This window comes from Centruroides vittatus, unplaced genomic scaffold, assembly GCF_030686945.1.
Source record: "Centruroides vittatus isolate TY-2023 unplaced genomic scaffold, ASM3068694v2 contig_329, whole genome shotgun sequence".
NCBI classification, from domain to species: Eukaryota; Metazoa; Arthropoda; class Arachnida; order Scorpiones; family Buthidae; genus Centruroides; species Centruroides vittatus.
The window spans coordinates 3,217,278-3,462,398 of NW_027122113.1; the positions used below are offsets into that span (position 1 = coordinate 3,217,278).

Here is a 245,121-nt window from a genome sequence, read left to right on the forward strand (position 1 = left end):
CCAAGTTTAGTTCTAGAAAATAAAATTTAGAATTAGAAGACGATAAATAGAGTTGCGATTGGCTAAACATGGAAATACAAATGCGTTAGATAAGAGAGCTTTCGACCTTTACCGTACGGTTACCATAGAGACTGATAGTTATCTATGTCACGTGATCCGAATACGTCATTAGCAACGTATTCCAACGAAACGGCAGCCAAATGGACCAGGTTAATAGACATGCTACTTTTACAGAAGAGAGGAAATATATATATATATATATCTTTTGCATTTCGATTGGTTGTTTGCTCAGTAAATAAATCCAAATTTTCTTTTTTAATGCAAACAATTACTTAGAGTGTTATCTTTCATTCGTATCGATTACATTAAAAAAAAGAAGAAAAGAAAAGAAAAAAGATTACGTTAACAGAAATCTTTCAATTTACACTTTTGGCATTTTCTTTTCTTTTTTTTCCATTCTACAAAAACCAAGAAATACTTTCGAATTATACATTCGAAGAATGTTTTATAAGCAATAAGGATATAAAAGCAATAGAAAAGAACGGCTAAATTCGAAAATAAATGATTAATGCCCCGAAAAGAAAACTGAAATAAAAATAGTAGCACTAGCTATTTTTTAGATTTATATAACTTACTTCACATTCTCTTAAAATAAATATTGCAGGTAAACTTTTTATTTGTTTGTTTTTAGTTAAGTATGGTTTAAAAGGGAATAAGAAAAATGAAAGTATTTCGCCAGAGTACAATATCTTATATCAAGAAAAATGAGGAGATTACTAGAGATAAGTACTATATAGATCTATATAAATGTAGAATGCCAATACTGGTTAGATCAGAAATTATATAGCTTATATTTATATATATACGTAATATATATTATTATATAGCTCTATAATGATGATCGATTCTCAAACTCAGTATGACATCGAACTTTAGCAATACTTCGTAATTTTATGCATAGTGTACAGGTATTATATATGAAACTGAAAATATACGTTACGTAGAGAATTTATTTTTATTTTAATAAGATAATTATCCCTAAGGACGTGTAAATTTTAGGAAAGCTTTTATACATATTAAGAAATATATTGAGAAAAGGAGGTTATGTGTATATGTACTGCACATTATGTAATTGATTTCTGTAATTAAGATTCGCACAAGAGATGAAGAGATTACAAATGCAATAAATGATAACATAATGTAATGTAATAATAATTAACACGTAATTTAAATCAATTTGCACGGAATGTTTTTAATGAAGTCTTGGAAATTGTAAAAAAATGTTTTTTTTTTCTTTTTTTATTAAATGTTCAACTGCGCTATTTTAGGAAAACTATTCTCATAAGAGACAATTCTCCCGAGAATGTAGGAACTATCTTAAATGCTATTTCTTCCGATGAAAAAAAAAAAGAATGCCATCTTAAGAAAAATTGTATGTGGGAAGAATTTAGTTATCTCTGAAAGATTTGCTAAATAAGAATCAAATTATAGCATTTCAACCTTTCTAAAAGACTAACAATTTATTGATTTTGTATATGATACAAGAATAGAATTTTCAACTGTAATGACTATAAAAAAGAACTGTTAATTGCAGCCTTAGGTAGCACTTTCTTCCAAAGCATCGTCTTCGGTCTCGTAATAATAGTAGCTGGGATTAGAGGGGATGCGGTTCTCGGGCAGTTCGGGATATAATTTTCTCCAGCGTGAAGGAGGCCACACAATGTGGGATGCTTTTGCCGTAATCAGACCAACCGCTACCTGAAAATAGCTTAATTAATTTTGAAACTTCGGATCAAATAAACAAAACCCGATACTTACTGGACCAAAAAAGTTGCTATCCATACTGTGCGCGTGATGATCACCCTCCACCCAACAGTGTCCCTGGGGAATAGGCATATACCGCTTCTTATATGTTCGAGTCCTATCGGTAAAAATAATAAAGGAAATTTTACCTACGAAACTCATTATACACAGCGGGTCAATTAGGAGCAACTTCCGTCATCGACCGTAAGCCGATAATACGATCATAAATTCTCTCAGACTAATTAGAGTTAAAAATTTTCGGTTAAGAAGAGGACATACTTCATTTCCGAGAACGAAACTATATTGATCGTTCTTTCGTTGAAAATTTTTATTAATATTAGTCCCTTACATGATTAAAAAGTAATTAATGGGCCGAAATGACTTACTTGACGACATCGCCTTCGGTGGCAATAACTCTTTTGATGATCTTCTGCTCCGGATTACGAGGAGATCTGAAATAAAATTTTTGTATCATCAGAAACTAATAAAAGTAGATATTAAAATAATATATCATGAGTTGTATTATTATATTCTCTATTCAATACGTCGATATTAATTCCTGTTCGATTAAATGTTCAATTCATCTTACTAGTTGGCAAAAAACCAAAAATACGAGTCAATTTATCAACTTTTATCTGCACATAAATACAGTATAGAGGAATCTTAGACCTTAGAATTGGTGATAAAAATAAAAGCGACAAGTTGACAACGTTAGAGAAAGACTGATAATTGGATGTCACTTCTGTTGAAACATGTTCCGACTAGACATAGATACAGCCAATAGAGAGTTTATCACAGTACTAAGATCTCATTTCATCAGACTTAGAAAAAGAAAAACAAACAATAAAGACGTGTAACTAATCTAATGAAGATGAAATACGTTTTAATCAATTTTCTACTTCTACATTTATTTTTATTAATCTCAATAAAAAATACTTTAAGTGTCTAACTGTAAATAAAGATAAATACTGTATATTTTCGTTTTTTGAATTAAGTATAGAAAAAATCAGAATAACTAAAACTTCTCTCCTAAAAAAGAAAAAAAAGCATCTCCAGTTAGAAATCCAATTTTCTTACAAATTACAGAAAGCGGTAGAAACAGGAAAAAAAAGTCTGAAAATGAAACGTGTTGTCACTACTACACTGGAGATTATAAATCTAAAGAAAGAATGAAATGCCGTTGTTTATTGGAATGGCTAAGAACAGCATCACGGCAACACTCCGAAAGGAATTTAGACACCAATTTCTATCTAAAACTTTCTGAGAGAGAAATATAAGTGCAGAAAAATCTAGTTTTCTAGATGACAATAGTTATTCATCAATTCCACTATCGTAAGAAATTATTTTAGACATTTTTCATTTCTGTCAATGGAAACTATCGAGAATGTATATCCGAGATTTACTTGTCACAAGTTATGCTAATGCTGCAAAAAGATATCGATAGCAAATAGTGAAACAAGCGTTGAAAAATAGCACAGATGATGGTTGTTGCCGAGTAACTGTTTATCGAGAAAATTTCGATTGATCAAAAAATTATTATCTGACAACAGCTGTTATCGTTAGTGTCGTTAAGGTTACCACAACCTACAATAAGTGATTGGCAGGTGGAGAAAGCGGCACATCGATTTGACAATGGAGTAATCGGAAATATTGGATTGGAGAAACTTAAACGGTTTTTAACAGAAATTCAATTTTATATTTTCATAGATCAAGAGAACATCACACAGTTAGCAAGACAGATTAAACTTAATGAGTGGAAATTAATTATTTAATGGAGATTCATCTAACCCGAAGGATAAAGGAATACATCAGCAGGTAATAATATGCGTCACCTGTTCTTCTCTTTATTGATTGAATCCTCGAGCGAAGGATCGATAGAGTTTACTGGGTGACCCAATTCTCAACTTTGTATCGTTGCTTGAAGCGACGGGATAAAAGAAAGAATCCGCTTTCATCCCGAGCTTCTGCCTCTTCAATACCTATCTATACAATATAAAGTACACAGATCCGGTTAGGATTTGCTTATGGCTTCAATATTATCACCGAAATCAATCGACTTCTACACAACGCAAATAGCTGGTAGTCGTAACAAACGAGAACTACTACTGTGTTTGTTTAATGCATCTTTCAGATTTTATTAAGAAAGAGAAAATCGGAAAAAAAGTAAACATTCATCATTCAGAATATTTAATAAAAACAGATTATAACAACAAAATATTTTAAAAAAGTAATTTAGAATAACATTTTTAAAACGTAGAATATTTATTTTCACATTTTATTACCGTAGATATATTCGATAACCTGCATTCAAATCGAGAACAAAACTATATTGGCTAATAAAAAGCATAAAAATGCATTTTGAATACTATTTAAAGCCCATAAATTTCGTTTCAAGATTTACACACGTCAGATTCGATTTCTATTTCGAATTAATGAATTATTCTTAAAAAAATCAACCTGTCAAATGCAGAGAAATAGTGAGTTTTATTTTATGGTCGGATCGAATATCTAGGATAAAATATAGTGTGCCTTCTGGGAGATATTCTTTGAAAGTTTCTGCTTTTTTAGTAAGGGAGAGAGAGAGAGAGAGAGAGAGAGAGAGAGAGAAAAGAAAGAAGAGGAAAAAATATAGGCTATATTCTTTATCAGTAGCAGATAGGGAAAAGTAGATTAATGATTACTTTAACACTTCTATATCTTAATGAGTAAAGAATTTCAACTTAATCGATTTGTAACGATTTTCTAGTCGTGGTTTTAAGCAGAATGAAAAAGACGAATAGAATCAACCCAGTAATGTTACTATCAAATGGCATATAAAAATCAAAACTTCTTTTAATTTAAGCAGTAAGAGTTCATAAAATGAAAAAGAAGAAAGGAATTCAAAAGAAGAAAAATGTCATGCACGGTTTAATTTTTCTACATTTTTATAATGTTCAATAGAGCATTCAATTAACCAAGTTGAAGATCTGATAGGAGTTCACGCTGTTTCGCTACTAATTAACTCTCATTAACCTAATGAGTCTACATCCAAATTAGAAGAATTTTCAATCTAAATAATTACTTTTAAAATATATTTTATTTAAATAAGAAAATTCAAATAAATTATTATTATTACGAGCGAAATTAAAAAAACAGAAAAAAACAATTTAATTTTTTTTATTTGTTTCCTATTTCGATTCTACCTCATTAACTTTTTATCAGAAGAAAGGATAGAGAAAATGATTTCAGTGATTGATACTGCACTGAATGGGACATTGGTCAATTAATGGTCTGACAAATGACAAATAGCGAGTAAACACTCGAGACAAAATAAGAATGGAGTGTGGCATTACCACGTATTAATTAAAGTCCAAACGAATGTAGCAAATTAAGAGTAAGTACAAAACACTTCTGCTCATGCTCCGTGGCAACGATCACTCCAAGAAAAGCGACTGACAGTCGAGGAGTACAGGACTAGAGATACAGAGGCCATCGGGATCGATACATATGGTTCACAGGCTGCAGACCGATTTTATATTTCAACTATTATTCGAGGTTAGTAGTAATTTGCTTTGTAAAATGCGTCCTTAGCTCTACTCGAGGTAGAATTCCCTAATTGTTTATGATAATCCTGAGAGTTTCGGGATTCCAGTAGCGATCGATACTGACGTATGCCGAGTAAATGCAGTTAGTAAACGCATTATGGGATATTTATATATGTCTAAATTTTTTCTTTTATCCGCCGGGCTTATTTTCAGTTTCGTAAAGTTATCCGGAGCATCGATGAATGTGTAGGGAGGAGACAATGCTTTTGGCCTTGCGCCAGGATTTGGGGTTGTATCCACATAAGTCTTCAATACATTCTTAAGCCAAAGATCAAACAACTTCAGTTAAGAAGATAAAAAAAAAAGCCCCTGCAACTTTCTGTTTGAAGAGTTATGCTTTTTTTTTCATAATACGGACTTCTTCACGGATGTATTTTGCCGTTCTTCCGATTATTCCTCGAGCAGGGTAAAATGAACGTCGTAATAATTCAATTAGGTGACGCAAATTTCCATTTACTGGTAACAAACCAGCGGAGCACGAATGATTTATATCCTGGGGCGAAAAAGGTGAAGTCTCTTTTTTCTTTTTTGTTTCTCCATCTCCTTTTTTTCTTTCCACAATAAAGCATTAAACCGAATATTTCAACGTAAAGTTTGTGCTGTAAATTATCATTTTTTCATAAACTTTATGGTTTTTTTTTCTTTATATTTCAGGAAATCAACATAATGGATAACTACATCTACATCTTTAAAAAGCATTCAATGGTATAAGAGATGGCTAGATCTATTCTACCAAATCCACCATGAAGATTTTAATATCTGTTTTGGTTCCATTAGTGACTGATCTTTTATTCATTTATTCACAAAAAATGGAAAGCGATAAATGGTTGATTACATGTCCGAAATCCTGCCAATGCCAAAATCAACTTTCTGCCCGCCTAAACATATCTTTAAAGACAGTTAACTGTACAAACGCGGGATTGAAGAAGATTCCCAACGGCCTACAACCCTCCACTCAATCTCTTTTGCTGGGTTATAATCATTTAACCGATCTGAACGACCAATTATTTCCAGTGTTATCTCAACTAAAAGAACTAGACTTATCCTTCAATCAGATTAAGCAGTTGGGCCGAGGAATGATATTACAAAATTTCACGGAACTTAGATCACTAGATTTATCTTATAACGATTTTAGAAACTTATTAGACGGAGTGTTTCGTGGTCTAAATCGGTTAGAAATTCTGATCATCACTCATGTGCAAATTAAGTTTATAGCTGAACATGTTTTCGACGGTTTAACTAATTTACAACATCTAAGTTTGAACGGAAACCAACTTCACGCAATATTTCCAGAATGGTTTATGGACCTAGGTAAATTGGAATGCCTATACTTGGACAATAACTCTATATCTTATATCAATAGTGGAAGTTTTGCATTTTTAAAGAACCTTCGTAATCTTTCTATATCGCACAACAGAATCAAAGGAATCAGTCAACATGCTTTCGATGGTCTAGAGAATCTAACAATTCTTAATTTAAGCTATAATCAATTAGTTAAAATACCGTCGGCGTCCTTCCAGCCAATTAAACATATCAAAATTCTGCATTTGAGTGGGAATTCCTTTACAGAGATCCAAACTGGAGATTTCGTCCATGCTCGATTTCAGCATCTGTCCTTGGATAATATTTCCGATCTGTGGTTAATAGATCGTGGCTCGTTCTGGGATTTAATCAATTTACGTGTCATTAAATTACATAATAATCATCAGTTGCAATATATAGATCCAGAGGCATTCATAAACGTGCCTAACATCGAGAAACTATATCTACATAACAATAACTTATCCGCTCTTAGCCAAGAATTGATGAGAAATTTCCGAGGAAACACAGAGATAACTCTGTACGACAATCCCCTTTTATGTGATTGCAATGTAAACTGGATACACCAAATCATTAATGGCAAGAATAAGACCGGTATCAAGTTTTCCGAATCAGAGAGATTAACTTGTGGTGGATTGCAGGAAACAGAACGTCATCTCTTAAAGGAAATGGATGAATTCCCCGCTCACTGTCCTCCCGTTCTGATAGGACGCATTAATAATACAGAAGATAAGAAAATGGGCGATAAACATATTTTCCAATGTCGTGCTCACGGTATACCTACACCGAAAATACACTGGATATTGCCGACTGGTATTTTAGTAAACGAAACTTCGAACAATTTACATTTACAATTGACACACACGGGTTGTCTAACCATCTATCATTTAAAGCTTAAAGATTCTGGTTCTTATACGTGTGTGGCAGAAAATTATTTGGGGGAAACTATTGGTATAACAGATCTAATAGTGGAGAAAATAGACATTAAAATATTTCCATTGGGAGTATCTTCGACATACGTCACTGTGGTATGGAACGGGACGGCACGGAATAATTTTCCAGAATATGAAATTCTTTACCGTCTGGCGGATGACAAGAAAGAATATAGATCAGTCACTGTCAGTCAGTACTTTCGGTCGTATACCATTAACAATCTGGAACCAGAAACTCAGTACGAGTTCTGTATAGCAGTTAAAAGCAAGGAAAGTGGTCAAATGATGCAAATAGCTTGTACTAAAGTAGAGACGAGAGACGAAAACTACATGCTGCAGGGGATCCATCACACTAGCAATGTGGCAGTGGCAGCTGTATTGGGTATTATAGTTGTTATGTTGCTGGTCATCTGCGCGGTGACGGTGGCGGCGAGAAAGTACCGACAACGACAGTACGACACTCCGGAAAAGTCGTTGGTCAACAATATGTTACAGATTCCAATGGAAAACCTACACAGTCCACTTATGTCCCATTTGGGATCTTAATGCTCATATGTCAAAATGTATATAACCTTCGACATAATCAAATTGTAAAATTATCGTCTGTTAGTTTTTTTAATTAAAATGAAAATAATTATCCACCCAGCTATCCATTACTCCACTTAATGATTTTTGAATACTAGATTTAATGTTCGGAGCTTTTTTTTATGTGAATGATGTCGGTAGAGAGAAAATTACAGATGATTCGCCTTTAATTTGAACAAATCGCAGTAATAAACAATTTTTTTTCATATTCGAGTGATAGTTTGAAAAATGCGTTAACAATAAAAATCGGTTTTTGAATTTATCTGAAAGCCACGTAGGTCGTTAATAATGAAAAAAGTTTCGTAAAACAAACGAAAGATCCGCTGATTGTCGCCTTTCCAACTGGGAAACTCAATTTAGAAGATAAACATCTCATCCAATAAACTAGTTTGATGTAAGGAACGTGACGTAGGCCGATCGATAGAGAAAATGGGAAATTGCATACACAATGTAACAAAGCTTCGCTTAAAAAAAATCAAATTACAAGACTTTATTCGCTGAATTGCTAATCCCGATTTTTTTCTTCATAAAAAAATGTTCATTGCTTTTAGTTAAAGTATAGCAATAACACTTTTGAATAAATTGTGGTTAATGAAAATTTGATAATCAGAAATGCACCATAAAAAGTCTAGATGATAAAATATTCGTTAGATTATAAGCATGATAAAATCCGTTCAGATCCGCATTTGTGTGGATTGTACCGTATCTTCTAATACGATTGTCTAAATTGAAGATAAGGAGGAAACAATGCATAGTTATTTCTAGTCGGATCGATCAGAGAGAAAGAGGAATTAGTTAAAAGGCATTAGAGATTTCTAGAATGGAAAATTAATGGTGGGGAAAATATGATGTCGAGACGAAGCGTAATAGTGTCGTTGGAATGGGTCACTTTACGACCACCACTTCAAGGCAGGTCAGTCGGAAATGTCTGTTTAGTATCACTCTCTATCGCTATTCTATCGATCGCATACGCTCCTTCTAATAGTTCCACCAGGAGTTTTCACTAAAATTAAGGTCTAATCTACTGATAAGAAAGAAGAGAACTTGCTTACGCACAACTAATTGTTAGTCAAAAATTAAGAAATTTGCAAACTCTCTTGAGTAATATAAATGCTTTATTCTCTTCTCTATTTAGTAAAGATTTCTATATTAAAATTTAAAGCAATTTTAAGGTCTCTGCTTTTTGGCGATATGATACAAAAAGTAATTTTCGAAATATTTACTATAATGGAGAGATAAATAGCGGTAGTGAATAGTATCTGCATGAATAACATTAAGATTATTGCGTTTCGAAATTTTGTACTTTATATGAATTCTAAATCGATATTTCATGGTTTCTTTGAGAAATAAATATAAAGTGGGCTTATAGCTTCCGTGAAAGCTTATACTTTAAAATTTATTATTATATCTATCTTAAGTGATTTTTCTGCTTGTTTATTTTATATTACACACTATTACACACAAATATTAAAGATAAGATATTTTGGAATATCAACTATTTCATCTTTACGTTGATTTTTTGTTTGTTTCCCCCCCAGAAAAAATTTCAATGATGTTTTTATTTTGATAAAATTGATGAAAATAAGACTTATCTCGTAGTTTATACAGCTTCCTGCAGAGAACTTATGACTAATAACAGGTTTAAATTGCTATGAATTTGAAAACTTACTCAAATACATTTAGCAATTAGAATGTGCTCGATAAATCTAGTTGAAGTAAACGTCGATGGAAAAAAAAAGAAAACTTATCTCTGGATCATTACTTTCGTTACAGGAATTCAACAACAACAACTTTGTCGATAGGTGAAACGAGTAAATCAATGATGCATGTTCCTCATTCTTGTATTACATATGTGAAACGAACTGGAACAATAGCCAAATGTAATATAAACTATCAAAAATAAAAAAAGACTTCAATATATAAAAATAAAAATTACTAGCAAGTTTGGAAATGCGCAAACTCACTTTCTTTCTTTCTTTTTTTTTAAGAAAAGAGCAGAAAATTAATTTTAACAAGCTACTAGCTAAATAATTGAAATATGCGATTAAAATGTAACACGACACGATTTAATAATACATTCTTCGCTCACTTATCAATGTTAAATTCAGTTTAATAAATTCACATTATTTCACAATCTGACAATTTATGGCAAATTTTATATAATTTTGCAAATGATCTAGTTTACATTGAAATAAGCTATTTAAAACTAAATTTCAATTCTTCTTATGGCGTTTCACGTTATTAATGTTTCAAAAACTGCCAGATTAAAAAGAAATCTGTATCATTTTCTCTTTATCTTTTTTTTTCAGATAATCAATAATCGAAATAGTTTTCTTATTTCAATCTTTTCCCTCTAAAACTGCCATTGTTATTTGTCATTCTGTCTCAAATAAACGATTGCACAATCGAAGGATAAATCGCTTAAGAAACTATTGAATCGTATGATTTCAATTGGTAATCCCAAAATTCTATATACTATACCTATAGTTATTACACGAATGTATGCCAAATGTACAGATACATATAAATTATATATATATATATGGAAACAGATATTACATTATAGTAGATAAATTTCAATGAAATAATATTTTCGGATATATTCTCAACGGAAGTTCTTTCAAATTATGTGCGCGTTTTGTCAATGATTAAATTAAAATTACTTATCCGAGCATGCATAAAAGAGAAGAAAATATTTCAGTAATTAAAATCTTGTAAACTTTTATAAAATTAATTTCCTGTAACAAGAAAGTATTTCCGCTTCAAGAATTGTTTATCTGCTAACAAGACTTGACAACAAAATAAATAGTAAAGTAAAATTCTTTGTGTTAATTTCTCGCTTAAATTTCAATAATTGCTTTTCCAATTAATGCTTAAGATTTTACGACTTGTTTATTGTTATATGTTCATAATACGGTAAACTCTGTATGAAAACGAATTTTCTTAATATCGATCAAATTTAATTACTATTGTTATTACAAAGAAATATTTCAATTCCGGCATATAATCATTACTATTCTTATAACCGAATAACTAATTTTAAACAGAAATTTGTTTACAATCAGAAGCAATATAGTTTAATTAACATAAAAAATATTTTTCGGAAATCTATATTTAAGTGATTCTAGAAAGTTGTTTTCTTAATTAAACTATTCATCTATTTCCATTAGTATTAAATATGCAAGAGAATAATGAAAACATCCTATTTACATATTTATCGGTAAATTATCACGATGAAAACATTAAAATTAGAAAAATTTTGAAAAGATACTTTATATATCAAGATAAAAATCTGAATAATTTATAACCCAGATAAAGTAACTTTACGTCTCAGAGTTCGATTCTTTTAACGCTTACGGCCATAGATCCCAAAAGTCCATCATTCATAACCCCCTCTTTTCCTTTCCGCTAATGCACTAAAGCAATTGCTGTCCAAATTAGATTTTTCTTGAAGGAGATGAATTGCTTGTGACCCTAACCTTTCCTTACTCTTTGTACGGCGATAATACTTTCTCCTCACATTAAATAACTGCTGTATCTAGCCATGATTAATATAGCATCTACTCACATCTACTCACCGGCTCATTTTTATTTTGAAAATGCTATATACAGTATATATTTTACATTTTTATAAATTCGCCCAATAATTATATTTATATATGTTAATTATGTATTTGTAATGTACTTTAAATTTGAAAGAACACATTTAAAAATAATGGGATAGATGTTTTTATATATTTATCAGATAGCAGTGTTCATCAAAATATGTGAATTTTTTAAACTACTCTGCAAAATACTGAATTCAACAAAGAAATGAGTTATTTTGATCGATATTTCTCCTGACTTATTTACACTGCAATCTTTTGAAATTTATATTTGCATTCAGGATGTAAATTTAAAAAAGAAAAGAGGATTAAAAAGGATATTCGTCACTTGGAAATCTTTTCATTTCCTAGCATATCAATTATGCAGTCAAACATTCCTATTCTTTTGTTTCTAGAAAAATAGTTCAATTTAATGAGAATTCTTATTGCATTCAGAAAAAATTTCAGGAGATGGAAAATCTTTGTAAAAATTCTAAATATTTTATCCCAATATATACTAATTTTATTTTTATTCTTTACAGAACATTTGTTGCAAGATAGAAAATTAGCATAAAATCAATAAAACTTTCTGTGTATTCAGTCTATTTTTTAAAATTGATGTTTTCATTATAAGCATTAAAGTTCTGTCAAACAATCTTTTGTTTCTTGGGAATTCTGACATCTGGTTCAAAATTCTCCTTGTTAGGAAAATATTTAAGAGCATACTGATATTTACATTTTAAACATATTTTCTTGAAATTCTAAGACTGCATAGATTTTAATTTTTTCTAGAATAAAAATTTTGAATGGTAAATAATACATTAACTGAAAAAATTCTCTATTGTAATAATAATCTATACCTATTTCTAATATCAAATAAATTATAATATAAATATTTTTCTTTTCTGTACTTTTTGTTTGCTTTATTTTATGTTCTTTGAAGACATTACTTTAAAGTTCAAAAAATGTTTCCAAGAAAAGGACAAGTAAAACTGTAGTCTCATTGTACTAACTATAAGTTAGTAAAATAACTATTAAAAATATAATTTAAGTTAAATATTTTACTTTAGTAATATTGATACAAGAATCTTTTAAAATTTTCTAAAATTTTAAAATATAAAACTGCTAAATATTTATTTTAGAAATTCCTCTATTTCTATAATTCATTTTTAATACTCTATACCAGGGATGAGCAACCTTTTTCTATGTAAGGGCTGCATTTTAAAACTTTTGAACTGACGCAGGCCACATACAAGAAAAAAGAGAAAAGAAAAAAAAAAAATGCTGGTAAATCACAATTATTTATTCATATATAATTATAAATTAGTATATGTATACTTAATTTAGCTTCTGGAACTGATGTAAACATAATATATTTGGTTAAATATTCATCACTGCTTGTTTTTTAAATTAGTTTCAATGTGTCTGTTACCCAGTTTCTTGTTTTAATTTTTACTAAATTCATTGCCGAAAAACTATTCACATACATAAATTGTAAAAATAATGTTTGAATTTTGCTGCATACTTCCTTAAGCTGAGAAATTGATATATTTATTCATATTTTATGCAATGCGGGCTGCAAAAAATATTAATGCAGGCCGCATGCAGCCCGAGGGCCACTGGTTGTCCATCCCTGCTCTATACTACCTAAGTCAATTTTATTACACTCAAACCTGTTTTTGTGTGGTATATGAATTTCAATCAAATTGATATACTGCACAAAAATAATTGCACAAAACACATTGCACATATAAAAAATCGCACAAAAACAGGTTTGAGTGTACATTGAAAATAAATTTGATATTTAAAACTTAATCTTCCTATTAAAAGTTTCCTCTTCTAACTCAATTTAACGCAATTAAGTCATTTTTTTAATCCTCCATGAGTATATCTAAATTGCTTAAATTATATAAATATAAATTTTCAAAACATTTAAATTAGAAACTTTCCTAAACAAACAGCCACTAAAAATTGTCAAATTATTGTGAACAAAGTATAATAATAAATATGGTATATAAGAATTTATCTACTATTAAAATGGTCTAAAGCATTAAAATTTAAAATTACACCTTCTTATGATGCAAAATATAATCTGCAGAACTCATCATTTTAATTTTACAAAATGGATTTAAAATGTTAAGTCAGAGCATGTTGGAAACCAATGATGCTCTTAATATATATTATTAAAAACATATCAAATTAATGACAAAAAGAAAATTGTGACTATTAAACATCAAAACATTTTAAATTTTTATAGATTTTTTTAAACATCCTTGAAATTTTTGTAATTTGAAAGAGAACTATTTTATTTAAAAATTATTTGAAGACTTTCCTGATAGAAACAGTGAAATGAAATTCTAATAAGCTTGGTTAATGCATCATAAATACAATTGCTAAAATTAAAAATTTAACACAGACCGACCATATTATAAATAATATATTATTTAAAAGTAACTCAATAAATAAAATATTTTTATTAAATTGTTTTAAAAATAAAAATATAGCATATGAATAAAAATACTTTATTTTCTTACAAATGGTTAATACATTTTTATCAATTTTTAACTAAATATAACATTATTTGTAATTAATACTTAGATTATTTTTCATTAACTTAACAAATAAAATTGTTTTGTTTATGTTATGTAATTTTTTATTTAAACATCTGTTTCTAATACATTATTAATTTTTATTTTGAAGAGTCTAATTAAAAATTTAATTTCATTTGTATTTATAAATTTATAATTTACTTACATAAGAGCTACAATATCTCCACGGTTTATATTGAAGTCTCGAATACTCCATTTGTTTAAGAGAACATAATCATGTGTTTTTTGTTCAGGATTTAATACAGGCTAGACAATAATTAAAATATAACATCTCATTTATTTTAATTTACAAATTTATTAAAACTAATTAAATTTAAAAAATTAAATATATTTCATTACATTATATAAATATAACAGTTTTTTGATATCATTCACTGTTGGATTATTAATTCACTATTTAAAACTGAGAAATAATGTTTTATAATAAAAAATTAAATTTTTATTTGTAAGTTGCATGTACTACAAAGAAATAATAATGTATATCAATGAAATAAATTTTCCAGTAAAATTACAAATAATTAATGGAAAAAACTGATACAAAAATTAAATATTAAATCAATATTTTTTTATACTTCCATTAAAAAACAATCTAATGAAATCTATTTACAGTATGACAAAAAACAAACCATAGATAAAAAAATAGCAAGTGTTACATTTAGAAAGAAAATTAATTTAAAATCTTGAATAATTTTTTGTTGATCAATCATATAAAGATTACAAAAACAATTCTTTTTTGTTTTGGAAATATTGTTTTCCATCAGAAATAAAAGTAAAATTAGAATAGTCTTGTCAAGTAATGTAAATTCTACTCAATTGTTAATAAATTATTATAATTTTTTATTTTAAACAGATCAAATACATTTCATTTTTTTTTCTGCAATTATCTGTTAAATGATTGATAAAAGTTTTCCAGTTTTAAAATATTTTTTAAACATAATCTCCAATTATCATTTAAAAATATTATTCATAATTATATACAATTCTTATACAAGTATTTTTTTTTATATCTTAAATAAATACAACATAACTAACTATAATAATGTATTTTAAAATTAAAATGTTTGTAAAAAATAAATGTTTCAATTTTAATTAAAATAGAAATATTTAATATCTTGAATATATAAAACATATTTAGTATTATAAAAAATTTTTTTGTTTAATATCCTGTAAATTATAGTCATAATAAGGGACATGTAATTTTACTTTTCCAGCTGTTACATAACAGATGGAAAGTATGACAATCAGTCAAAAAAAATTACCCTCCAAAATTTTTAATTTTTGCCTTGGAGTCTTGAAACATCAAAAAATGCAAAAAAAAATTTGAGTTTTTTTTCTTGTATGTATGTATGTTTGTATGTATGGAGGTGCACAATTTTGTCTACACACTTTGAAGCTTACTTAATAATCCCTGTACCTTTTGTTAAAAATTTCTGAAATTTTGCAAAGGTTTGTGTATTAGAGGCATTGATGTTATTGAATTTTGGTAATTAAAGGTCAAGGGGAGAAGATAGAGGGGAAATATTGAGTGGGGTTGAACTTAATGAAGATTTTACTTGTTATTAGTATTTATAAATTTTTTTTATAAAACTCATTTATCTCTATCCTCACATCATTAAGTTTTTACCATTTTGTAGTAATAATATAAAGTTTTTAAAATAAATTGTAAATTAATTATAAAATATATTTTCTCAGCATTTCTGTAAATATAGTAAGAAAAATTTTCAAATAGCAGCAGATTAAAGTGAGTAAAAATAATATATTTTTATTAGCATTTAAAAAACAAAAACGCTTTTCTTATGAAGCAATAAATATTGTTAGAAATTTTTTAGATTGAGTTGATCTCATCTTCATATCAGTTCAAAAACAAATATAGAATTGTTAAATCTATACTAAAACAATTATACTAAGTATTAGTAGCAATTTTATTTATTTATGCCACATCTATATCTTTATTTATTTCTTATTAAGTTAATAAATTAACAATATTTTTAGTAGAGGAAAGACAAAAATATTTCTACTTTGGTTAGGATAGAAATAATGTAATGAAAATAATTACTCATTTCTGCAATTATAAATTAAGAAAAAATCTAACTATTCAAGACAAATATTGTTAAAAAACAATAAATCAAAATAGTTAAGTAAAAATTTAAAAACAATCAAGTAAAAGTAAAAATCATTTAAGTAAGAAAAATAGTTGTAAAAATATTCTTTTTTATTGATTTATTAGACATTTTTCAGAAAGAAAAATTCATTGTATATAAAAGATCATATTAAGTCTTGAAATCCAGTTCTAAATAATGCTTAGTTGCAAAAACTTTTCTGAAGAATAAAATTAGCAAAGATATTATACCATTGTTAAAATTTTAATATTATCTAATTACAGTTTATTTCAATACATATGTATTAAACAAAACAAATATCGAAATAAACTATAGAAGTTTATAAATCAGGTTAGAGAGTGCAATGCACTCCGAAAATTTCATTATTTCAGAATCTATTAGACCTGTATAAGATTTTTCAAAAGAAAAAGCTTATACAGGTAGAATCCTAATCTATTTTTGATAAAAGAAAAAACTGTGATAATTGTTTGTTAACACAGAACAGAAACTTTAACATGAATTCAACATGACAAAACTTTCAACATTCACAAAAGTTTCTTCATTAAATTTGATTTTTACAAAACTTAAATAAAATTGACATATTTACAGATAACTTTTTAAAACTAGTTATCTTCATTTTTAATTTTATTACTTCTGAAGAAAAAACTTATCTCAATATAAATTTCTTTAAAAAATATCTCAAAAAAGACTTTAAAATGATACTGCTTTCATATTATAAAAGTAATGATGTAATCATAAATTAAATGTATTAATATTTGAAAGAAACTCCAAAAAATATCCTTGAATAGTCATTAATTAATAAAACAAAAAAAATATATAATTTATCAAGTGAGATTAAATCTAGTTCTTCATTTTAAATTATATTATATTATCTTACTTAATCCCTAACAGTAAGAAATATAAAACTTTGAATTAAATTAAACAATTACTTGAAAACTGTCTTGTCTAAAAACATGTTAATTGAAATAACTGATATATAGCTCAGGCATTTCTAGTAAAATTGAGAATAACAAATCTTATGCAATTAGAAAAGTAAATTTTTATAAGGAATAATTCAGATAAAATTCAATTTCCAAAAATAAAAACAAAAAATAATCATTTATTGAAAATTTTATAATTGTAATTTCTTAATGTTAAATAAAGTTAATTAAATTAGATATTTTATTAGAAATTATGTTTAAAAAGATTAATTTAAGTAATAAAAAATACTTGTACAGTAAAACAAATTAAAATGAAAATTGAACTGAATATTAAACCTTTACTAATATAAATCCAATTATACAATCTTATTCAAATATTGGAAAGTTACAAATTTTAAATTTATTACATTATATATATTCAAACTGCCATGTCAGTTTTAGAATGAACATAACTAATACTCTAATGAATTAAAAAAAAAAAAAAATAGAATCCTTGTTTGGAGGCAATTTAATATTAGAATTAAATTGGAAAATTGCTTTGCATTATTACTGTTAAATAGTTTCTTAAAAATATATTAAAATATCATCGTTTTTTATATAAAACTGATGTAGTATCAAATAAAAACATTTACTGTTCAAAGAGAATAAAATAAAATAATCTTGCATTTCATATAATTAAAATATAGTGTTTTGACATTTTCTACATACAGTAGACAAACTTCCAATAATATGCAATTTAATATATTTTAAATTCAACAGATTTCAACACAAATAAATTATTAAAAAGTCTTTGAGACGTTTATAAAATCAGGTTAGATGTAAATACATTCTTTCAATATATCTAAATAACCTTTGTTTAATGGTGATTAAGAAAATAATATATAAATAATTTTGATACAAATACAGATATCAAAATATTCCATGTGTTGGTGGTTTCGGACACCTTCAATAAATATCTTAAAAAGTTCAAAGCTGCTAGATAATTTTTATTTTCACTATTGGTGATAACCAATAGTAAACATAAAATTAGTTAAGTGCTTTGTGTTTCCTTTCTGAATACAACTATAATTTTTCATATACAATAACATATTTTAATAAATATGTAGAATAAATAAGATTATTATAAGTGAATTACTATTTAGTTTCAAAATAGTAACTGTATAAAACAAGTGAAAAAAATTACAAAAATTAATAACACTGTTTTTTGCCTTTACATTAATATTATTTAACAAATTCATTTTTATATAAACAAAACAGTTGTAAACAATATATTAAGACTAACAATCAAATATATAAAACATTTATTCAACTTTAGTTATTATAAAATTCTATAGTTTAAAATTACAATTGTTACAAATATTAACTAAAATGCATTTCAGAACATGGGTTCCCTCCATTAGACTTGATTAGAATATTGTTATACATAAAACCAATCAGTTTTTAAAATCTACAGTAAGTGTTCCCAACCTTTTTCTTGCATTGACCCCAGATAGAAAATATCCTTTTCAATCGACCCCATTAAAATTTTTATTTTCCAAGATTAATAATATATCAAGTAAATTATTAAATCAGTTAATGAATTTCCTACATGATTGTTATTATTCTTATTTGAAAATTATATGAAATTCTTGAAAAAGTACAAGTATTTTGATTTTTCCAATAACCTCTTTTAAAATTCCATTGATTCCCAGGAGGGTCTATATTGATCTTATTAGGAATCCCTGATCTATAGCTAAACATTATTGAAGTAAATTTTTGTTAATATTTATAAGTAGAAACTATAGAAGCAAAATTCTATAGTTTAAAATTACAATTTTAAACTATAGAATTTTATAATAACTAAAGTTGAATAAATGTTTTATATTAGTGTTGTCACCAGGCCGGTTTTCACCTGGACAGTCTGGTTTTTAATTCATTGTCCGGACTAATTATTAATTTGTCCAGTTTTTGTATAAATTGTGAAATTATGATAAAACAAAATACTGTACTTGCAAATATTTTTATAAATTTATTTTATATTAATTGTTAAAGATCACACTCCCACCGAAACTTATCCCCCATCTCACCCTGATCCTGACATATGTCAGGTTGCAACCTGTGTTGACTTTTTTTTTATTTTTTGCTTCTTTGCTCTCTGCAGCAAACAATGTAAATTTAATTGTTAGCTAATTTCATTTCTTAATTTAATTTGCTCCCACACAAGTCCCTAACTGGCTTAGAACTGGCATGCACGTTATTCTTGGCATGGTAAAATGACATTGCTCATGACTCCTACCATTTCAAAATCAAACCAGTCAGGGACTTGTGTTGGAACAAACCTGTCATCCGGGTCAGCAATTTTGAAAAGGTGGCAACACTATTTTATATATTTGGTTCTTGGTCCTAATATATTGTTTACAACTGTTTTGTTTATGTAAAAATGAATGTAATATACTATAAAAATATCTTAGTAATGTTAAAGTATTTACAATCCAAGTTGTATCACTTTATGCTTTACAAGAACAAAATAAATTTTAATAAAATTGTAATCAATTCTTTTTTGAATGAATGTCAGTTGTTTACAAATAATAATTGAAACAGAATACAAAAAATTTAGTTTAAAAATATGTTTCAAATGTTATATTTTTGTACATTTTATATTCTATACAAAATGTTATTTTTCAATTGATGTTGACTCAAGAAAAAATCAAACTTTTTCATTAAAGTATTATTGGACTTCAATAATACTTTATATTTTATATTTTAATAATAAAAATATTGCATTAATTTTTGAAATCTCAATATTTTACGGCAAATCACATGTTAATTGAACTCACTTATATACATTGTTATATAATCGAGAAAAGTCCATATAAAACTTCAATACAACATTGTAATAATGTTTTATTTTATAGATTCTGTTAAAAGGATACTAATACTAATGATTTATACCGTTTAATTTTTCAAAAGTTCTGTAATATTGTATGTTCATAAAGTGTTTGAAACTGCCTAAATAATTCATAAAATAATAACTGCTTCAGTAGACGACTCAATCAACCACATACAGCCTTATATAGGGGAAAAAAAAGTTGAATGTTTATTAAACTAACTTTTTTGGTCATATTTAATGACCTTCAGATTTGCTATTCAAAAATCAAACACTTTACAAAAGCTAATGAGAAATAGAATAAAAAACAGTGGAATCTCATCATTTCAGGACATGCAAAAGACATCTCCATAAAAAACAAGGTTGGTCAAGCTGATCTGATAGCACACTCCACAAAAGCAAATCAAATATTAATTTTGTTTAAATTTTATAAATTCTTGGAATCAAGTAGTTGTTCAGAAGAATTTTTCACTGAATATACAGTAAGGGACAGTGGCGTAGCTACATATTCAGCAGCCTGGAGCAAGTAGAATCGGTGCACCCCCTTGTTCCTCAGAAGAGGTCTCATGAAATTTATTTTGAACATTTAATTTGAAAACATATATCTAATTATTTCGATTTAAAACCTTACTTAATAACAATCTGCTTGAGATTCAAGGCATTTCAACAATAAGATATTTAATTTAATAAATATAAATATAATAATAAAACAAAATATAATTCTATAAGTACGAAGTACCTAATTATATTTACTACATAGTATTTAAACTGTATTAACAAAATGTATACAAGCTTAGTTTCATAACAAATACATAATAATACATAAAAAAAATTGAAGATTGTTGTTTTCTGGCTTTTTTGTTTGCAAATCGGTCAATCACTTTCTCCAGATCAAGTTGAGAAGCTATTGTTTTTTCAATTGATATAGTAGCCAGAGCTAAGACGGTGTTGTAACATGCTGCCTCTTATATGAGTTTTGATTAATTTAGTTTTGAAAAACTTCATTCTGCTGTCACTGTCGTCTCCCGTAAAGTTAAAAAAAAACGAGGCATGCTGTAATAATGTCGGAGAACCTACTTGAGGCTGCGATGTGAATTTAAAGTAGTTAGGTAACTTTGCTTATAGAAGTAATTTCTTTTACCTGACTATAAAAACACATTTTAAATTGAAGCAGTTGAGGTCCAAAACTAGGCAAAATGTCAAAGGGATATGTCAATTGTAAAAATTCTCATCCTTCCAGAATATTTTTATCAGATGACGCGACAAGATATGCAGGTGATAAGCACTTAAAAAGTGTACATAATTGTCAAACAGATTCAAATCTAATAGTTAATTGATTAATTATAAAATCCAAATTTTTTTTTACAAATGTTTTTACAAGATTTTATTTTGCCCTTTCTAACTTGGCACCCTTATGATTCATGCACCTGGAGCAGTTTGCTCCAACTGCTCCACGATAGCCACGCCTCTGGTAAGGAATGTTGTTTATAGATTCCAGAGGAACCAGGTTATTTTTATTATAGTTTACAGTGACCGTAAATGAAAATGTTCAGTTCCCTTTCTGGATTGAACAGAACATAGTTGTCTGACAGACATACAAAAGTCCTAACACGAGCACTTCGCTACTATAGTGGAGCATGCTAAAAAAGTACCAAAACTCACCATGGCATTTTTGCCATTGTTAGCAACAAACATTTTACTTTTATAAGACAATCATGCTATACAGAAATCTTAAATGCAAGAGATACTGCTCAATGTAGTCCCTACTCTAGACATATAAAACTTGAGACAATGACAGTGTGTTCAATAGCTGACTGTAATTGATCATCTGTAATGTTTCTCACATGCAGTGTGATATTGTCTTCCAAGGCTACCAAATTTTCAGAATTTCCTCAATAAATCAAAATTTTTAAGTATCCCTACAAGCAAAAATCACACAGATTAAGAGCCAGAGTGCAGGCAGAAGGAAGTGCACAATCAATCACTCTATTATTGGTAAAATGTTACAGAAACTGCTTTATGTGGAGACACACCATCTTACAACTGCAATTTGACCAAGTGAATCATTTTTATGAACATAGCTCTCCTGAGCTTCTAGCCTATATCGCCCCGTGGTAAAGTGTGACGCAATTGTCATGTAATAGTAGTTGTATGCGTTTATGATAGTCGTGTCACAGGGAATAAGGCCTTCTGGGAAATCCGTTTAAGGGTAACTGGCCCCTATTCAGGCGTTACAGACATGGAGAAAACCTGGAAAACCTTACGTGACCAGCATGCCCTGGCGAAGAGCAAATCCACAACTGAACTCCCAGTGTTCAGGGAACAGAACCATTGGCCAATGGTGGGCTGTCGCAGGGTAATGTTCAAACAATGAGAAATAACACCACACTGCACCGGAAACACATGGGTCGCCCTTTGTTTTTGCAAAATTAGCAGCGAGGTCACTTGGGCACGCCGATGAAATCTGACAAATTTTTCACGAAAAAATCGACTAAAACCAAAACCGATGGTAACTGAAGTCAACAAAAACCGAGGTATTACTGTAGTTGAAATAAGAATAAGTAATAGAATAATAAAATATAAAAGTGAAATGGACAAAACAAAATAAATCAATTACACCTATCCCTTGTTTTACACAGTAGTTTTTTTTTTTACATATTTTCACTTTTACATGGTTTAAAAAAAATTTAAAAAATAAATCTTGAAAATAAACTGGCTATGATCAAAAGGAACAATTTTTAACTCCAATCTATATACCAATCCACCTTAATTATAAGATATAGTGGATATTTATGGCACTAGGTGGCAGTTTTATTTCAATCAGTCAAATGGTAACCGATAAACTGATATAGAGGATTCCCTCATATGCATGAAGTTGCACTCATTGCACATCTTTTTAATCAAAAAATTTTAATTTTTCATATTCATAAGTAACGAACAATTACATTATTTTTAATTAGATATTTTATATCTTGAGTAATATTTGTAGGCTTATTATGTCGAAAGAAATTATAAATAAGGAAGAAGTAAAAAGAAAAGTTATATCTTTAGCAACCAAAATAAAAATTTTGGATTGTTTATGAAATGGAGAAAGAGTAATAGATGTTGCTAGATTATATAGCATGAATGAAGCTACAATAATAACCATAAGAAAAAATGAAAACTCAATTAGAAAGAGTATAGCAGCTGGCACTAGTACAAGTATGAGCGCAATTTCATATGTCAGAGATATTGCAATGGAAAACATGTTGAAGGCATTAATGATTTGAATAGAGAACCAAACTCAAAAACAGATTCCAATTGATGCCAACGCTATTACAAATAAAGCTTTGCAGATTTACAAAAAAATTAAAGAGCAGTTACCATCCTCTTCTTTATCTGAAAAGAAGCAGACTTTCACAGCAAGTCATGGTTGGCTCAAAAGATTCAAATCAAGACACTCTTTACATAGTTTAAAATTAAAAGGTGAACTGGCATCAGGCGATGTAGATGCAGTGCAAGAATATCCAACAAAATTTGCTGAAATTGTTGCCAACAATTCATATACACATGACCAAGTTTTCAATGCTGATGAGTCAGGGTTATTTTGGAAAAAAATACCAGAGAGGAACTATGTGTCTAAAATTGATAAATCAGCTAGCGGTCATAAAGCAACAAAAGATTGCATAACAATTCTTTTCTGTAACAATGCTTCAGGAGATTACATTATGAAACCACTGGTTATTAACAAATCAAAAATGCCACACATATTTAAAGGAATAAATATCAACCATCTTCCTGTTTATTGGAGGACCAATAAGAAAGCTTGGGTTACTGCTGCAATGTTTAATGAATGATTTCATGAATGTTTTATCCAGATGCCAAAACGTATTTAAATGAAAAGGGACTGCCTTTTAAAGTGCTTTTGTTAATTGACAATGCACCGGATCATCCACAAAATCTATAGCATGAGAATGTCCAAGTTATATTTTTACCAAAGAATACAAGTTCATTATTACAGCCATTAGATCAGGGGATAATTTCGACTTTTAAGGCTCTGTACATAAAACGAATCTTCACACACATTTTAGAACAAATGGAAATTAACGAATCTTTAACAGTTATTAATGCTTGGAAAAATTTTACAATCTTAGAATGTGTTAAGCATATTGCTTTATCATATACTGCAATTAAGCAATCAATGCTCAATGCCTGTTGGAAGAAATTGTGGCCAAATGTAGTTAATGGTGAAGCTTCTATTTCACCATTAAAGGATGAATATTTTGATGGTAAAATTAACACATTCATTGGGTGGAGAAGACTTCGACAATTTTACTGAAGGAGATATTGCAGAACTAGTGGCTGATAAAGAACTAAGTGAAGATGATTTAATTAACATGGTTGATGAAACTAGTGATTGTGACAATGATCCTGAAGAAGAAGAATTTGAATCAGTTGCATTTACAGCAAAAATCATCCACAAAGGACTCAAATTGGGAAAAATATTGGGTAATCATTTTGTACAAAACGACTCAAATGTTGAACAGGCTATTCAATTCCATGATATTAATCACTGCTTGGCTCAATATGATGAGGTCTATAAAGATCTAATAAGAAATCAGAAGCAAATGTTAATAATGGATTTCATTACCAAATCTCCTCAGGGTGTAAATGTTTCTACTTCAAACATAGAATCAGCACAAATAATTTTGACTGATGAAAACGACCTCAAACCAATCACGAAGAAGAGATTGACAGTGATTAATGATAGTGATGAATGATGGTAACTGCTATCAACCGTCGCAATAACTCTTTTTATGAATCTTTTAGGTTTTATTTTTTGTTCCTTTGTACTTTGTATTTAATTAATAAAAGAATATATTCTTTTGCCTTTCAATACAGTCAAACCTGTTTTTATGCGCTCTTTTTATGTGCGATTTTTATTTGTGCGATTTTTTTAATGCGAATTTTTAATTTGTGCGGTATAGTTGGCGACTAGTCTCGTGCGATTCGTCATGTCTCACGTTGACTTATTATAGCTAAATAAACTTATTGTAGCATAAATGCACTTATTATAGTAATATTATTGCATGAATATGCGAAAAATGAAATAATTTACTTTTTAAGTCAACAAAACACCACCTGGACAAAAATATGTAAAACAGACGATAGACCAGACGATGCATTCAAGTGCTGACATCTGTTGTCAATAAATTTTATTTCGTACGGTTTTGAGTTATTTTCTACGTGAGACTTCTTTTATGCGGTCCCTATTGACCGCATAAAAAAATTATTTTTTTAATTGTGTTGCGAAAACTATTATTTACAGCCATTCGTGAAGTTTCGTGAGATTTTTTTTAATGCGTTTTTTTTAATGCGGTCCCTATCCCCCGCATAAAAACAGGTTTGACTGTATTTTTGTTTGATTTATGTACCTTAAAAAAACTAAAAAAAATTCATAATTAATAAACAACAAAATTATGTGTTTTTTGCATACTTTTCGATTTACAAAACATATAAAATTTTACATTCAAAAAGTTACAATTTTGATTTACATGTTTTTCTCAGGAACCTATCTACTGTGTAAATTGAGGGATAGGTGTACTAAATATGACAATGCTATATAAAATGTTTGAGTTTGCATAAGTAATTAGATCATATTCTAGCCATTAGTTATTTTAATATGAATTGTTGATTAAGCAACCTCTAATTTGACCAAATACATTATACATGCATTCTATCAAACTATTTTTTTTTTTATAATTACAAAAAACCTATTTTGCCAGAACAAGTAAAATTTATTAAAAGTATTATTTTCTTTCATAAAAAAATTATTATATTCTGAAATGCTAAAATTATCCAAAAGTAAAAGAAAAATAAAATATATTACATTTTATATGTTTTGTAATCAAAGATCAATTCTTTCTGAATAACAGAATAAAAATTTATAAAACAGTATTGTAGCACTGTAATTGAAAGCATTAGATGTTATTTGATTACTGAAATGTTATACAGTAAACGTTTGGTATAACAGACCACCACAGGACTGAAAAAATTGGTATGTTATAATAAAAGTCCATAATAATGAAAATCCATTGTCCATTATATTGAAAAATCCATTACCATACAGTAGAATCTTGTTAGAATGGATCTCAATAACAGACCAGCAGAAGTCTGTTACAACAAATGAATTTTCTTATAATTTTCCTATACTTTTGGCCAGACCTACATGAGCCATAATGTGAGGTCTGTAATATCAAGCTTTTACTGTACTTATATAAATTAAATACATCTCATTTTTAAGTAGACTTATCTCTTATTTACAATATAATTAAAATATACAGAATATTTGAATTGATGGATAAACTTTACACTTTCTATCATTTGAAGTGTTAATCTCAATTGAATGGAAAAAAATAATAATGATTCCAATGTAAATTCATCTCTGTAATCCAAAACACTTTGGTAGACATATCTCACAGCAATTTCTGGTTAGCAAATTGTTTTTTATTTACAACTGAACTACATATGCATTTCAGGTTGGTATAATATACTCCAACCCCTACTCAGTGATTTCACCATTATGTAAATTACAAAATTATGCTTTAAAATATGTAGTCAAATGTAGTTCAATTGTAAATAAAAAACAATTTGCTAACCAAAAATTGCTGTGAGCTACATCTACCAAAGTGTTTTGGATTACAGAGACAGATTTACATTGGAATCTGCCATACAGCAAGCCGATTATATATTAAATAACAATGAAAATAAATGCTTTATATAAACACTTTATAATTATGTCTATAAATATATTAATGTTGTATTATTAAGAATTTCTATCAATCTGTTTTATTACCTATTTAATGAGTGGAGTAGCCAATTTATACTTAAATATATTCAGCTAGATCAAATCTGTATTTTCAAATAATGTACAGAAAAACTATTTTCTTTCAATTGACAAAATCATGGATTAAAACACATTGAAACTTAATTAATCATTTCAAAAAGTACCATTTTGTGTGAAAATTAAGAATCTAGCTTTAATTTTCATTTATGATAAAATAATAAGTCAAATTTATTTCTGATAATGCTAAAAATTAAGCATTATTTTTTGAATAGTTAATATATGTTGTTTGTGTGAATAAAAATCAATAATTTATTATCACATTATATTGATTTCTTCATAGTATTGTACTCTATTAATTTCCATTATTTTTTTTACCAATTAAGCTGAATCAGTCATTGAATTAGACCTACTACAATGAAAAACACTGAATATTACAAATTTAAGTTCATATTTTATAAAAAGTCAAATTTTATCTATTATAATATGTCTAATTAATTTTTAATTAAATTTAATAAATTAAATTTTTTTAAGTTTAACATCTTTTGCAATATAATAAATTTATTAAATTATATTATATAAAAAGTTTTTCTTTGAATATTTAGATATCATACCTGCATTGATATTCCTTCAACTCTTGCTACATAAGCTACACAATCAAGAAATGCAACAGCCACAGGAACACAAAAAGTAATTCTTTGAATAAGTCTTTTCAGCTGAGGAAACTTCATCTATTAAATATATTATTAATTTTAAATTATAACAAAATCAATAATATATTAAATTTTAATTTTTAGAAGTTATAAATATGAATATTCAAACTGAATTCAGGTTTTTTAAAGTTTTAAACTGTATTTTTCTTGCTGAATTCCTATAATTACTATAAATTTTTTCACTATTATTAAAATTAACTTAATAATTGGATAATTTTAGTTATTAAATGGTTTATTATCTAATATTAATAATAGTAGACGATTTTTCTCTTACGAGGAAAAAGTTATTACAGATATTACATGAAATGTAGGATTTAATTACTCACCCCAGTAAGTTTGAGAAGAAGACTGTTATCAGATTTTATTCTAGTTTTTAAAAAAATTATATGAAACAGGCATTTCAAATTACTGTTTTGTTAATTTTCTGGATACTAATTTTGGTTTTGATATTTATAAGTATCCTGATTTCTAAATAAATTTAAATCAAAAATTTATTCTCTTCTGAGAATTCCAATTTAAAATCTTAAAAACTTTAATATTTAAATTTCGATATGAAATAATGATAAAATAGTTTCTAACATACATTTTACATTTTCTTATATGAAGTGAAACAACAATTTTTAATATTCTCAGTTGTGGATTTAATCAAATTTGCATTAATTACAATTTCACTTTTTCATAATTATTATTTTACTATCTATTTCACAGATCAGATTGTTTTTAGAATTTCATAAATTATCTTGAAAAAATGTCATAGATTTCTCATTTCATCAAATTTTGTTATTACTTAAGAATTCTCATGTAATAAGTAAAATCTGTCTACAAATCAATTCTTATTAAAGTGAAAAAAATATTCTCAAAGATTTTCATTTTATCTCTAAGGATTATTTATCAGATATAGAAGAACTAATTTATCTTAAATAAGGTTGAATTTGTTATATATAATGCAATAATCACAATGCATGATACACTAATCATAAGTGAAAGATGAAAAACAATATTCTGATTCAGTCATGGCAAAAATAAAATTATATTATTATAACTGCTTTTAGTAGAAAATCAGTTAACTCAACAGAAATAGCAAATGTACACACATTTAAGAATTTTAAAAGACAAATAGATGAATGTAATTGCAGTTGTTTGACTATAGTTTATAAATGATTTTTTATCCTGTATCAATTTCTATTTTCACTTAAAAATTTTTTTTCTTTTTTATTTTTTCTTCAGGGTCTAAAAGTCAATAAATGATATTATGTATGCCATCCATAATTCTGAGCTGGCATATATACAGGGTGCATAGGAAAGTCCCTTTAACCAGAAAATTCTTGCCAACGGAGAGAGCTACAGCTATGCAAGTGAGGTAACAGTATAGTAAAGCGACTATGCCCGACCTAATGCAAATGACAGCAGTGCCCCTAATGGCAAAATTTGGAAGATAGGCAGTGCAAATCGAAAACGAAAACAGATAGAGCAAACTTCCCAATTAGAAAGTTTTAGAGCATCAATTAATTAGTACGAAACGGCATGTGGTTCACACGGATAAGATAAATCGTCGCCTGTATACCCAAAAATGTCCGAAAGCAGTACACGCCATTTTGTGTGACGTTTGAAAGGAATAGCCATAGGTATGAAGAAATACGCACAATTTATTGCATAAAGTATGTACTTATGTCAATACAGTTTGATAACATCACACAAAAAACAATGGAAAGGCAAACTGTCACACAGTAATAACAAGTTTTTGAACATAATCGACATTAACATGTTATCACTGTGTGACAGTTTGCCTTTCCATTGTTTTTTGTGTGATGTTATCAAACTGTATTGACATAAGTACGTATTTTATGCAATAAATTGTGCGTATTTCTTCATACCTATGGCTATTCTTTTCAAACGTCACACAAAATGGCGTGCATCGCTTTTTAGCGTGCACACTTTTGAGTATACAGGCGACGATTTATCTTATCCGTGTGAACCACATGCCGTTTCGTACTAATTAATTGATGCTCTAAAACTTTCTAATTGGGAAGTTTGCTCTATCTGTTTTCGTTTTCGATTTGCACTGCCTATCTTCCAAATTTCGCCACTAGGGGCACTGCTGTCATTTGCATTAGGTCGGGCATAGTCGCTTTACTATACCGTTACCTCACTTGCATAGCTGTAGCTCTCTCCATTTGCAAGAATTTTCCAGTTAAAGGGACTTTCCTATGCACCCTGTATACAAGTGGGTGCAAAAGTAGGTATACAGTTGTTATGATGTACTGTACTTTCAAACTAAATGTAACACCCTGCCAGACCATGTCAATAATTTTGAGACATATGACAATGTTAAAATGATCCTTCCAGAACTCTCAAAAGGTGAGGTTGGTATTTTTTGTAACTTCAAATCATCATTTAAAAAGATGTTTGATATACAGTTTCTTGAAATTGGAGATTACCTGTTAGTCCATTGGCTGTAGGTAGGAGTGGGTGTTAGGAGGAAGGTAGAGAACCTTAATGAAACTGAACTCAAGGATGTCATCTTTGAAATTTGGTGGGTGGGCTGGTGCATTATCGAGAACGAAAAGGGCTCACAGCGATAGATCACTGTCCACCTGATATTTTTTATGACAGGACCAAACATCAAATTTATCCAATCAACAAAGAACTGCCTCATCATCCATGTTTTTGGGTTAGCCCTCCAAATGACATGCAGTTTTTCCTTCAGTATTCTGTGTGACTTAAAAGCTCTTTGGTTTTCAGAGTGGTATATGAGGAGCAGTTTTATCTCGAAGTCATCACTTGCATTTGCACACAGTGCAAGAGTTAACCTGTCCTTCATCAATTTGTGGCCTGGCATCTTCTTATCATCTGCAGTAATATAAGTCTTCATCAGCATCTTCTTTCAAAAAAATCCAGTTTTGTTGCAATTAAAGATTTACTGAGGGATGTATACTTTGGCTTCTACAATCTCCACAAACATTTTGACAAAATCTTTGATCGTCTTGACGTCTGAACTGGCCACCTCACCATGCCTAACAACAGAATGAATGCCGGATCTGTTCTTGAAATTTTCAAACCAGCCACAGCTGGCTTTAAACTCCTCTTCTGCTGAAGAACTACCTTTTTGTTATATCAAATCTGAGTAAATTGTTCATGACTTTTCTCAGTTGATAGTCTCAGTCAAGGTGTCTCCAGTGAGCTGCTTCTCCATTATCTAAAGAAACAGATTTTCCATTTTCTCATGGACTGAAGTGCATAGCTTTGATATTATCGCTACTCCCTTGGCTCCTGTTATACCCATTATAGAGGCTTTCTGTTTTGATATTGTACATATCATCAATGTAGAACACATACTGTCTCACCAATTCCATTACTCATACCATTTCCTCATGTCTTTTTATAATTTCCTGCTTTACCTCAAGTGAAATCATGTTTTGGCTTTTCACCACTGCTCTTTACACTTCCTTTCTTTGGACTTTAATTGTGTCAATAAAAAAATTTTGCAAAAAAGAAAAAGAAGAAGAAAAAAAAAAGAAGACACAACACAATACAACACAACACAACAGAGATCCTTTTAGCTTTTCAGAGTAAGGTGAACAAGTGTACTGTGAGTGGAAATATTCTTAAAGCTTGTTGCTCGCTGAGCCAACTAGTGATGCTTAACTGAAACTTGTTCATATCTCAAGGAAAAAATCAGCCAAACTCCAGATCATATCTCAAAAAACTCATATGTTGGTATGCTCGTATTTCAAGGCATTACTATATCTGCTTTTAAATAGATTCTGTAACCTTCCCTACGCTCAATCTACGAATGTTGCTAGGTCTAGATTGGGTCTTCCTGCTTTTAAAGAAAGAATTAAATATTTTGACCTTTTATACTTATATTTCATTGAAATCCATTGTTAACAAATTGAGAGACATTCCTTAAATATCAAATAGTTTCTAAATGATATGATTATTTACAACAATAAACAGAATATTTACTAGTGTTTTGTTCATTTCATTCTATTTATTCTACAAATAACTCTTATTAAGACTTTAAAAATTCCAGTACAGTTATATTAAACTACAAAAGTAAATACTTCAAATCAATTTCTAGTTTTATCAAAAATTTTGTGAGTTCTCAAATATCTATAACTATATTTTATATTTGTGTGTTATGGATTATAATTCTATGTATTTTAACTGTATAGTTATAATCCTTCACATGTTTTTATTATTGATATATATTTTATTATATCATTAACTTGTTTCAATTGTTTCAAATCTAAAATCATACTAACAGATTGTTTTATACAATTGATATTGTTTTATTGAAACTTAAGAATTATATTTAGTGTAAATAATTTATATTAGATACTTCTAATATTTGTATATAAATTATATTATTATCTCAAAAATAAATAAATAAAAATCTACCTACTTTGTAATTAAAATATTTAAGTCATTTCTATATACTTGAACTTCAGTAATCTAAAAATAAAGATTTATAAACAATTACTTATTAAAGTAAAATAAAATTAATTAATAAAACTTAATCTAGTTTAATATATGTACATACAGTAGAGCATCGATTATCCGACTTAATGGGGGACTGGGGTTGGTCGGATAACTGAAAAGTCGGATAACCGAAAAGTATGAAAAAATACATTATTAGTATAGTGTATTAGGCCTGGTTTAAATACTAGCCTCCCTTTCATGGTCGAGCCAGTGCTGCCAGCTAAAACATGCAAAAATTTAACAAAAATAATATTAAAGTAGCCAAGACATAACCAAATATTGTAGCGCCACATCACTAGCGAACATTTGAATTTGCCAACTAGAACGCAGTCGGTTAATCGGGAGTCAGATAATCGCTGCTCTACTGTATTATATACATTATTTAATTTTAAAATAAACAATTTCAAAATTTTTTATTGAAAAATATATTACTTCAGATAATATTTAATTTATAAAAAGCAATTTTTAAATTTTAATAGCAAATTCTCTACGTTGATTGATAAAACATTGAATTATACAAAAATCTGGCACAAAAATAACAAGACTACTTTGAAACTCTTTTCATTTATGATTCAAAAAATTATCAATATAAAAGTTTAAAACTAAAAAAATTAGATATAAGTAATAAAATTATCAGAATATAAATATACATTACCCTTCTACATTTTTATGTATTAAAGCAAAATTTCATATTAATAAATCTTGAATCAAATTATTTGTAAAACAGAAATAAAATTTGATAACATCCATTAAGATACATTTGTGTATTGTTTTCTTTTACTTTTGAGAAGTTAATGCTTTAATACAAGGATCACCAAACTTTTTTCATGGCAAGCCAAGTAACTGAGAGAATGATGGGTGCACGCTGCATAACCATTTTGTTCAATACAGTGCACTGAATACACAAAAAATAAAGACAACCAACATATTTATTTACCAATACACAATGTGCCCACCAGTGGCCAAGCAGTCTTCGTACCCTGAACACTGGAAGTTCAGTCATGGGTTCACGCCTCACTCAGACGGGCTGGCCACATGAAGTTTTCCAGGTTTTCTCTACCTCTGCCTAAATAGAGGCCAGTTTCTCTTAAAAGACATCTCGGAAGGCATTCCCCTAGGCAGATCGCCCAAGTGTTGCGTTACCATAATTTAACAAACATCCAAACCAATGCACAAACACGATCGCTGCAGCAAGCTCATAATCTCTTTTGTTAGAAACTTCATTGCAGGCAGGTACTTACACAAAAAGCATTCTGATATCCAAAGTTACAAAAAGTCACCAAATTTTTTATTTCACTGATTTTCCTAAAAATGATATTACTGTCAGGTGCAAAAGTCAGATTGGACCACTTCTGGCCACTATAAATCTATATTTGTTTTCACTGACACTTATTATTTTCTGCATAGTTAGTTTATTTACAAACTAGGATATTTCCATATAAATTATATTTTAGCTCATTTGTGGCACAGTGCGGCAGTGGGCCGAATAAACTGGCCTCATGGGCCATAGTTGGTGACCCCTGCTTTAATATAACAACAAAGATTTTATTAGATAAAATCTATATAATATCAACATTACTGAGTTTACTTTTCAAACCATGCTCTATTTACTTTTAATATTTTGTAATACAATTTATGGTAAGATGTTAATTCTGAATGAGGAATTTCCCAGCCCAAAATTGTATACCTCCCTGAATAAGCAAAAATATCAAAGAAACCATACTTGTACTGTACATGCAACCTACTGCAAGATATTCACCTCCAAAAATCAGATTTTATTGTGTACCAGTACTACTGCTATTCTCCATGCTCCACATCAGTCAAGCTGAGTAATAGCAAGTCTGTGATGTGGAACATGGAGAATAGGCATGCTCCACATCACAGGCTCACGTGATTGTGTGCTTCAGTGCTCACTATCACTTGCACCTCAGCATTTGCATGGGGCAAGCCCCCAGGCCCTATAAAACTATATATATAACATGTACTCCAGAAACAGTCAAGTGGACCACTCAAAGCCAGCATAGTCACATGGACTAATAGTTAAAATGAAATAGTATTAGCAGAGTGACATGACTCCTGATTGTACATGACCTGTAAGTAGGCTGATTTCCAGGAGCTATATCTCATAAATGGTCACATGTAGAGGTATAGTTTCTTTGACTGTTTTGCTCCTAAGAGTATTGTCCTAGCTGTTTCATTCAGAGGTGTTATTGTACCAAACTTACTACATATTTAAATGTATTTTCAAACTACAACTTTTTAATACACAGTAATATCACTGGGTGATAATTAATATTTCAGCTTTCATTCATTCATCTCTGATCATTTTTAAAAAAATCTGATATTCAATATAAATCTATTTTTCTTTTTGTCATTTTCATTTTAGAAAATTCAAGGAAAAAAATAAATAAAATTTAGGAGCAATCTAGTTTTATATACAACTGTTAATAACCAAAAATAAATCATTTAAAATATTATAATTCTTCAAAAATTTTAAGTTTTATCTAAAAACAATCAATCAATTAACTTTTACATTAAAAAAGGTACAGGTAGCTACAAATTTTTTACTTCCATTATGATAAGGGTTTCTCAAATGGGATCTCAAGATCCCAGCTGTTTTTTAACCTGGGAAATTCTTTCTCATCCCAGGCAATGTTCCCTCTAATTTTTTTGTAGATGAGCAGAACATGTACTTCTCTGAGCAAAAAAAAATTTTACTGAGCAGATTCTGAGCAAAAAATTTTTCTGAGCATATATATATAAAATCTTATTTTTTCCTATAAAAATTAAAATAATTAATTATAAAGTAGGGATTAAAATTCATTTTAAAGCATACTTCCATACAAAATATTATCTTTTGTCAATGATTTAATATATTTAATTGAAATATATGTAGCAATAATCATGTTGCAGACAGAGTGAGAAATAAGTAAACAAGTCAAATCAGTGTGCGTGCTTGCCTGCACAGCACATAAATTCTCGTGCGTGGCTGCGCAGCTTAGAGGGAACATTGATCCCAGGAAATCTCGCAAATTTCTTAAAAGTTTACTTTTTTTCTTATTTTGTGTTAAAGTTGAGGAAATTTTGCAAATAAAAAGTGTAATCATTAACCCATAAACTGTCAGAATACATTTGTATTTATTAATTTTAAGCCTGCTTATCAGTTTTTTAAAGTTTTGCTTGTGACAGATTGTCAATAATCAATATGTCACCTATTTGTGACAGGACTCTGAAAATTCTTTACATGTCAGAACCTGTAATATCTTGAATAATTGTCCTGATGCTGTCTTAATTTTTAACCATGCTCAGTAACTTTGATAACTGCATTATGCCAGGTTGTACAAATTGGCCAAGGATACAAATGAATACAATGTATGCAAGTATGAAGTCTTTCTCCACAAACCTGATTACTAAAGCCAAATGAACTGCCAAATTATTGGGCTATAAGCTTGATGTTGCTATTAAAGCAGCCAAGGTAGACAAATCAAGAGTACTAGATGGCAAAAGAAATACTGTAACGCATCTTGAAAACAAACTAGAAATCTTCCAGGCTACATGTGAAAAAACACATAACATCTGTCTTCTCTTAAATGCATTAGAAATGATTCCACCCACATCCATTTAATTGGAAAGGGCATTTTCAGTAGCAGGGACTTTTCATTATTAAAATAATAACCAGATTGAGTGATCGGAGTATTGACCATCTTTGGTTTTCAAAATCTTATAAAAATTTACAATAATATTTTGTGTTATGTTTTATTTAAAAAACAAAAATTACTTTCTAACTTAGAAGTTTGATCTAAGTTCATTTTTTCATTAAATTTTCAACTCAATTCAAAGGCATTTTTTTCTTTTTGTAAGCAGTTTCCAACAAACTTTAATAAATTTTTGTATTTGTAAAAATTTCTACATAATTCAAAGGTAATTTTAATATATATTTTACACAGCATTATTAATATTATGATTTTGGAGTTTGCAGAACATATTAAATTACTTTTAAAAATGAAAAATAATTATATCATTCAATTTCAAGATATTTTTTATATTTTAAAATTAATGAATTATATCCTGGGAAACAGTTCACTTTTTTCCCAAAATCCCAGGACAAAGACTGGGAAATAAGAAACCCTAGTTACGATCTTACGGGATATCTGCTGCTTTAAATACTAAAACATTTAACAACTGCAATGTTTCCATACAAAAAAAAAAAAAAATATACGGAATGACATCGTTTCAACAGAAATATAATATCTCAAACATTTAAACAGGGCCGCGCTATGATACAGAGACGTAACCGCATCAGGTGGCACCGTAAAGGGGTGGCATACAGCATTTAAGGGGAGGCTTTTCGAAGCATTTCAAAGACTTGCATCATACAGAGAAAAATCTACTGCACATCCCTGCATTTCAACCCTGGCATTCAAATTCAATGTGTTTTAGAACAGCATAAACCGAAGAAGTTCAAGATGTTTATAAGTGAAAATGCTTTTTAATTAATTATTTTCATTCAATAGTGTATTATTCAATGTTTAATTATTTCCAATGTAATGTGTATTACTGTTTTAAATTCATTAAAATTTAATTCATTATTGATTTCTTAACACCATCAAAAAAATATAAAATTTTTATGATTTTAAAAAGCTGGAAAACAAGACGTATCAAAAAGAACAATTACACTGCTTAACACGTGGTATGTAGGCCTATTATGAATGAATTGTAACGTTTAATTTTACAAAAATATATATTTTATTATTTGAAATTCGTCTGTGTAATGTTAATGTATACCGTATTTAATACATTTTAAATTAATAATTTAGACAGTATTCGGAGAAATGCAAAGAGAATATTCTAGAAAAGTTTCTTCTTCTTTGATTTCCTCTTTACTACACTTAATTTCGCTTAAATATATTTCTTATTTATCAATATTGTCATTCCATATTGTCTATATTATACTTACATTCATGTAAATATTCAAATTTATATTTAAAATTCGAAAAACTCATTAAAATTCTTGAAACGACGAAATTAAAGATATCGTCTGCAATTTAGTTCTAATAGTGGTCACTAGAGGGACATAAAAATAATAATGAAAATTGAATTTTCATAAAACATTAAAAAAATATATAATAATGTCAGAATTAATGCTTGATATAAATCTAAAAATAATAATAATAAAATTCAATGGATTAAAAATATCTGTTTACGTCTACTATGTCTCGATTTTTTTTTTTTTTTTTTTTTAACTCTTTCCGCCCTGTGGGCACTAAGAGGGCCTCTTTTAGTAGGCCCATTATGGGTTCGGCCAGGCCCACAATGGGGCGACCGGGTGGTGAGGGACGGGGCCCGACATATCCGAACGGACCACCCCCCGAAAAAATTCCTGGGGATTATTCGACCCGTTCGGATTCGATCCCGGGTCCCCCAGAGCGGTAGGCTGCCACCTTTACCGCTCGGCCATCCGGCCACTATGTCTCGATTAAATGGCCGTATGACAAACTCTTTTTTGACGATTCGTCTCGTCCCCACAATCATTCCAGCAATCAAAACCTTCTAAGAACCGATATTCCTACTATGAAATGATTGCTGTCTATCGATAGAAAATTATCGAATGATTTGTATACATGATACTACAGTATCACGATAGTTCAGTGACTTTCTTTTTTTAACTCTTTCCGCTCTGTGGGTACTCAGAGAGCCTCTTTTTAGTAAGCCCATTATGGGTTGGGCCAAGCCCACAATGAGGCGGCCGGGTGGTGAGGGACGTGGGTCGACGTATCAGATCAAGACACCCCCCGAAAAATTCCTGGGGATTTTTCGACCCGTCTGGATTCGATCCCGGGTCAAGGTCCACCACTGGCCAAGGGGTCTTCGTACCCTGAGCACTGGAAGTTCGGTCTGGGTTCGCGCTTCGCTCGGACGGGCTGGCCACGTGGAGTTTTTCGGGTTTTCTCCACGTCTGTAACCCCTAAATAGAAACCAGTTTCCCTTAATAAGTCCTCCCAGAAAGCATCCCTCTAGGCAGATCGCTCAAATGTTGCGTTGCCATAACTTAACAAACAAACAACAAACAAACGATCCCGAGTCCCCCAGAGCGGACTGCCGCCATCTTGAACGTTCGGCCATCCGGCCATAAATAGTGCAGTGACTATCAAACGAAGCGCTCGGTAAATAGTGCCAATTTTCTTCCAGATTTGATCAAATAGGGCTGATAAAACCTGCAATAACCAAAAATCTGGCCATGATTGAAAAACACGGAGAAATTTTAATCTATTTTAGCTAAAACTGCTATGTAATTAATATTGCCGGGTTTAAAAAATGTTCTTGAATATGAAGAATTTAGACACCAAAAATAACTCAACGAAGAACTGAAGAATTTTTAAGACTTTATAGCGCTAAATATTTTAAGAATTTTCAAATGCCGGGTTAAAACCAGGCATTTGAGAATTCTGGCTTATGTTCTATTTTCAAAAACTAAATAAAATTTAATATTGAGTATTTTGTTAATAAATTGCAAATCAGTTATGGTACTGAATGCAATAGGCCTATACATGTCTTATATTTTCTATTATATCTGTCTTCAATGTGTAATTGTGCATCTTTATTTTCAAATACTATTGTTTATTGGGTGTCGAAAATAACATAAAATGTGTTGTTCGCGGAAATAGTATCTGTGCTAAGAGTCTGTGCCAAAAAATTTTCTCTCTGATCTTACTGACAAGAGATCCTGTATGCTACATACAGACCTTCTATCTTTTTTTTTTTTTTTCCTCATTGAAAATGAAAAATTTGTGTTTAGATCTAATAAATCTTATACTCTAGATTTAAGATTAACACACCACTTATTACATTGTTCGGCTTGCAGTCAGCTTTTTATTTCTTCTTGATATCATCAGTGGCGTAGCGTGGGTGTCAGCTGCCCGGGGCGGAGGAAAATTTGCCGCCCCCTTGTTTAGGTATCTCAATTTAAAAGACTAAAATATACAGTAATTCTAAAGAACTTTTCGACAAAAACAATCATCATTATTGTGTATTGTACAGGTGTATTGTATTATTATTATTTATTGTGAAATTTTGCCGCCCCCTAAAAGTGCCGCCCGGAGAGGGCCGCCCCTGCCGCCCCCACTACGCTACGCCACTGGATATCATCATGATATAACTGATATAGCAATAGCAATATAATGTAGTACGTAGAATAAATAAATTCTTGGTTTATAGACTGTTTGTATTTCTTTATTTATAATTTAAACAACAAACATAAATAAATATTAAAATATAGAAAAATAACGCAAATTCTGTCACGTAAATGAACAAACAGTTCAAATCTGTTCGGCACTTTTAAAAGTCATTTCGAGTCAGGGCCGGATTATCGAATAGGCAAAGTAGGCAAATGTCTAGGGCCCGTAATTTGGAGGGGCCCGGCTTTAGTAGCCATTACCTAAAAAAAAAAAAAAGGTCAACAGCCATCCATGCGTCAGAAGTAATCTCCGCCACGAGATCTCTCGCACCATCTAGAAATATTCCTAGGGCCGCCTTTCATAGTAATACTGATGTATGGTTATGATTCATTTTCTAAATTTAAACTTATACGTCGCGACATCGCATATTCGATGTAGCGTTCAAGTTGCTCGAGTGCGAAGTTATTACAATTCTATAGTGTTTTATAAAACAGTTAAAAAGGGTGACACTACGGTGTGACTTGGGGTGACACCACGATATCCGCACCGGGTGTCACCCATGCTAGCTACGCTAATGTCACATTATATAAGATTTGTTTAGAAGCAACTTATTTAAATGGGGCCCCAATTTAAATTTTGTCTAGGGCCCGCTAGAGGCTTAATCCGGCGCTGTTTCGAGTTGTTTTATTTCGTCTTCGTGTAAACGTTCGACCAATCTCAGGAATTTGTCGAATGAATATTCCGTATCAATTGTCGAAGAAATGGACGAAGGTCGAGCGTTTTCCTCGACTTCGTCTGGTTCTAATAGAGGTTGTTGCTCAAGTTCGGGTGACAACGTCTTATTCGGTTTTCTTTTTTCCTCTTTGTTTTCTTGTCTCTGTCCGACAGTTCGACGCATTTTCTGATTGGATTCATTGTAGCAATGTCGTTGAATCAACATGCCAGAAAAGGTGATCGTTGTTATGAAAAACAAAATCGACAGCGACATTGTTAATGTTAAATATCGCCTTTTTATTTGTTCGTCGATGGATACGATTTCTGGATTGTTCGTAGCTGGCTCTGTAGCGACGGATTGTTGTGTCAAAACGAGATCTAATTCATCTTTTCATCCCTCAATTCTGTTAATTTAGATTCGAGCCAGCTCACCGTAGAACTTAATCGTGGCATTATTCGTACAGTGATTACTTTGCGAAGGAGGACATTAGAACGCATTAGTTTATCCCTTTCTGACTTGATCGAATGTCTTTGTTTCTTTATTATCCTAAGATAATTAGGATTATGTTCAAATCATGAATGAAGTGTAGATGCCTCCTTTAGTTTATACAAAAATGGCTTTAAATTCACTTCTTTTGCTTGAAAATGTGATTTCTGTTTAAGTCTTTCAAGAGGAAATCTTCTATATTTGTCATTGATAGAGCCGTGTGGATCCTGTTCGGTATTGATGGTAGTAAATCCATTGTTTTCGTTTCTACGATACATCGACGGATCATGTTTCATCCATCTACGACTGGTTATAATAATTGTCATAATTTAAATGATAACGAAAACATTAGAATTCGAAGCATTATAGCGAGAGAAATGTCAAAGCGAAGAAAACGCATACTAAGAATGAAAACGCTTTTCATTATTTCTTTGTAATAATGTTAAACGATACGTCATTTGTTTATTTTTTGTTATTGATATTTTAATAAACGCCATTTAGAGTTTTTAAAGAAATTTTATTAAAGTCTGTCAATGCCATTTCTTGTCTTCATTAATATTGCTATTAATTTGAATGTTAAGATAACGTGCAATTTTGATATCGTGGCGAATATCTATCTATTTATTTTCTACATTTCGTATCGTTAGACGATTTAAAACGAAAGAAAACTGATTTAAATATCCAATGCCTTAAGTTTCGTTTATGTTTTTTTATAGAATTATCAAAAGATGTACCCACAAACATTTAATATCTAATTACAATTGAATGACATTACCATCCTCTTCCTGTTACAGTACTGTTTTTTCTTCTTCTTTTTTTTGTAACTCTTTCCGCCCTGTGGACACTAAGATGGCCTCTTATAGCAAGCCCATTATGGGTTCGGCCAGGCCCACAATGGGGCAGCCGGGTGATGAGGGACGGGGACCGACGTATCCGGATGCACCACCTCCCGAAAAATTCCTGGGGATTTTTCGACCCGTCCGGATTCGATCCCGAGTCCCCCAGGGCGGCAGGCTGCGAACCTTGACCGCTCGGCCATCCTGCCGCTGTTCCAGTACTGTTATGTCAGGTTAGGAAAGGACTTTCCTGTCGATTATCTTATAAACTTTTCCTATTGTATTCAACTCTTTTTTAATATCTTTTCGTGGGCCACCTCCCACTGTCGAATGTCTTATTTTCTGTTCACAAAATTTCCTGGGTATACTTTCCAAGGTGATTCGTTTTATATGCCCAGACTGAAATACGAAGTACACAAATTTTACTTAAATATAAATAGCTTCAAATATGATTTCAGTTATATGATCAATATGGTTAGCAATATTCCCTCTAAGCTGCGCGGCTGCGCACTGCTCAAATTGTTGCCGCGCACGAGAATTTGTGCTGCGCCGGCGAGAATGCACACTGATTTGAGTTGTTGTTTACTTATTTCTCACTGTCTGCTGCATGATTATTGCTACATATATTTCAATTAAATACATTAAATCATTGACAAAAGATAATATTTTGTATGGAAGTATGTTTTAAAATGAATTTTAATCTCTACTTTATAATTAATTATTTTAATTTTTATAGGAAAAAATAAGATTTTATATATATATGCTCAGCAATTTTTTTTGCTCAGAGAAGTACATGCTCCGCTCATCTACAAAAAAAAAAAAAAAAAAAAAAAAAATTAGAGGGAACATTGATGGTTAGTTCAATCACAAAACTTCCTCAATGTAAGCCGAAAGTTTGGGAAATAAAGAAAGTTTCACTTTGATAGATAACTCGAATTCCTCCAGTGTATTCAGGGACGGATCTACATAGGGACTAATAAAGCTTAAGCCCTGGACTGAAAGTGTCAAGGGCACACAAAAATTGAATTATCATCATAAATTTTAATACTTTTTCATTAACAACGAGCACTTATCCTATCAAGGGCGTCGCCAGCCAATGGGCCAGGGAGGGGCAAGATGATATAAATTGATAGAGGATATGAATTGTATGTAGGTAAAATAAAAACGATTCATAAATTTTAAGAAGCTTAAGAAGATTATTTTAATTAAAACATAATCTTCTTGGGTTTTTCGCGCGGGAATTATAAATCGGGCAATAAATGACTTAGCATTTAAATAATTTTTTTCGCATGTCTAGGGAGGGGCAACTGCCCCTCTGCCCCCCTCTGGCGACGCCCTTGTATCCTATAGTAAAAAGTAGTTAATACTATAAATTAACATCATTATTATTATATTATTTGTTTCATTGTAATTAATGTAACGTAATTGGTCAGGTCACTAAGTTGCAATTTTAAACCCAAATTTAAAAATTCTTAATCTAACAAAAAATGGGGCTGCATTGGACTTGAATAAGCCCTAGGCTCGAAAACCTAGATCCACCCTGGGTGTATTTGGACTGATTTCGTACACTATCTTCAAGATATATCTATGACAATTTCAAGCATTCGGTTCTTTGTATCAAAATGTTTTCCGTGGTACAAAGATGGTTGAAATTAAGTGCAAACACATCTTAATATAAGTCGATTTATTTGAACGATATTTGAGTAAGATTATTGAATGAATGAAAATTACGCAAATCAGTGCATAATTTTCATTCATTCAATAATCATGGTGCAACCACTTCAAAGATGGCCGCACACCACTGATGTGCGGCCATCTTTGAAGTGGTTGCACCATTCCTTTATCTCACGGCATCGACCCCTGAAAGTCTCTTGAATCGTGCGAATGGTTTCCGCTTGGGTATCGCCTAGCTTTTGGCAAAATTGGATGCAATATCGCTGCTCATGTTGTTCAGTCATTTTCCAACTTAATCGAATCCGACGAGCGCTCACTACACGTCCTCACTCATAGGCCGACTGCCAGCGACTGACGCTTCCTGCGGGCGGGAAAAAGTTCAGGACTACGCATGACTGTCCCCTCCATATCTCCACCGGAGGAGGCCTCCCGCGCGTCATTGGTTTACGCGGGAAAAATAAAGGTCCGATACTTTTTGAGCACCTCGTAAAGTTAATTGTGTAGTATTACTAAGTTTAAATAAAAAATAACTTCTTCCCGAAAGCTTCTTCCTTTCGTCATAAACGCGAGAATTTAATAATTATAGAATAAAAACGCGATAAAATGCCGTATTGGTGTCGTGTCGTAAATAAACTCCACCTACTTGGATAGCATAAAGATCCGGTATGTCATAGTAAAAAAAAAGTTTACTCGTCCCCTGCATTTTGTCCTATTGGGGACTGGAAAACAACAGTCCTAAAGAGAGGGGAGAAGTAATTGCTGTCACAATAGGACCCGGACTCTTAGGGTGCGACTATGCAGACGCGAGCGAGAATATGTGGCGAGAAGAGGCGAGACGCGATAAATATCAAAACATGTCAGATATGTGCGAAAACCAGAAATTCGCTCTCGCCAGCGTTATTTCTCGCTTGTGCATGGTTTTCCTTTGCGAAAACTAAATCGCTCGCAACCTCTCGCTCGCTCTAAATTCGCGTCTGCATAGTCGCACCCTTATAGGGGATCGATAATCCGTTTCTTTGCAAAAACATATCGCTTTGGTGCGTGGAGGAGGGGACAGAAAATAATCTCTCCAAATAAAAAGATTGGTGGGTTGATCCGGTCGGGTCATTATCGATAGGGTGGGGAAATGATTAGGAGAGAAGCAAAGGGAGCTTGGAAATTTTGTCGAGACTCGTTCTGTCTCTACACGGGGCTGCAAACCCAAGATGAGTATGATTTAAAAAGTGATGTATTGCAGTTCAGACCACTGAGAAGTCAAACATAATCCCAGCAGAAAAGTTACATTATGATTTAGAATTTAGCTGCTGTTAAGTTGAGAATTTCTGCTTTATACAGTGTTATACAATAAATAAATTCCAAAACAGTAGTTCGTTTCCGGTTAGACAGATTAGACAAACGCGTTATGACGTTTCCGGTACTGACTGTTCTAAGTCAATAACCTGCCTACATTTTATGTAGAGAATCGTTCCGGTTTTTGATTTATTTTCCGTCAGTTTTGTACTGTAGAAGGGTACGTCTTACTTCTTAGACTGGTTTTATTGTAAGCTGGTTATCGTCAATTATAAATTTAAACTGATCAGTTACTGTTATTATTTGATCAATCTGATCATTTAGATGTTTTCGTTTACATTGAATTTAACATTTATGCATAATTTAAGTTTTAAAATGTGGATATTATTTAAAGTCGTACATTTTTGTTTGAATGTTTTCTGCTTGCTAGGACTGTCATACATTCTCTTTTCTCCAAAGTCCTTTTTTTTTTTTTTTTAAATATAAAAGTATCTGTCCCAAGGGATCTTTATAGATACCATATATAATCATATAATTTTACTTCTTTATCTGACAAATATTAATAAAATTATATTTTGAAATAGCAAATTAATTATTTATAGTCATATTTTTGTTGAAAATAAGACATGTCTCTAATAACTTGGCCTGATCAAACAGCTTTGAAGTCCAGATTGTGGCTTTTGGGCTATATATTGAAGAGCCATGATGATAAAAATATATTAAATAATTCCTATATATCACATTTTTAAATATAAAAATAAATTTGTCCACTAACCTCCCAAATAATACCAATACTGTACTTTATGAATCCTCTGGATAAATTAACCTTTTGGAGATTGCTAGCAACTAGTGGGAATCCCCAAGGTAAATCAGAATATATTTTGTAATTTATATGCAAGTTTTTGTTATACATTTTCAGTACATTAATATGTAATATGTAAAGATTTAATAAATAAGAAACTTGAAAGTACACAGTCACTTCTTGGGTTGCAATTTGAAAAAATTGTAGATCTATAAATTCCCACTGTCATCCGTCCTTAATCTCGAGAACGGCGTTATATAGATGAAAGTTGAGACCAGATACGGAAAGCTTAGGGATAGGAGGCCCCGATTAACTACATGCGAACTTCCAATTTGCACTGGAAGTCAAGTTATTTCAATTAAAAAAATTTACCCTGAAAGGAGTTAGATGACAGGCACCACTCAACTGCTAGCAGGAAAAGTATGATGTACAGGGGCAAGACACTACTAATTTGAATCAGAAAACAAACAAATGTTTCTTTTAATAATTATAACTGATTTTGACATACCTGTCATTCTCCACCTCAAATTAATAGTGGCTTGCCCCTATACATCATACTTTTCCTTTAACAACAGTGTCGTGCTGAGCATTTAACTCCTTTTAGGAAAAATTTTTGAATTGAAATATAGTTAATTGGCATCTCTTGCCCCTAAGCTTTCCATATCTGGTCCCGATTTTCAACTAATTAATTCCGTTGTCGAAATTAAGGAAGGGCAGGTAGACATACTGACAGATGGCAGTGGAATTTATAGGTCTACAATTTTTTCAAACTGCAGCCCAATAATCTACATGTTACTAGCATAAGCAGTGTAGCTAGCAGCTATGCAAATATGAAATTCTCTATTCATCTATCCAGTGGTGAATTATTCTAAATTTAAGGTCTTAAGGGACAATGTTGTTGAACAGTTAAGTGACTGTATATGTATTTTCCTGACTTCCATACAAAATTATAATATAAATTTAATTGTACAAATAATGATATCATTGTAAAACTAAAGGATAAATCTGGAAATAAATAATGTACAGTATTTTTTGCATTTATTAGTCAAAAAATGAATTCAACAATAGCCCTACCCCATTTTCTATAAAATTGGGAAGTTTAATTTATAAATTTTCAAAACAAATTTAAGTATCTTTGCTTGCACCATGACTGTTAACATAGCAAATACTGTAATTATGGTAATAAACTATACATTATAACTGGAATTTTTCATAATAAAAAAGCATTTAAATAATTATGGCACTAAAATAAGTCTAGCTTAAGAAATTTAGCAACATTTTCAACAATAAAATAAATTCTCTGTTGAAAGAATTACACATCAGTAAAGAAATGCCGCATATCTTGGAATAAACAACTGTAAAGGTGTTATTTTATATACCAACTACACAGAAGTACTTGAATTAATATCACCTGATGGGGAAGGACTTATCTCATACACACAAATCTGTACAAGTGACTGCAAAAAAATTATCACATTTTATAATTTTAAATAACAATTTCCCCCCACTTTCATACATATAATAAAAAGAAACAAAGGGTTTTAATTTTATTTTTTTTTTGATTTTTTAAATTGCAGTCATTGAACAAACATATAAAGGCAGTATGAAAAGAGCAAAGCTTCTATCGAGTCTTCATTGCTCATACTTCCACTCTGAAAGGACTTCCTGGGATATTTTCATCGCCCCATTTAATAATGACTACATGATCACCACGTTCTTTAACTGTATAAGAAACTTGATACATATTGCAACCCAAATGTTTTACAAATACTTCATCACTAGGACCTTTAGGACCGTAAACGGCACAGTATAAAACATTATTGCCTGAAAGAAAACGATTAAGTGAAAATTTTTGAAAAATGACGATATATTATTTAAAAAATGGTTAGTTTAATGTTTTCATATTATAACTATTTACCTGCACTACCAGCATTAATTTGAAATTGATTTTGTTTATGAAGGAAAGCCCTCTTCAAACCCATTCCTTTGCTGGTAATCTTAGAAGCATCAGATTTAAATCGTGGCAACACATCTGCTCTTTGTTTAGCATGTTTGGTAACAGTTTCTACAACTACTGTAGATGTTTCTTTAGAACCTACTTCTGCAACAGCATTTCCTGTAAACAACAAATATAAATAAGTTTCAAAAAATTACATTCGATTATTATTTTTCATATGCATATTATTATAAAACATGTTAACACCAATGATAATTTAACTTAGGATTAATTTGATGTGGTTTCATAACAGTTAAGACATTAATAAATAATTAATTTTTTAAAAATTCTTGCAATCAAATAATCAGTTTATCAATTGAGCTTTAAGCTTATAACAGGATTATTCCAACTTTTCCCTTTTAAATTAAAAAAATTATCTGAACATTTTAAAGGAGAATTTTATAAATTTTTACAAGTCAAACTGAATTTTACCAATCAAACCATCTATTTTTTAAAAATAAAAACAATCCTGAAAAGATTTACTAAAAAGGTAGAAGACATGAAAAAATAGTTTTATTTCATACAAGAATTGATACTTGAGAGCAGTGGTTATACAATTAAAGTACAGTGCTAAAAATGTCACTTCTTTCTTACATCATGATACAAGGAATTGGCACAGTTAGCTTCATATCTTGGCCAACTTTATCCATAGGTCATTTCAAATTCATTAGAAAAAAGGTGAAATAGTTGATAAAGAAAAACAGAACAGTCATAAAACCATTCCACATTATAGAGCTGTAGGAAAAAATAGTCCAGCATAAAATTTGAAAGCAGTTGCTATGATTACAGCCATGGTCTCCTACAAATAGTTTCTTTATGAAGATTTCACTTTCAATGCTTATCTAGATACTTCAAAAATTTTCTAATTTATAAATTTCAGAGATATATATGATGCAGATCAGGGTGAAGTAATATCTAACAAATGACTATTCCCCTGTGGAAAAGTCTATTGGATTAGTCTGCAGTGTTACATACTAGTAAGTAATTTGAAATTAGAACTGTATTTATAATGGCAGCAAAAAGTGATTCAGTTCATGGCTAAACTGGTCAGACTTGTTTCTATGACCCTGTTATACGTATATTGCCAGATGCTACATTACACAAATTATTTAACTCTCCAAATACTGATAGATTCTTATTTATCTTTTATATGAAAAATCATAACCATTTATTTTAGAATATATAGTCAACATTAATGATTGAAGAATGTTTCTTAAAGGTTTAATGTATTTTAAAATATAATTAATGTTGTTTTCATTTTTACTTTTGTAGATATGCATGTAATATATGGTAATTTGGAATATAGTAACTAAACTTTCAAAGAATATTTAAAAAATATTATTATTATTAAAAGATAAATCAAGGATATTCACAGGAAAGGGTCAGAAAGGACATATGTCTCTCCTGAGATCTGTTTTATTCTTCTTTACTTTTTTGAATCATAATTTTGTAAAATAAAGTTTTGCTTTACACTAGTAAATTTATTTTTATAGTCTTATTACATTGAAATAACTACAGTCCATTAATGTATATCACATAAACCCAACTGTTTTGTCCACACATTATATTGGCTGAATCATTATTAATCAATTTTATTATAATGATTAAAATAATCTTAGAACAGAAAAAACAAATGAAGGCATGGTTCTTATCAGACTGATTTTAATTCAAGACTAATCTGATCTGATCAAGAAGCCTAATTTTTATGAATTGTCTTCCAAGTGATCAGTCTTGCATTAAACTTGGTCTGATGAAAACCTTGTTTTTTATCATATAAGATTATTTTAATCATTACAACAAAAATACAGTCAATATGCAATAAGACAGACAGTTCTCCTTAAGATGCAAGAGCTACATTATCTGGAATTGAATGTTTTAGGATAATTACTTTAAAAACCCCCTCGAACACTATCCATTTCTATCACTTCCAGCTAATAGCTTCTTCAGCATATAAATGTTTTCAGCCTCTTAAATGGCACTCTTCAGATATATCTCTTCTAGAAGTTATCAGCAGGAAGTAGAGTTTGAGCCATTTTTAAGGTTATTATTTAATGTTCCAACTTCTGTGGTGTTTTGGGGTAGTTAGAAGTTTTGCTGTTTTTTAAATACAAGTTTATACTATCTTCACTAATGAATCATAAGTAGAAACAAACTTGTTAAGGAACATGACTTTTATGAATCAATTCATTTATTATGTTTTTGTCAGAAAAGACAAAATCCTGCAAGTTCCATTGAGATCAATGCTTATTAATTTAACATCTAAACCAGGGGTCTTCAAAGTTGTCAATATTAACCCCCAGGATGATAAGATATTTTTGGGGTTGATTGAAAATACAGTCAAACCTCAGTTTTTGAACATAATTCATTCCTAAAAGTTGTTCTAAAACCAAAACAAATTTTCCCATAAAAATAAATATAAAATGGATTAATCTGTTCCTGCCAGTATGAGTTCAAAATTCTGTTCATAAACTGATTTGATTGAAAAATAATTCATTCAAAAACCAAGGTTTGACTGTAGTTAATTAAAAATTATTATTCCAATGGACTAGGCATAAGACACTTCAGGATTTTGTAAATTTGCACACTAAATATGGGAGATCATTTCTATGAAAACAGTGTATGGATTAATACTGGCAACCAAAATTTATTTATCATCAACTGTATCAGCAAAAAACAAAACGGGGTTGATAAAAGAATGATGAATCCTTGAAAGGGCTAACAGTCAAAAAGTTTCAGGACCTCTGACCTAAACAATGTAAATATAAAAATTCAAATTCAAAAATTAATTGCAGTCTACCTGCATAATTGTGCATGTCTGATCCAACGATTTTACACGAGATGTGGATTTGATTCTATTTAAATATCCATGTTCTATTTTCTGTGTTCCATCGCTTATCTTTTTACATATTGTCTAAAGAAGAACTATTAAGGTTCGAAAACGTTTACGATATTATCTTTCATTTCACCAACACCGGTAACAGATTCAGGTACGTGTTAAATTCAACAATACTAATTACCTGTACATTTCACTTTGAAAGGACTTCCAACAATATGATAACCATTATATTTTACAGTGACGTAATAATCTCCTGGAGCAAGTGGAGTATACCGGACTTTGTAACCTTCTTCAACTTCTGTACAATCCATTGCTACTTTTGATGGACCATCTACTGTTACAGCTAATGTGCCAGCTCCAGCACTACATGTGTCAATGATAAAATCACTTTTGGTACCTTAAAATAGAAAATATTTTTGTTAAAAATATTTTAAATATAAAATAATTATTATTTCAGTTTTAATATTTAAAACAAAAAATTACCAGTTTTTGCTTCTTTTAAACCATTTCCAGTAGCATTGACAGCAGCAGGATCAGCATCATCTTTTCCAACACGGGCACGGAAAGGACTTTCAGGAATGTGAATTCCATTACAGCGAATATGAATTTGGTGAATGCCATTTTCTTGAGGGACAAATCTTAAAGCCCACTGATCTGATAAAGATATATAAATTCCATTATTAACTGATAAAAGACACAGACGAAAATAGAATATTTATAAAGATCTACACAGAAAATAGTTACAGAAATGCTTACATTTGAAACAAATTTAAAGATATATTATAATTTAAAATTACCTTCATCAATTGGAATAATGAAACAGTCATCTTCTACTCCAGATGGTGCAAGAACTTTACCATCCAAACTTCCTTTAGCACCATTCATTTGAATATAAAAAGCAACGGGCTTATTTATTTGTAAATCATCTGGTACCTGACCTAACATGATTTTATTAACATCACCCACTTGAGGCATGATATAAACTTTGCAAGGACTGTCAGGAATATGACGATCATTGAATTTAATACCGACACGGTATTCACCTAAACAAATAGGAATATTAATTAACATTTTGAAATTTATAATAGTACAGTTCATTATTATTTATAAAATATTTATATGAGTATATTACCAGGTTCTGACACAACATATGAAACATAACAAGAACCATCTTTACGATCTTTGAAATCGATTTCAGCTTTTGATGGTCCTTCCACAGAGATGGCAAGACTTCCAGCACCAGCTTCACGTGTCCATACATTAAACTCACCTATTTACAAATAAATAATCTTTTTAAGTAAAATGAATTTCATTCATTATTTCAAAAATTAAAATTCAAACTACTCACATGGCTCATTAGCACAACCACGTTCTAATCCTGGTCCACCAGCATGAACTCTGTGGGCGCCAGAATCACTAAGAGGACCAACAGTGAATTGGAAAGGTGAACCAGGTATGTGGATGTCCTTATAGCGAACACTGACAATATGTACACCAACTTCTTTCGGTACAAAGTTAACAGCGTATAAGCAATCCTCTAAATCCATTATTTCTGCATCTTCAGTCTCTCCATTTGGAGATGTTACTTTTGCTGCCATCTCAAATGCATTTGTTCCTAAAAATTTTGGTTTTATTATAAATATGATTGTAAACAATACAATATTTTACAGACTAGTACATGCAGTGGTGACAAGAGATAGATCAGTTCCAATTCAGCATTATGCTGAACTTATTTTTAGTTAAAAATTGTCAAGATTATGAAAATTTGATAAAATTTATTTTTTTAATATCTGATTTATCAAATTTATTATGTTATTACCTGGTAATTTATATGTAAGTTTACACTGTGAACCAACTTCTGTAACTGGAAGAGCTTCTCTTTGTTTCTTAATATTTTCTCTTTGAATGTTACTACCTTCTCCAGATACTTTAACTGTGTAAGGACTTCCTGTAACAAAAATTTGCATTTAGAATTTATCTTAAAAGTGCTTTAAATATAAATATTTTCTAAAATAAATCTAGATATCCTAACCTGGAATATGATGATCAGCAAATTTAAGATTGATAATGTAATAACCAGGCTCTGTAGGTTTGTATGTAACAGCTAATGTTCCATCTTCATTATCTTTGCATTTAATATCTGCTTTGCTAGGTCCCTCAATGGATAAACTCAAGCCACCAAAACCTAAAAATTAAAATATTGATAATAAATTATATATGTATATCAGAAAGAGAGAATAGTATAATAAAATATTCATCTACATACCTGCTTCTTTTGTATCAATTTTGAATTCATTTTCTGTGTGAGTTTTGCCTTCCTTTAAAGCATTTCCAGATACTTTCACTTTAGTTGCATCTCCTACTTCTCTTTCCAGGACATTAATATTAAATGGGCTGCCTTGAATATGTTTTCCTACTCTTTTAACATTTACCAAATGTTCTCCTACTTCTCGAGGTGTAAATGAAATTCCTAAGTAAAGAATTTTTTATAATAATTAACATATTTATAAATAACAAAATACATTGATGATTCATCTGTATAAAAGCTTCCTTTTTAGCATCATATATTAGCCAATGTCAAAATTACAATACAAAATTTGTGAGAGAGAGTACTTGATAGAAAAATGGCAATTCTTATTGTAACAACTTCGTAATAAATATCAATTACTATTATTTTATATAAATCTGTACATTTATAGTTAAATAGTTTAAAAATTTATTATATAAAATTGAATGAAATATTGTAATTAACTATGTATATAGATCATTTTCATATGCTTACTATAAAAATTAATATATTTTTGAAATGGAATAATAAAACTACAGGTATATATTCAACTCTACAAGTAGAAGGAAAATAATATCCAAACATAGTTAAAAAAAAAAAAAAACTGTCATAAATGTATATTCAAAAAATTTAAAAAATCAAAATTATTTTTCATCAAAATCAGAACTGTAAACATTTTCATCATCTTACTATATTAATAGGGAAAAATTCCAGTTATTTTAACTATAGGTAGACTTCAATTTAATGTTTAAAGTATTAATCCTTATATGCATATTCAAAATGAGCATTTAGTAAATCAATCTTCAATTACTATGAAGAGTGCTTCTCATAAGAATTTGAAATAACAATGTTATTTTTAAAGATTCATTGATCAGCCATGTTCCTGTTCCTTCGAAATGGTGTAATCAGCCTAGCAGTATTTCATTGTAATTATGAAATACTGCTAGGATGACTACATTATTTTAAAGGAACAGTACAATGATTTTTTTTTGCTCTGTCCTGGACCCTTTTAATAAAAATTTTTATTTGTACATTTTTCAGAGCAAAACACTCTCTAGTTTGTATATTTGATACATTATATTGTATTACAAACTGATGATTTGTCAGAAAGTGTTTATTCTGCATTAATAAAGGTTATAAATTTGAATGGATACTGCTGAAGATGATATCTAGATAGCAAGAAGTGCAGAATAATTTCAGTGAATCTAAGGAGCATATTACACAAACAGAAACAGATAAAATTTAGTTATTTGATCAATTGACATAATAATAACCAAACACTTGAAGAAATGGAATAAAGAAAAAAAAATCAATGTAGCTGACAGATGTGTCAAAATATTTAACAAAACAATGAAAAGAATCTAGAATTCTAAAGTTTTAATAATTTGACAGAATTAGTATTTGTTTTCTAGGAACTATAGCTTCTTTAATCTTCTTTATCACTAATAATGTACTAACAAATTGTTAATAGCACTCATCTATATTTCCTGAGAAATTTTAATAAGAGAGGGTCTATATGTATCAGCTCCTCATTCCATTTTGACATCAAGAAACTATAGTCAGATTAAATAATGCTACTCTATGATTACCAACAAAACTCTCATCCTAATTTTTGTTCTTTTAGCATGAAGTGTTAATTACAAATTATGAATATCATAAAATATAAATTTTATTTTACAAAACTTTATTTAGTTTTAATATAGATTTATAATGCACTTATCTTTCAAAATCTACTTTAAATATATATATGATTTACCTAAGTGGCCATTAGGAAGTTTTTTAAGATAACATGGTTCTTCTAAACCAGATGGAGCAACAATACTGGCATTCAAATTTTTAATATCTTTTTCTTGGACCTTTAATGAAACCTCACTAGAGTGACCCACAGAAATTTGATTACGTTTACGTCCTTCACCTAGTTAATAAAAATAACATAAATATAATCACTGCAAGAAATTTAAATTGTTCATATTTACAAAAATACTCAATAAATTTATTACAGCTGAAAAAAGATGACTACTCTTAATGAATAAATTATTTAATTAAGTGCAAAATAGTTACAGATTTAGCATAAAAAAATTATTTTTTAAACCATTATCTCAATTAGTAAACAAACCATTAATAAATAATACAGTCAAACCTGTTTTTATGCGGGGGATAGGGCAGCTTGCAAACTCAAAACATTTTATGATTTTAAAAAATAGTTTAAATATAAACAATTCATGATTTCTACAGCATTATTGTTATTTGTTATTCAAAATAATTTTTAATGCTTTTCTTATATGATAACTATTTTTTAAATAAAAGTAAATGTTCTATAAACTACAAATAAAACAAACCTGTAATCTTAGCTGTGAAAGGACTTCCTTTAATATGTTTATCTGCAAATTTCACCATAATTTTATATTCTCCAGGAGCTACTGGAAGATATGAAACTCCAACAGTTCCATCCTTATTATCATTACAACTTATTTCTGCCTTAGAAGGTCCTTCAACTGCAACTGAAAGACCACCTACAAAAAATAATGTATCATTAAAAAATATAAATAAAATTGGAATCAAGAAGACATTATTATTAATTTTAATATTTCAAGAAAATTTTCCATCAGGGAAATATTTAAAACACATTTTTAGGAAAGCATTGTGTGAGAGTCAATGTCTGAAAGTGAAGATAATTTTGCATATTATAAAGAGAATTCCATTCTCAAAGAACTAAAAAAAAAATTATAAAATCTCTTATTGGATAGTGAAGGTTTGATTGTTTGCAGTGAATATGTTATAATGAATGAAACACTTAGAAAAACAGAAAAAAAATTAATTTTTACAAATTATTTATGATGTTAGTGCAGTTTAATACTCTGCAGATAAACAATTGTTATTAATAAGCAGACATTAAATAATAATTGTGTATTACCACTTCTTACTTAACATTAAGTAAGTTTTTATAAACTTAAGAAAAATAAAAAACAAAACAAATGATGTGATGTATGAAATGTGCAAAATATAAACTAAATGCCACTGTAAATGCACAAAAAGAGAATTAGAAATATCAAAGTGTTATGTACAAAAGAGTAACTTTCTGAAAGCCAAGAACCACCTCTATTATTGGCAAAAAAGCCTCATAATTATTTTTGTATTTAAACAAACTTAATTACATGCACTATATCCAGCAAAAACTTGTGTCCACATCATTATTTTAATTTCAATGTAGTATATTGAAAATTTAACCAGAAGCTGTCACGAAAATACATTATTAAACAGGTCATTCTTTGGACATGTGCATTCGAATAATGCTGCCAGCTGCACACAATACTTTCAGCTGTATTTTCAATTCAGTGCAGTTAAGACAATCCATTTTCAGTTCATTTAATAAACACATAATAAAGATTACAACTATTAACGACTAAATAACCATTAATCTAAGATTGATGATGCAATTGGTCAATCTTCTAGTTTTAGTATATTTTCATATTTTATAAATTTAATTCTCTCTCTCAAAAAATAAAAATCAACTACAAAACTAATATTAATGATCCTATCTAGTTGAAACAGTACAGAAATGTTTTTTAAAATTTAAATATTTCAATTTTATTAATGCTACTAAGTATTACAAGCATTAAGTAAAAGTTAATTAAGTAGAATAATTAAGTAGGCATAATATAGCCAATAGCAATATTACAATTATTTTTTACATTTTAACAAGAAATTCTTACTATTGTTTTACATATCTATGCTTTATTACTTATTTAACAAGTACATACTTTGTGTTATGTCTTGGGACCCTAGGCTCAAGCCCTATTAACCATTATATAGATCCACCATTGTATGAACATGGTAAGCACAAATATTGATATCTTTTAAAATACAATATTGAAATCTAAAACTGTTGACAACTTGGTTAAATATATTCCACTAACTTATATTAACATCCATTCCATTTTTGTCATTTTAATTAATATTTTGCCCTTTAAAATTTCATAAAATGAAAAATTCAAGTTAATTACCGTAAAATTTTAAAAATAACTCGAAAGATCATTTAAGTGAATGCTAAATTTGTCTTTTATTTAAAATGAAGGCTTGTCTAGTTGATTCCATAACAACTGACTCAACTATACACCTCCATTCAAATGTGGGAAAAATTTGGCAATTAGTTGAAGGCTATTTCTAGATGAATCAAACAACAAATCATAAGTAAATAATTCTTATTGGAGTTCAAAATAATAATATTCAAAGATAAAAATAAGATTTAAAATTATTTAATGTAAAAAGTAATAAATATTTCTAAATATCTTGATAAAAATTTTAGTATAAAAATATTTTCTATTTCAAATGAATAATGGAAAAATTCAAACAACCTCCCTTATGTTATATAACAAATTTAAAAAATGACTTCAGTACTTCCAAAAAATACATTAATTCTGGTTCTATAAATATTTTGTAGTCTTAGTCAGTGTTTTTCAACCAATAGATTTTGATTCTCTGGAGGATGTAAAATGTGTTCCTGGATAATGTCATGGTTTCCTGATAAAGTAATAAAGTATCAACTAAAAATAATTGGAAAACATTACTTTAAATTGATGTAAATGCTTTAGTATTTTTAAATGTTATAGTTATACGTACGTAATAAATAAAAGCCATTTAAACTGCTGAGATCTACATATCAATAATACAACTCTGATTTCTTCAATAAGATATTTCCTTTACTTTTCTAATGTGTTTAATATAAACTGATATTTACTTAATAATTTGATATTTTTAATATTGTTTGTATATATGTATATAAATATAATATTTTTTAGTGTGGATATAATGTAGATCTGACATTAATATTTAACTAAATTAATCATTACCTGCACCAGCTTCCTTTGTGTAGATGGTAAAATTGCATGATTCACCAGCAATACCATGTGTTAAACCAGGACCATAAGCAGTGACATAACCACTAGTTATAGTATCAACATGGAATTTAAATGGACTACCTAAAATTTGAAAATTAAAGTATTTAAAAAAAACAACAAAATTACTTTTATTGAAAAATTAATGGTAATTATTTACCCTGAATATGTTCATTATTATATTTAACATGCAATTCATGAAGACCTTCTTCTTTTGGATCATACTTCACACTAAAACTGTACCATCTTTATTATCAACAACAACAGGTTTATCTTGTTTTCCAGATGGCATGATGACTTCAGCTAATTAAAAATAAAAGAATAAAGTTATGATTCATATATATATATATATTGTATAAATAGTTATTTATGAAGTTTTTAAATATTAATTTAACTGTGAATTAAAATTTATAATATAAACATCCTGAATGATACATAATCAATCTGATGCTAGAGACTTTAGTTCTGAAGTGAAACTAACTTTAATTCTATATTAAGGTTTAAATATGTTATAAAATGATGCTAACCTGTAACCTTTCCTTTGACAGATGGGATAGGGATATTCTGTAACTGAACACAGCGATATTCTGTTTTTGTAGTTGTGGTCTGTTTAACTGTTGTTTTCTTATGGACCTCTTCAGTGACAGCCTGAAATATTAAAAAAATGCTTTAAACATACTATTCATATAATACTAATTATTATATATATATATATATATATTAGATTAGATACTCTGGATACATTATTATTATTCACGATATAAATACTAAGATATATTTTTTTTAATTAAAAATAAAAAGATTTAGATTTATAAAATATGATAAAAATATTCATATTAATAATAAATAATGAACAATTAAATAATGCAAAGTCTAATAAATAACTTATCTAATTATTCATGTACTTAGAATTAAAAATTATTATTTCAGATTGAAATGTAATTTTTTAGTATTAGAAATGTTTATTAAAATACGAATTTTATCAACTTAATTTTTCTCAATATTTAATTCTTGTTAAGCAATTCATAAAAAAAGAGCAAAGCAATTCTTGCTGAACACACAAGTTCTCTAGGTCACCAAATTTAAGTAGCATTGGACCAGCTAATATTCAGGCTAGAAACAGCAAGAAAGAGTGGGTACTATCATTAATCACACTAAGAATTCCAACAGCTCTGACTAGTCCTAAGTCTGGATAAAGAGGGAAAATTGGCATCAAAAACAGTATTCAGTCATAAACCGACTATTCTATGTTACAAATAACAGGTGCACAGAACCCCCGTAGTTGGGACTTCTTCACTCCATTTATCAAACAGGATAAATGAAGTGAAGAAGTAGTAGTTAAGATATTTATAAAAAGAAATATAATTTTGTAAATAAACTTACTTGTTATTAAAAGTTTGAAAATAACCAAAGCTATTTTTTTCTTAGTAAAAAACTTTTTTCAAACATGCGACATAATTCATATCCTATTTAAACAGTACATCATATACCTCATCTCTAGTATTTCTTCAATATAATAAACCTCATTTAATAATTATGAATTTGATCTTGTAGAAACCAGAAATTCATTGAATATTTGCTACTTGTGAAAAAAATAAACTTTTCTTATGCATCTGCACATAATTTTCTACCAAAAAGTTGTTTTAAATATAACAATTTAAGTACAGTAAATAAATTAATAAAGCAGTAGCAACAATAAAAAAATATGCATATATTGAGTGAGATGTAATATCTTAAATACACTATACTGTAAATAATCAAAGTTAATATTTTAATTGAATTATTGATCTTTTACATTGAGATGTATACTTTGTTTATCACACATTTAAAAACTGTTATGATATAGTGTACTATCAGAGTAACAATAAGAAACAATTATGAATTCAATAAATTATTATATTTAATTTTTCTAATATCTAGATTATATATTTATAATTATATTTCTAATTTAAATTATGACACTATTAATGAAAAAAATATGTTTTCATACTAAAGGTGTTTTATGGATTAAAAAATTTTTTTAAATTCGGACAATCATTAAATGCATACAAAATATTCTTCTGACATTAAAATTGATTTATTCTAACATTGAAGGCCGATTTTTCAAACTTAATTCTTTTAATAATATACTTTTTTAAGTAATGAGCATTTAGCTTTAGTGAACTCCTCCTGCTCTTATTTACATGTTAGACCAATAATTCTCTATGTTAAAATCTAAAAAATTAAACACTACATAAAATTTGACTAAAATATAATAATTAAACAACTTTAAATACTCCTTCAGGATAATCTTTAGAAACATTTTTTCCCTCAATTGTTTAAATGCATGCATTTATTCATGTTGCTTTTCATTTCATAAGTATAGTTAAATTTTTCAAATGTAAGCTCTTCTGATGCAATTTAAACTCTTAGTTTATTTTTTTATAATTTCCTTGAAATGCTTGTTAGTATCTAGTAATAAAAAATAAACATTTTAATAAACAGGATATGAGATGATGTATTTATCTCAACAAATGTTTTGATTTTAATTGCACTAAAGTTGAATTTTATTTCATTTTGCTATTTGAAATTGTAAATTGTAACTTTAACTGAATTTAATAAATTTAAATAATGAAGAGGGTATAAAAATAAATATAGTCATGTTCACCTTTTATTGAATACATTATAAATTATTTTTATCAATATATATGGAAAGTATTGGTAGACATTAACATCTAATTTTTGTATTAATTATTCATTTGTTAATTTTTCTACATTATATCATTTATTTATTTTTTAATTTTAAAAATTAAATAATTCGTTTTAACAACTATTTTTATGCATTATAAATATATTTTTCTGTTTTTAAATTTGTAAAATCTATCATATATGTGTTTTAATAAGGTATAAAAAAAAACAAGAAATTCTAGTACTTTTCGATTAATATCCATCATCAGGAGCATTCAGAACCTTATAGAATGCTATTCTATACTCTAAAAAGCATCCTGCTGTTTATATATTAGCAAAATGATACATATATGTTTCATAATCCTTAAAATTATTTTAACTATATATAAAAGTTTAAATAATTTCTTTTTATATTACTTTGAACAATATTTACTGGCACATCAAGTTTACAATGTCTAAAATGTATAAACCAGACACAAAGTAATTACTCAAAGCAACGCCAATTTTATTCTGGCATTCAAATCTATCTGGCAGGTAACACTTTAACAAAGACACAAAATGTTTTACACTGAAGCAGATTTTTTTTTTTTTATAAAGAGAATCAATCTATGCCAAAAGGAAGTCTATTTGAAAGACCAAACACAGTAAATTTTTAAAATACATATTATATTTTAAATACTGTATTCAAATTTTTAAAAATTCTGAGTTTAATTTTATTGATAAATATTGTATTTGAACTACAATCCATAAATCTTATTTTATTTGGACATTTTCCTTAAGGAAAAAGTACAAAGATAAAATTTTTAATAATTTAGTTTTAATTTAAAGTTTTAAAAGAAAGTCTGCATTAAAAATCTTCCATTGAATTATTTTAAAATGCAATATTCCAGCATGACAATCCTAGTTTAAAAACTTTATATCACAAGTATAACATAGAGAGTTGCAGATAAGAAAATTTTTAAAACATCTGCACATAAATTAAAACAAACATTTTCAGTTGTTTTTTTCATTGGGAACTCTTTATTTTTGGTTCGGAAGTGTAACTAATCGCTTCGGTTTTGGAACAGAATAAGTTTAAATATCTGGAACATATTTTACTCTTTTTTTTTTGTACTGAGAAATAACTCGCGGTAGTCTGGCAATTTCAAAGGTATTTCCATCCAGAAAAGGGATACCCACTTTCCGGTTGTTTTAAAAACAAGCAGAGTTATTCACAGCCAACGTTGCATAAAACTCCAAAAATAACAAAAAAAAATCTTCGTTAAACAGTTTGAAATCTTTCCAAAATAATCCAGCTTTACTTTTAAGCTTATTACACAGCTTTATGGAGTTTCCAGAATAATGACGTTGCGAAAGCCAAGAATAGGAATTACTTTTTAAGTCGTTAAAATAATCTGATGTAATTTGTTACTTTTACGTGAATCACTTTCATTCTATTCACTTACTTGCTCTAAAGGCCAACGGAAAGTGAAACGATCTCCTTTGAAAGGGAAAGAAGGACCGCAACGTGATGACATAAACGCGATTGTTCTACGATACATCTTTTTTTTTTAGTGTTTTTTAGAATTATGGACATGTATAGGCATCTATACAAGTAATTTCCAATTGGGAAATCAACTAAAAAAAGCGTAACGTCATTTCCAATCAGGAAATCAACAAAAAGTGCTCATTAATGCATGAAGCCATTCAATGTTGCACCTGTACAAATCTGTGGATTTTTCGTAACATAAACCGAAAATACCGATACATTCTATCGGTATTTAACCCACTTAAACCAGAAACTATAAATATTTTTTAAAGTTTATGACGTTATCGATATTTTATATCCATTTTCTGCAGTTGTTTATTCTATGAAAGATTGATTCACTCCTGCTTGAATAAACATATGTAAAAGGTGAAAATAGAAAATTGTTTATCTTAAAAAGTCAGATTTGCTTTTTTGCAGAATTTTGTCGAACTTCCAAAATGCTAAATTGAATACGTTTTCTGATGGATATAATGCCAGACAACGATGACAAAGAGATTTTGGCAACAAAATCTTTAACCTTCATTGACCTTGAAAGTAAATAACTAATTTAGATGAGTCGCTGGTAGCCAGGTGAATTCGGTTAAAGTCTCTTATTACAGGCTTTATAATCGGATCGAAAATAGGACGAAAAATTTTATAGGTTAATGACTTTAACAGAAAAAACTTTTGGGGTTCCAATTTTCAGCTAAGATAAATTTTTCGCTCTCTTTTTTAAAATTAAAATAGCAAGACAATAGCCAAGATTAGTGGGGTGTAATCTTGAAAAAAAAAAGAAAAGTAAAATATTTTTACAAACATTCTCGCTTGGAAATGGGAGTAAATATATCTAGACATATTTTAACTGCTGTGTTTTGTCAAGAAAAAAAATATATATGGTTGTCTAAAAGTAACAATCTAAGTGGTATCCCCTTTCGCACCGAACGATATCCAAAGAAAGCTTGGCAAACACCATATTCCGACTTTATGCTGACAAGTGAGACAAGTTAGAATCTCTTAATTGCTTCAATGGTGAACATGGACTACATCAAAGAAGACTTTGACGAAGAAGATCTTGTTTTTTTATTTTCCTTCGGTATTGAAACAATGCATTTCGCCATCTTTCTAAACATAGATTAACAATCATAGCTAGTGTATTTTTAACAATAGATCAAAGACATATTCCTTAATGACAGAATCCAACTATTATCTGTTGTTACGCTCTGATTCTTTTCTATTTTATTTGTCACGATTTAAAAAAGAAAAGTAAGTTGAGAAGTTCTGTTAAACAAAACATTCACTTTTGATCTTGACTCTTGATAAAGGTCGTTCTAATGTCATATTGCATTCAAGCTGTAATCTTTCATTCTTATTGGGTCCTTCTCAGTTTTTTTTTCAACCAAAATTAAATATTCGAAGACTTTCAGACGAATTCCGGAAGCCGAAAATTCCGTTATACGAAAGTTTAAGCTATAATGCAAAAAGACGAAATACTCAACTATGACGTCACGCCTATCCAAAATCAACTCCAAAAAATATATATATTTTTATTTAAATGAAATGTTTCGATGAAAATTTTTATAACAAGAATGTATAATAAGAAAAATAATAAATTTTAACTAAATTCAAGGTTTATGTAATAAATCATTTCAAAATTTAGCGAACGCAACGAAAAAATAAAATCTGTTGCATTAATAAAATAAACAAACGCGCCGCTTTTACGTAAAAAAAAATTACTGGAAGTAAAGTACAAAGAAAGAAAAAAAAGGGGGTAAAATTCCGGCCATTAAGATTGTGTGACTTTCAAACTTTTGCCAGAAAGTGAAAGAAGGAAGTAAGCAAACAAATGGGATAAATGGAGGGGGAAAGGATTTGCAACTAATAAATATAAGGACAAGTCAGACACTTACGATAAAGTATTGGCGCTGGGATACCCAGATGAGAACAACTCAGACTGAGAGAAAGTGTAAGAGTATGTCACCAACGACAAATAGCTGGCAACAAGAGCATCATGGGATGCTAGAGAGAAATAGAGGGACACAAAAAAAAAGCCGAGAGCAGACAATTGAGATCCGGAATAAAACAATTCCTTGTTTTGGATTATTAGTTTCCCACGGGATCCAATAATCCAAAACCATAGTTTTTCTTTATGAACAATTCATGGTGCACCATTATTGCATCCACATCCAGAGAAGAGTCTATAAACTGAAATGACAAACTGCGGAAGACTTCACAACTTTTAAATTCATTTTTGGAAGCTTGGTAATGTGAGTAGTTAAAAGTGTTGTTTCCCGCACATCACTCTTGCCATTTAAGGAACCTGCTCAGTCGATTTGGTGCACCACTGACCTCTCTTTTCAACTTCAGAAATTATTAACTAGGTTCAAAGTATCACTTGATCGTGAAAATTTGACTTAAGAAGAATCAATTTTTAAAAAATTTCATTCCATAATTTTAAAAAATGCAAGAAAAACTATAATCAGTATAGAATACGTTTCAATTATTTGTTATATTAATTTTTGTATCAATTATTAAAATCTCTTTCCCCCTAGTTTGAAAATTTTTCTGTATTCTGAAACTTTTTTTCTGGTGTTTTTACACGTGAATCTTAAATTCTGCAAGTGACTATTATTATCTTAAAATGTCATCAGAAGATAAATATGATAAGTGCTGGCAGAAAAATACAATTACAGAATGTCTTTATATCTAAATTTATCTTTTAAAAGAGCCAAATAGTGTATATAAATATATAAAGTTTCTAACACAATTTTGAACAATATCATTTGTTGACATCTAGATCTAAAATTTGATGATATAATTGAAAAGAATATATATAATTGATTAAAATTTATCTATATAATAATTATTTTTTAAACTAAATTCTTTATTTCACATGAAAAATTTATCACCAATGATAAATATTTTAGTATTCAAGCATTAAAGCTCAAATTTATTGTAAAATCATCCATTAGCTTTTTGACTGTTCAGTGAATAATTTTTTTTTTTTTTTTTTTTTGTAAAATTTAAAAGTTATAGAAAACATCACTAAATTCTTCAGAAATTATAAAAGTTTGTTTTTATAAAAGATAAAAATAAAAAAATATGCATTTCTGCAATGTCTTTTAGTTGACATTTTAAATCCTGTACCCGTTAAACACTAATTAATCACATAACAGAAGTACAATGAATGATTAATAGTATTAAATGGTCTCTGTTTCACAGCAGCAAATAAAAACAAAGCATTCATTAAGTGCTGTGTTAAGTATAATTGGAATATATTTGAAAGATTCTCAAATATTTTATTATTTTTTTAAATATTTTTACTGTGTCTGGATTTTCTATTCACAAGGTAATGAAAGATTTGGAATGCTGACTGTACAGTCTTCGACAGTGAAAAAAATAACGAAAAATAAGATGAATGACAGAGTTGGAAAACATCAGTCTCTCCCACCATTGTTTTGTTCTATCCACTTAGCAAAATGTTCTAATTATATAATGTTGGTCCACACCAAAGAAAAAAAATGAGTTAAATTTTATTTAATGAATGCCAAGAATTTGTTTTAAAAAAATACTGAAAGAATTCAATCTAATAATGTGCTGCGTATGTATATTAAGTGTAATAAACTTTAAATATGATTTTTGCAAACGGTCATTTATAATTATTAATCTATTATTAACAAATTTAATTAATTTAATTTGTTATTAAAAATTTCTTACTAATGAATATTTATTTTAATATTTTTTATTTCAAATGAAAAATTTATATATATATATTATATTATTCTTTATTATTTATATTATAATAAATATCAAGCATTAGAATAGTATAATACATAAAAAATAATAAATATTTGTTTATTGTACAGTACAATAAACAAATATTATTTATTAGTAAGAAATTTTTAAACACAATATTGTTTGTGAGTAATTATATTATTTATTATTTTTTGTAATTATTTATGCAGTTTTCTGTATATAATTTATTTTACAAATCTATCTACTTTAAACATAAAATTAATATATTAAAATAAATTCCTCTAAAAAATTTCAAAATATATTACTGTATTAAATAAATTTCAATTATTATCATCATCATTAGCTTGATTTTACTGATATTAAAGTGAGAGGTATACTTTATACTCTGAAAAATAAGTAAAATTTTAAACTGTAACAAAGTTAATACCAAATAAGACCAAATAGTGTGCCAATAAATTACAGTTCATTTATTTATAAATTAAAAATTGTGAATGTGTTTATAAATTTAGAAACAAATTAAGCAGTTATATTTTTTAAATAACATTACACAAATTAAAAAAGAGTGTTTATATTAATTAAATTTAAAAAAACTAACTAATAAATTTGAAATTAAAAGTGACATGCTATTTTGCTAAGCTGGGCATTTAAATTTGGTAGAATGCCAATTGCTTATTCATGAACTGAGTTTAAATCTAATTTGCATTGTTTTACATGTTTATTAGTGTGTTTTACATGCTTTCCACCAGTATTTCAAAATTGCAAATTCCAACTATATGACAGTGTGAGAGATTACTTGTATTATGCAACATGTATAGAAAATAAAATTAATTTTATGATATCATATTTATAATTAACATAATTTTCAATAAGTATTTCTATAATAAAAATATATTAATTGTAGTACATAAGAGCATTCTAATATTCTAATTGTTGTCAATTTTAAGATTTTATTACAATAATAAATTGTCTTTATGAAAATGCTCTTAATTTTATTGGCACACTTTCAAATTTGCTAAATAATTCATTTTAAATTATTGGTAACACATTTTATGAAAAATTTAATTTTTTCTTATACATTATAAAAGTAATGTACAGTACTCAAATTAGAAGCAGAACTTAAATTTCAAAATTATCAATTAAGATCAAATATATGAAAACAATGAACAGAAGAAACAATGAAGATACTATACATTATATCTATTGTTTCTCCTCTTATTGTTCTTACAAAACTTAGTATGTATTTGAACAAATAGGCATTACATTGTATACCTTCCTTTGTTACATAATACAAGTTACTTATAAAATCCTTCTTTTTTAGTTTGAATAAGTTAGAATCTTGATACATTATGATCATTGCTTCTTGTCCTTATTTTACGTATCTAGAATATAGATTTCTGTTACAATAAATGAAAAATGATTGGCGTCCTCTAGTTTTTGTTACATAAGGAGAAGGAGCACACAAGTCCTTAAATAATGTAAGGTTCTAATAAATATATTTTAGAATAGACAAAGTTTTCTGTTCAAAGGATCTCTTTCCTAAATCTACAATTTTGAAGTTATCAAATTTCAAGTATCTATAAAAACTCAAATATTCAAATATATTATGGATATGGCTAAACTTTTAAATTAAAGATTTAAAAATTTTTCTTAATTTCATTTTATATAATATACATACCTTAAATAATTTTTTAATTAAAGATTTTTTTAAATGTTATAATTTGAAGATACAAACATACAAAAACTAATTTTTAATTTTCAGGTTTATTTTAAATTATAGAAAATTTTAAACATTGTTTTTTAAATTTCAAATAAAAAATTTAATAACCAAAAGCTGCTAAAAAACTTCTACATTGTTATATTTAGTATTTGTATTCACTATATTACTCAAAGTTTTAAATTTTCAATAATTTAAAAATCAATTTCAACTTAAAAGCTTAGCCATATCAAAAATATATTTAAAAATTTAATTATTTGAGTTTTTGACCAAAAACATAGCATTGTGAACTAAGCTGTGTGAACTAGCATGTGACTTTGTTATATTGCAATAGAATTGAGGCAGAGTGATGCATTTTTGTAATTAAGAAGTTTTTAATTAGTATTAGCGCATATAAATTATCTTTCACTTTATATAACCCGAGCGATATTCATGTTTGAATGTGTAAGGGCATGCATGTTTGAGAGTGAGAGAGAAAGAGAGAGAGAGAGAGTGTGTGTGTATATATTGAATATCAGATGATCAGAAGAAAACAGTTGCTGGAAGGCAACTGTTTTCTTCTGATCATATTCAATATATACACACACTCATGAGAAGGCAATCCTTGCACTTGCCAAAAAGAAAGAGGTAGTCCTTGCACCTACTTGGCACAGAAGAAGCTATCCTTACATTTGCCAGACATGGACAGGTGATCCTTACATTTGCTTGGTGATGATTGCTTTGTTTTTATATTTTGTTCATTTTTGGTGCACATTTTCTGCTAAACATTGGTTTATTTTTTCTCCCTAAATTCCATTAGGTAAACTTAATTGCATCAGGGAGTATGGACATTGTCACTTTGACTCTACTGTATCTTGAGAAGTAAGTCATGAACCTCCATTTTTACTTTCCCAGCTCTTTTTTATATAACAGAAGGACAGTATGGTGATTGGTCAAAAAATGACTTCACAGATTTTTATATTTTTGGACTCAGGGAACCTTGAAACATCAAGAAATGCAAAAAATTCAGGGGTTTTTCCTATATGTATGGATGTCAGTGTGTGTATGTGTGTGTGTTTGTGGGGGACACAATTTTTTGTTCATCATCTTTGAAGCTTACTAACTCTTGTGCTTTTTGTCAAAAATTTCTGAAAATTTTGAAAGGAGGTTTGTGAATTAGGGGAATTGATGCTATTAAATTTTGGTGGTTAAAGGTCGACTAGGTAGAGAGATAAACAGGAGTTGTGTGTCATATCACAAGTAGGGTCAGACTTAATAACAATTTAATAACAAGCATAATTGTCCTTAACATTTACAATTTTTTATAAATTTACATCCATACAATCAAAATTAAGCTTTTTGTCATTTTATAATAATTAAAAATATAAAAAGTTTTTAATAAAATAACATAATAGATGGTGCCCATCAAAATTTTAAATGTTGGCAGGAAAGTTAAGATTTTCCGGCCAACTCATTGCTGAATTTGTTATTACATTTTTGGATTCCTCATCAGAAGTAATGGAAAATAGCAGTTTGATCAAAATTGATCAATCAAATTTTGAGAACAAACAATTCTGTAAGCCATACAGATGTTTTGCTAACACACTGCCTCAAATATAGTAGTTAAATTTTTTATATTTAAATTAGATTTAACATCTTTGTTATCATTACAATTTTGTAAGTAAATACTCTTAAGTAAGAGAATAATATAAAGACAATATATAAAACTGACTATTATTGTTATATAAAATGTACTAATATATATAAATATGTATATATTAAGAAATATGTAATAAGTAATTATATATATTTACACACACACACTTTTTTGATAAAATATTTATTAGATATGTAAATGGATGAGCCTAATATTTTTATGCTATAATAAAATATAAAACATTTAAAAATGATTTTTTGAATACTAAATTTATAAAACTATCACCTTAGTTTAACTAGTTTAACATAATCAAGATAAATCTTTAAATCCAGTAAATTTAACTTTATTCAATGCTAACATTTTTGGCCTTTTTCTTGACCTATGTTAATTTATAACCTTCTGTTTTGCAAATTTTAATTAACTTCATCATTGAAAACTTTAGTTTTATGATGTAAAAATGTTATGACATTATTATATGAAAGGTTGCACTTTAAAAAGACTATAATTTAAATATAAATTGAGTTTTCTGTTGCATAATTTTGTTGTTCTACATGTAGCCTGAAGATGGCCATTAAAAAAGTCTGATAACATTAGCATTGAATAAAGTTAAATTTGCTGGACTTAAAGGTTTATCTTGAATATGTTAATTCTCTATAACCAGTTATTAGTAATAATGTTACTTTAATTAGCTATTAGAAAAATTTAAGAATATTTAAGACAAAACTTACATTAACAGTAAATACACCACCAGGTATTGGTTGACCACCAAATTTAATACTAATTGTGTATTGTCCAGTATCTTTCACAGTATAAAATAATGAGAATGTTCCATCACCATTATCTTCTACTTGGATATCAACATCTGAATCTGCTCCAGTAGTGCTAGTAATACGACAAGTTACTGCTCCAGTACCAGCTTGCTGAGAGTTTACTGTTATACAATATTCTTCACCAATTTGAAGTTTTTCTTGTTTGCCCTCTGGAAAATTCAACATTTACAAAAACCATGGTATAGTAATGTAATTGCTTGAAATAAATTATTTCTATTTTGAATATTTATTAATAAAAAATATCAAATAATATTTATTTAAAATGGAAAAAATTCTTTCCTGCAAATTAAAGTGGACTTCAATGATGAAATCCATCTTACAATAGCAAAAATTTATCTGATATTATAATAAAATTAACTTTATATAAGCAGTAATTAATAATACTGATCTTAAATTTAAAAAAAAGTAGATTTTACTAGCAAAATATGTAATTTTTTAAAATTTTAGTTATATAAAAAATTTTATCTTATTTATAATTTTGAAATCAGTTTTCTAGGTTTAATTTTTTATTACTGAAACTTTATTTTCAATCTAAAAATAAAATTTAGATTTATATTGTACAAAAAATAAATACTTTTATAACACAGTTCAACAAAAACATTATGATAAATGATTATTTTTCTATATAAAAAAATTTTTTTTCTGCACATAATATTGACAAGAAATTGTTCTGTTCGTATACAACTCTGGCATCTTGTAATTGCTACATGTTACATGCAGTCTCAATCATAATATTAAGTGAGAAGAGTTCACAGGATCGCTTTCTTTATTTTCCTGATTTTTTATTGAATATTTTGTTTATACATTCCAAATATAAATATCTCTCTAGATCTTAAATAAACATTTTTTTCCTTGTTGAAATTTTAAATTTTGCTTCTTGAATTTATTTTCGTAAGTGATGTATTTATTAGTAACAATCATTAACAATTATGTAACCAACACTATGTTAGCTAATAACATAAAATTACATGTTATTAGCCAACATAGTGTTTTTAAAAATATAAAAGATACAAAGTTTACTAGAAAAAACTGTTTCATAGGTAAAATACTTTTAAAAATCAATTATCTAACCAACTAAATTATCAGAACTAATTTAGCTAGTTAGATCATCAAACATAATTTCTTAATTTTAACATGGAAAAATTACTTTTAAATAGTTATAAAATGATTTTAGTTAATGATATTGAATTTAAATTGTGATAAACTTTGCAAATTTAAAAAAACAGAGAAAGTACAGGCTTTAGTGGGAGTTATGAAATGAGTTAAAGTTTACGACCTATTCTAAATGGGATCATAATTTTTATGAATTATAGAGTAAATAGTTTTTCCTTTATTATTTTTTTTATTTTTCTTTGCTGTGGGCATAGAGGGATACCTATCATGGGTTCACCAGGTCCATACTGGAGGTGACCAGATGATTTGGGACAAAGCCAAATATGTCTAGGTTATTTGAAACTTTCCAGAAATTATTTATTTGAATCCCAGAAACTTAAAGTTTCTGGGACTCCTTACCCAGATTTGATCCCTAATCTTCCATAGAGACAGGCTGATGCCTTTTCTCCCTTTGGTCATTAGTCTGAAGTTAATAGCTAAATGGATATATAATTTTTTATTGGAAATACAGTTTATATGCTAGAGTTACTTTATGTATAGAACATTTGCTTTTCAAAAGGCAATTTTAAATTAAAATCTGTAATTTTGCCAATCAACACAAATCCCATGAATGCTTATATAATATTTAACACACCTGTTATTTTGCATTTTTCAGGATGTCCTACTGGAAAACTGTTGACCATCATTGGTGAATTTGGCACTTCTTGACCTCCATATTTAACTGAAATATTATATGGTCCAACATCATCAGGTACATATGTTACTTTATAGGTGCCATCATTATTATTAACAATTTTGGCTTTACAAGGTCTTCCATCAGGACCCTAATATTTAAAAATTATCTATAAATCTAGCTAATAAAATTTAAAATATACATAAAGTATTAAATATCTATCTTTACTTTAATAGAGACTTCTGGTTCTGCAAAACCAGCATCTTTAGCATCAATGGTAAATTCGGCAGGAATACTAGCTGGCACACCCTTATTACTAACACCAGGACCATGCAATTTCACTTTTTGAGGTTCTACTTTTGGTTTCACTTTCATTTGGAATGGACTATAATAATAATAAAATATATAAAATTTATTTTGTATTATTACAGTTAAAATTTCAATAAACAAGCTAATTATTTTTAATGTAAATAGTTGTAAATATTAATTTTAATACGTTTTAAAATGTAAATATTTAACGTAAATTTTCATATTAATATAAACTTTAACATAGTTTAAATTTAATTATAGTATTACTGTAATTGTTTGATAAAATCAATTTTATTTGTAAGAAAATTTAATTTATAATCAATGATGAGTATCTTGCTTTATAAAATTAAGAAATAAATTATTATTGAAAGATAAATAAAATACAAGCAATTTTATTGTGACGTCACAATACCAGGCTGTAATTTTTAATCATATTTTTATTTTTTTAATTTAAATACATGCTCTCCACCTCAAATTAGTAGTCTTGCCCCTGTATCATACTTTTCCTGTTAGCAATAGTGTTGTGACAATCACCTAACTCCTTTCATGGGAAAATTTTCAAATTAAAATAATGTGCCTTCCAGTGCAAATTGAAAGTTTGTATATAGTTAATTGGGGCCTCCCACCAATAAGCTCTGATAAGCTTTCCATATCTGGTCTCAATTTTCATCTATCTAACTCTGTTTTTCAGATTAAGGAAGGACAGACAGGCAGACGACAGCAAAATTAAGCTCTAACAAAATAATTTCAGTATTAAAACTAATAAGTTTTCATACAAAATATTTTGGTGACAGCATTGTCTCATATTTCAAAATTTCTCTCAATAGCAATTCAATGGAAATATTTATAAAAAATATTATAAATTTTTGTTTCATTTTGGGATGAGAAAGTTTGGTACTATGGAACGTCTATTTTTATTTTGTTTATTATAATAAAGCCAACTTTAACAAAAAAAAAAAATACATGTAACCTTCATGGATTTAAATAAAGTGTAAGATAAACAAAGAAAATATTTTTTTCTTGCCAAAAATTCAATAAATCTATAAACATGTAGTAATATAGCATATGACACTGTTTACAAATATGTTATAAACTGTGCAGTATGAGGATTTATAAATAAGTTGAAACCCATTTTGCAAAAAAAAACTATGTTTATATATAATATACTTGCTTCAGCAATTAAGATGAATAGAATCTTGAGTCAAGGACATCCTAAATTCCAACTGTTCAGTTTGTTCACAAGAAATTTAACTAAATATATTTGTGGAAACTTTTAAAACTATCATCAGATAAATTACAACGTCAGTTCTTGAATTACATTGATGACATTGCATTATTTGCATTCACAAGAGTTAATTTACAGTTGAAAACTTAAAGGCTATTGGTGAGAAAAATTTACTTGATGCTTAATTGAGATAAAAGTTATTTTTACATGAGGTAGAAGATTGATAAAAAAAAGGTTTTATTTTCATAATTCAATGATTGAAGTTTTTTCTTCATTTAAGTATAGTTGAGTCGACTTAAGAGAGTACACTCAAGATCACTGTGTCATATGCCCTTATCCAAAGTAACAAGATCACCCAGGTAGTTGTTAATGGTATTCAATTCTCTTCATTTTTTCATCTCTTAGGAAATTATGTAACTTACAACACACTTCGAAATGGTAAAATTCATTATAAAAGTTTTACTGTAACTTACTAGTTTTCATTCTTACATCATCAATTTTATTCCCTGCTTGCCATCCACTACCTGCTATTGTACTTGCATTACACCAATTTTATTGTTCTATCAAACAATCACTAAATAAATATACTGTATATTATATAATATAAAGTATATTTATTAGTCACATTACTTTCTTCCCAGAATTGCAGCAGGTGGCTTAGCTGAAAAGATGTGAATGTCCTTACTCCAAAATTTCTGAATGCTTTCTTAATGGACCTACAGTATAAATACAAATAAGTTCAGTACCACTTAAAGCAAGGTCATGAAACTCTGAAATCTGGCTGCTAATCACTTCTTGCCCTATTCCCTCAAGATAAAGATGTACATATGAACTGCACTGTTTGTTCAAATATTTTATGATACTTTTTTAATATGTAATTGCTTCTCATGTATTCATTATGATTCTGTGAGAAATCTTTTGATTGTATACTTATTAGAAAACTGACCAATGGAAAGTTTTGCCAAATTTAAACAAATATTTTAGTGAAGAGAGCCCTGTCACCATGTGTCCTGAATGGCAATGCACCTTAAGATTAAAGATAGATCCTTACAAATCTTCCTTAGAATAGAACTCTGTTGTGCTGACTGTTGCTCTAAAAATGCCAACAACACTGCACTAATTCAAACTGACACCAATATTGCTTTATTATCCAGTTTTCTGTTAACACGGGTCCCATTAATGTAAAATGTAAGAAAGAAAATTAGGAACATGGAAGAATATTCTCTTAAATCAGCGGTTCCCAACCAGTGGTCCGTGGACCACCAGTGGTCCGCAAGAGCTAAAATATGGTCCGCGAAAGATTTAAAACTTTTATTCATTTTAAATTATTATTCCCACATTGATACAAACTGAATTTAATTTTTACTAAAAATGTTATGTTTTCTATTATAATAGTACTGTTAAAGCATGTTACTCTTGAGTTTAATGATTACTTATGTTAAAAGTTTTGATTAAAAGTTTATTTCTAGATTGACACACTTCATTTTTCTTGAACCTTGTGGTCCATGCTAACAACAACAAAATCAAAGTGGTCCCTGGTCAAAAAACGGTTGGAAACCGCTGTCTTAAATGAACCACTCCTTTATTTGATGCTCTCTTAAGTGGACTCATCTGTGTTTGATTTATATCATTTTGTCATTTTATCGTAATTTTTTATATTAAAAACTAACTATCCAAAGCATTATTATACATAGTCTAAATTTAAATGACCAATTAATTTATAATTAAAAATTATTCAATCATTTTTGAGAAAAATGCTACAACTTTAATATCCCAAAATGGATATTAAAGTTGTATAATAATAAATGCATATTAGATATGTTAAATATAACATGTTTAATTAATATTCATAAAGAGACAGTTGAAAACAATATTCAATACCAGGATAGGATAATATCTGAATTTAATAAATCTCATCTGTCTATATATAGCATAATATAACAAATTTAAAAAATTTCTACTAGATAAAAAATAATTTATTTAACTTCTCTGTACACTAAATATTCAATGCACTTAAAAGAAATATGCTACAAATTTAAACGTAAATTTACCTTCAATTAGTTCAATGAATTATCTAGGCTATGGAAATCTGGAAATTTTTTCTTTTTGTATAATAGTTAAGATTCAATAATAATTTTTCATTTTAATGATTAAAAATCAGGACTAATAATTTCTAACAGAATAAATATAACTCTTAAACTATATAACCTAATAAATCTCAGCCAATGGTGGAAAGCTACAAGAGAAGTCCTCCCATTGAAGAAAAAAAAAAACCAGATTTTTTCAATGTTTTGATTACATTATTAAAATTAAATTAATTTAGGATTTGAAATTCTCCTGCTAAATATATTTGTTAAAATATATTATTTACTTTATTGAGGCTACTCATGATTTAACAAAAATGAATATATACTATAAAATTTTGTTAATCTTATTAAAATGTAGTGCACAGCCACTCTCTTAAAAACTGAACCCAGAAAAATTCAAAAAAGTTGATTCTGAAATGTTTATAGTTCAGAATAATTAAGAAAAAGAGTAAAAGAGTCCAAATAGTTTAGCAATAAAATTTTAGCAATTTTTGATTATATTTGAAAAATTCAAATATAATCAAAAATTTAATTATACTTCTACCTCATATATGTCATTTATTTATTATTACAAATGTAAATGATATGGATTTTAATCTTTAACTATTATCCTTATCTCATTATTTAAACTTCAGACTGACTTTGAACATGTTCAATCTCATTTTATCTATCATACATATATCGTGATCATTTAAAGTAATTGGTTCTTTAACAGAAAATTTTCTCTTACAAAATGAAGAAATTTAAAAAAATATGAACATATTAATTTACTATTTAAATTTTTTAAATATATTGAAAAGTTTTTTACCTTCCAGGTATGGGTTTGCCACCATATTTAACATTTACATTGCATTTGCTATTTTCTGGAGGAGGAAAATAAGTAACAGTGTATGTTCCATCTCTATTATCTTTGATATCTGGTTTTTTAGGTAAAGGACCTGTACAAACAAATAATACTTAATATATTCAAGCATAATTCATAATTTAAATGTCAAAAAAGTTTTTGTTACCTCTATCGGTCTGAATATCAACATCAAGAGGAGCCTTTCCAGATTTCTTGGCATCAACAGTAAAAGATAGAGGAACTCCAGCACGACAATTATTAGGTTCTACACCAGGACCATAAGCTTTCACCTTAGAAGCATCAACGTCTTGAGTAACAGGAATCTTAAATGGACTTCCTAAATAATAATTTTTAAACTTCAAATTTAATCTAATATATATAATGGAAATAAGTTGAAGAAAACTCACCAGATATATGTTGATCAGCAAACTTAATACCAATATCATATTGACCTTCTTCAGTTGGTATATACTCAACTGTACATGACCCATCTCGATTATCTCTACATGTCATTTTAGCCTCAGATGGCCCTTCAATTGCTAATCCTAAACCACCACTTCCTGCCCCTTTTGTTTCAACTGTGAACGTATTTACCTTAAATAATAACGAGTTTATATGTAATGAAAATTTTAAATTTAAAAATTTTATTTTAAAATGTGAAATTCTTTGTTAGATTTACTTTAATATTAACAGTCTACCTATAAATCAAATGATCAAATTTTATGATAAATTTATAACTTAAATAAAATCTGATTTCTAAATTTTATTGTTTAATGTTTTCAAAATTAAAAATTAGTTTGGAATTGCTGCAAGTTATTATTTGTAATTCAGTCACTTCATTGAACATGGTTAAAAGCAGCTATTTCAAGCTGCTTTTAACCATTTCTAAAATAGTCTTAAAGTATCTTTTGATTGACTGACATTTTAGCCACTCTGTATTTATAAGAAGATGGCATGTAATATCTTTTATAAAGTTACACATTAAATATTTATTTTTATATTTGCAGTCTTTTATAGTCCTAAAAATATAAGATTTATTACAAAATCTAGATATTTCCTATTATGCAATATTTTTATTTTTTACAAAAACATTTGAAAATATATATAATGCACATTCATCTCTAATATATTCATACAGAATTCAACAATTAGCTTTATTCAGTGATTCAAAGTTTTCAAAGAATTTCGTAAATTCTTCTGGATTTTTGGTTATTTATAATCTTTGGTTTTCCTTCTGTAGTTTTTTTTTAGTTAAATCCAGAATAAATGAAATCCAAGTTAGTTTTATAATTAGACTGCATTGTGTTAAAAAAAAATATTTTTAAAAAAATGTATGAATCAGTAATGGCTATTAGAAGAAAAGAATAATGTATTTAATATAAATTGATTTATATGTAACTGCTAAGATGCTCTTAAAATTCTTTACACTAAATATAAAGTTTAAAATTGCTATAATTTAAATAGTAAATAAATAAATTGCCAATTATAAAAAATATATAAATATATATATTTTATAATTGGCAAAAAATTTTTCAAATTTTTCAAGTTAAAAGCAAGAGAAACCAAATTCTAGTTGAGTAATATCAAGAGAAAAATGAGAAACTTTTACTACTATTTACAAAACATTAATTACTATAAAATTAATTAATTACAACATATAACATGTACAATATATATTGTATACTCTGTACCAATTTATCTTTAATGATTGTGATCACTTAAAGATAAATTGGTATTCAATGGTTGTCACTTGAGCATTCTTTTCGATTAAGTCTTAATTTATAGTAGCATTGTGTCTAAACTGTAATAAATACTTTTCATAAGAAAAAACAAAGACTACAAGAAACAATAGATAAATCTGATTTCCATTTACAGAATGATTGCTTGACTCTTAGCCAAAAAAACTTCAGTGTTTCATTCAGGTTTATTTTGTGTTTGTGTTTTTTGTTAGTATGTAAAGAACAGTATGTAAAAAACAATTTTTCTGTTTATATTCACTCATATAAATACAAAATTATATGTTTGCATACTATAAAATTATGTATAAAGGTTATTTGTAATCCTGTATAAAATAGCAAATGATTTTAAACACAGATGTTTAACTTGCTTGATAATAATTTATATACATTTTTCATTACAACAAATTATTAGTTTAACAAACTTTATTGGGAGGTACAGTACTATTATAAGTTTGTTATCCTTAAAATTTTCATATAAATATGTTTGAGGCATATAAATTAATATAATTTATAATTATAATTGCTTAAATGACTATTTTGCATATTATATAAATTATATAACATATTAATATGAAAATATTAGGGATAAGAAACTTGAAAGTACTTTACCTCCCAATAAAGTTCATTAAACTGATAATCTGTTGTAATGAAAAATTTATATAAATTATCATCAAGCAAGTCAAACAGCTAAATATGAACTCCACATATGAAACAAAGTTGTTGTATGTATTACTTATAATTTTTTTTATTTATCTGATATAGACAATTTGACCAATTCAAAACAAAATTACTTTAATACATGTATCTGAATCATATTCTTCCTACACTTTGCTTTCCTATACTGGAGGAAACTAACTAGAAGAAACACAGTTACATTTTCTCCCTGGCTGTCCCTTGATGCAATTTTACCCTTAGGCTTTAAATGAAGAATAAAGTAAATAGCAAAATTAAAGAGGCATAAATGGCTGTTCTTACACTTGCATCTATGACAATTTGTGATTCTTCTTGTGGTAAGTATACCTGCAGTTAGCTGCTTCTGAGCTTGTCATCTCTCTTTTCAGTACAATTGTTCACCAGTTAGAAGACAATATCAAAGAATACAGAAAGAAACCATAACAAAATTGTTATGAGAAAGTAAATTGCAGAAGTTCTATTACTGCAAGACTGACAAAAAATGAATGCTAAACTGAAAATATATCACATATATGTCTGTATGACAAAATGATTTTGTGATTGATTTCTATAAAAAATCTAAAAGTCTGTTATTCTGAAGAGTTCATTATTACAAGGTTTAACACATCTTCAACTGCCATTGGGCTAAAATTTGGCAAATCTATGTATCAGGTTTGTAAAGTTGTTTATATTACAAGATTTATTATAAAAAAAATTCCACTGTGTATATTATATATTTTAAATTTTATTCAAGGTCCAAGATAATTTAAATTCTAAAACACACATCAGTATACCTGCAAAGATATGCCTGTCTAGTATACCAGTACGTGTGTAGCCAGCTTAAAATTTAAAAACATTTAATCAATTAAAATGTATTTAATTTTGATTAAATAATCTTACTAAATATCCAAAATTGAAATAACTCAAAATATTCTTATACAATATTTTGTTCATAATATCTTTGCTTCAAATTTTACAATTTTATTTATAATGTATCTCAAGGAAAAGTATTGAAATATACTGTAATTAATACTAAGAACTTTTATTGCTGTTATGTTTAACTGATTTTATGAAAAAATGTTTAGAAATAACTTCATATAAACTAAAATTAAGTATTTTATTTCTTACTTGATTAACTATACCATGTTCCAATCCTGGACCGAATGCTTTACATTTTCGAGGATCACAGCCTCTCATCACATTTACTTTAAATGGACTTCCCGGCACTGGAACACCATCATATGATATATCTATTGTGTGTCTACCTGTAACAAAAATTAAAGAATTATAAAATATAAGAACTTATTACAATATTTAATAATAGAATTAAAGTAAATTTTTGCTTATGCTGGAACTTTTCAATTGATTATTTAAACTGTAAAAGCAGAATACATACTTAAGTTATACATTGAACCATACTTATGTAGTGTTCTATAAATATAAACGTTAAAACTATATTTTGTTTTTGAACTGCAATTTAATTAATTGTAATGTTTATATTTACGTGACTTTTTATGTCTCAAATCTGTATTTTTTTTTTAAATCCAAAATTTTCGAACTTTTATTTAAAAAAAAAAATCTAATGTAATCAATAACTTGTCTTTGTTCTAAAGATTTAAAAATTCTAATGTTTTAATATTTTATTTCATAAAAGAAATACTGTATATATTTTTGAATATATTACCTTCTTCGAATGGAGTATAACAGATTCGGTAAGTACCATCATTCAAACTATGAACTAATGAATCAGTTCTTGTTCCAGATGGATTTGTAATTGTACATTGAACTTTAGCATCACTTCTTTTTGAAACTGCTCGAGCATCGACAATGAAATCCGTCGGCGAATCCAAGAATACACCTGATAAAAATGGAGCCAATGTTAAAAAAGTCAATTTATATTTAAGAAATCAAATTCATAATTTGAATAAAATATTTAAAAACACCAATCAATTATCATTTGAGACTTTCTAATTTCTCCTAAAAAATCTTTTTAAAATATTTTTTTGTATTCTTACAACAATTTATCACTTTTATCTATTTACTTATGACTGGATGTTTATATATATATTTACATCAAATTATGAAAAATTATTTTTTTAAGATAAAACTGTATTTAAAAAAAATAAAATTTTTAAAAGAGAGCTTTTTATTAACCTCCTTTTATTTAAAATACGTTCATAGAAATTTAAAAATTAGTATCTATATTTTTCATGCATTTATAAAAATTTGGCAGCATTAGCAGAAATTTAACAGCTGATAAGCAGCTAAAACTACAGCAATGCTAAATTCAGCTCTCTTCAGAAAAGATTTCATTCCAAGAAATTTAATACTTTCTATATTTATTTCTGACAATAATAACTTAATAGCCAAAGCTAATTTAAATTTAGAATTTAAAATTTACAATAGCTATAATTTTTATTCATGCATAAAGCACGTACTAAATGGAAAAGAAAAAATAATAATAATTTTGGTGGGGTTATTTGTTTGGCTCCCATACCCTGGGGCTGAATGCCGCTGCCCATCACCCTGATGTTCCGGACATCAACATCAGTCATCATGATTGCCGTAAATGGTGATCCTGGAATGTGTAGATTATTGAAGGTGATATTAATATTGTAATCTCCGACTTCAGTGGGAAAATATACAACCGAACAAGTTCCGTCTCCGTTATCACGGCAGTTTATGGCAGCTTCGCATGGACCTTCGACTGTAACACCCAAATTTCCTTGTCCAGCACCTCTTGTGTCAATCATAAATTCAGCAGGTCGATTAACCTGTCCTTTACTTAAACCAGGTCCAAAAGCTCTAACTTTGTTATGGTCAACAGGATACATGCATGTCATTCTGAAAGGATGTGGTGAAAGTGGAGTTCCTCCAAATGAGATGATCAGAAGATATTCGCCAAGTTCTGTTGGTGTGAAGTTCACCAAGAAGCCTTCCGCAGTTGGAATAACATGCGCCTGAATCTTCCGGCCAGAAGGACTCGTGATGGTAATGGAAAAATCTGCATGGCTTCCTCCCGCACCTTGGGTGATCACTCTGAACTGCTGCAGGGAGTTGATAGGAGCCGCTGATTGGGTGAAAGTAGATAGGGCACCCCATTCAGCCCACTTCAATTCACACAGGATATTTAAGGATTAGCAGTAGTTATTAGGTGCAAACAGGGACAGGCAACTATTGCAGGACTTATTTATTAGTCACTTTTAGCACAAAAGACATTATTATAGAAAGTTTAAAAGTGATGCATCTATATTATAAATTCCTGACATTCATTGATACAATATGAATAAAACTTATTTCAAAAATGTTATAATTACATTATAGATCAGTAACATAGAAAAGAAATATAAGTAAGTAATATAAAAATACAAGAAGTTAAAAGTATATAACTTTCAATTGATTAATATATTGTGGTATAATTAAATGCAATTAAAAGTTTAGATAAAAATTTGATCCTTAATATTTTATCATAATTATTTCATTCAATTAATTTCATATTAACACTTTGGAAATCATTGATTCAGAATAACTTTTAATTAAAATCATTTACATTAAATAGAGATAAAACAAGATAAACAATGAGATAAACTTTAAAACTTTTTAATGACAATTAAAAAAATAATTTATTTAAATTCTCTTAAATTTCAAGGTATATCTTTAAAAACTATTTTAAATAATTAATTTGGAAAAAAATATATTAAAATTTGTTTTTATTTTAATGAATATAAAATAAAAACACAGTAGAAAATAACAATATAACAATACCAAAGTGTTAAAAAAGAATTATAATTTATTAAATAATGATTAGTGACATGTTTCTGAAATGGAATCATTACAAATTTAAACCATGCATTTTGTAAGTAAGAAAATGAATACATTTTTTAAAAATAAATATCAAAAGATTTAAATTAATATAAACTACTGCATAGATAATCATGCCATTATTATTATTATTATTATTATTATTATTAAATATTATTATAAAATCATTCAATGCTGTTGAAAATCAATTTAAATATAAAATATCTATTTAAAATTAAAAACAAGCATACAGAATGTCTTGAAATTATTTTTTATTTATGAATTTTAATCAATTATATAAAATAAATACATCTGAAATAAAATTTACAAATATATAATTTATAAAAACTTTTTTCCTGTCACTTTTCCTTTTGTTTAATTTAACCATGTCTCAAGTAATTTCTTTCCTTCTACAGTTTAAGTGTAGTAATTTTAAGAAATAAATAAATTGAAGACAAGATAATTTAAGTAAATTATTTAGAAGTTTGATTTTATAAAATATTGATATTAGCTAAAGTCAAACCAAGTATTAAACATTAAAGGAATACTTTTGTTTAAAGTTTTTCTGCATACTTAATATGACATAATATTATATTAAAACATGAAAGATTTTTGTGAGATAAATTTGCCTGACTTAAATTCACAGAGTAACATATTTTATCCATGTCAAAATATATACTTTACAATATTTAGAATATAGATATGCATAGCTAATAGTTAAGCAAAGCTGTTAGAATAAAAACAATTTATATATATGAATATGATAATGATTGTACAAAGTTTAAGTAGTTACAAAACTTAAAAAATAATTTTTGAACATTCTGTTTTTAATTTTAAATAAATAGTATTTAAATAAATAATTTACATAAATATTTTTAAAAAATTATTAGTAATTAAAATGAATAAAATCTGTCAAAAAGTAACTTAAATACGTATGAATATCGAATCAGTTCATTTTTAACAGATTTTTTTTTTTTAAACTTTATTATAATATAGTTAATAAAGTTTAAATCTTATGTTAAAAATTGAAAATAAATATTTTTCAGCAAGAATTGAAATATTTATTTACAACTTTTAAACATTTTTTTTATTCCTAAAATATTACAATTACATAGATTTGAAGTATCTTAAATAATATAGTAAGCAAAACTATTTCTAAACTCACTGAACATTTAATTCTATAAATAAATGAATTATAAATTTTTATTCTATGAATGTAATAACTTATTTCATGGTTCTTCTATTCTGAAGTATAATATCTGGTTCTGCTGCTATATAGAATAAAAGATTAACAATGTTTTCCAGATTTTATTAGGGAATATTGCTTATATAATTTAAAAACTAGAATAGGTTTAAAGCATAAATTTACTTCTGTGTTATATACAAGTAAGTGTATTACACAGAAGTAAGTTTATGAAAATAAAATTTAGTTATTGTGTTAAATTAAAACTGATTACTAACAATTAACAAGAAATATTATAGACTAGTTACGGAGTGATAGTGAATAGCCAATATAGTTTTAATTTAATAAGTTAGCATTTTAAGAGATAACAAGGAAATTAACAACAGTTTTAGCTATTTATTGAGAACACAAAATTTGTCTAATTATTTTTGATATGGCCAAAAATACTTCATTATATTTCCAAAATAAATATTAAATCTGTAATATAAAGTTATACTAATATATATTGTGTGTGTGTGTGTGTGTGTATATAACTAATTATTTATAATTTTCCTCACATGTTTATTAAGTTGCTTAATACATTAATGTATGCAGTTCATTCAATATAAATCTTTCATTTATATTACATCAAAAAGTATTTTATTTTTAATATAATGAAAATATATCGTCACGCAGATATTGAATTGACATATTAAAAAAATCACTACATTAATTCTTAATTTCATATATATGTTACCATTATTATGACCATGGTTAATTACTGGTATTTAAGTATTACCAGTAATTAAAATTTTAAAAAGTTTATATAAATATTTTTTGTTTGAAAAATTAAAATTTTTAAAAGTAATTTTAAAGTAAAAGTACTAAATTGGATTTAATCATTGTGATATTTTCTGATATACAGATCATAGCTATAAATTATTAGAATATTTTCTTGTTGTAGTTTTAGAAACATTGTTAATCTTTAAAAAGTTTAAAAGAAGTTCATGTTAGAGTATTTTAATATTGAATTTTCTAAGAATTAAAATATAGTTTATATTACAAAAATAAATGCAAATTTAATATATTTTATTCAAAAATATTAAACAATGCAGAATACTTTAAAAATATTTTTTCAGATTGTATTGCTAAATCTATAAAATTATTTAAATTACTAATAAAAGACAAACTGCATAATTATTTTTTAAGAATATATTTTTTTATGCATTGAAAGTTTTGCGAATTCAGTTCCTGAATGAAATATATTAAATTTAAATAAAATTATAATTTATGTTCTCTACACGTATCTTAATAAATATGATAGAAATAACTTCAAAAATGTTTTATCATTTATTTATAAAATTAAATGTAACAGTACAATTCTAGAATCATACCTGTTTAATTATAATGCATTCTATTTTATAAGAATTCTTGAATAAAGCTAAAGAAAAATCTTAAACAATCTAACAAAAATTTATGGTTGATAAAATTGTCTTTTCATAACATTTAAAAATATGCCTTAAATACATATTCTCTTAGAAATTTTGATGTAAGTATCCTAAATTCAAAAAAAACATTTATTAAACAAATTTTAGTTGTCATAATTAAATTTGTAAAATCACATTTATTTTTAAGATGAGCTAATAATTTGTCAAAATTTTTATATGTAATTAATTAGTTGATTATTATTAAAATTTCAACATTTGTAATTTTTATATTATACTGGAATTACAATTTATTTTATATAATAAATAAAATTTATTGAAATTTATTAAACATTTGAAGTATTACATTAATTGTTTGTAGAAATAAGTTTTCCAAATTTCTTATTACTTAGTAGAACATTGGAATTTATTTATTTTATAAAATATTTTATATGATTATGATTTAAATGGTATTTTTGAATAAAATATTTTTTTCCAAAATTCAATACAAATTTAGTAATTATTTTATTCAAACATTAAATGTTGTAAATATATAGTGTTGATATAAATTCAATGTAATATAATTAAATCTTTATAAAGTAATAATTAAATTTTTAATGAAACAAGTTTAATATATATATTATTGTGAAAATATTATTGCAATTTGTTTCAAAATTTATTTTTATTTTTTTCAAATTTTTTGAAGGAAAACTGATTCACTAAATTTAATGTTTTACTATGATTTAAACTGTTTGTTTCACTAAAATTATATGTTAATAAAATAAATTTTTATATTTATAAGAAACTTGTCTTTATGTAAAAATAAAATTCATATATTTTCATACATTCAAAATCCTTCATAAATAATTTTCATAATTACATTATGAGCCATATTACCATTTTGCAAAACATAAACTGAATAAGATTATTCATTTTTAATTTGTGTGGAATGTATCAGAGCTTAATTGAAAGAAATTATGTATTAAAAATAATTTAAAAACTTCTATACTGAAACCAAATCTAAAATTTTATCCATTATCAATACAAACTTTAATTAATCAACAAATTTTTTTCTGGAAACTGAGATTATGATGTTCATTATACACTTTCCTTGTTTTCAAAATACATAAAACAGTCTATAAATAAATGTAAGCTTGACTTTATTTTCAGACTATAATAAAAATACACAAAAAAATGTAAAAATTCAATGCGTAACTCACATCATTATCTAAACTCCTAGAGAAAAAGCTTGTTGATTTAATTAAAAGTAAGTAACAATGAAAAATTTTGTTAAAATGTAAATAAATAAATGTTATTAATTTTTTATTGTATATATATAATATATATATATATATAGAATCATAAAAAAGTTAGAATTTTTCTTAAATATTTCAGCTTTTATTTACTTATTTTAAAATTTGTTTAGTATACATTTAAAATTTGATTTTCAGACTTTTTAAATAAACTCATTAATTTAGCATAAGAAATGTATTTTTTACTTTATAAAGACTTTAGTTTAAGATATTGGAAAGATATTTTAGAAATTTAAGTAAAAATTTTATATTTATATTTTAGAATTAATTTACACAAAATAAAAAAAAAATTAGTATCATTATAATAAGTTTAATAATAAAAAAAACTTTTATAAGTTTTTTAATTTAAGCTTAAAAACTTTTTCACTAATATTCAGTTTTTATACGGTATTTGATTAATAATTATATTTATACATAATCAGTCATAAATATATTTTTAATTTTTAAAATGTATTTCAAAAAACTTATTTCATTTAATTTAAAATTATATCTTTAAATATCTCAAAAACTTTAAAATCAAAACATTTAATATTCCCAAATTTAATTATTAGAAATATATACAGAAAAATATATTTCTATTTGACTATACATACATAGATGAGTCAGTCCATTTTTTTTGTCCCTTCACACGCTGTATGAGGCAATAACAATTCCACTGATGAAGTCGACCTTTCTATGTAGGCTACCATTCGCCACAAAATGTAAAAGAATAATTACATTTGATAAAAATTAACTGTTTTACATTTTGTGGCGAATGGTAGCCTACATAGAAAGGTCGACTTCACCAGTGGAATTGTTATTGCCTCATACAGCGTGTGAAGGGACAAAAAATGGACTAAGACTCATCTATGTATAGTCAAATAGAAATATATTTTTCTGTATATGTCATATTTGTCCTGGCAATTTTTATCAAATTTAATTATTAGAAATATTTTGCAATTTGTAAATTTTGATTTTTTTTATGTAAAATTCTGTAATTCTGTAATTTGTGATCTAAAAAAAGGTTGAAATATTTAAAATGCTTGGTAACAAAAATATAATAATTATCAAAATGACATTGAAATTAAGTTCATTGATTAAAAATCAATAATAATTAAAAATTTGATATATTCAATATAAAATTTAAAAAATAATTCAAAAATTATAAAAATGTATAAAATTATAAAAATATACATTAAACAAAAGAAAGTAATAAATATTTAAAACTGCTTTGAAATATAAAAATATAAAAAACATATATATAATATAGAAAGTATTTTTTATATATAATATATATAAAATATTTTTTCTTATAAAATATATTTTGTAAATTCCTGAAACTAATTTTGTTTTTTAAAGATTTGATTCTTCTTATTAAAGTACTTTGGTTTCTTATTCAGCCACTACTTTTCATATTACAAATGATCTAATTCATTAATATTTTGATTTCTTTTAAATAAATAATTACAAAAAAACTATCCATCAAAATTGTGAAAGTGGATCCATCTTGCTGGATATCAAGTAACAAAAATAAATAATCTGCTCAGATACTTTTGTTTTTACATTATAAGACTTGGATCAAATTAAAATCTAATTAGGATTTTAAAAATTTTTTCAATTTTATCAAAACGTTTCATAATAATACGATACTGTAAAACTTGAATTTACAGTTAAAAAAACGCTAAAAATTCATTTTAAAATTTTAATCAATTATGAAAAATAGAGTGATTTTTAAGTTTCTGTATGAAAATAAATGCTAGTATATTGAATTTCAAAAAATCTTTACAGAATAACAGATTCAAAAATAAATTATATATTTTAGTACAGAACTCAGGAGATCTATTCTAATAAAAATAATGAAAATTGAAATCTTAGAACTACAATAATGATTAAACTGTTGATGTTATTAATTTCTTGTTCTTTTCTGTTCATCTTTTTTTATTATGAGTTTGTTATGTTATGTTATTCTGGGGTAGCAATCATTGCTTTCATGGCATTGCCAAGTTTATTTAAAAAATAAATGAAATCCTCTAAAATAATTTATAATGTAGTTAACAATTTTTTCAATAAGATAACAGCAAATTTGTAGTTCTTTAATATCATATATATTTGCTGGATGTCACATTATATACATATTAAACTTTAAGAAAAGTACAAAATGAAGAGGTGGCTATTTAAGAAATTCTAACAGATTTTGAATATTACTTATGATATGTAAGGAAAATTCAAAAGTCACTATTATTAATTGAAAATGAACTAACCAAAATGCTATATCATTTGATTATATTTTTTGTTATGCTCTTGATATAAATATTGTTTTATAAAAGTTTAATTATTCATCTTCCTAAGAAATAAAACTTATATAATATAAAAATTCTTGAAAACAGAAAAATTTATATCTCCACTAAAATTCTTAATAGCACAAAATATATTTTTTATATTCAACAAATGAATTATTTATAATAAATGCCGTAGAAGATAAGCAGTTGAATGTTCTTTAGAATATATTTTGATCTGTGATTTTGATAATATTTTATGGTCAAAATTGCCCATTGTTAAATATTGTTATGCATATTTTATGGAAGCTTAAAAGTTAGCAAATTTTAAATAGAAAGTACAAGTCAATTTCTAATTAATATTTAAGTAGACTGAGAAATAAAGATATATAAATATTCATTTTTGTGTATTTCATATAGTTAGCAAAATAAATAAATCTGTCAATGGACATATTTTAACCAAAAAATATTTATTCCTTCTATAACAATTCACTTCAACTGTGAGATACATTGTTTTCTGTTTAATTTTAAAATAATAATTAAAAAATAAGCAAAGTGAATTATAAATTTATTAGTTTAAATTTATATTTAAAGAGATACTGGAATAAATAAAACATACTTGGTTCAAGACCATCCACTTTTATTTTGCTGACATCAACTTTTGAACCTACAGTTACTTTAATAGGACTGTTTGGAATTTCCATATTAGCATAAGATACACTAACCTGAAATAAATTAAAACTTTATTTAATTTGATTAATAAAAATAAACAAAAACATCAGTTTTAATCACAAAAGAAAAAAAAAACTTTAAATAAAAATTAAATTTTGAGTTTGAAAATTTGAATAAAACAAAATAGAATGAGAAGTTTTATAATAGTTGATTTTAAAATAAATAATATTTAATTTTGTTTTCACACTCAACAACCTTTTAAAAAACCAGTAATAGTAATTGAAAACAAACGTTTTCGACCGTTAACTCGGTCTTCCTCAGGTTCTAAATATTGAGATTCGTTACAAGTTCAAAACTCTTTCAGAACGTATTCAGAACGTATTACTGGTTTTTTAAAAGGTTGTTGAGTGTGAATTCTTCGATTACGCCAGTACAAGTCGAACCTTTAATTTTGTTTATTAAATTATGAGAACATTAAAATAAGTTTATATTAACTGTTAATATTGTCAACAAAATAATCAAGTTGCTAAATCTCAATTAGATCTTTCAAAATTGCATTTGCATTTTAGCAAAAAGTATAATATATATAATATATATATATATATGTATATATATATATATATATATATATATATACACACATAAAACAAATGAAAATACTATAAATATTACTTAATAGTCATTGACATTATATAAGAAAATATAATCAAATGAGATGTTTTGCATAATATCAGTTATTGGATGTTTGATCAAACAATTAATTTTGTTAAAAATCAATTGTTGTATTATTCACATAAAACAACAAAAAAAATTAAAAGATAGTGTTTTCACTATTACTAATGATCAGAAAATAATTGTTAAAAGTAAAATTTGTAATTAAAAAAAAAAAATTTATAAAATAATCAACACAGTATTTACTTATGTTTTATTACAGTGTTTAAGTTTATTCTATAGTCTATCTTTAATTACTCAGAATCTTTATTATACTAATCTTTTTAAAACGTTAATGAGTACTCTGCAAAAAACTTGAAAATGATCATATCTAAAACTTGACATAAATACTGTATTTAATACATTCTTCTTTATGTAATAGCTATCAAGTTTCTTTTAATAGTTTTTTGATTGCATTAAAATTATAAACTTTCTAATATTTTTTCTGGATTCTAAGAAATATATCCTTAATGATATACAAAAAAAGATTTTATTAAGGAAAATAAATCAAAAATTGTTTATGGCATAGTTTAAGATAGTAATTAGTTAATAGAATTATAAGTGGGTTAATATAATATTTACTTTATAATTTCCTGGATTTGGGGCAACATAATCACAAGTATATGTTCCATCTTCATTGTCCTGCAATTTAACTGGAATGGTGTTTCCTTTTTCATCTGTAAGTTTCACTTTTATAGCACCTGATAAAAATATGTGAGAATTAATAAATTTAAAATATTTTAATATTTCAGTTATAAAAGACTTAGTAAAATCAATAAATTTTATGTAATCTAGATTTTTCTTTCACTCAATTATATTATAATTTCAATATATTGTAATAATGAGTTCAGTAGATTAAAGACAGATTCATATAGGAAATAAATGCATTCCTATTTTGATTCATATAAATGCTTAATTCACCCTTTTATTCATTTATTTTTTAAGTTTGATAGAAAAAAAAAGCATTTACATGAACCTGTGAAGAATACTTTGAAATTATAAGTAAAAGAAATCTTGGATTTTAAATTTTATTGTGAATTATTATTCCCTGTAACTTATTTGATCAATTTAACAAATATATTTTTTAATATTGAATAAAAAATATGACATTGGGACATTGGTAAATTTCTAAATTAGTTTTAAAATTTCTTGAAAAGACCCTTGATAAAAAATAAATAAAAGACATGACTTTTAAAATATTAAAAAACAATTTTCAGTATTAGTAATTTATTAGTAATTGATAAGTATAAGAACTAATAATTTCCAATATTGATCTATAAAGTTACTAGTATATGTTCAAGAACAAATTTTACATTTCGATTTAATAATAAAAATAATAATGATGAAAATTAATGATATGAATAATATGAATTATAAATACAGTAAAAATTTTTTATTTGTAAAATAATTTTTTCAACTAATAAAACTTGTTGGCAAATGTTTGAATGAGGATAAAATCATGAAATTCCCTGATTTAAGCTACTGGATTTGTTACACTTCAATAAACAGTCATTTACTGACTAGTCTAAAGCAAAAGTTTAGTAAAAGAAAAACTTTTTCAGATCTTTACTTGTTCCAGCTTCAGCTCATTTAATATTTCAAATTAAATGTAGGAGTCATGTGACGTATGTAATTCAAAAGAATTTTCTACAAAAACTAAAAGCAAATGTTCTACACTACATACCAATTACTGGTTGCATTATGTATAAATTAAGACCTTACATCCAGATGCAGTAAAGTCTTAATTAATACATAATGCAATCAATAATTATTGTGTGGTGGCACTTTTATGAATTGGTTGCAAAGAGAATCTCATTGATAATGAACATTTTAAGAGATTAAGACAGGCACTAAATTAATGATAGAGCAGATCTATATATTATAAACTACTATTAAATGAGAAATTAGGCTGCAATTTTTAATCATATTTTTAATTTATTTAAAATATATATACTCTCCACCTCAAATTAGTAGTGGCTTGCCCCTGTACATCACACTTTTACTTTAACAATAGAGTCGTGCTGATCATCTATCTAATACTTTTCAGGGTAAAATTTTTTAATTGAAATAATGTGACTTCCGGTTTGCATTGGAAGTTCATATATCAGCACCTCCTGCTCCTAAGGTTTCCATGCATGGTCTTGTCTTTCATCTATCTAACTCCATTCTCAAGATTAAGGAAAGACAGATGGACAGGCAACAGTGGGAATTTATAGGGTCTAGAATTTTTTCAAATTGCAGCCCAATTACTTCTACCTGTTAGAGCATGGGCAAGAGAGTCAATGAATATTACACAGCCACTAGAACATGGACTGAACTTCAATAGTGCAAATGGGTATATGATTCCAATGTTATGACATGTTGGAATCATCCTTTATTAAGAAATATAATACTAGGGCAATTTTCATGTTACAAGTTATGTTACTGTGTTCCTGCTAATAGACTCTCTGGATTTTTCACACTATCAAAATATTCAAAAGGATCCCTGTGACCTAAGTTTATATTTTATGGTGAATGTATTGAATATATATGTATAAAAATTTCCACTTACACAGTAAGGTAGATGATGAATTGTACTAAGTATATATTATAAAAGCAAGGTCTCACAATATTTTATATTATATGTGCTTATTTAAAAATGTGTGTGTTTAATTTATAAATAATTGTTATTTGGTCTGCTTGACATTATCTCAAATTTTGTAAAAATTTTTAAAAATTATCTGAATTGCATATATCTCCAGAATACCATGTAACTTCAACTTTCAATTCAAAATATTAAATGAGCTGAAGCTGGACCATACAAAAGGTCCAAAAACAAACATCTCTTGCTAACCTTTTGGTTGCCTTAAACACAGCACCAAATCTTCTTTGTAGTACCTTCTAAATACTTCAGCTGGATCTTCTTCAGGTTAAAACCTTTTTAAAATTTAAAGAAATAACAGTTTGAAATGGGTTTAAAATCTTGTGTCCCACTTTATAACAATGACATCATGCATAAAATTGGTGCATTCAATTAATGGAACATTTTTAAAATGCAACATTTATGTTTGACCTGAAGAAGATCCAGCTGAAGAATCGAAAACGTTAGTTGTTATCAAGATAATAAGCTATTAGAGAATTGTTTAGAAAGTACTACAAAGTAGGTTTGGTGCTATACTTCCACTCAGTATCAATAAGTTTGAGGAGAGCCTTAAACATAACTGTTTTCTCCTCTTTTTGTCAACTTTTATGATATGATTCCAAGTTTTAAAAGACTTTAAAAACTTTAACAACTTTGTTTTATAATAAATTAATTAAATTGTTAGTTAATTTTAATTAAATTACAATAATACAGCTTCAGAAAAAGAAACTTTTTAACAAACCAGTTATTATTTGAATAAAGACAATATATTATTAATAAAAAACACTATATTTATTAAATTATGATAAAATCTTTACCTGGTCCCGCATCTCGACAATCAATGTTAAAATGTGTAGGTGTTTGAGCCTTAACTCCTTTTTCTACTCCTGGTCCAAATACTTTAACTTTACCTGCATCAGTAGGCTCAGATACTTGGACCTATGAATATGTATCAATTGTAATTAAAACCACAAAAAAAACAAATCAATTGTTAACATATTTTTAAATGAATTTGCTTAATTTGAGAAATATGTATTACAATACTAGCAAAAAAGCATTGGTTTTTAAATAAATTCAAAAACTATATATAATACATTTTAATTTCTACATTAGAACCATTTCAGATGGTTAACTAAAGTATTAAAAAATTATACAAATATTAAAATAATTAATATTTGTATAACTTTATCCCTTAATTAACTTTTATATATTATTTATGCATCTTGATTTGATCAGAAAACTTATTTTACAACATAACTATAATACCAAAATTGTACTTCAGCATTACAATTATAATTTGTATTGTAATTATTTTTCTGATGAACCAAACTCACCAAAAATATATAAAATGTTATTAAATTTTTAATAATTAAATTAAAAATTACATTTAAATTATTAAAATAATTTTTATCATTAAAGAGAAATAAAAACAAAACTTAATGTGAAATATTTAGGTCTTAAAATATTCATTGTAATATATAGAGTAAAGAAATATAAAAAACTTCTCTGTAATGTCAATAATCTACAAAAGTGTGTTTGTACTTATATAGATTTATATTTTTGAATAGAAGTTCACTATATGAAAAGTTTACAAGACATTTTTGATATATTCTACATTATTATTTGGTGATACATTCATAAATACAATGAATTAAATGAATTATTAATGAGACAATCATAAAATACTGTGAGAATAAAATATGTTGTGATTGTGAAACAGTGTGACACATTTTTGTCTCAGTGGAACACTTTTAACTCAATTATGATGGTCCATTAAATGTCATATTTGAACCACAGAAAAACCTCATATTTTCTAGTGGATTCTACTGCACTCATCAAAAGTTACAGTTTAGTCTAGATTAATAGCCAAATTTATCCTTGAACTATTCTTTGAAGAAACTAGTCTTAATTGGCATTTGACATGATCTGTGATGGTTATAGATACAAGAAGATGCTAAACACTTGGTCATTCCCTAACAACAACAGAGATAATACCTTTAGTCAATCACTTTCATGCAAGATGGAGTGTCTCTGTGTGCATACAGCAGTTTCTACAACAACTTTTCATCAATAACAGAGTGATGAGTTGTGCATTTCCTATTCCCTGGCTACCTTGTTTTCCATATCTCAATCCTTGTGATTTTTGGTTGTGGGAACACAAAAAAAAAAAGAAAAACATTTTATTGAGGACATGTTGTAAATTTGCCATCCTTGACAGACAGTATCTGCAGATGCTGCATATGAAATGTATCACAGAGAATCAATTATGGTTGGCCATTACATATTATTTAATTTCCTTTAGGTTTTATGTCTTCATAATTGGGACCATATTGAGCAATATCTTATTGCTCAATATGGCTTTGATATTGTTTTAATATTTCAGATATTGCTTTAATGATTTAGATCATCTAAATCATTAAAGTTTCTGCATAGCATGAATGCCTTGTACAAATAAAATGTTTGCAGTGCCATAAGTATTACAGTGGTAAGTTTTTTATACCATTTTTAATGAAAATGTCTTCTGCATGTTCTGAAATGTCATCATATCAGATCTGTTACATTTGGACTACTAAATATTTTTCTAGACAATGTTGAATAGAGATACTTTAATTATGATCACCCAGTATTCATTTCATTTTCAAAAAACTTAATAAATTAAAGAAATTGAAAATATTTTACATTCATCATATTATTCAAGATATTCTAAACAAATGTTTATTAAAGATTTTTCTTACTGTTAATATGTTTACATAATGATATATATAGAATGTTTTTACTATTTATGATTATTTAATACTAAGTTTGATCTAAAAAAAATTTATATATATATATATATATATATATATATATCATGAATATCTTAAATCTATCATGTATGTATACATATACATGATAGATTCAAGAAAAGATATATTCTCTTAAGGCTTTAAATCATAGATTTTTTAAAATAAAAATTAATAAATGGTTAATAATATAATAAAATAATAATAATTATTATTATAAAATGAATTCAGTTAATACATCTTTAATAACTAACAAATATATTTTAAATCTAAAAATTAATATATTCATACCCTAAATGGACTTTTAGGTATAGCAACTCCGCCATAATTTATTTGTACAGTATGCTTATTATTTTTAGTTGGTTTGTAACTACATTTATAGGTTCCATCTTTGTTATCTTGAATTTTCAAGTCTACTGGTCTATATTCTTCATCTGTAATAGTTACATTAAGTGGAGCATTTCCTCCTGCCTTTCTTTTATCAATTGTAAATTCTGTTGGTTGACCCTGAACAACACCTGACTTTTGTAATCCTGGACCATATGCTTCTACCTAAGAATTATTTAAATAAATTGAATGTGAAGTAAGAATTAATGATATTATTTCATAAATTATAATAAATCATCAAAAAATAAAATATATAAAAATAATAATCAATTTAAATATAATATGAAAAAATTCATTTATAATTCATATATAATAATACAGTCAAACTGGCCATCCCAATTTGGGTCTTATATAATCAGATCCAATCTGTTCAAGGACACTAAAATTATACCTCTATAAAGTCTAAAGTTAAATTATTTGTTAGTGCTGCCCAGTGCCATTTTAACTAGATGAACTAGATGCCAAGAAAATGGGGGCCTGCAGTCCAGAATAATATAAAAGGAAGAAAAAAAATTAATACTTTTTACAAAATATACAAAAGTCTTTATATCTTTTTATAAATGGTAAAAAAATGTCTGCCATACTGAACATTTTAATTGCATTTAGAACAACTGTACATATCTGTCAACTAGTTCAGCAGGAAAACTAGAATTAATATCTCTGTCTACAGTGCTCAAACTTATCTATGTGCTAATCTGTTGTGTGAACAGATTTTAGTAAAACAATTTACAAAAGATACTAGAAAATGGGATTTCAAGATGAACTTTTGCAATTTGTGCAATTTGCATTGAGGAAAAAGTAATTTCTAACTAAGCTGAATTGTACAGCTCATCAAAAACTGAATTAGAATCCACATTCCCAAACTTGTTCATCCTGCAGCACATTCACCTTATGCTCCCCCTCAAGTAATACTAGCAAAAAAAAAAAAAAAAAAACACATGCACAGCACAATGTTACAGACTCACTTAAACTAACTTGTAATATTGCTTTCATGATAGAAATTACCAAAAAGATTTCTTTTAATGAAGCAATAAGAGAATTTGCCTGTAGAAAAACTCAAACACTTTTCTGATCTGATTCAGACCTGTATTGTAAATGTGCAGTGTTTTTTTATTTATATTTGCAATATAAATAAAAAATTAATAAATTAAAACTGATAGTAAATGCAATTGCTTTGCTTAAAATTTAGTTACAGATAGTTAACGGGTATACCGAGGAGGGAACCTAAATTCGCCTTTGTGCTTAGTGTCTCTGGTGCTGCCTATACTGTAAATATAGTCACACTTCTTAATGCCAACAGTCAACATTATTTTCATTAGTTTTGATTTCATTTTTAAGACCATTTTTCTTACAAATTAGTAAGACTACAAATACATTTTTAGCCACTTTGATTATAAAACAGTCTTTGTAACTAATATTTTATTATGGCATTTTAAAACACGAGAAAGAAAGATGAGAAGCATATATTGTTATCTTTTATTAGTAAAAATATTTCAGCATAACCACATATCTAAACTGTACCTCAATCACAAACAACTTGCAGTAAGATAAATAAATTTAAAAGCTGTTTCTATACATTATCTTACAATATGAAAAATCATAAAACAGTTTATTGATGATTCAAAAATAAGCAAATTTAAAAGAAACAGAGCTTGTATCTCAAGAACTAAATGACAAGTTGCTCGAATGATTTCAAAAAGATGAAAATTTAACAATTAGTGACTTAATAAATAAGCCATTAAAGTTTGGCAAGTTTGATAAGTTTTATCTAAAATGTCCAAAACAAAACATTTCTTGAGTAACAACTTAATGGTTCTAAAGATGTTTACAATTTTGAAGCAATAAAAATTCAAAAATTATTAATGAGATTTCATTTTTTCAAACAGTTTTTGTTGCAGTAAATAGTTTGTTTCATTTTTTTTTATTAAATTTAATGTTTGCTCAATTTTAATTTAATTATTATTAAAAACTGTATTTAAATTTTAAAAATTCAGTTCCCTATACAAAGTTACACTGCAAAAATTTCACTCCCAAAGTTGTGACTTTAGATAGGTCTGATTGTATATGTCACAAATGTAATAGTGATATTTTATTAATTGTAAATAAATTGTTGAGCAAACAAAGAGAAAAGATAAATTATTGTTCAAAGGGATCTCTAAAACTATCATACATTCAAATTACAAAGAATAAATTTTGATATAACAAACTTTAATATGTTAGTCTGTTAACAATTTTTAAATTATTGTATGTTTTTCTTACCTTTTCTGGGAAGTAATCAGTTTTTGGAAGGATTTGAACAATATAAGGTGATTTTGGAATGTCTTCATTATTACATAAAATATGAACTGCATATTCACCAGGTGTAGGTGGATAATATTTTACATCTGCAGAACCATCACGATTATCATGACATTCAATTTTTGCTTGTGATGGTCCTTCAATAGAAAATCCTATAAAAAAAATATATTTTCTGTTTATCTATATTTATGTAATTCATTCAATATATCAATATCATCAGTATATAAAATAAGTAGATATCAGAGTAATTAGACTGAGATAAATTGCAAAAAAGTTACAACAGTGATGATAATTTTTTTGTGGTACTTAATGCTAAGCCAGATCAAGATCAAAGCATACAGTAGCTATAGAAAAACTGTTGAGATTACATGCTGTTCATATATGTATCTGTATTTAAGAATTTCCTATGTCAATTGTTTAGTATGGTAGCTTTCTGTAATGTGATATGTGTGCTACTGTCTAGACACATCAGTGTTTCACTTTTATGCAGTGTATGTGTTATAATTCTTGTGCAAAAAAGAACTGCAGATGCAATAAGCACCTTATCCATTCTCCACAGGAACATTTCATGGACAAGTTCTGGTATTTATTAATTTTTTAGTGTATGTATTTTTTTTGTTGTGGATGTTTGGAACACCTGTCTGTAATGTCTAAACCATAATCATTGAAAAACAATGATAATATATTTCGTGTTTTATTTTCTATGACCATTTGAGGTATGTATTTATAGTATGGTTGGTAGATGTATGATAGTTTGTGTGTTTGTGAGCAATCTTTTTACATATTATGTTTGCTATTTGGTTATGTCAATGTAAATAGTCAATTTGTGTTGAAAGTTTGCAATCCAAAATGATAGGAAATATACTTTCATACATGATGTGGTATGTCAAATATTATTTGAGGGTTGTGACCTTTAAAATGTGTTTCTAGAAATTATGACCTGGTTCTTTATGGTAACTATGAACTTTTCCATCTCTCCAAAGAGACACCTTTGAGTCTCACTAGAGCCAATAGTTTGATGCAATTCTGTCAATATGATCCAGGCTGAGAGGCAGTACACTAGTAGGTGAATTATTTTGTCTGTAAGATTTACAACTTTGTATATATGTGATTCTGGTTTTCTGTAGAAAAACTCTCATGATGTCTGTGTTTATAGTGAAGATTTAAAATATCTATGAAGGTCATTCTGCCTCTTTATGAGGAAGAGTCAGGTGTTCTATGAATGATTCAGGGTGGTATTTTGTTATGTTTTGTTAAATGTTGTTCATGTATTCCTTTGAAGTTGTTTAAATAAGAATAAATATCTTTTAGTTATCATGATTAAAAAACTACTTCTGATTTATATATGATTTTAATAATTTTGAAGTTTTATTAAATAAGATAAAATTAATTTATAAAATCATTTTAACTATATAAAATTTCATTCTTCTATTTTTTATATTCCATATTAAAGATTTTTCGAAGTAATTTTGAAAAGTAATAAGTTTTCTAAGTCTGAAATATAACATATTTTATTCTATATTATTTTTACTCTATTATTCCAATAATTTTTACCTAAAGATCCAGTTTCACCATTAGTTTCAACTGTGAAACATGCTGGATAACCAGCAACACCACCTAAGAGACCAGGTCCATATGCACGAATTTTTGAATCTTTAAATGGACCAACATTGACTTCAAAAGGACTGCCATTTATCTCTTGATTTTCATAAGTGATTGTGACCACGTAACGACCTTCCTTCATTGGTCGATAAATGCATTCATAAGTTGTTTCATCAATTTTTCGGACATCTACATGCTCAGTTGCACCACCTGAAATTTTAATTGGATCAAATATTTTGAGATAATATTTTGAAAATCTTTAAAACTAATTTAAGTACTGCTTCAAAATTACATTAATACCGTATTAGCCCGAATATAACGCGATATTTTTCGACCATTTATTTTCCGTTAAAAAATCGACTCGCGCTAAATTCGGGGTTTAAGTAATGGAATGTAATATAAACAAGGACATTTTCCTACAGAGATTGAAACGCGACTGAACGTCAGACCTAGCTCGACCGACCACTTCAAAACAACCATGTGATCTAGTTAGTAGGCCTGCGCTTTTGTTTGCATAGCGCTACTATAGTAAGGCTATGTCTCCGCTTGTTCGAAGTTCATTAGTCACGTGATTTTTCGACCGCCTTTTAGTCACGTGGGCTCTCACAGACGCCATTTTTTATCTTAAAATTGTGAAATTTTTGGCTTCGCTCGAAAAATTATTATTACATCTTTCTTTTCTTTATTTTCTCTACTTTTAAACAATGTAAAATATTTCTATATTGACAAAAATGCTTTATTTGTGTCGAATTTAATGTAATTTGATACGTAAAACGCAAAAAATAAACATATCAAATTTCAACTCGCTGTAATTTATCTCATGTTTCACCGATTGCCATCGGGTTTGTTTGTAAATGGGGAAGAAATATGACTCATTCAAGTTAAGTCAGTAGAAATTTCATACTACTGCGAGAAAATTTGTCAATAGACCCGCTTTACCCCCTAACGCGAAAGTCAATAATGAATAACGGAAGTCAATGAGTTCTCATTCTGAAAACAGTTCAGATTCTGAATAAACATTTCCGTTTTTTGTTGTTACTTACGTAATATTAATTTTGTTTTACATTACTTAATTTTATTGACATGAATGTAACCTGTGTTATTAGCTATAAATACCTAAATAAATGCTTATCTGATTGAATTTTACTTTCTTTGAATTCTTTTATGAGTATTAATTTTTTTTTCTAAATATCTTTATGAAAATTTTGGAGTCGCGTTAAATTCGGGGTCGCGTTATATTCGGGCTAATACGGTATTTGCTATTATTTACAGCAGCTAAACATAATGTCTGTTAATCTTCAAAAGAAGATTTTAATTAAATTCTTTTGAAAAAGACACACACATAATAATTATATTTTAAGGAGAAAAATTAATTTTACATTTTAAAATAATTACTTGGTAATATCAAAAATATCTATTTTGATATTTATTAGTAAAAAGAAAATTATGATTTCATTAAATGATTAAGATATCTTAAATATTATTTCAATCCCAAAATTAAAAAAATGATCTAACCTGGCCCAATTACTTTTACATTAAGTACACCTTCACCAGCATTTTCTGTATATACTTTGAAATCAGCCATATCACGAACTCTGACTCCATTAGGTTGCAGACCACGACCACTTGCTCGAACTTTGCGAGCATCACAAACTTAAAAAAGAAATATCAAAATTAATATACAATAATCTTTATACAATCAAATTTTGCAATATAAAACTTTTCTTAATAAGAACTACAAATTTTCTCAACCACTATTGCTGAAATTAAAAAATATATATATCTTTACCTGGTGTCACTTTAACTCCAAAAGGACTGTTAGGAATTTGTTGTCCAGCAAAGAATACATTCACAGAATGTAAACCTACAGTTTGAGCAACATATTCACAGCGATGAACATCATCTGCAATTTTTCGTACTCTGCATGGTACAGTATTTCTATTTCCTTGAGGATCTAAAATTTTAACTTCTACTTGACCTCGGCCTGCATCTAGATTAAACATAATCAAAAATTTAATGTTTATCATTATATTTAAAAATATAGCTTTTAAACTTTTTTAAAACTTTGAATATGATTACCTTTTGAGAAAATATCAAAATATGTTGGGCGACCAATCATGACACCAGTAGGTTCCAATCCAGGTCCACTTGCTGTAACTTTTTTTGGATCACCTGCATGACCTTCAACCGTGACACTGAATGGACTTTTTGGCACTTCTTTATTTGCAAAATAGACTTTTACCTAAAAATATTTATATAAAATACTACATAAATTTCCATATTCTTATTTTTAATGTATGTACTTATTTATTCACATTAACACAAAGAAATATTTCGTAAGATTTTAAAATCACATAATTAAATATATATATATAAATTTTTTTAGTGATCATTAAAAAATCGAAAAAATTACATAATCTTAAACAAAATTTCATATTTGTTTATGGCTAATCAATCTTTTTGTTTTCAAATTCTATATTCTAAATTTGGCATGTTTTAGCATGCATAGTCAATTCAAATGACTCTCTATTATATATATAATAAAATCTTAATAAAACTTGCACAAAAAGATTTACAATATATGTGTTTAAATTACACTCTTTTTTAAAATTATTTATAGTAATATTTACAGATTAAAAACAATTATAACAATGAAAAACTCCAAACTTATATTAAGAAATATTACAAACAACAAAGTACTTTGATTCATTATACTTATCAGAAAGTTATGTATACTGTGAATAAGTTATATGAATAAGCAAGCAATAAACGTATTTGTTTGTTTGACATATTATGAATAATTTAATTTATAGCATCATAATTACAATAGAATTAAGAGTAAAATAGTTCATTATTATATATTAATGTGTTAAAACTCTTACCTTATGTACTCCTTCCATTTTGGCAGTATATGTAACAGTATATGTCTTGCTACGGTCATCATTGAATTTTATCTCTACCTAAAAATTTTAAAATATATTTTTATCTTTTGAATAAATCACTTCAATTAATTAAAAATACAAAACAAATTAAACCTTAAATATTTATTTTTATACTTAAATTAATATTTAAATCAACAGCTGAAAAATTTAAATTAATGTTACAACTAATATTAGTTTGAATTATAAATTACTAATAAACAAAAATTAGTATTTATATTAAAACGAATTGATAGAAATAAATTAAATTCTCAAATAAAACAAAAGAAGGCATTTTAATAATTTCTTTTCAAATAATTTAAATGTCAATTTATTAAATACAGTCAAGCTTCTGTGTAAAAAGAATTGGTTCTGAGAAACATTATTATATAGAAAATGAACTGGTAGTGAAAAGAAAACAGTGTACTGTAATAATGTTTTACTGTCCATGGAAATATGCTGATACTTATATTAATAAGAAAATAAAGTGCTATGCATGCATTTTACATAAAAATGAAAACTAAAAGTACAGTATTTTTCTGAAATGAGAAAAGTGATATGATTAAAATAAGTGTTCTTATATATTTATGTTGAAAGTTAAAGTTAGAATTACTTGTTTAAGCAAAATCTTCATCTGGAATGTTTTCTTGCTAACAGAAGCTATTTCTTACAGTTGTGAATGTACCAAAATGGTCATTATTTAAAACTATCCTCAAATACAAATGTTTAGATGTACTTAAGAATAAAGTCTATGGTAGCCTACAGATACTATACTGTAATATAACAATCACCCAGGAATGCATAGTTACAGAAATGAAATCAACATCTTAACTAATTTTAATACTTTAATATACAAAGTAATATTTTTATTTCATCAGGCTTTCAAAAGCTAATTATATAGAAACTAAATTTCATTAAATAGACAAAAAAAAATTTCAATGTCTCATAGAAAATTCATTAAAAAGAGAAATTCATGATATAGAACTTTGCAACAATTTAAATCCAACTGTATTGTACACTAAATAATGAAGAAATAAAATTTACATAAATAATTATATTTTGATTACAAACTTTGTTTTATATAATTTTTACAATATGCTTTTAAATAAAATAAATTTATTGAATTGAAATTTTAAAAAGTAGACAGAAAATAGATTAATATAAAATTTCTTCCTAACTGAAGAAAACATGACTGAACTCTCTCAACTTTTTGGTTTGATGAAGTGCTGAAATCATTCTTACTATAACTTTTAATTGTTTTTGTTATATACTCACACATTAAATTAACAGAATGATATGTTGTAATATGATAAAAACCATATAAACATTTATAGGTTTGATGAAGCTTGTAAATGTAAAGTTAAAAAAAATTAGTTATTGATATTCATTCCTTTTGACATTGTATTATTTTAACAAAAATGAATTTATATCAAGTTTTAAATATGACCAAGTTTCACATGAAGTTTTAAAGATAACTCCAACTAACTAAACATAATATTTGTACATTCTACAAAATAAACAAAATGTTTCATAATTGTATTTTACTGATATTTTTCTCAGTATTATTCTAACAAACATTATAAACAATTGAAAACAATTAAATTTATTGATTTTGAAAAGAAATAATTTAATGAAACTTATGTTTTAATTAAAATTTCAAATGACAAGCAACTGTTTTTCATGGCACAGTTCACATGTTTTTCTAAATTATAAAATTCAATATGTTATAATTTTTCTAATGAAAACAACAACCTAGATTTATCAGCTGTCTCTAATAATAAAAAAATAAAATAAAATGAGTGACATTTCATTTTTGTATTAGAAAAACAGACTAAAATAGCCATATAATTGATATAAAATAAATCAAAGCAATAAAGTCCTTAATATTTTGAATGCTGTATAATTTATTTATTGTTAAAAATAAATTTGGAAATTAAATTAATCTTTTTCATTTTTTAACCTAAAATAACTAAAATTCCATATTGCTTTTATATTTTACATGTATATTTCTTGGAATATTAGTCAACAGAAATTTATTTATTTTCTATTCTGATCTTTTTCAATTATTATTTGACAAAACAGTGATTCATTCTGAAATGAGTACTGTACTTTATAAAATTAAATATATATTATTAAAATATGTAAATATTTAATATTTAGTGTAATATGCAAAATATGTTGAAAAACACTTCAAAATTCCGACAATGAATTTATTTAGTTTGGTTAAAATAAAACGAACATATTTTACTATATCTGCCAAATAATAGATGTAATTTCTGATATTGAAATACAGGCTTATATATATATATTGATAAGACTGATGTGCCTTTTTAATGAATTTAATATATGAATTATACCAAAGAAAATGATTTATTTTCTTTTACAGAAGCTTTGAATTTCTGATTATTAATGTCGTTGCAATATCGTTTTTGGAATGAAGTTGAAAAAATAATGCATAATTTAACATAAAATATTACTCTATGTAAACTAAACAGTAAAATGACATTTTTATTTAAAATTTTATTTAAAACTTGTTTAAACTTTTTAAAGAAAAAAATTAAAAACTTCACATTTTAGAATGATTAATATATTACTCTTGTAATATATTTGAATTGGTTTGGGAAAGAGCATGAGTCACAATTTAAAAATATTTTTCCAAGGTCACAATGTCTTTTCTAGTTTTCTGGTACTGTTTTATAAATCTAAAAAAGTTATGTAGTTTTGATTATTTTAATTTTTATTCAAAGATTACACACATTAAAGATCATTTTAACAAAGTTTGTTAATTGATTTCTATATTTAATAAAATGAAAAAGGAAAAGAATAATTAAAATTAATAAAGAAATTATTAAAAAAATTAATATTTTCGAGCCAAGTGAAAAACTCACTCTTTTTGACTAGTCAATCAATCAATGTCAATGATTGTTTAATTTACTGTATTAATTTAGTCCTCTATATTTTTATATTTATTTTACCAGAAAAATCATTTTTAAATTGCATAAAAAAGTAAATTTCAGTTAATTTATTTTCCTCTTTTGTGTAGTTTGAAGATTATAAAGAGAAGGAAAAAAAAAAAAAATCACTAAAATCATTTGTAATGTTTCAAATATTGTCACAATTATTAAAATGTAAAGCATAAAGTAATATCAATATTTGGTTTATTAGTCTGAAAGTGTTGATTATTCTTATATTGCATCTTTAATTTACTTTAATTTGTCTTATTTTATAAAATTGTATAAACTAAAACTATTTTTAGTTTCTAATTACAATGAAAGAATTTCCATAAAGGAATTCTCATTTCTTCTGTTCAATTTTTTGAAAAGTTTACAACTTTAATATTAATAATTACATAAACTTAATAGAAATAAATGTTATAAATTAACATATTCAAATCACTAATAATTGAGAATCTGTCATCTTAATAAAATGTGCTGACATAATTAATATTAGACAAAATAACACATCTCCAGAAAACAAGGAGATATTCAATTAGAAGGAGCAAATCCATCTACCGAAGAAATTGATGAGAGAACAGATGATTATTAATTACGTTATTACACATTTAATATAATAAATTTACCGATGTTTTCTATTTTCTGAGACAATATGAATATAAATAATTTTACTATTACTCACAATATATTACTATCTCATGAAATTAAAACACTATCAAATAGCTTCATTTTCAGTTTATTACACATTCAGAGTATATGAATTTAAAATGTGAAGATGAAGAATTTAGTGAAATTTTTTCTAAAATCAAAATAAGTCAATAATTTTAATGAATATTAAGATAAAAAGTTGAATTTACTGTTGTTATTTGAAGAATTATTACTTAATTTGCATAAATAGTGTTTAATATGAAATAAGTACTTCATAACCTCAGCTTTAATAAATATTGTGGTTAAAATCCTATATTATTATTATTGTGATTTCTGTAGAATAACTGGTATTTTATATTTGTTTTCATAATTTATACTAGGGATAAAGTGTGTTTAGAAGTTAATTCTCTTAAGCATGGTAATATTATATAACAAAATGTATTTATGAATGAAATATACGAGATATATTTTTATGTTTCTAGTTATAACTTACTTTAAAAAGTTGTACTTGTAAATCAAAACATAAGTTAGAACCCATCAATCTAGTCAACATTTAAAATTTATTCTTAACTACCACAAAAGAATTTAAATTGAAATATATATCGTGATAAAATAAATATTCAAATTTTAGTAAAATGTGAAATTTTTAAAATGTAATATTCAAATATACTTATTACAAGAGTTACATCATATTTTAAAATAAAATTTATATTTATACTTACTGGCACTGGTTGTCCTTTTGGATTTTCAACTACTACTTTAACATCGCCTTTACCAGCACTGAAAGTTTCTACAGTAAAGTTAGTCGGAGCACCGACATTTACACCTGATGGTTCAATACCGGGACCGTAGCATCGAACGCGGTTAGGATTGGTTCGAGGACGAAGAGGAGCATTTGGTTTAAGCTTGGCACTTGGAAATTGAGACAAATATGTCATCATTGATAGGTCATCAACATTTGGATTGACCATTTCTTCTGGCTTGACCAACTACAATGAAATTAATAATGAAAAAAACTCACCAAATTATATAAAATATTATCATGTGATGTTGATACAGTAAAACCTGTGTAAACCAGAATCAAACAGAACAAAGTTATCTTTTCCCATTTTGATGGTTCTCTTACTTTATTCAGGTTCCATTTTAAGCAGGTTTTACTATATATTCATGTATAAATTATATAAACATCAAATTTTCAATAACTCACTTGAGGGATTCCAAGCCATTTATCTGCTAAATCCATAGCTTCTTTTGCATTTTTAAGTGCATTAGCTGGTGTCCAATCTGGCCAGTCAGGACACAAACCTAATTGAAAATTTTTAATTTAATTACCATGTTTTAACAAAATTTTTATGAATATTTGTCTAGGTATAAAATAAGCTATGGACTGTCCAAAAAAATGAAAATATATTCTGAAAGACATTTATATTGAAGCAATTAGATTTTCCTAAATTTTAAGTGTATACAATAGTTAAAAAAATATTCCATAATAAAATTTTCTATAACAATTTAAAATTTCAAAAGAAAAAAAAACTCATATTTTAAAAAAATATATTTTTTTTCAATGAAACTGTTTTTGCATCATTGCATATAAATATATACTGTACTTGTAAAATATTTTACACCCAACTTCCCAAAGCTATTAATATAAACCTAAACTAAATGTATCCTTTATTTTATAACACCATTTTAATGCATGATTACTCACCTGGAGCCACAGCATCCACAAGAGCTCCGACGGCTCTACCATCATTCCAGTCAGATGTGAAATTGTTAATAGGCACATCTGGTAATTTACTCTGAATCCATCCCAGTAAACGCTGCTTAGGAGATGGACCTGTTTTGTCGCCAAATTCTTCTCCTTCCCACATGGGAAGAGAGATGGAATAATGGAGGATAAGTGTCCATATTAAGCCCAAAATTAACTTTAATTTGCAATCCACAATATCACTACTATCTGTAATGACAAAATATTAATCTCTTATAGAAACTAAAAACTACTTTTCAGAAAAACTGATTTATTAGTGATATAAATTTGATTATACGCATATCTAATACTGGGGCATTATTTAATTTTAAAAGATATAAAGTAATTTCTTAGAAATTAGGCTATGTCTTAACTACATTTCAGAATCTGATAAGATTTTAATTTAAAAACTTAAATTTTTTAGTATTGCTGGTTTACCAACATATTTTTAATTACATTTTATAACAAATTATTCCTTTCAATTATAAATGTAAATTTCTGATTTACAGAAATTAAATAATCAAGTTAAATATGAAACTTAAAAACATTATCTATGTTAAAAAAATTAAATAATTAATTAAATAATAAAATAAACTATTTAATAAATTATTCAAGTATTTTGGTAGCATTAAAATAACTTTTTAATTAAGACATCATTAAAAGCATGGCACTCAAAATGTTTATTGAATAGTTCTACTGTTTCTTTAGTTGCTTTTTGATACTGAAAGGTTCTTAATTTGGTATTTTGAATATATCTTATGTGGCTACAATACCAAATATGTAATAAACTTAATTTAAATTAAGAATTTCCATGTAACAGATGAAATATACTAAAAAACATTTAAACATATAAATATTTATAGATATTTTAAAATTCTGATTAAATGGTGTATATATGAGTCAGATAGAATAAACAGTCAGATAAATCAATGCTGTATTACTCATTTATTAGGATAAATATTAAATTTTCTATAAATAAAACTAATTTTTTGGTTATTTACTTAACTATGCTTTGTTAAAATGGCATATATCTTGAATTAAAAAAAATATTATAATCTGTTGGACAGGATGCAGTCACTCATTATCATTAATATAATCTTTAAAAAAAAATAAACAAAAAAGTCTAGCATTCAGGTAATGCTAATTAGTGCATTAAGTTATTCAGGTTTGCTTAATAAAACCATGTTCAAGCAAGCAAAACTTAAGACAGTATAATTAAATCAATTTTCACTCAGAAATGAATTTCACATCATTAGCATCTATTAAACAAATTTAAATATTTAAATCATTTCACTGGACAAAAAGTAATCAATTCCCAGCAGTGACGTCATCAACAGGAAATGACGTAAGTCGTGTCGTAATAAATTCAACCAATAAACTTCTAATTTTACTGTTACTTTTTTTTAAATTGAATAAATTTAAATTTCAATAGCAAACCGAAGTTTAAATCAAATTATTACAAGCACTGAATAAATTATAGTATTTTTGTTCTATTATTTCGAAAATGAAAATTCAGTGTTAAGCCGCTAGAAATAATTAAAATGCTCGTGTCATATATTTTGCGTGAGAGTTGATAGGTAATATAAGCCAATATTTACCTTTTAATGATTAGATATAGGGAGAACAAACAAAAATAAGATGAAAAACACATTTAAATTCAGTTAGCTAACATTATATCAGAATTAATATAATTCATTAAAACTGCTACGGGCAAAATAGAGAAAAAACACGCACTGAGTTCTTTTCTGAATAAAGGAGAGTAGTGTACATTATAAGAGCGGATATATATGTTTATAAATAAATTACAGTAACAAGTTAAAAAAAATTTCTTGGAATTCTTGAAAGCCTACACAAAACCAATGGATGTTGGCTAGTTTTATTTATGTGTATATAGTGCTATAGGCGAATAGAAATTAATACTTATGTTTAGCCATATTAAACAAATAGGCTATTTGATAGTACAGTAGTTATAAAACTGTATATCTTTGTAAATATTTTATATCTTCAGTAAACATAACATAAGTATTCATTTTCAGATTTATTTATTTATTTTGATAAACTCAATTTCTATATAAAGCAGATGTACTGTACATCCAAAGCTACGAGCTAAATTATAATTTTTCCGAAAGATAAAAAAAGAAATACATTTTAAAAATTCATAAATTAATCTGCATTTCTGAAAATTTGCAGAATAAAAAATTTATTCTTTGCTAAAATTTTCATAAGACAAGCGGAAAGATGTATTTATATTGTGCTGTGTTAAAGAATTCGTGGAAGAATCAATAAAAGTACCGCTGCTGACTTGTAAATTACTTATAAGTTTAATATCCTATACTTTAATACTGGAATTCAAAAAAATGCTATTTTAGAATTTATTTATAATTTATAAAATTAAGAAATTTAATTGATATTAGTTTCAGTCAGCTAACGATTTAAAAAAATGAAGCAAAAAAGTGTTAACAAGGTTTAATATATTTGATCTTTCCTCGTCTTAACAAGCTTAATCCACTTGTCAAATCCACTTCAGAGTTAAAAAAATAAAATCGAAATGCAATAAAGTCTGTTAAAATAAACAATACCAATTTAAAAAAAAAGTCTCGGAGAAAAAACTGGAACGTTGTCAAAACTCAGTTATCTATCTCATCGGGTTAACGCATCCCGTCATTCAATCTAAGCATTCACGATAATTGCTGTTAAGAAGCAGAACCAAGTTTCGCTGTAGTAAATTATGCAGTTTTAAAACAGATTTTCAAAATATTTTTTTTTATTTAACTATGTTACAACTATCTTTTGTTGTAACTCATTAATTACGTAAGTGATTCGATTCCTATAAAATGAATGACATGGCTGAAATCCAAGCTTATGTTTAGTTGGAAGGGATCCCAAACAAACACGTGGGTTTAAAAGTTTGCTGGTGGGTGCTACAGTAGTCGAAATAAAACATTATTTGGCATATTACATAAAGTACATTCACTAAATTTAACGAATTTGAGCTGTATTTGAGTTGATCTAATAACTTTTGTTTGAGATATTGGACTAAGTATCGGTTGATACTTAATTTTCCCGTAACTTTAAATGGAAATAATGATAAAGTAGAAAATCATTCCGATAAGTAGTCATTGGAGTGGGAGATAAGAAAAATCGGCTTTTATCTAGAAAACTTAAACTTCCTCCCACGCCGTTTACATTCCACTTTGCTATAAGAAGTTGAGAGTTTGACGGATGATTTGTTAATAATAAAAATATTTGAAATTATATGAAAAAGTACAAAAAAATGACATAATTCAACCATATTTTCAAAAATGAAAAAAATCAAACTGTATTTCAAAAAGAAGCAACGGAATTTTAATATTTTTTAAAAATCAGAAGACGATTATATTATAATATATTTTATTTATATATTAGATAAAAGTTATGAGGGATTAGGAATTCCATATCAATTTAATAGGAATTATTTATTTTCAATAGCCAGATGGCTCTGTTTTTTTATATATTAAAGAATGGACTAAGTGCCACCTGGCTATTGTTTAATAAATAATTTTTATAAAAAAATTCTTGTAAAAAAAGCGGGGGAAAAATCAATCACGAAGATCATTTTTATAAGATACAAATTAAAAAAACATCAAAAATTATTTAGCATTTTAATATATTCCATTTGTATTCAACATTTAACATTCAAAGAAATTCAATCGGAGTTTGTAAAACTTTGATCTAAACAAAGTTCACTCTTTAACTTTAAACATACAAACGTGTCATACATGTGAAAATATAAATAAGTTTTTCAACTTAGCGTAACTTTTTAATCAGGTCAGAAATTTTATCCTTTTTATAAATCTGTTTAACGTTTCCAATAATTTGAACCCGCCACTCGGGAGGTTAAATAAGAGATAACTTGTTATATCACGTGACATTTAATTTGGCCATTTAAAACTTTTTGCCATAAATCTGAGAATATATTATTATTATATTTATAAGTTTAATATTGATTTTCCAATAATAATAATATTCAGAAAAGGAAAGAATGCTAGAGGCATAACAACAAAAATGAAACGGAAACGAGGTTTAAAGAGATACTCTCTACCCTTTATCCTGTTAGCAAAACACGCAGATAAATTTTCCTAAATCCTCAATTAATTATATAAAATTCGAGTAAAAATTTTTTAAAATTTAATTCGATGTATTATTAAATGCTAAAGAAATAATTTTAGAACTGATGACAATTTTTTTTAAAATAAATATATTAAGTATCGGTTTACTCTCAGACGAAGAGTCATGCGACAGAACGGAAGAAAAACTAAATAGATCCATAAAATATCAGCTGTAAATTTTATGTTAGACATTAAATCGTAAAAATAAAACGATACAGTTTTTTTATTATTTATGATAAGTATAAAAATATTTTTCGAATTAATTTTGTTATGTGTATTTGATGAAATTTAATACGGTATCGATGTTCGACTTATTTTTATAAAAAAGAAAATCTATTAAAATTTATTACGTAATAATTCAAACTGTCAAGAAAAAAAAAATTTTAACGCTCGATCCCGTGACTCAATTTGTAGCCGGACTGAAGATCACGTGAGGCCAAATTAACAAATCCAATAAGATCTAACCTTCGGTGAACATTATTTCAAATATTTATTATAATAATAATAAAATAAACTAAATTAACAGAATAACTTTATTAATTTTTATTCGAATTTTAAAATTCACGTGAGCAAAACTTCGTCCCAGAGAGAATAAAAATCCAAACGACAATTACAAAATTGAGTAATACTTTATTAATACGATAAACATGTAGGATATTAATAAAAGCATATAACTTTCAAATGCCAGTACGAAAGAAAAAAAAATGTCGAACGATCACGTGACGGAATTTTGTAGCCGGACAAATCCGATAAGCACGTGGTAACAAATTTTCGAAGCATCGATTGTATGGCAACATGCCTACGTACACGATCGAAAACATTAAAAATAAACATTTACAACACGAATATAATACTACTAGAGTGTTCTTTCATAGCTAGACATTCTTGCTTTTTCTTTTTTCTATCCGGATGAACAAGGGTAGACAGAAGAAAGTTCTTTCACCTTTAACAACCTGTTCCATCTCGAATTTTAATGCTAATTAACAACCTTAGGGATTGTATCGTTATTGAATTTTTATTTATTTTTTAACTGCAGACAAGTACAATTCAATAATATAAATTTAAATGTATTCATCTAGCAACTAAGTTGTAGAATTTATTATTATTAATTTTTCTACAACGAGTATTAAAGGTACAGTTTTAATGTTCGATGAAGTGAAGCCATAGTAAAAAAAAGAATTGTTTATGCGAATAAATAATAGAGCGGAAGGATAGTATCCTGCTATATTTTTTCATTCAAGTGAAAATGTACGTAACATCACATAAAAAAGGATTGAAAAACTATCTTAAAGTTTATAATTTTTCAATTAAAAAAAATACATATATATATTTTAAAAATAATTCTTATTGTGTAAACGTCGAGAAAATTATGTTATTGTAGTATTTTACTATTCGTCTGTTCTAATATAAATTATCTTAATACACGTTACTTAAAACATCTGTTGACAACTGTTTCGGATACGAGCATATTTTGTTACTGTTAAACGAAAATTTGTTCCTGTATTATTCTATAAAAATACCAGATTAAATTTTTATATTTTTGAATTTTTTTTTTTTTTTTTTGTTTTGTAAGTTGGATGATGAAATAAAAATCTAGAACCTATTTTGGAATGTTTTGCTGTTATTGAGGATATCGCTGTATAAAAGTATCCATATTTTATATCCCTTTATTAGAATTTTATACTATAATTATTGTTTTGAATGCCATTCCATTTTTGACATTCCATCCTTGGACAATGTTGAAAAAATAAATAAAACTCCATTACTAATCCATTTTCTACAGCCGTTAACACGATGCGCGTATTAATGATACGAAGCTCTATAAATTTCGATGGTATAAATACAAATAAGAAATGAGAATTATAGTCTCTCTTGATTAGCATTCGACTAGAAAATTCATAAAAATATAATAAATTTTATAACGAAAGTTGATACAAATTAGCATCATCCGCATCAGTTTCTTGTGTATTAAACCTTTAATAATGGCAGGCAAATTATAATTTGTATTCAAGTTTTGAGCATGGTATTCTAACTTACTTAATGAGATTAATAACCCTACAAAAACTAAATGCTTAAAGTTTCGAATTAGAAGAGTGTGTTGGATAAGACCACGAAGGTAACTCATCACTCCTAGAAATATGAGATTCACCGTTAGATAAGAATGAATAAGAGTTCCTAATAAGGTACGACTTCCCACGCAGGAAAAGAAAAAAACAAGAGAAGCGTTATGTGTCTATCACTTCATATAAACGCCTGCCACTTCCGCTTTGAGTTGACATCAAACTGGAATTCCTGGAATGTTCCACCACCCAAACTCTTAGACACGTTACTAATCATTTTCTATAAACATCAGGAATAACAATTAACTCATTCTAAGATATGCAATTCTAGAGAATTCTTTAATGCTTGTCTATAACAAATTCTAAATAATGAGAGTAAATTTTTACTAAATTTAATTGACTGATTTCGAAAAAATTCAGCGTTATAGAAGCAATTATAATAAGCCTTTTAATTCAATTTTGAAGAAATAATTTAATTGGATTATTTAAAAAAGTAATAATTCTCTGGATTCCTAATTCAATCTTGCACTGGAATCAATAAATCCCATTTGAAATCGAAAAATAACTTTCAAGCTGAATTATAAAGAAGTGTGATGTATTTTAATGCTCATAGCCTTGTAAAATTGTAATTTAATCTTGAATTCGTAGCATCGTTTCTTATTTAAAACTGATTAAACGATTTCCTATCGCCAATTAAACCAAAAATTTCCGGCTCATTCACGTGATCAGATTTCTAAATTCTGCTAACCATTACAAGAGTAATTACATACTAATTTCCTGATAAATTTCCGTATATTATAATTTAAAATAATTTATTATTTCCTATATACAAAAATATATAATAATGCACATCGTAACGATAAATGCAAATTCTTAAATTATTAGCAACGATAAACAATAAAATTAATCACGAATAAATCTCGTCTAGTCTAAAACACTTATCAGAATTAGATAATTTTTATATATACAACATTCCAGTCCTTGGAAACCATTCGAAAATGGAAGCTTTCTAGGTCAAAGTGGAGTGACGTAACACGACACCGTGCACTGACAAGTCTTAGTAGATGTGCACCAAGCGCCGAGAACTGGTGGAGAATCCCGCAAATTACACATCGGCTTCGTAATTACGTCAGTAAACTCTCGGATAATGGTTTGTGGTTGAAATCGGGACATTACCTTAAAAGGGAAAAGTTGAAAGTGACGCGATTAAACATCACCCCCAATCGACTTGACCAACGAGACAGGTTAACTGACCCACTTGTTGCTGTGCCCATTTTTATCTTTTGTCGGGTCCGATCTCTAACATTATCGTAAAAACGTGAATTTTTTAAATATGTTTCCTACGTTCACTATAAGTGCAGTTGGAGTGTAAACGCGTAACGTGTCATTTACCGTATGCAACAAAACAAATGTCACTTTCAGCTGATTATCGTAATTCCTCTGATTCGTTTTGTAATTTAAAAAGTGAAATTTTAAGTTTTATAAAATTGAAATGCATTTTTCTTTTTAAGAAATTTTTTTTTTTTTTTTTTGGAATAATCTTAATTTTAAGGCGAGTTAAAAATCAATTTTTAAGTTCAAAGCATTTTGCAATTAACTGATTTTTTTGTTATTGAAATTGCACTGTTAACTACCGACTTAATTTATTACAAAATAAAATTCGATATAAAAATTTTATATATTTAAAAAGGGAGAAAAAAAGAATTTTTAGAAAAATAGAACAACCATGACTGAGGTAATCTGCTTCATGTCATTATTCTTATGTTAAAACAGAAGTGCAAATGTCAACTGGATGCAATTATCTGCAGATTTTTTTTCTATGATAACGCATTATTCTTGTTTTTCCTTTCTGATTTTTTAATTATTTCGTCAGTAAATCAATCTGTAAAACTATTGCTTTTAATTTACTGTTCAAAATTTAAATTTTTAAAAATGTTAAAACTTTTGACACCTGTTTCAGGAAATTTTTCCTCCTGTAAAAGTATGATTTGTACAATTAAAATAAACGTGTAAAAATCCAATTTTTGTTTAAATTTGTCGTTTCAAAACTGCAATAATTTCTAAACCATTCACTTTGCATACTTATCATTGGTGATAACCGGTATATTTATCTTAGGAGCTGACAGACATTTCGGAAAGGTAAAGTTTCAAAACCGGACTTGTACTTTTCTCCAGGAATTTCCCATCAAGCACGGGCCAGACTGCCCCACCCAGTTTACCTGAATCTAACACGTGGTTTCGACAGACTTCATTCCACACTACTTACTACTTATCATCTGCAACAAACATTATAAAGTTAATAACTGAACTTACCTATGTTAACGATCTTAATTCCTTCGTCGTCTTCTAAGAATTTAAGTGCAACCGAAACGTTTTCTAACTTCTGAGATATGAAATTTGGTCTCTTGTTATGTTTTGGTAACTTCTTACCGGATAATACCTCAACTAGAGCTATTAGACGTAAACCATCCGAAAGATCCGTTTCTAAATTATTGATGTTTTTATTAGCAGTTTTAAGATGTTCGTTGGCCCATCTGGTAAATGTATTCTGCTGAATCCGTTTCCAAGCAGCATCCTCGGCTAGGTCTCTCTCCATTTCGTCCTCCTCGCCTTCTGCCGGGACTTGTCCCGCCGACTTCTCTTCTGGCGATTGCATGGTCGCTCCGGCTGTTTGCCACTCCACTGGTCGCTCAAGTCACGTGACCCGGTGTCAATGGTGTGTGTATATCTAGCGGGAAACAAGCAACCGTATTAAAACATTTTCTATCGTTTAAAATTCCGTTACGAAATAATTTAATATACTCATGTATATGGAACGAGTAAATATTCAAATATTTAATATATTTTTTAAATTATATTATCATCAATATTAGCATTTTCTCCGATCGGTAGTAATATCGTAACAATACAGATTAAATTGTAGAGTACCTTGACACTGTAGAGAATCCGTAATACAATATTTAATTACATTATAGAGATGCTAGAAATTTGTTATAAAATTTTCTAACATTTAGTGTTAAACAGTTATATTCGTTTTTTATAACTTAATAATAACGAATTGCTGTATTTTAATAATGTAGCATCATAAAAGTTTTAAACTATTATTAATACTTTCATATTTAAACTATAAAAATATTGTTTAAGTGTGTTAAAAATACTTTAAACAGTACTTTACAGTTTAAATTTTAACATGTTGGACTTGTTTACTAAAGATAATATATACTATTCTATAATACAGTAATATACATGTTTATTTTAACTCAGTTATTAATCGCTTAATACTTTTTAAAAGTAATATTATTATTTTAATTTAAAAAAATAAAAATAAAAAATCTGCACTTAATTTATATTATATTGTTTTTAATAGTAAAAATATTAATAGAAGTTAATTTTAGGTCACTTATGTATATATTTATATATGTAAAACGTGCCTAAACGTAACTTATACTAAAATATTATAGCGTATAACGCGCAAAACGCTTAAAAATATTCAAATTACACCTCACTTTATAAGATATTTTACCGTATTTTAAAACAGATTTAAATGTAGATTAATATTTTGTAATATTAAATTCAAAAAAAAAACTAACGTAATCGAATTACTTCAAAAAAATGAATTATGACATATTCAATTTCGTTTTTTTTTTCTGATGATGCATTTTTTTATTACTGTTATTTTAAAAATAAAATCCAGCTAATAAGTAAAATAAATTTTATTAATTAAAAAAAAATAAATAAAAAATAGACGTAAATTTGCTAAGAAGGATGGTTGCAGATTACGTTTCATCCGACCAACCTTTAAACTTAATAAGGAGCACAAAGAGGAAAACGTGACTATTTTTTCTGATGTCATCTAGCGGACAGAAATTGTTTTGATGGAGATGATTCATACTGAAATAAAATTTATAACGCAAATGAAATGTAAAATTTATTATCTTGTTCCCAAAGAGATTAATATATTTTATAGGGAATTTTCATTCTTTTGTTCTTGAAACGTTAAAAATATTAAAGTTAAATAACTCGATTTTACGTCATCGACAAATATGTGAATGAAATCGGCTGTCGCCGAAATACGCATGCGCATTTTTTAAATTGTTCTTTTATTTATTTATTTATTTATTTATTGTTAAGTTTTCTCGTGATTTATCGTTATTTTTTCCTTTTAACTTGTTCATTTCATTCTAAAATGATTAATTATGCAATAAATACATATTCAAAAATTTTAAAGAAAATAATGCGTAATAACGATGACGTCATGCCTCATAGCAACCGAGTTAACTAGAAATTAATTATTACTATATTTTAAATATATTTTAAATCTTAATGAGATTTTAAATTGAATTTAGTTTTTTAAAATTAAATTAAGCAATTTAATAAGTGATATTTTGAAATTTTTACAAATGACGGGTTTATTTGACATAAATATTGAGACAAAACTTAGCTTCGTCATCCAATTACATATTCATTTATGGTATTAACGATTTATCCTATATATCCCATTTCCTTAATAAGAAGAAAAATATGGTGACGTCACTCTGACGTCACAGTATACTATTTACATTTTTATAAATCACAAAAAAAAATAATAAAAATGATCGATGGGCTAAATAACATGGCGAAACTCATAATTATATTTAAACGCCAGCGTTTTTTTAATAGAATGATGTAATGCTATTAAACAGGATAAGAAATAGAAGATTTTTCCATTGTTAGGATAGAGCAGACATTATTGTAAGCTGACTAAGTTGCAGAGAATTTGCTACTCTTGGCAAGGTGTAACCGAAACTCCACTGGAAGATACTATAATTATTTCACACAAACAAAAGGTAAAAGGATCAGAAATTATACGAAAAAATCCTTAAAATACAAGGAAAAAAAAGAAGCGATTTTTTAAATGTGAATTTCGAAAATGTCCGCACAGATAAATGGAGAATTATCTTAAGTTTTAAAATATTTATATATTTAATTATTAAAAATAATTAATAAGCAAGCGCTATTCCTATATTAAACAATTTTTTTTTTTTTTAAATGCAAGTTTAACATAATGTGTAATCAAAAATGTGCTAGAAGATAGCGAAAAATTTTAAATAAATTGTAAAATTATTGACGAATTTGAAAAATTGATGTCGGCATTTATTGAAATAAGGATTTGTTAGTTATAAGAAAACCCGAAAACAAATGAAAACGTTCGTATATTTTTGACCATTTTGCGAAAGAAGTTTTGCAACACCCGAAAACATTTTGTAATTCCTTTTAAGAAAAATTTATAAACAAAAGTGAACTATTTAGAATATGAAAAGAAAGAAAAATATGAATAATTTATAGGTAAAAAATTAGAATAAATAATATAGATTTGCACTTTGCAAAGTCGTTTATATATAATGTATATAAGTTAATTTGAGTTATAAATGATTAATTTTAAATGTGATAAATTATTATTAATGTAATTTTTATTTTAATAATAATAATAATAATAATAATAATGCTTAATTTTAAAAGTTTTCGATTAAATCGTTAATAATAAATATTTTAATTAAAGTTATCGATTTTATTCACCAGGGGTCGACACATGTATGGCGGAACGAAACGTCCGAATTTTAATTTTCTGCGATTAAATAAATATAAAAATTTATTAATATATAATATAAAAATTGCATTTTAAATAAATTTTTGTAACAAGAACCACATCAACATATAAAATCTTTAAAATTAAAATCAAAATAATAATATACGATTTGAGGGTTAAAACACAACCAAAATGGCGGATTTTTCGTAAATAAATGAACCCTTAAGAGGAATGTCGTACGAATGATATTGCGATAATTCGAAACATTTTCTACTAAGAAAATATTTCGTAAATACCAGAAGCAATGTTAAATTTTGAAACTTTTAAGCAGAAGTGGAAGAGATAGTAACCGAGATACGTTCAACCCCAAACATGTTGGAGATGGTTGAAGTTGACACCAAAATTGCGGTTAAAATAGGTTATTTTTATATCTTGGCATAAGAGAAAGAACCGCAGCATCTGGAGTTTGGCCAGTGTATTTTTCTCGAAAATTACAGGAGGATTGAAATCCATCCGTTTTGGATAAATGCGCTTCGTGCATCACATCGGTTTATTCACTCATCGCGAAATACACACACACACACAACTACTGATTTAACAACAAACTTTCCATTTTTTAAGAAAATTCTAGATCCAAAATTCGGCTTACTTTCGTCAAATATTAATAAGTTGAACTAAATTTATCTCCGGTATCAATTTTGATCGATTCTTGACATAATCGCGCCAATCAAACAATAATTTACTTTAAAATTAAACTTTAATGGCCATAAAATCTAAAATTTTGGACATTTGAATTAATCGTTCATCGATGGATTTTTTAAAAGATAAATAACAGCGATTGTGACGTAAAATTAATTAAATTTTTTTTTTTCTGAATTAAATTTCTAAAAATGGCGGACACGACTTTTTCTGGGTTATTTATAACAAATCCTTTTTGTAACAAGATTATTTTTATATATTAAGCCGCTTTTAATTATAGAGTATAGACAACATTCAAATTCCCGTGTAAGTAAGGAGGAATAGAAAAAAACAGTGCAGACGATGTGACATATTTTAAGTGTTTTTTTTTAAATTTTTTGTTTTTAAATTTACAATTTAAAAACAGTAAATTAATTTTTTATTTACATTTAGTAGACGAGGCCATTCTTTTCTAGAAGAATGGCAATCATTCCAAACGATTGATGCACGAACCTATGCATAGAATTTAACACCTAAGGTCAAGGCAAATAGTAAACGAGTCGCAGACATTTACTACTATTTTTTTTTTTGAATGTTCTCTCGCCAAAGTTTCCAGATTGGTTAAGTGTCATCCGAGAACCGTAAAATTCCGTTTCTTAAATGTGCAAGATTTGGAAAAAATGATGCCTACGCATCCATTACTTCTAGATATAAATACGTGCAGGAATTTCTCTGGAAAAATCGTTTTATTTACTTTAATCGAATTCGTAGAAGTCGATGGGAAATGTATAGAAATTACACTAAGTTTGCTTCCTCTTCCTTTATAATTAATTTTACAAACAAACAAGAAGATCGTATTGTTTATATGGAAGTTAAAATATTTTACTTTCACAGTTAAAGAAATATGGAACAATCTGACAATGTTAAAATACAATTAAGCTATCGTCATTGCGAGTTAATTGTGCCGAAAATTGATTTTGTTAACATTTACTTCTCTTACTTATATAATAAAATGCAACAATATAACACAACCTTATTCGACTTAGTATTATTTTAACGCGTTTCATTATTACGTCAATCATAAAAAGGCGGAGAAAAAATCTTATTTTACTGATTAGCGCGAGTATTGTGACGCAACAAACAAACAAAAAGAAAATGTATAATGCGATGACAATAATTAATATTTCACATTGTTACATCACAATTTCGTACTATGACGTAATAATTAGTTTCGTAAATTTTAACAATATCAAGCAATGAACGTGAGAGTCACTTGTTACGACATAATCAATAAAGTGATGACGCCATAATTAATTAAAATATATCGTTGTGACGTAATAGTTAGTTAGGATCCCATCGTATTGTGATGTAAAAGATTTAAAAGCGGAAAAACAAGACATTACGTGACCGGTTAAATACGTAAAGCGTGATGAAGTTTATTAATTTTTCATCGACGGTAATGAATCGAAATTTAAATTACGTAATCATTCGAAGAAAACTTAACGAAACCAACCGATGTGCACTTATAAACAATTTACTTTACTATTATTAGACATCAGTGTCAGACGTAAATAGCGGGATGATGAGTGTGCAGCCAGATCTATACAGTTCATCAACTCGAGTCACCCCCTTCTTACAATAATACACTCGATAAACACGAACGCAATTGGTACAACGTCGTATCCATATCTAGATATATATTTCGTCCATTTCCATATTAGAAGATAATACGGCCGACCTGTATTAAACAAAATTGTGTCAACTGAACACCCCCTCCGAACTGTTAGTGGGGGGGAGAGCGTGGTTTTTTTTTCGGCTAGACGTTTTATAAAACTAAAATGTAGTCGGTCACGATGCCGAACGTCACAAAACTTTTTACATTATGCAAGAATTAAAGATTTCTTGTTACGTAGTGTACTGTACGTCTCACGTATCGGATTACGTAACTCACTTTACGTTCCGTTAATCCGATACTGGTGTGAGGACAAAATACACGTTGTCTGAGGTCGACCACGAGACGCGGATGACTGGCATTTAACCAAATAAAATAAATGTTCTCATTTTAAAATTGTTTTGCAACGCGTGAAGCTGTGTGGATGCCAGCTTTTATGCATCCTCTTGAAAGAATTTTCGGATGCGAAGGCGTATAACACTGCATTTGAGATAATGTTCGGACATTATACAAAATTACGAGGCAATTTTTTAACCGTGGGAAGCTTTCCTCGCGCAGAAAACCGTTCAAAACGAAGATGACAACTACCGAAATCTTATGTCACGTTTGTGGGAACGAAAAGTTCGCAAAATTTTCATTAAATCGAAAGAAACGTATAGGGTGTGGCGCGGCGCCTGTATGACGTCTTCACTGCAAAGCCACCTGGAGCATCAGAAATTTACGAAATTAAATGGAAATTATCATAAATAATGAAGCGTAAAGCACGAATCATTCAAGCTGTTAATTTTTCTTCGCAAACTGGAGATTTAATGGAAATGAAAAATTTTCACACTTACCGCTAAAAAGTAACGCTATTCCTTTCGATAACCTAGTCAAAGCGATGTCTATCTATAGTTACTTCTCCAAACTTACTCACAACGGAGGAAACCCTACCCCCAACTCTGTCGACCAATGGCGTCGTGGATATATATATATACGTCTGTTCGATCATACAGTCGCTACTGTGTCCATTGGTTAAGACATCCGTCTACAAATAAAATCTCTTGTCGGCGTGATGTTTTTCTTTTTGTTTTTTATTCGTGATTTTGTTTTTCTTACTCCCTTCTGGAAAACGCTCGTGAACGTAACTATGACGGAAACTCCTCCCAATTTTCTAGTTCTTTGAGTTCACGATGTTGGCCCCAATGTTTGGAAGACGTTTTGTGCCAAATTTGGGCAGTGCAAACTGAGACTGCGGTTTGTGGTGTCGTGGGGGTGGTGGCTGTTACGCAAAAGCATCTGTACTGGTTGTTTAACTTCCTTAGAATGTTTTTTTTGGTATGAAACAGTTAACTGTGGAAGTATTAAAATCCCCCTCCTACAGGATTTATTTTTTGATCTAGGAAACTTTCAGGGGGATGTTACAAGTATGTTTTTCTCCTTATTTAAGATCTCCCCCTCTAATTTCTAAACAAAAAACACAAACAAACACACAAAAGAAGATACAACTGGTATTAGAATGAATGCTGAAGGATCTTTTTATTTAATAAATCAAATTCAAAAGTAAATCATCACTTTCACAACATACCATGATCCAAGCATTCTGTAAAATGTCAGCTACTTTATCTCCCTATACCCGTGATATATAGTGCATTATGTACACATTGCTTTATCTTGGCTTTCTATATGAACTGCTGCCATATTTACAGTATTATTATTATTATTATTATTATTATTATTTTTATTATCTTTTTCTTGTTTTCATTTAAAATAAACGATAACTGGTGATGGATGAATGGTACATTGAAGCTGAAAACGAAATGTGGAGTCTTACCCGTGCTGGGTTCTACGATAATATTACTAACTGGTTGTAAATCTCATATACACGATACATTTTTAAGTGGGAACTGGAGTTTGATTTGCCTCGTAACGTCTCCTTGCACTCTTGCAAGGATTTCGAGAAATTCTTGGCAAGTTTTATGTACATTGTGATATAAAATCCATAACTCGGTTCTTTGCCCCGAAGAAATTTGTTCTCCGGTAGAAAACTGACTTTTGAAAATGACACTTCTGCCATTTACTAGTCCAACAGAATACAAAGTGCAGAAATATATCATGGGAAAATAACTCGACGTCAAACGAACGAACCAAATTTTCGAGACACGCATAGGACTCATTCTATTTCCAAAGCAGAAATTACTTAAAAAAACTCTAATTGAAAAAAAATTATTATCACAGGAATGTGGAGATTCTAAATTACAGATAATATCACATCCTGCTTCTGTACAAGTTATACACTAATCTAATAACAATTTAACAAATAAATAATGGAAAGCAAATCCGACATTATGGTCTTGTATGTACTAGAGCATACAGTGCAATATTTTATATATATTTATAGTTCAGATTTGTTTCTCTCTCAAAACAAATATCCAATTTATACACAAGTTTTTCTTTCGGTATAAAACTGTTTCCTTTTTTTTTAAATGGATACATTATTTGTAACCTATCGTAAATCTGTCTTAATTTAATTATGTTTTACAAATTATAAGTTGACGACTGTCGAAACACATTAAAGCACTAAGCAAACAGAACACTGTAAACTGAAACACCAGCTGCCACACAACTGTGGTGATGGAGCAGCGAGTAGTATGAATGGACCACCGTAAATTCTAGTTAGCTTGTACATGATTTAATTATGATGTGATCCCAATAATTCTAATATCAAGTTTGTGCTGCTGTTTTAAATTCTTGTATGCTTAAAAAAATATCCATTCGGAGGCCAGGACTAGTGAAGGTTTCACAACTGGCATGCGAAAAGCGGGATGTGGCCAACAGAGGTGATATGACAAAAGTTCCGTCGCTCATTTATTCAAATCAAGTCAGATTGGTAGAATCTGCAGTTGCTGTCAGATGTGAAAGAAAAGGATAAAATGCTATAATTATGGCCAGAAGTAAGATGATCAGAGGGATGAACGAACATGCCGAGACCTGGAAGAGATGAATGTTTCAATAATGTGTACTGAATTTTAAAATTATGGACTATTTTATTTAATAAATTACCGTTTTAGTTTGCAAAGTCACCAATTTAAATTCTTCTGTGAGTGCATCAAGATCTCTCTGAATATTGGCTTTTTGTGTACTGCATTCAGCAAACTTTTCTTTCAATAGTAATATTTCTTCATTAGCTTCTTTCAACTATAAAAAAAGATGTAAAGCAATATAAATAAAAATTTAAATAATAGTTTAAATTAAAATAATTAATTTAAAAGAAAAAACACACCTCCTTTTCTTTGCTGTCCACTTTTTTATGAAGTTCAATTAATGTTTCTTTCAAGTAATCGCCTCCTTTATTTTCAAGTGCTAAATTAAAGGATTCAAGTTTCCTGTTTGATTCTTGCAAACATGCATAATCTGCTTGTAATTTTACATTTTCGTTCCTAAAACTGAAAAATAAATGATACTGTAAGCTCACCAAGCAAGTGAAAAAAGACAATTTACTTTGATTTGCTTACGTTCTTATTTCGGCTTCCATTGCTTTTATCCTAGCTCTGAGATGTGCACATTCTTCTTGAAGTGTATTACATTCAGCAGTTTTTTGTTCTAAGGCTTTATCATGATTTGACTGGCTTTTAGCTTCCTCTGTTAATGTTTTAATTTTCACTAATAACACAAATAACAAATTTAATCATTTTATAAAAACTGGAGAAAAAAATAATAAAGTATTAATTCAATATTTACTTTTAAGTTGTTCTGCTTCATTTTGACTTTGCTTACAGACTTGTTGAGTCTCTTGTAATTGTTCTAGATAAAAAAAAATTGGAGAAGTTAAAATAACATGAATTAAAACGATGTTGTTACATCAACGACACATTTCAACATCTCAAACTGGACTAAACTAATTTCGTACGTTTTGTCTGTTCCAAGTTTTCAATTAGTTTTTGATGAGCTTCTTGTTCTTCCAATGCTATAATATTACCCAGAAAATATAAAAAAAGAAAGCAAAACATGAACAAAAATTAAAAATTAAAAATAAATCCAAGTAAAAAATAAATTTACATTCTACAAAATTTCAATACATTTTATTGTTTAGCAAAGTAAAAACATACTTAAATCATTTTTACTTCTTAAAAAAATTACATCCCCAAATTTGACTCTACTAACTACTCATTCAAAAACATACATTAGCATCCACAAAAACAAAAAAATTAAGCAAAAATTAAATATATAAAAAAAGAAATCATACTTTTTAATTCTGCATAATTTAAAACATTTTTTCAATTCTATATTATATGACAGAGAGTCTTACTTTTTAAGGTGTTGGTCTCTTCTTGTTTTAAATGACTTAATTGTTCTTCACCATTTAATTTTTGGAGAAGAACAGAAATCTCTTGTTTTGTTTCTTGATTAGTAATTTCTGCATTTGATAATTGTTCTAAAATTTTAAAAATAGATTCATTGAAGAATAAACATTCAAAAAATGTATTAAGCTGTAAAAATTTTAATATAAAACAATTTGCTACCTTGCAATTTGTTTATTACATCAGATCTTTCATTCAACTGTCTTTTTGTTTGCTGTAATTGTTGTTGAAGCAAACTTGTATCGTCATTCATTTTCTTTTCTTTAACTTCTGATTCATTTAATTGTTCTACAATATCAAGTTTATTATTTTAAAATAATAATCTCAAAACAAAAATGTTTTAAATTAACAATAATTTTACATACCTCTTAGATGCAAGATTTCTTCCTCGATAATTTTTTTATTTTGACGTGTTTCAGCTAATAATTCTAAGAATACAAAATTCTTATTTAATTTTTTCAAAGTTTATAGAAATGACAAAATATTCTGCACTACACTGAGAAATTATTTTATTATATTCTGCACTAATTAAACAAGATTTTTTTTTTGGTTTGATTCATAAACTTTTTAAAACAAAAATGTTTAAAATTTAGAATAATTTTTGGCTATAATAATAAATTACAGATGAACAAAAAATCCAAAAGATTTATATATAAAAAAAATATTTTCAGCCTCTTCAGATTCTACAATCAAATAAATTCAAAATACAAATGCCTGAACCTGAAGAAGTCAGTTCAGGCAGTTGTATTTTGAATATGTTCCTTTATTGTTGAGTGTTGGAAACAGAACCTCCTATGACATGGGTGGTGAACCTAAGGCACATGTGCCCAAAGTGGCACATATGGAGAAATCATCTGGCATGTAACATATCATATGATTTCAATTTATCATCTGTTTTTTTCAATCATCCTTTTTTAATCAGCTTCTTAACATTTATTCTAATTAAAGCATATTCATTTAATTTCTTTAAATATCATTATTCAAAGTCTAAAGCTTTAGTTCAAACACTGCAAGACTGGAATAAAGTATGTCATAAAAAATGCAAACCTATGAACCTTGTAAAACTTTGGAATACATAAATGAAGCGTGCAATGCCATAATGTTGTAAATGCCAAAAAACAAACTTTTCAGGAGAGAGAAAAAACACTTTTTCTAATGAACAAACTTTAATCAAATGCTATAAAAATTATTTTAACAATTTACACTTTGGAATAAAACATTGGGTTTAATTTCAAACACCTAAGTATGATGGTAAGGAAACAAAAAAAGTTTAAAAACAGGGTTAGAGCCATAACGTTGTAAATGCCAAAATTGTGCAAGTGCATAAAGTTGTAAATGCCAAAAGCAATTGCAACCATAAAATTAATGTTTCTACAGCTGAAAAACAGTTTTGAATATCAAAAACTTACATTTAAATTATTAAACACAATTTACAAATTCAATATCAATTTTAACATTAAAAACTGGCAATAATCTATTAGTGACTGCTTCCTGGCTTCAACAATGTTGGGCCCACAGTTTTGGTACTTGAACTGAACTGTAATCTTTATCAATTGTAATATAATTATGATAAATGAAGGAAAATATAAACAGTAAGGTATTAATTTAGTGTAATAAAAGTTGAAATGTATTTAAAAACTTCAAATTTGAAAGATTAATGGAAGTCCGAATATCATTTTGAAATATCAAATAATAAGATGATACAGGTTAACTATTAATAAACTGGGATTCAGTTATCCGGTTCTGCATAAAAAACTCACTGCATTACAAATTGGAATAACAAAATGATGTAAATGTAAACCGTAACATTTTACGTGCCAAAAGTCACATGGCTTACACTTTGGCACTTAAAACGTTATGGCTTGCACATAAATTCATCTTCAAAATATAGCCACTTAGAGTGCCACTATCGCCACAATATTTTTTTGTAGGAAAAAAACATTGCATTTAAAATTCATTTCTTCAATAAAACGTATTTTGAGAAAAATGGCATTTACAACCTTATGGCATTGCACGCTTCAAATATCTTTAAAGCTAAGTATGCTTACTATATGGCACACAGACTCAAAAAAATTCTCCATCCCTGTCCTATGAGATTTATTGATCGGGTAGTGAAACTCATTAATCACTTGCTGGAACTTCAATGGTAACAGCATTTAAAACAGACTAAGACTAGGAATACTTTAGAACAGCTTCGCCTATCTTTTCACCTTACAAACCTTATTGTTTGATAATGAACAGTGAATGAGAAGAGAATCTGAAAGAGGATATTGAAAATAACTGAAAACATTTGTTCTTCATAAATCTACTGTTTTTTGGGTCTGATTAAAACTCTTATTTGAATTATAGAAGTTTTCTTTAGACCTTAAAAGGTCTAAATAAAACATATATAAATAATGAAATAAAAACATTTTTTATTTCATTATTTATATATTGGATAGTTGTTCACATTCAGCAGTGTTTTTCATACAGATGTGAGAAATATTATAGTACTATGTTCTATACTTCTACATCAGGTATAAAAATAGTTTTTCTGCTTTTAATTTTTATGAACAGAAATGTTAAAAATTAAAAACAGAATTATTAAATGACAATTCTGTTTCTGATCTTTTTGTGCAATGATTCATTTCTATATAACCACAGCAATGTTTTTATCATGTTTCCTTATAAAATATGCCAAATAGTATTAGAAAAATTAAATAAAATGACAATGATCTGTAATAATTTGTTAAAATTTGGTTAATTTTTATTAATTGTAAGTGATATGTTAAGATTTACTAGTAAACAATAAAGTTGTAAATAAATAAGAAAAATTAGAACAAATAAACAGAATTCATACCAAAACCATGCAAAAGTTTATGATTAATTATTAAATTTTATTAAAAATAAATAAATTAATTAAAGCATGCAAAACAAATAAAAGTATAGTAAAATAGAATAAATTAAAATAATTAAGAAGAATTAAAATGAAAACCCACTACCTTGCAAAAGTGTTACAGAACATGCCAATTGACGAACAGATAATTCTAGATGGTCATTCCGCACTAACATGAGAACAGAATAAAACTTAATGCATGCAACAAATTTCTCAAACCACTTTGACAATAATACAAAAGAAAAAACAAATATTAAACATATTAACAAATATTAAATATTAATGCATGCAACAAATTTCTCAAACCACTTTGACAATAATACAAAAGAAAAAACAAATATTAAACATTTACAAACTTCTTAATTTTTGATTTCTACCTTTAAGTTTCTGAACTTCTTTCTGAAGTTCATTTGTATTATCATGCTGTATTTCATCATGTAAATCGCCATTAGGTTTATTGGAAGGATAAACAATAGTTAAAGTTGTTGTATTTACGTCATTTTCTGTTTGAACTTTCTGTAGTTCAATTTCTAATCTGTTTACTTCTGCTACAGATATAACAGATTAAGTAAGTCATCATTTCCAACTATATTGCCATTAGTTAAAACAGATTTTTCAAATACCTTGAAGTTCTTTAGCAAGATTACTGCACTTTTCTTCTTCTTCTTTGGATTCTCTTAACTGAGCTAAATTTTTAAATTAAATTACTTAAATTAGATACAAATGATATATACTATATACAAAATTTTTAATTTATTGTACCTTTAAGCTTTCCAATTTCATCATCGTCATTTGGTAAAATAACATCTAAATGTAGAAAACAAACAAATAAATTATCCACATTTTCATGTAAAAAACTTCAGTTCTTAGCTTTGTATTATTTGACAAACCTTGTGTGATTATTGATATTCCATTACTGTCTACATTTTCATCCAAATTGTGTTCTTTTTTCATTTGTTCAAAACGAGCTAAACAGAATGTCAAATATGTAAATTATATAATTAGAATTTTTGAAACTAGAAAAGTAAAGTTTTCATTACCTTTCATCACAACCAATTGCTGTTTTGTAAAATCACAATCAGCTTGAATGCTTTCAATCTATAAAACAGTTAAATTGTCAAATAGTCTGTTTTTCTCCCCTATACAATACGAATATTTTTTTTACCTTAGCAGATAATATTTCACTCTCTTTTTTCTTTTCTTCCAACTGTTGTTCAAGAAGTTGTTTTTCATGTTCTAATTTAAGATTGGCTTCTTCATGTTTCTCTTCAGCTTCCTGTAATAATTTTTTTTTTTTTAATAAAATTGTTGTAAACTTTTATACTCTAAGTTTTTATACACACCATAATCCTGGAATTAGAATTGATAAGATATTAGGTTAGGATTAATAAGAAAAATGTGGACAGATTATTTAACTCTTCATAACATAACAGACATGACTCATAGTAAATGAAAACAACATATCTTGGAATTCACAAGGAGAAATCAACAATTTCCACTTTTGTGTTACATCATTTTGAAAATCAATTGATATAAACTATAATTACAGTTATATAAGTTCCAAATTATTTTGTAATAAGATGTTTATAAGTTAGTAAATATGTTCAACTTGTTAAGTATACAAACTATTTTGCAATATTATGGTTTATGTATTTAACTACACAATTTTTTGATGTAAACTATTGTGACTTCTTTCATCATACTATATTATTAAACAAAACTAATCTCTCTCACACAAATATAGCAATGCTTGAAAAAAAATTTATAATAATATATAATTAATCATATTCAACAAATCTCAAAACATGTTAATGTAAAATTGTCAACTTAATATGAATCATAATACAAGTGTTTATAGAATTTTATAAAAGTTGAATAGAAGTTAAACTAATCACTGTAGTTAACCTAAGGAAGTAAATAATACACCTCCAACCTTATCCACTGTTAAAAGTGTGCTGCTTACTTCATTACAATTTATTATGAAGAAATAAAATGTATTAGTTTTAATTAATTTGTTTATAATAAATGAAGTACATTTTAATCAATTTTAACAATATTATTTTTAAAATTTTATTGATAATTTTTATTTACCTGCAATTTCTTGTTCAAATCAATAATTTCTTTATGGTTCTTATCATTTTTTTCAGTTAATAACCTGAGTTCTTTTTCTCTATTATCATACACTTCCCGTAAGTGAGAACATTTCTCTTCTGTATTTGATAAGGTATTCTAAAGATAATTTATACAAGTCAACTTAAGTAAATAACAATATAAATAGTAATTTGCTATAATTTTCAGTAAGTTTTTTAGTTTTATATAAAGTATATTTGACAAATGACACTTGATATAATATTATATAATAAAAATATGTAACAAATAATAATATCAGATATAAATATTATCATTTGAAATAAACAGATTACAATTATAGATCTGTAAGCAACCCATAAATCAAACTTTTCATGAATGAGAAAATTTACAATCATGTTTCAAAATATATTAATTTAAAAGCATTAGAATTACAAAGAAAACTCATATGAGAATGTTGCTTCTAATAACAATTATCTATATATATAAAATACATACACAATAAATTATTTTATATTACAGCTTCACTACATTTTTAATAAAATTTTTTAACATTCTTAGATAACATTGAGATCTATGAAACAAAAAATATTTTCTTTCAGCACTCAAATTTTATTACGTGTTAAAATGATCTAAAACAATGCATTCGGTTGCTACACAGACAATGCAATGATCATCACTTCAACACTGTTGTTAGTCAACACAGAGCATAATATTTCATATCTTGTGGATTAAAAAAAAAATATTTTTTCAAAATAAAATAAAACAAAAAATTTTTTTACTATTGTTGTAATAACTGATATGCTTTTCTCTGATTAGCATATAATAATAAATTACTGCTAGAATTTTTATTAATTATAAATTAAAAAAATGAATTAGAAAATCCTTTGGAAATATATTTAATTTTAAAGCAAAATTAGTTTTAATGTAATTGATACAAGACTTACAGCAAGAATATGGTCTTACTTAAACCTACTGCATTAGCAATAAAATGATAAATGGAACAGGGAGTTAGTGTGTATATATATGTATAAAATTATTATTTTTATATTTTGTTTTTATTAGACCACCAGTAAAAAGTTTTTTCTTTTGATATCATAAGTAACCAGTCTAGTCATTTTACATTAATTTTAATCCAGCTCATTAAATCAGTATGCAATGCAGCTATGATATTTCTGAAGGAAGAGTGTTTGTTAGTTCCTGGTAGTTGAAAAGGGTGAAAGTGAAGACGTTTTTGTATCTTCCGTATTATCTATATTATGATATTTCTTTTTAATCAGAAAAGACAATATTAGTGATAAACTAGAAAATTTATGTTATAGCCACAAATGAAAAATTTCCATTTTGCAATTCTGTACTATTATGTAGTGAGCAAGTCTTGTACATTATGTAAATTTATTTTATGTACAGGTACCGTACATGTATAGTACACACATACACAATACAAGTATTAATGATGTAAAAGGATTGAAAAAGAAATATATAAATGATAAATAGTCTTGATTTTAATTTTTTTAATGTAAATTTTGAATTCAATTATGCAAAAATGCTACTACTAATATCAAATTAGTATTATAGTAAGATGCAAAAAAAAAAAAAAAAATCATTTGAGAAATCTTTTACTTTTAGTTTACTATTAAAACAACACATTTTATAAAAAATAAAAATACCTCTAAGTCTTGTACTTTTCTTATTGCTTCCAATTTTTCTTGTAATACTTTCCTTAAAGATTCCTATTAAAAAAAAATATTATATATTATATTATATATAGCTAAGCAATACTAATATACTTCAAATAATGTAATTCTATATATCTTATTTTCTAAAAACACTTTTATTTAAGATAATTTATTACACTTCAAAATAAATTTTAAAAACATTCCATCAAATTTAAGATAACTATAAAAATATCTAAATAATTTTTCCATTTTTAATGATGTAATTAATTACATGCTTTAATGGTAAAGTTATTCTCAGATGACCAGAATAGTAGTGTTAAGTTATGGATTAAACAAATAGTTTTTTAAAATGTATTTTAAATGTACTAGAAATGTAATAATACAAGTTACAAATGTGATTATTATTATAGTAGTAATTCATTTGTTGAAGTGAACCTAAATGTACAGTACCTTAATTCCTTCTCAAAATTATTGTATTTCTATGCAAATAACAGCATGTTCTTATATGTGAAAAGTGCTTGTGTTTGTTTTTGAAACATGTCCTGCTTTGCTTACAAGGGCATGTTCATATCTGTGGCAGTTTGTTTTAGCTTATAAGAGCACTACACTGCCATATTAATGTAAATATATTGATAAAATAACTATTCAGTGACATCTCTGTAGTAACCATCATTAAAAATAAGAAGTCAAATTAAGAAAATGCTTTTGATACTATGAAGATTTTTTTACGGTACTTTGCATAGCATAATGCTAATTTGGTCCCTCTATAAGAGCATGCTCTTATATGTAAAAAGTACATTGCACTGATTGATTGATATGAAATGTTTAAGAAGAAGCAGACTTCTTGCAAAAAATGAAATTATAATTCAAAAGAAATTGTGAAGTACATTATCAGAAAAATTTGAATTTCAAAAAAGTCAAATGTTGTGTGTGTTAAAAAATATGAAATAAAGTTTGACCTTCAACATCTAATAGGCCATAACAATGTCTAAGAAGTGGCTTGTCATCTGTCTACCTTTAAAGTTTTTTTAATAGTAATTTTCTCTGTATAAATTATATTTTCTTTTGTCTCATTGTCAATTATTCTTTATTAAATTTTTAATTAGTTACAGTTATTTAATCAATATCAATATATATAATTTTGTTTTTATAAAGAATTATTATAAACTGCATGAATTCCAGCATTTCATGTTCATGAATTAACATGAAATGCTTGGAATTGGATTGCCCAAGATCTGTCAGGGACAGCGCTTTAGTATTTACATAAATGTAAATAGTATTAATTTTAATATAATGAAAGAATTTGATCTTTCACTTCAATTTAATTTGCTGTAATGAGAAAACTAAAAATTATTAATATAATTTGAATAAGAATATATATATCTATATATATAATCGAGACGAGTTGATGATGATGATAATGATAATTATAATAATAATAACCATAATCAGTGCAGAACCCAAATGGTTAGTAGTTGAAAGTTGAAATTTGGTACACAGTTAGGGTACATCATGAGAATGCATACTAAGAAGGGATTTTTCAAAATTCCTCCCCACGGAGGAGAGAAACAGGAATAATGGAATTGTCAACAATAAAAGTGTTATGTAACAATGGAATTCTCAACAATGGAAGTGTTACGCAACAATGGAATTGATAAGAGAAAGTGACATGCAAAACGCAGATGCAGTTTTTTTCATTTTTGTGGGAAATTGAACATATTTTTAGACCCATCTAAAAATTCTCTAATTAGTCTGGAAACAGGGGATCTCAATTCTTGCATTCTGTGAAAACAGATAAGGTTGACTATAATGTTATAATCTTAATCTTCACTATTGTTAATTTTGCCCAAGGAATGCCGGGCCCACCTGCTAGTGTGTATATATATATCTAACATATCAAAACAGTCTAGGATTGTATAAATATATTAAACCAAAACTATAAAATACTGTATTTTTGCATCATTTTAATTCATAGGAATAAATATTAATTGTTACTTATAACTTTCTTGTTTTCTTTAAAATTGAAAATTATTTTGGTAAAACAAAATCCATAAAACTGAACGAAGACATAAGAGCAAATCAAACAACAATAACTGAGTATTTGTGCTTATAAATTTTAATTTATTTGAATCAATTATTTGAATTAAATCAGAACTCTAACATATTGTAATAAATTCTTTTATGCCCTTTGATTTTACAATAGATCCTTAGTTTACTATGAATTCATTCACATTAATTTTAGTATCAATCAAATTAAAAATTTTCTAATAATTTCCTTTGTTTTGTCAGAAAATTCTCTCTCTTTCAAGGAAGATTGCTGTGCATGCATTAATGATAACATTGTAGATACTCTCATTTAGATATACAGTGGGTGATCGGTTAACGAACATAATCCATTCTGAGACTTTGTTCACTATCCGAATTGTACGTTAACTGATTATTGGTTTACCATAGGTTTTTATGGAAATTTGATTAATAAAAAATAAAAAATATATACTTTCTTATTACGTTTATTTATGTGTAATAATAAAAATACATATATACACAGTCTCGCATTTTTATTAGTCGTGTTTTTTCCGTTTGTGAGGGTTAAAGAATCTGTGTAATGTTGATTGCTTTTCTGTCTTTTTCAGGATTTTTCGAAAGTAATTAATAGCATTGTAATTGTAGACATCCCCAAGCCTATTAACCTCAACCTGGTTTGGATTCGATTCTAAAACCATTGTTCTGACATCCTCCCACTTCTTCAAAAGACGTTTAATAGCAGATATCGGCATTAATCCTCTTTTTCAGAAGAAAACATCTTGTCAAGTTTCTTGGTGTTCTTCATTCAAGAGTTCTTGATGTTCTTCTGTCATCAGATCTGTTTCAGGTTCCATTATAAGCTCTTCAACGTTCTTTATTTCTCAGATGTGATTTTTGTTACTCCTTTATAGCTGCTTGAGTCTTCATTATACTGTATTTTTCTTAGATAAGATTGAACTGCAGCCTACTGTAGACCTCTTCAAGCCATACTGCCCAGCAACATTGGACATCTGCCCACTCTCTCCCTCTGCTATTATACTCCCATCTTTCGAAAATAAAATAGATGCAAAACTTAACAAGTGCCCGCCCAAGTCTTGCGAATACTATAAAAAATTGTGTCAGAAAAATAAAAAAATACTATAATAAATTGTGTCAGAAAAATAAAAGAATACTATAATAAATTGTGTCAGAAAAATTTACAAGGGAGAGGAATACTATCCGATCAGTATATACAGGGGTGAGTGTTGATGTTGACATCTGCCGTGCTCTGAAAAGTTTCGAATTGTTGCTTGAAGACAAGGGAAGACCAATCGGTATTCATTATTTTACGAAATTTCTTCTTGTGTTTGTTCTGTGAGGTGTTCATTGTCCAAATGTCAAAATCTTTCGTGAAAGTGTTCATTATCTGATTTTTGTTAACTGATTACCCACTGTATATTGTTTGTGTTCATTTGAAACAGTATAGTGTAGTGTGCAGTTGTAGCTTTTTAATAGTACAGGTATCCCTTGTATAACATGGTAGTTATGTTGCAAAAAAGTGCAGTTTTATGCAAATCTGTGCTATATGAAACATAGGACTAATGCAAAACATTGGGTTCCAGAAGTTTGTAACAAAAAAGAATAGTATACTTTTGCTAAGAGGAATATGTTTATCAAAGCAATCAATAACTTATTTCCAATTAATAATTAATTAACAATCACAATTAAGTTTAAAAGTACTGTATTACTGTATTACATGTTAATATTAATTTCAGTTAAACGAGGGTATTTTCTTTTTACAAAGTATTGTCATCATCTCAGCTTTTTTGTTTGTCTTGATCAGAAGTATCAGCAGCATATTTTTTACTTTAACATAAAAACTTTTTGTGGATGACGAAATAAAATTGTTAATTTGTTTTAGCTGGTCATGTTTGTTCAGTTGAATACTGAGCGACTTTTTTCCCGAATTTGAGTTCAAATACCAAGATACTGCCGTATTTCATTTGTCATTTTATGAATGATTGCTTGCCTACTAAGCTAAAAAACAGTTAATAACACTTACCTAAAAATGTTGAAATAAACTTTTCTAAATACAAAGATTAATCTATAAAAAGGGAACAAGGTATCAGTCTGAAGGGCTAAAGCCTGAAAGCAACTACAACAATATCTGGTTGATAGAAAAGTTAGTGCAATGTTTTTCTTCCTTGTTCTATCAGTTTTCATTAAAGTAAACCTGACAAAAAGCACAAAATAATTTGAAAATTTCAATATTCTAAAATCTGTGGACAAATTTGAGACACATGCGTGCTTACTTAAATAAAAAAAATATCAAATAACAAACTTCACACTTAAGAATTATGAAATTTTGTATGGAGAATTTCCAAAACAATGTTAGAATGAAATCATGTTGTAGAAGTACTGCACTGTATGAAAGATACCTGTATACCTAATTTTATCAAACTTAATTTTTGAAATTGCCTGTTGTAATTTTCTGTAACTAGTTACATTATATTCTAGCAATTTATTGTGTAGATTAATCTTTTTATTCTAAATTTTTTAAATACAATTTTCAGTTTAAGGCAAATAAAAAATGGGTAGTATCTAATCATAAGTTCAATTGCCAATGAAAATGTGGTTAAAAAGACCATGCAAATCTATAACATCAGAAAATAATTGAAATTATTACATAAATTGAAGATTGGCGTATCTCTCAATTATAACAATAGTCCTGAAAAATGCTGATAAAATGACAATATACACCATAAAAAGAAAATAACTAAAAACAATGATTTTTCCAAAAATCAAAATCTTTACTTCATTAAGTAATTTTGATGATATTTAATGAATTAAGATTTTTTTTTCATTTTCTGAGAGGCATGTTGTTTTTCAAATATTAATTTAGTGTTGAAAGTTATGCAAGAAGGACAACTATAATATTCATCTGATCTTGTTTTCAATATGGATGAGATTAACCTCAATTGGAAGAAGATACCTTAAGACCTCTCTGTAATGTAGAGAAACAAACTTTTAAATTTAAATCTGTCAATTTTCAATAATGAAATTAGTCAAAATAATCCTGGACTTCTATGTACAATTATGTAAATAATTCTAGGCTGCCCGAAAACCACCAGAGGACTCTCAGCTTAAATGCAATTATATAATATGAATGCTGTCATGAAGAATTTTAATGATTTTTAATGTTTGTAGACGTCATAGCCTACAAAATGGGGTCAACGTCGAGATAATTTTTAATTGTGTGTAAGTTTTTGATTGTATTCATCCGTTACTTTTAGAAGTGTTACTTCAAGTCGCCAGCTGTTTGTGGTTCCTAGACTGGAATAAAAAGGATATAAATAGGCAAAAAAACTCAAACTTTGTTTGTATAGTCTTAATTTTCAATAATGAAACTGTCAAGAGCTGTTTAACTTTTCTTCTTGATAAAATGTTTCAAGAATAAAACTGAAGCCACCTGAATGAATGTCATTTGAAACTTTCAGGTAATGAAAGTTCTCATTACAACAGATTAGACAAAAAGGAGTTAAACATTACAAGATTTGTATCAACTAGTATGCAGATTATTTTTATTCAATATTTACTATTACTACTAATAACAATTCTTATAATGATGATAATTTTTCACGATGAATATGTTTGTGTTGATCTAGAATACTGAGTAATTATTGGACAGGTAAGAATGATTATGGATATACTATTAATATCTAATCAAATACTATTCTTTATAACGAATTAACTAGGTGTTAGCAACTTTTAAATCATATCACCTTTGACAAACATTTAGAGATGATGTGTTCAACTCTGCCATAGAATATTGGATGTCTTATATATCACCGCAAAAATATCCAAATCAATATTACTTATCAGAGATCAAATCATTCTATAGAAATAAGACAGAAAATATAGTCTAAATTTACACAATTTCAGAGGATCTGAAATAGCAGTAAAGAGTGACAATATAGTTTCTACAATACTCACAAACTGGAACTTAACAAACAAGCCTAATGTAGTGACATCAATGAATTTTTGAAGAGCCATTCTCATTCTCTTAGAAATGAGGAACTGAATGGTTTATCTGTACAACTGATTCAGAAATCACAGTAGCAATAATGAACAAGAAAAGCCATTTTATAGTCCTATAGACTACAAAATGACTAATATTTACAGAAACAGACAACAGCAGGGATAGATACCCCTAGAAGTTAAGATAAGATTGATCCTGATTGAGAGTAAAATTTAAAATTCTATTCTATTTTAGAAGAAAAGTCAATGCAGTGTTGGTAGCTTTTTATTTTATAAAAATCTGAAGAGCTTCTAACTGATCAAAAAGACAACAAATGATAATTCCATCAATGTAGACCAATCTTCAGCCAGAATGTTCCTGGTCAAAAAAGTCTCTATTTTATTACAGACGTATGTGATACAAATACATTAATATAATATTTATTATTTAATATACATAAATATTTTATGTAATTTTAATTTGTATATAAAGATTTAGGTCTCAAATTTTTGTATACCTAGAAATGTAGCCCATTGAAATTCATTGTAATTTTATCTTTCATTATTTGAAGTTTATACATGTATATAGAGACTATATAGAAAGTAGCATCCAAGAATCTATTCCAAACATAAAGCAAAAACTTACTACAGTTTAATTAAAAATATAATTTCAAAATAATGCCAAATGTTAATACTGCATAAATAATAGTATTTTGCATCCATTTATTCAAAAATTAAAATATTCTACAATTATTTCACTTACTTTAGCAATATTTTGATATTTATCCTTTTCTTCTTGTAATTTTATAATTTCTTCTCTCACTTTATCATCAGAAAAGTTCTATTAATGCAGAATATATCAATATTAAAATTATATAAAAAATAAAATAGATTTTAATCTAGAAATGTTTTATTTTTAGAATATACAATTTTGAAAAATAAAATATTTTTAGCAAAATAAAATTTTTTAATTTACTCTTGAACAAGCTTGTAATTGGCTCTCCAAAGTTTCTATTCTGCTAAGAAGTCTATCTTCATCAATTAAAGCCTGAAAATTTAAATTTTAAATTTAAAACCTATATTTCTTACAAATTACATTGTTAAACAATTATGTCAATGTGTTCAATATGACAAACATGTAAATGCATTTGTTACATTATTTAATTCATATATTTTTACGGTTAGCATTGAAGGCAGATCATAGTTTTTTTTCAGCCCTGAGTAATCAAACATTATTATATGTTTTGTTTACATTTTGCATTTATATAAATTTATACTTTGGCTGGCATTGATGCCATCAATATTGTAGTGAAAGGAAAAATAATAATGAAAACATTGTCAGAACTTCATAAATGAAGACGTGATTATTCATCTCTACCATTTTAATGACAATTTTATTTCTGTTGAAGATTAGGTAGTAAATCAGATTAAATTACACCACAAATAATATTTAAATTTATCTTGTATTAATTTTATATTATAATATTATTTGTATTTAATAACTTTTCTAGTTATATAGTAACATATAAAGTTCAGGTCTGTTGATGTTCAAATACACACATACAAGATTTTTATTAAAATAGTGCATGCAAGTCTATGCATTAACAGAGCTGAATATTTTGCAATTATTATACATAGGAATCCATAAATTGCTTTTTAAAAAGCAACTAAATTGCTGAAACTGTTTATTCATTATATTAAAGATATCTTAAGAAAAAATTCATTATTTTTGATTTTTAAATTAAGGTAACTTAAAATTACAGAAACTATGAAATCCAATCAGAAATTAAAAAATATTGAATTGCAATGGAAAAAGAAACTGATTAGCTGAACAAACTCATATTTTGAAGAAGCCAGAAAATATTTTTTTTATTAAATGAATGATTAATGTTTTTGGAATGTTCATCATTCCATCATCAGGTCTTTACAGTTTAACATTCAAATCACAGTATTCTAAACCAGTTTTCGTGTTTAAGCACATAGAATATATATTACATATGTAAGAACTTTTTTAATCAAACATTTTTAAAATTATATACATTAATCATTATAAAATTAATGTAATTTTATTTCCAGTATAATTATTGAATAGTATATAATTTTCTCATATGTGGTCTTTCAGAGTAAAATATTTATCATTCTAAAAAACATATTAGATTAGTCTAATTTAATAATAATTTGTTTATTAACTATTTATTTGTTTAATCAACTGAAATAAATTTTTGAAAGAAAGAAAGAAAAAAAAAAAAATAGAATAAATGCTTTGCTAATAATTAAAATGCATTTATGAAGATATGTTTTTATAATAATTTACAAGTTAACAGTTAGATTCAATATATATTTTCTAAAGAAAATCACTTCTACTAATTTTATTTTTATTATTAATCCTCATTTAGCATCTACCTCCAATACATGTTCTATTGATTTTTGGAAATTGGGATTATTTGTAAAATAAGTGTTCTGCATTAACAGATCAGGTTCTTTTCTTTTACTACATAAATATGTAACTGTAAGTACATCTGATAGTTTAAAGAAATAATTAAAGAATGACAATTAGAATTTATGTATTTTTTTGTAAGATACAGTTGAAAATTATAAAATATTGGTTTATTGTATATAAAATTTGAATTTGTAATAAATTTATCAGTCCTGTTTATCTTACCTATAAATAAAATAAAAACAACACTGAATAATAAAATTGAAAATTGTATATTCTGAAAAGTTTATCATACAAAATACAAATGAAGGTGAATAATCAAGTTTTATTGTAATTTTATATTTACATTAATTGTCTGATTTGCTAATTTATTTATTTAGTGCATTTAGTTTTCATTTAAAAATAAACTAAATGTTAAAGATACTTTGTGTTATTTTTCTCCCTTTTTAAATTAAATTATTCTTTCATTAGAATATTTTAGAACAGGGTTTGGTAACCTTTCAGTGGTGTTGTTCCAAATGTAAGTTATAGTGTATTCCGAGTGCTGACATGATTCTATCAAGTTTATTATATATGTTATCAAAATTAGTCTGGTTATAACGGACTTCAAAAATGTATAATTTTAAAGTTAAGTTGTTAACTAAATTATGTTCTTACATGTGAAGCGCTTGCATAACACGTAGATGATGACACAAAGCAAAAATGCATGCACTGTAATAAAGATATACAAACAAGAGGTTCATTTTTAATGTACCGTGGTCTTCTCTGAAGTATGAATTCTGTTTAAATGTGTAATTAATAATTAAAATATAATTTTTGCTACATTTCTATTCAATCAGAGTGCCACTGAAAATCTTCCCATGTGCCATAGTTTGCTGACCCATTTTAGATCTTCTATAATACAAATATACTTTATGAAAATGAATTTTTGTTTGAAGTGATCTATTCTATTGTTATAGAGCCCTTAAACAGCCTACTTCATTTAGATATACAGTACTTTACTTATACTGTATTTTCAAATTATATTCAAATTAACAATGGATAATATATCAAGTGTCTACATATGTCATGTCACAAAATTCATATCCTTACTCCAACACTAAACTATACAGAACTTTTAAAATTGCAATTATTATTCATCATATTTACCATAACATCATTTAAAAAAAATAAATATTACTTTCATTTGTTAACTCATATAGACAAAAAATGAATTTTTTTTCTTTGTTATAATTTGAAAAGATTTTCATTTTTTTAAATTGATTTCTAGTAACATTTCTTTTACTTGATTTATTCAAATATTAAATATTTATTCATATAAAAAAAATTATATAAAAATTCAACTAACTGTAGAATTTCAATCTGTACTTGTATTTAGATTTGCTCACTAGAAGTTAGTTAATAAAGAGCTTGAAAAAACTGACTGAAACTTAAGTAAAATTACTTTTACTATTAATAATATATAAACAATGATGCTCAAAATTTTAGCTTTTTTCCAAACATTTCACTCATTTATTAATCGTAAATTAATATATAAATTATATTAAACTGTTCACAATATTTTTAAAAACATATACATAATGTTTTTCGTAGCTGAACTTCATATTATTATTAAATAGTATTTTCTTACTTAATAGAGCAAATTTCAAAACATACCTTCCATCCATTATCTGAAGCTTCTTGGGTACTGGACATAACTTTTTGTAAAGTAATAAGTTTATTTTCTAAAATTTGTTCCCGATGAAGTGCTTCCTGAAATGAATTTATCTATATTTTATAAAATTATAAATACACACATTTTTCACAATTTATTTTAAGAAATAAAATTTGATACTTAAAAGAAAAAGTTTTTGAAATAGTAAAAAATTTATTGCATCTTACAATTAACAAATTACAGATAATAATTCTGAAAAATAAATGAAAGAATTAAAGTTCATGATTTTATTGAATTAATTTAGTATATTTAAACATTTTGAGATATAAAGTATTAAGCAATTCGATAATATTCATTAACTTTTTTTTATTAATAATTTAAAATATTATAAACTATTTTCAAACAATTTTTTAAAATATTATGTTAAAACAACAACATATTTGAAATTATTGAGTCTATTACTATTGTTTCTTACTAAACTTTAATGCATAAAGTATATGATCCTTTAAAATAAGTAAATTGAGGCAAAGACAGGAAAATGTTTGGCACTATTCAAGATCGAGACTTATTTTCAATAATATATCAAATGATATAAGTAACTAAGCAAATGGAATCTATTTAGTCTTTTATGAGTCATCTAAAAGACTGTCTTTGTAGTGAAAATGCAATGAAAGTTAATAATAATAAAAATAAAAAATTATGTACAAAATGTTTAAGAAAAAGTAGATTAAAATCTATCCTAAGTTCCAGGTTCAATTCAGTTCAAGAAACTGAAGACAAATTTAACAACTTGAGAACAGGCTATATAAACCAGTGTTATCAAAATCGAACGTATCTACATAATTGTTTGGCTTCATAAAATAAAGGACAAAATTATGGATCAATTGGCTAGTGGCTACAATGGCACTGCAGAAACAGGATACAAACAATGCCATGACAGTGTTCACATAATAAAAACTATTAAAATCACACTAAAAAAAAAAAAAATAATTAGAAAATGACACAGGTCAAAATCTCAAGAGACTTCTTCAGAACTTCAGATGTAAACAAACAGCATCTGATACTAAATATGTAAGGCAATAGTTGTTGAAAGTGAAAGGAAAAGATATGGGAAATATACATCACAATTCCAGAAAATGCCAGAACTAACAAAAAAACTACTTGAAAAAATAAATCAACAAGAATTACAAAATGAAGTTGAAAGATTATTAAAGAGAAAACTAATATCAATTTTCACTTTTCATTGCATATTATGATTCTACATATAAAATAGATAAACTTTTATCTAAAACATTGCTTTGAAGGATGCACTTATAATTTTAAGCATTTGAAGGTTTCTATTCAAGAAAGTAAAGTTGACCACGCTTTCACCAATAATAGTGCCATTTATGGGGAAACTGATAGCACCATCTTGTGATCCCCTTGATACAGTAACAAATTTTTCTGAAACATTTTTTTTGTAAGATGAAAATTTCTTGAGATATTTGCATGTATTGATTAAAATGGAATAGCCTCTATATCAATGATTCAATCTAATCTGAGTGGCAAAGTGCAAATTTAAATCTATCATTTTAATTTTATGTTTGGACCAATTAATATTTTGTATATGTACAAAACATCACAATAAAAAAGACAAGAGATGAAGAAAACCTTTCAAATAATGAAAAATTAAAAAGTCAAATTGTGTTTGAAGTACCCAAAACAAATCATGGTAAGTGACAATTAGTATATAAAAAAATACCATTATAATTCTCAAGTCTAATTGCAAGTTCTTTAATGTAAAGTAAATGTAAAAAGTTGCTCTGGTTATCAAATTATTATTTCAGTAACTTAAGTTTGGGAAAAACAACACTATTTATCACAATGACTTTTGTATATTATAACTCTCTGTTTTTATTCTTTCTAAGTAGCTTTAACAAAATGCATTTCAGACTCATATTGTCTCTCTTCAGTTGCTACATATTAAAATCTGGTGTACAAATCAAATTATTAAATATACATATACCATAAGATAAGCACACATTTCAAGTATAAATAAAACATAAAAATGAAGAACTGTTATCTCACTTTTACTGGGTATTTAAACATTATTCAATAGTGTTTAAATACCCAGCCAAATGTTTATTTAATAATTTGATTTGTACACCAAATTTTAATATGTAACAACTGTGTAACAACTGTATAATGATTGAAGAGGAATGATATGAGTCCAAAATGCATTTTGTTAAAGGTACTTAAAAAGAATAAAAAAAGAGTGTTATAACATACAAAAGTCATCATGATAAGTTTGGAAAAAACAGCACTATTTAGGTTGCCGAAATAATAATTTGATACAGATCTAAACAAAAAGCTAAATGAAGAATGTCCTGGTTATATCAAATATATATAATATGAAAATTTTAGTTTTGGCTGTAACAAGATCATCATCATCAAGGTTCATGTTAATCTAATTTCACTGTTTTGACATAGAACAATGAAATTAGACTAACATGATAAAAATCAACATATTGTTTCAGATAAAACTAAAAATTATTTATTATTATTATTGTAAGATTTTTAAATTAGAATTATACAAAAGCTTGCACATACTTGTAAATACTGTGAAAGTTGATACAAATCATGAGTTGAAATAGTGGCTTCGGGAATTGCAGGTACAACTGTTGTGGTTGGACTAAATTGAAAAAAAAAAAAAACTGTTTAATTTCATAACAAATAACATTTTACTTTTTGAATTTAAAATTATTATAATTAATTAATTGTTGACTGGATTTTTGAATTTAAAATAATACTCTGATGGTACAAACTGAACATATCCAAAAGTGTCATAATTCTCTTAACAATTTTCCTTAATTTTCAAAACAGATATATTATTGAAAAGCATTAAAAATTAAATGTTTAGTTGTAAAACATTTGGATTTTTAACGTATTAATTAGTTTAAAAGCTTTTTACATTAATAGTATTTATAAATTTTACATATTTACAGAGAATTTACAAAAATGAAATTATATCAAGTCAAAATTTAAAATATTTCCTGATAATAATAAGGAAAAATTAATTTAAAAAAATATTTTTGGTAATTATACACATGCACTTTTGTAGTTTAAGAATATTTCCTATTTGTGTTTGTGACCAAAATTCATTACCTTAATATATATAAGTAACATAAAAGCTACATTATATAATATACTTTTTTACAATAAATACAACCAACTCAATAATTACTTCAAATATCAAATGAACAGTCAGATTCCTTTATTGGGCTGTTAACACTAACCTTAATTAGCTTTAATAGTTTCATAAAAATATACAGCTGTTTGTTTTATATACTTTGTTTCTATAATTTATAATAAAAAACTAATGTGTTTGTAAAATATTATTATATAATTTCATAATAATGTTTTCTATCCTCATTTTGATAATACCCGGTGATCATAATTAAAGTACAGGTACTTCTATTCTATGGTCTCTGGAGTAAAAAAACCTTAATGTGATTTTTTAATGTATCATGACTCTCAAAGAATTGACATTGTTTTCATTAAAATAGCTTCACAAGAAAGGTGCATTTAGGCATGATCATGACCAGTGCTGCTTATCTGCAGTAAAACAAAATGGTGTTTCACATGCTGTAGGCAATTTTACATTCAGAAATTGAACATTGAATGTGTACATTATGCACTGTCTATGTATAATTTTTGCCACTCACAATATCAGAGATGAGTTTTAAAACTAAATTTTTCCCCATGGATATCTCATCTGAATGTCTGAAAATGTCAGAATACAAAATTTAGTTGAATTTGGAAGCTAAATATCTTTTCACAAAATATTCAATATAGATAATTTACTAGGTGATTGTAATTAAAGTATCAAAATGATAAAATTATTATCCATTATACAAAGCAAACATGAATCATAATGTATCATTAACTAATTGAACAGTGTGTCCCAAAAAGAATGTGCCAGGCATCTCTGGTTGTAATATTCCTAACTAAAAGAAGTTTAAAACTAAATATACTTTAGTTTTAACCTTCTTTTATATGTATGTAGATATAAAAACTGCATTTTTGCATAAAAAAACAATACACTGCAATTACTTACAACAAAGTGAAGTTTCGTGTTAAATTTCATTTTTAATATAAAATTATGAAATTAATGGCTTTAGGAAATGAAGAAAATTAGAGAATTAGAGAAACATTACAGTAAAATTATTTATGCATGAATAAATACACTGTTTCAAGGGTTTTTTAATTTAATACCTGGCTATATTTAAATATAAGGCTCATTACCAAACAAAAACCTTATTACAAAAATTAATAGTAAAAACAAATTCCCAATGTTTCTCTACAATATATTATTTTAAAGAAAATTTTTCATAAAGATCTCTGTAAAAACTTTTCATAAAGCTGTTTGTTTTATATACTTTAGTATATAAAACAAACAGCTGTAGATATCAGTAGTTTGTTATAAAGATCTACTTTTAATTTTTCAGTATTTGTTTTGTGTGAATAAATATGTCAATCCTTTTGAGGGATTGAAAGTATTTGTAAAGGTGAACTTTACAAACACTTTCAAAGTGTGAAAAATATTCCAGTTAATTTGTGAAAACTTTTGTTATTTTGTGGTTTTAACTTAATTTCTGAATCTTTGATCAATTTCAATTTGTGAACCACTAGATTCAGCATTAAAAATCCTTTAAGATGATAGGTTACAAGATGCTGATTACTATTTGAAATTTTAAAGTTTATTTTGATCTTGAAATTTCAAAAGCAAAATTTTCAAACTGGAATCAAAAACACAGTTTTTAGATCTACAAATATGCCCAAGTTTCAAACATATACATAAGGACTAGAAATCCTAATGTATGATCTCTCTGGACATATTGTATGTAGTAATAGTAATCTACTTTGCATAAAAAATAGAAGTGTATACAAGAAAGAAAAATAGAAGAAATAAAATAGAAGTGTAGAGCATCAATTATCCGACTTAATTGGGGACTGGGGTTGGTCGGATAACTGAAAAGTCGGATAACCGAAAAGTATGAAAAAATACATTATTAGTATGGTGTATTAGGCCTGGTTTAAATACTAGCCTCCCTTTCATGGTCAAGCCAGTGCTGCCAGCTAAAACATGCAAAAATTTAACAAAAATAATATTAAAGTAGCCAAGACATAACCAAATATTGTAACGCCAAATCACTAGCGGACATTTGAATTTGCCGGCTAGAACGCGATCGGTTAACCGATAAGTCGATTAATCGAGGGTCGGATAATCGATGCTCTACCATACTTAAATTTTAAGTATTCACTTCTATTATATAAAATGAAGGTTTGCTTTCAAAACTATATTACTGCTCTTTTCTTTACAAAAGACAATGATAAATACAAAATATGATTTTTTTTGTTATGTTATGAAAATGAATATGGAGTTTTATTTAATATAAAAAATATAAATTTAACGTTTAAAAATGCTACATTATTTCATACAATATAAAAAAAAATCATTGTGAAATATAAATCATCGTAATTAATAAAACTTTTAAATACCTAGCTTTGGCTTCTTTTCCATCAGGAAGAAATAACTTTAGTGTAGCAACAATGCATCCATGAGTTACTGTAATTTAAAAATAAAATAAGTTTAAAAAATATTCAAATTTAATATTAATAATTTCAAACACTTACAATATAATGTTAATCAAATAACTGAAAGGCTAATTGCAGTGTCAAATATTAATTAAATAGAAATTATTATTCATTATAATTCATTACTAATGTAAACAGAGTATTTACACAATTTTAATAATTAATTTTAAAAAGGCTAGAAAAAGTTTGTTTGAAACAGGACAATTTATAAATGAAAGAATGATCTAGCAAGATATTGAATAAATCTTCAAGTGGATCACTCCATTAATACATTAATTTTTTAATTTTTCTTAATTATAGGTTTTCTGTATTCTAATGCTTTTCAACTAAATAATTCTATATTTATAGGTATAGTATTTTGTTCAGCAAGTAAAATATCCAAAAGGGTAAAACATACAATTTATTCAATTTTTTCTTCTACATATGCATTTCAGGTTGACATAAACTCTCTTCAGTGCTATATAATTTGTATGTATTCATATAGAAACAACCATAGGTGGAGATTAAATTTCAAGTACAAGTGCATATCCAGTGTTTTATGATTTTATTCACTTCTTAATCTTATGAGGATTATTGGACTTTACATCTTATAAAATTTAATATTTTTTCCTTTATAATTTTGGTTTGTTTATATAATATTAAGGCAGCCAGCCACTTATAAACATTTAAAACTTTTAATTTATGCAAGCTTTTTAAGGTTTTCAAATGCTTATAAGTGGCCAGCTGCCTTAATATTATATAAACAAACCAAAATTATAAAGGAAAAAATATTAAATTTTATAAGATGTAAAGTCCAATAATCCTCATAAGATTAAGAAGTGAATAAAATCATAAAACACTGGATATGCACTTGTACTTGAAATTTAATCTCCACCTATGGTTGTTTCTTTATGAATACATACAAATTATATAGCACTGAAGAGAGTTTATGTCAACCTGAAATGCATATGTAGAAGAAAAAATTGAATAAATTGTATGTTTTAACCTTTGGATACTTTACTTTCTGAACAAAATACTATACCTATAAATATAGGATTATTTAGTTGAAAAGCATTAGATTTTTTTAAATTTTGAAAGACAAAATCATTAATATATTAACAAATAAGAATCAATTTATTGAACCAAGGGTGCCCACAAGAGAAGGGCCAAGAGCATCTTTATATTCTTTCTTTCTTTCTTCTTTGTCTTTGGATTTTTCAAAAAACAATTTTATGAAACAATAATATTTTTGTAAGAGTAAAAATTTTAACAGTTATTACACTGAAATAAGTACAGTTGATATTTGATGGTCTAGTTCTTTAATTCTTGTGTAGATAATACACTATTTTGAAGACTCCACTTTTATAGGATAGTTTGAGTTTCTGTTTTTATTATGTAAGCATACAGATATCACGTATTTTAATTTTCAAGGATTTTAATTTTGTCTAAAAAAACCTGCACAAACATTCAGAAAAATAAAACAAGGATATTTTATTCTGAAAATAAGCACGTTCACAATAACGTTTCTCAGTAAGAAACAAGTTTATAAATTCCTCTCTTATAAAATTCTTTGTCTTTCTTTGGGTAAAAAACCCAAAGAAAGGCTAAGGAGCTTTCCAAGTTACTCTTGAAGTGAGATTTTGTGTTATCTTGAAGAAACACAACACCATTGCAATTAAACAGTGTTGACTATTTTTGTTGAAGCTTCTCACGCGCACACTATATCTGAGCAGAGTAAACTTTCTCAGTAATTGTTTGGCATGAAAATAAGAGCTCATAATGAACAAAACCAGTTATATTCCATCAAACACACAACAAAATATTCTGTTGATGAAGTGCTGATTTTGATGTGGAAGGCACAGTTTTCTACAAGATATTTCATTTTGACATATATTACATATGTTAAAATATTACATTTTGAAAAAGATCCATATAAAAGACATACTGAATACAGACTATAAAAGGAACAGAGTGAATATTACAATTGTCGATTAATTTAAATAAAGGTAAGGAGATAGATAGCATTTGGAAAGTAAATACTGTTGCCTAATTGTAAAAAAAAAGCATGATTGAAAGGAAGTTCATTGTATTCATAAGAAGTTGTTAATGTCTTTAGAATTTACCAGGAAGATAAGATTTGAATAGTAAAAATTATATGTATTTTTCTTGAATTTGGCATATCAATGTAATTTTTTAAAACAATTTTTAATTATTATTATTTTTTATTTTACTTTATTCCTTTTTTATGTTCTTAAATTTTTAAAAGAAGGAATTTTCCACAAAAATGGTTTGAGGAGTATATTGTGATATTAATGAGAGTGGTATATGTAAAAAGTGAAGTGTTCTCAGTTGATAGTTTATTACTTTGTATTTGAAAATTACTATGTTGAATATATTTTATGTATTTTTGTAGCCTGAAGAGTTTTAATTCCAAAATTAAAAGCAAATAAAAATTTCTTTCGCCAAATGAATTTTGTCTCCTGATTAAAACAGACTGTTATAAGACAAACTTGGATTTACTATTTTCATGATGACTCAGAATATTTTTTCTTCATAATTTGAAGTTTAGACTATTCACAAAAATATAACATTTTCGAGTCTATCTTTTAATCCTTTAACACAACCACAGAAGTAACAGTTACAATGGTTTTGAAGAATAAACTTCTTTAACAAAGGTAAAAATAGGCAAAAAATTCACAAAGTACGAGTGATCCACTTCATTTGCATATGAAGTGGATAACTCGTACCTACCACCAGAGGGCTAGAAGCAGTTATAAATTAGATAAGGATAGTATGGTGAGAAGAATTCTTTATGTTTTTAAGTAAAGGTGTCAGATCCTCTAATAAAAGGCTGACACTTGATCGTTTTTAACTTTGTGAATTTTTTTTACCTATTTTTACCTTTGTTAAAGAAGTTTATTCTTCAAAACCATTGTAACTGTTATTTCTGTGGTTGTGTTAAAGGATTAAAAGATAGACTTGCAAAATGTTATATTTTTGTGAATAGTCTAAACTTCAAATTATTGGATTTACTACTTGATAGTCTTAATTGAAACACTTGTAGATTTTCAGCATTTATATGTTTTAAATTCTTTTCTGGACATAAATCTAAGTTTAAAGATTTGTTTTAATCATTTAAATTTATTTTCTTTGATTAAATATGACAGATTATAAATTTCAGAAAGTCTATCAGTATTAACACACTAAAAATCGAATTTATATCTATTATATCATTAAAAACTGTTTGTTTTTCCTTATATTATTATTTCTTTAATACAGGTTCAAAATTTCAATACAATAATTCTTTAAATTTAGTTTTCATTAGATTTAATAAATCACATATATTATATAAATATCTATATATAATACAAAATAATCTTGCTACTAAAATAGCCTGTATTCTATTTTATTATATTCCTCTTCACTCTTACTACATTGGCAGACTAACATTACAACTAAGCATTTTCCATATGAACAATAAAATTAATGCATATTTTACTGATGAAAACATCAAATATAGATGTATATATTTTAAACTGGAATCAAAGAGCTAATTTAATTGCGCAAATTTATTTTGTCCAGACAGTGAAAGTTTTTATACAATAGTGGAATGTTCTATTTTAATTCGTAGATGTAACTGAATCCTTACTTATAACTATACATCTTTTATAGCCTTACATTTTTCTCACCGACACTTTATAGTAAAACTGTACATCATATGATTTGGTAGTCATTTTCATTTCATATTCAACAGATGTAAATTGGCAAATTTAACAAACACAAGACTAGCAATAAATTAAGTCATTTCCTATTACCTCACAATTAAAATAAATTATATTTTAATTTAAAACTAATTATTAGAAATTAATAATTAGTTTTAAATTAATTTAAACAGTTTATTTACATTAGGACAATTCAATTTTATGATAATTTAGAACTATAACAAATGAATAATTCTAAATCATTTTCCTACAACAAAATAATATGTTATATTATGCTATCAATAAAATTATTTTAATTCATATTTTTTTAAACTTTCAACTGTAACTGTAACTTAACCGAATAGAAGATTATTTATACAGATAAAAAAAACAAGGATAATCTAAACCAAGTTTAGATTACCATTGTTTTCATGTTTATGTAGTCATTTCTTGTTAAAAAGAACAGTTGTTATTTGTAAAATAGTAAATTTTTAAATAATATATTACTTGTTTTTTAAAAATTATACACTAACTTTATTTTACAAAATAAATTAAACATATTAAAAATTACATAATGTGAAAACAAACCTTTACGGGAATTTTCCACCACATCAACTCCAAACTGTACAATGTCTCCCGAACAAACTTCTCTGGCAGGAGACTCTTCCGATCCTTTACTGAGTCGCTGATTATTGACAAAAGTTCCATTACTGCTCTTTGTATCTTGAAGATAAAACTAGAAATAGGTAAAATAAAACATGAAGCTAATTTTTAGAAAATAGTTTTTGTTTAGCATAAATAAAAAAATTATTTCAAAACCCTACCATTTTCTAAAGTATTTGTGAAAACATATTCTTACAAGATTTTTTATTACTACTACTTTCGTTTTAATTCTCACTAAACGATTCTTTTTATCAAATCATCTAAAGTAAATTCTTTTATTAAATAATATAAAATTTACTTTAGATGAATTATACAAAACAAAATACACAAATAAATTGCACTTATTTAATAGTAATGGATTTATAATTTTTAATAATCATTAAAAAAATAATTTTATCTTTTAGAATAAAGACAAACTTAAATTTATTAAACTTTTATAATTAAAAGCAAAAACAAATTGTTTTTTCTTTTATTTTAATAAGTTTTTCTTATTACTTCAATATTTTAAGGTTTTCAATAGTTAAGAATTTATATTAGAAAAAAAATTTTTTACACATTAAACATTCTTAATAAATATTAAACTTGTATTATTCTAATCTGAAATGTATAATTGTTTATCTAGAAAACATTTCAAAATTAAATTTAAAAGATAAAAAAAGCAACAATAAATTACTTGAATATAATAATAATAATAATGATAATAATTTTTTAAAATAAAATTTCGTATATAAAAAGATTCTGAAAAACTGTTTAGAATCTTCTTTGTTAATCATTTTTAGGCAAAATTGAATTGAATTTCTATAAAATTGCTTTAGAAATAAATTCCTTTTTCTTCACAACTAGTATAATTGAAATTACATTCTCTTTTCATCATCGAAAAGCTTTAAATGCATAGAAAAAGTATCTTAAAAGATATATCAAAACAGAAGAAAATCAATATCGTATCTGAAAATTCTTAGAAATCTAAGAAATCAATATAAAAAGCAACTCTACTAAAAGTGTTTCATTTATATAAATGAGTCTTTTAATTACAAAACAAAATTAATTTTATATAATTATTTAAATTGTATGCAATGGTAAAAAGTTATACTTTTCACTATTATTATACTTGCCATTTCACTTCAATTTTTTTTTCAATTACAAACAGAACATAGCTAACTTTAAATGATAATTCTCATTTGATACATGTATTTAGCAGCAAATGAATGCAATAAATTACACTTAAGAATTTTAATTTAAAAAGCTTAAATTTATCTTAATGAAAATAAAATAACTTTTTTAGAAAAGTGATAACAAAATCAATCTACATGAAGCACTTTCTAAAGCTCGTTCTTATCAAAAATTTAACTTTTATTTTTTAAAAACTTGATATTTCACAATATCTAAATTTTTATTATTATGTAAGAAATTTAATGCAGACTAATATTACAAATTTAATTTGTATTATTTTAATAACTGTAGAATATTACAAATTAAATTTACTATGGATTTTAATATTATAAACCATATATTAGTTAATAAGCATAATGGATGTGAGAATTATTTCATGTAAGGATTAGAATTTAATAATAAAATTTATTAGTAATAATCATTTTTTTTTTTTACATTCAAAGAGAATACTACTTGATAAATCAACTTGTTAATGAATCATCAATTTAAAATAAAATGATCAATTATATTTAAATAAAAATTTATTAGTGATATTAAATTTGAAGATAATTATGATTTATGGTGGAATATAAGATGAAATAAAGAAGTACTTCCTTTTATAAATGCTCTTAATTGTTTTATAAAAGTTAATTAACTATGAATAGATTTTGTTTTTTACAATAAATAAATGTATATATATTCAAAAAACAAAATCTGTATGCACATATACTATAAACCAGGGGTGGCCAACAAGTCGATCGCGATCGACCGGTCGATCGCCAAGCCAATTTTGGTCGATCGCTAGCGATGTCTTGACTTAATGTATTATATTTGTAACCGAATGCAACTGTATGCATGCAGTTATGACTCAACTCATAAGCAGTGAGTGCACTTCGTACTGAAACAGTGTATAAACATAATATGTATTTCACACTTCCCCCTCCCCACTTAGACTATGCCTATGACAACAAGTCGATCGCGACACATTTTTACGATAAAAAGTAGATCTTATGTGCACAAAAGTTGGCCACCCCTGCTATAAACAGATAGACCCAGTATTACTTGGATTAAAAAGAAAGTAAATTTTTTATATATTTTCCCATTGGTCAATAGTGACACATAAGAATTGTCTAAATAGTTTTATATTTTTGTAAATCGACAATCATATATTTAAAAAGTAAAAAATGAAGAATCTCTTGATTTTGACAACAAAGAACATATTAAAATAACTCATTTTTTTTAATATAAATAACAATCAAAATCAATCAATTAATAAATCAATTAAAATTTAATATAAATAATATCTGCATAAGACATGAAATGAAACCAAAACTGAAATAAAACAGAAGTTTATAAGATAACTAATTTGATGGAAACATTTAAAAAAAATAACAAAACGTGTAATGTGATACAAGATGGTTTGAATAATTATAATTAGGTAATTTTTAATTTACCGTACTTTCCAGCATATAAGATGACCCCCGACTTTTACAGTTAAAATATAGTTTAAGATATACTTGCCCTATAAGACGACACCCGGCGTATAAGACAACCCCCAACTTTTGAGAAGATTTTCCTGGGTTAAAAAGTTGTCTTATATGCTGGAAAATATGGTATAAATTTCTGGAAAAAAAAAAGTCTACCTCTATTAAGATGGTTTGAGTAAATTAATTCATTAATATTCCTTTGATATTAATGATTCCTTATAATTATTTAATTTTCCACTTTTAGGGTGGTGCAGAATAATCACAAAAACATCAAATTACAATTTCAATTCCTATTTTACAGACAAAATTACCAGATTCTTTGTCTCCAATATCCCCAAGACTATGAATGGCAGATGTAAGATGTTGTTTCTGTTCCTATGTCCAAGTGGAAATAGCACCATCTTACACTAGTAGGCAAGTGGCACAATCATGCCACTAATATACTGTATATATGATATATAATCTATATTAATTCGTTTTATATTGCAATGTAAACTATGTTTGTTTTAATTATAGTTAGATATTTATAAGGATATTTAGGAATCGGTATGTGTTAATAAAACAAATAATTTTGAAAAATTTCATAATTATAGCTCAAAAATTGGACTATATTTGGCCTTATATTTAGTATGAAAAAAAGTGTTATATAGATCAAGCCATTCTCAAATAATGTTACACTCTATTACATTATCTTTCTTTATGATCAAAATCTAAAAGTTCTCTCCTTTATTTTCTAATTTTTGATTTGTGATCATTTATTTATTATTAAATTGAATTTTTAAGTAAATTAAGACGACCAAATTCATAGAACTGAGAATTATTTTTTTAATAAATTTAATAGTTTCTAATTTAGGCTGTTACACAGGAAACAACCTTTCCAGTAAAAATTCAATTTTGTACATAATCATCAAGAAGTAATATATTATTTTTTTGTACTAAAAGATGATGAGAAATATCGCATTTACTGGAATGTAATATGTCATTAAATCTAAGATGCACTTTAATTTCTATATACTCATCCATAAATTTGCTGTTTTTTTATAAAAAAATATATGAGACAAATTTATGCCAGTAGAACTTATTAAGGTTGATATAAATTTGTTCAGTATTTATTACACAGTAAAGTAAATTATATATCACTTTCTTGTGGTTTCAAAGTTGGAAAGCTCTTTCATTTTTCTTGTTACTTTATTTTACATCTAGCTGATCTTGGATATCCTGTTGATCTTTTACTTTCACACATCTCTGACTAGCAGTGATTTAAACATTAAATTTAGTTGTACTTGTTAAGCTCCCTATGGAGAAGAGTTGTATATTCTTGCTATTGCTATATGGCCACCAGAAAGATTGTATAAAAGATTGCAATGAATTCTACATACCTCAGCATGCCTGAGAAATGCAAGAAATTCTTACATAACATCCCTTACATTTCATAATCAGATAACTGATGATGCCAGACAATCTTATACAGTATGTGTGAAATAGTACTTAGGCTTTTCTGAATCAGTACTGAATACAATGCTCATATCTTTCCATTCATTCTTAGTGCTATTTGAAGCACTGGAAGAGTGCTACATCACTTTTTCTGGAATTTTCATCCAAGTACTTATAACTTTATTGTAACAAACTAACAAGATTGAACTAAGCTGACCTCAAACATTTGCTATGATGAATATTGGTTTAATAAAATCATTAAAATGATGTGATGGAATTATTGACAGAAATAAAATGCCTGGCACTAGAAGTTGAGAATTGTATTTTCTTAAACATAAAATACCACTGAACCTAAGACACACCCTATTTTCAGAAATACTAAAACCTGAAAAAAAGTACATCTTATATTTGAGTAAATACAGTAATATTCCAATTGAAAAAAGTTTGACTACAAAAATGTAAGAGAGAAATCATAAGATTATAATGATGATACAACCAACCTATCTTTTTTATTTTCAGAATCTATATAAGCCAAAATTGAAAAGGAAAAGAAGTCTGGCAAAATAATCTTGTTGAATATCAGAATATGTTCTATGTATTAAATTGAAATAAAAACATCTGAAATGTAAAAAAGTTATGACAATTCAGATGACAAGAGTTTTTCTTTGGTAAAGATAAGTTTGATGCTTGAAATTGGTATGCACAAAATTTTTATTGTTGTTTCCTACATTTTGCTTCAAAGTGCAAGCTTATCTCTACCAAAGAAAAACTCCTAAGGAAAAAAACTGTCACCTAAAATGTAATTTTTTTACATCTCAGATGTCTTGATTAATAATTGTGTTATTACATCAAGACCTAAGACAATAACATATAATTTGGACAGCACTCAGCAACATCTGCTGACTGAATGCTTTCAATACACTGTTTAGTAAAATTGTTATAGAAAGTTCCAACTTTCATAAATTCAAGCTTTTGTTATTCTGGATAACATTTGAATAAAAAATCCTTTTTTTTTCAATTTTATCCTTATAAGCATTAAATTAAGCAATAAAGTAAAATAGTTCTATGGAAAACCACATGAACTTTGACCTATCAAACCAAAAGTGAAAACTTCACTGATAGTAACAGAGGCTTAAGTTTAAAATTTGAGCTTTCTAGACCAAATAATTTTTTTCTAGGAGCATGTGACAGATGAAGAAAAAAAAGAAGAAAATACAGCTTTTTGGCCATTTTTGCACTTTTCAATTACTTGTATTTTGGTAACTCAGAAGTTTCGCACACTAAGAAAACATTATCTTTCGAACAAGATATTCAGAATTACTTTAGACTTTTGGGAGATGAGAAATCAACCCCAAAAATCAGCAACTCTACCTTGATTCCTGAATACAGAGTCAGTAACTTTTTTACTTTGTGCAGAGTCACTGATGTGACTCTCAATCGTATAAAATTAACAAATTTTTGTAACTATCTTATACTTGCTGAGAAATATTTATGGATATCATAACAAATATTTTCAACCTAAATTCTGTAGGTCACCATCAAGTGAAATACTGTATCCAAATATTTTATAAAATGGAACATTTAAACACGTAAATTTAAAATATAAAATACAAAAGACAAAATGAAATACATAATAATACTGACAGCAATTAACATAAAAATAATAAATAAATAAAAGATATGTATTATATATAGAAGGGTGGAGGCTGAAAGGAAGGATGATGACCTATAGAATTTAGGTTGAAAATGTTTGATATAAATATTTCCCAGTAAGCATAAGATAGTTTCAGAAATTTATTAACTATTTCTCACTGCTGAGTCTGATTTTTATCATTAATAATTAATCTTAATTATTTTATAGAATATTTATAAATATATTTTAAACATTGTTTAAATTATTATTTATTATTATTAGTTTATTGTGACTATAATCTATTAATAGGACTTATTGCATTGATTTAACCTCTAAATTGCAAAAAATGAAAGATTTTATTAGTCTATACTTTTATAGTTCATACCTGCATTTTTAAATACCAAATTTCTATCTTTACGCAAAATAAACACTGCAAAAACCTAACAAACCAGTGAGAAAATTACATACAAGTACATTAAAGTTCTATCTTTAATTTTTCAATGTCTTTACCTGCTGTTTGCATCCTTGATTTCATCAGAAATATCAACTGTGTGAATATTCAAATGCAGATGTAAATAAAGAAAGTTTTTTTAAACATATGGACTAATGTCATCTCTTATTTTTTCAACCAGAGGTTAAATCAATGCAATAAATCTTATTCATAGATTATAGTGATAGTAAACTAACAATAAGAATTAATAATCAAAAAAGAACAAGAAGCATTAATTAACATGCAAATCATTTTTGTTTAAAATCTATTATAAATTTAAAAATTATCCTGCATGTACTGTACATACATACATACATACATTCAAAGTAATTTTAAATAGCTGACAAATAATAATACACCAAAATTTATGAATTTAAAAGAATAAATTTTTATCTTTTATATATTAGCTTAATGATTATTATACTATTTCATAACTCTAATAAATTATTTATTATAAATATAAATAATTCATTAAATTTATATTAATAACAGCTGTGAATTAATCAAATACGGATATTTTAATTAAGTACTAGAAATATTAAATTTTTTTTCTTTATCACATTTATCATCTTCACATTAGTATTATAATACATACATTATTTAAAATTTCGAAAAATATTTTGAAAAGAATCAGCAAATTTTTTAAAGAATTTATTCTAAAAAAAATATTCTGAAATTTAACAATAATAAATTATGTATTTTGAAATATATAATAAAAATTTTACGTAATATTTATAAAATAAAATATTTTAAAGACATTTTTCTTAATCAGAAAAGTGTTTTGAAATTTAAATATTTCTCAAGAGATAAAACTGTTTTTATTTTTAATATTACAGAACACAAGTCTAGTAGTATCTAAATGTAAAAACAATTATTTGAACGCTCCTCATAATTAAAAAAAAATTCATAAATGAATGAACTTAAATCTGAACATAAAAAGACCGAATCCTACATGTCTTTAATTCAAAATACATTTCAAAATAATCCAGAATTTATAATAATGCATTAAAAAATATAATTTATGATAATATTAAAATTATATTTAAATTATTTTATTCATTATATTGATGTACACTTAGATTTAACTCAGTTGTTGACCTTCACCCAATTTTTACACACATATACTTGAAGTTGTTTTCCTTGAAATATAATCTAGTCATCTCTATTAATTTGATCTAATTTTTTTCTATTAATAAAAGGCATTCACAGCATGACACATTAATAACTCAAATAACAGCCATTCATTTAGGGGTATATAATGTTAAATACTTTAATTCTATTACAGTTTTAGTATTATTCTGTCAACATGATAACTTATTAAATTATTTCATTAGAGATGTTAAAAAAATTGCAAAATGTTCACATTATTTTTTTTTATTTAGAAAAAATTGATAATGTTCCAAATAACAAAATTATTTAGCCATAAATTCAAAAGGTCAAATTAAAAAAATTTTAAATAAATAATTCTATTTATACTTCAGCATATCCAAATGGAATTCTCTCTCTCTCATTTACATATTACAACAGAGATGAATGCACTGTGTATGTGTAAGTAAAATATTATGAAATTTTATTGTGCATTTGATCAGAAAAGTTATACAACCAAAATAAAGATAAGTAGATTTTAGTTATTTTGAAATGTTTACATATTTTCTTTGGTCTAAAATAAATTATAACAAAAATAAATTCTGTTACATTAATTTTGATATAAATATAAAACAAAGTTTGATTAAAAGAAATAAATATTCATAATTTATAAAAAATAATATAAATGATTAAAAATGAAAAATGTTACATTGTGATTCATAACAAGCAATTATTTATTTTGACATTGTCACAATGCCAGGCTGCAATTTTTAATCATATTTTTAATTTATTTAATTTAAAACATATATTATCCACGTCAAATTAGTAGCGCCTTGCCCCTGTACATCATACTTTCTCGTTAGCAACAGAGTTGTGCTGGTCATCTATCTAACTAACCACTTTCAGAGAAACATTTTTGAATTGAAATAACATGACTTCCAGTGCAAACAAGAAGTTTGTATACAGTTAAATCAAGGCCTCTTGCTCCCAAGCCTTCCACATCTGGTCTTGAATTTCATTTATCTAATGCCGTTCTCGAGATTAAGAAAAGACAGACAGATGACAGTGGAAATTTATAGGTCTGCAATTTTTTAAAATTACAGCCCAATGAACAGAAAACAGATTTTTAAAATCATCATATTAATAATTTTGATTGATTAATAACCAAAAATTTAATTTGGAAATAAAAAACTTGTTTTTAAAAAAAATTTGTAAAATTTAACTTATTGTTTTCCAAAAGAATATTAATACCTGTATGCTGAACTTACCATAGAATGATATGTGATTTATATGATGATAATTTAATAATATAATTTTTTTCTTAAATAATTTAAACACAATCTTGTAAATGACGGGAAAAAAAAATGTTTTAAATATAGAAAAGTAACATTTCATTTGAAATAAATTTTATATTTTAACTTCAAGTGAATTACCGTACTTTCCGGCATATAAGACGACTTCCGACTTTTGAGAAGATTTTCCTGGGTTAAAAAGTCGTCTTGTACGCCGGAAAATACGGTATTACATATTTGTCTTCAAGTCAATCCATTTAAAAATGAATTTATAAAAGACAATTTAAATCAGTGAGCCGAGAAGCATTTAATTTTTTTTGACGATTTGTATTCCTTCATAAAACAATTTAATGTTAAATAATTAAGTATTTACCTTAAATAATTATTGATTTTAAAATTTATTACTAATATTCTAAATATTTATAAATAATGCAAATTATTTTAATAATAATCATCATAATACATATATATAACAAAATACAAAATGCTATCAAATGTATAATTCAGCAGAAATTATTCTTAGACACAGTAAATCCCCATTGACTTGTACTGTACTTTGCATAACTCAGACAAATTTTTTTGAAAAAGTGTACAGGAATTATAATTTTTCTATTGTTAAGAAATTTTAAATTAATGAATGTTTTCAATATCGAGAAGTCTCTGATACCATGCTTCATTTTACTGTAGTCAGTAAGTAACTAAAGACTGTACATTGCTGTATACTGAGCTGAAATGATATCTTATGAGCTTATTTCTTGTAATAATAAATTCAACAGTATAACTTATTAAAGTTCAGTAAAACTTCTGTATAAAGCTGATTTTAATAAATTACTGTACTGTTACCTTCTCATTTTCTACATCATTGAAGAAAACACCCTGCTAACTTAGACAACCTTCACTCCATCAGTCCAAATTAGTGGGGTTTTATTGTAATGTTTAATTATTATTTAATTTCAATTACAAAAAATTTTAATGATTATTGATTTTAATTTTAAAAAGTTTTGTTTATTAATTTATTGAAATATAATTTGCACGATAAAAATTTAAAAAATATTTATTTTCAGTTCAATTAGTACAATTTAATTCCATAAAATATTTAGAAGTTTAACAAATATTTAAAAATATCAATGTAAATGAAAAAGCACAGACTTTTCATTTACCATTATTGATTAATTATTCAATAAAACATTTAAGATTTTGTCTTAAATGTGTTGAATTACCCTTATTATGTACTGATATTTCTGTATACAAAAACAATTATTTAAAAAAATTAATTTATAGTATTGAACAAGTTTAAAAACATGTAAGTTAATATATAAGATTAATTATAATTATTATTGAACTATTTGAAAAACTTAGACTTAAATAAATAACACTTTTCAAATTACAGAAATATCTATAATTCAATATTAAAATTTTAATAACTATATAATATCAAAAATTATTATTTTTTCATGAATGTTAAAAAAATTTAGGGCATTTAGTTAATTAAAATAACTACTGTTAACATGCCAAATTTGCATTCCTCTAGTACAATGAACTATAGTATATTTAACATCAACTCGGTTCCTTTCAGTGAATAAACAAAGAACAATTATTCTAAAAAATAAAGCTGACTAGTCTAAGATTATAAACCCAGAAATTATCTAAATATATTTAGTTTCAAAGAAAGAGACATAAGCAATAAGATAATGAAATATAAACTTTCCCTATTTGTATAAATATATAATTTATTTCAGATTTACTTTCAATTTTAATACAATTTTTAAAAAAATATGCAAGAGGAAATGCAATTTTCCTGATAATGTTAAATAATTTTACTCTAATTTTCTTAAATCATTTTATAACTGGCAAAGAAAGTTCTATGTCATCTGCAACATCCTGTTGGAAGGTCTTTATCTAATTTACTTCATTTGTACACTCCTTATGTTAACTTCCTGATAGGCAGTTGTCTAAGGATAAATCTTCACCTATAAAATAATTCTCTTCATATTTCATTGATATATTCATTTTATAAATTTAATTATTTGACACAAGATATGAAAACTAGAAAAAAATACTTTATATTTTTAAATTACTATTAAGAGGCATAATAATTTAATAAATTTATGAACTTAAATGGATAATTTTCCCCTTAATAAATAAATAGGTTTTCATTTGATGAATTAAGCATATTTGAGAATTAGCCAAATAAAAACAAAACCATAATTACAAAAGCTATTTTCAGTTTAGACAACAAATAGATACACACCAAAAAAATTATAACGACAGGCAACTTTTAATTTGCTAACAAATCTAACAGACCGAATGATCATTAAATAAAAATTTAAATTTGAATTGTAATTTTGTGATAAATATAGTTTAGAAAAAAACTTAAGAAATAGAATTCTATCAGATTTCAGTTATTTTAATTTTCAATTACTACAAAACAACAAAATTGCATAATAGAAAAAAGTTTTTAAATTTAAGTATTGTTTGAAATTGTATATTCAAATTTTCAAGCTAATTGATAAAAATATTTTATTACTCAGGAATTATATTAAATGTAATATTCATTTTTTTAAAATTGCATAAACCTGAAAATCTTATAATGCTATCATAGAGTAAACACTAGATTATTATTCTTGAAGATGAATAGAAACATTTATTAGAGATTTGAACGAAAAGATTTCTTAGAAATGGATTGACTGTACTAAATTACTAACAAATTACAAAACTAAAACTATAACAACTAATAGAAATTTTTTTATGAATGTAGGAGGGAACAAGACTGCTCTTTATGGCATTTTAATAACGCAATCATAATACGAAACAAACAAACAAACAGAACATGAATTATTGTTTAATAAACCCATATTAAGTCGTCTTCTCTTAATAGCACGACCTACTTAAATATACTTTAATCTCACAATAACCTAATTTAATACTACTTATTTTGCAATAGTAACCAAGTTTTCATGTACAGTACATAAACAATTTTTTCTTCGAAAACATGTTTTAAAAACTACAATGAATTTTTCAAAATTTATAAACATTTATTACCAAGCAATTAAAGAACTAAAAATAAAAATGCTATTAAATTTGATTTTATATAAAAAGATAAAAATAAAGAAATTATATAGTAAATATATTTAAATAAACAATGGAGATAAAATTACTGGCAATTTTTAGAAATTAATTAGTACTTGCTGATTATTTTGTTTCAAACTTAAAAAAAAAAAAAATTGAAATAATGTAAAGCTATTCAAAAATTGAAATAACCAAAAACTTTCATACTTAATTAGGTTTCTGTTACTGGTTTTTCGTAGACTTTAAAGAATTAAAAGCTAGTGATTTTCTTTCTTCAGTAACACATCACACAAGGAACAGTTGATTATTGTATACATAAATCAACTGTTCTGTGTGTGATGTGTTACTAAAAAAAAACCTTTCACCTTTACACTGGAGTAATTTTTATTTTAACACATACACAAAACAATCTTCAGCCTTATTTGTGAGCCCTTTCGGTTTTAAAATTCTTGAATGCTTCCAAGTCAAACTTTTTAAATTTATTGAATATTATAAATGAATCTTGTAGAAATTTAAAATGATCTAAACAATAAAACAGGAATTTTTAAATTACTTCCTATTAAACTATACAAGCCAAAATTTCTATAATCTAAACATTCATGAAAAACAAATTGTTTTCCATTCAAAAATATGTCATGCATTTAAAAACATGTAAAATTCTGAAAAAATGTTATAACTTTATTTTAAATTAACAATGCTTTAAATAAATAAACAAATTTTATGTGACTGGTAATATCAAATAAAATTTTGATTTATTTCTTATTTATATTAATAAAAAATATACTTTAAATATCTTGATCTTTTTCATTCAAATGGCAATTCTTATATACAAATTAAAATAAAATGTCTATACTTAGTGGAACTAAATCCATCTACTTGATTACCACTGTTATTTTATACTAGTGAAGGAAAGTTGGATTTGCTTAAGTCATTGTAGTATCTCATTTAGTAATGATCAGATTAAACTAAACTGCAAGAAAAAGCTTTTAAATATCTAATATTAAAAGTTTACAAGTTTTATGCTAAAAACTGTAGATTAATGTTACTTTTCTTTTAAAATAAATTCAGTTAGCTTTCTACTTTAATCTTGATCATAATATATTTTATGCCATGAATAAAGTCTCATTTAAAATATTTAAGATACAGATATGTATCATCTTTCAGAAATTTTTCCAATTAATTCATTCAGATGAAAACAAGTATCATTTTTATTTATTTGAAAATTTTTAAAATACATAATTTTCTACAACAATCATTCAATTATAATGAAATAGTATATCAAATTACATTGTTTTTAATGATTACATTAATTTTAATTCATCTGCAAAATCAATAAATTTTTATTTATGAAATTCAAAAACTCTTCAAGGAAATTTTAAATTAACTGAAGATTAGTTCTTAGAATTTAAGTTCTTCAATGTGAAGAAAGTATTTGTTTAAAATATTGTAGGATTAAGTTCTAAGAACCAAAGTAATAACTAAAAAGAAAATATTGATTTGGAAACACAATACCTAACACATTGTTATCATAAATCTATATACTGTAACAAAATGAATATTTATAATAATAAATTTCATCAAATTCTAACAGTTTATTGATGGTATTATTTTTTTAAAATTTTCAGTATAGACACTATGACCAATCGGTCTTTTCCAAGTGTCTCTAAAACAAAAATGAAAAGAAAAAAGAACATAACACAAAGACAACCAGTTACAAAATGTTCTGTGGTGATGTAAAAGGATTAAGATAGACTCAAAAATATTATATTTTTTGTAAATAGTCTAAAACTTCAATCACGTAGTTACATAATGTTTTGTTGCATTTCTTTGTTTACAGTTAGTCCTTAGTTTTGACATCACAGAATACATAATTCTTTTTTTTTTTTTTTTAATATCACTTTTGCAAGAAAAACCATTTACAGCACAAATACTTCAATTTCGTTAAATTTTTGCTTCTGTCTTTTCTATTAGAATTTTTTAATTACCGTATTTTACGGACTATAAGACGCACGTTTTTCTTCGAAAAATTGCCTCCAAAATTTAGGTGCGTCTTATAGTCCGTAGCGTCTTAAGCAATTTTTAAAAAAAAATACCTATAAAATTTAAGGTGCGTCTTATAGTCTGTGGTGCCTTATAGTCCGTAAAATACGGTAATATGTTTATCTTCAAATGCTATCATTATTTAATAAACAAAAATATGTATAGATAAATGAAAAATGTTAATACAGAATTTTATACTGAGATAGTGAATTAATCTATAAATAAAGCACTTAGAAAATTAAATTCAGTTTTTTAAACAGGAATTTTGATTTAATGACTATTTTGTACTTAAAAAAAGACCAGATTTATAAAACTTTTGTTTATTCTATTTATATTTATATATCATGGAACTTCAGAAAATACTTTGCTGTTGTTACATTAGAATGAAAATGACATTCCTTGCTATTTTTGCATTGCCTTCATTCAAATTTAATTAATTAAATAATAGTAAATTTTTATATTTTATATCAAATATTTCTATATCTGTAAGTACTTCACATATTTTTATATTTGAAATACCTAAAGATTTTGACATTAATATAATATGGTTCACTTTAAATTACCTCACTTAAGCCAGTCATGGCCTGCAACGTCTTGATATGCTGCCTCTGGAACTTTAGCAATGTAATTTTATTTTCCTGCTTTCTACTTCATGCCATTATGCAAGCTTAATTAAGCTGATATTTGTGATGAAGATCATTCAAACTAAACTTGACCAGTAAAAAACTGAGAATTAATTATACACAGCATTATTATTTTGCTTATTAGTTGAATATATTATTTTAGTAGGCCTCAATATAGGATACTAGCATACTGGCAATTATGGAATATGTTGGTACTTAGCAGGCTTAAAGACTACAACTTTCTAAGAACAACAGAAGTCTACACAGTCCACATGCAATCCACATCCAGAAAAGATTGCCCATCACTAACTTAAACAAATAAATTCTCAAATAGGATAAATTACATGTCAATATAAACTGAATATATATATATTTAAAACAGAACATTTTAAAAAAAAACAAGATGCATTGACATGAAACTTTAAATGCAATTGGGACAAGAATATAAAAAAAAATTATCTGAATTTAAAGATCATGTCAAGGTCACAACTATTAAGAAAATTTAATAAAAATAATCTCTGAATAAGATGCAAGATTACAAAAGTTATAAAAACAAACTTCTAATATAATTAAAACTTTACATTTGTAATTCAGCTAAAAGCTTTTTCATTAACTAACTACAAAAGATTTTAATTTATTGGAAAGCAAATTAAAACTTTTGAAGTTAACATTACAATTAATAACATAAAAAGTAAATTGTATCAATAATTACAAAATTAATTAATTAGTTTTGTATTTAATATAAAAAGTTGTATATTTAAAAAACTGATTAATGTTATAATTATAATATCTCGTGTAAGATTCAAAAAAATATTTATCTTTGTTCAGAAAAATAAAGCTAAGACTTATTACACTACACAATTTCAATATAAAATGTTTTTCTGTATTCCTAATAACATGCAAAATTTAATAAATTTCTAAAATCAGGTCATATTTCAGTTATAATCAAAATCTAATTTTGAAGATAATTACTGTATCAATATAAACATCTTACTAAGCCAGATATTATAGCTTGATGTTATATGGCAGTTGAAGGTGTGACAATTACTGTATTTTTTGGCATTTAAAAATGCAACTTTTGTTCCAGAAAACAGGCTCAAATCATTCTGCATCTCAAACATGACATTACAATTTTTCATAGGCTAATAATTTCCCCAGACATCCTTCAGTAGGCTACAGATAAGTAGGCCCAACTCTTAATAAAAATGTTATTGTTTAATTAAACATATTATTATTAATTTTTGTTATAGCTCAGTAGCATTTGCATGTATTCCATGTAGAATATTTTTATAATAAATGACTTATTTTAAACTCTTCTTCTTCCCTGATAAATAAAAATATGCATTCTAATTTTACTGTTTTTAAAACCAGAATAGTAAAAAAACATAATTGGTACCAAATGCCAATGGCATGAGATGGCTTAAATACACTAAATACTTTTTTCTAAATATTCTGTGCTGAAATGAAACTGTCTTATATGTCGTCATGAAATATGGTAAACCAAGTACTGTACATAATTAAGATAAGTATTAAATTATAGAAATTTCCAAAACTGAAGTTTTTTGTATGAAATGGCTCCAAATTTAAGAGTTGAACAAGTTTTTATTATGAAGATGAAACAAGTATAAAAATACCAAAGAAAAACAAAAACTTGTTTTAATTCCTAAATTAACTTTATTTTAATGATAAAAACTTAAAGAACTCCAATTTTTTTCTTGTATTTCTGGATATACTTATATTTATCAATTAGATTCTAACACTGATACTAAATGCATAGAATTAAAATTGATGATGAGATTTTTCAAGTATTATATATACATACAAACCTATGATTTTTTAATTTTATAGGGTACATGTACCAGTTTTAACAGTATAGTACCATTTATATAAATATATAATATATATGGTTTTAAATATACTCTTTCTATTTTTGTCTCTGTAATTTATTACTTTATTTTTAAATAAGAAAAGATTGTTCTTCAATTTTCACAATTTAGTACAATTTTAATGATAAAAACAAACCATTCGCAAGTAAAAAACATTCTGAAAACAGCATTGTTATAATATGAGAATTTTTCTGAACTTGCATGCTGAAAAAACAGTAGTAAGCAATGAACCAAAACTCAATAATAAACACTTTCTGAACTTGATTATAATTAGTATTTTACAAAAACTTGCCAGAAAGAACAAGGTGATATACAAAAGAAAATATTAATTATTCATAAACCTGCAAACATGAGAATTTAAATCAATTTTATATACCAAAAATTATATAGACAAATTTCAGTTAGATTGATCACATTTATATTCTATTAATATTTGTAATCTGAGAGATAATTTTCTAATAAAATAACATTAAGAATAAAATAATAATAAAAAAAAGCTACAGAAAATAAATTCTACAGTTATTTATAAAAGGATTCTAAAAATATTATTTCAGACTTTCTGCTAAAAAATTCATTTGTTTAGAAACAAAATTTTTCAATCTTATTTATTAAAATAGATACTCATTAAATTTTTTAAAAATGTTCTAGAACATATACAAATTAAATGACCTCAGTGTAATTTTTAAAATATTTAATGGAAAAAATATGCAAACAAAATACTTCGCTACAGAAAATAAATGAATATTTCAACATTAATTCAATTTCTATGTTAAAAACTTTATTATAAAAAACTACGCACACATTAATTAGTATTATTTATTGATAAGATACATTTGAAATTTTATGAGCTTTTAACAATGAATAGCTTCTCTAGATATCATTAATGAAATCAGATATAGTGATAATTTCACTGTATTCTTTGTGTTTTAGAGAGCCTAATAATATTAAATTAATGTGGTCAGAAAAAGTACTAATAAGTTTATTTTTAAACAACTGTCTATTATAGTTTATTACAATCACATAATTTGCAATTAATATATAAGTACAATATATAATTTTATCATCAACAACATACTTAATTTTAAATGTAAAAGAATTATTAAATTTAAAATATTCCACTAACAATGTGTCACCATATAACATAAATTTATTCTTAAAAACCAAAAATATTTCTATATTAAAAATTTGCATAACTCATGTGTTTCCACAGTTCATTAATATGAGATCAAAAAACACTATTCAAATCATCAATAAATATTTAGGAAGAAATTTTATTGATTACGAATATACATGATTTAAAAGAAAAAGTTTGTATAAAATTTGTTAAAAATCTATAACTAATCTATTTACAAATAAGCTAGAATAGATCATAACAATCAAAATATTATTTAATTTGGAGACGTGTCTGATAGTCGAGGCTATGGGTGACTTTTTTTGTGCACTTTGTTAACTTGCAAGAGCCGCAGTGTTGGCTATTTTTGTTCAATTAATTTTACTAAACAAAGTTTTATTTCAAATTTTATCTAATATTTTTGAAGAAATACTACATACTATATAAATCGAACTCACTTGTGCCTATTGACCGGTGTGAAATAAATAACTTCAATTCAACGAACGTTTTCTGGACGCCTTCCGTGTCCTTCTTCAGGTTAACTGCTGGATTCTATTATTTTTAAAAAACTGCGTTCCGATCTTTTAAGAACAAATTCAAATGAAGATAGTTCGCATGCGCATGTCATCGCGCTTTCGAACTATCTTCATTTGAATTTGTTCTTAAAAGATCGGAACGCAGTTTTTTAAAAATAATAGAATCCAGCAGTTAACCTGAAGAAGGACACGGAAGGCGTCCAGAAAACGTTCGTTGAATTGAAGTTATTTATTTCACACCGGTCAATAGGCACAAGTGAGTTCGATTTATATTTTATACACCCCGGTGTGTAGGATGATGATATACTACATACTAATTAAAACGCAACGTTCACCGGTCAAAAGAGGGAGACAACCGCTAAACCGTGCAAAACAGGGTAGTAAGAAAGACTTGTCTTCTCCGTCCACTTCTAAACTTATAACGGATTATAACTTGCTCGGTGATAAGGTTTCACAAGAATCATCTTCGGCTGCTATTGATTTGTTTCAAGATATAACTCACCATAGCCCACCAGGTGAGCCAAATATTTCTTTAAATAATCTGAACATTTCACTGGACATCCCAATGACGGTTCTATGGGACAAAACTTCTGACTTAATTCTTTCTTCTAATGAAAAACTTTCAACCTAAATATTGTCTATTAAGGAAGATCTGGACCTTATATGCAAAAGTATCTGATAAACCAAAGAGCAATATAAAGATATGCAAAGACAAATTAATAACCTAAAACAGCAAACTGAGATTTTAAAATCAGAAAAAGAAATGATGCAATACAAAATGGATGTTCTAATTAATGAATTTCATTGTAATAATATAATTCTTTACAATTATCCAATCTCAAGGAATATTTCAAAAGTAGAAATACATAATTTTATTACTACAGTATTGAATATACAAAATGCATCACATGAAGATATTCTGGAGATTACTCAACTAACTAAATCAATGAACCCAGTAATAAGATTAACTTTACAAAACAATCAAATCCGTGATAACTTTTTCACAAAATTCATAAAAACGAAACAACAAAACTCTCTGAATGAATGGATAGATATGCAAATCTCCCATGATCTAACAAAGGAATCCAGAATTAGATGTAAACTATTACTCCCAATCTTTCATGATATTAGAAAACAAAACCAGCAAGTAAAATTACACAACAATATGTTAATAATAGGTTGAGACAGACTGACATTCGGTGCTGTTTTGGGAAAACTGGTTCATGTAGAGACTTTTCTCCCTTTTTCCTTGACAGGGACAACTACAAGTTGATGTCCATTGAGACAAAATACTGTACATTCCATCAGAAGAAACCTATTTTAATTAATCAGCCCTTTGTGATCATGAACTGGAACTGCCAGGGACTTAAAACTAAAATACAAATACTCAATTTTTTACAATCCAAATTTAATCCAGATATTATCGGAATAAACAAGACATGGATGACATCTAACTTAGTAAATAAATCAAATTTGTTTAACCATTTCATAATTGAAACAGCATTAGCATGTAAACCAACAGGACCTGGTTGCCCTAGTGATGAGTTATGTATTCTATTACAAAAGAACCTTTGTACAATTCTTCACACGGAAAAATCTAATAACTATATACTATTATTATATTAATTTTGCAAATAATCATTATATTTGGTGCAATTCCGAAAAACTCTCACTTTACCAACTGATACAGGATTGTCAACGCTTAACAAATGTGAGCAACTTACTTAATATCAAAGGAATGATTCAATGTAAATCACTCCTTGAACTTCTGTGATTTCATCTGTATTAATAACTTTAAGGTTTTGATTGTTGTTATTCAACAAAAGTATTCTTGTAATTAATGTTATAATGATTATTATTTATATATGTAAACTGTTCAACCTTTTTTTGTAATTTTCCCTATTAAATGTAACACCCCCTTAACAGGGAAACTCTCCCTTTTTGCAAATAAACATTTATTAATAATATTATTTAATTTATTAATATTTCCTCACAGTAAGCTGGAGCTGTGGGTTCAAGTCCTTCTCTGAGTTGATTTTTATCAAAATCATAAAAGTGATCATTGAGACATTGAAAAAACACATTCTAATACATATAAAGCATCTCAATGTTCATCATGAAATTTTGTTTGTAAAATATGTTGTGTTATTAACATAACATATAAGAAATAAAGTTACAGTTTTTTTTACTTATAAGAGAAAAAATAGAAACGATTTTTATAAAAATTTTATCACCTGACTACTTAGAGAAAGAGAAATTTCACAAGTAATTTTTAGACATTTGTATCAGTTTAAAACTTTCTAAAATATTAAAAAATTTCTTGGAACAGTTTAACTTATCATCAGCCAAAATGAAATAAAAATATTCTATATATTTTAAAGATTAAAATTTCAAACAGAAATAGCCAGACTAAAAATTTGTTTAAAAATATATCTGAATTTATCAATTATATTCAAATAATTTGATTCCTGAAAATAAAAGATTTCACTGAAAACATTTTATTTGGAAATGTATTAATATAAATTATAGATTTCTTCAAATGAAAACTTAAAAATCTGGATTGTATTTATTATATAAATAAATCTTATAATTTAATTACTTCAAAACATAATTTAATGGTTATTTAATTTTATCATCCTTTATTTATGTTATTTTAAATAGAAATCTCAGTCGAAATATATTACTATAAAATTACAATAAATATTAATTCCATTAATTAAGGTTTTATTTTCAAATTACTAAATATCTTAATATAGACGAAAGATCTACTTTATAGTTATGTAAGAAAAATGTTATTAAGTAATAAATGAACAGAGGTATGTACACCTAATAATAAATTCTTTTAATTAACAACTTAACTAAAACATCAATCCAAATTATTAGTTTAAATCTGCTAATTATATTTGATTTAATAACCATTTAATAAATGTAATTTTTATGAAGGTATTTAAACAGGAAATCAAAACATTTACATTAAAAATTTTTTGTTACTTTAAAGTTACTTAATGTTCATCAAATAATGTGTTTAGTAAAATTAACTTAATAAATATTTTAGAATTTTCTTTTAGTTTTATCTGATAAAACAAATTAGTTATAATGTAAAAGTATAAAATATTTCCACACACTTAATCTTATGTTTTTCTACATTATTTACGAAGTAATATACTAAAATATTCATATTTAAACAAGATTGTTATATATAAATAAAATATTTATCTGATGTAAATTTGCTATTGATGTAATAAATGGTGATAAAATAACTAAACACTGTTAATCACACTAAGTAAATTCATAAAATACATTTAAGATATATGCTATATTTTGAAGTTTTCTTACTCATCAATAATCTATTGCTTATAAAAATTCTTAAAATAGTGTAATGTTAATTAATTTCTACATTAAAATAATAACAAAAATATTTTTTTAGCTATTCTATTTATATTTTTTGTTTGAATAAAATATTTGTACATCATTTATATTACAATGAAAAGAAATTAAATATTTTAGCTACATTCATAAAAACAATATATAATTTCAGTATACTAGAATTGTGAAGAAAATATTTAAAATATTTTAGGTCTTTTTAATGAAATGTATTTGTTTCCAAAATTTACTTATGTAAATAAATAATATATTAGTTAAGTTACATTTCTATTGGAATTTGTTAACTTATTTTTATGTAATTTTCATCTAGAGATAAACTTTTTTTTATAAGCAAATATGTAAAATGACCACGACCATAAATGAATTAAGACAAAATTTTTGGCAATGCTAATTATTTATTATTATTTCATTTATTACTATAATAATCTACTTGATTGGAAAGCTGTCACCAAGAGATTACAAATGCAAAACAAGTAATATAATCAAGAAGAAACATTAACTTAATTTTATTTATATATTGAAATTAATCTGTAGTATCTGTTTTTCTCAACATAATGCAATTATTTACAGACTGTATGTTTCCATAAAATTATACCTTATTTAAAAATTTTTCTTTTATCATAAATCACAGTTCACAGCTCTTAAAATATGACTTCTATATTAGAACATGCAATCAGGAATGTTAGAGAAATCTGACAAATTTAATTGTATATTTTATATTAAATCCTAAATTTTGTTACACTTTCTTTTAGTTAATTTAATTCTAGAAAACAAATATAACAAAAATAATCTAAATTTTACAGTAACTAATAAATAAATAGTTTTATCTTTAATTTAATCAAAATAATATTAATAATCATACGTGTATCTGAAATTCAAAAGTTTTAATTCTAAATATTATTTAGAAAAGTAATTGTATCAGATTTTTATTGAAAAATATTCCAAACCCAGCATTCTGGTTATATAATAATTAATCTGGACCATCGTTTACTCTGAATTAATAGTAGTAAAAATACTTTTAAAAAATTATGGAAACCAAAAATATTAATTGGCATGATTTTCTGTAGAAAATTTAAATTCAGACAGATTAATTAAACTAAAACATCTTAAAAATTAAATATATTTGTTGGCTATTTTGAATTATTTTTATAGTAAAATAATTACAATATAATCTGTAAAAACTTAAATATAACATTGATTTAAACATATTCTAAAAATAAACCAATTAGTTTTTTATTTGTTGTTAAAAAACTAAACATTCCAACAATATTTAAACAAACAATGCTAATTTTATCCAAAAACCTTTCAAGTTCTCAATCTACAGATCTTAACTATTATACACAATTTAATATGTTAAAATATTAACAAATTAAGCATGTAAAAAAAAGTTTAAATTATTATTTAAACTCTGTATGCTTTCCTTTTCTGTTAACAATAGTATGCTAGATAGAAAAAATAAAATAATTTAAACAGTTTAGATTTTATTAAACCCCTTAATCTCACATCTGACTAATAATCTGATTACTTGTCAGATGCAAGATACAAGTCAATAACACTAGGTCAGAGTAAAATGTCTACTGTAAATTTTACAGTACTGATCTAGTATTATTGATATTTTTACATAAGCATATGTTAAATTTGTAACATGATGATATCTTGCATATTGAATTAGTAATGATATGAAGCCCAGCCCATTCCATAATATAAACTCTGAGACAGTTCATTAATGTTTAAATCCCAACAGTAAATTTAGAGATTATAAAAAATTTATATATTCTAAATAAACAAAAAATTTAATGAAATATAAAGTGAAAAAAATTAGAATTAATATATAAAATAATTAACAATTACTGTACATAAACGAAATTGAAAATAATTGTTTTTATACATAAAAAAAATAATGCTTTTATATTTAAATAAGACAAATCTCAATAAATGTATGAATGAATAAAACAAAACAAATAAAAAAAAATCCATAAAATGGTAGTATTACTAACATTTGAATCATGTAATATTTGTTACACTCTTGCAGGGAAAAGAAATAAACATTCATTTTCCAACTTTTATGATATGTAATTTTATGACGATGACGCTTGGTATAAAATAGCTTCAAACATTTTACATCAATTGTCTAGTATTTCCTTCAAAAGTTTTTCTTTTCTTATGTTATAAAAATAAGTGTTAAGAACTATTTAAATTTAGCAATTAAATCATCATAAAAAAAATCATAAAACCTGTTCCATTAGTTACATCTGCATTTTCGATTTTCCAGATATATGTATTATTAGTTTAAAATGTAATTTGTAAACCAAAGTCTGTACTTCCTTTGACAATTTCCTTGGTATATATTTGATACACATTATGAAATTTAGATCTTCATATCAGATTCCTTTATCATCAAAAAATAATTGATTTTTCTTCTTCTTCTTTTTTTTTTTTAAAGAGAAACATTAGTTATAATATTCAAAATGATTGATCAAATTCAGAAACTGAAAATTTCAAGAATAAAAAAACTTTCAGTAAACCTATTTTTGTGAATTACTGAAATATTTTTGAAATTTAAAAAGTCAAATAAATATAAAAACAGTAGTGCTGAAAAAAATATTATATAGAAAATTCCTAGTAAAACATTTAATGTTAAAACAAATCTGCATACCACACCAGAATAATAATAAAATAAGACACTTTAGAATCATTAACTGGTGCAAAGTATGGGTAAGCAATAAATTACAAACATTTTCATATTATGAAAACATTTGTAATTTATTGCTTACCCATACTTTGCATCGGTTATTGGGTCTAAAGTGTCTTATTTTACATTTTTTTGTTATGCAGTACCAGCTAAAACCCAAATCTTGTGTAAAACAGAAGCATACTATATTTCTTATAGGAAGACAGCACACTGTACATGTATTCTTTTTGTTTGATAGATATAAAATTTAATATTAATGTTGGTTTATATATAGAATTATCAGACATCAAGATAAACCATAGGCAAGACAGAAATATAAACAGTACACATTGAGCATTCTTAACATTTAAAACAATGTCTAATCTTCCGGTCTGATACCTAAATACAGCAAAGTGTATTTAGGCTTCAGATGAGAAGTTATTTGTCTCAAAAAACTTTTAATTTGTATTGAAAATGAACTTCTTAAAATGAATAGCATACAATATTAAGAATATATTTACAGAACCACTCCTAAGCTAAAAACTATTTTAAATAAATCATCATCTTAATACTATACTTCAAATACAAACTGCTATAAGAGATTTAGTTCCAGGACCTTGCTTAAGGTCTTAGAAACTAAAATCTATAAACCTTGAAAATAATATCTATAAAAAATAATTTTCTAGTAGATAATCTATACTAGTTAACATTCATCATAATGTATACATGAACTGCTTTAAGCAGATATTGAAATAATCCCACTTTTGAGTTATATTTTTTTTTACTGACTTGGGAAGGACTCTTATGGATGTTCAAAACTACCAGAATTAATCTCTTATCATAGTACCTCACCTATTATATTTTTAAATAATTTGCTCAGAGAGCTAACTTTATTTCATTAATTTATTATTTTCTACATGATTTGATAAACCTATATTTGTCTGATAAGATCCAACAAAAACTATCAAGAAACTGTTTTTAATAAAGTTATAGAAATTCTGGAAAATTGTTTTGAAAATCTTTAGTTAAAGTGGTATAACAGAATACAAATTTAATCCTATTAATTCTGAACAAAATGCATATATTTTTTTTTTTAGTCTAGAATTTTACATATCAGATTTATCTTGAGAAATATAGACAATAAACTCCAATTTACATCTGTCACTCATTTTTATTTATATAAGATCTTAGTATAGAAAATGGCTAAATCAAGACATCATCATAAAATTTAACTTTTGATTTATTCATATGTAACACACACATTTATTCTTTTGTCATAAATTTAATCAAACTTTTTTTGAAATTGCTATTGCAAAGCTGAAAAACACTATAATTTAACTCAGAGATAATAACGACTAAAAAAGACATATAACTAGCTATAATTTTAATATAAACACTTCCTTGTATGATTAGCTTAACATAGATTTTTATGGTTTTTTATGATTAGCTTAATTTATTTTTAACACGATCCATTGAAACTAAAATTTTCACTATAATTATTCAATTAAACTACATTTCTTTCATATTGTTCAGACTACCACATAGACATACACCGCAAACATTCTTGTCAGATGTGTTTTATAATAATAATAATAATTTATATTTATATACAAAATATCTTCATATTTTATTTAATAAAAGTCTGAAAAACATAATTAATCAAAAGCTTTTTAAATTTTAAGTACATTTTGAATTTTTAATCAATCATACAAGTATGATTGATTTATATTTGGTATCATCATCATCAAGCAGATTTTAAAAAGTCAGACTAGAATTAATACAAGAACAAAGGAACAACAACAAATTACTATTAAAAAATTGATAATTTATTCTGGTTAGATTATAGTGTAATTGAACAAAAAGAATGTATAAAAAAAGGAAACGTAAAAATTTTAATGTATTTTATTTAACTTTTAATAAATCATCATAAAAAAATGAAATTGTACGATTATAGAAAAAGAAACATTCATTTTGATTTAAAGTTATTATTTAAATATAAATTTTCACATTTTTTTTTTGCTTTAATATGTTTAAACAAAAGATTTTTAATATTAACTTTTCCATAAATATCTTATTTAAGAAATCAAAGTTAGCATTGAATATCACCTTCTGAAAGGTCAAAATACTTAAAAATGATTTAAAGTTAATCAGAAAAATTGAATAAACGTTCAAATGGAATTATATCCATTACTACTGCAAACTGAAAAATATGCATACTGATAAACAATGATCAAGCAAATGTCTAACTAATAAATGTGCTATGCAATGAACAGATCATGGACACGAATGTTTTTTTTTTTTTTTTTTTTTTATTAATTAAAGCTTGTAAAACACCAGATCGACATTTAAAGAATGAAAATTTTGGTTATATTATATAAAAATGTAAAATCATAGAATAAAAATGAAAAAAACCTATCTAAATATTTTATTGCATTTAATTTTAATTTTAATAAATCATCATAAAAAATAAAAATTCAATTCTTTCCAGTCAGTTTTGTAAGTCATTAAAAAATGCTAATTTTAAATACAATTCTGAACAGAAAAAATTTCTATCTAATAAAATATATACAAATTATGCATTTTCAATAATAATAAATTGATTTACATTATAAAATTAAATGCATGATTTAAACTTTTTTAATGAAATTATTCCTTTTGTTAGTTTTTTATTATCTCTAAAATTAATTATTGTATATTAATTACACTATACACTTTGTAAATTTTCTCAAATGTAATAAATTCTTTTCAACCTTTTAGTGTAAGTGTTCAGATGTCAATAGCATTTTACTAATGTTAAATTAGCTAAGTCATTTTTTATTACACTGAATGTATCATTAAATAGCCTACTATTTAACAATCAATCTATTTAAGTTCTACATTTATCTAAATTAATTTTAACAGATGTCGTTTCATTGTTGATCATCATCATTATTATTGTAATGAATTAAATTAAATTCAAATAATATTAAGCAGTAGAGATAAGAAATATTTTCTAACTTAAATACTGTTTAAAAATTGTACATGAAAATAAAACATTATTATATTATAATTCTACAGTAATTAAAAAAATGGTAGCTACATCTTTTGAACATTCATAAACTTGATGTAAATATTGAACAATTTTCTATATTTATTTGATTTCGATAAAGAATAATCTTCAATAGAATTTTACATGGATTATTAAATTAGTTAATTTCTTAAATTAAGAGAAAATAGCTTAGTGAATTTTTTAACAAAACAAAAATTTTTATTTCCTCTCCACAACTGTATTAATGAATACAATTGTGGAGAAGAAATAAAATTAAATATGACAATATCGATAAGTTTATTGAAAAATTTTATATAAAAAAAATATATTTTTTAATTACTTAAAAATTTTATTGACTTATGCAAATAAGATGCACATTTATAAGCCATTAATTTAACTATTTTACATAAAAAAAAAAATAGTTTATTGAAACTATAAGACATTTTCTAAAATAAAATTATATTTCATTAAAAATAAATTTTATTGAACCAGAAATTATTTCAGATAAATTTTCTAATACAACTGCAGTTATGTAGAAGGCATCCTGTCTAAAACATGGAGTATTTTTTAACAATTGAAAATGAAATGTATTTTCTTGCATCAAAAAATTTTTAAAGTATATGCAAACTCAGAAAATCAACTATCCATATGTTGAAAACAAAACAGTTTTAAATTTTTTTCAAGATTTTTTAAATTTTTATCAAAATATATTGCATATTTAGTTAAAAAAATTATATATTTTTTATTATATTATATAAATTAATTATTCCTTTTTAAATAGAACCCATTCTTTGATACGTTATTTAAAATAATCAACATATCAAAGAATGGTTTCTATTTAAAAAAAAAATAAGTATTGACTCATATAATAGAATAAAATAAAAAATTTACATCAAAACCTTGATAATTTAAAGATACAACTCTCAAATTTCTCTAGATAATTTCTAACAGATCATAACTGACATATTTGTTAATCTATTTTGGCAAATATGTCAGAAATTATCTAGAGAAATTTGAGAGTGTATCTCTAAATTACCAAGGTTTTTGTTGTAAATTTTTATTTTATTCTGTTACATATGTCAATTACAATTTCTCTGTTTTATTTTGATCTATTTTCTCCCAAAACTGACCCATTTAACTTTAAATAAAAGAAAAAGATTATCTATGATAAACAATAACAGTTATAGCAAGTGAAGCAAAGAAATGAATTCACTGATATACTTGTTACTAACATTTAACTTATCCACCTTAATGATGTATGAGATCTTCACAAAACTGATTATTAGTAGATCTGAATAGGCTACATTACATCTTTTTTAACCATGTTTTAATTATGATTAATTTACATATTAAATTTAAAAACTAAGGGTTAACTTCAGAAATGAGGGCTAGCCCTAAACTATAATAAATACAACCAACCTAATAATTATTTCAAATAGTAAACAAACAGTTGGATTCCTTTATCACGCTATTAAAGCTAAATAACAGGGTCTGGTAGTGTAAATGGCAATGAGTCTGCACAGGAGTGGGAATTTCAGGTTTGAGTCTCACTCCAGGCCAATCTTTTCTTTCAGAATATTTTAAAATTAAATTTAACAAGAGATGGTGGCCTATCTATCTACATGTTGCATATTACTTAGTAATTATTTATCCTAAATAGCCCAATAAAGGAATCTCTCTGTTGACAGCCTAAACTATGGCTGAAGACCATTCTGTATGCTCTTTGCCTTCAAGCAAATGTTTGAGAGGCAATTGCCCCCTCCTGGCATCAGCTTGTGAGCACTATTACTTCTTACTTTTTTTTATCCCAGGACCTCATTGATGACTTATTGTTTTCTGTCAAAGATGTGTCTGGACCTGGGTTTAAACTGAAGCTGTGGTTTAGACAGTTTCAGTTTAAACTTCATTTCTGTAAACAACCTTAAGAATGGGACCATTAAAATTTCTGAACTGTACATAAATATATCAATGTAGCCTTTATATTTTTACATAAGATGACTAGTTAAAAACTAAATAATTCCAAAGGGTATTTTAAACAAATATTATAACAAATATTAAAATCTTTAGAAAAAATTTAGTGTTTATGTTAGAGAAAAATTTATGAAATTTATCACCTCATAAATTTCAGAATTACTAATTGTTAAAAGAATTTAAAACTTGAAAGCAAATAAATTGCTAACATTTATTCCACTGAAATAAAATCTCAAAAGATAGTTTAGTCAAATGTTTTATCTACAAATTCTATTAAACTTGACACTACAAACATCTCAAAACTTATAAATATACCACTTATGACTTGTTTGCTTGCCTTAGATAAGTGGTATATTCATATGTTTTTCAAATGTTCTACGGTTAATATTTTGAAACAATTTACTCTTCTGAAAATATATTAAAAAAGCATTTATATAGTTTGATGTAATAGGTTCGTCCATGTATCTTGAATCATTGTACAATGCAATAAGCATGAACTTTTCTTTCTGATAAAAAAAGAAAATTACAGGTTTCTGTATGAATTAATACAGTAAAACATAGAAGAACCTGTAACTTTCTTTTAGAGCAATTTAAAAAAGTATTTGCATAAAAAAACAGATAATTTTATTACGTGATAAATTAAAAAATAAGCTTACTTTTCCATTTTCATACCACAGCAAAGCATGATTTCTGGATAACACTTTACAATCAAATATTGCATTGTTGGTGGCCGGTCGACATCTCGCCACAGAGCGTCCGACTTTCACCGGCTGGTCTAGCGCAAGGTGCCGTTCTTGAAACGGATGAGAATTCGGACGACAGATCAAGACCGCCCGAGGCACCATGGATAACGGCAACCCAGTACTCTTTTCTGCTTCATTGGACGACTGGTCTACCGATTGCGCGGCCGTGGTTCCCGTAGGTGTCTCCAAGTCTGACGGATCTTTGCGATATACGACCATGTAATTTTCTTCAACGGCGATTGTTCAAGTCTCATTTCTCGATACACCATAGGGGCTTCATTGATATGCAAGTGTTAATAAATTCCAATAATATAATGCTGGAGAGAAAATAATTGATTAAAACAGTAGATTTATATGAAAATTCACAGAAACATCAGACTAATTAACATATTACAGATGTATAGTTATATGCTTCCAGGCCGTTTTATACTCTTAAAACGCTGAATATGCAGAATTTAAGCTTAAGACACAGAGACCAGTCTTGATTAACTTTTAGCCGCTCCCCTCGATTTGATATTTTTTACATTCATCATTCACTCCGGATCTAACAATTCCAAACTTCATAAGTTACACGAAGAAAGTATTAAGAAATTTACGTTAAATTATCCAATAAAACAGTCAAAGAGTCTTCGCAAACTTCGAATTCTCAAGTTTGTAAAATTTCTAAATATTTCTTACCAATCTCGATACTGGTCCATGTTGGCTTGCTGCGGACCCAGGAATCTAAATCATAGCCATCGTTCAACTTCAATATATAAACACTTCCGAGCGATACTATTTCATTTTACGATATAATTAACGATAATACGATCGAATTAATAACGTTAGTGAAATATCAATGAATTGTGGGATTGAGAATATGGAGTTTTGTTGTTGACAAGATGGCAGCCCACGGAGAGGCGATTGATTTGGTTTTACGCCAAACTTTGTTACAAAATCGCCATTTAACTCCGACGATACTTCCTTGGGATAGATTTACCCAATGGATTCACTGTATATGCATAGTTACGTTTGATTTGGAATTGGGACAAGCTATGGAGGTGATGAATTTTTATTCATTCAGAGCTTGTTACTCGTGTAGTATAATTACACTTAATCAGAAATCTTATTGGTGATTTAAATGGTAAATTATACCGAAAGCCAATCAGGGTTTAACTTATATTCATTTTAAAAGAAATTTTATTATAATAAATTTTCTTGTTGTTTCATTTTCTCTTATAATTTTCTTTTAATCAACAAATGTCAATGTAAAAAAAAAAACTTTTTAAAATTTTAATTATACTTCATATAGAAAAATTACGGGATTTACAAGTCATTTTCAATATTTTAAGTAGTAATAATAATAATCTTAATGTAAATATAAAGTAAATTCTCTTTGAAATTAAAAATTTGAGTTCATAAGGTCCCAATTTCATGTAACAAATAACAAAAATTTATGGAAATCTGGTTATTTTTAAAGGTTATTAATACAAAAAAGGACATTTACAGTTTTATTGAAATCATAAATAACATTAACCAGAAAATAATTTACTAGTTCCAATAATATTTTGGGCCAAGCGGTTCCGTTCCCTGAACACTGGGAGTTCTTTCATGGGTTTGTGCCTGGCTGGGATGGGCTGGCTACGTGTTGTTTTTTGGGTTTTCTCCACGTCTGTAACACTCAAATAGGGCCAGTTACCCTTAAAAACTACCGCAAGGCATCTCCTCTAGGCAGATCATTTCAAGTATTGCATTGCCATAACTTAATAAAACAAAACAAACCAATAATATTTTATTCTTACCAGCTTAGAAACAAAAACTAACTGCAGAAACTATAAACATTCCAAATAGTTCCTTTCTAAGAATACTTTTCCTTTTATCTTTCATTGCTTTGAATAAGAAATGACATGCTTATTAATTTCACAAACTTTCAAGTTTGTAACATTAGTAGAAATGCCATTTCTTCTTTAAAGCAATTACATCTTGATGTTCCTTTAGGATAGTTTTATTTCTTAACCAAGTATATAAATATTTGACTTTTATGTTGCATTTATTAATGAAACTAAATAAGTTGGTCTAAATGCAGATAGTCCAGATGCTACATTGTACAAATTTTAATAATTGCATTCATTTAGAATTGAATTTAATAATTAAAATATTCTGGAAGAAAAGATAAACTGGAGTTGGAACTCGAACTTACTTTGTAGATGTGTTACCAGTTCAGTTACCTAGACCTCTGTCTGATTTTTTCCTTCCTGACATTAATTTAGACTGTATAAACTCTAATGAAAGTATAGTCTAAAAATTTTGGCATTTAGATATTTTATTATTAAAATTTGGGCCAGATTGTTATATATGTGTCTATTTTTTATATATGTGTATATATTGCTTGTATAGTAACTTTGCCAACTAAATGCCAACTTTTTATTTTTGTTAAATAAGTCATAATAAAAAAAAAAACTTGAAATTGATTAGTAGTAGTGTACTTTTGTTATGACAGCTTTTTTGGTATTGTGGAAAATTGATTTATTGGTATTGTTATTTACAGTGAAAATCTAACGTTTGAATAAATAAAAATAACTCAAAATTCTTTAAATAATGACAAAAATCTGTTTTCTTGAAGCTTATTTAAGAAAGTGTTATTTAAGTTAACTTCAATAAACAAATTTTTGTCATTAAAATTTGAGTTGAATGTTTTGGTTTTGAGTTGTCAAACTAGACAGTGACAGTGAACCAATGACTCAAGTGACAATTGAAAGAATATCTGCATAGAATGTTTAGAAAGTATTAGGTTTTTATAAAATTATAACAAAAGTATTTGATAGATTTCAAAGTTTTGTCTATGTAGTGTGAGTGTAGGGTTCTAAAACTGTCATGAAAAGTCTTAATTATGAACCTCAGATAGAAAAATTATCATCAAACAACAGATTTCTCATTAAATGAAATATTTATTTCTGTCATAATCACATTTTTTGTTTGCTTAATATAGAGTTTATTTAATATATTCACTCACCACACCGGTTTGTTTAAAAACAGTACTCACATCCAAAACCAATAACCAGTGCGAAAATTGCACTGGTTATTGGTTTTGGATGCGAGTACTGTTTTTAGAGTTTATTTTGTAGATTCTCGTCAGATGGCTATTATTATAGTTATTTTGGCGGACTTTGTCTTCAGATATTTAAATAGAGTTTATTGTTATTTTCCTGGTATAGACTAAGTTAAATAATACAAAATAATTACAAATTTTTACTTTGTTTTTAATTATTCAAATTAAACATTTGATCTGTGATTCAGAGTTACTAAATCTTGACTTCAGTTTTGACCCACCTTTGGAAAAAGTTTGCCATCACTGATTTGGTTTGAGTTTACTAGAAAAATCATTTATTATATTTAGTACATACTTTATATGACATTAACAGGTGGTATAATATTGATTACTTACTAAAATACATTTTCTTAACTTATTTTATTTCCTAAGTTATAAATCATTAAATTATGGCATAGAAATTTGACTCCAAAATATTACTATAATATTATTGTATACATATTTGAAATCTTTTGAAAAATTTTTATTCAAAAGAGAATTTTTCATATCAGTTTTCATTTTTTTTCTAATTCATCAATCTTATTTTATTGTCATTATGGAGAGAGAATTCAGTAAATATTTCTGTTTATTCTGAATTAAATCAAATGTATGATTTAAGTTTAAGTAATAGAGACTGTATTTGTTGAGAACTGAAATGATTGATAGCATTTTTGTGCTTCATTTTAACTTGTTAAAAAGTATTCTGAAGACATTTACAAAATATTGCTAATTATCAGTATTATATAAGAATTTTGAGTTTTAAATTTGTCAGAATTTGTATAGTTGTAATTCATATTGAAAGGAGATGATAAAACAACTTTCCATGCAAGAGGTATTATGATCTCTCATCTTTCCTTTCCATGAGAAATCAACTGTGTTAATTGAGTGGCTGTTCATTCTCTCATGCATGAATAGTCTCACAAGGAAAGTTATTTTCTTTAGTGTTTTCATTCATAACTTCAACCATATAGATATAACTTTAGTTGTTAAAACTTCCTCTTTTATTTTTTAATTTTGTTTTACAGTTTCAAATATAAATAGAATTTAATTATCTATTTCTAAAAAAAAATCTAAAATATATCTTTAAAAATATATCAGCAAAACAGGATTTTATTACTTCACTAACATTTTTGACTGGCTTAACTGATCATTTTCAAGTGAAAAAAAGGAATAGAACAAACTACTGTTGGTTTGTTAGAAATTGAATATATCTTTAAGGTTATTCCAAAACCTTAAACACACCAAAATTCAAAAAATATAAGAAGAAAAGTTTTTGATTTCAAATTGAATAACATTTACATGCTAACTATTTTTACCTACTTAAACCTTGTTTATTAATAGGACTTATTATACTGATGTGGTTTCCAATTAGCAAATAGAGGAGAAATTAGTCAAAGTCAAACAAAATATAAACAGATGAAAATAAAGATATTTTTTGACTTTTGTCTAAGTTCTCCTGTATTTGCTAGACGGAAACTACACTATGGTGAAATAAATCCTATTAATAAACAAGGTCCAAGTAGACAGGATATACACAAACATTTACATGCATTTAAAAAATATTTAAATATACTAGAAAAAAGATGTAGATATTCACAATCACAATTGAAATTAACATTAATGAATCTAGCCCCTTTGTACAGCTATCCCCACATTACACCACCTCATACATTGCCCTCCATGTGTTGGATATATTGTCTGCATTCCAAGAATTAATATATTTATTTTCTCTAGATGACTTGTATATTTCAGCATCTCAAGTGATTTTAAGTCCTTCACATTGCTTACCAGATGTGTTAACTCGGCTCACTGCCAATCAACAATTGTTTGTTTTATTGCTTTTTTTCAACTGATTGGTTAAGCTGGTTGAAAATGTTAGTGGAGTAATAAACCTTGTTTTTCTGAAAATTTAAGGTTATATGTTGGAGATTTTGGCAAAAATCATTCCAGTTGAGAGAAAGATGATTATTTCTAAGAAAACAATCATCTGTGATTTTAGAATTACCAAATGATACCAAAACAAAATATTAGTCAGAAATTAAAACATAAATGATATGTGTTATTGGTAAATCTTATTACTATATTAATATGATTTATTCAAACTTGCAGTTTACAATATATCTATATCTCTGAAGTATATATTATACTTTAGATAAACATACTCATATTTATTAATGATTGCAGTAATAAATACAAATATGGTGAATTTATAAGGTAAATTTTTCAAAAATTTATTAATAATCAGAATAAGCTTTTAATGTAGATATATATAATTCTAATTATGGATAAAATTACCAAGTTATGTATTAATTTAGATTGATTCAAACTAATGCATTTTTATTCAATGATTAGACAAATAATTATACAACCTATAGTATTAATTTTTTTTTAATTCTATATTTGTCTAAATTACATAGATTTATTTAATATAACTGATTGTTTTATTTCTTATGCAATAGTTGAGGAATATCACTTGCATTTTATTAGCAATTCTATTTATTTTGTGTGTAGTAATCATCAGATTTTGTGAAAAAAAAAATTCATATAACACAACTACTCATAACTTGGAACAGTTTTTAAGTAAGTGTAGATTTATTTTATTGTTATAAGCATCATAAAGATTAGAAAAAATAATTAGAACAGGAGATGCTTTCTTGCAAGTATATTCATTATTAAATTATTGAACATCCTCTACATGAGGTAAGAGTTTTACAGTAAGATTGAGTATAGTGTGCTTAGTCAAACATGTATGTAATATAATACAGAATAGAATTAATCTTTTTAACGTTCGATGCACATTTATACAAATACAAGTTTTTAATATTTCTGCCTCTCAGCTGAATGTAATTAATTCAACTCTTGCCTTTCTCTGTTTCAAATATAATTAATAATAGGAAACTTAAAAACTAAAAAACGTTTAGCATTTTTTAGGTTTTATTTTCTGTGTAAAAATGAAGTTGAATGTTACAAGATCTATAAATTAATAATATATTCTACAAATTAAAAATTATTTAATTAATATATATATATAATTTTTTAAAATAAAATACTATTAGTCAATTCAATTTAAAATTAATTTATCTTTTGAACTATATGTTAAATCAGATAGATAAATTTTTTTGAATTATTATTTGAATATATAATATTTTTTGAAATTTTTATGATTTTTGTTGTAGGGTCATTGTAAAGCTTAGTATGTATTATTTAAATTGTACACTTGTTTACATTATACTGAAAACAATATTAAATAGAAAATTATTTATTTAGTATATAAACCTATAAAATTCTTTTGGACATTGTTAAAAAACTTTAAATTTCATGCTATCAAATATAAACACGTTTATTAAATAATAATAATTAAAAATATTTTGGCATTTGTTGAATAACATTTTAAAAATTAAAATTGGTAATGTTTTGAACGAAAAGTAAGATATTATTCTAACAAAGAAATTAGAAAACCCGCTCCCTGTAAGAAACTAATTATTTTTCTGTGATAGAAAAGATTTACTAGAATTCTCCTAATAATATCTTACAGCCTATAGAAATATTAGTTAAAAAAATTAAGATACTAGTAAATATTTTTAATCATTTTATATACAGTAGAAATTAATATAGATAAAGCTTCAATTAAAATATTTGAGTGCTTATCTATAAAAGAAATTTGTTTATCGTAAATATTATTAATAATTTCAAAATTATTTATACCGATCTTCTAAACTCAAACTATTAATAAGTATTTAACAGAAAGTTACTTATATTGCATCACTTTTGTTTTTTAATCATTACTTATTGGCATATTTGCAGGTGAATTAAAGTGAACTAAAATAGATAAGTGCTTTTGTTGTTGTAATATAAAATTTCTTATTCAGTTTAATGAAAACAGATAAGATTAATATAAAATATTACAATGTTATACAAATTTGCTGGGCAAGTAAGTAATAATACTCTCATTTGTTGACATTTGTTTTATTAGCATATATATTTCTATTATTGGTGTAGATTTCTCTAAAAATACTTTCCATAAGTAGCATGAATATTGTTAATAAATTGCCTAAATTTCACTAATATAATTTGAATAATTTTGATGTATTTTTATTTTATTTTATTTTTATAGTTATCATTCAAATGGAAAGTATCTTTCAGGAAAATTTAATCAATAAATTGCATTGATTTTTTTTTTGTGTCAAAACTAATCTTAGAGAATGTCAGTTCCTGTACTGTACTATAATAACTAAATCCATGAATCAGGCATTGATCTTTCAAAAAATATGTTTTAATCTGATATGTGTAACAAAATATCTTAATGAAAATTATTTTTATAAAGCATTTTGTTAAAAATTATAGTAGTTTTATTATTGATATAAATTTATTATGTTTTAGTTTATGAAATTACAGAAAAAAAAATAATTATAAATTTAAAAACATTTCAAGTGATCTTGAATAGATTTAACTCTACCTAAACTTTGTTTCAATTATATTTTCTTCTTTATGAATTGTTATTTAGTTCAATAAAATATTCACTTTTAAATGTTTACATCCAGAGATGCAGAATATTTTTAGAACTAGCACACAAAACAACAATTTATGTATTAATTAATAATTGTTACTACATAATTTGGAAAATTCAAATTAAATCATACAAATAATTAAATAGCATAAACTGATACATTAACAATTATTTTTTAAATTAAAAGAATGCTTTAATATATGAAATACCATTATGATTTGATAACATATACAATTATAAAGTTGATTTAATGTAAATAAAATTGAAGTCACTTCCATGAATGAACTATTTTCAGCATGGGCACTAATTAACAGACATTTTAACGTCTAAAAGTGCAAAAATTATTTACATTGATGACAATGTACAATTTTTTTCTGAAAACTTATTTAAGAAATGTCCCAAACTTTTGCAAAAAGATAAACTATTTTAGTTTTTCATTGACTTTTTCCATATTATTATTATTTGAAATCATGATAATATTTTATGATGATTGAAAATATATTTCAATGATAATATTTTTTTTTAATTTTATAATAAATCTATGAAAAATAAAGGAAAATGTTTATAAAATGATGATAAAACTTCTATCTAGCTGTTTAATCAAGACAATTCAGAGAAAGTGTTTAAATGCGGTTTATTAATTTGCAAATTTTTTATATGGGCATGAGTGAATATTTTATTTTAATTTGTATCAGCATGAAATTTCATCCATTAAATAACATCCAAAAAGAGTTTTGAAATAAAAATAGACTTTTGTTTTTTGAAATTTTTTTTAAAGTGCTGATTTGGTTTTGGTTTTTTATAAAAATCAAAATGGTGGTTTTGTAACAAAGACTGGCTTGTTTCTACTTACAACACTTTCTGTTTCACTTTGATCAGAAACAAAGTAAACAACATTTCAATTTCACTTTTCAAACTGAGATTCCCACATTTTGGCAAATTTCCTCAATTAATGTTTATAGGCTTAGCTGAGATACTATCCATATTTTGCAATGTTGCTGTATTATTTTTTAAGCTGCAAATTTTCTTAAAAATTCCTTAATTTCCCCAAACCTTTTTTACACAATCAGACATATTCTGCACATTTGCTTACATCTGCCTGTTTTTCTCTTATTTTACAATAAGTATAATTTAGGAAATTGCTTGCCAAAAAATATATCATTTTGAAAGGATTTGAAATACCTATCTAGTTTTGTTTGCTACTGAAGAATAAAATAGAATATCCAGAGAACCAATACTGATGTTTTAATAATTAACTAATAAGAAAATATAGTAAAGCACTGAAAAGCAATTTTTTATATACAGGGTGGGCCAACGAAAACGAAACGGCAGAGTGTTCGTGTTCGTCCAAGCAAATCGCTCGGACAGGTCGATTTTATTCTCGAGGGGACAGCTTATGCAATAAAGTTTTTGCGAATCTGAATATTAACGAAACAAACATTTTTTTTTCGAAATAAATGTTTGTTTAGTTAATACAAGATAAATGAGTTTTTAAAATTTTTGTTGTCTGTTGTATTCAGAATCGCAAAAACTTTATTGCAAAAGATGTCCCTTCAAGAATAAAATCGACCTGTCCGAGCGATTTGCTTGGACGAACATGAACACTCTGCCGTTTCGTTTTCGTTGGCCCACCCTGTATAGTGTACTGTACATAAAGTTTTTGTGCACTTTAAAATAAGATACAATAATATACTATATAATATAAAACAATCTTGTAAAAATGCATTAGAAAATTATTCTAACTTTAAAACAATGTTCTAAAATAAATGGATTGTTAGTAGTAAATGAACTTGTTGTCCTTTCTATTCATCTGACTTGAATCTATTAAGCTTTTTTTTATGAGAGATATTTAAGGTATGGTTTATTCTTTAAAACTTTGCTTTTTAAATGATTTATAATCCAAGTGTGATGATCACAAATACAGATTTTTCAATTGTTTTTCAGTTATTTTTGAATTAGTAGTAACAATAGAATTAGTATTAATAAAAATGGATGTTTTGTTAAATATTAGCAATCTTTCAAAGTGATCACATATTCTAACATAATAAAAATTAGCAAGACTTTAAGAAAAATATAACAATTCATTCTATTAAATATTTTTTGGAGTAATTCTTCACTTACAAAATTAAAATAAACTGAATAAAAAATACACAAATAAGATATATTTAAACCAAAGAATAGTAAATATGTTATGCTGATTTTAAATTACATAGAAGCAACATATTTGACTTAATATTGGTGTTAAATTGATGCAAGATTTTAAATTAAAATAATACAGTTTGAAATGGTGCTCAGAAATGATAAGATGTTAAGATTTCTCTGATTTTATTTGAAAAAGATAAACATTATTCATTAATTTTTAATATTTATTGTTTCTTTGGTTTAAATATAATTGCTTATTTGTGTATTCTTTTTTTAATTTATATGGATTCTGAAAATAGAATCTTGAAAATACCTAATAAATAAATTACTGTACTCCTTGCAGATTGCTAATTTTTATTGTATTCTATTAAAATTATATTTGAATAGATCAAAATTTAAACTGGTTTTACAAACTTGGCAATATAGTTTCATGGTATTTTCTTATAGTTTATATTTCATCTTGTTATATTTAATATTTTCTGATCTAATTAAGCAACAAATGTTCGTAATTAGTTTTACTTGTTTAATTGACAACTAGATTTAATATTTCGATAATTGATTTTATTCCATTCTCAACTCTCTTTAAAGAAATGAACCCATTTCTGAGTAATATCTATTTGTATTCTGGAATGAATAAGAGTTATCAAAGCTTGTTCCAGAAAAAGCTCCACTTTTCTTAGATCTGAGATTCTTTTTTTTTTAATATAGATTAGATGCAACTTACAAATATTGAAATGATTGTTTTCAATTTAAAGTACTGTTTCAGTTTTTCAGTTTAATATTTATTTATTTTTAATTACTGTATCTACTTAAAAAATTTTCTTTTGTGTTTTTAATCAAGCTTTTTATTTTTCATTACAAAAATATCTTATTGGTATATTATATCCTAACAATATATTTTTGACATGTTTACAAACTGTAACATCAGATGATTTGTATTCCTCAAAAGTCATACAACCAAAACAAAAAATAATGACAATTCACTTGAGTGATTCTGAAATCAATTGCTTAAATCTAAAAATTCAATATATTTATATCTAGATTTCATTATATTTTTTTTAGTTTTTAATATTTATTAGTTCAATAATAAATAGTTATATTTATTATTTAATATATTTTTGAATCAAAATGTTTGAAAATATAATGCATAACAGAAATCACATATACAAGATACAAAACAGGATTAAATGATTATAAGAAAGAATTTATATTTATGTTTTCTTCCAATTAATACAAATCAGAATTTAGATCAATGATATGTTGAATTTTATACTATTTTTTATATTCATTCTGAAGCTTAGAAATCCATTAGTTGTAAAAAACTTTTAATATAAATATTTATTGTTTTCCAAGTTTTGTAATAATTGTCTAAATAGAAGAAATAAAAAAAATTTAGGTAGGATTAAACAAATTAATATATATTTTAAGCAATATTAATAAACTCTGTTTTATTTTTCATTCTCATCTGATTTCATAACCTTGAATTGATGAAATAGGTAAATTAACTTTTACATATTTAGAATATGAAAATATGATTTAAAAATTTCTTAAGTGATTATTCCTGCAAATAATGGCACTGTTGCAATTATATTTTAATGCAGATATTAGAATTATTTAGTATACATTTATTTTATTTGAAATATTTTAATAAAATAATAACGATAGATAATAAAATGAAACAATATAAAGATTAAGTAAAACATAATAATAAAAATACAAAATCAATTAAAATTCAAAGGCTAAAATCAAAGGCAGTCAATGAATAGCTGATTATCATTAAATATATAAAGCATAATATGAATTTATATATATATATAATTTAGCAGATCTCTTGCAATTTAATGATTTCTAAAATATCTGAAAAGGGAATTACTTAAAATCAGATAAATTCTGTAGTAATTCATTGTTAATAATTACTCAAATCTTTATTTAAGACTCAAATTTTGTTTCCCTAATAAAGATTTGAGTAACAGATTTGAATGGTTAATTATAAAGTAGTTATTTGTGTTGAAGAGTTATATAAAATACTGTATTGTTTTATTATATCACATGTCAAATTAATCAAGTATTATCATCAGTCCGTTAAATGAAGTTTGAATAACTAAAATAAAGAAAGTTTTAACATATACAAATTCATAATGAATTATATTTTTAAAAAAATTACATGAATGGCAAAATGGGCTGATTCTGTAATGTTTTTAATTAAAGTTAAAAATTAATTGATCATTTCTGTCATATTTGTTTATTTTATTTTTTCCAAAAAGAGGAGCCAAAAACGTAATCTTGCTAGGCATGTGAAAAGCTAGTTATGTCAATAGACCTGATTATATCTGCTTCTTCCCAGAACATGTTGAGAATCTAAAGATGACTGATCAAAGCAGTTGAAAACATTTGTTCCATTAAAATTTTCTGCTGGATTTTTTTTTAAAAAGGTCCTGGGACTGTAATGTTAACTGCATCCAGTTTATTCAAAGTAAAATTAGATAAAAACAAACAATTCAAATTGTACTCAAAAGGAGGATGGGAAGACAATATAATTCAGTGGAGGATGGACCCTAATTAGAAGACAATTTTTTATTTTTTATTTCAATTTTAGTATTACATTTAATCAAGAAAAAATTGCTGTAATTTCTGCCTGGTATTGCCATATTCAAAGGAGAAATCAAATAAATTTTTAGGAAATCAGATGATAATTTAATTTTTATATTTATTTTATTATTATTATGTTTCATTTTATTTTAATTATTGTTAAATTTTTATATTTACAGCTAAATGTTTATCTTTGTTCTACTGTGTGATTATATTATGTGACTTGTATTTGAAATAATTTTTGATCTAGAATCTGATAATGGCTATTTAAGATTGAAATTGTTGTAAATAGCTATTGATAAATTATAAAGGTTTTTTTTTGTTTCAGATTATTATATTTAATTACATTTAGAGAAAATACATATAAGTTATTACATAGTGTGAATTTATATACTGATATTTTTAATATTAGTCATAAAAGAAGAATAAAAAATTTTTACTTAGTACTTTGATTTTGCTATTGTATATATGTATAATGTAAGTTTGAGATTAAATTCAAAACAATGACTATTAAAACTAACATATTTTGTTGAGATAAGTATATATTTTTGTGTATTCAAGAACTGCTTTTCTGGGTATACAGGAACAGAGCCAGATGAATCAAAAAAACTCAGGAAATTTTTGAGAACAGTCTGTCCAGATATATTGGTTGCTGTCCCTCAGGTGGTGAGGGACAGCAACCAATATATTTGACCTGACTGCCCCATTGTGGACCTGGCTAAACCCATAATAGGCTTGCTAAAAAGATCCTCAAAGTGCCCACAGTGTGGAAAGAGTTAAAAAAAATAAATAAAACAAACTTAATTCTGTGTAGAAAATATATTTGTTCATTCATAGCTGATGATGGCCTAATAAAAGTTGAAAACATTTCTAGATTAATAAATTTAGTTTCCTTAATAAACAGAAATTTTGACTTGACTTTAAATATAGTGCCTAGTTTTGTTTATTTTGAAGATTTAAAAATTAACTTTTTTTAAAAAAATTATTAATTTATAATTATTTATGGTTTTTAACTTAATATTCTCATTGATATATATGTTTATCATTGACAAATTGTTTTGAAATGGAAAAAATTTCTTAAAATATTTCATTTTAATAAATATGTTTTGGTTTATATATTATCCTGTTTTTATTTAATATTTGTTATTTTCTTAATATCATGTATGTTTCTTTAAGAACCAGTACTGTATAACTTTCAGAATCATCACATTTCTTTGGTTTTCTTCTTTCATCATTATCATCTTTTTCACTGATTCCAATAAGATATTACTATAAACTGTCAGGAAAAAGAAGGTAGAATTTTCCAGTTAAGCATGAATTCTCATTTTACTTTAACATTACGCTCAACTAAGCATGATTTTGCTTCAACATTACAGTCAACTAGTAATATTGCTTTGTTTAACGTGAAAAGAAAACACTAGACATACCTTTCACAACCTTTCAGTTCAGAAGTTTATTAAAAACATTTCCAGCTTGTTTGATAAATCTCCTTTAGGTTCATTATTACACAATGAAATTTTGTGAAGTTCTGTAATCCTTTATGTTTAAAACCTGTTATCATTTCAAATAGCTTAGTTATGTCAAAGAATATTTTTTTTCTAAAATTAGAATCTCTGTTTAAATTTCATTCTGTAATGGTAAAGCTGAAGACAACTTATCAAGCAAGTCAAAAATGTTTGCTTTTATTGAATTTCTGCACTGGAAAAGCATGAAAGGTGTGTCTAGTGTTTTCTTGCCCTGAAGAAATTTTAGCCTAGACAATTATCATTTTGTTTCACAGTTTATATAAAAAAATAAATTTTATTATTTCAAAGTCTTTTTGTTCAAAACTGGAATTTTCATTAGAGAAAACTGTAAGCTATTATTTTACTTTCCTGACTGTTATACAACAGATGGAAAGTATTGTAATTGGTCAAATTTTGACCTGGAATTTTGCATTTCTCAGCATTTTAAGGTTCCCTGTTTCCAAAGACATCACAAAAATAAACAAAATTCTGTATATGTGTTTTGCTTTATATCTCAGGACTCCACGAACCAAAAGTTTTGAAATCTGTCAGGAACACTTCTAAGTATAGAACATTAATGGTATTACTACTTTTTAAGATTATAAGTGAAGAGAGAGATAGAGGGGATAGTAAGTCATATCTCAAGTGAGTCAGACTTAAAACTTTACTCATTATTGGCATTTACAATTTTTTAAAAAACTCACCATTATTCCAAAAATAAGTTTTTTTTTTGCCTTTTACAATAACATAGTGTATTGCTGTATTATAAAAAAATAATTTTTTATAATAAATAGATGGCATGAATTTTTCTCTTAACTTTTTACTGAATGCTGAGAAAGTCTTGCAAGAGCCCTTGGCAGCTTTTTTTGTTAACAAGAACTACCATTCTTTTTAATAAAAAATCCAGTTTGAAAAGTTTTAAAGCTAAGTTCACACTATGCAATTTTTGTTGTTTGACTCTAAACAACACAGAAACTGCATGACAAGTGACAATGTTTAACCAACTGAACTTTATCATTTCCCATTTGAAAATTGATCCAATATTAAGATTGTAATATTTTCAATCATTTACTATTATTTGTCATTTTTGTTTTTATGGCATGGAGAGTGAAGAAAAAATTAGTCAAGAGTTATATGACAATTATTGGATTATTAAATTGGTATTTGTCCAAAATTTTATTAAGTTATAATTTTGATAAATGAAAGTTTATTTGTTGATAAAAATTTATATATTTATACTTTCAGTTAACTAAAGAAAACATTTATTTCATATTGGAAATTTAGTTTTTTTCCAATTAGTAGTCTGGTAAAATTGTGTCACTTGAACACATTGTTGGTGGTATATTATCAAAAGCTATAATTAGAATGACTTTTGTTGCATAGCTAGAACACAGCTTGACAGTTAAAATAATTAATTAATTTACTGTAAATTTTATTTTGATTTTAAAATAAACTTTGTGTCATTTCTATTTTAATTTAATAGAGAAATATCACAGAAAGTTAACTTGATTACTTTGTCATAGTTTTTCTTTATTGTTAAAGAATTAATATTTATTATAAAGTCGGAATTAAGAAATCAGTCATGCTTCTGAATGAATGTATATAATTTTATGAAATTCTTTGCATTAGAATTGTTTTATGCTATTATGATCTGATAATTGCTTTAAAAAACTAAAAGTAAGAATTTGTTTTGTAAGTTTCTTTAAACAATATTTCTATTTTTAAAATATTTAAAAAATCGTATTTTAAACTTGTGTCGTTTTTTAGCAAAGATTTGTATTTATAAGAATTTTATCATTTATCATAATGTATGGTATTTCACTTAGTTAAATTATTTAAATAAAATATTATTAAATTGATGTTAAGAAAAGCTGTTCACTTGGTTCTATTTAAACTTATATTGTTTGGTGTGTTCAAAACAAATCTTTTGGATAGAATTTTTGATTATAAATGACTTTCATCATTTACAAAGGCATTGAGGCATTTGATTCATTGTCCAACAAGCTGGAAAATGCAATCTTTGAAGAAGTGTCATAGCTGCTGACAAAAAAGTCCTGAACAGCCTCACATACTTTATCATCAGAAGTGAAGATCATTAAATGCCTTCTTTAGGGATTTGAAGACAGAAGTTGCAGGGTGAGAGATCTGGACTGTAAGGTGGATAAGCTAGGAACTCCTATCAAAAGCTGGCAAGATTATCCTTCATGCTGTTCAAATATATGGTTGTGCATTATCATTTAGTAAGGTGACATAATTTGTTAGCTTACCTGATTACTTGTTTTTGATGGCCCTGCACTGATCTCCAGGATTTGGCCATACCTTTCCACATTCATAATCACATTTAGTTCTTTAAATATTACCAGCTGCATACCTTCATGGTCAAAGAAGAAAATCAACATTGCTTTCTCTACAGAGGCAGTTAGTTACCTTGATTTTTTTTGGAGGTATTGTCAGGTGTTTCCCAATGCATAGTAGCAGGCTAGCTGGCTGGTTCATAATAATGATACCATATTTCATTTCAAGTTAGTTTTTGTCAAAGATGAATTGCTTTCACATTTATATGGTATCAAATCTTCCAGTGACACTGCCATATGGTTAGTCTTCTGCACACCTTCTGGTAACCTAGCATGGATATCACAAGGGTGGAAACTAGCCCATCCAAAATCTCCTTGTCTATTCATCACTCACCCTGAAATAATTTATTCAGGTCTGTAATGACCATTATTGTAAGAAAGTTTCTTTAAATATGAATTGAATGTTCTCAAATTCTTCAAGCAATTACATGCTTCCAATAAATTTGTTATGGTTCACATGGCTTACTTAAAATCAATTACTAATCAATTTTAAAAAACTAGTTTGATAATAAAATGTACAAAACCTTTCCATCCCACTTCTGCTCTCTTAGAATCGTAGCATCATTACTGTAACCTAGACTGCCTGCATACCTTCCAGCAATTCAGACTTAGCACATTTGAATGAGCAGTTCCAACTATTGCTTATATTGTTATATATTAATTTTCCTGAATCACTATGTTCATTCATTGAATATTTTCTCAGTTGATGAAAGAAGGTCTTGAAACAGTTTTTCATCTGATGTTGGCTGATGTCCACTGAGAAATTTCTAACACCAGTCCTTCACAGTTATGTGTGATACACAAGTGATTGCATACTCAACTTTCATTTAAGCAAGAAATTCAGCTGGAGAAACCTCTTCCACAAGTAAAAACTGTATGACCACTCATTGGTCTTGTTTGAACAGATTTGGCACTTAGTATGTCATGAATGTGGGTAAAAAGCACATTTAGTAACAGATGTATTATACTAACTTTCTTGTTCTATTCAGTAGATTTTGTTCTACATGCATTATTTGATTATCCAGAAGGCTCAGTTACCATGTTTGATTTGCTAGGTGAATTTGTTTTGAACATTAAATATTTAAATGCTTTTGAAATTACAGTGAGACCCCGCTTAACGCAGAGGATGCATTCCTAGATGACATATAAATTTATTGTTTCAAGATAATGTACCAAAATTATAAAAAATATCTTATTATATTAATGGTAAATAATTTTATAATTTCTTTTTCAGATGATATATCCAGGTCATATTAAACTCACAGAAAAGGAGGCAAGTGTTATCTATTAGATAAAAACTAATTTATTTAATAAATTTTATTTATTTTCTTTATTAAAATTTTATTTAATTTATGTTATACTTTATATCACTCATAAAAAATAAACATTTGCTATAAATTAGGTATATTTAAGATATGTAGATAACTTATCTTGAAGTACAAATACATGATGTAATGTCACATAACAACTGACATAACTCTAACAAAGGGAAAGTTGTAATTGATAAAGATAGGATTTATATGACTTTTTGTTAATGGATAAGAATTTGTTGATAAAAAAATAATAGTACTTTCTTGGAACTAATTATTAAAATATCATTTTTTTTATTACTAAATATTAATATGAAAATGAATTGAGTACCAGTAATTCAATTATTCAATTATTGAAATAAATAGGAATACTGAACAAATTTTAAAATAAATGCTTTAATCATGATTGTAAATTAAAAGAATAACTTTTTAAGTTAATATTAATTCTGCAAACTGGAATTTCTTGTGTAGTTTTAATTAAAACCAGTTATATCGTTCAACTTGAATTAAAATTAATTGTATTTAATGACAGTGTATTGTAAAATCAAATTTGAAAACTTTCATGCTTGTTTTGCATATAAAAATATCAAAATAATTTTTTTTATTTGAATAGCATGATAAGTTTAGTGTCTCATCTTAATGAGATTATCAAGTATATTAAATAAATTTTTAATTACAGAATTAATTAAGAAGCAGAAATGAAATTTTTTAAACATAGTCTGTTTCCATAGAAGCTTTTTGAGTATAACAAAATGTTTTTGAATGAAATGATTGGAAAGTTTTAGCAGTTTTCAGTTTACAATTTTGTTGTTAATCTTTGAAGCTGATAAAAATAACTTAAAACTTACTTTTATCAGCTTATTATTTATGATTCAGTAAGAAGATTGATTAAAACAATATATGGTGAAAATACAATAAAATCCATTTAGTTTGCAATGTTTTATCAGTAAAGAATTTTTTGCTTTAAAAATCAATTCTTTAAATATTTCTTCAAAAAAATTTATGAGACTTCATAGGTTAAATTCGAAGAAGTTAATCGATGTTTTTTTTTGTCTGGATGCATTTCATCAGAGACAGAAACTTTTGAGTGTTATCTTTGTTATTCTTTATTCACTATGCATTTTGGGTGCAGGATTTTTTTTGTGTAACTTGCACCCCTCATCAGGTGTTACATTTCTACAAATTTGTATAAATACAATTATTACAGTGATTATTATGGTAAAATTACAACTATTATTACAACTTCCATTATTTGGATATATTTACACAATAGTGAACTATCCTGTTTTATGTTTAGACATACAGCTATGCGGTGTTGATGTTGTATTGTATCCCCTAAGGCATTTCTAACTGTCTTTCATTAAACTGTCTTCTCTAACTGTCTGTCTGTCTTTAAACAAAAAAACATAACATCAGCTGAGAAAAAACAAATACTCAACTATAACAACATCAGAAAACCACAACTTAAAATACGTCTAAAAACACACAAAGCAGGGGATATATTGCAGACCATTAGTAGATTTGAAAAACACAATATTATCTAATTTAGAACTGTTTATAAAGAAAATACTTAAAATAGTCCTATATTCAGACTACTCAATAAAAAACACTGACGAATTAATAAGAAAACTTATGGGTGTAAAAATGAAACCAACATATAGGCTACTAAGTTTGGACATAATTTCTATGTACCCATCAATAAAATGGGAATTAATTGGAAAAGCCTACACAATCTAGACATACATAGCTGGCTATTAGAATTAATAAAATACAGTTTTTAAAAATAATTACTTCCATATAGATGAAAAAATATATAAACAGAAAAATGGTATTAGTATGGGAACAGTAATTGGACCAAAACTTGCAGAGATATGCATGAAAGAAATAGATACAAAATTAGCAAACTTAAATGGAATAGTATTTATGGCTAGATATGTGGATAATATTATAATAATATACAACAAAGAAATAACTAATGAAAATATAATATACAACTATGCGAACACACTAAGCAATACTCTAAAGTTTGAAAGTGAAACAGAAAATAAAAATGAAATTAATTATCTAGACAACTTTAAACTGGGAAAAAAACACTGTTAACATAAAACCTTACAAAAAAAAACAGCAATGTAGATAAACTTCTTAATTATAAATCGTATAGTCCTATAAAAATAAAATAGAAATAATTTTATAACAGCACTATCAAAGATAAGGAACAGAACATCTAAGGCTGAAGGCAGAGAAAAACAAAAAAAATGAATTAATAAATAGTTTTTATCTTGAACAATTACCCAAACAGATTACTAAAAAAATGGATAACTGCATTTATAAAAAACAGATTCAATGTTAAAAATAAGAATGAGAATATTATGTATACATCATTCCCTTATATTAAAGGAAAATTTGAAAAATATAGAAAAGTTTTCAGAAAACATGGTGTTATACTAGCAGCCAAACTAAAAAATAAAATTAAAAACATCATCAATAGCAATAAAATTAAAAATAATGAAATACTAAACGAAGCAGGAGTGGTATATGAGATAAAATGTACATGTAAAAAACCAGCAATATACATTGGAGAAACATGAAGGCAACTCAGAACAGAATAAAAGAACATGAAACAGCAATTAGACTTAAATATAACCAATCATTATGGACAAATCAGTGCAGCAGGTTTGGATGCACAATCAATGAAAAAAGAGTAAAAATATCCACAGAGAAAAAGACAGTTATCTACGTAAATTCAAAGAACACTTCGCAATTGTTAATAGAAACAAAATCATAAACTTAAATAATGGCATGGAGATTGACAACGTATGGGAGGAAATGGGAGGGGCTAAAGAGCAAGCAAACAGAAAGAAAGATAGTTAGAAATGCCTTAGGGAATACATCATCAACACTGCATAGCTGTATGTCTAAACATAAAATAGGATAGTTTACTATTGTATAAATATATCCAAATAATAGAAGTTGTAATAATAGATGTAATTTGTAAAGTTGTAATTTTACCATAATAATCACTACAATAATTGATTGTATTTATACCAATTTGTAGAAATGTAATACCTGATGAGGGGTGCAAGTTACACAAAAAAATCTTGCACTTGAAATGCATAGTGAATAAAGAATAATGAAGATAACACTTAGAAGTTTTTGTCTCTGATGAAATGCAGTCCAGACAAAAAAACATCGGTTCACTTCTTCAGATTTAACCTATGGAAGTCTCATCAATTTTTTTGAAGAAATATTTAAAGAATTGACTTTTAAAGCAATATAAAGAAAACTGCACCATTGATATAATACATATCTATTCTTATAGTAGAGAATTTTTTATTACATAATTAATTTAGATATTCCAAATAAAAATTATTTAGGATGTGCTCATTATGACATTATTTTTATATCCAATCTTATACATTTAATGAAATTAAAATATTATTTAGTATTAAGTAACACAGTTGAGTGAATTTTAAATTATCAGATATTGAATTTTTCTATTGTTGAGAGAGAGAGAGTAAATTTCAATATCAGAATCTAAATTATTATTACATAAAATGTTTATTTTTGTAAGAAATTTTTTGTTTTATAATAAATATTCTGTTATAAGTTATCAATTTTTCTTTATTAGAAAACAAATATTTGTTACTTGGCATTTCCTGATTCAAATTCTGGTTGTATGGGAGATACACAGTTTCACTTTAGGATACGGCAGTGTCCAACAAGAAGAATTGCTGTTTTAGCTCATGAAATATATAATAAAAATTGTCCAATTGCTCTTCAGGTAATTTTATTTAATATTATTTGTTGCTATATCAGTGAAACATTAGAATTATATTCATACAATTTCATTTACTTAAGATTTTTTGCAGAACAGTTAAAGATTATTTTAGTTTCATGCATTCTAGAACAAATATCACGTTTTCTACATTTTATATATAAAAAGTTTAAATTTTTTTATCATTCTTTTGAACTCACTCATTAATGTCTACCCTACCATTCTCTCTATGTATTAATAAATTGCTGTAGCTTATGTAATAAATATAATCCTAAAAGATTAAAAGTTTCAAGCTGCTGAAAATTATTGTTTTTAATCCCATCAAAAGGATTCTTTTATATTAGAGCACAATCAATGAATGTTTAGTTACTATTATGGATTAATGAAATTATAATTTTTCCAATTTTCATTTATAAGAAAATTTAGATTTAATAAATTCCATTTCCTCATAACTTAGTAAAAAATTCATTTAAATTGCAATCATAATTTCAAATTAAATTTAGTTTCTATTTATCAAAAATGATATAGAAAAATTCAACAGTTTTATTATTTAACATTTCATGGTTACATGTCATACAATTAGTCAGATGTTCAAATATGCCAGAGAAGTGTGGAGATATTTTACACTGATAACAAGAGTGTTCTATTGGATAGGGAATGATTATTTTTATAGTAATACAAGTTGTATTCATTTTATTTTTTATTAATTTATTAATAAATTTATGTTGATAGATTAATATTGAAAGTTCACCAATATATTTAGGTAAATGATATTGCTTCTGTAACAACCACATGCTTAATACGTTCAATAAAGATTATTATTATTTAACATTTAGTATTGATATATTAATAATTATAAATATATACATTTATATGTTTTTACCTTACATCTAATATAGATAAGAATGTTGTTATGATAAATGTTATTTTGAATAAATTTTTTTAAATGCACCATAGAAAAAAGGAATTGAAAGCCATACTAAATTCAAATACTGTATTTATAATTCTGAAGTTCAGTAAGCCTTCACTTAATACTGTTGATAGGTTCTTAGAAACTGCAACTTTAACCAAAATGACATGTAATGAAACAAGTTTCACCATAGGCTAATTGATATTAACAAGAGTTAACTTCCTGCAGAATATTTCTGATTACAAAAACATCAGCAAACTTCTAAATAAAGATCCAAAGCACTTCTAATATTAAATGTTGAAATAAATGTAAGCTACAAGTTTAAGAAAGATTAATAAAAACAAGTAAGATAATTATTTACCCAATTTTTGGTGAATCGGTGAGTAACAATAGTTGTAGTGGCAATGGGTGATGTGGGGAGGGTAGCTTAATCCTTATCACTAATGTGGGTAAAGATGAGTAATAAAGAATAAATGTTTACAAAAGAAAAGTGTAAGGAAAACATTCTGTAACCAAGTAATTCCAACAAATTAGAATACTTATATAAATTTAAAATGGCAAATGCAACAAGGCAAGTTTGTTTACAATTTTTATTGACATTAAATGATATCTTTTGTTGTTAATGTGGATATAGTTCATGTTATTTGATATATGTGTAATGAATGCAAATTATATTAATTAAACTTTCAGAAAATTTGGTTAAAATCTATTCTCTGGATTATGTTTACAACATTTGGCATTTAATTTCCACCTCATGTAATAAATTTTATTGTTTATAAAGAAAATTCAACAACAGTAATTGAGGACTTACTATATATTGTAATGATATTTTATTGTTTTTTATTAATTTACTTAAAAATTTTAAATTAAATTAATATTTATTAATTCTAAAAATTTAAGTAATAATAAAATTTCATAAAATAAGTTTTAATGCATTTTTTTCAGATAGATAATTCATACTTCTATGGGTTTGTTTACTTCAGACAAGTGAAAGATAGAACTGTTAGAAGGGGCTATTTTCAAAAGGTAAATTTACATTAAAAATTTACATAGAAAGATGTTGAATTTTTCTATTTAAAGTTGTCTTTATCTTACTAAAGTAAAATCAAAAACAAATGAAATTGTAATTTTTGCTAGAAAGGTTTGTAATTTAGAGAAAGTTGTGTAGGGTTGCCGACAAGGTGCTGACTATGTCAAGAGGGTTGAGCGGTCGCAAAGGGTCGTATGTGGGTGATCAGCACTGAGACAGACTCTACGGTTACAAGGAACCGTTTATTTGACACGAAAGAAGCTTACAAGATTTCCGCGATCTTGGAAGTTCTATGTCGGCAGTGGCCACTGGATCTTCCTCTCCTTTCCAAGATAGTTCCATTTTGAAAAAGTGTCCCTGGGTTGCGAATGGCCAGTTCCCTTGACGTCTCAACGACTTCAGGACAATGCGGTCGACTTCCGTTGATGGAAAGATGTCGATCCGAGGTCGGGAGACGGAGATGAAGATGGGCACGAGACACACACACACACACAGCAATAGATCTGTCACTTGGAACTTTCGGGAGAAGAAGCTGTCGCGTCCTTGAATTCTCAGGTTTTATCCATTTTCCTCCGCTTCCACTTTCCGATTGGTCTCTCCTCGTCACCTGGTGACAATTCGAAACCTTTCGGGGTCGTGGGAGAGGTCAAAATTGAAGTTTAATTCAATTTCCATTTGGAGATAGACGATCTGCGTTTCTCCATTGTTCTATTGTTTAAAAGTTTGCGTCGTTTTCATTAAGAAAAACTATTTCTAACTTCTATTTTTTTTTTTCTCTAAAAAAAGATAATTTTTTCCTAAAAATAAATGATTTTAATGCGAATTTCAGTGAGGTTCGGACCTGTCCAGAACCTCACAGTTGTATTAATTTAAGTGTAATGCAATGATAAATTTTATAACTTTATTCTGTTTTGTTGGCGAACCTTAAATTACAAATAATACATATACTTCATTCCTAGGTGTTTTGAGTTTTACTTAGCTTACCTTCAGGGATAAAAGAATGCTTCAAATATTTGATTATTTAAATTTTCAAATTTATCCAAATTTTAATTGCTTTAACTTATTTCTATTTTACAAATAGATGAACTGTTGTATGCTACTTGCCAGCTAATTCCAATTTTTCCAATATTAAAAAAAAATAATTTATTAAAATCAAGTTCATATTTTCGAATCTTACGTTTGTATGGGCAGAAACATTATAAATCTAAAGAGTTTTTGATAAATATTATGACCTATAGGTCCTCCAGGTTGGGGGTTGTTTGTGGGGCTAACAACCCATCATATAAAAAACAGAATGGTTACAAAACAGCCACAAGAAAACAACTGGACTACATTTAAAGGGAATTGACAGTGGAACTGGAAAAACGAACTGAACATAGGAACCTGGAATGTAAGAAGCCTTTATAGAGCAGGAGCACTTAAGGAGGTAATTGGAGAACTACAGAGATATAAAATGGATATCACAGCCATCCAAAAACACAATGGGTGGGGGACAACATAATCATCTCGTGATGATCCTATATGGAGGAAATACTAGACATGAACTAGGCACTGGTTTCATCATAGCTAAGCATATATGGGACTCAACCTTGACATTTGAATGCATTTCTGTGAGGATTTCCAAGCTCAGAATGAGAGGCTGATAATTCAATATCACACTGGTCAATGCCCACACTTCCGCAGAAGTCAGCTACGGAGGAAACAAAGACAAATTCTTTGAGGAGCTGGAGAACACAATGGCAGGGGTGCATGACATAGCGATGCTTCATGGAGACCTTAATGATAAAATAGGCAAAGATCAGTGTTTCCAACTCGCCATAGGTGAGGAGAGCCTACATGAGACAACCAATGATAATGGAGAGCGACTTATTAACTTAGCTAATGCTAGAGATCTGATAATCCATAGTTCTAATTTCCCTAGAAAAGACATTCCCAAACAAATATGGGTATCCCAGATGGCAAAACTAGGAACCAAATAGATCATATACTCATTAACCAGAGATATTGTAATAGCATAAAAAACATACTTAGTCTCAAAGGAGCAGAAGCAGAAACAGATCACTTCCTGTTGAGAGCCAGCATGAAAGTGAAACTCCAGATAATGATGAAGGACAAACAAAACTATCGTTTTTCATATGATGTATATAAACTCAAAGCTAATGACACCAGGCAACAATACCAGGAAAAAATAGGAAAGGCTCTAGAATTGAATACGATGAAAGAGATGGAAATGGACCAATCCTGGAAAGCAGTGCATACATCATCTTAGAAATAGCCATAAAAACCTTACCTAGAGAATAGACCAAGGTAACCATGGTTTAACAGCATATGTGAGGAAGTGGTAAATCAAAAAAAGAAAGTAAGAATGAATTTGCTGGACATCCCAGAAGACCTACACATCAAATACCAATATGATGAGGCATAAAAACATTCTAAGAAGACTATTAGACAGCAGAAAAGGAAGTTTCTCACAGATTTGATTGAGGAAGCAGAGAATAATTATAAGAAGCAAAAAGTGAGAGACTTCTTCAGAGACATTAAGACTCTATACAACACACACAGACCAAAGTCCCTGGTCATCAAAGGATGCATGTGGGAAGCTGTTAGCCAACGAACAGGAAGTTTCCAAAAGATGGAAAGAATATTTCCAGGATCTTCTGAACTGTCCAGACCCCATGACTCCAGCCACATTCCTCCCAAAACAGGCTGTCCAACCAGAAGTTAAAGAACCTACTCAGAGTGAAGTTTAGGTCATCATACAAAATCTCCACAATCACAAAGCTGCAGGGACTGACAATATCAAACCTGAGCTCATCAAATATGGTGGGCAGCAGCTTGCAAAGGCAATCCATAATCTGATTCTGCAGATCTGGAGGCAGGACAGAATGCCAATGGAATGGAAGGAAGCAGGCATGATCCCCATACAAAAGAAAGGAAATAAAATGGAGTGTAAACTACAGGGGATCTCCCTACTCCAGGTGACATACAAGATCCTGCCACCTCTAGTTATGAGGAGATTGACTCCATAAATGGAGAGAACTCTTCTCGAACTGCACTTACAAAAATAACTACACTTTACCAACTTTTAACATGCAGTCTATTTTATTAAAGTAATCTAACGTTTTCAGTCAATTAATTGACCTTCATTAGGATTGAACAATTTTTGATTTATTATAGGCATTAGTTGGTGCCCATTGTATTCATCATTTGTTTATTTATCTATTTCTTTATTATTATTAATTTTTATTTTTGTGTGTATAGTTAGTGTATTCATATATTTGTATGTTATCAGTCTGTAGATTTTATTTATCTGTTTTCGGACTTATGCAATAGGCATTGGAAAACTTTTAAAGTTAAAAACATTCTATAATCGGTTTTGTTCGTCATAAATTGAAAAGTTTTGATCCTGGTGAATGTCAATTAATTGACCAAAAATGTTAGATTACTTTAATAAAATAGATTGCATGTTAAAGGTTGGTAAAGTGTAGTTACATGGAGAGAGTCGTGGGTGAATATCAAGCTGATTTTTGAAAAAATAGAGCCACAACTGATCAAATCTTTGCATTAAGACAACTTGTTGAGAAGAACTGGGAATACAATGTTGACACACACCTGCTGTTCATTGATTTTCAAAACGCTGTACGTCAGCATCCACAGGCAATCAGTGTGAAAGGCCATGAAGGAGTTTGAGATACCAGACAAACTCTCTAGAATTGCAGAAATTTGCATGAGTGAGGTGTGGTATACAATAAAATCCAGGGCCACAAGGTCGGACAGCTTCCAGGGTGTCTCCCTGTTTCAGGATTGAAACAGGGAGACGCCCTGTCTCCTCTTCTCTTTAACATCACTCTAGAAAAAGTTGTCAGAATGGCCAAGGAGATAGACAATAGCGAAGTTGAGGCCGAAGTTTTAAACGAAAAATGTGTACGTCGGACATTCAGCGCCACTTTCCTGTAAGCCTAGAAGTTTACAATGGTGTTTGGAAAGTCAGTGGAATCATGCTCAACATTCCAAATACCATTGTCAAACTTCTAGGCTTATAGGAAAGTGGCACTGAACGTCCGATGTACATGTTTTCGCGTTTAAAACTTCGGCCTCAACCTTGCTAATACAAAGGAAAATGACTCAAGAGACAAACTGTCACTACTAGTATATGCAGATGACATTGTCATAATTGCAGCATCTCGACAAGATTAACATCAAAATTAGCAACAGCTGCCAAGAGCATGGGTCTGATCATCAATGAAGAGAAGACTAAATACATGGTTATTTCTAAAAAGGGAGAATCCCACATAGAACATCTAACCATAAACAATATGACATTCAGCCCTACAGAATCCTTCAAGTACTTACGGACTGACATAAACAAACAATGACATCAAGGAGATAGGGACTTGCTTGCTAAAGGGAAACAAAATCTACTTTGGGCTTACAAACATACTAAAAAGCAGACTCCTTAGTAAAAGAATGAAACTAACTGTATATGAATCGCTGATTAGACCTGTGGTTTTGTGTGGATGTGAAACATTGCCAATGACAAAGCAGGAGGAACTACAATTACAGAGATTTGAAAACAAAATATTAAGGAAAATCTTCAGACCTGTAAAAGACTATGATGATAATGGTATCATGGTCAATGGAGAACCAATATGGAGGAAGAACAAACCAGGAACTGCAGACAACCTACAAGCCCTGATCACACAGATGATTAAGGCCAGATGATTACAGTGGCTAGGCCATGTCTTAAGGCTTCCTATAATGGCAACAGCTTCATGAGGGCTTCATTATGAGGGAAAAAGGAAGAGGCCAAGAGGCTGTCCATAAAAAAGTGGATAGATGGGGTCACTGAAGATCTACTAAACCTCAGAATCAAAAATTGGTAGAGGCAGGCTATACACCAAATGAGATGAAGAAGGATTGAGGGTGTGGTTAAGGGTCTCCAAGGCTCACAATGCCAGATAAAGAAGAAAATTAAGTCCAATTTTATTTTTTTCTAATCTCTAAGCCATTTACATGTTGACATGACAGTTCATCTGCTCATGAAATTGAATAGAATTTGGATGAAATTTGAAACAATTTAAAGAATCAAATGTTTATGCATTGTTTTATTCCTGAAGTTCAAAACAACTAGATAAAAGTATGTGATGAAGAGAAGGGAAAAGAACTGTAATATGATTTTTTCCAATAAAACAGTATAAAGTTAAATTTGTGATGTTGGAGATCAGTCTTGGGATAAAAATTAAAATTATGTTATTTATTTATTTATGTTTAAGTAAATATAAATAACACAATTTATTGATAAAAATTATCTGAAAATGAAACACTTTTAGAAATATTGATATATGAGGTATTAATAATTATATTATTTTTATTATCATTTGTTTTTATAATAGTAATTGATCATACTTTTCAATTAAAGAGAATATTCTATAAAAAATAATAAATGCAATCATGTATTAAATATATTTAGTATATCAATACTATATTTTAAAATATGTTTCAGTCATTAGTTTTGCTCACCCATTTGCCATTTATCAATTTGTTTACGGAAGCGTTAAATGTGATTGCTCCCCAATTTTTTGAAAATGGAGAGCCAAGTATTGAAGCAGGTAAGTTGTAATGAGTGTGATATATCTCTCCATTAATTTGATTTCATTTAGTTTGAAAAAGAAATTAAAGAAATTAAACAAACATATAATATATTTTAAAGTAAAATATATATGTTTGTTTAATTATAATATTGGTATTATAATTTAATTATATAATGAAAAATTGATTTTAAGTTAGGATATTTATATAATTAATTAATTGAGGATTTTCTGATTAATAAAAGTGAACTGCTTTGGAATTTATTTGTTATTTTTTAAACTGAATTTATTTAATTTTAAATTAGTGCTTATTATTTATCTTTAAATTTATGACTAAAATGTTTAGGACTTGTGTATAGATTTATAAGCTACCCAATGAAATAAATTTGTAAAATATCATGATCTTACTTGAGAACATTCTAGAGGAAATTCAAATAATTAATAAAAATAAATATTTAAAAAATTTTTTCCATTCTGCAAAGATTTCTAAAATTTGGACTTTATCCAAATAATTTAATTTTATAAATTCACTTTTGGTAAAAGAACAGATAATTCAATTAAAATGCATTAAAATTTTATTACAAAAGTTAAAAATCTTTCAAAATAAAACTGCATAAAAATTAATTTAACTTTTTAAATTCTAAAATTTCAATTCTGTGTGTACCATCCTTGTAATCCAAAAAAATTGATTCTGGTAGACGATCATACAGCAATGGTTAGGAACTTTCAGTTTATTAAATTTTTTAATGTAAACAAAAACAAATGATGGACAATTACAAATTTATTGATTTAAGATTAATTTAAAAGAAAATCATCAGATATTTTAAATACAGATAGTCCCAAATGAATGTATTCAAGTAAACATTCAGTGATGTTGATTTTAATAGTGTTTTCTGTTTTTGAAAAAAAGAAAGTCATTTGGAGAAATATCAATCTTTATTTTTACATTTTGAGCAATTAAACTAAGTTATAAATAAAATATTTTGTAACGTAATAATAAAATGATAATATGTCATAGTCTCCATTGTCATTAATCTAACTAGCTATAGTTTGTGTAGCAAAAAGTAGACATGACTCTGGAAGTGTCTATGTCAGATGAAAGGGTTGGAAGGAGACATGTGATTAATATGTGATAACATTAGAATTAAAAGTAATAAAATTTGTAAAAAAAAAATAATATAGTAAAATTATTTATGATAAAGATGGTATAAAAATGCTTTAGAAATGTAAAAAAACAAAACAGCTGTAAGAGATCAGAACATGTCTCTACTCCCAATGATCTCACATGTCTTCTTCCATCCTTTTCGTCTGACACAGACTCTTCCAGATCAGGCTAACTCATGTATGTTCTTTCACTGTGTGGCCTTTAATTGGTTTTGATGTTAACTTCAGAAAAAGTATTCAAAAAATTTGTTTTAATTTAATTATGTTTGTTATTGACAAGACTATGTCTTGTTTATAAAATCACGGTGCCATCAACAGCTGCCCACATTAGAAGTATGAAGGAGTACATGTCAGGAGTTGCAATTTGGCACAGAGTATTAGGTGCCCAAATCATGTGCACATAAAAAAACCAAACTTTTGGTACTCGGGACCGACAACTGAGTCAAAATAAAATACAAAATGGCAACACTCTCTACAAACAGGCATTAGTGCAAGACTTGCACATGTGTTGCTTGTTGGGAAGTTGGAAATACAAACATTGCAAAATCGAATTTTAACAAATGAATCTTTGAAAAAACCCATTTACCTGTCCCATTTTATTCCTGACATATCTCTGGTTGTGACCTGCTGACCTTGATTGGTTGACCCAAGATATCTTGTTTCAGCATTAGAACGTTTTCGAAACTAGATGGTGCTAGTTGTTGTTATATAATTTTATATTAAAACTAACTTTTGAAATATATATTTTTTTTGTTTGTTTTTACACCTATTAATATATTTATTTTGTTTGTGCAAAATAAAGAAATAATTTCAGATGATACAATAGCCAAGATTATTTTTTCAAAAACGGGAAATTTTTGTTAGGCATCGACAAAAATTCAACACAGGGTGACACGTAATGGAGAGAAATTTTGACATTGAATAGGTTAATTCCACCAAAAATGCCTTGTGGCCGTGGCTGAGATCGATGAAGTTTGAATGATAGCACTCAAAATCAGCAATACCAAAGAAGATTGGAGAATGAGAATGAGACCTGCTGTGAGCATCGAAGTGATCTCACTTACCGTAGCCAAGAACAGGCCAGTGACAACACAACCTGTCGTAACCACAGTGGCAACAAAGCCCATCATAATCTAAGCCAGGACCCTGAGTACTGGTGTCAACTTTTCCTCATTGGAGAGTGCTCATTTTTCTCTTTTCTTTAGAAAATGGTCTGCAGTTGAGCCCTGGGTCTTTGAGACATAGTCTTGTCCCAAAAATGGCTTTGGTGTTTTACTTGTTTCAAAATAACATCATTAAGATAAAAAATAAACAAGAATGGAACTTTTTGTTTCTTAAATTCTGTAAGGTTCAGATACACGGACACTTGGCAATGTTCATCTTAAATTTATTTTAGTCAATACATACACCTGTATTTGTGTAAGTTTTTATAGAGTTTAAGAAACAACCTTTATAGAGTTTAAGAAACAACAAGAATTACTGGCATGGTTTCAAAATACGTCTAAAAAAAGAATGGAACTTGTTAAAATTTCTATTGTGATATTATTTATAACTAATTGCAGCTTTTTAACTAATTCTTAAAATCTTGAATATTATTTTTACTTTTTGTAATTTGTAGGGATACCAAAAAATAATAATTTATTAAAATGAAAACATTTTAAATTAAATAAATGCCATAATGCTATACAGTATATGATGTGTGATTTATGTGATTATGGTTATAAATATGTGTTAATACTATACCTAATGATTCAGCATGAAAAAAAAATTTCTAAATTCTGTTAAATTCTATATTACCAAATAAAATTAATTTTGGATCTAAACAAAGAACTTAATTTTATCTATATTCATAAGACAATTCATGAGCATTAAACATTATTTGCTACATCTACATTATTTTTTTTCTTTCAGTAGGCTGTTAGCGTATCAATAAAATTTAACTTGACATTTCTACACCAGCAAATACATCATATTATTTATTTGTGGGGATGTAACAATATTTTTATCACTTCAATAGCATGTATGGCGAAAATTAGTTTCCAATTTTTAAATAATTTTGAATTTAAAATAATTTAAACACACTGTTTGAATTCCAGTTTTGAATTTTATACCTGATAATACCTGACGAAGACCAAGTTTTTGGTTGAAAATGTTAGTTTTTATCTAAAGCTGTTCGTACTGGGATATAAGAAAGGTTTTCAGTATGTTGATTTATCCTTCCCAGGGATTGTGCAAGAAGTTGGTTTGAATTTTACTTGCTTTTCAATGCTTTCATTTTAATTTGTAATGCCAATAAAAATATATGAACATTGAATGAGATCTTAAACAAGTTTATGATTTTTCTGTAGTACTTGAAGAATTATTACTATTTAAAGGAAATTTTATAAGTTTGGTTCCATTTTCAATAGTAATCTATAAAAGAAAGAAATCAATTTTAAAGAAAACTACTCTTATGAGAGTAGTTTTCTTTAAAAGTGGTTTAAAACTGAACTAAAAAGATCATAATTAAATATTATATTTAGAAAAAAGAATTGTAATCTTGATGTATAAGTCAAAAATTTTAATGTTTTCATATTTAATATGTGAAATTAATATTTTTTAAATGCATGGATCAAAATAGCAGAGATTTTTTTATGTCATCAACAAAAAAAAATTTAATAACTAATGAAGTAGAAAATTAAAGAGACTATGGACTGATTGACAAAAATGTTATGCATCCAGATAATTTTATCACATTATTGTAAAACTTGGCATACAGCTATGTTTTAGACATATATGTAAATGATTAGAATTGTAAAGTCTGATTGCATGTCAGGTAATGCATCCAGAATGACTTAAAATGTTGTCCCAGTATATAAAAAGGCTTGCAGAGATTCACTGTATTCAGAATTTTTAGTGTATCTGTTGTTTGAAAGGTTTTGAATGCCAGGGTGCAGAAAGACATTAAGCACAACTGACAAACTTTGAGAAAGGCCTCCTCAACAGGTTGAAAGAAACAAGTTGGTTGTTTTGCCAGATTGTCTGTCATTTGGGTTCTGATGACTTTGAGGAATTATGAGGATACATATACACCGGGGGCAATGAATGTATGAGGGCACATATACAGTAGGCAGGTTCTGCATGCCTAGACAGACCACCTGGAGAGATCTGTGATTGTTGTTTGTGATTGTTTCATATGATCATGAAACAATCACAAACAGCATCTTTGTTCTGTATCCAGAGATATTTTTGTACTAATAGGACAAATCAAAGCCCATTGAGTACATAGCAGGTAGGCAAGGCAGTTGCAACATCAGTTTACTACTGATACCTCAGTCAGACTCACTAAATCTAGTCATAGACATCAATAGTAAACTGGATCTGGGATCAAATCTGGACAAGCAACTTCAGGAATTTTTCATAGGCAGTCCATCTCAGATATGTTGGGCCTTTTCCCTTACAACTTAGCTCTCCAGTTATGAGCATGGACTAAAGGTATTTTTTGTGCTCACAGGCAGAAAGAATGAAAAAAATAAATAAACAAGTTGTTATTATATGACAAAGAACAAAATATAATGGACCACCATTTGCATATCTGAAGGAACTATTCAGTCTTTTTGGTCTAGTTCGACCAAAAAGACTGAATAAATGGTATAATCCTAATTTAAAGTCAAGATACAAAATGGCAGAACTAATACTTTTTACAACAGACTCATAGTATTATAATTTTTAATAATATCTAGAAACAGGTGGAAGCCTCACTACAGAATATATAGTATTGGCAGATGGCTAGCAGAGGCAAATTTGCATACACAGTTATCATTACATGTCCTGCCATTAGCTCCCTGACATTGTTGCTTTCATTTGCAATGGTTCTGTGACAGAGAAGCATGGACTGCCACAGACTGGTAGTTTATCATCTTTGGTAATGAATCCTGGTTGTGTTTGGAAATATATGGCCATTTTAGTATGTGGAGAATTACTGGTGAGTGCTTCAGCTCTACTTTTACTGTTGAATAGCATACTGATTTGTGTGAGGAAGAACCTGATTTTGTTTTTAATTACTTATTTTTTGTTTAGTTATATTTAGTTTGAAGATTTTATTTAGTTTAGGGTGACTTATTTATGTTTTCAACCAAGAAAATCAAAATTTAAAACCAAGCATACCATTTACAGTATGTCTTTGTATGCCATAGACCATGTGACCAATTTTAAGAGAGAAATCAACTTCAAAATGAAAATTTGAAATTTTTTATACTTTGTTTTATTATAAAAAAACATTGAATATATTAATATATATAAGAAAGTAGTAATTGAATTCTTTATCAAAAATTCATTTTAAGTATTGTTCAGTTTTTATGTTTGAAATAAATGTATTGATGTTAAATAATTTTTAAAAGATAGTGTATGAATAAGCATAACTTAGTCTTATATTTGTTATATTTTTTCCATTCATTCTCATGTAAGATATTTCTTTGAACTCATACGTAATGCAAGAACCAAGAAAAACAATTATACAATAAATTTGATTTCTTAATAATTAATTTCATTTAATATTAATATTAATTAATTAGATTAAACCAGACAAATCATAAGTTGCAGTAAAAACTTTAATTACTGTAATGTTTTTGTCTACATTTAACTGTAATTTCAAAAAAGGTTTTAGAATAAACATTTGAAATAAGTACACTCAACTTGCTCAAGAAATAAGACAGATGTGGAGGATGGAGAAGGTATTTATTGTACCTGTTGTCCTCTCTTCTACTGGTGTCATACCACATACACTACACAAAATTTTAGAAATCTTAATAACATATACCTACAGAAAGCTGCAATACTGAACACGTGTCCCTTTGTGAAGAAGTTTCTAGATGTTGATACCACATACATCAATAACAGCTTAATGTTACACTTGTTTGGGTAGCTACTTTAGTCTGGCATAGCACTTGGCACCAGTATCAGCTGGGCATGACATTCACAACATAATAATAATAATAAAATGAGAAACAAAGGTAAAAAATAACAAGAAGTAAAATAAGGACAGTATCCCTGTAGATATAATAAGAGTACATCAAAGGCTACATATAATTTGTCTATAAAAAAGTCTGCCATGCTGTAGATAAAATGTTAATGTCCTTGTAATTGATAGCTCATCCACAGTAAACTAATTTATAAATAAGTAATTTTTCCACGTATTGAAGATGGTGTTGACTCCACACTTTCTGTATGGTTTTGGCCTGGACCCAATTAATGTTGACAGAGTGGGATCAGAGAGGGTGTATACCACCAATGCAATGGTTGAATTAGATCTTTGGATGTCATCTTGATGTATAATACCTTTAATCTTGCATGTAGAGATCTCAGGATGCCCTAATATATTGCAAATCCTTCACTGGAACAGAGTAAATGCCTGGGATGTGCTTTGGGTTGGGAGTTTCCTTGTCATTACATAGGATTTTGTGCATGGAGGAGGTATTTCTTTTAAAAATAATGTGGCCAGTGAATTTTCCAATCTCCTTGTAGATATTACAGATGAAAAGAGGCTTAGTCAATGATCATATATAATATTTGGTTCTTATGTTGTTCTTCAGTTTATCAATTGTTTTCAGCCTAAAACCCTGATAGACTGGAAACAGTTTGATGACTGTAGGTTTAAAACCAAAATGTTTGCCAAGGGATTTGATGAAGTCCAACTCCTCTTGACAGTATGTTTAGGTCCTTTTAATCAGTTACGAGCTAGTAGCCCTTAAAGGCCACTAGTTTGTAACTGAGTACATTGTGAGACGCTCAGGGAATAAAAAGTAGGTTATGGGAGGGCTTCCTATATAGTCTCCACCATTCCCAAGCAAGAGCAATGTCCAGAAAGTGTGCTTTATTCCAGAATTTTTTCAAATTACTGTTCTGTTCGATCTTAACTTATAATTTTGTGTTTGCTTTAGAAAGGTTGTTTAAATACAGTTAAAAACATTATAGTAATTAAAATTTTTGTTGTGATTTATAGTTTCTGTTTGGATTGATATATCACTGCAGTTTTGAGTAGTTGTAATTAATTAGATTAATATTTGAATTTAGGCAAAATTGTACAAAAAAAGTATTTTTGATAATTATTTAATTACTATTTTAAATTTATAACATTTATATATATATATATATTTATTTATTTACTTTAAAATTGTTTAGCTTGTCATGACATTGACCAGTGGTCTGCTCCTACACCTGGTGTTACACTTATTTTGCCTTTGATGGGTACTGTTTTTCAGGTAAGAATTTTGTTTTGATTCTAGTATTATTTTCTTGTTAATATTAATTAAATACAGATAAACATGATTCAGTTTTACTAACAATATTAGATAGGGATATAAATTTTATTAATTAAACATAAATAAGAAAATATTTGTAATTTCAGTATATGGGTTCCAGTAGAGTTCTCAACTGAGTTGAGAACTCTACCGGAACCCATATACTGAACTTGAGTTCTCAACAAGTTGAGATAAGTTGAGAAACTTGAGAAAGTTTGAGAAAGTTGAAATTTTGAAGTTGAAAGTTTGAAACTTGAGAAAGTTGAGAACTTGAGTTCTCAACTTTATTTTATTTCAGTATATGATTATTTCATTTAAATTAATAATAATTTTTATAACTTAATTAAATTATCTTGTTTAATTATAATAAATTTAATAGGAAAGGATATGAAATTTATTAAACAATGTGAATTGCTTAAGAAAATAATTTTGTTCCAATTTACTTAAATCACAATTGAAATTTTGAAATAAGATACTTGTATGGTGTAGTGCTGCCCATGTTCATTCTATAAGGTGATTTCCAAGCTTAGTGAAGTTTACTTTTTATCTTAATTTTGCCATTTTCTGTCTCCAGCATAATAGAACAATTCCCTAATTTTAACTAACATATATTTTACTTTATATATATTTTAACAGTTTACTAATGATTTAAATTCAGTTGGTATGGTGGCAAAAATAAAACTTTGCATTTAACACTTTCTGTTAACTTGCTAACTCTCTACACTTGTGAAAGCTCACATAGTCAAGAATGATAATTTATCCTGACAATGTCTTAATACACAATCCTCAAAGTATTACACTTGATAACTCACGCATAGCATTTCAGTTCAAAGATGTTCTTTTTATTTTAGATATATTTATTTTGTGAATAAGATAGAACATACACATTTTAATATCATCTATTTTTTAAGAAAGAATACAAAAACTATTCTATATAAATTTACATACCTTTGTAGCTATCTTTTGTATTTTATATTTGTATGGTTTTTAGTTGTTTGTAGTTTAATAATTTTAATAGTAGTATTTTTATTATGGGTTTTACTGTTGTTAAAGGTGGATGGTAATCTCGAGTCATCTTAGTCTTTATTTAGTAAAAATTAAAACACAAATTATGAATTGTTATTTAATTTTAATATACTGTGTTACTATTACAACTTTCTACCTTTACTGGATATTTTGGTAAATAAGTTACAGGTTTATGGAAACTAAACAATTTCAATGTAAAATATTGATGACAAAAATAAATCCAGGATTTACTTTTAATAACTTTTTATTAACCTGTTAATAAAAATTATGCCATTTGTTATTCATTATCGTGGGCAAATTGAGACTAATAATTGTTAATTGTATGAGTTATGAGTTGGATGGCTGTTTTGGTCTTGTTTTAACTATTCTTGTGTCATGCTACCCAACATGTGTGATGTTTCCTATTAACAGGGTATGACAGCAAATGAACAGCAAAATTTTTATTTTTCTTCCTGTGTTGAACCATAAATGAATCTAACCAATTTTTTAATTAAGTTTTATAGATGGCAAAAGCTTATGACTTTTCAATGATGAATATATTCTGTTTTAGTCCTTTTGAAGAAATTGTTTTTGAGTTCCGGATGAAACACTTTTTTTTTTCTTTCAATATTTATGTTTTATTGCATCAAGTTTCAGAAGTCATCTTCAAAATTGTGACACTGAAAGTAAGTCTAATATCTAATTATAAGAAATGGCCTTACTTCTGAAACAGTCTTACTTGTAGAAATATCTAATTTATGTAACATACTTAAAAATCAAATGATGTTTTATTTAAAGGATGTATATTTTATTTCATTTTCTCCAGAAACATATATATATATATATATATATATAAATAAATTAACTGAAAGTATTAGAAAAATTAAAAGCTTGAATATTTTGTTTATCATCTTACATTTTAATGGTTTAACACTATATAACAATTCTTATAAAGTTGTTTTTTTTAATTTTCTAATATGATTTCAGTTATTAAAGTTTATAATTTATTTATTATTAGGTAATTTATGTTTCACTAACGGATTATTTTAATAATTAATTTAGCTGAATTTATAGTCTATGAAAATTATACTTGTAAAAATTAAATAAACTATGAATGTAATCTTTATGGATTTCTTATTTTAGTAATATTTATATATTTTAAATATTTCATTTTTATGAAATTTGGGAATTTTTTAAATTTCAGGTACGAATTCCAAGCAGCTTTGATAAATTAAGTACTTCACCAACAACTCAATCTCCTTTACGTCAGGTAGGAACTGGAAAACTGAATAGATTGAGTATTTATTTACTTTTAATTTTGAATAATATATTAATGTTACAATTTAAATTATATCATGTTCAAAAATATTTTTCAGATGGCTCATAATAATCCTGTGATATTGCCATCAATTCATGAAATTGATATTTTTAGGTAATTATATTTAAATTTTGAAATTGCATAACAGTTTATATCATAATTGGTCACATTCTAAAATTTTAGTAAGCTAGAATTTTAAAAAATTTAAATAACTTTATTATAAATTTAAAAATATTAAAGGATTAATTATTCCAAGCTTTCGACCATTTGACAGCCAACAGACTTTAGAAGTCTGTTGAAATCTCTAATGTAATATTTCATAAATTTAATTCTGGAGTTATACTTTTTGAAAAAATTAATTACATATCATTACTTACTTGGAAATGATTACATCAATTCAAGCTTAAAAATGTATATTAAATAAGAACTTTCAAGAGAATGGTTCTTACAAAGAATTATTTTGATTATTATTGGAAGCATTAATAATTACAAATTGGAAATGTCATTAACATAATTTGAACCCTTTGTAATTTGATATAATACAAGAATTTTAGCTTTTGATAGTTTAAATATAGATTCCTCCAAAAGTATACAAAATCATTTGATTACATTTTTATTTATTATATTATAAATGATAAAAATTTTACATATGAAAATTATTGTGCAAATAATTTCAAATTTCTTTCCTATTTAATTGCTATCATCTCATAACACAGCATATTTATTAAATTATTTAGTTAGTTTTGCCAAAATGGAAGTTTGTATTTTTTAAAATGCTGTTTACTTTAAAATTTTATAAAAAATTAAAAATAAATCTGTAAAAAGAAGAGTTTATATGCTAGGTAAGGACATTGAAAGATTTATAGAACAAGATAACATCTACATTTATCAGTTTATATATAACATATATTATAAATTCCTTTGTTGTATGTTTTTTTTATATCCATCACTGTTTTAAAAAGCTAATTAATTTTAAAAGTACTGTTAAGTAAAAGTAATGTGATAGTTACTGTTATGTTTTATTAAGATTTGCTATGTTTAAGACAATTATTTTTATTTTACTGACATATCACTTAATGTTTTATTAATTATAGATTAAATGATTTAATGACTAGAGTTTTCTTAAATAATAATGAAATTAAGTATTAAACTAATTACTTTATTTTTAGGTGCTTTCTTCCAGTATTATCCCATGTCCAGTTATTGTGGGAATTAGTGATCACTGCAGAAGTAAGCAAAATAATTATTTAATGATTTATAAATGTTTTATTTTAAATTTGAAGAATTTATTATTTTATTTCATTGCTTATTTCATAAATTGTTATTTTAGCCGGTTGTAGTAATGGCAACATCTCCTACCGTGTGTTCAGAAATGGTGCAGGCTTTAATAAGGTTAGTCTCTGTCTAATAATTATTTTCTTATGTTGGAAGATAGTTAATAAATATATTTTTTTGTAACTTTATTTCATTAAATAAAAACTTTTTTATAACTTTTCAGTATGATATGGCCTCTTCGTTATTGTAGTGATTTTAGGCCATTTTTTACCATTCATGATAGTGAATTTAAAGAATACACTACTAAAATTCAAGCTCCGTATGTACTTTGTTATTTAATTATTTAATGATATATATTATTTTCATTAATAAAAAATCAATACTTTGATTTTAATCTAAGATAAAATAAACACATTTAAACTCTAATTTTTAGAAGCTCTTTAATAATTTTTTTAACCATTATTATGCTATCTTTTTTATGTAGTGAGCATAATTGGTTTAAAAATTAAACTTTAATCTACTTTAGATGTACATAAGATTTATTTACAATTTAAATGCATACTATCTAAAAATAATCTTAAGTTCTAGAGTTAAATAGAAATTTTAGAACTCTAGTATGTGTATGTTATGTTGTTGCTTGAATAGTAATAAAGTAAAAATGTTACCATATTTATTTCATTAATAATCACACCTAGTTTTCAAAGAATAGAAATAATACACTCAAACCTGTTTTTGTGCGGTCTTCTGTTGTGCGATTTTTTATTTCTGCGATTTGTTTTGTGTGATTTTTTGTGTGCGGTATATGAATTTCAATTCAAATTGGTATACTGCACAAAAATAATTGCACAAAACACATTGCACATATAAAAAATCGCACAAAAAAGACCGCACAAAAACAGGTTTGAGTGTAGATGCTTTCTAATAGTAAGCATTCTCTAATAAACAGTGCAGTTGAAACTGGAAAAAGTTAAAGACAATATGCTGTTTATTAGAATAAATATGGTAATTTAATTAACTAAACAGTTTCATTATTTATGAAATAAGAATTTAACTAAATTAATAAAAGTCTTTTTATTATTAAAAAAAAAAGTTTTTTATGATTCAAATATAAAAATCCAAATTATTTTGCATTAACTAACTTACTGTTATTATTTTCTAAAGAAGTAAGTAAATATTCTGTAATTTGTACAAACAAGTTTCTCCTTTTGATCACAAATTAATTGTAATATTCTCTGATTCAACTTCTACATTTCTAAAATATCCAAATTTATAAATTGTGTAATTAAATTACTATTGTTTATTAGAAAATACAAAAATGAATATAAATATACAGTGGGTGATCAGTTAACGAAGAGTTCAGACTGTGAACAAATCGGATAACAAACACTTTTGCGAAAGATTTTTATGTTTGGGTAATGAACACTTCACAGAACAAACACAAAAAGAAGCAACATAAAATAATGACTACTGATTGGTTTTCCCTTGTCTCCAAGTAACAATTCGAAACCTTTCGGAGTGCACGAGACATCGACATTAACACTCAACCTGATACCAATTACATAGTATTCCTCCAAACTTTGAAACTCTCCATTGTAATTCCAGCTTTTTGTTTATCTTTCAGCTTCCAAATAATTTTTTTATAGTCTTTGTGAGACTGTTGGGCATTTGTTAAGTTTTGCATTGGTTTTTATTTTCTAAAGGTGAGAGTTTAACTGTCCTATCAGATATTTGTTAATGTTTTAACACCAAAATTTTGAATTTTATTCAGGCCTCACATTTACATAATTCTTTCGTGTGCTAGTTGATTTCTGTTCTCTGAATTTTTGTGAGTGCTTTTCTACACTTTTTATTTAAAAAAAAAAAAAATTGATAATATTATGGAGCCTAAAAAGAGTGGAGTGTAAACTATAGAAACGAAGCAAGAAATAACAGCCATGGTAGAGAATGGACAGATGTCTGATGTTGTTAGGCAGTATGGCTTGAACAGGTCTACAGTAGGCACAATCTTAGCTAAGAAAAATGTAATCAAGAAGACTCAAGCAACTAAAGGTTTAACGAAAATCACATCTGAGAAACAAATAACATTTAAGTGCTCTTAATGGAACCTGAAACTGATCTGATGACAGAAGAAACTCAGCGAGATGTGTTTTCTACTGAAAAAGAGGAAGATGAAAGAGGACCTATGCTGACATCTGCTATTAAAGATCTTCTGAAGAAGTGAGAGGATGTCAGAATAACTGATGTAGAATAGCATCCAAACCAGGTTGAGGTTAATAGCCTTGGGGATCTCTACGATGACAATGCTTTTAATCACTTTCAAAAAATCCTGAAGAAGAAAGAAAAGCAATCAATATTGGACAGATTCTTTAACATCCCACAAATGGAAAAACAACACAACTGATAAAAATGCAAGACTGTGTATATATGTACATTTATCATTACATATAAATAAACAAAGTAAGAAAGTATATAATTTTTATTTATTTTTTGGGGTCTCCAGAACAAATTAATCAAATTCCCATAAGAATCTATGATAAATCAATAATTGGGTTATGAACAAAGTCTTGGAATGGATTATGCAGGGCTTAAAGTGACTCTCTTTTTTAGCTTTTTTAGCTTTTTTTCATAGCTCCTCTCTTTTTTAGCTTTTTCTGAGAAAAACGCACTTTTTTAGCTTTTTTCACTTCCCATGTGAAATTTTTTTTTCGTAAATGCGCTCAGGAGCGAAATAGCAACCAGCACTTCCCCGTATGCCTTATGGACTGTGCGCGACATGTTAAGGCACTGTCGTATACACATGTAGTGTACTACATTTATATAGACTAACAAAACGAGGAGCTTCCCAAAGCTTAATACTCTGCACATGCTGTAGGAATTTGCACGTGGGTTCTCCTTGCTTGTATCCTTGTGAAATACCGATCTCCGCGGCGCTTCGATATAATCACGCTGCATTAAGTCAAGTACACTTCTAGTTCGGCGTTAAGAGTGATTTTTATACAGCATTATTTTTAGCATTTGTATTTATTTAAGCGCAGTGGACAAAAGAAAGAAATAGATTTTATTTAATACTAACAGTAGAAACTCATGTTTTAGCAACGGAAAATCGTATAGAACCCAATACTTTCTGAAGTAAGTTGCTAAGCAAACTTCTTCCCAACCGCCTGCTATTCTTTAGCTTAAACGATGACATTTACTCGTTTTTGACTACCGTAGAAAAACCGAAAAAATAATTGTTGAGCGATAATAAATTTGATTTCTACTGTTATTATTAAATAAAACGTTGTAGGACACTCGTTTCAAAGCTTGTATCTTTCTAGCACTCTGTAAAATTAAAGATCGAGCGAATCTCGTGCCAGGAAATACAAGATTTTAAACTAATATCCTAAATATTAATAACTTCTGTAGAGACAATCTTTAGACAAAGACAAAAGTTTGGTTTTAAGTGGGTGCTTATATATTTGGCATGCACCATGGTTTTCTGCATTCTAACGGTGTCCTTCATTTTCCATTTCGACAAACTATAAAACTCTTCATGCACGTGCGCATTCGAACAGCTGCGGTCAATCCGGCACCAAATTAAAAAATTAATTTGTAAATATTTAGCATCGAAAAACCGCTATTTTCACTTTAATCTAGCTTTTTGATATGCTTCTAGTCGAACTCAGTCAAAAAATTAATTTAATTATAATTTATAGAAGATTTTAATATTTTAATATTAGAAAATAATTAGCATAAATTACATGGTGTCATGTCTCATCTTCGCTCCCGTTCAAGTTTTGATCGCCGATGTTTGTTTTTACTTCTGCTGGGTTTTATTTCAACCTTGACCATTTGGTTACGCAAAGTGGGGAGACGGGCATCATGTGATCGCATACCTGACTTTTTACAAGTTTCCTTACCTCGAAAGAAACTTATATTTTTTCTCGATTTTAATTATTATTAATTAACTTTTTTGATGGATTCTTATATCTTTGCATTATCTAAAGTTGCAGATATAAATGCGTAAATCTTTATTTAAAAAATTGTTTTTCTTATATTTTAAAATTCAAAAAAAAATTAAATATCGGAAATGCTAAACTATAAGTACAGTGTGTTTTACATTATCATTGCGAACAGATACAGCCAATTATTTTATAAACGTATTTATTATTTCAATTTTTATAAATTATTTAATTTGATGCAACGTAATCAATTAATTACTGTGGCGCGTTAACATGGGCGTAGCCAGGAAAGGGCATGGGTGGGCACCCCCCCAGTTAACCTGGTGCCCCTCCCCAGAAAATTACAGCCCGGCCCCCACGCAGTTAACTTGGTGCCCCTCCCTAGAAAATTACAGCTTCTACTAGGCCCCCCATAACAACGCGTTAATTAATATGGAGGCGAGACTCGATTCAATTACTTTTTCATTTCAGACGTTAATTACAGTGTTATTTTAATGTAATTTTATACATAATGTATGTTTATTATAATTAATAAATCTATATAGGAATAATATCTGTGTCTAATAAAACAAAGCGATTATAAAAATGAAAAGCGTGCGTTCCATCTCGATCTTTTGTAAGCGAAATTTTATGATTTTAATTTTTAAAAAATGAGATTTTTATTTATAATTTCTGTAATTTGATCTATAAGAGCAAAAAACTAAACTTATCAAATATCAACTCTCTGTAAATAATTTCATCATTTACTTATTAATGTCAGATTTGTTAAATTTCATGGGATTGTATTATTTTTCAACTTGAGGGTAGTAGAAAGCTTTGTATATTTTCTCCCGTAAAAGTAATAGACTCTGCCAGTTCCCCACTGTGAAGGACAACAAACTGCTAAATGTTTAATTACATTGTTTTCATAAACTCTCTTCTCTGTCAGTTGTGGGTCGAATGACTAACAAATTGTTTTATTGTATTCAGGGGAATAGATTTGGAGACTAGTATTACCAGTAATGAATGCTGTAATTTTATTTTTAATCATTTAAAAAATATTGATAAAATTACCAAATAAATGATTGGGTCACAATTACTAGTGGTATTGCTATATAACAGACATGGGCAAATGAGACTCCGAGAGCCGCATGCGGCTCTTTTTGAATTTTATGTGGTTCTTGCTGAAAGTGTTAATTTCTGCTTTTTATTATTATTTTTACAGTTTTATTTCCACAATTTTGTGAAAATATGTTTATTAAAAAAATTCAATACTTGTTCTATATTATATAATAAAATCCAGGTACAGAACTGCAGTACAGAATAAAAAAGTACAGAACTGTGGCTCCCATGCATTTTGCAAAACCTACATTTCGGCTCCCACTGAACTTTTGCTTGCCCACCCCTGCTATATAATGAACATGCAACCCACTGATTCTGCCAGAAGTTGTTTTTTTTCTTCTTTAATTACATTTTTTTTATGAAGAAATCAAAAAATGTACCTTGAAATAAATGGCATTTGAAATTTGGCATGTTATATGGAAACACATTCTGGTAGTTATGTTACTATTCCATTTGCTTTGCTGTGTAATGGTGGGAATTCTGTATGGGGCACATGAAAACTTAATGCGGGCCTGTTCTGGCTTAATGCAGTCTTACTGGTCACTTTTCTGGAGTATAAACTCAGCCTAACTATTTTCATATTTAATCTTATCAGTCCACTTAATAATCAATCTAATATCATATGCAATGTTATTGATACAAAATATGTGTTCGTTTGTGTGTTTTTTTAATAACGCCTGTTTTCGTTCATTTTAACACTATTAGCTTTTTTAGCTTTTTTTCAGTGTGAACTCTCTTTTCTCACTTTTTTTTATTGCCATGACTGCTTTAAGCCCTGATTATGTTCATTAACTGATCATCCAATGTATTATATTAACTTTTATATTCTTAATAAATAGTAATTACTTTGTTAAAAATTTTTAAAAAAATACATATTTCTAAATATAAGTTGGTTAAAATAATTATATTGGTGGAGAATTTTCTGGTCAAAGTAGATAAAAATATCCAGTTTAATGTTTTTGAACTTTTTACATTCATTTTTAAAAGCTTTTAAAATTTTGCTTGATTTATATGTTTAAACAGTAAGATAAATACTTATTTAAAAATTAAAAATGTTTGAGTTTTATTGAAATTAAATTTTGATTTTTGAACCAAATATTTCATTGCAAAAGAGAAGAAATAGAGATATTTCAAATGTAATGGCTTTTGAAGATGGATTTTAAGTTAATCTAAAATATCTCAAAAAAGACAGGGTGAAGTGATTATGAAGTTCTTGTAAAGTTTTAACTTTAATTTAACAACTTTGGATGTGCACATGATAAAAATACAGTTTAAATGATACATAAAAGTCTTCAGTTGCTTCTCAGTGATTTCATAAATTGTTTCTGTGATTTTGATGTTAAGATAAAATTCATCTAAGGAATAAGATGAAGAATTTTTTATCTAAATAATAAAATATGGAAATTATATTAAATAATAAAAATTAAAATTGTATTATTGTAAAACACTAAGAATTAAGCTTTTTTGTATCATTTACAGCACATTTTTACCATTTACAAAAACCAAAATTATTAAAGCTTAAAGTTGCACAAGATGTTTTTAAACACTGTATTTCAAATAAATAATTTATTTTTTCATACAGGGTTATTCAAAAGTCTCTTGCACGCTCTTCATTCCAAAATTACTGAAGATGTGTTAATGTTGTTACATAAGAAGGCATGCATGCATGGAGAATCGGATGGGAGCTTTTTGTTGACCTTGAAAATCATTTTCAAAGATACATTGTAACTGTTTAATGAACAGAAGTAATGTGAAAGTTTCAATGACAAAGTTAAAAAGCACTATTTAATTAGTCTAAAACTGGGTTTAAGTAAATACATTTAAGATTGCATAACTTGCAACTTTAAATTTATGAGGAGTAAAAGTGATTTTGTTTTACAAGACCTTGAAAATCCTTTTTAAGATTAATAACAATGTTCCATTCAATTCTTATGTAACTACATTAACAAAATTAATATATCTTTTGTATTTTTGGAATGAAGAGGGTAAAAGGGTCTTTTGACTCATTCTGTGTGTAAATGATTCTCCAGATTGCAATTATATTTTCAATAAATATTAAATGTATTTTCAATATTAAATGTATTTATATATGTATAAACTTTACTATTTAATTTTTTAGACCACCTATTATTATTGGAGTAACAAATCCTTTCTTTGCAAAAACCCTTCAGCATTGGCCTCACATAATTAGAATTACAGATGTATATCAAGGTATAAATTTATTACCTTTTGTTAAGTTTAAAAATGTAACATGAAAACTTTTAATAATGGCTAAGTTAGTAATTCTATTCCATGTATGTATGTATGTGTGTATGTATATAAAAGTAGAATATTCAAATAATATTTTTTGACTCAGTTAGCTTGTTAGTTATGGCTATAATTATAAGGGCTTATCACATCAAGTCAAGAAGGAATACATATAGTCACTAAAGAACCAAATCAAAATATTTAAATATAGCTTTAATTTCTTTAACTTAGGAATGCAGACCTCAGATATGCAGACCTCTTATCAGCCCATTGAACATTAGACATCTGGTATTAAACACAATAAATGTCTAAAATATTGTAACAAACATGGTAACAAATACATTTAAACTTTGCTTTCTAAAGGTGAAAACTAAAGTTTCTGAAAAACTTTTTAAAAAAAGAAAACAGTTTTGATCTCCTAAAAGGTTGGTTACTAGCAACAATTTGTTAGGATTGGATTTCAAAAATGTACAGTATGTTTTAAGTTAATAGATGTTACAAAAACATTTATACACTTTGTTACATTTAACTTTGTTACAAAAACATATATAAAATTAATAAACAGTAAATTTATGATTACAATATTAATACAACATTGAACAATGATACAATTACATTATGTTTACAACATAAAAGTGTTATTCGTGTGAAAATCAAATATTGAAAATTAACTGAAAAATTTTTATGTAAATTTTAATTATTCTTAATTTTTCATTTTTCACAAATATGCTTTGAATGCGGACAAATGTCTTAAGATATAAGCAAATACAAAAAAGTATGATGTCAATTCATTCATTGAATTCAATTTTCATTTTTATTTTATTTGGATAAATTTTATTTCATTTATTTTTGGCTATAAATCTAATATTGAAATTTAATAATTAACTATTTTTATATTTTTAATTTTAATAATAAAATTTATTATTTTTCAGCCACTTCTACTAATACAAAACAGAAAATTAAGAAAGCTGGAAACTTAAAAACTTTAGACTCAAAACCAGGTAGTTTTACCCTTTTTAATATACATTACAAGATAGCGTCATATGAAATATGCTGCTCTCTCTTATGCTATCTATGAAACAAGCTACTATTTGATTACCATTGAAGTTTTCTTCATTCACCTAAATAAAAAAAAATAATTCTGTTATATTGCATTTGTTTCAAATTCAAAAATTATAAATGTTTAGAATATTAATATTAATTACATATTCTATACTACATTATTCTAAACTGTTAGATGTAAGATTGTAAGCTGAGGATGGTCAAAAGTTTCAACCCAAAACACTTTTTTAATTAATAAAAGTTGACTTTATAAAATTATCAGTTAATTATCTTTCCAAAAAGTAATCAGATAACATTTTAAAGCATATTTCTGTTCAATATTCTTTTAAAATAATAATTTGGACATTGTCATCTTCTAAAGAATGGAATAAATTTATTTTCTTTTATTATATAATGGTTTTTAGACTTATCAAAGAATCTTTGATTTTATAATAAAATGTAAAATATTTTAGGGTTATATACAAGGTACAAGCCATTCCTTCAAAAGGAAAAGACAATATTAAAAAAACTATTAAAGGTAATATTAAAAGTTTCAATGTTTATAGTTTTTATTGAACTTCTTGTTCTTTATTTTCATTTTACATAAATTTTAATTTTTTTACTTATTTATTAGGGTTTACAAACAGAACGTCCATTAGAAGTACAAAATGCATTATTGAGAAGATATTTTTTAGAACTCACTCAAAGTTTTATGATTCCTTTGGTAAATTTTTAAAAGTTTATATATTTTGATAACTAAATAAATTTATTTATTTAGTCATTTATAAATTTATGCATTTAGTATTCATTTCATATCACATTATAGTGGAATCTTGCTTAATGAGCACCTCGCATAACGAGCAAATTAAATTTTTAAAAAATGACCCGCTTAACGAATGAAGTTTTGCATAACGAGGGACAAGAAGAGGGGAAGTCTCGGATTGTGCACATGCTCCATCATGTTATTATCTCTGATTTTTTTTGTTTTCTGCAAATCAAATTCACATTCCAAGTTGGTTCATTCCATGTTAGAAGAAAAGATGATGATGATTTATGCTCCTTAACAATGTACATTGTATAATTTTCTTTGAATAAACATTATACGTAAAATACTGTATTTACTCGCGTATAAGACAATCTCGCATATAGGACCAGATGTGACTTTAAAGATCAAAATAAAGAAAATTAAATTTATTAATACAATTCTAATTTTATTTTGTTTAATTTCAGATAAATTATCATCAAATGCACATATTAGGGCAAACAACTATGTTTTCTTGACGCTATCACCTTTTGTCTACTGGGACTCGCCCTCCGAAGCTTTGTTACAATTCTCCTCTTTTTCAGTCTTACTCCACAAAGCACTGTTCTCTGATCTGTTGATTTCTTGAATGACTGCTATCAGTTTTTGAAGAATGCTTTTCCATGCATCTGATACCCATGTAGCAAAACCAAAACATTTTAATGCACGTGACAGGAAAAAGTTTATTTTTAATGATTCAGAATGTACAAATATTCATTAAAAATACCAATTTAACAAATATGAAATAACTACATTTTTAATCATTGCTAAGTGACCAGGTATTTTTGAATCATCTCTCTAAAAGCGACATTCACCTTGACCTCGATAGCACTCTGCTATAATGACAGCATGAACTATACACAGTTCACAAAAGTTATTGCAAAAACACAAAGAATCCTTCACTTGCACGTATAGGACAACGTAGGTTTTTGAAGCAGTGAAAAATGAATAAAAAACCTCATCTTATATGCAAGTAAATACAGTATTTGAGTATTGTTTTCAGCATGGAATGCATTATTGTATTTTTATATTAATTTCTATGGGAAAAATTGTTTCGCTTAACGAGTGTTTCGTGTTACAAGTAAGGTTCTGTAATGAATTATGTTCATCAAGCAAGGTTCCACTGTGTGTGTGTGTGTGTGTGTGTGTATATATAGAGTTGTTCAGAAATTAATTTCCTATAATATATATAAATATTTTATTGAATTATATATTTAATTTTTGGTCCAATACCTATTCCATACTTATAAAAGTTCTGATCTTTGCTTTAAAAAAAATAATTCAAGTGATTTTTTGAAGTAAATGTTTTTCTGTTTAAAAAATTTCATAAAGACTGGAACAAGTAGTAATATTTATCAAATGTAGAAAAACAGTTTGTATGCACAAAAGAAAAAAATGGATTATGTTAATGTAATAATTTACTATTAGATATTGTTTAAGTATTTTAGTTTTTCTGTTGTTCTATGTTTCTAAATTTAATGTTATTTTGTAATGTAATTCATTTTTAATCACTATAGTTTCAGCAACTGAAAAGGAATTTATGAAAACATTAATGATTTAAAATTTCCATTATTTCTAGACTAGACTGAGATTTGTTTATTTATTTTTATTTTATAAATTTAGGATAATTTTAAGATAAAATTATTTGTTTTAACAACAAATAATTAAAATTGATAAATTCCAGAGTTTTTCCCAAAATACTTATATGATGATTATAAATAATAGCAATGAAAAACTTAAAAAAGTAGAAACAACTTTGATTCAAAAATTAATATTTTTATTGAATAACAAGTCATAGTTTAAAACTTTCTATAAGTTTTAAACTATAATTATCTTTGTATAGTGTAATCTATAACTTTAAATCATATTAACTATTATTATTTTGCATAAAATACATTTTTTTTTAATAGGAAAGATATATGGCAAGTCTGATGCCATTGCAAAAGAATATTTCACCTTATAAAGTATGTAAAATATTTTGTTTATTAAAATAAAAATCAGTTTTTTTAAAATCATTTTTAACTTTTATTTTTATTATATTTTAGGGTACGCCTACTTTGGGACCATTCAATCCAGATGATTTTTTAAAATTGGCAGAACATTCAGGTCCACAGTTAACGACAGGAATTAAAGGAGATTGGGCAGGTCTATATAGGTAAATAAATCAGTAAATGATATGTAATGTATATCAACACAAGAAATTATGTTGCTGAATGTTAAAATTTATTATTTCCAGGCGTTTCTTTAGGTGTGTAAATTTTGGGGGTTGGTACGATGCCAGGTACAAAGAAGTTTCACAAAAACTTCAAGCATTACATATGGAAGCAATGTCGGATGCAGTAAGTTTGAATTTTTGTTCTAAAATGAAATTAACAATAAAATAATCATCATTGTGTAATGATGTCAGAATATAATAAAAATTTCAAATAAATCTTCTTTATTAAAGAATACTCATTTGAAATTTATAGTTTTTTTATATTTATAGATCTGTAAGTATACAGGAGTCTTTAATTACATAAGAATCTAATAAGATTTAGATAAAATTATTAGTTTTCTGGATGCTTTAGTTGTTGGCTGTTTGTTTTTAATTTGAGTTATTTAGTTATTTTTTAATTTTAGATGTTAAATATATTCAGAAAATCCTGTCTGATAAAATACAAAATATCTCAATAAAAAAATGGTTAATCAGAATTAAACTGCATTTGGATTTCTTGAATAAAGGTATTACCTTTGTTTCAAGATTTTATATTAAAAATATTTTAAAATACAAATAGACAAATTTTGTAAAAGTGGATCTGAGGATGGTTTAACTCAATCAAAAATGTTAGCATTTCTCTGACCACTGTTAAAACTGTATTGTTTACTTCATCAGATCAGATACATCGGCTAATTCAACTTTAACCCAACAATATGTTTTCATCATTTTGATAAAATTATGATTATGAAAGCATAAGATTTCAGAAGTACAGATCCAGCTGACCAATCTCTCCACATATCCTCATTTAATATTGTTGACAAACTGAATTTTATTCGATAATATTGCTGTTTATAACAGGAAATTGTTCAATAGTACACTGGAAAACAATACTTAGTGCTAACATTTCCATCTTTACTGTCCTGAATAGGTACTTCTAGCAAAAAAATGGAGTGGAATATGCAATTTAATATGTTGCCACTATGGACCAGTTTACCACCTAATAAAAGTGTTTCTTTTTCTAATGTTGGAGAGATTATTATGTGCTTTTTTTCTTCCAATGAATATACATCTAGAACCAATTTGTGAACTGAATTTCTCTTTATAAAAAGATTGCTGGTTCATTGGCTTGATTCGTGAGTTTTCGAAATTTTTCTATAAAAGGGATGATGGAGATGCACAAAATATAAATCTTCTTGCGTGAAGCCTTTTGATATTCAGTATGATGTCTTGAAACAATATATATCTGAAGAACTGCTTATGGTTTTCTACGGCATCTTACTATCAAGACAAAATAATTAGTAGTAATCCTTATTCAATTTTACTCAGTCTTTTGACAAAGTAGGATTTCTCCTAATCTCTACATTTTACTGAATCAAATAAACATTTATGAAACATTATCTTAATGACTTACACAAAACAAATCATTTGTTTGTAGATGTTTTTAGTAAAAAGTAACAATCGTTTTCTCTCTATTTTTAATTGGGGCTAGAGGGATAGAGGTTTAATTTACCTGGAGAACTTATTTACAAAAATTTAAATGGCAGAAATGAATTTATTGTGTTAAAATTAATATGTAGGGAGTAATTATCCTTAAATTCTGTTTAAATTTATTTTTTCAAACTAGTTTAGACAAGTATATATTGAATAATGTTACAGTGTATTTAAAAATTTAATTCTCCATAAAATTATATCTTAATCATTAACAAATATCTAATTATTTCAATGTTATTAATACTTGATTAAAGTTTTATCAACAAGTAATCATATCCAAAACCTGTGTAAAGCAACTAAAGCAACAAACACAAAACCTGTGTAAAACCAATACCATGAAGCTTGAATACTTACATCACATGTAAATCAGTAAAATTCATCTTGTCACCCAAGTATCATGCAAATGATTCATAATAGCAGTTCACCCATGTGACAAAATGAAATATGTTATAACTACTTATATACAGCAAAATTGTTTCTAACAAGCAATTGTCTGCTAGGACCACACCACTTATGAACTAATGCAGCTACTCACCAGACATGGGAACATGAGTAGCTACCTGGCGCGGTTCCTTAATAAAGGAACCGGGCACTGTACCTGCTCCCTGGCTGAGTGGGAGGATAGTGACCACATACTCTTCAACTGCCCGCTCTACGATAAAGAAAGACAACCCCTCATTAATGCCACCTTAGCTGAAAACATCGCATGGCCCTGCACCTCGGACATTCTTCTAAAGCATAAGAACATCTTTGACGCGCTCATGAAGTTCATTAGCACCATCAAAATCCTCAGCTAGCTTTGTGAACACCCAAACCCACATCAGAGTCAACAATCGTCTAAGGACCCTATCTTTCTGTTTACATCCCCAGGGTCCCATCTGTGTACAACATTAGATTTTCCTTCGTTTATATTTTTATGGAATTTAGTAATATTTTGTCGGGACTATTATTGTTATATAATACTGTATTCATTGTATATTCGGTACTTTCCTGTATTTTTGGGGGGACGGGAGAGAGGGACTCCATGTGATCCCTTTCTCCCTTCTTCCCTCCTTTCACCCCTCTTCTCTCCCCCTTCCTTCTACCAGGCTATGCTTCCAGCTGGGCTGGTTCTTTCTTAAAATGTAAAATGTAAAATGCAAAATGCTAGGACCACTAACAGTGAGGAAGTGTTCCCAATACATCAGTAGCTTACCAGGCATGTCTCAAAGAGGACATTTGAATGACTGATTGCAATGGAGAACCATTCATGTCTGTGTTTTTGCCATGTATATTTGTGTATGTTCCTTTAAATTTGGACATGGATGTAGTTTCAGATGACAGTGTAACAGACAAAATTATCATAGACTAATAAGTTACATTGTATATTATTAAATGGGAAAAAAATAAGTTCAAGAGGATGTTTAGCTTTTTTTTTTCCATTATTTTTTTTATCTATTGATTTTAACTATATTTAAATTTTATAATTAAATTAATGTAATAAATTGTTCTAAATAAAACGTAAATATATAATAGATGTTTCTTAAAATTTTTCTTTAAGAATTTAACTCAGTGGATAAGAGATAAACAAGAAGTTGAAATTGTTGATTTGGTGCTTCGTCTTAGAGACAAATTGGTGAGTATTTGTATTAATTTCTCAGATTTTATTCTTTAACTATTTAAAAAAAAATCTTCTGTATTGAATTAATTGAGGTGATCAAATATAAACTATTGGCAAAAAAATTTCATATATTATAAATTAACATAGGCTATTTCAATTTGTCTTAAAAATTTTATATATTATTTGATATGTTAATAAAAATATATACATAACAGACAATACTTTTATTAACTAGAATAAATGTATAGTTTAGATAAACCTATTATAAAGTAGTTGAACTTCCACAAAATGAATTGCCCTTGAAAAATACTGAAAATTTGTTATATAGAAATTTATCAAATAGAAAGTAGTAAAAGACAATCTATTGTAATTAAATTTTTTATTTGTCTCATATTTACAAGTTTACTCTTTAGTCATATTTAATAAATTGAGTATTTGTTGTATTCGTTTGCTTATAATAAACAATTTTTTTTTTAATTTTTCAACTGTAAATACAGTCAAATTACAGTCACTGTATATAAGTTTTCTCAGTCGACTTTAATCATATGGTATTTTTCTAGATTTTTGAAAGATTTCATGTATCTTTGACTCAATAAGTTTTTATTTTTTAAGAATTAACATAGTGATTTAAAGCAGTTATTACCGAATGATTGTTTCTGATTCAGTAGAGAAATAGTATTTTTTAAATTTTCTATTCTCTCACAATAACTTGTATATCAGTTTTATTTATTTTACTTTTCAGGCTACAGCAGAAAATGAAAGTTTACCTCTGATGTCAGAAACTGTTAAGAAACTCCAAGATCACTTAGAAAATATAATAGATACTCTTCCTGATGATCTGAAACGAGTGTTGAAATCTAGTTGACCAATGGTTCATTTGGAGATCTGTTGGTAAATGCATAGCTTTAAATGCACAATGTATGTGTGCAGTCTGTATAAAGTATAGAAATATTGGAAATCCAATATTGTTGAACTGGCATTTAATTTAAATTAACCGATTATCATACAGGATAAGATATTTTTTTGTGCTTTTAAATCATGATTTAGAGTGCAGAGTATAATTTTATTAAATGAAATTTAAAATTGCTTCATCTCAAGCTGTTTTAACTTAAATAATAATCATGATTTGAAATTTCTTTAAAGCAGTTTCTTTTCATGTTTTACTTGCCTTTGGAAAGAAAATTGCTTCTAGAAAAACTAACATTAAATAGGTTTTATGAATTTATATATTTATATGTTAAAATTTGATTAATACATTATCTAGTCACAATTTAAAACTTTACTTATTATATTCTGTAATATTATAGTAAAAGAAAGTGGATATATTACCATTTGCACATTTCATTTTTATTGTATCATCTCATATATATATATATAATATTAAGTAAACTAATTTTGTGAAGAGTGCCATATTCATATACCATAATCAATTCTTGGGAATAATTTTGTCATATATGTATCTCAATTCTCAATCATTATGCTTAACATAATCTTCTTTCCAAAGGCATGATTATCGTTTATAAAACTGAAAATACTTGTAAATATTGTCAAATCATTGTGCAGAGATTGATTTAATCAGAATACTGTTACAATTGTGGTGTGTTTACCAAGAAAGAATAACATTTGTATATAAATATATATATATTATATTAGTCATGTTCCATTTTATACATTGAAAACAATGTAAGTTATTGCATACTGTAAGAAAAGTAGGCCATGTGGCCATTTTTAAATATTCAATAAATTATTTTTATACCATTTAATTTGTATGTTTATTACCAATTGTTAATAAACACTCTGTTTCATCTTCTCTCCGTAATACTCCTGAATACAACAGGACATTGTCTATTGCAAATGCAAATGTAACATTATATAGTGTATATCAAAATGAAAATAAAATAATTTAAAACAAAAAGAATATTTCTAAAATACAAATATAGATGCTCCCTGTATGTAAATTTATCTCACCCTAAAAATGAATCAAATTTCTTGGTATGAATACATTTGAAGTAGTTAAGTTACTTCAATACTAACATAGAGGGAAAAAAACTTGAAAGCTATTAAAATATGTTCAATTTACTGTATTCTGAAGATGATAACATGGGATGATATAAGTGTATTTTTTATATATATGTGCATCATTATATTAGGGGCAATACACATATTATACCACACCAAAGGAGGTGAGTTTAAGAATCATTCAGTACATTCCAGTATGCATCAATTTCTGCCACAATTCATGCACTGGTGAATGGTTTAATAATGTATTTGAAGATTTGAAAGCCAAATTAATATTTAATAATTTGATTTGTACACCAAATTTTAATATATAACAACTGAAGAGGGACGATATGAGTCCGAAATGCATTTTGTTAAAGGTGCTTGAAAAAAAATTTTAAAAAGTTATACAAAAGTCGTCGGTAATAAGTTTGGGAAAAAACTGACACTATTTGGATTGCTGAAATAATAATTTGATACAGATCCAAACGAGAAGCTAAACGAAGAAAACGTTTATTTTATTTAAACGTCGTCAGTCGGAGGAGGGATTTCAGCAAACAGTCGCAAAACTATAGCAAGAAAACTCAATTCCGTTTAAAGCGCTTTACACAATGTTGTCAGTCTATAAACGTGAGATTTTCGTGTTCTGTTGACCACGTAAACGGAGATAAATGTCACTTTAGGATGCTCCTGTCTTGGCCAGTTAAGTGAGGTCGCCACCAGGTTGGAGTTTGATTTATATTAAAATGTGCAGTTTTACAGAGAATTTCACAGGTTGCCACATAAGAGAAGTTTCATTGTACTTTTCCAATAAAGCGATTTTACTTCAGAATCCTAAGTTATCCTTCTGTGTTCCTCCTCTTCCAATTAGTATTAAAACAATTTAAACTCTACATATAATATATCCTGTATAGAATTGATTTTGAAGTGATGACAATGTCTTATTTCTAAGAAATTTGTTTCGTAATCTGTAATGTTTTAATACAGCTGAACTATCTGAATGTATTAAAATATTACACGATAGATTCCAATATATAATAATTCTTATTTTATTGATTAAAATTATAGAAATTAGTGGTTTTGTTTGGTACTTTTTTTTATTTTTGTTTTCCAATTTAATCTAAATTTAAAACGTTTCCTAAAATGTTACCTAAAATAAAACCTAATTTTATCCGCAATGTTTGACTTTTTCACTTTGTATTTGAAATTCTCTTATATTGCTAATTAATAACAACCATTAGCCATAACGCATTTAAATTTTAAAAAATTACTTATAAATAACTAATGAAATATGTGACGTGAATTTGATCGGTTCGCGATGGAAATTGCTTCAATATTCATTTGATAAACAGGAAATTTTCAAATAATAAACTTTTATTCATTGTTTGTTTGATATTTGCCAAAGATTGATTTTAAATGTTCTTAATTAAATTTTTATATATTTAAATATTCTCATTTCCTTTCAATTTTGTCCTCCAGCTCCCAATTCGTAAAGAGCGTTGATCAGGTTGGAAATCTGATCTTTATACTCCTGGAAAAACACCAACTGAAACACAAAGACGAAATCGTTAAAGAACGAAGCTGTAAAATCTACATACTAATGTTAACACTACGTCCTACTCACTCCTATGAAGGTGAAAACGGTAATAACTCCGGGAATTAGGAGGATTTTACCGACCATCACGAAAATCGAAAATGATTTTTCTTTGGGACGAAAATCCGATTCGAATGCGGAATTTTCCATCTCGTTCGGTCGTACGTAGCATTTAGCCAGAGAAATGCACTTCTCGGCTGCGCACAAAATGCGATAGACGAAAATTTTCAGCCAATGCATAAAACATTGACGTGCCGATGCAAAAGCCCGATTTGCGTAATTGAACACGTTCACCAACGTATCCCCCAAGAAACGGCATGTCGAAGCGAAAGAACCTTCACTCGTATTATCAAATTTTTTTCCTATAGAATATAACAGGTAATTATTACAAAAATATGTAACCAAATTTGTGAATAATTGATTAAAAATACCTTTCGAGCATTTCAAGGCCGATGAAATTGCGACGAAATACAATAATATCAGCAAAGTTGTCGATAATTTGAGATTCATTCTGAAAAGAAAAGTTGTTAAATCTCTCTCGTGTCGAACAATCAATGGAAAAACATCGTGCTTAATTAAGTCTTCAGTTCGCAACTATAATGGGTGGAGGTAGGACCTCGACATATCTCCCTTTACTCTTACCTTAACTCAATTTTTTCAATAATGTTTTAAATAAAAAGTACTTTTCTGATTGTTCTTTCTTCTATATTATTTTAATAATGTTTAATTGTTGTATTGTTTCAATAACGCGTAACAATGGGTTCGATTTACTATCGTATTTATTAACTGTCTAATTTCTCACAAACAAAAACAAACTTTCTTTTTGTAATGTAAAAATTCGAGACCTGAAGTTTTAAACGCGAAAACGTGTACGTCGGACGTTCAGCGCCGCTTTCCTGTAAGCCTAGAAGTTTGATAATGGCGTTTGGAATGTCGAGGATGATTCCACTGACTTTCCAAACGCCATTGTCAAACAAACGTACACCTTTAACATATCCAGTAGGAAGTCTTTAATAGCTTAAAAACGTTTTCGGCTGCGTTAATCAGCCTTCGTCAGTTAAACGAATACTAATAACGAATGAAAAATTCGAAATTACAAAAAAAAACGGCGTTCGAATTTACAAAAAACCACGACTGCGCATAGACGGGTCTATGCTACAAACAGAATAAAAGAAGAAATTAATAAACGGCAATAAATACAAGAATATGATGAGACCGTAGTAGTTTCCCTCTCTTTCCCGTGCCAAAGCGTAATGTTATTCGACAAGTGACTTCCAGGCAGATGATAGGCCATCCGCATCTTGGTGGTTGATGCAAAGTGTAGATAACTGCGCTTTATGTATCTCTATTTTTTCCATGTATTTGACAGCCTGCCTGGATCGAGTGGCTCTTATGATCAGAGGCCGGATTTTAGGCGATTTGGTGCCAATCGGGCCCCGCGCTTGAAGGGGCCCCGCATCACATCAAAATTTATATATTTAAAAATAGTACATGTTACAAAAATAAATATTTAGGTATATTGTTATGAAAAATAAAACAATATATTTCAATATGTAAATTAACTGTTAATTAATTTTGTTATTTAAAGTTTGAGGGGCCCCGCAAAAAAGAATTCAATCGGGCCTCGCAACTATTGGATCCGGTGCTGCTTATGATGGAGGTCTTATCCCAGTGCACCGTTATATCATGTTGTCTAGCAAAGGTCGCTAGGACCGTGCTGTCACTGCCACTGTTTACCGAGTACTTATGCTCTTTTATCCTCTGTTTCAGGTTACGTAACATGGCGCCTACGTACACAAGGTCGGTGTTAAAACGATGATCTTTTATCGGTATAGAATATACCCCTGTTAACTCACTCGAGCGATCTCTCCTCTTGTCGTTTCTCAGTAGTCGGTAAATCGTTGGATTGCGCTTGTAAATTACGCGCAGGTTCTTCTCCCTGGCCACATTTTTGACAACATAAGAAAGGGCATATAGCTAAACAACCATTTTTTGTGGATCTCCGTCGTTGTGCTGCCGGCTATTCTTCTGCAATTTAGTAATTAGACAATCAACGACACTCCTTTGGTAACCATGCTGTGCAGCCACCCTTCGTATGTAGGCCAACTCCTTCAAAGTGTCTTGAATACTTGAGCAGTGGGTGTAAGCTCGTTTGACCCAGGAACGAAATGCCGCCATTTTAAACTGTCCAGGGTCTACAGAGTTACTGGGGATGACGAGGGGCTGGTACACCGGTTTACGGTAGACACTCGTTCTTATCTCCCCTTCTTTGCAGGCGATCGACAGGTCCATGAAATTAACAAGAAACTCACTCTTTTGATCCAATTCCACAGTTAGACCGTACGGGTTGTGGTTGATTACGTCTATGAAGTGCTGGATGTTGCAATCATTAGCCCAGAGGATGAAAATGTCATCGACGTACCTGGTATATATTACCATGTCGCTCTGGAATAACGGTAAGATATCGTGTTCGAGGTTGCGTAGCATCATCTCACAGAGGACTGCGGACATGGGGCTTCCCATCGGGACACCCCTTCCTTGTATATAAATTTTTTCATCAAACTCGAAGAAAGAAGAGTGGCAGACCAAATCTGCTAACTCCAAGGTATCCATGTGATATATGCATGGGAATTCACGACGTTGGCGAACAAAAAGTCTCTTAATGCACAGAAGCATGGTGGAAGCCTTATGGAGGGGTATAGGGACTTATAGTCCATAACGGTCATGATTTCTCTGTCTGTCAACAGAGTTAAAGATGTTGTACGTTTGATTTCAGTTCCAGTAAACGTTTCTCATTTGTTTTATTCTCATTGTCAAACTTCTAGGCTTACAGGAAAGCAGAGCTGAACGTGTGACGTACACGTTTTCGCGTTTAAAACTTCGAACTCAACCTCGCTATTGAATATCGATTGGTCTTCCCTTGTCTTCAGGCAACAATTCGAAACTCTTCGGAGCGCGGGAGACGTCGACATCGACGCTCATCCCGGTATATACCGATCGGATAGTATTCCTCCGGACTTTGAAACTCTCCCTTGTAATTCCAGCCTTTTATTTTTCTGACAGAAACAATTCTTTTATAGTATTCGCCAGACTGTCGGGCGGGCATTCGTTAAGTTTTGCGTCGGTTTTTATTTTCGAAAGGTGAGAGTATAATAGCAAAGGTAGAGAGCGGGCAGAAAGTGTCTGATATTGCTGGGCAGTATGGCTTGAACAGGTCTACAGTAGCCTGCAGTTCAATCTTATCTAAGAAAGATACAATATAATCAAGAAGACTCAAGTAGCTTAAGGAGTAACAAAAATCACATCTGAGAAGTAAAGAACATTGAAGAGCTCATAATGGAACCTGAAACGGATCTGACGACAGAAGAATGCCAAGAACTCTTGAATGAAGAACACCAAAAAACTCGGTGAGATATGCTTCATTCTGAAAGAGAGGATTAATACCAACATCTTTTCAAGAAGTGGGACAACGGTTTTAGAATGACATCCAAACAAGGTTGAGGTTAATAGGCTTGGGGATCTCTACAATTACAATGCTATTAATTACGTCTGAAAAATCCTGAAGAAGAGAGAAAAGCAATCAGCATTAGACAGATTCTTTAACCTCTACAAACAGAAAAAACATGACTAATAAAAATGCAAGACTGTGTATATATGTATTTTTAAATATTACATATAAATAAACATAGTAAGAAAGTATATATTTTTTGCTTTTTGGGGTTTCCAGAATTAATCAAATTCCCATAAAAACCTATGGTAAATCGATAATCGGTTAACGAACAATTCGGATAGCAAACAAAGTCTTGGAACGGATTATGTTCGTTAACCAATCACCCACTATATTTTCATTAGAATTAATATTATGACAATATAAACTAATTAATTAATTATAAAAATTTTTATGGGAAAAGCTGTTCCATCCTATATAAAGAATATTTTCTGTATCAGATTTATGACAAAGATATTCATCTCATAATTAAAATTATTACAAACAATTCTAAAATGTTAGTGTGTATCAATCTAAAATGTTTTTTCTAATAATAGTGATTATAATAAATATATTGTTAAAATTTATCAAATTTTGTTTATAGTTATTTTCTAGTCTATTAACTCAAATAATAGCTTATCAGATAAGGGTGTTTATTTTTTTGTTTAAAATTATATTTTGAAAACCAGCTGCACACACAAACATCTGGTTTACAAAATGTTATGTTAATTAAGTTGCACCAGTTGCTATTTTGTCATGATAATATCATGTTCATCACAAGAAAGAATATAATGATGATAACGTTCTTTCAGTGGAGAAATTAAAAACTTTTTTGAGCAAACCCCTTGTAGAATAAAATCTCACTTGAATTCAAATGCAGGTATTATACAAAATTTGACATTGTCAATCAATAATATTTAACAGAAATTTCAATTCACAGAAAATAACTGGCTATCTCTAGAATTATATAATGAAATTGTCAATATTATACTCCCCTGTGTTTCTAAATGGACAAATATACAGTATGTTGAGTCTTAATATTATAGTATTTGCTGGCCGATAGCAAAATCATCAGCAGAATTAATTACAAATAAATTACTTTCATTGCTTTTGTGCACTTTACCAGATTGAAGCTATTGTTATTAGTAAGGCTATGTCCACATCTACATAATGTCATGGATGGTATTTTGTTACCTCGTTATGAACCACAGCCTGTATTTTTGTGAACAGACAAATTATCATTTTGATGTATATTATTTTGTACTTAACACCTCACTAGAGAAAGTGGTTTGTTCAAATGTTAACATGAGAGTCAGTTGTGGCTTGCTAAAAGCGTGTCCACACTTGTGTTACCCTGAAGCATGCTATACATTATGCTGCAGCATCTTTTGCCACATCCACACAGATTTATCAAGTGCTAACAACATATTGTTTATTATTGTTACCTAGATGTGGACAGCTTAACGAGTTTATAATTTCTATTAGCTTTGTGAAAGAGTGACAAAACTTGCTTTATTCGAGTAATTTTGTATTCAATATTGTTTTCTAAAGAACCATCAGGCATAAACTTTTGAAGT

The 245,121-nt window shown here is 26.9% G+C and overlaps 5 protein-coding genes across 9 annotated transcripts; 2 read left to right on the forward strand and 3 right to left on the reverse strand.

Annotated features, from left to right (window-relative positions):
• Positions 1 to 1,493: 1,493 nt before the first annotated feature.
• On the reverse strand, positions 1,494 to 37,402 carry LOC136973803 (mitochondrial inner membrane protease subunit 2). Its single transcript, XM_067268576.1, has 7 exons — positions 37,299 to 37,402; positions 32,265 to 32,314; positions 27,761 to 27,877; positions 14,563 to 14,663; positions 2,190 to 2,255; positions 1,819 to 1,921; positions 1,494 to 1,758 (listed from the first exon to the last, which is right to left on the reverse strand). Exons 3-7 carry the CDS (start codon positions 27,875 to 27,877, stop codon positions 1,597 to 1,599), a joined length of 549 nt encoding a protein of 182 aa, XP_067124677.1. The 5' UTR covers positions 32,265 to 32,314; positions 37,299 to 37,402; the 3' UTR covers positions 1,494 to 1,596.
• On the forward strand, positions 5,211 to 8,280 carry LOC136973789 (leucine-rich repeat neuronal protein 1-like). Of its 2 annotated transcripts, none has more exons than XR_010880551.1 (2): positions 5,211 to 5,337; positions 5,541 to 6,032. XR_010880551.1 is itself a non-coding variant. In XM_067268555.1 (2 exons), exon 2 carries the CDS (start codon positions 6,131 to 6,133, stop codon positions 8,183 to 8,185), a length of 2,055 nt encoding a protein of 684 aa, XP_067124656.1. In that variant the 5' UTR covers positions 5,230 to 5,337; positions 6,042 to 6,130; the 3' UTR covers positions 8,186 to 8,280. The 2 variants fall into 2 exon arrangements, 1 of the variants encoding a protein (XP_067124656.1); XM_067268555.1 differs by lacking the exon at positions 5,541 to 6,032 and adding an exon at positions 6,042 to 8,280 and having other exon boundaries at positions 5,230 to 5,337.
• An 8,933-nt stretch (positions 37,403 to 46,335) lies between the features above and the next one.
• On the reverse strand, positions 46,336 to 122,574 carry LOC136973790 (filamin-A-like). The gene is given in 40 exon segments (XM_067268556.1): positions 46,336 to 47,143; positions 47,238 to 47,435; positions 50,333 to 50,548; positions 50,635 to 50,805; positions 50,949 to 51,194; positions 51,284 to 51,421; positions 51,500 to 51,766; positions 51,971 to 52,099; positions 52,184 to 52,336; positions 52,418 to 52,621; positions 54,195 to 54,353; positions 54,778 to 54,951; positions 57,289 to 57,417; positions 57,494 to 57,566; positions 57,569 to 57,636; positions 57,861 to 57,981; positions 69,339 to 69,589; positions 71,188 to 71,377; positions 71,455 to 71,611; positions 75,656 to 75,785; positions 75,858 to 76,028; positions 76,099 to 76,285; positions 79,231 to 79,367; positions 79,787 to 79,960; positions 80,600 to 81,172; positions 88,677 to 88,782; positions 90,023 to 90,141; positions 92,879 to 92,999; positions 95,135 to 95,395; positions 97,490 to 97,680; positions 99,083 to 99,340; positions 100,646 to 100,783; positions 100,920 to 101,120; positions 101,210 to 101,372; positions 102,013 to 102,090; positions 106,373 to 106,639; positions 106,858 to 106,955; positions 107,359 to 107,607; positions 115,919 to 116,333; positions 122,358 to 122,574. Coding segments are annotated over 39 exon segments (7,194 nt in total). The 5' UTR covers positions 116,262 to 116,333; positions 122,358 to 122,574; the 3' UTR covers positions 46,336 to 46,958.
• A 440-nt stretch (positions 122,575 to 123,014) lies between these two features.
• On the reverse strand, positions 123,015 to 183,137 carry LOC136973791 (sarcolemmal membrane-associated protein-like). Of its 4 annotated transcripts, none has more exons than XM_067268558.1 (26): positions 182,907 to 183,137; positions 182,142 to 182,772; positions 152,521 to 152,668; positions 148,157 to 148,223; positions 145,205 to 145,286; positions 142,618 to 142,713; positions 139,501 to 139,572; positions 139,288 to 139,365; positions 132,495 to 132,557; positions 130,828 to 130,965; positions 129,902 to 130,012; positions 129,777 to 129,834; positions 129,627 to 129,704; positions 129,499 to 129,543; positions 129,360 to 129,422; positions 129,114 to 129,284; positions 128,843 to 128,905; positions 126,227 to 126,289; positions 126,024 to 126,149; positions 125,810 to 125,935; positions 125,411 to 125,467; positions 125,242 to 125,304; positions 125,016 to 125,163; positions 124,784 to 124,946; positions 124,564 to 124,698; positions 123,015 to 124,491 (listed from the first exon to the last, which is right to left on the reverse strand). In XM_067268558.1, exons 2-26 carry the CDS (start codon positions 182,445 to 182,447, stop codon positions 124,378 to 124,380), a joined length of 2,634 nt encoding a protein of 877 aa, XP_067124659.1. In that variant the 5' UTR covers positions 182,448 to 182,772; positions 182,907 to 183,137; the 3' UTR covers positions 123,015 to 124,377. The 4 variants fall into 4 exon arrangements, with proteins under 4 accessions (XP_067124659.1, XP_067124658.1, XP_067124660.1 ...); XM_067268557.1 differs by having other exon boundaries at positions 182,142 to 182,545; positions 182,623 to 183,137; XM_067268559.1 differs by having other exon boundaries at positions 129,114 to 129,281; positions 182,142 to 183,137.
• Positions 183,101 to 238,223, forward strand: LOC136973793 (protein DENND6A). The gene is made up of 20 exons (XM_067268561.1): positions 183,101 to 183,268; positions 199,627 to 199,665; positions 203,331 to 203,483; positions 205,333 to 205,413; positions 210,921 to 211,026; positions 218,329 to 218,408; positions 220,657 to 220,722; positions 220,829 to 220,884; positions 221,940 to 222,000; positions 222,101 to 222,162; positions 222,269 to 222,364; positions 229,207 to 229,298; positions 230,267 to 230,335; positions 230,849 to 230,913; positions 231,010 to 231,099; positions 233,088 to 233,141; positions 233,223 to 233,332; positions 233,414 to 233,516; positions 236,406 to 236,480; positions 237,208 to 238,223. The coding sequence occupies exons 1-20, from the start codon at positions 183,110 to 183,112 to the stop codon at positions 237,328 to 237,330; spliced, it is 1,740 nt and encodes a 579-aa protein (XP_067124662.1). The 5' UTR covers positions 183,101 to 183,109; the 3' UTR covers positions 237,331 to 238,223.
• Positions 238,224 to 245,121: the final 6,898 nt, after the last annotated feature.

Excerpts from the sequence above, each read along its gene's own strand:
- LOC136973803 (XM_067268576.1), bottom strand. The coding sequence starts at position 27,877 with ATGAAGTTTCCTCAGCTGAAAAGACTTATTCAAAGAATTACTTTTTGT. Across the intron at positions 1,922-2,189 it reads ACCGAAGGCGATGTCGTCAA|GACTCGAACATATAAGAAGC; the intron begins GTAAGTCATTTC and ends TTTTACCGATAG. Across the intron at positions 1,759-1,818 it reads ATAGCAACTTTTTTGGTCCA|GTAGCGGTTGGTCTGATTAC; the intron begins GTAAGTATCGGG and ends AGCTATTTTCAG.
- LOC136973793 (XM_067268561.1), top strand. The coding sequence starts at position 183,110 with ATGGCAGCCCACGGAGAGGCGATTGATTTGGTTTTACGCCAAACTTTG. Across the intron at positions 230,914-231,009 it reads TATTAAAAAAACTATTAAAG|GGTTTACAAACAGAACGTCC; the intron begins GTAATATTAAAA and ends CTTATTTATTAG. Across the intron at positions 231,100-233,087 it reads AAAGTTTTATGATTCCTTTG|GAAAGATATATGGCAAGTCT; the intron begins GTAAATTTTTAA and ends TTTTTTTAATAG.
- LOC136973791 (XM_067268558.1), bottom strand. The coding sequence starts at position 182,447 with ATGGTCGTATATCGCAAAGATCCGTCAGACTTGGAGACACCTACGGGA. Across the intron at positions 126,290-128,842 it reads TTCTGTAACACTTTTGCAAG|AATTATTAGCTGAAACACGT; the intron begins GTAGTGGGTTTT and ends TTGTATTCTTAG. Across the intron at positions 125,305-125,410 it reads AAACTTGGAACAGACAAAAC|AACAATTACAAGAGACTCAA; the intron begins GTACGAAATTAG and ends TTTTTTATCTAG.
- LOC136973789 (XM_067268555.1), top strand. The coding sequence starts at position 6,131 with ATGAAGATTTTAATATCTGTTTTGGTTCCATTAGTGACTGATCTTTTA.